Raw genomic sequence first — 242,101 nt, forward strand, 5'->3', positions numbered from 1 at the left:
GAGGTTCATGGAAGAGCCTACACAATCTCTTACCCTTATACACATCAGACATAGAAATTACCTTAATTGTCCTAATCAGAATCGAAATTATTGATGCAAGCTATTACTTTATTGTAGTTTTAACATGTGGAGGCATTATATTCACTATCGCTCTGGCAAAAATAATCATAAATATAATGCCTACCCATGTTAAAACTACAATAAAGTATAGCTTGCATCTATTATTTCTTAATTTCGTCCCCATTTTTCATCAAAACAATTAGTTTTACAATGGCTAAAGGCTTGTAAAGGTATGACGAAGCCAAAAAACAACATTAAAATATATTTGAAGGCCCCCTTTCAGGTTTTGTGGGACTATGGGAGTCATTTTGCATGTAAAACCCCCATGGGCATTTTGAAAAGTTGGCAGGTATGATATTTAAGGGTTACCATGTATTAAAACAAATCTAGAGCTCAATTGCCCTGACGTGTTAATTTTGATTTTTTTTTTCGTGTGATGTAGACTTAAAATTGAGACATCATAATTATGTGCCAATCCTAAGTTGCAATGAGATTAATGCCATAATCAGCTGAACTATTTTGAGTACATCAGCCAATGTTGCAACAAATTTTGGTATTCCCTTTTACATATATTTCCCAAATTAATTTTCATACTCAAAAGCAGTCTATTTATAATGAGATTGAATAACTGTGCACAGTATGTCACACAGATGCATTACCATGAGAGTATAATTGATATCAGATTTAGTTACCAGTCAATCTCCTGCTTTATGGATACACCTATTTAATTCCAGTTATTTGTATTATTAATGAACAGTTACCTGTAGTATCAACTTCACTTGCCAGTCGTATAAACACTGGTCTAGCATAGGGAGGCAGAGATTTCTGTAATGCTTTGGTCAAGGACAAAAGGTCAAGGTTTTTATGCTCATCAACAATGGTTGCCATACCAGCTTTTCCTTCTAAACCTAAAATTATAAATGAATTAGGATGATATAAAGATATAGTCACTAACTGTTTGTTTGAATATTCCAAATCATGGATACATGATGTAAATGTAACCACCACTGTCACCACCACTGTTCTTCATCCCTCATTTCAAGTATTTTCTTCTTTTTTTTTTTTTTAATCACAGTACCTTTATATAAAGATCTCAAAGTATAAAATTGATGTGTGTGGAGTATTTTTATCCCGTTTTAATTAAGCTGAGTACAAATAAGAAATATATATTTTTGAGACAACATTCTTTTTGTACTGCAACTCATTAAAATGACTTATTGTGGGCAAAAACTATCAATTCAAAATTTGAAGCAGAGACATAAAAACTCTGCTAACCAGCTTGAAGTCATAAATAAAACTCTGAATGTACATTGCACAAAACATCTAATGATAATCAAACATGACTGATGTTTCATGTCAAATAACTCCCTTCAAAATGAGTCATGTGATTACTAATATAACTGCATGCTAAATACAATTGATTTATGATTAGTGGTTCCCTATGAAGCGACCTAAACACAAGCTTTAACATGTAAACCTATGCAAAATTTCAAAGTCAATGAATCAAGTCTGAGATGGCAGGGTTAAAAGAATCTCCATTTAAATGAGATGTGCAAATTCTTATACAACCTCTTACCAAACATCATTGACTTACTATTAGGTGTTAATTTTAAATTGCTCTAATCACAGACTAATAAATTGTTTTCTGCAACACAGAATCTTTTTGAATTCATTGAGGTGAGACAAAACTAAATGCTCAGTAATGGATATTATTCTAAGTTTTGACAAGTTGAAATAGATCAAGTATATACATATTTTTCAAATGTATATTATACCTTTCACTTCTACTCCATAAACGACTGAGTCTTTTAGCTGTATATGATGACTTATTATAGATTCTACTTCATACGTTGATACATTCTCTCCTCTCCACCGGAATGTATCACCTGTTCTGTCCTGGAAATAGAAGTATCCAAACTTGTCCATGATTAATACATCACCTGTAAAAACAATATTAACAAATTACATGAAAATAAATAATAATAGCAATAATACGAACTTAATATCAATAGCTACTGAAAATTCAGAAATTAATGTCAGAATGTTATTAATGCAAATAATACACCTGGTTGATTATCACAATAAAAACTTTTGTATTCTGATATTATATTCAATAAATCTGAAATGTGTATGGTTTCATATTTTTACAGTTCTTGAGATAATTTCTCTGCAATTCATGGTAACATTTGTTCGACTTTTTAGCCAGATATAATTTTCAAATTTGTTTATATTTCCCTGCAGTCATGTTCGTCCATTTTGAGTTAGCATGATCACCATCGAGGAAAGATTTCAACACAAACTGAGGTTAGCGGCCAATTTATACACATTCAAGGAGGTGAGAGAGTTTTTGCTTAGTGTAGAAGGTTTTGTTGTGACTATAACATTGAAAAAAGCATTGTAAATGCTATTTCTTTCGTTTAGTTTTTTAATGTTTGTGAAATGAATTAGAACTTATACACCATATCCTGTCTTATCAAACATTGTTTACACAATAATGTCTACATACCTTTTTTAAAAGAAGGCTAAGTCTTATCCAATATGATATACACAATACATACCTGTTAAGAAGACTAAGTTTCATCCAATATGATATACACAATACATACCTGTTAAGAAGACTAAGTTTCATTCAATATGATATACACAATATATACCTCTTAAGAAAGCTAAGTCTTATCCAATATGATATACACAATACATACCTGTTAAGAAGGCTAAGTCTCCCTTTTTAAAAACATCTGGACACACTTTTTTATCTGTTGCTTGTCTGTTAACATATCCATCAAATTCTCTTAATGCATCACCTTTAACTATTTTCCCTACCAATTCACCAGGTTCTCCTATAAATTACAAAATGATATTTGTGAAGTGAGTCTAAAATTCATTTCAAATTAATTATTCCTTACATTTTGAATTCCAAGAACAAAATATTCAAATTTTCAATAAAAACATTGTTAGGATCATTAAGTATCTTGAACATTTCAAAAATAAACTTGAATGACAAAAGATAAAAAAAACAACAACAAAAACTATCTGGCTTCAACAAATCTACTCAGTACATGACATAATGTTAAACGACTTGACTCACTGTGAGTTATGGTTGTGAAAACACATCACACAGTTAAGCTTACTATAGTTAAGCTTGATATTAAATTTTTAAAAGAAGCTGTGATTTGTAGGTCTTGAGAAAAATGAAATTCATACATGACCATTATGTGTGAGAATATATAAGTAGTTGGTAAACATGAAGTTATTTAGAAATTGATGCCAAGACACATCACAGAGCAACGCATACTCACATGGAGCATGATACTAAATTTCTGTTCTGATGTCATTTAAAAAAAAATGTGGATTGTCCTTGACCTTTTAAGATTTTAACTAAAGAGAAAAATGACTATTCTCCTTTACACTGATTGTCAATGACCCAAATTATTTCTTTAACCCTTTCGTCGATGAGTCCGGTTTACCGGGATTAACTCTTCAGACAGCTGACAATGAGTCCCGTTTTACCGGGATCGGAATACCTCTTTTATATTTCCCACTCAAAACAGTGCCAACATGAGTTATCTTTCTTTGATGAATACCCGGATGAAAGTGTAAACATGGCACTTCCGTTTGTTGGAAACCGTGTCAAAATCAGAGGAAATTTACGGAATTTACGAGAATTTGAAATGAGGGAACATTTTTTTTGAAAGAATATGGAAGAATTGAAGCCAAACTAGTATATTTTTTTACATAAAATGTCGTTTTATGTACAAAACACTTGGAATGGACATCGTTCAGTGTGAGGAATTTGTACAGCCTCGTAAAATTTTTCAAAATTTTGCCGTTTTGGGTTAAAAAATTACGATTTTGGGTCAAAGAGCAGAATTTTGAGAATTTCACCTCAATAATGCCAAAAATTTGAATATTTTATGAAGAAAAAATTATCAAAACATGAACAAAACTGTGAACATAGTGTTAGTGAAAGAAATAAATACATAAATAACTACAAACAAGTTTTTATTGACATTTATTATGAAGATCTCTCACTTAAGTTATAGTAGCCAGGGAAGCCATCGTCTCAGAGTAGCTTCAGTCTGGGCAGCAATCGGTGAAAGGGTTAAGGTGGAAAATTTCATAATGGTAATTACTCATGACCATGTAAACCTGTCAATTTGAATCATTGTTCTTTAAACTTAAAATTGATATTGCCTATTTGTTTAACGTACAACAAGAAGAAGATTTAAGTGCTAACATCTAGAATGTTGAATCAGTCTTATTAAAAAGATTTATATAAATCATTAGAATGTCACAATTTTGTTACTACTGAATGAAACTATTTCTGGGCATTTTTTTTGTGTCAAGATAAAAGCACTAGAGCGGTCCAATAATTCTTAAAAATTTGCTGTTTAAATTATTCCAAGTGTTATACACATAAATTACCCTGTTGTTAATAAGCACAAATGTTTTAATGGGAAAAAATTAGAAAGATTAACTTTAAGCGCATTCATTTTTATATGATTTTAGATGACATATTTAACCACACTTGAAAATAATAAAATCATTCCTAAATAATTTTTACCTGATATCTTTTACATTTGTTCTAGGAAGAAAATATATTTAGTCTTTAATTTTAAAATAGTTGATGTCAATGATTTTGGAATTTTATTATCATGATTAAATTGTTGAAAATGAAGACCAAAAAAAATAGTTCTTAACCTTAGCTAGAAAGACCCTTGAAAACCTAGTGATCATGTATTAAACTTTCATGTTTAGCTTGAAGGTAGAGAATCACATAAATATCAAGTCTTGGCCTCTCTTACATCTGTAGGTTAATGTCCATGATGATTATGTTTATCATGTTTTGGTCATATACATACCTGGCTTTGATTTTATACAGATACCATTTTTGTCTCTCAGGTACTCTCCGGTATCTTTGTTAAATCTAATCAGAGTGATAGGATAAAGGAAGGGAGCAATCATTGTAGTAAATCCTACTGCTCCTATTGTGTTATCTGGATTCACTGAAATATAATATACACCATGATTTTCTTACAAAAGTTTCAGTTATCTCCCTTTTTTGTATACAGATAAACAGCATTGAATGAATCTTTTGCATTAAACCATAGTTCAAAATGTTCAGATACATGTGTGTAATCTAAAAAAACACATATTCAAAAATCTTTTGTGAGTACACCTTTACTTCAGAAATTCAATTGCATTGTCTGAAAAAAAAAGTTTAGATACTTCATCTTATTTCTTTCATATCAGTTCTGAATTAAATTACTTAACATCAGAATGTCTAACATAAAGTTTGAATTGTGAAACAGACAGTCCAAGTAATTTTAGTATATTTTTTCACCACAAATTAATCTTTGACTTCAATTTAAAGCCTTCAAAATCTTACTTGTATTACAATTTCCTTCTGTTGCTCCATAGAATTCACCCATTTGTTTAACACCAAATCTATCTTGGAACATTTTCCAGATTTCTGGCTTCAAACCGTTTCCAAACATAACTTTGACTTTATGCTGATTGTCTGTAGGTTTTGCTGGAGTAGCTAACAAGTATCTACATATTTCTCCAATATACTGTGCAGCCTGGTTAAAAAGAAGTTTCTTAATTAATTTTCATTACATAAACTTCTGTTGAAGTCTAGTCATTGCTTTAACAGGAGAGGTGTGGATTAAAAATGCAACAAATATAACTATAACATATTCCATCAATATACAATTCCCTCTCCTGAAAATAATAAATCATTTTCTTACAAGAGGTTAAATTTCATTCCAATGTTGTTTTTAACGAGGCTCTAGCAAATTCCACTTCAGAAAGAATAAATCAACGATACTTGTTTGAGGTGTAAATATAAACAATATGCAACAATATACCAGACCAAGTAATGAAACAAATATAAATTTGAATACAGTTTTCAGCTTTTCAGTACAACTATTATATTTCAAAATTTGTTCTGTATTATAGTCCATCTGTCCCAGCGGTCACTTTGCTAAAACAATGAAATAGAACTGACAAATCACAACTTTTGAATAATATGATGCATTATATTATAATAAAAACAAGAATGTGCCCATAGTACACGGATGCCCCACTTGCAATACCATTTTCTGTGTTTTGTGGACTGTGAAATTGGGGTAAAAACTCTAATTTGGCATTTAAATTAGAAAGACCATATCACAAGGAACATGTGTACTGAGTTTCAAGCTGATCTGTTGATTGGACTTCAACTTCATCAAAAACTACCTTGACCCAAAACTTTAACCTGAAGCGGGATGAACGGACAAAAGGACGAACGAATGGACGCACAGACCAAAAAACATAATGCCCCTCTACTTAACATACCTGTCAACCTGTGACGATGAAAATGCAGGTTATGACCTGCATTGAAGAATGAAATCTCAGGTCATAAGGCATACAAAGTTTTTCAAGCTGGATTTCATTATTATGGGGACATTTTTCTTATAACATAAAGCAAAAGTTTCTAAAACATGCTCACTTGGTTAAGTTACTTAAAAGAAAAATTTTAAATATTATTTCATTACTCTTTTAGAAGCTATTTTGACACTTTTGTCTGACACTATCTAGCATCTACTATAATGAAGAATGACTGAATGAGTACTAAGGAAAGATATGTGAACCATATACATGTACCAGGCATCCATTTAAAAGTATTGCTTTCATATCTAACCAGATGCTTCGCAGGGCGCAGCTTTCTAAGAAAGCAGAGGTCGAAACCCTGAACAGTTGGGGCAAGTATGGACACAACATTTAAGCTTGATACAGCTCTGAATTTGGATTGTGATTAAATAGTTGACACAACATAGGTTTCTGACACAGAATGAATGTGGTCTAAGAACTTAAAATTAAAATCTTAAAAAATTTGAATTGGACATTTACCTATTATGATCCAATAGCCAAAATCTAAATGCATGGTTAGATTCAGCATATATATATCATAGAACGCCAAGAATTCAATTTTTGATGAAATCAAATAATGTTCAATTTTAGACCCTTTAGACCTCAATGTGGACCAATTTGATAATCGAGCCCAAATATTAAAAATTTAAATACATGGTTAAATTCAGCATATTGAAGAACCCCATATATTCAATTTTTGTTGAAGTCAAACAAAGTTTAATTTTAGACCCCGATTTGGACCAACTTGAAAACTGGACCCATAATCAAAAATCTAAGTACATGTTTAGTTTCAGCATATCAAAGAACCCCAAGAATTCAATTTTTTTGTTAAAATCAAACCGAGTTTAATTTTGGACCCTTTGGACCTTAATGTAGACCAATTTGAAAACAGGACCAAAAATTAAGAATCTAAATACATGGTAAGATTTGGCATATCAAAGAACCCCAATAATTCATGTTTTGATGAAATCAAACAAAGTTTAATTTTGGACCCTTTTGGCCTCTAATTCCAAAACTCCCAAAATCAATCCCAACCTTCCTTTAGATGGTCATAAACCTTGTGTTAAAATTTCATAGATTTCTATTTACTTATACTAAAGTTATTGTGTAAAAACCAAGAAAAATGCTTATTTGGGACTTTTTTTACCCTTAATTCCTAAACTGTTAGGACCAAAATCCCAAAAATCAATCCCAACCTACCATCCCAACCTACCCATTCATGTAAATCAACAAATATCTTGAAGCTATCATGGAAAATGGTGCAAACCGGTTTCTGTAGAAACTATGATCCTGTGAACTAAGTTGGTGTCAAATACTATCTTATGTACACCTCTTCTTTTTTCTATAACACATATATATGTGACATGATTCAAGCGTAGAAATAACAGACATTTAAAGAGGTTGATTACAAAAGTAATCATGTACTTACAGTACAATTGTATTGAATACAGTCCTCCCAAAATCGGCTGGCAGAAAATTTCTTCCGAACGACTAGTGTACACCCTAAGACTATCATACTACCAACTCCTACCACGCCCCCTGCTGTATGGTACAATGGTAATGTATCATAGACAACATCCTTCTCTGTCATATTAGCTAAGGAAGTAGCACCAACGGTCATATAGTAAAATCTGGAAAGATCAAAACAATAAAAATAGTCTCAGATAAAAGTAGCACCAACTGTCATATAGTAAAATCTGGAAGGATTAAACAATTAGAAAGAAAACAAATCTATTGAAAGACAAATAAATGTATATAATTTTACAAAATAAAAATTCCAATATGAGACAGAAAAATTGTCTTGAAATTCTTGTATTTCTCATATAACCAGGGGTTGAAAATTTTTGCACTGACACTTACTCAGGAATTTTATTTAACCTTTTATGAAGAAAAACAAAGTAAAGTTTATTTCATACGAAAAATTGTATGATGAGCTAAATCAATCTGGCAGTGTGGATTACATGAAGGCCAGTCCTATTGGCCTTCTAGGAGAGTCCATGATCAGTGCCTTCTTCTTTCTGCATCTTAAATTCCTAGGGAAATTTAAACACAGGACTATCTAATAAATAATAAGACTAGGGTAATTTGATAATATATTAGACATTTGAGGTGGTACCTAACACTACAGGGAGCTAACTCTGTAAAGTCAGCACAACGTTTTAATTACGTTGTGTTGTAAAGGAATATAAAGCTTCTCAATGATCAAATTGCTATATAACCAGTGTAATTTTTCTGACAAAACGGTTGGTTCAAAAAAATTTTAATTTTTATATTTTTGTTTAAGTGTCAAAGTTAATAGTGTTGGGTACCACCTTAATAAGGCTATAAAAGTAAATACCTAGAATGACTAATTATAGCTGCCTTTGGTAACCCTGTGGTTCCTGATGTAAATACATAAAATAATTTCTCTGTAAAAAGAAGAAAAGAAATTATTCTATATATATTTTAGACAATATACATGATATATAAAAGTTTTAAATTAGGCACATAATTTAAAAAGAGTGCAGGAATTCAATGCTTTATTGGAATTCAATATTGAGGCTCTGAAACTTACATGAAACCAATATTTCATTTTATGGACATTAATTGGTCTCCTGGGAGTCCAAAACTAGATTAGGTGCTTAATCATCTTTTACTGTGACAAGTTTCTAGCTAGATGCATCTCCATGAGAATTTCTGTCATAGGATATGTGCGTTATTATTTTTAAAAGCTTATAATTGCATATGCAAGTAGTTTTCATTGACAAATGACTGACAAATTATAAAATTACCTATATGTCCAAAGATATAATACTGACTTTGGTTACCTGTTGACATTATTACCTGTGTAACCTACTTTGACATTACATATTGACTGTACAGTATTACCTGTTGAACCTACTTTGACAGCAGGTGGAGGGTATGTAGGACTGCGAGACAGTTCTGACTGTAACATTACTAGAGACAAGACTTGATTTGGTGACATATTACCAGTACAGTATTACCTGTGTAACCTACTTTGACAGCAGGTGGAGGGTATGTAGGACTGCGAGCCAGTTCTGACTGTAACATTACTGGAGACAAGACTTGATTTGGTGACATATTACCAGTACAGTAAAACACTACTTTGTTTTGTATCTGTGAAGCAACATCAGCCAATGCTGAAATAAAAAAATAATCACCGATTTATCTTTTAATAATTAAATGACTTGTGTGAAGTATTCACACTAATCTTTTATGATTTCCTTAACTTCAGTACTAGAAAAATTGAAAATGTTTTAGAATGTTTTACATACATTGTAATCTTAAAAATAGATCATTTGTATCTCAAAATTCAACAAGCATTCAGTTAATATGAGTACTCTTATTTCGTTGCTTTGTGTCTATTATCTAAATGTTAGTTGTTTCTGTGTCTGGTACCGATCTAATGAGTTAAGCTTATTATTGTTAATGAATTTTACAGATGGTTCTTATGTTGTGCTGTTATAACACTGTGCAAGATCAGGGGAGGGTCAACAAGCTAGACGATAAAGACGTTTTCACTCTTTGTAGATTTAGAACCGTAAATCACAAGCTCCCAATAGAATCTGGTAGATGGAAAAACATACCCAGAGAAAATCGAACTTGTAACTTATGTAATAGTAATGAAATTGGAGATGAATTTCACTATATTTTAGAATGTACATATTTTTCCGAAGAAAGGAAAGAATGTATAGATGAAAAATTCTGTACCAACATTAATACTCTCAAGTTTAAAGCAGTTATGAATTTTTCAAAACAATCAAAACTTAAAAAGCTGTGTAAGCTCATTAGAATCATTAATACAAAAATGGATTCTCTCTGATAAAATGGAATCCTCCAAACCTATGCATTCTTTTCTTCTCTATTTGCTGTAACCTCACCATGTTTTATAGTATTATTATGTATGTCTATGTATTTCTGTATACCATTGTATCAACATAGGTTCTTCAGAATAAAATATATATTTATAGTACTCACAAAACTTTCTTTATGTGTCTGTCCCAAGTCAGGAGCCTGTAGTTCAGTGGTTGTTGTTGGTTCATGTCTGTCATGTTATTTTTAGAAAATTGTTTTGTTTTGTCCTTGTTGAACATTGTATGGTGGCTATTAATTGCTTACATTCACTTCATTGGAACTCTGTTTGATAGTTGTGTCATTGGCAATCTTACTAGATCTCCTTCTTTTTTTTTATATTAGTTCCATTTTTAGTTGTACAGCTGCCCTTACAATAATGTATGTTCAAAGGATATTTATTTAACATAAATGTGTTACTCAATTAATATAACTTTTTTTATTACATACCATCTGATAAATCAGGAGTAAATATAATAGCTTTTGAGTCTGCTGCATTTATGGAATGTGAAAGTGCTACATCTCTTTGGTTGTAATTAATTAATGCCGCTACAACACCAATCTTGGCCAAGCCCAACCAATAACAGACATATTGTATTCTGTTCTCTGTGAAGCATAGTGCTACAACATCTCCCTTACGATACCCTGCCTGATAAAAGTAATTAGCGATTTGATTGGACAGATTCTCCACCTCTTCAAATGTAAGTGTTCCTTCTTCTGACACAAGACAAGGCTTTGATGGATGTTTCTTAGCTGTTTTTGTAAATATCATAGGTACTGTAATATTATTTTGGATATGGTTCTTTGTGGCCAACTTTAACTTGATTAATACTTTCAATGCCCTGTAAAAAATGCACATGTATTAAGTAAACATAATAAATAAAAGGTTTTGAGAAAACCTTAATTAGGTCTAAAAAAATTACTTTACAGTATCTAAAACATCCTCATCCATATGACATTGATCAGTCCAGAGAAGTAATCTATTTATAAAAAAAAATACATGAAAATTCAGGCAAAAACCAAAAAAGTACATAAGGAATAGAAAATCACATACAGCATCTACATGTACATGATGTATGCTGTTTGAAAGAAAAATAACTTTAAAGGATCTCATGCAGCAAATATCCTGCAATCTGATTGGTTAACTACACTGGTGTAAATAACACCCCACCCTTGTTCATGATGTTCACCATAGGTTAAATAAATTTTGCCAAAAATTCCCAAAAAATAAAATTTTGCCAAACTATAGAATAAAACAACATTAGCCAAAGAAATAAATTTGTTATCTTGGTGTTATCAAAGGTGTAGAGAATTTTACACAAGTGTAAAATTCTGTACACCCTTGATTACACTAAGATTACTAATAATATCCACCTCCCAAGACCTAAAATATAAGCATGACTTATAAGATTATGAAGTAACAAAAGATTAATATTAGTATTTAAATAATGCACACAATAGTGAAAGCTAATTTATTATGGCAAAAGAAATAAATTTTAAGTAATATTATGTAAAATTAATGGTAAACAGAAAAATAAAATAATACAGGGATTACTATTTGTTTGTGGTTTGTAATCCTTGTATATTTCTTAGTTAAACTATCTAAATGAACATGTTAAGCAGTTTTTCAATACATGTATAGAAATCAGTTTTTTTACCTTATTGGCTAAAAATGAGCTGCATCATACATGTCATATAGAAATCAACCTTGTGAAATGAGCTGCATCATACATGTCATATAGAAATCAACCTTGTGCAACTTCATCAAAACATGTACTTGATCAAGACTGTGATTGATTTTAGAATTTTTTCAAATACAAAATTAAAGATACAGTATTTTAAATGTTAATCTGTTTTGATGGTTCTTATATTTTAAACTCAATTTTCAGTAAGTTCAGAATTTGAACAAATGTTTTTTTAACACAAAATAAGATAACAGATGTATTCACTTTTGATATTAATTTACATAAATTTGATTTCTATCAGACAGAGCTGCTGTTGTTGGTAGCAGATTCCATTGTTCTATATTGTGTAGATAAAATGAAAATTTTATTGGTTTGAAGATGTTTATAATGGTTAGTATGTGTAGGTCCTATTCTGCTGTCTAATGTAATGAAAGATTATTAGGGTAGATTGTTAAATGAAGTTGTTTAACTTACAAAATGATTTACAGAATACATGGACAACTGTCAACATATATTTGTTCCGCCTAACAGAAGTTAAAATGGAAACTTTGTTATAAACATTGTCATAATATCTATTCCTGTTGGAACAAATATTTTATACCATTTATTCCGTTAGGAACATACACTGTAATATTTATTCCTGTGGAAATTATATTCCAGAATACATTTTCCTTTTGGAACTTATATTATGAAGGAACTAGCTTCTATTTCCGTGACACGACTAGTCTACACTTGTAGTTTGAAGCATCTTTTTTAAAGTGTTGGCCACAGTTCATGTAGGTAATGAGCATATTTGTGACAGTATTGTTGTATCTACAACAAGTATTTAGGTGAGCAGCTCTTTGTTGGACCATCTGAATTTGATTGATTTCTTGTTGTGAACTAGAGGATCCCAGACACAAGAGCACAAGAGCACAACTCCAGCTCAGCTGTATTACTTCAGTTCCAGAAATTGTCTGTTTCTTCTGTATCCAACTTCATTTTATACACTTTATAACATCATAAAACTATGCATGGATGGGATTAATTAACATCCTGGTCTATATGAAAAGATCAATATAGGGGTGAAGTATTCAACAGGTGAAGCCAGGGGTCAAACTAGAAAAGTATGGTTGAATTTTAGATGTGGAATAGAACTCAGAATGGAAATGAGGAATCTGTGAAAGCATGACATAGAGACAACAACCCTACCAAAGTGCTAAAAAAAAACATTAAGGCATGAACCCATGGGTCTTTCACACAGCGAAAAAATTCTGCAACCTAAAACATGTCATACAACATGTACAATACAACTTTTTATAACCCAATATTGAAACAACAACTATCTGAGTACTCCTATTTCCAAATATCAAGGTTCATCTTTGAAAATCATTTATTCCAGGATATTCCATACATTTGTACTTCGGCTCCAGGGTCTTTCCTGTACCAGGAAGAAAAAGAAGATGAGGGGTGGTAGGAGTGGTCCTGATCCCGATATCTTGGGCTTTAAAACATGAAATCCTGAGGTCCTGATTTTAGGTGCCAGGTCCGTTCGCGCCCAATACACTTTCGCACCCTACACGTTCGCACCTCGCACATTCACACCCAAGGTCCGTTCCCACCCTACACGTTCCCACCCAATTTTAAATCAAATTCCAGATGAATAATTAGAAAATCATGATTGTTGTTTTATAATTTGCTTTGATGGAAATACTGCATGTATTTAGCTTGGTATGAGTAAAACACTGAAGATTTTAAATGAAACAATTGAAAAAATTATGGCAATACACTGACCAAAACATATTATTAAAATTTATTCAACACAAAAAAAAAAAAGTCATCAGAATGTCTGAATCTCACTTTTTTTTTTAAACAATCATGAAATAAAGTTATACAATGTAGCAATACACTAACCACAACATGATTAAGATATATTTATCACAAAAAAAAAACGTTAACAGAATCTCTCTTTGTCACGTTTATTTAGAAACAATGATTATTTTTTTCAACAATAGTATATGCACTATCCAAAACATAATTGATATTTATTTAACACAAAAAAAAACAACATTGTCTCACTTTATTTTGAGACAATGCATATATGACAACAAATATACTTAGAGGAAAACACTTGCCAAAACTTGATTACAAAGTTAATAAACAAAAAACTAATAAAAATTGGGTGTGAACGTGTAGGGTGCGAATGGTCTTTCCGTGCGAAGGTGTAGGGTGTGAATGGTCTTTCCGTGCGAAGGTGTAGGGTGCAAAAGTGAAAGGGGGGCAAATGCAATTGGGCGCGAACGTGAATGGTGGAGAACGGACCCGGATTCCCGTTTTAAAGAAATTGAAATCCCGCTATCCTGTAGTTCGAAAAAAAGAATTCCCAGATCCCGCAAGAACCAATCCTGAAATCTCAAGCTAAAAAGAAAACCAGATCCTGGAGTCCTGATAAAGGTCCTTCTTAATTCCTTCATTTATATATATCTGTTAAACTGTATGGCTTTACAAATAAATGCATTGCGCTATCAGTTTTGTTATTTTGATGTTATTGGTAACTCACTGTTTGGACTTTGAAGTTCTTTTGATTTTATACTTACTTGGCATCTCTAGGAAGTGTATTTATCACTACCCATATGAATTTCCAGCCTCCAGTAGCTAAATATGTAGCTATAATTAAAAGAGTTGTTATTTGGCAAGAAAACCCGAATCCGTAGGACAAAATTGCACCAAGTCCAAAAAACACTCCACACTTTACGAGAGACATGTTGTCAATGACGGAGTACAGAGTCCGGCTCAAAGACTGTGCAATCCTAAAAATATAGTTGGAGTTTGACCCCGGCATAATAATGACCAAACAACACCTAATTTGTATCACTACACATTCAAAAGAAATACTAGATAAAATATCAAACACATCTATTTTAAGAGATCAAACTATTATTTTAATATCTATTTATCTACCAAAAATGTTAGAAACTTCTGCAAGCGGTATATGGTTCATCTGTAAATTTGTGTTTGCTTGTAAAACTACCGGAAGTGTTTTAGCGCATGAATACAAGCACCTGCTAAGGGAGCCTATCAAATGTTTATACCGTAACTAAGTCGGGAGCGTTAATTTCAAGAATCATAAATAGTACATCGTACTACACATGCTACACACAGGCACTCGTCTCAGAATATTTATATATATATATATATATACCTTCATATAACACAATGTACTTTTTCTGGGACGAGTGCCTGTGATCGTACATTTAGGACTCTCTCAGTCTGCCAGTATATCTTTGTATTGAAGTCACTAATCTAATAAATTAAAAAAAGAATGAATAAGCATGTTTTATGGACCTAATGAAGACTTTTGGCATAATTGGAGAAAATTCCTCCAATAACATAACTATACAGAAGTTCAAATTCAGATTATCATTTATATTACATTCAGATTCTTTATATTTATTATAATTAATTTACATTAAGTGCATTATATGATTTATATAGTGTTCTCCATTCACAAATCACTGATAATATAATACAAAACGTACAACATTTCAAAGTTTCAAATGTCAGTATATATAATATATATATAATAATACAATTGAACACGTATTTCAAGTTAAGACTATTTTTTTTCAGTCTTATTTGAATTTCTAATAAATTTGTATAATACAAGCCAGCTAGGAGTTGTTAAAAAAAGTATTTCTAAGTGATCGAGCTACCATTTGATCTTTATGGGGGAGGGGGCTAGGAAATTTCGTCCCGCTTAGTCGTAATCTCTGTCTTGCCTTTCTATTTTTCATTCTTTACCTTCCTGCCTTTTTTATTATAGTTTATCCTGATTTTTTTCTGGGACTATTATTAATATACTATATTTAGTCCCAGCTTTTTATACGACCGCAAAATTTGAAAAATTTTTCGTCGTATATTGCTATCACGTTGGCGTCTGCGTCGTCGTCGTCGTCCGGCGTCCGAATACTTTTAGTTTTCGCACTCTAACTTTAGTAAAAGTGAATGGAAATCTATGAAATTTTAACACAAGGTTTATGACCACAAAAGGAAGGTTGGTATTGATTTTGGGAGTTTTGGTCCCAACATTTTAGGAATTAGGGGCCAAAAAGGGCCCAAATAAGCATTTTCTTGGTTTTCGCACTATAACTTTAGTTTAAGTTAATAGAAATCTATGAAATTTTGACACAAGGTTTATGACCACAAAAGAACGGTTGGGATTGATTTTGGGAGTTTAGGTTTCAACAGTTTAGGAATTAGGGGCCAAAAAAGGGCCCAAATAAGCATTATTCTTGGTTTTCGCACAATAACTTTAGTTTAAGTAAATAGAAATCAATGAAATTTAAACACAATGTTAATGACTACAAAAGGAAGGTTGGTATTGATTTTGGGAGTTTAGGTCCCAACAGTTTAGGAATTAGGGGCCAAAAAGGGACCCAAATAAGCATTTTTCTTGGTTTTCGCACCATAACGTTAGTATAAGTAAATAGAAATCTATGAAATTTAAACACAAGGTTTATGACCATAAAAGGAAGGTTGGTATTGATTTTGGGAGTTTTGGTCCCAACAGAATAAGGGGCCCAAAGGGTCCAAAATTAAACTTTGTTTGATTTCATCAAAATTGAATAATTGGGGTGTTTTGATATGTCGAATCTAACTGTCATGACTGTGTATGTAGATTCTTAACTTTTGGTCCCGTTTTCAAATTGGTCTACATTAAGGTCCAAAGGGTCCAAAATTAAACTTAGTTTGATTTTGACAAAAAATGAATCAGTTAGGTTCTTTGATATGCTGAATCTAAAAATGTACTTAGATTCTTGATTATTGGCCCAGTTTTCAAGTTGGTCCAAATCGGGGTCCAAAATTAAACTTTGTTTGATTTCATCAAAAATTGAATAAATGGGGTTCTTTGATATACCAAATCTAACTGTGTATGTAGATTCTTCATTTTTGGTCCTGTTTTCAAATTGGTCTACACTAAAGTCCAAAGGGTCCAAAATTAAACTTAGTCTGATTTCAACAAAAATTGAAATCTTGGGGTTCTTTGATATGCTGAATCCAAAAATGTACTTAGATTTTTTATTATGGGCCCAGTTTTCAAGTTGGTCCAAATCAGGATCTAAAATTATTATATTAAGTGTTGTGCAATAGCAAGTCTTTTCAATTGCACAGTATTGCGCAATGGCAAGAAATATCTAATTGCACAATATTGTGAAATAGCAAATTTTTTTTTAATTAGAGTTATCTTTCTTTGTCCAGAATAGTAAGCAAGAAATATCTAATTGCAAAATATTGTGCAATAGCAAGATTTTTTTTTATTGGAGTTATCTTTCTTTGTCCAGAATCAACTTAAATCTTTGTTATATACAATATACAATGTATATTCACTTTTTACTACCAACTGATAAATTATAATAAATAACATTCAGTGATAACAAGCAGTTTTTTTTACATCTTAATATTTTATGATGTATTTAAATGAGTAGTTATTGTTGCAAACTCCATTAGAAATTTTAATTGAGATTAGTTTTGGAATAAGGGAAAGGGGGATGTGATTAAAAAAATTGGGTTCAATTTTTCTCATTTGAAATTTCATAAATAAAAAAGAAAATTTCTTCAAACATTTTTATGCCCCACCTACGATAGTAGAGGGGCATTATGTTTTCTGGTCTGTGCGTCCGTCCGTCCGTCCGTCTGTCCGTTCGTTCGTCCGTCCGTTCGTCCGTCCGTCTGTCCCGCTTCAGGTTAAAGTTTTAGGTCAAGGTAGTTTTTGATGAAGTTTAAGTCCAATCGACTTCAAACTTAGTACACATGTCCCCTATGATATGATCTTTCTAATTTTAATGCCAAATTAGAGTTTTTACCCCAATTTTACGGTCCACTGAACATGGAAAATGATAGTGCGAGTGGGGCATTCGTGTACTGAGGACACATTCTTGTTTTGAGAGGATTAATATTCAACAGCATAGTGAATTGCTCTAAGAGAAAACAAAAATTTTAAGTTCATTAGAACACATTCATTCTGTGTCAGAAACCTATGCTGTGTCAACTATTTAATCACAATCCAAATTTAGAGCTGAATCCAGCTTGAATGTTGTGTCCATACTTGCCCCAACCGTTCAGGGTTCAACCTCTGCGGTCGTATAAAGCTACGCCCTGCGGAGCATCTGGTTTTATATTCATTGGCGCAAATTGTCATCCTGCCTTTTTTACACAAACTCCTGTCCAGCTTTTTTTTTATGATAAAAAGTACCCCCCCCCCCCCTAAAAATCAAATGGTAGCTACCTAATCAAATCGCAAAATATTGATACTCAACCCGCCAGAAAAATGAAACAACTTGAGTGCACACGCTGTAAAATGTCTCGATCGCCTGCCTTTGTTACCATTTATTTTTTGTTGATATTTTTAAAGATACATGTTTTCACTAACTCAATACAGCAACTTATTCCATTCACTAAGTATAGCTGACCTATTGCTATAAGTACTTAAAAAACAGACCGAAACATAAAAACTCAACATTGCCCATATTGAACCATAAAAATGAGGACAATGTCAGATGATAACCTGTCCGAGCCAGACAAGTGCCACCTTACAACATATATAATTTCATACACTATATATATATATGACATATTGCTTGTACAGCGGAGTACTTAAAAAAACGTGAGACCAAAACATAAATGAAAATTAGGTCAAGGTCAGATGAAACCTGCCAGACTGACATGTATACCCACAACAATTCAATTATTGTAATGGGTGCATGTCAGTCTGGCAGGTTTCATCTTACCTTGATTATTCCATACACAACATTTGTAAGTTCTATAGCTAGTACTGCTTATAGTATTTGAGAAACGGACCTAATCAGTCAACCTTGATCAGTGATCCATGAATCAAATCAAATGAGGTCAAATGAACCGGCCTGTCTGACGGCAATGTACACGTTGCAAGAAATCCCTAAAACCAAGCAGCTGACAGCTGATCAAATGAAATATGAGAAATGTGAAATTCGCTTGATAAAAAACCTCATTTGAATTTCAGTTATCAAAGCAGTCGCTGAACCATGAAAATGTTAGCGGCTAAGGACAATCACGGGATATATGCCAGAGGGAAACTTCGTAACCAATGGTACCTGCCGACCATGCAAGAACCTCTATGTTAGTTAAAGTCATTTAAAAAAAAATCTTGTCGTCGCATACAAGATATGAAGCATCCATGTCTTCCACCTCTGTTTTTAAATATAAATCTATATACAAACAATCATGGTAGTGCACACGCTGAAATGTCTCACCTGCTTAACTACCATTAATTATATTGTGATAGCCCTTCACTGAGACTCGCTATCGCTCGGGCAAAAATAATCACGAATATAATGCCTACCCATGTTAAAACTACAATAAAGTATAGCTTGAATCAATTATTTCTTAATTATGAACCATTCTGAATATGGGGTCAAAGTGAAATGGACTCTGCCCAGACAGACGTGTACACTTTTCATTCATTCCATGGATCAAATATAATATTAAAGAAACAAACTTTACCAGGAAACTCAACATTGACCAATGACCGTGACCAGATGATACCTGCCAGACAGACAAGTAAGCCCTACAATCATTGCATAAACCAAATATTATTGACGTATTGGTGATAGTTTAACTTGAAAAACGAACCAGACTGACATTTACATCGTTAAATATTTCCATACACCAAATGTAGCTGATCTATTGCATACGATTTTGGAAAAACAGACCCGAAAACGCATACACTGAATTGTAACCTCTACTGAACAGGAAATGAGGTCAAGGTGAGATGACACCTGACAGTTGGCCATTTGCACCTTACAATCATTTCATAAACCCAAGATGGAAGACATATTGCTTATAGTATTTGAGATATATAGAATTGACCACGAAAACTTAACTTGTTTATTGATCCATTAAATGAGGTCAAGGTCAAGTGAAAACTGTCTGACAGGCACGACATGTATGCACGTACTACGTGAAGATAACCTATTACTCACAATAAGAGATAGGACGATGTTAAATAAGTTTGCGGCGGTCTTTTCCCCGGCCAAACCTGATAGTGGTGTAACAGCAAAACAGCAATAAAAACATTTAAAAATCAGCTGGAAAAAGCTTGACTCAATAGATAAACACAAAACACACAAAAACATTTACCAAAAAGAATTAAGACACAAAGTGCCGACCTAGAAATACTCACAGTTACTTAAGCTAGTCCAAAGTCAATAATGACCAATAAAAAAAAGTATTCGACTAAAATGAAGATGACTAAAATATTGATCTGTACATACCCAATCACCAATGGGTGTTTGTTTAAATCTATGTTATGTTTATTTTGTCAAAAAATATATATTGTATTTTTATTTGGATTTATCAGATGTGTCTTTTTGTGTCGGAATGTGTTAGTACCGGGCCACGTCCACTTGTATTTTTGTCCATCTGATGAGTTAAGCCTTTTTCAACTGATTTTTATAGTTCGTTCTTATGTTGTACTGTTATACCACTGTCCCAGGTTAGGGGAGGGTTGGGATCCCGCTAACATGTTTTACCCCGCCACATTATTTATGTATGTGTCTGTCCCAAGTCAGAAGCCTGTAATTCAGTGGTTGTAGTTTGTTTATGTGTTACATATTTGTTTTTCGTTCATTTTTTTTTTGGTCATTGTTGAAGGCCGTATGGTGACCTATAGTTAATGTCTGTGTCATTTTGGTATTTTGTGGATAGTTGTCTCATTAGCAATCATACCACATTTTCTTTTTTATATTATAAGCTTTTTTCAACTGGTTTGTGTAGTTCGTTCTTATGTTGTACTGTTACACCAATGTCCCAGGTTAGGGGAGGATTGAAACCCCGGTAACATGTTTAAACCCGCCACATTCTGCATGTGTGTGTCTGTCCCAAGTCACGGGAGCCTGTACTTCAGTGGTTGTTTGTTTGTTTATATGTTACATATTCGTTTTTCGTTAATTTTTTGTATATAAATCAGGCTGTAGGTTTTCTCGTTTGAATTGTTTTGCATTGTCATTTCGGAGCCTTTTATAACTGACTATATGCGGTATGGGATTTATTTATTGTTGTCATCCGTACGCTGACCTAAAGTTGTTAATGTCTGTGTCATTTGGTCTCTTGTGGAGAGTTGTCTCATTGGCAATCATACCACATCTTCTTTTTTATAGACCTTATGACAAAGTGCCATCCTAATATTTGTCAAAAATTATATATGTACTGTCTAGGTGATCGAGTGGTCTTGAGCGCTGGACACAGTGCAGGTGGTGTCGATTCTATATCGCAATAACATGAGTTCGAGTCCCCCTTTTGTCCAGGTCGATATACCTTTTGTTTGTAATATGTTAAGTTCTTATCATCGTCCTGGTTGGATTTTTTGGAAAAAAAAGTTTGTTTCCTTTATTTTGAGAAAAAGATAATTTGTTTTTGACCCTGAGAAAAAAAATTGTCTGTTTCACCCTCAGCTGCCACTATATGTAATGTTGTAATGTTAAAATTGAAAGAAAAATATTGTTTTCGACTTGTCGCCAAAAAAAAAGAAGTTTCATCGAGTACATATAGTCCGGTATACTAGCGGTCATTGTGTATTGTGTATATATAGTAGATATAGACAGAAAGCGAAGACAGTAACAATGACCATCAATACAAGGTCAACACAAAGAGATCTTATTCATGAATAATATTCTAGAGTAAAAATTTTGGAAAGTAGCATTTGTTGAAAATTCACATAGATCCTGTTGAGCAAAACAGGCTTTGAAAGCTTCTAGTTTTATTTCCTGTAGTCGTTTATTAATGTGCATTATATATCAAGAATTTATATAACTAACATAACAATATAAATTCTTTAGTATAATAGACACTTAAAAAAAGAACCATAAATTGCAATGATTTGATTATGGAGTCAGAACGTTGACAAACTTCGGACCTAAAATGACAAGCAATATACGTTGCCTGAATTGGTAAGAAAAAAAGAAGTACGTGAAGATAATTATATCGACAGTCAATCAATGATATATCAAAAACTTATGAATGCCAGAGTTTACTCCAAGTCTGGTACGTTGGCAGGTAGATTGACATATCACAGCTGTATAAAAACACTGCTTCAGACAATGGTTCTCAAAAATTGAAATGTTGTTAACCTTTTTCAATAGACAATCGGCATTCCCATGGATACTCAACTGTGGTCCTTTTTTGTCGACTTACTTTGTCATCGTCATTTAAGGCCAATAATCTCCATAAGTATTAATTCAACGATTTCCGTAATTATTTACATTTTTGTAGATGTTATATTGCTGATCACTTTTGTTGTTCATGCATTTTTTTTTATGTTGTATAGTCCTAGAAATAACATGCAAAAGGGCATTTTAAATCATATAAGGGGTCAATTGACAATTTCAGCCATGATGGATTTTTAATTTAATTATATATAATGCCCAACATTTATGCCATTTGAAATTTCTCTCTATTGATTAAATATAACATATAAAGTTTCTGTATAAAAGGAACATAACAATCGTCTTTCACGGACAATAACTCTTATAAAGGGTAAATTGACAATTTCTCAATGTTGCCCTGAAAAACATTCATAACTTTCATAATTTATCTTTAAAGTATCACAAAAAAAAGTATATACTTAATACCAATTGTCATTCAGGGGCATTCATTCTACAATAAATTCGGGTAGTTCGTATTTCAAGGACAATCAGATGCTCTGCAGGGCGCAGATTTATACGACCGCAGAGGTTGAACCCTGAACAGTTTGGGCAAGTATGGACACAACATTCAAGCTTGATTCAGCTCTGAATTTGGATTGTGATTAAATAGTTGACACAGCATAGGTTTCTGACACAGAATGAATGTGGTCTAATGAACCTAAAAAACTTTGGCTTTTGAGCAATACACTATGCTGTAGAATATTAATCCCCTCAAAAAGATTTTCAACAATAACTACTCATTTTAATACATCATACAATATTAAAATATAAAATGATATAGAGTCATGGTTAAAACTAATATCAATTGATAGTAAATTTTAACATGCATATATACAAATTTACAGCTAATCATCTCAAGACAATCATCATTTCTTAATACATAATTTTCAAGCAGTGTAAAGGAGATAGTCAAACATATAAATAACAGTATTCTTTAAATGGAATTGGCTTACCTCCTCCCTTACACTGCTTTAAATTGTCTAAATTGTCCTTTAACCAGAAAAACCCTTGTTTCCCCCTTTTTTGCCCCTAATTATACATGGTTTGAGCCATAACCCCCCACAACCATCCCTTTGTAGTATGGAAATTTGTATAAATTCCTAAACCTTTGGGACCATAACCCCCAAAATCAATCCAAACCTTCTACCTGTGGTATGAAACATTGTGGTACAATTTCAGAGCAAGTGAAATACACAAGTTGATATCCTGAAAGAAGAAAAATGCTTGTTTTAGGTCCCTTTTTGGCCCCTAATTCCAAAACGGTTGGGACCATCCTCCCCAAAATCAATCCCAACCTTCCTTTTGAGGTATTGAACCTTTTTATTAAATTTCATAGAGATCCATTCACTTAAACTAAAGTTATTGTCCGGACACCAAATGTGTCTTCGGACGACGCAGACGAAGACGACGTCATACCATTATATAAACGCAATCTTTTTTGCGGTCATATGAAAACTCCTAAAAGATTCAGACAATATTTGACCCATTTTCTAATCTTATTTTGCTGAACAATTATGCACTTTACAATTTCTCACTTTCTAATATAGTTTCTGCCAAAAAAAAAAAAAAACTTCTATCAAGGGCTGTTACTCCTATTATGGGTCAATTGATTATTTTGGCAATTCTTGACTTATTTGTAGGTCATAATTAGATGGTATTTTTCTAAACATTTTTATGTTTTGAAAAGTAACCAATATAAAAAGAAAATGATTCCTTTTGCCACAATATATATATTCCTGTTGATACCATTTCCAAGAAATATTGCATTCCTAATTATGAATCTTTATTAAAATCTGCTCCTAAGGAAGCCTTTTAAGGTGGTACCTAACACTACAGGGAGATAACTCTGTAAAATCAGCTAAACGTTTTAATTACGTTGTGTTGTAAAGAGCTTCTCAATGATCAAAATTGGTGTTTGTCAAACTGCTATATAACCAGTGTAATTTTCTGATAAAATGATTGGTTCAAAATTTTTGAAATTTATATATTTTGGTTAAAGGGTCAAAGTAAATACTTTGTCAAAATTTTATGAAAATTAAACGAGCCAAATTAATTTTAGTGAAAGTGTTGGGTACCACCTTAAACTTATTTAGACTCCAAATGTGTAATTAATCCAAAATGATAAAACACAATCACCTGTGTATGTAGATGTATGTGTCAATGCGACCTTAAAAGATTTTGCTTTGATTTGTATCAAATACTTGTATGGTAACATTATATATATTGTTCCATGTATATTCATTAAGCTTGAATGAAGATTTCTAATCATAGTGCTGATTATCATTTAATCATGAGTATCAACTGACATTTTTATTTTGGTTTATAATCTGTATCCATACAGATTCTATGTGTTGTGTACCAGTAATATTGGTCCAAGGAGGTGCTTAATTGGCTGTTTGGGATTTTGTAGGAAAAACCTTTTTTAGAGAGGAAATCTTTTAAATTGACAGAAACTATACGTGCTACAGTTGCCAATTGTTTTGTTTTAAGTTATTTATGTTATTTCAGGGCTCTGTATTTAATTTTTGTTTAAGGGTCAGCTAAAGCTCATCCCCAGTGGCAGGTGTTTCTCACTGTGTTGAACACCCATTTGTGGCCTTGGGCTGTTTCTGCTCTTTGGTTGGATGGTTGTCTTTTTGACCCTTTCCCTATTTTTATTCTAAATTTTAGTAATATTAATGAGCAATTAATGTTGCTTTAATTCATTACTGTTTTAAAAAAATAATTTTAATGCAATTGATGTTGTTTACATAATAAATTTGATGACATCTGATGACCCTTCTCAACTTTATTACAGGTGACATTGTTACATGAATAAAACATATCTATGCAAAGGAGGCATATGATAAATTATTTGACCACCGAAATAGCTGCCACTGTTTAAGGATGTACACCTCTGAGGAGCCAAAAATTTCTGATTTGGAATTTAACTTTTTTTCTTAATCTGATTTTTGGGTTCATAAGACTGTAACAAAATATTTGGTGAAGAAAAAATCATATGGTGGTGCACTTCTTTTTTTGCTACGGTCCTTTAAAAATGGCCAATTTTGATGATTTTCCCATTTTTCATTGATTTTTATCTATTTTTGGGCTATTATCGTGAAAAAAATCACAGTTCCACAATTAAACTTTTGTTCATACTTTCTATAAAGATGAAGTGGACCAATCTAAATAAATTTTACTTAAAAAAGTTATAGGTAGGTGTTAATATAAGAAAGTTTTATCATATTTGACGCTTTTTTGTGTAAAATTTACCATGCTGTCAATTTTCTTTTTTTTGTGATTTTTCTCAGTTTTAAGAACAAAGTGCATATTATTTCAACTTTTTTGTTATAAATGATTGAAAAAATACATATCTAAGAAATTTGAAAAGACCAAAATGATATGGGATGTACATGATTCTTGTAAAATCTTTTTTTGTATCCCTCACCCATTTTCCTAAAATTTTGGCTAAAACTACTGACTTGATTGGTTGTAAAATTTGAAAACTAGATTTCTCTAAAACCGTTCATTGTAAATACACAATTTTTTCACAGAGTTATGTTTAATTATAATATTTTTAAAATTCTTTGATATTTTCCACTCGTATCACAAGTTTTGGAAATAATTCAAGAACGAGATTTAAACGAGACTGAACAAGACTGAAAAGTCAGAGGAGTACATCCTTAATAGAAAAATTGCATGAAAAATCATAAAAAACTTTAATTATTGACAAAGGAAGATAACCCCAATACTGAATACATCATCAATATATTTAGAACTTATGTATGAACCCTGCATAATTTGACCTTCTGAATTAGACTATTTACCGGATTTGTAATCACGTAAGCAAAACAACGGATGCCACATGTGGAGAAGGATCTGCTTACCCTTCCGGAGCACCTGAGATCACCCCTAGGTTTTTGTGGGATTCGTGTTGCTTATTCTTTAGTTTTCTATGTTGTGTCATGTGTACTATTGTTTGTCTTTTTCATTTTTAGCCATGGCGTTGTCAGTTTATTTTCGATTTTTGAGTTTGACTGTCCCTTTGGTATCTTTCGTCCCTCTTTTAATGACAAGTATAGTTATATACATCATTATTAACTTGAATACTTGAGTAAATTTTTCTTGAAATACTCATGGATAGGATGAATAGAATGTTTACTCTCAAAAGTGATGATAATGTTTGAAAAATTGATAAACTATCAAGTCAGCCACATAAGCGTTTTGATTGCATGAATGTTTTTTTACCCTAAAAACTACAAATATATACCTAGGCTAGAGGTCAGCATACTGTCTTCACAGACAGATAAGATATAATTTGTCAGGCTTTAAATCTTAGTCATGAATTGTGAATAAATTTTGTAAAGGCTTCTAACAATTTTAATAGCATTTCTTTGTGTAAAGAAAACTTTGATATAATAGAACAGAGTTCCAATGTCCCCTGCATTGTACATATTTAAAAATCAAAGTGCAATAACTAAACAAACACCTTTTTTTTGTTCTTTAAAACAATTTATAAATATCTTAGAGAAATGAAGGCGTCAGACCAAATGCAATGCGATTTCTGTTATGATTAATTTTTCCAAGGGGCATAACCATGATAACTAGCTAAAAATATTTAATCAGCACTTATTTTCAAAATTGTCAAAGACAATGCTGATATAGACCTATGATATAGGATTCATAATAATCTGGCAAAAACTGTGTACATAAGAGCTCTAACAATGCAATTTTCCATACAATCAATATTTCCAAGGAACATACTACCGGTAAGTCTTTTAAAAATAATTGATCTGCATCAATTTTCAAATTTGTCTGAGACAAGTGATTATATAAATCTATAATAAAAATTTCATAAAAATCAAGCAAAAATTGTACACATGACAGTGCTAACAACACAATTTTTCATGTAATAAATATTTCCAAGGGGCAAACATTTAAAAATTAATGGATCTGTTTTTGGACCTTGTAAAAGATATTGCTGGTATAAACCTATGATATAAGTTTCATAAAATTCTTACATGACTGAGCTAATAAAGCAATTTTCTATATAATGAATATTTCCAAAGGGGTGACTCAAATAATGGACAACTAATCTTTGAACTTATCCAAGACAATGGTGATATAAACCTATAATAATAGTTTTTAAAAAAATTGGCAAGACTTGTATACATGAGCGTGCTAACAAGACCAGACTGATGTACAGACCCCCAGTATTTAAATGTCCCCCACAAGGCTTTCACATGAGACAATCATATAAAAAATTAAGAAGAGGTGGGATGATTGCCAATAACACAATTCTCCACAAGAGACCAAAGGACACAAAAAATTACAATTATGCTTATAGACCATTGTACAACTGCAACAATGTCATGAGCAAAACCTATACAATAAGTAGTGGTCAACTATAACTGTAATTATTGTGAAAAAAATTATTGTGTCTAAACACGGACAACAACCTTTGCAGCTATTGCACATATACAAGGTATCCTTATGAATTTGTGGTATAATAAAAACAACAATCTGTTTCCCACACATTACAATATTAATTTTATTTCTTGTTTTTCTCTCTATCTGTGTCTGCTCTCAAGGTTCTTCCTTTATATAATCCGTGTATTTTATTATACATATATGAAAAGAAAAACATCAAATTGTCATAATCCCCATCATAATTGACTGACATAAACATTTCATGATAGTCACACACTAAATAATAAATGGATTCTATTGTGGATAAGTATGATGGAGGATTTTCTTTTTGATGCCTCCAAAACTTTGATTCTTTGTCTTTAAGCATTATATATGGTAGTCCTGCAAAACAAATTGTAAAATAGATTTATTCTACATTTTAAAAATGACTTCACAGTGATCATATAATCAACCTGTAACACAATCAGTGGTTTGCCTTTGATAACCATGTCTATATTGGATGGTCTCCTATGTCATTAAAAACATACATGTACTTGTTTGTTGCATAAAATAAACATATTTCTTTGTACTTCCAGAGCATACTGTGAACCTTAAATTATTAATACTTAACAATCAAATCATGATAATTGATAATATTCAATAGAGCATGAGACGAAAAATTACAGGAGCCCTGTACTATATCCTACAATTCATATGAGATCACATTTAAAAGAATGTCTGTTTCCCCTCCTCCGGTCTAACCTTTGCAAACAGACCAGGAAGACAGGTTATAATTTTATTTTAACTAGATGTCATAGCATGGTAGCATGAATGATTTGGGTTGTCCAGTCAAGGCCAGTTATCATTTGTTTGTGTTCAATTTGAGTGTATTTATTTATATTTACAATCGTTTTTGCTTTCAAGCACTTTTTAAAAAGGGGAAACAAACATATTTTTTTTTATTTTGGCCTGATATATCTTAAAAATGCCCAAATGAACATTTTGTTAGGTAAATTCTCTTAGTCAAACAGATAATTTTGTAAAAAATAAAACATTTCAAACAGTAGGATTTCTTAAAGAGAGGGGAAAGATACTAAACGGAAGAAAATAAACTGACAACACCATGGCTTAAAGACAACATAGAAAACTTAAAACTGAGCCACAGGAACCCCACCAAAAGCTGGTGGTAATTTCAGGTGCCCAAAAAGGTAAATCAGATCCTGCTCCACATGTGGCACCTGTCATGTTACTCAGGTAATTAAAAACCTGGTTATAAGTACTAGTACAATTCAATAGGTATTATACCATTGTTATGTCTGTATAAGCAGCACCGTCAAGCTCAATTCTATTATATTTATTTTATTTGTTCATTTAAAGAATTCAAAAAGGTAAACCCACTAACATGACATTTGTGTTAGTTGTGTTATTGTAAGTAAACAGGAAACAATAAAGAAAGGTTTTATATAAATATTACGTCAGAATTAGGAATAACATCTAATATGTGATTGTAGCTTTTTACCCTTCAGTCTTTCATCAGTGGATATTCTATTGGTCTGATTCCATGTACTATCTATAAACACAGCTCTCTTAAACACTCCTTTATCAGTTGATGTAACAGCTTCACCATCATTCTCAAATTTCCTTTTCACAATACAGCTTCCAGATTTTAATAATTCTCCAGACTGTGTTTCTGTCGAAATGACTGGAGTTACTTCCCCTGAAATATTGTCAGATATTTGCCTTGGGTTATCAGAACTATGGTTTCCCTCCTCAGCAGTATAAGACACAGGTTTAGATTCATCACAGTTTTGATCCTGAGATTCCATGTAAGATTCTTTGCATAATACACTGCCCTTGTCTTCATTTTGTTTCACATCCTTCTGATTGGCTAACTCCTCTAATGTTAGTGAGTTATCACCAGGAAATACCAAAACAACCTACAAAAGAAATAAATATTTCATCACAGGAACTTATATTAACATCATCAAAACTAGGATAACATTAATCTATTCAACAAAAAAAAAATGTAGCATAAAATGTTTCAAGAATTAAATACCCCAAAACGGCAAAAGAGATTGTCAAAGTACTGTATGTCCATCATAAAATGAAATAAAAAAAACATCAAAAGAAAAGAACCAGCTGTCAAGTGATGCCACCCATATTTGAACTTGATCTGTGTTTTATGGTTATATGCATTGGGTATAACATACAGCAGGCTGGCCAAACTTACAGACCAACAAGTGATGCCCTTAATGCTCAATTTGCCTTGAGGCATGATTATGCAATAGCTGTATATCTAAATTGCTGATAGATTCATCAAGAATTTCAGTTAAAAACTATAATGAGTTGACAACAGATATTTGATGACTATTGCAAGACTATGGGAGGACCAGTACATTATTAAAATTTGAACTGGAAAGAAAATTTTTATCTAAAAATTAAACTCTGAGGCTCTAAAGAGCCTGTGTCGCTCACCTTGGTTTATGTGCATATTAAACCAAGGACACAAATTGATTCATGACAAAATTGTGTTTTGTGTTTTGGTGATGTTAATGTGTTTGTAGATCTTACTTTACTAAAAATTCTTGCTGCTTACAATTATCTTTATCTATAATGAACTTGGCCAAGTAGTGTAAAAATTTACAAAATTTGTGAAAAAGGACAATAACTCCTTAAGGGGTCAATTAACCATTTTGGTCATGATGACTTACTATTTGGTCTTACTGTGCTGTACATTATTGCTGGTTACAGTCTATCTATGATATTATTGAAGATAATAAACAAAAATGGACAAAATTTCTGTAAATTGCCAATTCAGAGGTAGCAACCCAACAACCGGTTGCCTGATTGGTCTAAAATTTCAGGGCAGATAGATCTTGACCTGATGAAAAATTTAATCCTTGTCAGATCTGCTCTAAATACTTTTGTTTCAGAGATATGAGCCAGAAACTGCATTTTACTCTATGTACTATTTTTAGCCATGTCAGCCATCTTGGTTTCGCGGCAGGGTCATCGACACAATTTTAATACTAGATACCCTAATTATGATTGTGTACAAGTTTGGTTAAATATGTCTTAGTAGTTTCAGAGGAGAAGATTTTTGTAAAAGATTACAAAATATTTACGAAAAAATTGCTAAAAATTGACTATAAAGGGCAACAACTCCTTAAGGGGTCAACTGCCATTTTGGTCATGTTGACTTATTTGTAGATCTTACTTTGCTAAACATTGTTGCTGTTTACAGTTTATCTCTATCTATAATAATATTCAAGATAATAACCAAAAGCGGGGAAATTTCCTTAAAATTATCAATTCAGAGGCAGCAACCTTACAACAGGTTGTCAGATTCATCTGAAAATTTCAGGGCAGATATATCTGATAAACAAGTTGACCCCCATGTCAGATTTGCTTTAAATGCTTTGGTTTTAGAGATATAAGCCAAAATCTACATTTTACCCCCATGTTCTATTTTTAGCCATGGCAGCCATCTTGGTTGGTTGGCCGGGTCATCAGACATATTTTTTTAAACCAGATACCCCAATGATGATTGTAGTCAAGTTTGATTAAATTTGGCCCATTAGTTGAAGAGAATTTTTTTGTAAAAGTTAACGACAAGGGACGAAAGACGCCAAGCGATGAGAAAAGCTAACTTGGCCCTTCGGGCCCAGTGAGCTAAAAAGGTTATTTATGTGTGAATTTGAAATAGCTAAAACTTACTGATCCATCTCTAGGGTAATCTGGTATACAAGGATAGGTATACACAGTCACATCATCTGGTGCCAATAATTTAGCATGGGCAGCTGTACTTTTACCATCTACTTCACTTGGATGTTTAATTATGTCAACTTTAATTGGTAACTAAAATAAAAAAAAAAAAAACATCATGTAAAACTGTCAATTGGTTTGAAAAAAGATTTTATCAAGTCAAATTTCCTATAGAGATAAATAATATGAAATGTCAAGTAATTTCATACCTGTAAAATTTTAGACTGCACTTCTGAGTATACCATGAAAGATGACAAAGGGAGATAATTTGTTATATATAGCTCAATTTAGCTTATGTAGCCCAATCTAGCTGTTTAAAAAAGCTTAAATTGTACAGAAACTGAACCTGATAATAGAAGACAGCCATCAAAAGACATTCATGAAAGGGCACTTGAAGGAGAGTTCATTCGGTCTTCACTGATGAAACTTAAATAAGTCTAGATCAGTTGTGATTATAATTTATGAAATCCTTCTTCTTCAACAAGTTCTAGGTAAGCATAAAAAATCATTTCAAATTAGGAATACCAGAATATGCACAGACTCATTCTAACTTGTTTTAAAACAGTGAATTGTGATATGGGTATTGTCAATGCAATGGTAATCTTAATTGGCTGACTGATATAATTGATTGAAATACAACTATGTACAGTAAATTCAAAAATAATCTATTGCATGCATTTATTATTGCAATTTATTTCGTTTTAGACTTATGCGATTTGAACTTTTGCAATATTGAGAAAATTTTGTTTATTTCATTTAAAAAAAAATTCAAAATGCAAGTTTAAATTATTGTGATTATACATTTGTTATAACCTTGTCCCATTTTTCACAATAATAAAAACATCGCAATTATTTCTGAATTTACAGTCTTTGGTCCTATCTGTATTCATGTGTATTAATGTAATTGATGATTTGTCAGAATTGTTTTATAAAAAATATTGAGATCAGGACATAAATACCTGTACATAAGGAAGTTTCCCTTGCAGTTGGTCAACAGGTACATAGCATGTGTAACAATAGTATTTCCGTGATTTATTGCATTTTGGACACTCACTGCGACCCTGCAGAGTATCCAGAAAGTCAGAGGACGATATCTTTAAATTTGAGAATGGTTGCTCTTCCATTTTCTGAAGAAAAAAAGTACTGTTAATGCTCAGTAGTTCAGATATATTTGGTTCTGATCTACTACGGATTTATTTGGTTCTGATCTACTACGGATTTATTTGGTTCTGATCTACTACGGGTTTATTTGGTTCTGATCTACTATGGGTTTATTTGGTTCTGATCTTCTATGGGTTTATTTGGTTCTGATCTACTATGGGTTTATTTGGTTCTGATCTACTATGGGTTTATTTGGTTCTGATCTACTATGGGTTTATTTGGTTCTGATCTTCTATGGGTTTATTTGGTTCTGATCTACTATGGGTTTATTTGGTTCTGATCTACTATGGGTTTATTTGGTTCTGATCTACTATGGATTTATTTGGTTCTGATCTACTATGGATTTATTTGGTTCTGATCTACTATGGATTTATTTGATTCTGATCTACTATGGGTTTATTTGGTTCTGATCTACTACGGATTTATTTGGTTCTGATCTACTACGGATTTATTTGGTTCTGATCTACTACGGGTTTATTTGGTTCTGATTTACTATGGGTTTATTTGGTTCTGATCTACGATGGGTTTATTTGGTTCTGATCTACTATGGGTTTATTTGGTTCTGATCTACTATGGGTTTATTTGGTTCTGATCTACTATGGATTTATTTGGTTCTGATCTACTATGGGTTTATTTGGTTCTGATCTACTATGGATTTATTTGGTTCTGATCTACTATGGGTTTATTTGGTTCTGATTTACTATGGGTTTATTTGGTTCTGATCTACTATGGGTTTATTTGGTTCTGATCTACTATGGATTTATTTGGTTCTGATCTACTATGGATTTATTCATTTTAATATCAATGAACAGTAAGTTGGCCATGATTTTGGTAAAATTTAGAAAACAACTTTGGGTCGTTGATTTAACTGAAAGTAAAAATAACAATGCATTTATCTCTTTTAATGGCTGAATTTTTATTTAAAATTCTTTAAAACAGTTGAATATTTGTGTGGAAGGGACTCATTGGTAATCATACCACATCTCTGTATTCTTATTTGTAGACCAAATTTTGAGCTATACATTGTACAATCAAATGAAATACAAAATAAAGCACAGTAAAAGATTAGAATGATTTAAAGTACATTTAAAAAAAAACACAGGTACAATGCATACACATAGAAACAAAGTAACATAATTATAAACAATGTCATTGACAAAACATTCTAGTCATTATGGAAACCACTGTGACCTGGAGAAATTACATGTTAAAGATTATGCTTTCTATACCAACATTTCTGTTTTTGTCGAGCCTGCAACTTTTGTTGCAGAAAGCTCGACATAGGGATAGTGATCCGGCGGCGGCGGTGTTAGCTCACTTCTTAAAAGCTTTATATTTTAGAAGGTGGAAGACCTGGATGCTTCATACTTTGTATATAGATGCTTCATGTTACGAAGTTTCCGTCAGTCACATGTCCAATGTCCTTGACCTCATTTTCATGGTTCAGTGACCACTTGGAAAAAAAGTTCAAATTTTTTGTAATGTTGAATTCTCTCTTATTATAAGTAATAGGATAACTATATTTGATATGTGCGTACCTTACAAGGTCCTTATGTCTATCGGACAGTTTTCCCTTGACCTCGACCTCATTTCATGGATCAGTGAACAAGGTTAAGTTTTGGTGGTCAAGTCCATATCTCAGATACTATAAGCAATAGGGCTAGTATATTCGGTGTATGGAAGGACTGTAAGGTGTACATGTCCAACTGGCAGGTGTCATCTGACCTTGACCTCATTTTCATGGTTCAGTGGTTATAGTTAAATTTTTGTGTTTTGGTCTGTTTTTCTCATACTATATGCAATAGGTCTACTATATTTGTTGTATGGAATGATTGTAAGGTGTACATGTCTAGCGGGCAGATGTCATGTGACCTTGACCTCATTTTCATGGTTCAGTGGTCAAAGTTAAGTTTTTGAGTTTTGGTCTTTTTATCTAATACTATATGCCATAGGTCAACTATATTTGGTGTATGGAAATATTTTATGATCTTTATGTCAGTCGCCCAGGTTTTATTTGACCTTGACCTCATTTTCACGGTTCATTGCACAGTGTTAAGTTTTTGTGTTTTGAGCTATTTTTCTTAAACTATAAGTAATGGGTCAACTATATATATTGTATAGAAGCATTGTTAGCTGTACATGTCTGCCTGGCATGGTTCATCTGACCTTGACCTCATTTTCAAGGTTCATTGGTCTTTGTTTAGTTATCTTGGTTAATGTTAAGTTTATGTGACAGTTGTAATAAAGCTTCAGTGGCGGATGCAGGAATTTTCGAAAGGGGGGGTGCTAGCCCAGGGCAAAGGGGGGGTGCAGGGGGGGTGCAAACATATGTCCCGATTCAAATGCATTGATCGGCCAAAATAAAGGGGGGGTGCGGACCCCCGGAACCCCCCCTCTGGATCCGCCACTGAGCTTAGCTTTATACTTAGGACTATCAACATAATATCAATGATTAGTATAGAAGGCGAGACATTTCAGCGTGTGCACTCTTGTTTTTATATTAAACAATCACATGGTCACTAACTTTATTTTTGGTGTAATTAACCAATCTTTTACCTACTTGGTGGTAAAAAAATGACATATCAACTTTTAAACAGCCTACAACAAAACATGGCGTTCTGCTTATTTTGAAATAAAACATGTAAAAAAGATGTGGTATGATTGCCAATGAGACGACTCTCGTGAGTCTCCACAAGAGACCGAAATGACACAGAAATTTACAACTATAGGTCACCGTATGGTGTTCAACAATTAGTAAAGCCCATACCGCATAGTCAGCTATAAAAGGCCATGAAATGACAATGTAAAACAATTCAAACGAGAAAACTAATGGCCTTATTTATTTTAAAAAAATTGTAAGGGGTTCTGTGGAACCCAGTGTCTCGCCTACTTATGTTGTTAATCTTGAGCAGACTCAACAAAAATGAGGAAAAAAATCAATAAAAATATTCCTCTAGATAGTATCTTATTATAGAGGTCGGTCATTTAAACACGTATCAACAATATAGTATACATTGACGTATCCACATCTGCAGATTTATCAAAAAATATTATGTGATCCCGAGCTTAAGAACACTTTACGTTCAAAACATTCACTTTCAAAATTTGCAATAGTAGTGTTTTGTAAAAATAATAATAAGGGCGTCTATCAACTACTTTTTCATGCCCTTAAAAAGCAGCCAATGTAGGGCAGGTACAAGAATATCGTACACAATCCTTTAATAATCTAGTTAAGAAATATTTCAAGATCTTACATGAATAAACACACACAAAAAAATCAAATGTACTACTTATACATGTATATACATGTAACGAACTTTGAATATTGTTCATTTGCGATGTTATCATAAGAGGTAATAGAAACACAAGTTGTCTTCAGATGTCATATAAATACATGTACGTTTAATAAAACAGTACTGAGTACCACTCTATTTGTCAAATAACAATTTGGTTCTACGTGAGCACAAGTTAGCACACAAATAAACGATTTTACTGTATTCACTCCTATCATGCCTGTAAGCTGTTCCAACTATCCGGAATATCTTTAAAAGTCGGATTACATGTTCCACAAAAACTCGATGTTTCCCATTTGTTTTGTTAATTTTTGCATTAGAATTTAATCAGTTGCTCATTTGCATTATTGAAAGTACATACAATTAAAGCTCGAGATCACATACTGTTTTTTGATAAATCTGTAGATGCGGATACATCAACGTAAACGATACGGTCGATACGTCTTTAAATGACCTACCTCTAATTGTAAGAAGCTTCTGCCCAAGTTTGATACAAATCCAGGATAGTTTATGAATCTTATAAATGTTTCAAAAACTTTAACCACAGAGTGAATGTAATGTTTTCTGTCCATTTATAAGTAAAATACGGAAAAAATGGAATTTCATTTTTACAAAATTTACTTGTGCATACTATCTTACATGTCTTATTAACATAAACCAGCTTCTGTCCAAGTTTGGTAGAAATCCAGGATAGTTTAAGAAAGTTATTAAAATTTCAAAAACTTTAACCACAGAGTGAATATTTGTGGACGCCACTGTCGACGACAACGACACCGACAGAATGTAGCATCAATCGCTATGTCTCGCTTTTTAGACTAAAGTCGAAGGCTTGACAAAAATGAATGTTTTGTGGTATTTTTTTTTTAATAGACCACTACTTATGATTTATATTGTTAAAATAAAGTCATTGACTCTATCATTAATCTACGTCTGTCATTTAAACAGAAATGTATGTACATGTACCAACAATATCATAGCCAAAAAGTAGTAAAAATCTCATAGCAGTAATTAGTTGTTGGTACTGTATACATGGTATTATATTAAATAAAAAGGATAATTTATTTTTAAATATATTATGATTCATTAGATTAGAAATAGTTAAATATACCAAAAGGTGCTAAAACAAACTGAAAGTTGAAAGTGAAAGTAGAAAATCAAATGGTCTAAATCTTGAACTTTTAACACTTTCTTGAATAAGAACGATGAGTCATTGACTATCTTTCAAAATTGGAAAACACTTGAATAAAATTAGCTCACTACACGAATGTGCTACACTACACGAATGTGCTACCTACCAGTAAGTCAATAGTTAGGATTCGCACGTTTTTTCAATAGCCTGGGGTCCTGGCTAATCTTGTCAGTATAGCCAGGCGTGTATCAATGTACTGCCTGTCAATGATTGGTTAATACTAATGTTGTCCTCAATGTTTGTTTTACATCTGTATCCAATCAATTCTTGTTTAACATCAATTAGTAAAAATTAGACTGTAATTATTTTTCTTTATGAATTGATGTATAGTGTTATCATATCTAATTAGTAGTATGATGATAATTAGTAAGCAGTCTCCTGGCAGAAAAGGGTTAATTCTTATCAGCAATCGCCTGGTGAGAAAGTTAAAAGTTTAAGATTTCACATGTCCAAGGTGTCAATTGGATTCCAATTGTGCTGGTTTACATCAAACATCAAAATTTATGCAAATATTTATTCAGCCTCACTTTAGATTCAGAGTCAACTGGCACTGAATCGATCACATGGTATTTGTTCCCCACCTGGCCCTTACGACGCGCAGCTAGATTGGGCCGGATCCCAGGCTAGTTTTTTCAACAACTTGGGCTAAATTTCTAATATTCTTTTTGTTCCTCATTGCCAGGAGATCTGTGAAAAGGGCCATAATTTTTATTTTGTTAGAAAATGGCGCCAAATCAAAATTGCAGAAATATAACATTTGGAGATTCATGAAGGATAGAGGGAACATGGCATTGACATCTATGGTACACTTAATACACATTTAACAAAAACACACATTTTTACGAGTGATGCTTTATGAACGTGCTTAGGGAGCTACCATTTGATTTTTATGGGGGGTTAGGATGAAAAATTTTGTCCTGCATTTTTTTTTTTAGCTGTAATCTCTGTCCTGCCTTTTTATTTTTCACTCTGTTCGGTCCTGCCTTTTTTTTTTTTTAGTTTATCCTGACTTTTTTTTACCCAAATTGTCGTCCTGACTTTTTTTTTTGCAAGTGTCTCATCCTGCCTTTTTTTTTACTCAAAACTCCTGTCCTGCCTATTTTTTTCAAATTACATCCTAGCCCCCCCCCCCCATAAAAATCAAATGGTAGCTCCCTTAGATATAGGATGATGTGGTGTGACAGTGAGTGCAATGAGACAACTCTCCATCCAAATAATCTGCAATGCTTAGAATATTTATTTAACTGCTTGACCACAATCTTTTTTTTTTTATCAAATTAATGATCAGATTATTTTTGGGGAATAAAATCATACCCCCTCCTTAGAATTAAGTGGTTGTTCCCTAAATAATGAATAATAATGATGAGTAGATACTGATAGTAAAAACAGAAAAGGCAGAAGAGGAAAGATGAGGAACATGAAAAAAAAGGAAATAAGAATGTATTTTGTGATTTCCAAAAATCTAGAAATTGACAATGAGGGTCATTTAAACCTCTTAAAAAATGCATATTTTATGAATGATACATGTATTTAAATTGTTTTGTGCTATTGTAGGAACCAAGATCATTTATGTTCACACCCCATCTACCGTAGGAGGTTGACAATTTGTTCACCATTTGATTATCCTTGGTATTAATTGAATTCATGTGTCTTAAAACTCTTTTTATCAACTCAGTGTTGTTGGTTGTCTGTCTCATTTAAGTTTACTGTAAATCTTCTTTTCATGTTTCTGTCTAAATAGTAAAGTTTATATACATGTAGTTTATATTTTTCAGCAGGTTTAAGACGACACTTTCCTCATTACACAATACTGTAACAGTATGATGTTTGATCAGGTAAATATTTATACCTGAGGCCAAACATGATGTCTGACCCATCAGAAAGGTCATCTAATGTTACATTTATACCTGGACTTTGGCAATATCTACAGCTTTTTTTACAAAGGTAGATTATAGTTTTAGGTAGACTATTTTTTTCAAATTTTATTAATTTTAATGAAAAAGGAAATTTGAAACCTTTTAATAAATAGTTGGTTTTTTTAAATAAATTGTGAAATTTTTGATATACATATATTATAATTATATTGGATAACCTATAAAAGAGTAGATATGTATAAAAAAAAAATGAGAAAATTAAGACAACATATACTATTTACTGTTAGGTTATAAACTACTTGTAATAAAAAAAAGAATAGATTTTAATGTGGTAATTAGAAGCATGTAAATAAAAAAAAACTGAAACCCTTGTAACTATATTTTACAAGAATTTGATGAGTTAAGGGGTATACAATCCTATTTATTACATTCCAACCAACTGCCCCAATGGCTGTTTTACTAGCTCCTATTGTGCATTTATAATTATTTCAAATGGTTCAACTCATGTTTACCCCTTTAATTTCTGTCTAGGTACCATCTTATTATCAAATCCCACATGGTTAAGTTTCTAATTATAAGTTCTTTATTTATTTTCCATTCTTGTTTACAGTCCACCTAGTATAGTGACCATTGATAATTTACTGATAATCTACCCTGATAACATGTTTACATTGTTAATTATTTTCTACAGTAAACAAAGTGGCAGATCTCCAGAACGAATTCTTGCTACTATTATTCATCAATTCTTGTACTATTTCCAGGAATATTTTGCCATATCTCAGTACAATCAATCCATATTTCCGTTACTTAATTTTTAAAATCTTTATATTTTGTAAATTAAGATATTAAATGGTTGAGTGATGTGAAGGTTTCATTCCATTCATAAAAAAACAGGTGTCTGTTTCAACAAGGTAGTCAATAGATATATGGGTCATTTACTACCACTGGGAAGATGATAGCTACTATTTACATAGGGACATCTCAGGACATAAAAACATGCTGGGGTTTTGAAATTATTATTATCTAAAAAAAAGTAAAATGGAACAGCAGTTTTCAAAAATATGACTTCATAATTTTGTTATTCCTGTAATAAAAAGCTATCATAAAAGTTTGGAATTTCAGTACAAGAAGTTGACCATGGTTTTATAAATTTTCAGGTAGGAATAAGTGTGATGAAAATTATTGACATAGATAAAGATAAGAAAATATGAATTATATTTATGTATCATTTTACTATCAGCACCATTATATTAAGTAAGAGCCAAACATATGATAAAAATAGAAAGAAAAAAAAAACCCACATCTTAAAAGGTTGTAATCAGTGCTTGCATAATAATTAGTATTGTCAATGGTTAACCGTTCGAACCACTGAATACCCAATACCCAAAACGCTAATCAGTTACATGTAACTGCATGGACTTTTTTTCAAATTTAATATTTTTGATTAAAAATTTGTATTGAAATCATTAAATAGTTGTGTTATCTTTAAAAATTGTGTCATGGTGATTAATTTTACGGATCAATTGTCCAGTATATTGATTGGTATTGTTAATTCAAAAATATAAAATTAATTAGAACTTGTTTCTCACCTCCAGGCAAGATCTTAAGGAAACATAATTAGTTTCATGTTTTTTAACAGTAATTTTTAATCAGTAATATCATTAAATTTTACGATTTACTTCTTATTTTGTTTTTAATCTGATATTGTGTAGACCTACATCTGAATGTGCAATCTCCGTCATGCAAGTCTTTGTCTAAACTAGATTCTAACACAAAAAATGTTTAAAGCAAACCAACGTGAATGTAATCAATGTATACTGTATGGTACGAATATCAGGATTAATCAGTTTTAAGTGAACCACCTCACATTATTTTCGGAGACAACAAGACAAATGAAAGAATTATTGGTTTCAGACATATTCAATTCTACAAGATCATGACCTTTTTTATTTATTTTTCAATTTGAAGGTAGTAGAAACGCCATAGTTGATACCATGTATTTGCTTATTAAAAGTCAAAAACTTCAACAGGAATCTTCACAGACAAGCCGTATAAAACCAAAGGCCAAACTTCAATTCATCATATTATAAAAACATAAATGTATGACTTGGATGGAATGAAGTCACATTGACACTCATACCACATCTTCTTATATCGATGTGTAGGGTACTATTGATAAGGCCTTCAAACATTAACTTAAACTACCTGTTAACCGTTTAATCGGTCAAACGATCATACGAGTAACAGGTTAGGCAAAAATGTACGATTTGACAACACTAATAATAATGTATGTGATTCCTCACTCTTAGAATTCTAGAAGGTTTATTTCTTTTTGGCAACTATCATCTACATTATATTTTGATTTTTTTGAAAATGGAATGACATGTCAAAAATTAAAGTGCATAAAAAGTTCCTGTCAATATGAGAAATAACTAAAGGTATTACTGATGAAGAAGTTGTTATGGAAGGAAGAAATAATAAAGTTTTAGTTTTACCAAACAGACACAAAATGAAAACAATTTGGAAAAATATATCACAGATGTTGGCATCTGAGCTTATGTAACAGATGTACAAATGTACTCAAATCTAAAGATTTAGAAAAATGGGAACCATATATTCCTCTCATTTTATTCCTCTCAAGTTACAGCAAATATTGTTTTTGCGAACTGTATCAAACTTCCTACTAAATATTATATACATGTACTGCAAATTAAATCATCCTAACATAAATATATCTATCAAAAGTTCCTCAATATTTTCATTAAATAGAAGTATCATCATGATCATGAAAGCCATGATTAAAGGTAAACTTATTTATTCATAAAAAGTCTGAAAATTTGCTGAAAAGGTTAAGGATTTCATACAAAATCTAGAAGAATCCTTTGAATCTACTATGTTTTGGTTCCAAATATCTTGGGTTTTTCCAAATGACTAAACAACAAGTAACTGAAACATGGACATCAATCTATAAGGTAGCACATATAAACTTCTGAATATATTCCATAAAATTTCTGAACATAAGTTATAATCAACACTGGTTAAGCCTTATATTAGGCAATGATCCAAAAATGTTTTAAAAAATGAAGAATCTTGTATTCATTTAAGTAAACTTTTTATGAGATTTTTTTTTTTTAATTATTACAAATCATAAGTTTTTAATGTGGAAATAGTAATTGTAAATGCATATTTATTGAAGCAAATAGCTAAATATATATTATTTTGGCAGTATTAAGAGAATTCTCAGCCTAAAATAATATCAAAATACTGAAGATAATAGATTTCCATCTCATCAAGTACTACTTAGCTCATAAGCCTTGAGCTGGTGCAGTAATACTGGCAATAGCTATAACCACTTGTTACATAACAGCATCTGAACTATCTTTTATGTTTTGTTAAGCTTTATACATTTTGAGATGGTCCTTTCTGTAAACATTAGTAGCATCACTAAATTATTACACCTGATAAAAAAGCAGATAATCACTGAAAATCTACATAATATTTGTTATCATTGTTTTTATTTGATTTCAGTTAAATATAGTGCTGCACTTGATTGGATGGTTTATCGAGATAGTTTTGGTGGATTTTTGTATCATTCCCTCCAAATTTCACAGGTAAGGTAACTTTAACTAGCAGGTGAAAATGTTATGTATGATTGCCATAACAATGAACTTTATCGTTATTTTGACACACTTTCAAATTTTTACTGTTAGTTTGAATATTTTGAATGACATTATTTAAAGTGAAAATTATGTATTGGTGAAATATAGCATGTGCAACTCCACAGTGGTGTAAAAATTACTACCCTTCCTGATGATACTTTTTGAATATTTTACTAAATGTAAGTTGATATTTCTGTTCAGTACATGAAATAGCATATAATGTTTCTTTGAACAATAATGAAAGCCATATATATGTTTGCAGTTTTAATGGAATGTCCTTCTTGTAAACTTGCACACTTTTGAGCAGCATACTATGATGATTTTACAATAAGAGACTTAAACTTCGATGATGAAATACATACCAGAAGCTGTGTTTCAAAGGTTTTGAATAGAAGCTTAAGGCTTTAACTGAGAAATCAGTTTGAAAATTGAGGTTTTAATTATTGAAAAGTGTGAAAAAATAGCTAGTCCTGCAAGAATAGAGAATAAAAAATGTACTTGGCTCCAAATTCTATGAAAATGAATCAGCATTCTTGTTTGTATTTGATTTTGATTTTCCAGTTTGGCTGATAGATATAGGAAGATGTGGTGTGAGTGCAAATGAGACAACTCTCCATCCAAATAACAATTTAAAAAAAGTAAACCATTATAGGTCAATGTACAGTCTTCAACATGGAGCCTTGGTTCACACTGAACAATAAGCTATAAAGGGCACAAAAATTACTAGTGTAAAATCATTCAAACGGGAAAACCAACGGTCTAATCTATATAAAATAAAAAAACGAGAAACGAGAGTCCATCTCAGGTTTGAAAATCTTTTGTATGAAGTTTAATGATGATAATTTTTATTTTTAGTTTTAAGTAAAGATAGGACTTTAAGAAAAAAACAAATGTGAAATATGACATTTCTTTCCCAAAAATAAATTTTTGGTCTACAGTTAAAATTATATGAAGATTTAATTTTCTGCAGTTTAGAATTGTTATAACAAGTTGAAATATATACTTGCCCATTCTTCATTATTTTTGTTATTCATTATGATGACTTTGTTTTTAATGACTGTGACATCTAGTTTCATTTTAAAATAGAAGAAAACACCAAGAAAGTAACGTTGAGATTTAAAAGTGAACCATCGGCCATTAATTTCTTTTGTATTAAATCACTAAAACAATGCATTGTTTTCCCATTCTTTTGTTAACTGTTTTACACTCTTTTAAGTACGGTAGTTTGATAAGTAAGGACAAGTCTTCAAAGTTTTAAAAATTAAGGTATGGTTTTGATACATAATGTTCAAATTTTTATTAAGTTAATATGTTTAAGCATTTCAAAATTAATATCATATGAAAATTTATTCTGTTTTATGCTTAAAAAGAATTAAATAACTTTCATACAATAAACACTTTTAACTTTTAGGCATAATATATATGTGCACAATATAAAGGATATAGTTCCATGTTTCATTCTTGACTTTTGATTCCAATCTATTAAATTGTTTTCTCATTTAATTTTGATAGGAAACACATACACTTTTAGTAATTTCTGAGCAAATAAACTATGTCATTTTATATAAAACCATTGTTTGAAATATAATACCATAGTTACAGCTAGGTTTAACACACAGGTAACACATAATAGACCAGCCATAGAAGTGCTTCACAGAGTCGCACCTGTATGGTAAACAGTTCTTTTGTATCTTAATCATAATTCAGATACTTGAATGACAAACAGTCCATACTTTTGATACAATTGTTGCCCTTGTACTAAGTGTATGTCCTGTCAGAGTCATCACTATATAAAAATAGTAGAATGTGGTATGATTGCCAATGAAGCAACTCTCCACAAGAGACCAAATTACACAGAAATACACAATGGGTATAGGTCACCATATGGCCTTCAACAAAGAGTAAAACCCAAATTGCCCCAAAAGGATCAATGGAAAACAATTGGAACAAGAAACCATTAGCCTGATTTATGTACAAAATAATGAACATGAAGATAAATATGATACACAACAATATTAAGGACAAACAACTGCGGTCATTGTAAAAGGTTAGGAAAAGCTGTTTAATATGTTGAACTTAGTGTACAAACAATTGTTTAGGATTGAGTTTATAATAATATCCCTTATAGGCCACAGTAATATGTATAGTAAATAATAATCATTTAGGTGTGTTACAGGTTAAAATAAGCTTGGAATCATTTTATAAAAATATCTGCCAATTGTAAGACATATGTATCTGTAGATTTGTTATAAATCCAACAGAACATTACAAGCTTCTGAGTCTACCTAGATTCTTGGCATCTGTTCACAGAATTATGAATTAAAAAAAAAAGATTAAAAATACCTGCATTGCTCAAGATGCATAATGTAGATTGTATGTGGTGTCTTTAAATATGTACACGCAATGTTCATTAGTTTTTTAAAGGCTGTTTGATTTTAAGTACCATATGGTTTTCCTCTTAATAATTAAAATAAACAGTTCACTATCAATCTTGTATTTATTATTTTTTCATAATGATGATACATAATTACTCCAGACATTTTCAATCAATAATGATAACACTTATAACAAGATTGCAGAAGAAAAAATGCATAAAACTATTTAACATGTGATCTTTAGACACAGATTTTTTTTTCATGACTGAACTGTTCATGTTATTTTGCAAATATTATAAAAATCCACAATGTCTTCAAAATAAATTCCAGAGTTATTTCCCTTTGTATGATTGTTTTGATGCAGTTCTCAGAGATATGTTAAGATTGTAATAAACTATTAGTTTCCCCATAGGTGACACTGATAGCCTTTTTCGAGATACAGACTTTAATAGAAAGTTGATTTTTTTTAACAAAACCTTGCTAGGGTTAAAGAAAAATTATTCAGACAGTATTTTTTGGTTACACAAGGTCATGTTTTTCTCTGACTGTTTATGATGTCTTAACACTAAATCCATTGGATGTTGATTGTGTACGGATTGATAATTTAGTCTTAGATGCACGATTTTTTTGGGATACGATTGCTTTCAAGCAATCTGTAGACTTATACCGGTGGCTCAGAGCAATTTCCCTCACGTCAATCGTTTTATTCTAAACATTAAGCAACATCTCAGATTCTTATGATTGTCTTGCTTTAAAAGGTAAAAACAAACAAAGGGATTGAACTTAATCAACTTTCCTATAATGTTCTTTTCATAATCTTCATGTTTGATAATTCCCTTGACTTCCATGCGTGTTTTTAACAACACAGAAAATCAGAATTAAGCAGTATTTATATTTAGTGTAGTTATAAATTTAGAAACACGTCAGAGGGAATTCCCAGTTTTGATAAAATGCGAGAGTTCTCTGAATACCGATAAATCTATTTCTGTCATATAAGAACTGAAGTGGAGTTTTTCTTATATGTTACCGTTATGAAACTGATATTTGAGATTGTACTTCCATAAAGAAATTGAGAACCATCTAGGTCGTTTAATAAGCATTTAATATATCTTGCCCCAGGGTTTGATTTGGAAATTATGCGCATGCGTATAGTTTTCTTGACTTTAAGGGGTTTTTAGATTGAATGGTTGCTCTGGATTCCCCACTCAATTAATTAATTTATAACTCATGGGATCTTTTCTATGTATGTCTGCTATTGAGGGTTATTGTTGTTGCATAATTTTAAATCATATGCATCATTTAGATTAAAATAAATATATTCCACATCGCAGAACACCCCTTCAGGCGAAATGGAGTCTTCCATATTATCGTTTCGAGTTGTCTCCCTTCCGGCAGTAACTTCCGTGAATTCTGAATATAAACAAGACGTCGAGTATTAGCTGGTTCTGTCAATAAACGTCGTATTATATTAAAAACGAATGCAATTTAAACCGATAAATGTGTACGGAAAGGAGCCATGATGACTGACCCAAAGGAAATTAAATATTTAAAGAGTTAGGAATGGGGTTCCTCCTAGAATTAACGTAGGAAAAAGGTGATAAGATACGAATTGAAATCTACATCTACATCATACGACGATCGATCAGCACATTGATGACTATACGTCGGCGCATCGCTTACAGACACTTAATAAAATATAATGTAACCAATGAGTGAAATAAAATACCTTCTCTGACATCTCTCACTCTGAGTCAGTCAGTGACTGCTGTGGAAAGTAAACTTGGTATTGATAGTACAAAAATAAAACACAGTAGACCTAATTACATTGTTCATACACTTTTATCCGGGTTTGGCTATTTTGTAACTATTTTACATGTCTGTTTGTCATTTGAATTTGTTTTGAAAATAATATTATCCAGCTACATGCATACATGTGTCAATGAAACAATGGCAATCGTATCCCTCAGAGCAATCTGCTCTTTGATTATTAGTTGTTAGTGGCTTTGAACTAGCTGTACTGTTATACCACTGTTCCAGGTAAGGGGAGGGTTTGGATAAGGCTAACAAGTTTAACCCAGCCACATTATGTATGTATGTGCCTGTCCCAAGTTTAAGGAGCCTGTAATTCAGTGGTTGTCGTTTGTTTATGTGTTACATATTTGTTTTTTGTTTAATTTTTTTTATATATATAAATAAAGCCTTTAGTTTTCTCGTTTGAATTGTTTTACATTGTCATTTTGGAACCTTTTATAGCTGACTATGCTGACTATGCGGTATGGGCGTTGCTCATGGTTGAAGGCTGTAAGGTGACCTAGAGTTGTTAATTTTGTTCTCATTTTGGTCTTTTGTGGAGAGTTGTCTCATTGGCAATCATACCACATCTTCTTTCTTATATTGTGTTGCTTTCTTAGAGGCATTATGTTTTTCAGTCTGTGTGTTCGTTTGTCTGGTTTTTATGCAGTTAAGCTGCATTATGTGAGCACCCTAGATTTGTGTTCTACCCAATAAATCCTGAAATACTTGCCATTGTTATTATCTAGCTTGCTACTATGTTATATATAACTAATTGAACACTTTTTTAATACTTTTTATTCTGGATTACAAAAAATATGACCAGAAAATCCTTAAATGATCGTCGATTTATCCAAAAGTTTTAAAGATACACATAGGAAGTAGTGCTTATTAAGAATCCTTGTGTAGTTCATTATGACTTGTGCTTTTAGCTAAGATGTCAAAGAACAATTGTATGAAATATTTAATCGCCGAAAATCTCTCAAGACAAGTAGTTTAGATTTCCCAAATGACAAAAGTCGTAGGAATATTGTTTGTCATCAATACGTAGTACAACTACGTCAGTAGTCTATTATATAATAAGTTCAACTGTTCATGCTGTTGGCGGCAATTTCAAATTAGAAAAAGAAATTTTCGTAGCTTTTCAATTTGGAGGCAGGTGTGCAAATTAGCGGTGGTCCGAGGTCCGCGACCTTCCACTTTTGAAAGCGGAATTTCGACTAGGATAATTGGTTTCTAGCTACGTCCGACGTAGTCACCTTCCACTTGAAAGAAATAAGAAATTACTTTGCAAACCTTTTCACCATGTTCACGAAAGTCTCCAATTAAACAGCTAAAAACTTATTTTTATCATTATTATTCATGACGGCGATGTTCATTTTGTTCAACCGCTAGCTTTATACAGAAAATCACCGACAAATATTGTATAAATTCGAGTAAAATCGTATCTGATTGACAAAAACAACATTGTAAACACATAACAATGGCGGCCGTGAAAACAAAATTTTACAAAATCGGATCCGATTCCGGAAGCGGATAAGGGTAATTCCGGGTTTGGCGATCATTTACAAAATAAATCCAAGCAGGTGAAAAAATACATCTATGCATGATAAATGAATATAAACACTAGTATTGTAAACCAAAAGATATATTATGTAAAAGAAAGAAAAAGCAGAAAAATATTTTATTCAGAAACTCAAAATTACTTTTTGACAAATTTTAATTTAAAAATCCAATACAACGGCTGGGAACAGTATATCTAACAATATACATGTTCATGGTCACAGTCTAAATTTTCTTTATAAATGATAAATGATGATAATGCATGTGAGATGCTTTTAAAGTGTAAACATATTACTGCAATTTCGAGGAGTTATTTGTTTTTCTCAATTTTGAAGCTTCAAGGGTCAATTAAAGTAGCTGAAAGTTTCTTTCTTTATTTTCACAAATAATGCAACTATATTATATATACCTTAATGTAAGTAAATCATATGATATATAGGTGGCATTCTTTGGGCCACTCTACCCCCTCCTGTTTGATAACTTGGAAACGGTCGAGCTCCCCACCCCTAAACCATATGAGGGGCAGATCCAGGATTTTAGGTTAGGAGGGGCGCAAACTTAAATTTTCGCCGAGCAGAGCGAGGCTAAAAAAAATTGAGGTAAAATTATCGGAATATTCTTTATTAAGCTGAGAACAGCCGATGCTTTGCAAATTTAAGGGGGGTGCAAGCCCGCAACCCTCCCCCGTCTGAATCCGCCCCTGCATATATTCATGCATGTATAGGACAATATAATAAATAAAAAATGTAATATAGGGGGAGTCCCTTGGGTCACCCCACCCCCTCCTGTTTGAGAATTTGAAACCCATTGAGATCGCCACCCCTTAACCATATATATTCATGTACGGGACAATATAACAATTCAAATGAAAGATAGGGGAGTCCCTGAGGTCACTGTTCACCCTCCTGTTTGAGAACTTGGAAATGGTCAAGATCCTTACCCCTAAACCCCTTACCCCTAAACCATATATACTCATGTATGGGACAATATAACAAATCAAATGAAATATAGGGGAAGTCCCTGTGGTCATCCCAACCCTCCTGTTTGAGAACTTGGAAACGGTCGAGATTCCCACACCAAAACAATACATATTCATGTATGGGTCAATATAACTAATTAAATGAAATATATGGGGAGTCCCTGGGGACACCCGACCCCTCCTGTTTGAGAACTTGGATCCCCACTCCTAAACCATATATATTCATGTATGGGACAATATAACAAATAAAATGAAATGTAGGGGAAGTCCAGAAATTTTCATAAGTGGGGCCCACTGACTGACCTAAGAGAGGCCCGCTCCAGTCACGCTTCAGTGATTCCCTATATAAGCAACCAATTTTTTTTCCCCTGCCCCCCCCTAAATCCTCTGCTTACCCCTACCTGTTTGAGAACTTGAAAACCGTTGAGATCCCCACCCCTAAATTATATATATTCATATGTATGGGACAAAATAACAAATCATTTACATTTACTATGGGCAGGTCAGTCAGACCTCACCTTTGATCCCTGTTGTAGTGAACATTTGTCTGATTCGTGTCACATAACTTTTGTACTATAGAACACAAACTCAGTTTTCTTTCCAGGGAAACCAGTCCATTCATACTATTACATGTTCATACTAAGTCAAATTGAACTTCTAGCAGTCAAATAAAACCAATGTTAACTACCAAGTAGAACAACTGCAATCATTGGGAACTTGTACCACTGCAGACTCACCATAAAAAAATATACATTGATATATACATTGCTTTTGAAACCTTGATAACATATAAATTATTTGCCTTAATAAATAAATCATTAGATAAACATGAATGTACTATACATGAATGTTTATTGTTGAGGCAACATTGCCACAGTTTTCATAATTACGGTTGCCTTGGTTTTTGGTTAACTGCCTTCAGCGCTTACAGCGCTTTGATTTTTTTGTTTGTCCCCCCATTAGTTCGTCTGTCTGTCCCACTTTAGGTTAAAGTTTTTGGTTAAAAAAAAATTTCAAGGAAGTTTTTGATGAAGTTTAAGTCAAATCAACTTGAAACTTAATACATATGTTACCTATAATATTATCTTTCTAGGTCTATGCCAAAGTAGAATGTTGGTGGCGACAAATTTACTGTTCTAGATTTTTGCACCTTTACAATAGAAATTTAAAAAAATGCTGATTTTTTTGGTTCCATTTTCTTACTTTAGTTTCCTCAAAAAATATTATGAAGCTTATACACAATGCTTATTACCAAAAAACTCAAATCTAGTTTAAATTTGGGTTAAATTTCAATTTTACTGTTCTTGAGTTATGTCCCTTTATAAAACGGGGGCATTGTCTGTATTCCATACATTCCTCATTTATTTAATAAAGCAGTTGATCATTTTTTTATTGGAATAAATAATTAATGAATTGTAAATGTAGATACATTTTTAAGGAAATTCTTGTTTGGAGCAATTTTGAAATTTATAAAAAAAAATATATAACTCACGCCTGGTTTTCATCACAATTTATATGTAAAAACAGTAATGAAATAAAAATTACCTCTAAGAGCTCCAATTTTATTTTTATGATTGTTTTTAGACATCATTTCCCTTTGAGAGCCCCAAGTTGATAATTATGTTATATTCCCTAAAGGATAATTATATCTGATGAGGATGGTGCATAATTTGTTATTTTGAAAGCATATCACAAAGTTATGCCAAAAATGATTGCTGCATGAAATGGTGTTCAATATTGTATGTCCAGATATTTATGTCAACTTTTGTGTGATCAATGTGACATAATATATAGGTAAGAAATTATTTTATCAATTAGAGAACAAAATGAGGAGTTTAACTGTGAAATCATTTAATTTGTTGTTGGTATCCGAGTGTTTCTAGGTACAAAAGTGTTTGAACTATTTTAGGAAGCTGATTTCAATAGAAACTTTTGGATTATATTTTGCTGTATGCAGAGGTTTTTTGGTATTTAATTATTTATATCAAAGATTAATTAGGAAAAAAAAACAAGTTGCATAACAGCATTACTCATGTGTGTTTTGACTAATTATCCCCTGAAAAAGTAAATTTTTGACTGATTTCTCATATCTATTTCTTGAACTCATGGAACTAGGAATGCTGATAGATATATATTGCTAAGCTTTGAAAAAATCAGCCATATTTAAATAGGCAACAATGTGTAATATAAAACCAACAATTCATTCTAAAATTTAGAAAGTACTATTAGTAACAGGACAGTGATCTGGAAAACTGGTGTTTAAGTACTGTCCTTCTAATGATATATAACAATGTATGAAATGGAACCATATAGGTAATATGTAAATTGACCGTATCTTATTTATAAATATATGTATGGAAATGATTAATTGCAAAATAATTTCCGCAGATACAGGACTAGCACTTTTTACAGGAAGCACCAGAGTTGTAGTCTTGGTGGTCCCAGTGAAATCACATTTTGTTATGTCTGGGCCTCTTAAAGCTTGCTATGTGGTATGGGTTTTGCTCTTGGTTGAAGGCCATACAATTACCTTTAGTTGCTTATATGTATGTGATGTTGTCTCTAGTTGAGAATGATTGTCATTGGCAATCATATTACATCTCCTTATGTAATACAAATGACCAACAGGATAAACAAGCTGATTGATTCCTTAAGTAAACAAGATTTTAAAATAAATGACATCAGAAGCCCAGGGTATTTGATATATAATTTTATACCCCAAAAAATGTATAAACATAACACCTTTTTATTCTCAAATCATAATTCAGTTCTAAGTAATCTCACTATTGTCAAACACCAAAAATGTTACATTGTTAGCTTTTCTCATTATGTGCTTGTTATATGATTTTTGTTGAGCTTGCAACTTTGTCACAGAAATGCTCGACATAGGGATAGAGATCCAGCGGCTAGTCGGTGCATGCGGTGGCAGCAGCGTTAGCTTACTTCTTAAAATCTTCATACTTTACTAGGTAAAAGACCTGGATGCTTCATATTTGGTATATAGATGCCTTATGTTAGGAATTTCGGTCTGTCATATGTCCATTGTCCTTGACCTCATTTTCATGGTTCAGTGACTACATAAAAAAAAAGATTTTTTGTAATGTTAATTTCTCTCTTATTATGAATTATAGGATAACTACAGTTGGTATGTACATACCTTGCAAGGTCCTCATGCCCGGTTTCACTTGAGCTTTTCATATCACTTGTCATGGTCGTTGGCATCAACTTTTTACATTTTAAACTTCTTCTAGAGAACCACTGAATGGAATGAAACCAAACATGGCATGAATGTTCCTTATGAGGTGCTGACCAAGTGTTGTTACTTTGTAGCCAATTCATCATCCAAGATGGCTGCCAGCAGGGGACTTAGTTTAACATAGTACCCAAAGGGAAATACATACAAATGTCTTCTTTTAGAGAACCACTGAATGGAATGAAATAAAACATAGCATGAATGTTCCTTATGAGATGCTGGCCAAGTGTTATTACTTTGTAGCCGATCCATCATCCAAGATGGCTGCCAGTGGGGTGACTTGGTTTAACATAGGACCATTCATCTTCTAGAATTGAATGAAAACAAACATATCCTAATCAGGTGCTGGGCAAGTGTTGTTAAATTGTAGCCAAATTTTATCTTTTTTTTTTACATGATTTCAAAAACCTAAGTAGAATCAGGTGAGTTTTACAGGCTCTTGAGAGCCTCTAGTTTGGATCAGTGAAAAGGTAAAGTTTTTGGGAATAAGTCCATATCTCAGATACTATAAACAATAAGTCAAGTATGTTTGGTGTATGGAAGGACTGTAAGGTGTACATGCCCAAATGGCAGTTTCATCTCACCTTGACCTCGTTTTCATGGTTCAGTGGTTATAGTTCAGTTTGTTTTTTTTTTGTCTGTTTTTCTTATACTATATGCAATAGGTCATCTATATTTGGTATATGGAATGATTGTAAGGTGTACATGTCTAACTGGCAGGTGTCATCAGACCTTTGCCTCATTTTCAATATTCAGTGGTCAAAGTAATTTTTTCAGTTTTGGTTTTTCTAATACTATATGCATTAGGTCAACTATATTTGGTGAATGGAAATATTTTATGATGTACATTTCAGTCTCACAGGTTTTATTTCACCTTGACCTCTTTTTCAGGGTTCATTGCTCTGTATTAAGTGTTTGTGTTTTGGTCACGTTTTTTTTAAACTACAAGTAATTATGAGGTCATTTATATTTGTTTTATGGAAGGATTGTAAGCTCTACATGTCTGCCTGACATGGTTCATCTGACCTTGACCTCATTTTCCTGGTTGATTGGACAATGTTTAGTTTTCTAGGTTAAGATTTACTTAAAACTATAAGCAATAGGTCAACTATATCGAGTGAACTGAATGATTGTAAGGTGTACATGTTTTTCGTGTTTGGTTTATATGACCTTGACCTCATTATCCTGGATTATGTTAAGTTTATGTGATAGTTGTAGTAAAGCTTTATATTTAGAACTATCAACATTATGTTACATAATACCAATGATAAGTAAAGAAGGTGAGATATTCCCGTGTGTGCACTCTTGTTTGTTGTTGGGTTTATGTTTTATTAAAATTAACCAATTATATTCTGTAATGTCTTGATACCATTAAAAGGAGATTTGTGTTCACCAATGAGACAGCAAACCAAAAACATAACATAACCAAAATGAAATTAGAAAAAACTCACAGTCTTCAGTGATCGACAGTGATGTTGAAAGCTTCAGTTCACTCAAATTTAAGCAGGTTGTAAAAGAAATATGTCTGCAGAAAAAACGAACGACCTAAAACAAGTTCCTCAATTGACAAAAAATAGTAGGATTCCATAAAACCACAGAATAAACACTTGTAGTGTACACAAACATGTGGCAGGGTTAAAGACATGTTAATTCTTCTTTTAGATTACTCAGTAATATTTAACAAATTAAATATCTACTGTACAAAGTGATCAAAGCAGAAAACAAAATAAACTTATCTGTTTGTATTAACCTAAGACACTAATTTTGTCTCTTGCTGAGCCATGTTATTTTTAAAATTTGGCAAATATCATTGGATTTTTATGAAGCTCTTATGTTTTTTTTATAAGATAAAAGATTTATATCTATTCTGCTTAGTTATTTATCAATTTATTAAAGAATTCAGCCAAGAATCTGGGTGTAGAAGATTATGTACAGCTTCATAGTTAGTATTGTAACTTACAAAAGTTGAAAAGTACATTCCATGATTTGCTACTAATTCCAGTGTGCCAAACAAATTGAAAATTTGAAAGTTTCCAATACTTAACCATGTATTACATTGGAAAATTTGATTCTAACGTCCTTCCAACAAGCATATCTTTGTTCTTTTACTTTGGATACTTTCCTGGTGTGTTGTTTTTCCTCTTGCAAACAACTTTTTTTATATATAATAAACAGATTATTGTCAAGGCCAGTAGGATATCATTATGATTTACCGGTACTCAAATAAATTCTAACACTATGTATGAGATTTCAGCAGCATGTCTAAACTGTGTTTCAAATTAATTGGACTCCATTTGATGAGACTCATTTTGTGAAACCTTATTTTTGTCAAACCTGCATCACTTTGTCTTGGAAGCTAGACATAGTAATCCTGGATATCAAAAATACACTTTTACACTAGCAACAGCATTGCAGTAGAGACACAGGGTTCCTCAGAACCATTTCCAATATTTGTGAATATTGATACACTCAAAATTTATTTTTATGCCCCACCTACGATAGTAGAGGGGCATTATGTTTTCTGGTCTGTGCCTCCGTTCGTCCGTCCGTCTGTCCGTCCGTCCGTCCGTCCGTCTGTGCCTCCGTTCGTCCGTCCTGTTAAAGTTTTTGGTCGAGGTAGTTTTTGATGAAGCTGAAGTCCAATCAACTTGAAACTTAATACACATGTTCCCCATGATATGATCTTTCTAATTTTAATGCCAAATTATAGTTTTGACCCCAATTTCATGGTCCACTGAACATAGAAAATGATAAAGCAAAGTTCAGGTTAAAGTTTTTGGTCAAGGTAGTTTTTGATGAAGTTAAAGTTACATCAACTTGAAACTTAGTACACATGTTCCCTATGATATGATCTTTCTAATTTTAATTCCAAATTAAAGTTTTGACCCCAATTTCATGGTCCACTGAACATAGAAAATGATAGTGGGAGTGGGGCATCCGTGTACTATGGACACATTCTTGTTTTTCACTTAATTTCATGAATTTTATTTTATTTTTATTCCTGAATTATTTTACTTTCATTTATATTTCTTTTGCTAAATCCCTGGAAGAAAATATTAAAAGTTCCTCTGCATATTTAATTTTAAATGTTTACATCTAGTTGCATGCAAAATTACAACGAAATCCAAGATATATCAACTTAGGTTTTTAAAAAAGTATTGCCTGAAATATCTTGATGATCCTAACCAATTATGGAAATATAGATTCCACAACTCCAACAAGTGTATTACGATATTTCTCCACTTGAGACAGTTAAATTTTAATATTTAAAGCGTGAGGCTTGCCGAGCTTTTTAAATAATTAAAATTTAACTGTTGAGAGTGGAGAAATGTCACGAGTTACAGTGGTGGAATCTGTTTCTCTAATGATTTTTATCCTTCCTTTTCAAAGATTTGAGTAAAGTTGTGTACTTTTGATGTGATGTAATCAGGCATTGTTGCCTTTTTTATGACGTCACAATAAGAAAATTCAGAAGAAAACAAGAAAATTTAACGTCACAATTAAATTTCAACAAAACATTTGCAGAGAACAGATTTTTCACTTGTGAGAAGAAATATTTTTCTCACACTGGTCAGGAAATGTGAAAATAGCACAGAAATGAGAGAAAAGTGCTTCCAAGCGAATACTACATAATATTATGGTACTATGGAGTTGTTTTTGTACATTGCATGGTACATGTTTTATAATAGTCTTGTCTTATTAATATATATTGTTTTTGTATTATAGGCTAAAAAGTTGGAATTATAAGCGAAGGTAACAGTAAGTAAAAGTTAATCATCAATAAACATTTAACATTTCTATATAAATTCAACAGTTTCATTTCAGTTAGATCATTTAGCAACACTTAAGCAGGAATAGATTTAATATGTAAGAGTGTAAAAACATCCACAACCAATATTTTGTATCAACTTAAAGTGAAATACAACCACAAACAATATTACGTGTATCAACTTAAAGTGAAATACATTTACCAACAATATTATGTTGTATCAACTTATATAATTATAGTTAAAAACATCGCAAACAATGATCCCCAAATAATATAATTTGTTTTCCAAGTGATTCCTGAGATATTTATTTGGTGTACATCCATCACATGTCCTGCTTCATCCTATATTATCTGATGAACATCTATATCTATCTATTCTTATGTAGACTTTAAAATATTCTGCAGCATAATATTTCATTATTTTTAAACCTAGCAGAAATTATACAAATCACTGATTTAAGCAGCCACCATAAAGCAACAACTATTAGTAACTTCAGCATGAAACAAACCTAAAAACATCATTAAAATGATGTGAAATTTTAGTTTTGATTACTCCAAAGGGAAAATTAAACTTAGACTTTTGAGCTTAGATTTGTGTTATCTCGTATAGATATTTTTGACTATGCCTAAACAAATTCTTGTATGGCTTTTGAGCAAATATTGAATTAAATTTTTAGACATAAACTTTGAATATAATCATCCTTTTAATGGATGAAATTGATAACTTATTTGACTGGTGAAAATGCAACTGCCAACAAAAATTGTAAATCTACCTGTAAATTTAATTTCGAGTTGTCTCCCTTGAGGCCTGTAACAATATGCATAACTTTTAGGTATGCAGTTTAAAAGATGAAGTCAGTAATTATATTGTCAATTTTGAATAAGTAAGGTACTTTAAAAAAAAATGAAAAGCATTTATATTAATGTTAGGAAATAAAGTTTAAAATTTGATTTTATGCATAACTTATCACTAAGTGAAAAAAAAAGATTTTCTTAGACATAGTTTAAAAAATTAAATAATGGTACTTTTCCATTTGTCACCAAGCTGTCATCAGTGGCATCTCTTCATTTAAATCTATATTTTGTGACCTTGACACACATTATTATGAGTCATCTCACTGCTTATTTACATTCTGTGGAATTGGTGCTCCAGTTATTTTTTATGTCAGTTTGTGTGTTTTTGCTTTTTCATCACAGTATTACTGAAGTTAGTGACCATATATGTTCAGATGCATTATAATTCCAGCATTGTTCTATATATTTCTAGATAGTGATTATTTGACTTCCAGATTATTGTAGCCATACAATTGAGCTGTTGATTATTTTGGAAATATTTCTGGAACCATAGCATGGCAGAAGCTATTGTTGGGCCAGTCCAGAACCTACAAGTACAAGGTAATTAACAAACCAAGGTTTAAAAACTTGCATTGTAATTAACATGTTTTCCATGTAATTTTGTTTTGCATTTTCATAGATTAATTTTCAAGATAAAGCATCAACATTGATTCCTTGGAGAATCACAGTTGAATGGAAGATCCGGAAAAAATCAATAGCACATCAGCTACATATAAGTTGACTAACAGGAATTATCTTGATCAGTTTGTCATCTGACGTCTGCTTGAGTCTTGTGACCGTCTGCAAAAGGTAAGAATGTTAAACCTTATGTAGTCAAAATTTACAGGTGTAAAAAAAAACTATAATTGGTATACATTCAATAGAAGAATTAAGTGAACAAAATTGCCAAAGAATTAATTCTGTTGAACGAGTGAGATTGGGGTGTAACAAATGACTTAAAAAAGGGCCGGTATAATGTAGAAGGAAATTTGAAAGTTTGATTCAGTTCTTAAAAATTTCTTGTAGATGGCTTATTTTTGTCCTGAAGGATTTTGTATAGTAAATTATAATGAATGTGTCATATTTTTTAAAAGTTTTTTCTTAAGTCTGATTTTGTATATATATGGTGTTTTTTTTTCAAGTTTGACAGAACACTATTCCTACACAACATTTAATATATAAATGAAGATGTTTAATAGATATTCACTAAGGACTTAGAGAGGAGTAAGCAAGGAATATTCAAATAATATATGTCTGCATAAATATTGGAAATCCCAACTTGATGATTCCATTTTTACGATGTTTTTGTCAGATGAGATAATTACGTCAAATAGTTTCTTTATAGCTTGTTGGCTTGTAATATTCTCGTTTTTGTCCATATGAGAAGAAACGTTTTTCTATGTTAAACAAGTCAATTTGTTTGCATTTGAGAAGGTACATGTTTATTTTAAGTGATATGATCACTTAAGTGCTAAACAAAACTTGAAATATGTTTTTTGGTCTGTGGTACCATTTGTTAGGTTGTTCTTTCATTGGTTTGTCCCTCTGTCTGTCCCTCTTCAGGTTAGAATTTTTAATAAAGGTAATTTATGATGAAGTAAAATCCAATCAATTTGAAACTTAGTACACATGTTCCTTGTCAGTGGCAGATCCAGAAATTTTCATAAAAGGGGTGTGTGTGTTCTGACAGCCCAAATAGGGGGCCTGCTCCAGTCATGCTACAGTGATTCCTATGTAATCACACAAAAGGGTGTTCTTTTTTATTCTACTCTAATATTTTAAAGAATGTTATTGCTTGGTTTTTTGTTCTGGCTTTCTATCTAGAAAATTTGTTTACTGTTTGAAAGTATTTGGAAGTATACTTAATTATCTATATACAACCAAAATATAGAGAATGTTCAAGGATTACAGGTTTTGTTTTGGTTTTCCTTTTCATATGTTGTTCTCGGACCAATGTAAATTCTGTCAGATGTCCTGTAAGGCCTGTTTTCTTTGAAGTCAAGATCTCCAGTTTTTGTGACTGATGTTTAGACTTGAGAAAGATGCTCATGACTTTAGCATCAATATAAATCTTTCTTATCAGTTAATCAGCTCCTCAAGGATGAAGCTGTATTGAAAGATATTAATTCAAGAAAAGATTTCCTGAAATTACAAAAAAGAATCAATGAAAAATAAGGTGTGGAATTTGTTTCAAGAAATAAAATATTAATTCAAGTAAAACAGAATGTTGTGGTTATTGGATATTGAAAGTAACAATTGTTAAATTGAACTGCAACGCAAGAAAAACTAATCATCAATTAAAGGTTTGTCAATACACACAAACAAAATACATCATTGGATTGGAATGTAAAGGGTGGGATACCTTTCAGTTAGTGCAAGGATGACAATCTTAGTTAATAATTAAAATTCAAATTCAATAATCAATAATATTGTTTGCATACAGATCATTGCTGACAAATATGGCATGATGATTTAATCAGAGAATACAAAACCTCATGTTATTTGTCTGGAACATGAACATTAAAGTTTAAACATGGATTTAATGTATTAGTGTGTGCAAGACAAATGCTGTTTCAGACAAACACTTGCACTAAATTGGTTTGATTAATTAATTTTGACAAAATTGAAGACTCCCTATTTGGAAATCTGCATTGATTGACCTTAGAATCTACGCCTTTTGAACTATTGATGTCATACAACAATCACTTTTCCATTGTGGCGTTTGATATTCTCTATTGGGACATCAAAAATTTACTAGAACCTTTGTGATGTCCAGTAAAGAGGGATAAATAGTAATAAGGACTATACCTTTACCTGCATGCCTTCCTTTACAAATTGAAGTCACAATTCTCATTCCCATTCTCTTAATTCACCTCTACAGCATGACCATTTTGGTGTAGCTTTAATTTGGAACTTCCATTCATTATTATCTACTAAAAAGTTAATTTGTGCCATATAATTTTTTTGTAATTATTATTATCCTTTCAAGTATTATTTTTCTGTTATTATTTTAGGCAATGCTGTTTGAAATTCCACCTAAAATTATTCGATATCTGTTCTATACAAAAGTAAGAATTAAGTACCCTAGATAATTAGATAGACAGAAAACAAACCATACAAAAATTAACAACCTTATTTATGCAAAATAACTTGGACATTTGCAATCTGTATTTTTTTTAGATGGATTGTTTTAGATTTTATTATGAAAGGATAAAGTTGAAAGATTTACTGTAATCACTTAATACTTTGGGTTCCTAATATGTTATATGATCAATTTTTCCTGTAAAAAGTCCATAAAAAGATAATAGTCTGCAAGAAATATGAATTATCGATGAATAAAGCATTTTATTGTTATTCAATAAATTCTTCATATGATAAATTGAACTTTTTCTTCTTTATATCACAGAGATATCATCTTATTATGATTTTACATTGTTCCCTAGTACAGAAATAAATTTTTATGGTTACAACGTTGGTCTTGAGATTAGTGATAAGTAAGAAATAACACAAATATATATTATATGGTATAAGGTTGTAGTTTTTCTTTTTATTGTGCAATATAAAAGATTTTTCATGAAAAAACTCTTCATGATCATGCCTCATTTAAATTTATGTTTTGGGAGGGGAATCAATAGACTTTTTCAGCCTTCACAATAAACTTTTGAGTCTACTACAAGTCTGAAGCTCAATTTTTTGAAAATTTTAGTTGGTTTCTGTGGCTTGTTTTTCATTGGAACCAATGTTGTGGATTGAGGAGAACCTTTATATTTGTTTGTTGATATTATATTCCGTGGTTTTACCATAGTCTGCTCTGCATACATTCCTTTACATAATTTGTAATTTGTTGAACATTTAAATTTGTAATTTCCCTGTATCCACGAAATCCACGAAAATTGGTATCCAACAAATATTAATGAATCCACAGTATACAGATTTAAAGAGATGTTGGTTTGACAACTTGTCAGCTGATAGAAAATTGACAGTAACACTAAACAGTCTAACTTTTCCTTTTTGATGAATTCCTGTAACACTAAAAAGGATAGGGGAAAACACAAAAGGCCATTTTACAGGGAGGCTGCATCAAAATACTTACAGATTTTGACATCACTGTTTTGACTTGAGTTTTTTTTTTAGAAAACAAAGCAAAAGTATTAACATTCAAATATATGGTGCAAAATTGTATCCCAATCTTTATACATATAATAATTATTCTTTTTATCCTTGGAAGAAATCTTTTTCATGTCATAGCTGCTCTGTTCAAAAGCATGTCAGAAACTACTAAGTGAAACCCCTCATCAAGTTTATCAAAAAGAACTACATGTCTAATGTCTGAGCAGCCATTCCCCCTGTCTTAAAAGTGAATTTACCCTTAGTTTTTCAGTTCAGGTAAAACTTTTGTAAAAAGTAAAGTCACTTCTCCCTATAATTCTGAAGTAGTGTGAGCCCTGACTACATGTCTAATGTCTGAGCAGCCATTCCCCCTGTCTTAAAAGTGAATTTACCCGTAGTTTTTCAGTTCAGGTAAAACTTTTGTAAAAGGCAAAAGGAGATGGGAAGAGGTTTTCTAAAAGATGAAGTCCTGTCTTTAAGAATTTATTTTGTTTACCGGTATGCAGCCTACCTGTAAAATTTGTGTGACTTTGTTTTAATATTGACAGTATTGTTGAAAAGAGAATCCTTTTATGTATGCTCATGACAGCAATGACTGAAGCGAAAGAAAGCAACTATTGCTTGGCATAAAACAATGCTACTTCAAGAGAATGTATGATAGGTTTACAAGTTCAAGGCTTTTACTTCACTTTGTAAAAATAAATTGTCTATTTGTAAATTTTCTTTAATATTTTAACTGAAATTTTTGTTGACAAATTTAGATTATATGAAAAAAAATTCATAACTGGCAATTGGGATCATCAACTCTTGTTTATTTTTCAAATGAGCTGGAAGTGGAAACAGATAGAAAAAGAAAAAAAAAACCAACAACAACCAAACAACAAAACAAGTCAGCATTAAAATTTCTGAGTATGCTGGGTTTTCTGTTGGTCTGTTTGTTTTAAGGGAAAATATTTTGTTTTTGTTTTATCTTCATGGTCACATGATTTTATGTAACGAGAAAAATGTCAAAAACTATAGGATCAAGATCACCAAACTGGACATAACCATTCCAGAGACATGTATGATCCCATAACATGGACATTGATAAACAATGGAGATAAGAGATCAGTTGCTCATCAGTCTTTTTCTATGCTCTGTAATGAACATGATGATGAAGATCCATTTCTGTAATGTAGTCCAGTTTATACACATTGAGAACATCCAAGATTTCTAACATTACAAGAAATCGTTTATTCAGATTTCAAGGCTAAATTACTTATTTATTTGCAGTTGTGGTTGATTTAGGATTGATGTTCCTTTGATATCCACCCCATACCATCTCAGTATTCATGTACTATCATTGTAATTGTGTCTCATTTCAAGTCTCTTTTCTCAAAGATTTATTGAAAACCAGTTGTCAAAGAGGGTGGTCTGTTGTAGATTTAGAAATAAAATAATGTTTACTTTTCTTTTTAATTGATGCCAACAACACATTCAGTAGAAAAATGCCTGAAGAATATAATCAATATTAATATTGATACTGAATTGTGTAGGAATTTAATTGCAGACAGAGCCAGAAACAATTACAATGAATTAAGTATATAAAAATCAATAGCGACATTGGATACTTTTCAAGGAATTTTAAGAGTATTACAATCAAGTCTTGGAAAGAATTAAGTATATTATTTTTAATTAGTTTTTGATATCTTTTTTTTTTTTTTTTTATCTCAACCATCAAATCTTGAGGGGGGGGGGGCTGTTTTTTAAAGGGATATTGTTCTTCTTGTTTGCATGCTTTCCCTTTCTGTAAACAGGATACATGGTTTCAAGCGTTTATATATATCTTCTATGCTATATTTTTGATTCTAAAGTTTTGACTAAAGTGTCCAACATTATTAACATTTGTTGACACCCTTTTAGATAACACATATGTAGTTGGTGTAATGTATAACACTATTTGACCATGGGTTGTGTTCTTTTAGGTATTTATAATTAATTGATGACTTGAAAGATGTACTTTGTTGTGTTCTTGGATGTACTTTGCAGTAATTTGGTGACTTAGGAGTTGTTCATTGTATGCCTGGGTGTACTTAATTGTGTTCCTGGATGTACTTTGAAGTAGTTTGATGACTTGAGAGTTGTTCACTGAGTTCCTGAATGTACCTTTTAGGAGTTTGGTGACTTGAGGTTGTTCATTGTGTTCCTTGATGTCCTTAGTAGTAATTTGGTTGTTCATTGTATTCCTAGGTGTAATTTATTGCGTTCTTGGATGTACTATGCAGTAGCTATGAGACTTAAGAGTTGTTCATTGTGTTCCTTGGTGTATTTTGCAGTAATTTGGTGACTTGAGATTGTTCATTGTGTTGCTTGTTGTAATTTGTAGTAACTTGGTGAATTGAGGTTTTTCATTGTGTTCTTGAAAGTACTTTGCTGTAAATTGGTGACTTGAGATTGTTCACTGTGTTCCTGGAAGTACTTTGTATTAACTTGGTGACTTGAGGTTGTTCATTGTGTCTCAATGTACTTTGCAATAATTTTGGTGAGTTGTGGGTCATGCATTGTATTTCTAGATGTAATTTTAGTGAATAAGAGTTGTGGATGAACATTGCAGTAGTTTAGTGACATGAGGTTGTTCATTGTGTTCCTGGATGTACTTTATTGCATTCTTAGATGTACTTTGCAGTAATTTGGTGACTTGATGTTGTTCATTGTGTTCCTGGATGAACTTTGCAGTAATTTGGTGACTTGATGTTTTTCATTGTGTTCCTAGATGTTCTTTGTAGTAACTAGGTGACTTGAGGTTTTTCATGGTGTTCCTGGATGTACTTTGCAGTAATTTGGTAACTTCAGAGTTGTTTATTGTATTCCTTGGTGTACTTGAGTAATTTTGTGACCTAATAATGGAGTAATTTGGTGATGAGTGAGTTTGACCTTGTGTTTCGAGATGTACACTGAGCAATTTACTGACTAGTTGTTCATTGTATTCCATGATGTACTTGAGTAATTTAATTACTTTATACATTACATCTATTGATGTTCTTTGCAGTTAGTTTAAGACATGAAACTTTGGCATAATATTTCTGGATGCACTTTGAAGTGATATGGTTCAGTCTTGTATGCTTTGATTAAACTGTACATATTAATACCATTGAAGTATGATTGTGTTTAGGATTCAGTGGAAGAACTTCCCTTGAAGGAATAATTAGACAATCTGCTGAATATAACGTTGAACTGGTTGCTTGGTTTTACAATTATAAAAATATTGATCTCAGATTGGAGGGAGTGAATTATGATTTTTATCAGTAATGTCTTTATTTAATGAATCATTATTCAAAGGTGTAAGAAGACAGGTGTTCAAATAATGAACATGCATAGTCTCTGTAATACAGTTGTCTAATTCTTTGGGTAACCAATGTTTTTATATATGTAATTGTCTGACTTTTTGGAAACTACTACATGTAGAATGATAAAAATAGATTAAACCTAGGTTGTAAGTTTCTATGCAAATAAATGTAAATCTGATGCAAGTTTTTATGAATTATTTACCAGTAAGGTAATTTTCTCTCTCCCTGTTGATCGTGTCTAGCACCTATTGTATGCTTTTGGTAAATGGAGTTGCTATCATGCAATTATCATCTATAATAGAAATAAAGTTATCACGACAGATGAACATTACTGAATACCTAAAATTGTAAATTCTATAATTCAGCTTTTTTACATGGTATATTTTGTTGAGTAAAACCTATACTTTATTTAATATTTTACTGTATTTGTTCTTTTGATTTCAACATTTTCTAAAAGTTAGTAAAAGTAGCATTGATGATTTGACTGGAAGCAAAGGACCACAAGGGATATGGCAAATATAACATGAAGTTAATAGGTTCTTCATTTCATGAAAAGAGTCATATTTCTCTATTCATTGTTTTATTTTATATTATTTTGTGCAGATATTTGTTCTCCTGTTCTTTTTGGAGTTAAATAGCATATAGTTGTGTCATTTTCAATCATGCTTTAAATTAAAACTAATGATCTATGGGTTGGTGTTAATCTATCTTCAGTTTTCAATGTTTTGATATTGTTTTTTATTTTATGGTTTTTCTAAAAGATGAAGCAGAAAACTAGATAAAAATATACAGATTTTCTTTAAGAATAGACAGAGTTAATGAAAACTATTATTTTTTGTAATCTGTTTATGTTTGACAAAAAGACAGATTCAGACATCAAGTTTAAAGACTATATTTATACAGTTCCAAATACTGTTTTACTCTTTGATATTTATTCCATTACATCTCCTTTATGAAGTCTGATTGACTTCTGATTTTAAACCCCAATTTCTGATACATTTAACACCATCCATTAACTAATGTTGTTCTATTGACTGACAGAAAATGTTGGTAAAATGGAATAGACCGGATGTTTTCTTTTGATAGAATTACACCTGATTATCTGTCTGATGACCAGTAACAAGGAGATAATTGTTGCTGTCGCCCTAAGATCAATATATTTAATTATTACCTGGGTCATATCAGTTCATGTTATCAGAGATTATGGATTTAAAAATTACATTTAACTTAGAATAGAGATAAAAGCAGAACAATTTGTCCATGTTTTATTGATTATGTTATTTTACATGGATTTTTCCATGGGATACTTTTGATATCATGCATGTTATGTAACTTTATTGCCTCACCTGTAGCTAAAGCAATTAAAAGAAACATGTATTTTCTGGAAGTGAAGTCAGTTTTAATAATTGGAATATCTTGATATATTATTTATACCTGCCAAGTGGATTTTTTGTAAACAGTAAATGTCTGTCTAAGTCCTCTTGTACTTGTTCTGAACTTGCTTGAAATATCTGCCACTGGATATAACAGTAATCAATCAACCTTGTTAGTTACTTTGATATGAAGAGAACATAAAGACATGTTATTTGTTAAGAAAAAACTTTTATACAGAATACAGTTTGTCTGATAACTGTACAGTTATGTGATATGTACCTTGGTTTTATAAAATGTATGTGTTATACTGGTATCTACTATCTAGATAAATGCTGTATGAGCTGCGTCAGATAGAAAACAACCTTATGCAAGTGAACATATATATATATATATATACATGTATAAGACTAAGATTGGTTTTGGAACATTAAAATACGATATAACAGATGAATTTTGGTCTGCTTAATAAGTTTTTTTTTATCAACTCAATTTGGAAACAGTTACAGAATTTGCATACAGACTTTTTTCAACGCAAAATAAGTTAACAAATTCATTAATAATGGCAAATATTCATTTGCATAAGGTTGATGTCTGTCCTAGTCAGCTCATATGTTACTTTTAGGCTAAGTGTTAGTTGACTTAATTCTCAGTTTTTTTCCTAGTATAGAACTAAAGAAATACTGAAAATAGTTCAGAATATCAGGTAATAACTTGTATGAAGAAATGATTATATATAATGTAAGTGTGACAGTACAGATTGAATCAGAATAAGTTACGTAATCATTATATTCGTTAGTATGACTATAGTGTATTTCCCTCGGTGGTTTGCTCTATCGGAAGTAATCAATATAAGGTTGGCCGTGATATGCAGCTGAGTATGGTGCTGTTTTCTAATTAGCTATATTGAAAATTTTCAGCTTTATGTTTGGGACTATGTTACATAAATAAGATATAAAGCCTTTTATGACCCCTCCCATAAGTTAATCAAGTAGGAATTAGGTTGATTTGAATGCATATATATATTACTTTCTTTTGGCGCTGACAAAAAAAGGTAGCTCTTCAATTAAACAAAAAAAAACATTCATTAGGAAGAGAAGTCTGAAAAATACATTCATTAGGAAGACGGGACTGAGAGATATGTTTCCTGTTTGAATGTAAGAATACACATCATTTACATCTGCTTTTTAGAAACAAATTGACCTACATTCATGAGTACATAATACAACAAGGGGACTTGCCTAGAAAATAGTATTAAGAGTTGTTGGTTTTTACAATCTGTTTGATAAGGCTGATAATCTTATGTTTCTGGATGCACATTTGATTCAAAACAACATACTTTTAGATGATATATCATAATTCCATACTTTAAAGAGCAAGGATTGTTCTAATTAAAGATGAGAAGCCTTGAAATAATAAATATAGCTTAAGTCATATCATCTGGCAAATTATTTCCCTCAAAGAATAAAAAGAATAGAATTTTTAATATTAATAATTTTCATTGTTTGAAACTAAAACCACTTCATGTTTGGATTGACATTTGCTGCAGGAAAAGTCAGAGCATTAATCATTAGATTGCATAAATCTGTCTATAGACAGCCCACATGATATGTATAGCTAAAGAGATGAAAGAAATGTATCAGCATGTCCCTCTTACATCAGCTTAATAATCTGTAATTATACATGCAGTTTGTATTATATGCAATTCAATCAGTATATGGAATAACTTTGTGAAATCAGTAGTGAACACGGTATGGTTTGTATTTTCATGGCAATAGAGTGCTATTTTTCAACTTCAAAATTGTTCAAATTTGATGGTTATTTATCGTTAGCTTATTCATTAAAGAATTAAACTTTCAAATAAACAGACTGTCGTTTAATGCTTGGTGAGTACTTCTTTGGCAATTATACCACATCTTCTTATTTTTAGATGTACACAACATCGGTTAACACAATCTAAGTAAAAAACCAATGTTCCAACATTTATGAGCCAAAATGATCCACCATACAAGAAACGAATAAGTTATATTGTTGAAATCCTTGGACAACTCTGTACAGAACTTATGCAGCAGGCATAAACTAACATATTAAAAAAAAAAACTTCTCTTAACAGTAAAAGTAATAAGCAACACATAATAGACAGAATATAGATTTTATTCTTGAACAATATTCTAGTCTACAATGTTGAAGAGTGGCCATAGTTAAAAATGCACATTTATCAAGGTCTAGCTCTTAACAAACAATTTAGAGTCTTGTTATCCTTTTTATATTATTTTTTGCGGCCTAAGAAATTTGTAAAAAAAGAGCTTTGCCAGAATTTTTCATTATATTTAGTCACAAAACAAACAAAATTAAGTTTACAAATAAAAATGTATCTAGTGCTGAGAAAAACACTTAATTTATTCAAACATTTGACATAGGATCTGAAATATTCCTGTAAATGAACTTTTTAATGCTATAGATATTTTTTTTTACATATTTTCTGTTTCTTTCCCTTTAATGGAAGGATCAATACTATGATGTAATTTTGTACATTTACTGCTTCATTTACTTTGCAATCTTGATGCAGTCTTCACAATGGAGAGATACTCAAATTGTATTCACGACTAAATTAGAATAATGTTTTATAAAATTTCAAGCTTGCAGCTATCGATTTGTCATGTGTCCAGGGGATTGACATTTCTCAACAGTAATGATTTGTTGCCAGCAATCTACTTTTGTTTTGTCGGAGGATTTTAGATATTTCAAGTCATTTACAGTTGTTGGTGTCAAATACAATTCCAATTTCTTTTCACTTGACAAACAGTATAGGTTCTCTTTCCTTATTGTCAGTTTTCTTTTTATTGATGGTGATGATCCTATTTTCTAATAAAATTGGCAGTGGCAGCCATTTTAGATATCTCAGTGGCTTTTAAATAACAAATTTTGCTATAAATCTAGGGTTATACCAGCAATCTGGTAAAAATTTGGATGAATTCAGCAAAGACTTAAGAGGTCTGCCTCTTTGTTTTTGGGATACGATTGCTTTCAAGCAATCTGTAGACTTTTACCGTTGACTCAGGGCTCATTCCCTCACGTCAGCCGTTTTATTCTAAACATTTAGCAACATCTCAGATTCTTATGATTGTATTGCTTTAAAAGGTAAAAACAAGCAAAAGGATTGAACATAAACAACTTTCCTGTAATGTTCTTCTCATAACCTTCATGTTTGATATTTCCCTTGACTTATATGCGTGTTTTAAACAACACGGAAAATCAGAATTAAGCAGTATTTATATTTAGTGTTTTTATAAATTTAGAAACACGTCAGAGGGAATTCCCCAGTTTTGATAAATGCGAGCTGAATTCCGATAATTCTATTTCTGTCATATAAGAACTGAATTGGAGTTTTTCTATATTTTACCGTTATGAAACTGATACTGTACTCTCATAAAGAAATGGAGACCCATTCATCATATCATTTAATAAACGTTCTTGTTCCAAATCGCAAGTCTTATCGAGGGTTTGTTTATGTATTAATGCGCATGCGTATAGTTTTCTTGATTTCAAGGGGTATCAGATTGAGTGGTTGCTCTGGATTCCCCGCTTATTAATTAATTTGAAACTCATGGAATTCTTTCTATGTCTGTCTGCTATTGAGGATTTAATATTGTTGTTGCATAATTTAAAAATCATATGCATCAGTTAAATTAAAATCAATGTAGTTTTACCTATAACACCCCTTCAGCCGAAATGGAGTCTTCCATATTATCGTTTCGAGTTGTCTCCCTTCCGAAAGTATTTCCCGTCAAAATCAAAATACAACACGACTCGTCAAGAAAAATTATCTCGTTGGATGTCGATAAATGTCGTATTATATTAAGAACGATCTCAATTTTAACAGAGGATTGTGTACGGAAAGGAGTCATGCCCACTGACCCAAAGGAAATTAATATCTAAAGAGTTAGAAATGGGGTTCCTCCTAGAATTAACGGTGATAAGATACTGACCATAAGATACGAAGTGAAATACCTTCTCTCACTTTCAGTTAGTCCGAGATTACTCTGACGTCCAACGGCTGTTTTGCCAGACAAGCTGTGGCCGCGGGACGGGGGACGACCCCAGCTTGTCTGGCAAAACAGCCGTTGGACGTCAGCACGGGGGACGTCAGAGTAATCTCGGACTATTTATTCTATATAATACTACTAAAAATATTTTATTTCCCACATTTTTTCGGTATAATTATGAAATCTTCAGGCGACTGTGCTCTCAGTGACTGCTGTGGAAAGTAAACTTGGAATTGATAGTACACAAATAAAACACAATAAGGGAGCTACCATATTTGATTTTTATGGGGGGCTAGGATGAAAAATTTTGTCCTGCATTTTTTTTTAGCTGTAATCTCTGTCCTGCCTTTTTATTTTTCACTCTGTTCGGTCCTGCTTTTTTTTTTTAGTTTATCCTGACTTTTTATTACCTAAATTGTAGTCCTGACTTTTTTTTTTGCAAGTGTCTCATCCTGCCTTTTTTTTTTTTACTCAAAACTCCTGTCCTGCCTATTTTTTTCAAATTTCATCCTAGCCCCCCCATAAAAATCAAATGGTAGCTCCCTTTAGTACAAAATGTACATTGCTCATACACTTGAATACGGGATTGGCTATTTTTAAAGTTGAGTGACTATTCAGATTATTACATTTGCATATGCAGTTGAATTAGTTTTGACTGAAATAATACTATCCAGCTGTACCAGGACTTGCGGTCATAAAACTTTCGAGTCAGTTTTTTGTACTCATACTCGAAATCAACCAATGAAAGCTTTATTGTTTTCGAGCATGATTTTTGTTCTTTTCAATTTTGGCCAAATCTCACGAATTTGCTTAATGAAAAGTTGGCAGAACTGCTATACATGTGTCAATGAAAACTATATGGCAATCGTATCCCTCAGAGCATTCTGCTCTTTGATTATGCCAGATAGAGTAGGCAGACAATCCCTATAAAGTTGCCATTTTTCACTGATTACAAATTTCTAATTCTGAACTTAAATCTGCAGAACAAAAAGAAATTGTTTTTAGATGATTTGACATGCTGAAATTATGAAATTACAGTCCACCAACTTACCTCTGAACTTATGAAAGATCAATGGAGCAAAATAATATTTCATATACTAGCTACCCTCCAAACCATTTATTTCACACTGAAAGTACATAATTATAATAAACATTTATTTCAAATGTTAACTTGAAGTTTCCTTATAAATTGAACTATGAATTGGATATAAGTACATGCATGATAAGGCCTAAAAGAAAATGTGCTTACCTGAAAGTAGGGAAAAAGTTAGGTCTCCCTTATGTAGCGTGCGTGCTAAAGTGTGTGAAACTCGCATTAGTACGAGTTCACCGTATATATAGTGCTAGAAAAAGTGGCGGGGTTGCATGCATAATAACTTCGTGCAGAGTAGTATATAGAATAAAGTCTTTTTCTAACTCTCCGTCAATGAATGAATGAATGAATTAATGAATGAATGCATGAATGAACGTAGTAAATATATAGTACACACAACATATAGTGTAGTACTAGTATATAACTGTACTCTAATAAATAGCTACGGTGACATGTATAATAGTTCAAAGATTATTATACCCCACGCAACGGGTTGCGCAGGGTATAATGTTTTTGACCCGTCCGTCCGTCCGTCCGTCCGTCAGTCCGTCCGTCCGTCCGTCAGTCCTGTTTCTTGTCATCGCAACTCCTTTCAAACCACACAACAGAATTTCACGAAACCTTTTTAGATAATAAGGACATACTATGTAGTTGTGCATATCGACGGGAAATTGCGATTCAATTTTTTTTCTAGGAGTTACGCCCTTTGAACTTATTTACTTTAATGTACTACTGCAACAGTTTGTCATCGCAACTCCTCTCAAACCACACAACAGAATTTCACGAAACCTTTTCAGATAATAAGGACATACTATGTAGTTGTGCATATCGACGGGAAATTGCGATTCAATTTTTTTTCTAGGAGTTACGCCCCTTTGAACTTATTTACTTTAATGTACTACTGCAACAGTTTGTCATCGCAACTCCTCTCAAACCACACAACAGAATTTCACGAAACCTTTTCAGATAATAAGGACATACTATGTAGTTGTGCATATCGACGGGAAATTGCGATTCAATTTTTTTCTAGGAGTTACGCCCCTTTGAACTTATTTACTTTAATGTACTACTGCAACAGTTTGTCATCGCAACTCCTCTCAAACCACACAACAGAATTTCACGAAACCTTTTCAGATAATAAGGACATACTATGTAGTTGTGCATATCGACGGGAAATTGCGATTCATTTTTTTTCCAGGAGTTACGCCCCTTTGAACTTATTTACTTTTATGTACTACTGCAACAGTTTGTCATCGCAACTCCTTTGAAACCACACAACAGAATTTCATGAAACTTTGTAGATAATAAGGACATACTACGTAGATGTGCATATCGACAGGATATTATGATTCAATTTTTTTTCCAGGAGTTACACCCCTTTGAACTTATTTGCTTTAATGTACTACTGCAACAGTTGGTCATTGCAATTTCTCTGAAACCATACAATAGAATTTCATGAAACTTTGTAGATAATAAGGACATGCTATGTAGATGTGCATATTGATAGGAAATTACGATTTTTTTTTTTCTTTCTAGGAGTTATGCTCCTTTGAACTTATTTGCTTCAATGTACTTCTGCAACAGTTTGTCATCGCAACTCCTCTGAAACCACACTACAGAATTTCATGAAAATTTGTAGATAATAAGGACATACTATGTAGATGTGCATATTGACAGAAAATTATGATTCAATTTTTTTTTTCTTATACAATTTTCTTTTCTTACACTTATTTCATTCCTCCAATGACAATGTGGGGACGGTGGGGTATGTGAGCGCGCTCACTAAGGTTCTTTAATTTACTGTTGTTTTGGATTCCTAAGAATACTTATAGTCTTCATATTTAAAACAAGAAGTTATATATTGATAATTGTGAAAGACTTTAAATATTGATCTGGTCTTGATAAGAAATGTCTTCCTTTAAATATGAGCTGGTACTTTAGTTCTCAGCTTTCTGAAGCTTAATCAAAAATATCCCCAATAACAATTGAAGCTAGAGGTAATTATTGAAACCATAATTTTACATCTGCCAAGAGTTGATATTTGACATCTGCTAACAGAATGTGCGTAACTTGTGTCCACTATTGTTTGTATGGCATTACATTATGCTGAACTTCCTGTTTTAGTCTATAAGTGGCTTTGATTTAAAAGAAAAAAAAAAGACATTATTTTTAGTCGTTGCATGTCAATATATTTCTAGCTCATTTGATCCTGCTGTGTCAAACTTAAATCGTTGAAAATGATTAGAATGGATTACATTTAATACTTTGTAATCATTATTTTTTTAAAATAATCATATTTGACTACATCTGATTCTTTGTAGTCAGTACTAAAATGATTATAATATATTAATCCTAAATGTAATAATCAGTTTGTAAGTAAGAAGACTACTATGAATTCATTTATTTTCGTGGATTGCTGAAACCTTGCATATTTGTGGATATTTGATTTTATGGTTTTGCCAATCTCTGTATACAAAGCCTATTGAAAATATGTTATTTGTTGAACATTTGAATTTGAATTTGTGGTTCCCTTGTACCCATGAAACCCATGAAAACTGATATTCAACGAATAATAATGAATCCACAGTATATGATTTATTTGTAATCAGAAGATAAGAAGATAATGGCTAAATGAAGATATTATGATTAGTGATTTGACTTCAAATGTTAATAGGGGAATATGTTTAGAGATATACCTGGAAAGGTCCTCACTTTACATTATTGTCATTTTACCTTCTTTAGCTATTCATGTACTAGTTTAAGTAAATTATTTTGCAATCTTCTTAGATGAATGATGATTAAGATAATTCATAAGTGTCTAAAGTGATAATAAGCTTGACTTTCCAGAAAAGAATATGTGTCTGATTTCCATGGAAACAAATTAAGTCATTTTGTGTTATTTTGTTGATAATTCAAGCATCAAATGACAGGATGGTAAATTGTCTGGGAGCTTTGGAAATCAATTTTTGCTTGTCTAATATGTCACTGCAGTTTGCATAGTATTTATTAAACGTACTTGGAGATTTCTATATCTTCAAAATGTTTTCCATCTTATATACAGGAGAATCACAGAGATCAAAGTATTTCAGAATAATAATTTTCAAAGTTTTAGGAAACATTTGGTTAAATATAATAGTAAGAGAATGTTTCTAACCAGTCTTTAAGAAAACCTGCTTTTTAAAATTAAGATATATCTTCACAAAAACACCCCAGCCTGCTTTGTGAATTTCAGCTGTATCAACCAAGAACACTTTGCTTTGTGACTTTCTGTTGTATCATAACCTTAAAATACCCTGCTTTGTGACTGTCATTTGTATCATCACCTTAAAACACCTTGATTTGTGACTTTTCAGCTGTATCCTAATCTAAGAAAACCCTGCTATGTGACTTTCATGTATGCTTAAACCTTACAACATTTTACTTCGTTACTTCCAGTCGTATCCTCACATTAAGAATCCTGCATTGTGACTGTCAGCTGTTATCCTCACTTAAGAATACCCTGCTTTGTGACTTTTAGATGTTCCTTAACCTTGTGACACCCTTTGTTTATGATTTCAGCAAAACCATTCCAAAAGACATCTTTCGATCTTCTAATGTTCCTCAACCTTAAGACACCCTGTTCTATTATCTTAAGATGTTCTTCAACATAAAGACATTCTTTGCTATGATCTTCAGCTGTTCCTCAACCTTAAGGAAGTTGGCTTGTCATATTTTGGAATTTTTGTCAGATTTTCAGAATCCTTTGGTGTTATCCATGTGAATGCCTTAAAAAAATTGGCTCATTGACCCCCTTTTTTCTTTTTATGCCCCACCTACGATAGTAGAGGGCATCATGTTTTCTGGTCTGTGGCTCCGTTCGTCCATCCGTCTGTTCGTCCATCCAGGTTAAAGTTTTTGGTAAAGGTAGTTTTGATGAAGCTGAAGTCCAATCAACTTGAAACTTAGTACACTTGTTGCTTATGAGATGATCTTTCTAATTTTTAAGCCAAATTAGACTTTTGACCCCAATTTCACGGTCCACTGAACATAGAAAATGAAAGTGGGAGTTTCAGGTTAAAGTTTTTGGTCAAGGTAGTTTTTGATAAAGCTGAAGTCCAATCAACTTGAAACTTAGTACACTTGTTGCTTATGATATGATCTTTCTAATTTTAATGCCAAATTAGATAATTACCCAATTTCACGGTCCATGGAACATGGAAAAGGATAGTGCGAGTGGGGCATCCGTGTACTTTGGACACATTCTTGTTATAAATCTTTTACATGTTTCATATATAAGCCATATATATATATGTAAAAGTGTTATAAAAACGTTGTTATTTTTTAATAGTTTTTGAGAACTTTAAATGATAAAGCTATGAAAAATCAAGAGAGAACACATTTCCGCCAAAAATTCAATGGCTTATATCTCAAAAACAATCACATTGACACATTATTTTTGCTCTTTTGATTCCTTTATTAATCCCCTATCAATATACATTAGTGTTATGAAAAGCTTGTTATTTTGAAACTGAGAAGCGAGTTTCCTCAGTTTATTCAACTTTAATACTAACTGTAGTATGATCTTCCACTGTTTCTTAACATGAAGAAATATGTGTATATGATCCTGAGCTGTTCTTTACTGCCTCTGTGTTCTTGTGGAAGTGTGCTCCCATTGAGAATAGGATGTAGTGAATTGTTACTGGTAGGCTTAGACTTTAAAAGAATATTTGGTGCTTCTCAACTAAGCCTGTAACACTATGGAGTAAGACCAAAGAAAGTTCAGGGCTAAGTTATGATAAGTATGTGTTCAGTTAGGGTACCCTCAATGCAGACTGTTACATTGTTTGTGAACTAGTACGTTAAAAAATCTGACTCATAGCATTGGTTTAGTTAAAAGAAGGGTTCATATTATTACTGCATTAACATGTTCTCTTCTTGAATGTGCATTTAATTTGCTGGACATTAAATAGCCATTCATCATGATCATCATCAGCTGTTCATTGACTACAGATACCCTGCTGTATGATCCTATGCTTTCATTGATTACAGACACCCTGCTGTATGATCCTATGCTGTTCCTAAAAACAGCATTTCCTGAATTTTAAAATACCAATTGATATGACCTTCTGCTGTTTGATAACTGAAAGGCACCCTGCTTTATGATTTCCAACTGATATTTAGCCTAAAAATACCCATTATGTATGGTATTCTGATGTTTCTTAACCTTAGGACACCTTGGTCTATGATTCTCAACTGTTTTTAAGAAAAAGATATTTGGCTCTATGATCCAGCTGTTCTTTAACCTAAAGACACTCTGATCTATCGTCTTCAGCTTTAACCTTAAAACACCCTGCTCTATGATCTCCTGCTGTTCCTTTGCTTAAAAACTTCCTGCTCTATGATGTCTAGTTGTGCCTTCTCCTTTAGACAATGTATATGACCAACAGTGATGTTTCTAAACCTTAAGACACCAAATGAAATGATCTTCACCTGTTCCGTAATCGTAAAACACCCAGCTATTTAAGAATATTTCCAATGCACATTGTTTCCTTTTACAGTATGATTCAGTGACTTGAAATTTGCCAATAAATATTTCAAGAGTAAATTAGATCCTTTCTGTTATGTAAAACTACCAAAAATTTGTGGAAATAAAACGTTATTAATGGAGGAATTAAAGGTTTGGCATATAGAGATTTTATTGTCATCCGTTGAAATAACTTGGAACAGTAATAATTAATATTGATTAGAAATCTAATCCTACAGGTAAATATAGAACATTATCAGACAGCATAACTGAAAGGAGTTTTATTATACAAGGGGAGTAATTAGGATTTCTGAAACAAGATTCTTTGATGTTATCTCTTGTATGTACATTTTTACAACTATTTTCTGCTGTTTGTTTTCACAGATATTTATTGTTTGTAAAATGATTTCTTATTGGTCTATAAATTTATGGATTTAATTGTATCTTATGGTGGCGAAAGTATGTCATAAAATCATCTGAATTTTGAAGACGAAAAACATTGCTCATTGAATATCACTTATGAAAAAGCATACATCTGTATATCTATTTATATGTGGTAAATAACATTGATAGCAATATAAAGCATGCATTTCCTATGAAAATTTTAAAACATTAATTTTTTTAAAATTTATTATTGCTGATGGAATAAATATAATGTGCATATTTAGTGGATATTGGAATGCTTTTCTTGTATTTTACAGTATTTGGATTACATAACCGTAACATGAATAAACAAAAGATGGGTAAACATCAAAGAGAAACTAGACCTGCAACAAAAACTATAGAGACATATCAAATGAAATCTGTTACACTAGTTTATACTCCATATCAATTAGGTTTCCAATCACTCTCAATCTATATAAAGTTGTGAATACATTTACATGTATCACTTGTTGTTTGTGAGATAAAGTTCAGGTGCAGTGCCGTTTAAGTCCTATATCAGATTCAACAGCTGAATTGCTTTTTCAGACTACTTGTAATCCCATAGATTTTGAATGCATGTCAGATCCAAATTGTTATCAGAACTATTAGCTGGACTTTGGTTTACCATCATTAATCATGATGTCACTTTAACTCTGTTCAGATCCATAGTTAATCTATACAAAGGCTGATTCTTAGCTGATGCACTGTGTTAGACAGTTAACATTGATTTTATTGGGTAAGGGAATCATTTATTCTATGCACATTTTGCACATTGCATATAGTTTGACAACTAAAGATCAAAAGATAAGTAAAATTCATATCCAGTGTCATTAAATTAGCTGATGATTATAGGCTCTGAATGTACATGTATCTGCTATTTTCATAATAGACTAGAACACACCCGCGAAATCGCGGGCATATACAGCTTGTGAACTGTTGTAGGATGATTTTTTGTAAAAGATATTATGTATGGAGAATTTCATAAAAGGTATCAAAAGCCCTCTCCCTTTTTCCAAAGTCCGATATTGATTTCCTTTCTGTTAAATTCAATTATTTTCATGTTTCTGGCCTCAGACCACCACTATTATTCTTCTCCTTTGCTACAATGCATCTTTCAGTAAAAGTAAAATTAGATTAAAAAAAATTGCACCGCTTCAAACGTCAAATAAATGTAACTGCTTATATATTGACCATTATTAGTCTAATAAAATATGTTTCTAGGACAATCCATCAGTGCTTTTTCTATTGAGAGCCTTATTAACATGCCAATGGTAGGATATGAATCTTGTATAAATGAGTAAGACCGACTAATGCTTATTTGAGGGGTGGTCGGAGGGGTCCTGATCCCAAAATCCCGGGCTTAAAAACATGAAATCCTGAGATGCAGAATTTAAAGAAAATCATGCATGTATCCCGAAATCCCAAAATCGAAAAATATATTCCCGGATCCCGTTAGGATCAATCCCCTAATCTCGAGCTTAAAAACACCCGATCCCGACGTTCCGAAAAAGGTCCCGCCTCCCTCTAATCTCTAACCTACTTTCATTTTTGCCAAATCACTTTTTTCACTTTCAACAATAAAATTCTAGGCCCCATTTATGGGCATTATGTTTTCTAGTCTTTGTATCCGTGCATTCTTTCGTTCGATCGTCCGTCCGTCTGTCCCGCTTCAGGTTAAGGTTTTTGGTCGAGGTAGTGTTTGATGAAGTTGAAGTCCAATCAACTCGAAATTTAGTAAATATAGTGCCGATGTGGCATCCGTGTACTATACCAGGACACATTCTTGTTTCCACATGTTTTACTTATTCTAATATATATGCAACTGGTATGACCTCTTAAATAGTAAACATTTCAAAGAAAACAGTAGACAGAATATAGAGAGTCTCTATGTATTAAAGTAGTATAATCTTAGTTTACATGTAGATAAACTCGAAAAATAATTGTCCTCTATAAGGAGGTATAATAGTTGTGGTTCTTGCGATCTAAACACCATGATATGGAGAACGCTCTGATTTGCTTATTTATTTTTCATTTTTGTTATCTATCATACGATTGGTTGTACTTGTGCATGTTTCAAACCGGAAGTCTTATCTATAACTAAAAGTCAGTCTGGTGACGGAATCAATATCCGGACTCCATTTTTGTCGTTTTTCTCCAAAAATCACTCAATATGAATAGTCATAAGAATGGATGACACATGCGACTATGCATGTTACCTATAGAACACAGAGGCATGATGATTAATTTATCGTGGAAGGAAGAGAAGCGACACACAAAATGAGGTCTTCTCGTTTAATAGTATAGAAGCCAGGTTCATAACTAAATTGAGGCAAACGAGGCAAATGCCAAAAAAAAAATGAAACAAAAGATTGCCTTCATATCAAATTGTTTTCACTGAAAGTGTCATGCAAGAAGCATGTTCTCTTCACTCTCTGTTGTAGCCCCTGTATGTTTGTAATGATCCATGTTTCTATTTTACTTTTGGTTTTCAGAGTTGATAGTCTATTGTTTGTACCTCTGTGTCCCGGGTTTGTCTTTTGTTCATTTATTGTCCTACTTAATGACTATAGTCTTAGTGATGATTTTCATTTGTAAACGTGTAGTTTTGCAATTGTTGCATGTCCACCAATGTCCAGACATTGTGCTAGAAAATATTTTAAGAATATATGATGCTACTGGACATAGTAAAAAATGGTCATACTGTATGGAGATTTGAACTTGATATCAAAGAAAAGCTCTTTTTTGTAGATAAAACTGACATGGTTTAGATTAAAGTAAGACCACCAATTTCCCGGTGTCAAGTCATCTATAAAAAAATGTATTGCAATATGACCTTTTACATTGAAGGGTTAAAATTGAATTAAGTCGTGTTCAGACCTTTTGACAAAAATAAAGGAATATTGAGTAAACGTGCACAGGACCTTATCTCACACAATGTCAATGCGTAAAAAAAAATACAAATGATCAATGGTCAAAGTTTTTATTCCTGTTCTTCATCTTGATAGTTACTGAAGGGTCTTTAATACTGTAAAACAAGGTCAAGATTGTCCTTAGTGTCGACTGAGGCAGTACTAGTACTTAAAGTATAATACTGCACTGTCACTATATTTAATCTAGTCATAACAAAAATCACAAAAGTCTAAGCACAATACAAGACAAGAACAGACAGACAGATCCGGTTTGAATGATTATGAGAATTACGATTTTTGCTTTATCCTACATATCAGTTTATTTCTAATGTTGTCCCTGAAAAACCTAAAAGTCTTAATTACAATGATTTTTTTTTTGCTTAGACATTGCAAGACAATTTTTACATTTTACAAATTTTGAGAGAGAACTGCAAATAGCAAATAATGTTCAGTACAAACAGATGTCTGTGAACATGAAAAAAATTGTAAATTGATTCCTTATAGAAGTTATTGCCCTTGAACTAGGATTTTTCACCATTTTTTTTTTACCTATATTTCACAGATCAATAAAAATTGAAATTGACAGTGAGAACAATACCCAGAATAGAACAAAAGATTTGTCCCAGTTGCACATATAATTCAGTTTCTGGGACAGGAGGAAAGTTCAAAAGTTCAAATTTCCTACTGAAATAAATTGATTGTTTAAAGGGAGTAACATCCATAGACTGCTAATTGACAGTTTTACTGATTACTAATCAATTCTAGAGATTCAAGTGTCCTATGTAATTATTTATTGAATATATATTTACATAAGTGATTTTGATACATTGACAAGTTACGTCAGGGTCACTTAAGCACATGAACAAGTGATATCATATATGAAATGACAAGTAGGAAAATTCAGTAATTGAAATTTACATGTTTAAGCCCCATATGATAGTTTTGTCAAATATGAAATATATACAATGTATTTGTGTATCTGTTTTTATATAGCAGTCCCTCTATGGACAGTAAACATGATATTGATTTCATAAACTGCTGACTTCATTGGAGAATTGTCAGTTCCAATATTCTTGTTCCAATAGGGAACAATAGTGATATTTCTGACCCGGTTATGGTCTGATGTTTTAGCTTTGTGAAGTTTTGACTTAAAATGATTGTCATTTTAGCCTTAATCAGTAAATTGGTTTCATGTTTTACTAACATTTCTTCAGTCAATTATGGTTTTCAGATGATAACCCATGGAACTTTTTTTAATTTGGAATCCAGCTTGGATATATTGTCAGATAAAATGAGACTAAGATCCCTAACAATATTGTAAATGAATAGTGATACTTACTTGAAATTGAAGGCAAACATATTTGTTTTTCGTTCATTTTTTTACATAAATAAGGCCGTTAGTTTTCTCATTTGAATTGTTTTACATTGTCTTATCGGGGCCTATTATAGCTGACTATGCGGTATGGGCTTTGCTCATTGTTGAAGGCTGTACGATGACCTATAGTTGTTAATATCTGTGTCATTTTGGTCTTTTGTGGATAGTTGTCTCATTGGCAATCATACCACATTTTCTTTTTTATATTAAATATATGGTAACATATATAAAATGGGAAGTTTTATTTATGGGATCAACACATCCAAAGACAGGAACACAGATACTTTATCAGACTCAAACTATTGCACAGAAGGAGTTTTTGAATGAGTTCTTGAAAACCTTATATTGTTGGTTCCTTTCAAATATGGATATTTGTAACATACAAGGAATACTCTTATTGATTTTGATGTCAAAAGGTTATAGAACATATCACATGGAGCAAAGGGGTTCCTGGCTTATATCTGAAGAATCTTACTGTCAATTGTAATCAAAACTGATATATGTAATGAAAGAATGCTCCATATTTAGTTTCTGATAAACACTTTCAATGTCGAGGTCAAAGATACTTTGTTTAGACTAATATAAGTGCAGAAAAGGGGGTTTCTGGATAACAACGCAAGAAATTTATTTGCACTTCAATAATCCTATTTTATTTTGGCGGAAAAAAAAGCATTTTAGGGATTTTGAATTAAAACTCAGCTTTGCATAATAACATTTAGTGTATTAAGTTTATAGTCCAACAGTACACAATTTTATGTAGGTTTTACCATCAGAATACAATTAAGCTTATTATGAACTAAATAGTCTATAATCAGAACCAGGAAACAATTCCCTTTTTAGATATATAACAAAAATAGTTTTGTTCTTTGCATTTATAAGGTTTAAAAAAAGGAAATGGACATTTATAAAGTAAAAGGCACTTCTTTAATGATACATAATATAATTTTCCTAATTTATATAAGTATCCATATTTACTGTAGCTATAAATAGGGAACTCTTGATGCAATAAGGAAGTTATTGAATTAACTAACTTAATTATAATTACTCATCTTACTTTTTGTAATGTTTTTTTGTGGAAGTAAATTATTTAGCTTATTACCATTTGAATTAGTATCTGGATTTACAGATAAGTTTGTATATTGAACAGTAAGTAATTTTACCTTTCATGGTTTGCATTTGGTTCAGAGAGTATTGTGAATTAAATGAGTCTATCAGGACTGCTGTTGATTACATACAATTCAAATGACCTAGATATTTTGTTGAAGGGAAACATGCAATGTATGTTTTTAAGATGGATAAATTTTTCTAGTAAAAAAATTGATTTGCCTCCACTGAAATCTTTTAAGAGGGTAATGTACTAGCTATACATGATAGGTCCAACATGTAAGCATGCAATTCAATGGATTGCTATGGTCTGGAACAAGTACCTGGGGGGAAAATGTATGTATATTCAAAATGTAAATGTTATGCTGTATTTCTTAGAAAGAGAATACTTTCTTTCTAGAAACATAATGATTTTTGAATGGCAATATCAATATTAAAAAGACAAAAAATATAGAATAAACACATGACAAGAGTTTTATTTAAATCATGATGTAATTTTGTACTTTTACTCTAAAATGTCTTGTAGCAAACTATAAATGGAAAATCCATGAAAGACAATTGACAATGAATACCCAGACAAATTTATTGATTCAGAAATCTATTTCTCTCTTGAGGACAGTTGACCAGAATATTGATAACAATGTAAATCCTTAAAGGAGTCTGGGGAATTTCTTGAATTGGTATTTAAGGACAAATAGATGTGAAGATCAACAAGAATTACAAAGGTTTTCAGTCCTGTTTGCTGTAAAGATTGACCTGTAGTTGTCTAAATTATTATTTTTCAAGGATTTATACTACATTTCTATTGTTTTTGTTTATTTGATTAAATCCTGTGAATTTTTTTACATAACCATAGATAAAATTTGCATTGTGGTGAACAAAAAATATTAGATATTTTCTGTTATCTTTACAAATTGTGATGAAAAATAATTTGCTTTTGTTTTTGGAATGCTGTCTCATTGGCATATTGTGCCTCATACCTCCCTTTTTCAAAAAAAAAAAACAAAAATCAGCATAATCAAGGAATGTTTGTTTGTTACCCTTGAGTGTTATAGAAGATATATGAGCTTGTTTGTCTTATCTTATGTAACATTGATTTTTTAACTTCTTCACACAAGATATAGTTTAAAATTAATCTATAAATATTTTCCACAGAAATTAATCCATAAAACTTTTTCCACACTGAAGCTTGGGTTTGTCTATCTAACAGATCTGCTGGTATATGATACTTCATAAAATAAATAAGGAGATGTCGTATGATTGCTAAACTAAATAAACCAGTAACCAATTGTTGTTAGATGCTAGCAACTATAGGTCACTGTACGGCTTTCAACAATGAGCAAAATAAACCATATTTCAATTGCCTCAACATTGAGTAAAACTTATATCCCATTTTAGTATGAATTCTTGACAAAGTTCAAATGTTATGTTTTCAAATTTTTTTGGTTTTAAGAGAGTCAGTTAATATACTGTTATATGATCATCTAAATATGTTGATGCTTTAAACTAAAGCTTTTTTCTTCAAAGGAAGGTCTTCATAGTATTTCATAAATTATATCCTTTCCCATGCATTGTACAATTAGCCTCTAAATGTCTTTTAGGGATGTGTATTGTTAGGTTGCTGTCTAATTGATGTATACCTCACATCTCCTGTTATTTTCATTGGAACAAGGTTATTGACTTTGTAGCAAATACAGCAGACCAAACATTCCACTGTTACATTTAAGATTGGTTCAAAATAAATGTTCTATGTCTATAAATAGTCTGTGTTGTAACACGTTATTGATTTGTTCCAGTCGTGATTACATCAGCAATTCTTGCATTATTCCAGATAAAATCAAATCACAGTTGTGATAATTCATCATAAAACCTGTCTATAAACTTCTAGCCATTAATTGTATAAGTATGATTTAAGGCAATTTCTTTGATTAATAATTTATTTATTAAGGAGATACGAAACTTAGTTATAGTAGGGTATTTCAAATTCAGACATTTTTATTACCATTATTTTTGTTCATGGTATAGGATATGAATGTTTTATAATGGAGATTATCATTACTTGACAGTACGTACATAAAAAAATAAACGGAAAAGCTTAACAAGAAAAAAAAGTTACTTGCAACTGAAAATACTTGCTTTCTGCAGATATATGCATTGCTAGATAATTGTGGTATTATTTTCTATCATCACTAATGTCTTTTTCATCTATTTTTCATTTAAAAACTGGATTGATCCATTTTCTAAATTGATTTGATGGAATAGGGAATATCTTATACACTGGAAATTAGAAATATATATTTTTTTAGACCAGCTTTCCATGAGACCCCTTAAGACTGATAGCATGTCGCTGTAAAACATACCTTCACAAACATTTCTGTTTGTAATGTAAAGTGTTTGCTGGGAACATTATTTTTCATCTTCTTCTTATTGGTCCCCTTTACACTTGAATACCAGTCTCCTCAACAAATCTGGTGGTCTTCTCAGTGGTGCATCCATAAATTTTCGTAAGTGGAGATCCACTGACTGGCTAAGAGGGGGCACACTCCTGTCATGCTGCAGTGATTCCCTATATAGTCAACCAAATTTTTCCAGAAAAGGGGGGTCCCCCCTCTAAATCCGCTTCTGCTTCTGTAGGGAATCCACTGGCCCATATAGCTTCTCTTTAAGTGGTGTTTCAGAGTGCCATATCTTGTCTATCAATGCCTGATACATCTTGCATGACTGTAAGAGGTGTGCCATATCCTGCTCTGCTTCTCCACAAGAACACATTGGATATTGAACAACTTTCATGACTTTGTGTAAATGTTGGTTGAGTCTGTTGTATCTTGTCCTCAGTCTAAAGATGGTGGTTTGCTCAGATCTTGTTAGCTGATGGTAACTGTCTTGTTGATGAGGAGTGTTGAAAAGAGATTTGATGATAGTCTTCATCTCTGTGTAACAGACTGGATTTTCATCCTGTAGTTGTTCAGCACCATACTTTACTAATTTATCGGCTTGTTCATTACCCAAACTCCACAGTGTGAAGGGATCTACTATAGTACTGGTTTCATGAGAAAGAAGCATCATATTAGATTAGAATTCTTATGGCACTTCAGAGGGAGCAATAGATAAAGACCAATATAAAAGCAAGTCAGTAGCCTAAGGTGTTTGTAAGTCTTGTATGTTTTTTTTTTTGTAAATATTAATTCATTTATAAGTTTTAGAGTTTAGTGTGAAGTCAATTTTCACTGAACTAGTACTCATTTTAATTTAGGGGCCAGCTGTTGCTTGCCTATAGGAGCGAAATTTTATACTTTTTGTTTATTACCCTTTTGTGTCCTTTGGCTGTTTTCTGCCCTTTGGTTTTTTGTTGTCTCTTTTACACATGTTTTATTGAAAAATAACAATTAATTTACAAGGTACAGACACTTTTAAGAATAATGGATTGAATTATTAAAAACTGTACTACTGTGAATTCATTAATATTCATGGGATACCAATTTTTGTGGATTTTGTGGTTACATGTGAGCCACCAATTTAAAGGATCAACGAGGTACAACATTTTTATTGTCGAGCCTGCAACTTTTGTTGCAGAAAGCTCGACATAGGGATAGTGATCCGGCGGCGGCGGCGTTAGCTCACTTCTTAAAAGCTTTATATTTTAGAAGGTGGAAGACCTGGATGCTTCATACTTTGTATATAGATGCTTCATGTTACGAAGTTTCCGTCAGTCACATGTCCAATGTCCTTGACCTCATTTTCATGGTTCAGTGACCACTTGAAAAAAAAGTTCTAATTTTTTGTAATGTTGAATTCTCTCTTATTATAAGTAATAGGATAACTATATTTGATATGTGCGTACCTTGCAAGGTCCTCATGTCTGTCAGACAGTTTTCACTTGACCTCGACCTCATTTCATGGATCAGTGAACAAAGTTAAGTTTTGGTGGTCAAGTCCATATCTCAGATACTATAAGCAATAGGGCTAGTATATTCGGTGTATGGAAGGACTGTAAGGTGTACATGTCCAACTGGCAGGTGTCATCTGACCTTGACCTCATTTTCATAGTTCAGTGGTTATAGTTAAATTTTTGTGTTTTGGTCTGTTTTTCTCATTCTATATGCAATAGGTCTACTATATTTGTTTTATGGAATGATTGTAAGGTGTACATGTCTAGCCGGCAGATGTCATGTGACTTTGACCTCATTTTCATGGTTCAGTGGTTATAGTTACATTTTTGTGTTTTGGTCTGTTTTTCTCATACTATATGCAATAGGTCTACTATATTTGTTGTATGGAATGATTGTAAGGTGTACATGTCTAGCGGGCAGATGTCATGTGACTTTGACCTCATTTTCATGGTTCAGTGGTAAAAAAAAAGTTAAGTTTTTGAGATTTGGTCTTTTCATCTAATACTATATTCCATAGGTCAACTATATTTGGTGTATGGAAATATTTTATGATCTTCATGTCAGTCGCGCAGGTTTTATTTGACCATGACCTCATTTCCACGGTTCATTGCACAGTGTTAAGTTTTTGCATTTTGGTCTATTTTTCTTAAACTATAAGTAATGGGTCAACTATATAATATGTTGTATAGAAGCATTGTTAGCTGTACATGTCTGCCTGGCTTGGTTCATCTGACCTTGACCTCATTTTCAAGGTTCATTGGTCTTTGTTTAGTTATCTTGGTTAATGTTAAGTTTATGTGACAGTTGTAATAAAGCTTAGCTTTATACTTAGGACTATCAACATAATATCAATGATTAGTTTAGAAGGCGAGACATTTCAGCGTGTGAACTCTTGTTGCCTTGTATGCAGAGTTTTGAAAATTACGAAATCAAATATCCACGAAAATACAGTTTTTTCCTGAAACCATGAAAATTGGTACCCAAGAAAATAAATTATTCCACACCATGATGTAACTGATAAGAAAGCAATGTATGGTCAACTATAGCAAATGCTAATTTTTAAAAGCAGACATCTTGTTTTCAAAATACCGTAACTTAATGACAAAAGTATTTTCTTCAGAATTAAAATTTTGAAAAGTCATTCAACTGTAATTTGTTTTAAATGAAGAAATCAATGGTATTGCTCATGCAGTCGCTGATATAAATTGCCTATTACGTCACTTAATGTGAAATGCAAGTCAGGAAAGTTTCTGTCCATTAAGTTACACGCAACATATACTGCCATTATTCTACAAATTGTGGCAAATCCTTGTTTAAAACAAAAATTTAAGGTTACGATGAAATTAAATGTTTTCCACTTGACTAGATTAAGTAGGAAACATTTTGTCAGTTTGGTCTTGTATGAGCCATAGGTTTATAGAGATCTGTTGATGTCTAGTTATTATCTGCTGATAACAAATATATTTGTCATATTTCACTGCATAATCAATAAAAAGATATGCTGATGACAATTTTTCTAAATAATGTAGTTTCCTAATGTTTCTATGGTTATTTTATATAGTTAATAAAGTTTAACATTATTTCTTTTAGAAATTTAAATTTAGGATGAAAAAAAAAGATCTTATTTAACAAATTATTATACAGAAAAAAAATATGGAATCAAAATTGCTTTAAGGCTAGCAGTTTTTCTTAATCTGAATGCATGTAATATATTTCTCCTGAACATGTACATTTTGTTAAAATTTATCAAGAACCTCATCATTTTTCGATATTTCTTTCTTTAGCTAAATGTCAAACTGTACATTGTGGGTTAAATTTGCAGAAAGTCAAAGCTTATTTTTAGCATTTGATGATTTTTCATTTGCTGCAACATTTGTAGAAATATTTGGTGGCTTTAAGTATTGACAACTTTCTTTTGCTGATATACATTTGCTTAAAATAATATGATGATTTTAATCATGGAGAAGATTTCTTATGCCTTTGTCCTAATTTACCTTATTTGAACCATGTAACAATAAATATAGTCAGAATTGGTATTGGTGGATATAACTAAGACTATTATATGTCCCTCGGGATAACATTATAGTATATCAAATAACAATAATCTATAGTAAGTAGCTCATCATTGCTACATAATGAAGCGAAGTCACTCTGGAATCTGTCAAAATTGGGACTGTTTCTGTGATCAGAATGGTTTTATTCTATAAAAGGCAAAATAAGTTGAGCAACCTTAATAGACATAACATGTTTATGTGATAAAATTGGGATTCAGCAGCCAAAACTGTGTAAACATACATCACAGACATACAAGTGACCAAAAAAGATACCAGCTGAGCTGAAGCATGCCTCAAGGTGTGGGATTTCTCGCTTTGTTGAACATCCATCGGTGGCCTTTGTTTTCCGGCTTTTGGTCGGTTTGTCTCTTTGACACATTTCCCGTCTCTATTCTCTATTTTATTTAGATGAAAAATATCCTGATCTCCAAACAAAATTTGATTAAGAAATTAAACCCAAAAAGAAAAGTGTGACAAAAAATTGTTGTGATTCTCACTTGTCCATTCTTCAACATGAAACTCTTGACACAATAAAAAATCAAGGTCCATAATTAAGGGCTTCAACCTTGCATAAAATGTATGTCAAAATAAGCACCTGAATGATTAGAATGCAGCTAGAGTCTGTCTGAATTAATGACTTACAAGTTATCCCTCACTGTATTCCAGAGGGAAACTTTGTAGAAATATTCATTTCATTTGCCAATTAGTATTAGTTTAATGATTGTTTTAGAGTAATGAATGTCACCAATGGGAAAAGAGAACATAAAAAATGAATGTTATTTTCATTTTATTTTTACTTTTAACATTGAAGACCATTTGTCATGAAATTGTATTGATTTTATTTTTTATTCATATATACCTAATAACCTACTGGTTAACTGTTGTTGTTTTTTGTTTTGTATATACAACAGAGTTTCCTTTTGATTATGACTGCTAGCTACAAAATCATGAAGTTTTAGCAGGAATTCAGCTTCCTAGCAAACATAAGACAATATTTATTTTTATTTTTGGCATAAGGTCATGGCTTTCTCAAACTGTTGATAACATCTTTACACTAAATCCATTTGATGTGTACTGATTGATATTTTACTTATAAATGACATGAAATAGGTGTTTTATTACACTGGATTAGTGATGGCATGAAAGACTTGTCACCCCCAGTGATGGTATTCCACAATAAGTATTTGACATTATTTCTTTCTTGCGGTAATCCGTATAGACTATAGTACTGGATAAAATTCTTGACAAAATTTGCTTTCTTCAATCAAATGTATCCTCAAAAACTTGGCTGAAAAGAGGTGATGACTCTGTTGTTAGAAATCTCATTAAATTGCCAGTATATAAGTTATAAACTATGTCCAATACAACTTTAAGAGAGGTGCTGTCATTGGAATTTCGTTTCTCTCTTTAATTCTATGCCATAGATTAGTATTCACTTGAAAGTGATAGTCTGAAACAAAGTATTCACTTGAAAGTGATAGTCTGAAACAAAGTATTCACTTGAAAGTGATAGTCTGAAACAAGACAGAACTACACACAACATAGAATTTTAACTCATAACACAGTGAAGAGAACAATATATAAGACTATTATTATGAAGAGTCTATTTGAAAACATTGACTGAATTTGAATTTTTGGGACAAAAAATAAGATAACAACTGATTATAACTCAACTGTTTTGTCTTTATCTGTGTATAAGATGTTATATTGTTAGTGGAAGGAAAATATTGTTATTTTTAGACATTGCAAGATAAAGAAAACAATTAAATAATTAAATTAAGTTCTTTATTCATTTATTTTTATGCATGAAAAATTAAAATCAGAATCATTGCTTTCAAGCATTATGTTAATTAATCAAACCAATGTTTTTTTTTAATGTAATGTTATTCATGTCAATACAATACAAAAGGACATTGCCAATTAACTTGGGAAAGAAATCTGCACCGGAAGATGCTGCTTAATTTAAAATTTAAAAAAATACTTTGAAATATCGTTATTGTTTTTAAATCATTGACTTTGAAATAATTTTATCATTTCAGGGTTTAGTTGATCCTACAAGATAGCATTAGAAACCACAATGGATGACAACCTTGACCTTGATTCTAGTGACCCTTTTATTTCAAAAGGACAAAGTGACAATGGAGAAATAAATCAAAGTGACCTTTTAAATTACCAGATGGCAAATCAGCAAGTGCCTGGTTACTCGGATGATTACCATGGTGATGAGACAGACGATAGCCTTTTACATGGTCAAAACCAAAGTTCTTTCATTCCTCCTTTTACAGGGAAGGAATTAGTTGATTCTAGTCTTTCAGATTCAAACAGGGATTGGGAACGAGAGGATGACATGATGCTTAACCAAGGAAGTCATGATCCTCTTGTCAAGGGTTCAATGAACCAATTTCAACCTGATCTACTTAATATGAATCCAGTTTCGTTAGAATCAAAAAGTAGTCATGAAGAAACTAGTTTCAGAGATGATTTTTTTACACCCAATAATCTTTCAGAAAAACCAATAGCTCAAACTGGCTATGAAGAACATGTTCCTGCTTCACAACCTCCTGATCTTTTAATGATGGAGTCCTCACCTTCACATACTGAGGTCATGGAAGGTCATGAACAAACAGTTAGTACTTGTGATACAGATTTAAAGAGTTGTGATGATCAGGATTTGCACAGTCAAAGTATTCCTCATGATAGACATGAAGCAATTGAGAATGACTTTTATAATGAGGATGAAAATGCGGATCATTATGACGATGAATATGTGGATTCAGAGGAAAGTGATTATACAGATGAATCCATGGATAAAATGGAAGGTGAAACTGGTCTAGAACATATTGTTCCAGACATATGTGATACAGAAGAAAAACAACAGCCTGTTCAAATTGAAGACACTAAAAATGCTTTGAACAATAGTGTTGATCCAAATATAGGTGCATCTGGTATTACACAGAAAGATTCTGATTATTTAAGGAATGTTCAGTTTGAAGATAACGTAGTACATGGTCAATTATCTGACGAAGAAAATGGAAATATGGCTGATCAAGCCAGCCAACCAGCTGCTACTAATTCAGAACATTTAGACCGTTTAAAACAAGATGAAAAGGAATCTTTGCATAGTGATTCTGAAAATGAATTTGAGTCAGGAACTCCCCAACAAATTTCTTCCAAAGAATCAAATGAGGACAAAATTGATTTGATTTCAGATCAACAAGTACTAGAAGGAACTATAGAAATGGCAAAAGATAACAAAGACATTCCCATAGAAAGTGATGATTCAGACATGGAAGAAAGGTCATTAACTCCTGATCCTAATCAATCTTCAAGTATGGAGACAGGACCTCCTTTTCAAGATTTCGTAGGAGGTCAATCGACTGATCAGGTTCAGATAAGTGGATTAGAAGAAGGTACACTAAAGGAAGAATCAGAGAGCACAGATGATGAAGAGCTAGAACAACATGGTCTAGTTCCATTGGAACAGTGTCCTGATTCTGTTGCTATGACAATGGAACACACTCAACAGATTGATAACAATGTAGATCAGTTTGACCTTCAAAAAGGTAACATATTAGAAGGACTTTCAGATAACGAAGAAAAACATTTAGAAGAAAGTTTTGAACAAAGTCATTGTTTGCACGAACAGCAGGAAATTGAAAAACAAAATTCATTTGATAATGAGGACATTGAAATGGAAAGTAAAATGCACCATGAACAACTTAATGAAACTAAAAAGATTGATGACTTAGTTTCTGATGAACTTGAAATAAGTCATCATCAAAAAGAAGATTTGTTAACAAAATCAACTCTTTCGGAAAGCAATGTTGGCTTAGAAATGGCCAACAATCCTTCTGTGGAACCGACATTATCAGATATCCCACCTTCAGAGGAAGTTCAACCACAAACTTTGTTATCAGCTGAAACATTTGAAAGTGAAAATCAAAATATAGGAGAAGATTTAGAAAACAATGAAGTACAAGAAACATTGGATAAGGATTTGGAACAAGTGGACAATAAACCAGATATAGAATATTCTGATGAATCAGAAGATGAAAAAGATGATAAATTACAAAATGAACAATCTGGAATGGATGACTCAACTGTGATGGAGGAAGGGGTAACTTTGAATGATAAGAAAATGGAGGAATCTATTTCATCAGAAGGGGAGCAAGAATCAATAGATAATGGTTCTATGACAACCTATATGATGGAAAATAGTAAAGGTCTGCAATCAGAACAAGAAATTTCCTCATTTGAGCCTGCTAATTATTCAACAGACTCGCAGATGCCAGCTTCACAATTACCAGATGCAGGTGAAGAAGTTTCCATTATATCAGATGAAGCAAACAAAGTTCAAATTTCAGATAAAAATGAACCTGCACAGCTTTCACCTGATAGCTCATCAGATGAGGAGGAGATTCCAGCCAATCAGATGCGAGAAACAGGTATGGAAGGATCATTTGTACTGGATGAAGATGAAACTTTCGAAGATAAAAATTTTGATGTAGATAATGCAGAATTTGTACAGTCAACTCCTGAAACTTCTCCTGAAGATGAGATTCCAGCCAATCAAATGAGGGAGCCACTAATACTTGATGATAAAACATTTGGTGACGAAAAAAATGAAAATGAACAGCCTATTTCTGATGATTCCCAAAATAATGATATTCAAGCCAATCAAATGAGAGAATCTGGAATGGAAGGATCATTTGTTCTGGAGGATGGAGAAACTTTTGAAGATAACAAGTATGCAGGTGATGTAGATGAATTTGAACAGTCGACACCTGAAATTTCACCAGAACAAGAGCAGACTCCTCAAAGTCAGATGAGGGAAACAGGAATGGAAGGTTCTTTAGTACTCGACAAAGGAGAAACATTTGATGATAAAAATTATGATGGTGATGAGGGTGAATTTGAACAGTCAACTCCTGAAGTTTCACCAGAAGATGAGGTTCCAGTGCATCAAATGAGAGAATCGGGAATGGAAGGATCATTAGTATTAGATGAAGGAGAAACATTTGATGATAAAACATATGAAGGTGATCAAGCTGAATATGAACATAATGTAGATGACTTTGAACGGACATCTCCTGAAATTTCACCTGAATCAGAACAGATTCTACAAAGTCAGATGAGAGAAACAGGAATGGAAGGTTCTTTAGTACTAGACGAAGGAGAAACATTTGATGATAAAAATTATGATGGTGATGAGGGGGAATTTGAACAGTCAACTCCTGAAGTTTCACCAGAAAATGAGGTTCCAGTGCATCAAATGAGAGAAACAGGAATGGAAGGATCTTTAGTACTAGATGAAGGAGAAACATTTGATGATAAAAATTACGATGGTGATGAGGGTGAATTTGAACAGTCAACTCCTGAAGTTTCACCAGAAGATGAGGTTCCAGTGCATCAAATGAGAGAATCAGGAATGGAAGGGTCATTTGTTCTTGAAGAAGGAGAAACTTTTGATGATAAACAGTTTGAGAGTGATATGCCTGAATTTGAACAGTCAACCCCTGAAGTTTCACCTGAAGAAGAAATTCCAGTAAATCTAAAGAGAGAGACTGGAATGAAAGGATCAGATGATGAGGGAGAAACATTTGAGGATAACAAAGCTGCAAATGATGAGGCAGAATTTGAACAGTCAACCCCAGAAGATGAAATTCAAACCAGTCATTTAAAAACTACTGGAATGGATGATTCTGCTCTTCTGGATGAAAATGAACAATTTAATGATATAACAGATGAGCCCCCAATGCAAGGCCATGATTTGTCCTTTAATCAGAGGGATGACCTTGAAAGTTTTGTTGGAGGTCATACAATAGATGATGGTTCAGAAGCAGTAAATTATTCTGAGGAGTCTCTACAGGCTAAAGAAACTGTCCAAGAAGAAATGAAACCTGTAGTTTCTATAGAAAGAGAGGAACCTGAAACAGATTTGCACATGGAGAATCATGACGAAAATGAGGAAACAACAGAATCTTTAGAACCTGCTGATAGAAAAACAGATGAAGGTCATTTGGCTCAAGACAGTTTAGGTCAACAGATAGAGGAGATGACAAGTCCAGAAACACAAACTGACAGTTATGGCGAGGAAGGTGAAGTTGAAGGTCATCTTGCTCGAGATAGTTTAGGTAAACATATAGAGGAGATGACAAGTCCAGAAACACAAACTGACAGTTATGGCGAGGAAGGTGAAGTTGAAGGTCATCTTGCTCAGGATAGTTTAGGTCAACAGATAGAGGAGATGACAAGTCCAGAAACACAAACTGACAGTTATGGCGAGGAAGGTGAAGTTGAAGGTCATCTTGCTCGAGATAGTTTAGGTCAACATATAGAGGAGATGACAAGTCCAGAAACACAAACTGACAGTTATGGCGAGGAAGGTGATGTTGAAGGTCATCTTGCTCAGGATAGTTTAGGTCAACAGATAGAGGAGACGACAAGTCCAGAAACACAAACTGACAGTTATGGCAAGGAAGGTGATGTTGAAGGTCATCTTGCTCAGGATAGTTTAGGTCAACAGATAGAGGAGATGACAAGTCCAGAAACACAAACTGACAGTTATGGCGAGGAAGGTGAAGTTGAAGGTCATCTTGCTCAAGATAGTTTGGGTAAAGAGATAGAGGAGATGACAAGTCCAGAAACACAAACTGACAGTTATGGGGAGGAAGGTGATGTTGAAGGTCATCTTGCTCAAGATAGTTTAGGTCAACATAAAGAGGATGTGACAAGTCCAGAAACACAAACTGACAGTTATGGCGAAGAAGGTGATGTGGAGTCTGCCATACAATCACCCCTATCTCAAAATGGTATGATCAGGTCTCCATCTAGTGATGAAAATGCACAATTGTATGTAGAACATGAAAATGAGAAAAATCTGATGTCATCTTCTCTAACTGGAGGATTTGTTGATCAAGATGAAGCTATTCAAACATATCAGCCATGTATGCAAAATGGGATATCCCAAAATGGGGTATCCCATTCAGCTTCTGAGGAAGTCACTCCTGAAAAAGAAGAAAATGAACATCCCTGCTTTCAAAATGGCATATCTCAGTCAACATCAGATGAGTTCACTCCAGAAAGGGAAGAAAAAACTGACTTTAATTTAACTAAAAAAGAAGGAAAGCCAGAAATAGTTACAAAAGTTGAAACAAAATCTGAGGTGAAGGACAGTATTGCAAAATCAGAAGTAAAGAAGAAAACTGGAATTATGAAAAGTGAAGTTAAAAAATTAGAGCAGAGTTCTCCGAAAAAAACTTTAAAATTAGCAAAACCAGAAAGTCAGAAGAAAGACTTTACCAAGGAAAACATGAAGATAATAAAAGATACTACTAGGAAGAAAGATCCATTAAGTAAACTTCCATCACCTACAAAAACTGATAAACGTAGCATGTCAGCCTGTAGATTGACAAACCCACCTACCAGAGCAGATAAATCTACAACAAGAATGCCAAGGGACACAACTCGTAAACCCAGACCTACTACAACTGATCCTGTACAGCAGACTAAACAAAGACCCAAATCTATTGACATATCAAGGACTAGTTCTCTGACTAGACCTACTAAGAGTAGTCTTTGTAAATCCCGCACTTTCGAGAAGTCTGCATTGGAAGGTGCAACCAGTCCAACCAAACCGCTTAGAAGTGTTCCAAAGACAGCACCATCTAGATACAGAATAACAAGATCAAAAAAAGGTTTATTGACACTCTATAGCTTATGTTTATTTTTCCTAAATGAGATCAGTGTAAATTCCAAGAGACCCACTGTTAATCAACAATAATGGCAGATAACTAGATTAGAGTCCCCATATTTTAAGGTTATTAGATCATTGATGTGTTTAATGCTACTTTTTATTCGTTAAAAATACAATATGCCAATGAATTCATGCTCATTTGGAAGCAAATAATACCTGCAGTAAATGAAATATTGTAAAATCTATTTATAATATAGCCCTGTGTATAGCACTTATCTACACACAGTTATGCTATTTGGTATTTAACAAGACTTAGTATTATTTGCATCAGAATGGTCATATAAGCAGTAGCTTGAACTAACTAATGCCCTAACTAACCATGAATAAAATAACCTTTATATGGTCAATTTAGTCATCTGCCATTACATTTGATAGATACCAGGGTCTGAATCTACACTGATCTGGTTCTGGACGGTGATTATATATGTTTGGCAGGCCTTGTTTTTAAGATCACTAACACCCAGCTTAGCAAATACACCCAAAGCTTTGCTTTATACCAAGTGAATGATAATAATATGATCTTTTGATGACTTTTATTAATTGTACATTTGAAGATCAAAACTCGTATATATATTTATTTACTTTTAGTCTTATTAAATCTCATTTAACGTGAATTAATCTATATTTTTCCTTTGGTGCTGTTGCTAATTTGTGAACCTGATGTGGTTGCATGAACATGCAGATTCTAACACTTTTTATGTGAGATTATAACATTGGAAATTAAAAAAGGGAAGATAATTTACAGTAGACTTTTTTAAACATATTGAGTTTTGATGTCATTTTTCATGTACATATATGGTATTTATAGATTCTTTTGCATATTTTACTTTTGAATAAATTTGATTTCGTACAGTTTTGCATGATTTTGTTGTTGAATGTATTGAGTTTACATGTTGCATGTCTGTTTCTTTTTGTTTCTTCTAATTTCTTTATTTGCATGTGCCTTGCATTATTTCAATCGACAGTCTTTTTACGACATAATAATTCATTTATTGATCATTAAATTAACTGTTTTTAAAATGTCAGTTTCTCAAAATTAAATTATTTGATAAACATTGGTTGCCTAAACTATTTATAAAAATAGTATTCGACAGAGAGAAAAAAAAATGACTGATTTTGTAATTGTAACATATTTATATGGTGTTAATACTGACGATGAAGGCAGTTACATCCTGTTTATACTAGAACTAATTAAAACCAATAAGTTCAGCAAAACGACCTACCACACAAACCAACTGAATCCTTGGAGAAAAAGGATAATAACCAGCACATGGTCCAAGTAGCCAGACTTGTTATAGACACTTCAAAATGTTCTGTGAAATAAAAAAATCTCTTATTAAAGTTAAATTAAATCAATTGAGTAGCAGAAAATATAAAAATTTTATATTCTGTTTAAGGAATTGAAAATATCATTATTGATTTGGTGCATGGGTTTATCTACACCAGGAATGCTCAAATGACAGACAAAGATGTATAAATACTTGAAAACTATAGAGTAGCACTATGACCAAGAGAACCTTTATATGAGTAGTCAAATCCACCTTCTTCAATATTGTCGGAGGGAGTTGGAACCTTAGTTTTTAAATAATTTATGAATTAATTAACAGGAAACTTATGAAAGATCTGCCACTGAGAAAAATAAATCTACTTGTTTTTTAAAATATTTGAAATGACGTTTCAAAAACGTAAAAAGGGAAGTAACTCTAAACAGGTTGTTTTTCTAGGATATACGATTGGTAAAAAGTTTGAAAAACATGGAAACATTCATAACTTGTTCAGATTTTTTAATTACATGTTTAAAATTAAAGCAAGAAGTTTTGAAAACACATGTACAAGGAAGTAAATCGTGCTTAAAATTAAAGTAGACTTTCCATTTACAAGAAATAGTGTAACTATTGAAATATCTATGACATTATGTGATTTTTTTGGTTCTTTTCAGTTTAATTTTTTTAACCTGCATCAGCTAAATAATAGGTATTATTTGATTGAACTTATGCAGTGTGAAAAGAATTCTTAATTATGGGTGTATTGTGAATTAATGGTTTGTCTTTGCACCGCAGATATTTGATAGAAGTTTAATGAAGTTGAAACTGTCCAAATGCAAGGAACGTAGAAAAGGAACATTGTTTCTCATGAACTACTTTTCATTCCAGTATTTCTGCTTTTAGTAAATTAAATAATGATAATAAATTCTGATTAAAAACTACAACATTAAGTGTAACTTTAAGTTTAAATGTTATTTTTACGAGGAGAAAAAAATTATAAAGTAACAGGACTGATTTTGAATATATACACCTATGAATAATTTTTTCTTACAAGTGGTCAAAAATTATATTTCAATTTGTACAGAACTGAATAATGATACAAACTGTCAGTTAAAACTTAAGAAAACAAACCTTTCAATTCTTTATTCTATAAGCAGAAAATACAAACATTTACAGCACTGCATGTATTGTGTGTTTTATTTTATTTTGTTTTAATTTTTGCACGTTTTATGTATTTTTTCTTTGAATGTCTATGTGATGAGTAATCTTTGATTTAAAAGACAGCTTCCGAAGAAAGGGAAAGGGGAGATAATCATCAAAAATGCACTTCATTTTATCATCATTGCAATATATGTTATGTACAACAGTATGCTATTCTGGTTGCTAAACATTGTATTTCTGGAGTAGTTGAGTTAGATCAAATGAACATGTGTAATTAATTCATTATTTTATATATGTATAAAGTTAGTTAGCAGAATGTTAATCAATTAGAAAACATTTTGAAATGTGTAGTGACAAATATTTCATGCACATTAAAGATAAATTTATATTTGAATGATGAAACTTGTGTACAGGTTATATATAATCTGTATTCCTTGATTATCTTTTAAATTTCAAGTTTTTCTATTGAGTAATATTAAAAGTTACTTAAATTTCATATTTCTCTATCCGATGAATACTGTAATGACAATATTTTATACAATATTGTGAAAGTCGATGTCCAGAATATATCAATGACAAATCCTTTGATCACTGTTATTAAAGATGTTTGGTTGTAATGATTTTTACAGATGCTTCATCAGACAGTGGTGTAGAAGAGGACAAATCACCCAGAAAGACAGAAACCCAGAACAAGTCACAAGATGACAAAATGACCAGATCTGTATGTGTATACTTTACTCGTTCATCTGTAGGAACATTTTACAAGGATTAAACACGGGAAATTTTAGATAATAAACTATTGCAATGAAAATAAGAATTGAAAATTAAACCATAAAAATATTTTAGAAGAAGAAAAGTAATTTAAAAAGCATATGATCCATAGGTATGGGAATTACCATAAATAATATAAGATGATTCAAGCAAAGCATTTATTTCATATAGATTAAGTACAAAGAGATACATATATCTTTTTAATGTTGAAAGATGGAAATGTACCAATGACTGTCCCATTTACACCAAAAAATGAATTTCATTTAAAGGGGCACTAGCTGTCAAATTCATGGTCACCGATTTGACTCAAATTCTCATATTTGATTTATAACAATGTAAAACATTTATCCAAACTATCAAAAGTCTAAAATAAACAGTTTACAGAGCATGGGGTAGATAATATAAAAATTCGTTTCGTGTGTATTTTAGTCCAGACGCCATCTAATTACCTATCGATTTGACCTTAGATGACCATATAAGCGATGTAAACATAAATAAAGATATGAATAGATTAAACCAACACGTGCAATTGGATTTTTATAGGTCTGTTTGTTTTTATTTTATAGATTAAAAATAGATGTTTCTCATTGTTTTTAACCGTATAAGAATAATTTTATGTGCATCGAATTAGTAATCAAATGATTTACCGTATTTTCATTTTCATTGTTGACATTCTTTTTCTTTAAATAACCAGTGCACATACAATGCATGCGTTGTCAATCTCTAGCTAGGGGTTAAATTGAAGTTCACATGAATACGGATTTAAAGAGGTCGACTCATTCACTTGCAAGTGAATTAGTAATTATCAATGTTTCTTAGCGTAATTTGACAAAATTGAACCTTTTTGGCTGCAAAAAGCGAATTGTTATTTCACTATTTCACTTTCATTATTGATTGAACAGAAAAAAATCAAACTTTAGATTTTTTATATATCTCGTAGCTAGTGCCCCTTTAAAGGCTGACATATTTTTTTTATTACAGTAAGTCATAATCAGTACTCACTTAAAATCACTTCAAAAACAGAACTCTGAACAAATCTTTCAGTTTTACTATCAAGAAAGGGAAATTTTGCCCCAATTTTAATATTAAAAATTTATTGACGTAAATATTTATTCTTAACCCTCCACACCACTGATAATATCTCCATCCCTTAGGTAATTGGTTAATAATGATTTTATACCTACCTGTTCAGGTGAGAAAATGTAAATATAAACATGGCAACTTATTGGATATTTAATAACAGTACAAAGAATCTTCAAATATAGAAATTTGGACATTTAATAGGTTATTCAACCCTGAGCCTGTTGACACAATTTCAATGACCAAAATTTTGGAAATTTTTATCTCCAGCAATATTTTGTTTTTCAAGGTGAGAAATTCTTAAAGTAACATTTTTTTACTTTTCATGAAGAAAAAAGATTACATTTGTAGTTCAAAAGTTAAATTGTATTGCATTTTTGCTATAGATTGATTGTTGAGAGACATGCATTTTTTTATATATATATTATTCGGGTAAAACTTACTTTAAAAAAATACAGTTATTTTTTTAATTAATTAGATATCCACCATTGAAGTCTAACATACCATATATAATTTTTTTTAAACCGGGAAATAGCAATCGGAGAAGTATTTTCACATTGAAAAAGGTTCATTCTTGATGCATTTTCAAATTGAACTTCTATCCTTATATCTAATGTGATACACAGTTATTGTGTCAAGGTATTTAAAGACTAAGTTTAACCTATAATTTTTATTAATTTCCAATTTTTAGTCATTCGAGAAAACTCTGCTAGAGATGCTAGTTATCTGTCTTAAATTAAGGGAAACCATCATATGGACAAGAAGTATACTGTCTTAACTATAATATTATTGCTGCATTGTCTTTTTACACAAAAACAACACCAGTAATTTGCATACAATACATGTATATTTACAAACTGAAGTAATATTTGATCTGAATTTGTGCTTTGTTTGGACACTTTTTGAATAATTAGTTTAAATTTTTTTGCTATTAAAAGTTATAGTATAAACAGTAAAAGTCATGATAAAACTGGAATAAAACTTATCCCACTGAGTTTAGTTAACATATTCTTAAACTTAAATGTTCCGTTTAAAATGTCAAAAAAAAATTGTATAAAAAAAACGATAGAATCATTTAAAGCTTTTAAAAACTCAATACAGATAAAAGTCACCACTGATACTTATTAAAAAGAAAATAGGAAATATAAAGAAAACATCCTGAAATATTTTTATTTTCTAATTTAGATTGACAACATTTATGTAAATGTATATCAGTTTCCATGTTACAGAATATAACATTGAATTGTCACCTTTGATTTAAATATTTATTACAGATGTTTATATGTTCTTTGGTCACTTAAGGCTTCTGATAAAGTGTAGTATAAGTAAAATGGGGGAAATTAAATATTCTATTTCAATATAAAATTTACATGATTTGGTTCATAGTAATTTGCTAGGATGTTGACAAAAAAATCAAATTAAGATTTTTTTCTTAAACAGTTATAAAACCGTTTATATTTTGCTATTAGAACTCATTTTTTGTTCAATCTGTAAAAATAAGCTCAATTTATCTAGGATGTATAATTATCTTGCAAGCTTGCTAACTTCAAATGACTGACATGGACTACACATGGGCTAAGCCAGTTTAGCTATAATAAAAAAAAAAGAAAGACAGCATTGAAAAGGCAGCCACTGGGAAGATTTCTTTTGTTAAGCAATCATAACTCATAAAATATAGTGGTTTTTATGAAAAAAAAATCAATTTAAACACTTAATGCATGTAACTTTTATCAGGCGACTATAAGCCACAACTTGGTAAACAGTTCATAGAGAAATTTTATTTTTTTTTGAAAGAAAATTGTAAATTGTCAAGTATGTTTTACTTGTTAGGTAATGGTATACTTGTAATAGAGTAAATATACTTGTCAACACCTCTACCCTTTTAGGATGTACTTGATATAAATCCAATACACATCACTCAAGTCAAGGAGGATGTTAAGACTTACTTATATAATTTCTATTTGATTAAATTCTAATATTTCCATACATGAATAATTTAAAGGTATCATGATTAGACTTGATTATTACTTTCTGTAATGATTTACATGTACAATAGATTCATTGAACATTTGCCTACTTTTATTCCCGGGGAAATATTTGATGTGGATTCATTTATTTTTGTGTATACCAATTTTTGTGGATTGAGGAAGACTTGCATCCTCGTTGATATTTGATTTAAGGTTTTTGCCATAGTCTGCATACAAGTTTTTAAAAAACGCTTGCAATTTGTTGAACATTTAAATTCTTGGTTCACCTGTACCAAACCTTTCCCCAGCAAATCCTCAAATAACAATGAATCCCCTTGGAAATATTCAATTTATAGACAATTTCCTCATTAGCGCTCTCACAGGTACAATTATTAACAGATTTTTATAAAACTTATACTATAGGTTAATATGAGCAAAATTAATGACAATATCCATAATGGTCATTGATCGACTTTTTATAAAAGAGTTATGCCCTTGGATTTACAAAATATAAAATATGTCAAACGTGGGGGACGTTGGAAAACAAGCTTGCAAGGGCTGTATAGCCAGTCAAGGTCGTTAAAAACTTCCATTTGTTTGACATTTGAACTCTGTTCTTTTGTTTTGCTGAAAATACTTGCTTGTGAAGGCTTACAACAATCATGCTTATATTTTTTTGATATTGCAGACTAGTGCTAAAAGGTCAACAATACCAACGATGAATAGAAGTCTACCTACAAAATCTGAAGGAAGTCCCAGAAAAACAGCAGGTAATATTTATATAGAATAGAAATAGATTTGGAATATATGTCAATGAGACAACAATTCAATGACAAAAATAATTAAAAGAAGAGTATAGACTATAGAGGTAAGCAAAAAATCCTCAACAATAGACAGAAATATATACAATAGACCTTATTACTATTTGGAAATCTGCACCTCTTGAACTATTGAGGTTATACAACAATCACTTTTTTGTTATGGTATAAAATATTTTCTTTATTACATTGGTTGCAATAAATTACATTGATTTCCCAGTTAAATAAAAACCGATAATTTCACATGTGAAATAAACGTGGTTATTTCACTCTCTGATGTCATACAACAATAGGCGTTGTCAAGACGTCGATAACGTCGGATCAAAACAAATTGTAAATGCGTAGGAAAAACATATAGTCCCTTACATTTTCTACATTAATTTCATAAAAAAAGCCATTTGACAATGTAATAAAAAGTATAACTAATCGCCGTATTTGAATATCAAAAATAAGACAACGTGTGACCGAACGCCGCTATGGATTAAACTCATGCTGCGCACTCGTTTAATCCATGCGTCGTTCGCTCACACGTTGTCTTATTTTTTTATATTCAAATACGGCGATTAGTTATACTATAATTAATACATCTAAATTTTACAGCAACCTTTAAATAAGATGTCCAGAAATGGCAGATGAATAGTATTAGGGTGTATATAGCAACAAGCACATCAGTTGAAACATTTAAGATATCAATAATTCCTTATTTTATTGTTACCTATTTTTGCAAGATAGATAGATGATCAGATGTTTGATATTTTAAACACCTTTTATTCATTGTCATGCCTCAATTTTTATTAATTGTTTAACTTTTGTTTAAATTGAAATATACATGAATATAAAGAATACTTGACAAAAATAATAGTACTAAATTATTATTTACAGGAAAACCAACACCGACAAAAACAACTCAGTCAAAGATTGGTTCCCTTGACAACACCAAGTATTCACCTGGTGGAGGACAGGTAACACTTACAGTTCTAATGTGTAAACAGAACCGTTATTAATTAGTTATTTCTCTAAAGCCTAATGTTCAGTTTAAATAATTACGATGTCACAGGGAATTTAGGGGTTCTAGTTTTTATAATGGGAAAATAAATTGGTAATAATACTTGTATGATAGATTATGAGTTATTTCTACCTCTCTTGCATAAACATCCTTTCTTTATTTGTTCCATTTTTTCAATTTAGGTTAAAATACAAAGTCACAAGCAAGATTTCTCCAAAGTAAGCAGTAAGATAGGATCAAAGGATCATCTTACTCATAAACCTGCAGGGGGAGATAAAAAGGTAAGACACATTGCGTTACTTTTGTCTACCATTCTGTTGGTACACATGGTTTAGTAGGTTTGGACTAGTAGGACCAGATTGAAATTAGTGTTGAATTATTAGACAATAATGATAAGTTGAGGTATTCTGTTTTATATTTGAATTATCTGACCATTACATTACTATACACATTCAGTTATGATATTTTATTAAAATGAGAATAAAGAGATGTGGTGTGATTTTGAATGCGACAACTATCCGCTAGAGACCAAATGACTTGGATGTAAGCAATTATAAGTGATCCTGCAGTCTTCAACACTGAGCAACAATCATGCAGTATGGTCAGTAATAAAAGACCTTGACATTATAAAACAATAAACAATTCAAATTAATAAAAATGAGTCCATTTCTCATATACTGAAAGTGATATGTCAACTATATTTGATGTATGGGAAGGTCTTATTATGTAGGGAAGATTTGATCTCAACACAAAGATTTGGTTAGAAAAATTGGCTGTATCGGTAGAATTATTATTTAAAACAGGATTTCACATCCATATCTTTACAGTGATGTTGTTTAGAGAGCCTTTAATTTTAGATATGATCCATTCAAACTCATTGATCTTTTGAATAGTCTTCTACTTTATGGTTGTCAATGTATCATTAAAGGAAAATATTTCAATATTGTTTAATCGATACTAACATTGATTAAGTTTTGGAAAATAAAAACATTATTAAATAAATGTTGCTGTATATGTCATGTTGTGAGTAATCATGATCCCATATCTTGCCAATACTGATTTCTTATAGTATTACATTGCTCAAGGTCATGCCATTCTCAGATTGTTAATTACTTCTTTACATTAAATCTGTTGGATGTGTACTATTCAATACTTTAGTTAGAAAGAACATGATTTATTTATGTGTTACAATTGGCTTTGAATTAGCTTCCAAAAACTGTGAGTACTCTTATATTGGTGCTTTGTGTCTATTGTTTTTATGTTTATGTTTTTTTGTGCTTGGTTAAGATCTATTGATTTCAGCCATTTGCAGCTGTTTTTGACAGTTTGTTCTTATGTTGTTTTTTTACGCCACTGCCCCAGTTTAGGGAAGGATTGAGCACTCGCAGTCATGTTTTACCTATCCACACTATGTGCAAGTTCCAAGTCCGCAGCATGTAATTCAGAGTTTTTAGTGGGTCCATGTCTATCAAATATGGTTCTTGCTTATAGTGTTATAAATTAGGCCATAAGTTATCTTGTATGAATTTTTTATGGATCATGAATACTGGTAAGTTTATATGGTATCATATGAAACTTTGATCTTTAAAACTTTTCACATAAAATTCTGTCATAAGTAAGGCTTTATACAAACAAATTACATCATCGTCACAGCCATAGCATGATAGATAATATTATGTCTCATATACTGTGCCATTCTTTGCTGAAGAGAAACAAAAAACCTACAACAAATAAAAACGTGTCAAGAACAAGCATGACATATAGTATAGATAGATAAGCATGGTTTTGCTACTTTACATGGTAGAGCTTTAATAAAACATTGCACATTTTGAGGATATCCCTTTCAGGAGACCCTATAGCTATATCAAGGATGCAAAATACCTATAATTTTCCTTCAGGTGCCTACTTCTCAACATTATGTGATTGTCTTCAATTTAAAATCATCATATAAATATTTGCATATTGCATTTTTTTAAAAACTATTTGAAGTAAAAAATTTAAAAATTAATGTTTGTGTTTAGGTTTGTTTAAAGGGAACACCTTATGATAAAATAATGGTATTTGGTATGCAGTTGTATTAGCATTGGCACATCTCATTTCCATGGAGATTGTTTCTCCATGTAACTTCAGTCATTGTTCATTGGCTTTGAATATTTGCTAAACTTACATGTAAAAGTATTGCTATTTTAATTTCAACATTTGCATTATCAAAATTACAACAAGGCGAGACATATATCTGTGTTAACAGTTTTAAAATCATTTTAAGAAAAAAGGAGTATTAGTGCCTTAATTTTGTCTTTCATTCTTTCCTTAAATTCAAATCAGGAAGCTTGTTGATCTTGCAATTTTCTGGATTCCCTATAGATAAGATATATCCATGGTAACATATTCATGGACACATTTGATATACTCTTTGATTTTAATGTAAAATGTTAATGACTATACTAATTAAATAGCCATGTTCAATCAGTAATCCAAACATGAATAAATTGATGTAACTTTTTACATACATAAAGAGGATTCAAGTCTTCTTCTCAAACATAGAACTTTCCAATTGCTTTGTAAAAAAATTGACAGTTTTTATTCACCAAAAAACTTTCGACTAGGTTTGTGCAGCTTATTTATTTACATTTATTTAGTGCTGCTTGATTTTAAAATCCTGTTTTTCTTGTGCATGTTTATTTTGACATTTCAGATTGTTTCCCAGAAGTTAGAATGGAAAGCAGAATCAAAAGTTGGTTCACTAAAAAATGCCACTTACTCACCACGTGGCGGTAACGTCAAAGTAAGTCTAAATGTACAGAAATGTGTAAGTTTTTGTCATATTATTCTTTGTTCATAAATGTCTGACAAGTTCCAATTTGTCCAAAAACCCAGTTTAATGCCGCCTGAGTAGTCCTGTCTGTGATATGTATTCCATTGTGTACCGGGTTGGATGTTGTATATTTCTTGTAAACTATCAAGGGGAGTTAATTATAAAATAATAAGGAGTGAAAATAAATGCATGCATGGCTTCAGTTGCTGGAAACTAAACAACTTTGCATGAAAAGTAGGCAAGGATTTTATTTGATAAAGGAAGACTTTCTATTAATTTGAACTATTTGGCTTATGACATTTGGCAGTTTTTATTGGTTTTAAAAGTGCTATTCAAGATTTAAAGAAAAGTTTTAGTTATTTGCTGATATTTGTACCTAGTCTTTAAAAACTTTGTACAAAAATTAGCTTATCTGCCTATTAATTATGTTACAAAGACTTGAAATTTAAGACAAAAAACGTAATATTTTGTGCTTAATGCCTTCAAAATGTTGAGAAATATATATATACAATACTAGCTGCTTATTTGTTGCTGAATATTTTGTTTATTAATGTAGTTGTTGTTTGTTTTTGCTTCATTTTAGATTCAGACTGAGAAATTAGCGTGGAATGGCCAGTCCAAAGTGGGATCACTTGATAATGCATCTCATTCACCTGGAGGCGGTCATGTTAAAGTATGACTTCATGTTTCACATGCCGTTGTGCTTCATTAATGTTTCAAAAGTTTTACTTGTTGAATTTATTCAAATTTAACAACAAAAAAAGGAATATTTGCCAAGTAAATGTAAAGTAAGATGTTATTGCAATGTTTAGAAAATGGACAAAAAGGCTAGATAACTTATTATGATTTAATGAAATATATGCAAACAGATATATACATTAGATATCAGAATGCAAATTCATATTCAATATTGCCCCACTCTCCCATTTACATAATAATTTATTTGAATGAAAGAAAAACACCTTGCAATAATATCTAAATTTACAGTATTCAATTAATACACTTTAAAAAAGAAAAAAACATCTAAAGCAAAATAGATGATATTGCTAAAAAACATTTGATATTAGCTCAAATAATTTCATTTTCAAGATATCTAGCAGTAAGCAAACTTGCTGAATGTAAGGAAGATGCTTAAATAACAACTCATTCAACAAGTTAAACTGATGTTTATGTATTGATTTGTGTAGGTGTTTATTAACTTTATTTTGCATGATATTTATAATCAAGGTGAGGAGAATTACATGTTAGAGATTATAACTGCTTGCTGGAAAACTACCGATTATTTTCTTATTCTTAGTTATATATTAAGGTATTTAATTTGAGATTGTACGCCTTGCTTTATTATTGAAGATTGGTCTTTGATTTTTATGCCCCACCTACGATAGTAGAGGGGCATTATGTTTTCTGGTCTGTGCGTCCGTTCGTCCGTTCGTTCGTCCGTTCGTTCGTCCGTTCGTTCGTCCGTCTGTCCCGCTTCAGGTTAAAGTTTTTGGTCGAGGTAGTTTTTGATGAAGTTGAAGTCCAATCGACTTCAAACTTGGTACACATGTTCCCTATGATATGATCTTTCTAATTTTAATGCCAAATTAGAGATTTCACCCCAATTTTACGGTTCACTGATAGAAAATGATAGTGCAAATTTCAGGTTAAAGTTTTTGGCTTCAGGTTAAAGTTTTTGGTCAAGGTAGTTTTTGATGAAGTTGAAGTCCAATCAACTTGAAACTTAGTATACATGTGCCCTATGATATGATCTTTCTAATTTAAATGCCAAATTAGAGTTTTGACCCCAATTTTACGGTTCACTGAACATAGAAAATGATAGTGCAAATTTCAGGTTAAAGTTTTTGGCTTCAGGTTAAAGTTTTTGGTCAAGGTAGTTTTTGATGAAGTTGAAGTCCAATCAACTTGAAACTTAGTATACATGTGCCCTATGATATGATCTTTCTAATTTAAATGCCAAATTAGAGTTTTGACCCCAATTTTACGGTTCACTGAACATAGAAAATGATAGTGCAAATTTCAGGTTAAAGTTTTTGGTCAAGGTAGTTTTTGATGAAGTTGAAGTCCAATCAACTTGAAACTTAGTATACATGTGCCCTATGATATGATCTTTCTAATTTAAATGCCAAATTAGAGTTTTGACCCCAATTTTACGATTCACTGAACATAGAAAATGATAGTGCAAATTTCAGGTTAAAGTTTTTGGTCAAGGTAGTTTTTGATAAAGTAGAAGTCCAATCAACTTGAAACTTAGTATACATGTTCCCTTTGATAAGATCATTCTAATTTTAATGCCAAATTAGAGAATTTATTCCAATTTCACAGTCCTTTAAACATAGAAAATGATAGTGTGAGTGGGGCATCCGTGTACTGTGGACACATTCTTGTTTTGTTATCAGATAATTTTGACTTTATTTGAGATTTTTTTAGTTCCCAGTTCACATAACCTGAACAAGCTGTACACAATAAAGTATAAGCTTTAGAGGCAAATTTTTGAATGTCATACTCATTGTTTTGGATAGACAAAGTGATTTTTATGCCCCTCCTACGATAGTAGAGGGGCATTATGTTTTCTTTTCTGTGCCTCCTTTTGTTCGTCCGTCTGTTTGTCTGTCCCGCTTCAGGTTAAAGTTTTTGGTCAAGGTAGTTTTTAATGAAGTTGAAGTCAAATCAACTTGAAACTTGGTACACATGTTCCCTATGATATGATCTTTCTAACTATAATTTTAATGCCAAATTAGAGTTTTTATCTCAATTTTATGGTCCAATGAACATAGAAAAGGATAGTGCAAGTGGGGCATCCATGTACTATGGACACATTCTTGTTTTTGTCAGATATTATACCTGCTTGATATATTTTAACAAGAACTGATTTATTGGACACTACTGGCTATGAAGCAGAGTACTGTGAAATAGACATTTCTTTTTTTTAAGCCTTATCAATAATGCTATTTTGCTAAAGCACAAATGTGATTTTTTATGCCCCACCTACGATAGTAGAGGGGCATTATGTTTTCTGGTCTGTGCGTCCGTTCGTCCGTTCGTTCGTCCGTTCGTTCGTCCGTTCGTTCGTCCGTCTGTCCCGCTTCAGGTTAAAGTTTTTGGTCGAGGTAGTTTTTGATGAAGTTGAAGTCCAATCGACTTCAAACTTGGTACACATGTTCCCTATGATATGATCTTTCTAATTTTAATGCCAAATTAGAGATTTCACCCCAATTTCACGGTCCACTGAACATAGAAAATGATAGTGCAAATTTCAGGTTAAAGTTTTTGGCTTCAGGTTAAAGTTTTTGGTCAAGGTAGTTTTTGATGAAGTTGAAGTCCAATCAACTTGAAACTTAGTATACATGTGCCCTATGATATGATCTTTCTAATTTAAATGCCAAATTAGAGTTTTGACCCCAATTTTACGGTTCACTGAACATAGAAAATGATAGTGCAAATTTCAGGTTAAAGTTTTTGGCTTCAGGTTAAAGTTTTTGGTCAAGGTAGTTTTTGATGAAGTTGAAGTCCAATCAACTTGAAACTTAGTATACATGTGCCCTATGATATGATCTTTCTAATTTAAATGCCAAATTAGAGTTTTGACCCCAATTTTACGGTTCACTGAACATAGAAAATGATAGTGCAAATTTCAGGTTAAAGTTTTTGGTCAAGGTAGTTTTTGATGAAGTTGAGGTCCAATCAACTTGAAACTTAGTATACATGTGCCCTATGATATGATCTTTCTAATTTAAATGCCAAATTAGAGTTTTGACCCCAATTTTACGGTTCACTGAACATAGAAAATGATAGTGCAAATTTCAGGTTAAAGTTTTTGGCTTCAGGTTAAAGTTTTTGGTCAAGGTAGTTTTTGATGAAGTTGAAGTCCAATCAACTTGAAACTTAGTATACATGTGCCCTATGATATGATCTTTCTAATTTAAATGCCAAATTAGAGTTTTGACCCCAATTTTACGGTTCACTGAACATAGAAAATGATAGTGCAAATTTCAGGTTAAAGTTTTTGGTCAAGGTAGTTTTTGATAAAGTAGAAGTCCAATCAACTTGAAACTTAGTATACATGTTCCCTTTGATAAGATCATTCTAATTTTAATGCCAAATTAGAGAATTTATTCCAATTTCACAGTCCTTTAAACATAGAAAATGATAGTGTGAGTGGGGCATCCGTGTACTGTGGACACATTCTTGTTTTTTTACTCCTTTAAATCTACATTCCATGTAACAAAAGACAATAAAATATAAATATTAAAAGAATATTTCCAATAACAACTCTTTTGATTTATAGATTTTATAGTTAAATATTAATTTGTTTCAAGTACCATGTATTGACTATTATTTGTAAGATGTAATATTAGGTGTGAGACAGTCAAGAAAGGAAAATATACTATGCATAATTAGAATGCATGCCTTTTATGGGAAGAATGAAGATTTGTTGAAAAATACAGAAGAGTTTTAAACAACAATTGTGATTTTTCATCAGCTTAAAAGATGGTTAGAAATGAACTTGGATAAACATGGATTTAAAATGCCCATGGGCATTTTTGGTGGTTTTTTTTACAGAATAACAAATGCTACATATTTTTCTATACTTTCATTTATTGATATTTTAGAAAATGCATGGTTCAATTCATTATGCATTTTACTATAAGCAATTTTGTTTTTAAGTTTATAATATTTTTATTCATATTCACTATTATTTAGTTATGATTTTCTTTCAACAGATCACAAATGATCCAATAAATTGGAAGGCTGAACCTAGAATTGGTTCTATGGACAATACTGGTTATGTACCAGGTGGCGGTAATGTTCATGTATGATCATTATCACTCGAGTGTTTTCATTCATCACAATCTAGTGTGCATTTAGAGTGTCAGTAGAAAGATCAAGATTCTTGCACTTTAATTACATTTTCTTTAACATGTAAACTATGTTTTAAATTATTATTTGGTTTTACAAAGCAAGAGCATTTATATTTGGTATATATGATTTCATAGTTTAACTATTATTTCAGATTTTGATATTTATGAAACACATTTTATTTAGCATATTTTTTTTCTAAAACTGAATATTAAGTATTGTTGAAAATCTTTATTGACATTATGATTAGTTGTACCAATTTATTTAGTTTTTAGCTCACCTGGCCCGAAGGGCCAAGTGAGCTTTTCCCATCACTTTGCGTCCGTCGTCCGTCGTCCATCGTCGTTGTTAACTTTTACAAAAATCTTCTCTGAAACTACTGGGCAAATTTAACCAAACTTGGCCACAATCATCATTGGGGTATCTAGTTTAAAAAATGTGTGGCATGACCCCGCCAACCAACCAAGATGGCTGCCATGGCTAAAAATAGAACATAGGGGTAAAATGCAGTTTTTGGCTTATAACTCAAAAACCAAAGCATTTAGAGCAAATCTGATTGGGGTAAAATTGTTTATCAGGTCAAGATCTCTCTGCCCTGAAATTTTCAGATGAATCGGACAACCGGTTGTTGGGTTGCTGCCCCTGAATTGGTAATTTTAAGGAAATTTTGCTGTTTTTATGCCCCACCTACAATAGTAGAGGGGCATTATGTTTTCTGGTCTGTGGCTCCGTTCGTCCGTCCGTCCGTCCGTCTGTGGTTCCGTTTGTCCGTCCAGGTTAAAGTTTTTGGTCAAGGTAGTTTTTGATGAAGCTGAAGTCCAATCAACTTGAAACTTAGTACACTTGTTGCTTATGATATGATCTTTCTAATTTTAATGCCAAATTAGATAATTACCCAATTTCACGGTCCATGGAACATGGAAAAGGATAGTGCGAGTGGGGCATCCGTGTACTTTGGACACATTCTTGTTGGTTATTATCTTGAATATTATTACAGATAGAGATTAACTGTAAACAGCAATAATGTTCAAGAAAGTAAGATTTACAATTATGGTCAGTTGACCCCTTTAGGAGTTATTGCCCTTTATAGTCAATTTTTAACCATTTTTCGTAAATCTTCTCCTCTGAAACTACTGGGCCAAATTAATCCAAACTTGGCCGCAATCATCTTTGGGGTATTTAGTTTAAAAAATGTGTGGCGTGACCCGGCCAACCTACCAACCAAGATGGCTGCCATGGCTAAAAATAGAACATAGGGGTGAAATGTAGATTTTGACTTATATCTCTGAAACCAAAGCATTTAGAGCAAATCTGACATGGAGTAAAATTGTTCATCAAGTGAAAATCTATCTGCCCTGAAACTTTCAAATGAATCGGACAACGGGTTGTTGGGTTGCTGACCCCTTAAGGAGTTATTGCCCTTTATAGTCAATTTTGACCAATTTTTCGTAAATTTTTGTAATCTTTTACAAAAATCTTCTCCTCTGAAACTACTGGGCCAAATTAAACTAAACTTGGCCACAATCATCATTGGGGTATATTGTTAAAAAAATGTGTGGCGTGACCCCGCCAACCAACCAAGATGGCTGCCATGGCTAAAAATAGAACACAGGGGTAAAATGCAGTTTTTGGCTTATAACTCAAAAACCAAAGCATTTAGAGCAATCTGACATGGGATAAATAGAGAATATCATATGGCTTTTTCAATATCGCATCCGTATCAACCCGAGACACCAGTTGAGGGTTGATATGGTGTGTGATATTGAAAAAGCCATATCATATACACTTTATTATATACATATACCTCAAGTATATGTTTTTTATGTAACATGACGTCATACAGATTATAGCTTTGACATGACGTCATACAGGTTAGGGATTTGAAAGCCTTTGCAATAGTGACTGCAATCGATGACGTGACGTCATACAGATTAAAGGTGTGATAAAGCTTTTGCAACCGTGCTGATATCGATATCATCACGGGTGGCTGATACAGCACGCTTGCCAATGATTGTATTACACATACAATTTATCTGTATTTACTACTAAGTATATAATAAAATTAATTATCAGGTCAAGATCTATCTGCCCTGAAATTTTCAGACAAATTGGACAACCTGTTGTTGGGTTGCTGCCCCCGGATTAGTAATTTTAAGGAAATTTTGCAGATTTTGGTTATTATCTTGAATATTATTATAGATAGAGATAAACTGTAAACAGCAATAATGTTCAGCAAAATAAGATCTACAAATAAATCAACAAGACCAAAATTGTCAATTGACCCCTTAAGGAGTTATTGCTCTTTATAGTCAATTGTTAACAATTTTCATAAATTTTTGTTAATTTTTGTAAGTTTTTAGGAAATATTTTCCACTGTAATTACTGGGCCAAGTTCATTATAGATAGAGATAATTGTAGCAACAAGAATATTCAGTAAAGAAAGATCTACAAACACATCACCATCACCAAAACTCAATTTTGTCATGAATTTATCTGTGTTTATTGTTAATATGCACATAGACCAAGGTGAGCGACACAGGCTCTTGAGAGCCTCTATTTATAGAAAAAACAACATAAGTTCATTAGATTTTTTTTAGATATACTTTGAAACTTTAAATTATCTTTGAAATTATAGTAAAAGCAAAATAAAATAAATAGAAAAATTACATGGTTGAAAAAAAGAATCAAATGGTTGTTGGGATTTAGTAAATACATTGTATATGCATATGATAAAATCAGTTTTAAAATTTATTTAATGAGGGCCAGCAATTATTTGCCTCACTATATATTTTTTGTTTAATTTTATGCAGTTCTTTTTTTAAGTTTTTTTGTAAAGACATTGAAAAGCTTTGAGCTAAAGTATTGCTGTGAGCCCAAAATTTTCACATCTTAATCAAATATATTTAGAATATTATTAAAAACAGGGATTTGAATGCCATAAGTATATTATTTTCAACAAAATGTCTGTTTTGTTTTGAAATAGATTAAAACACAGAAATTAAAATGGAAAGCAGAACCTCAAGTTAATTCCTTGGAAAACACTGGTTATGTACCAGGGGGCGGTCATTTTCAAGTAAGGTCATGATCACCTTGGTGTTTTATGTAACAAAAAACCCGCACATATAAAAGACAGATAAAACACAGATTTTTAGAGATAGACAATAGTAATTTGGTTGAGTTTTGACTGTTGTATTATATTATACATATTCATGCCTTTCACAATGCATCTTCAATTTGTTTTACTGTCAAATTATTTGCTGACTTTACACAATGTTGGATTTTTTAACTACTAAGTAATACAACTTGATTGGCTTGCCATAGTTATTGCATTTAATTAAATGATATCTAAAATGTATTAAGTTAAGATTTTTAGATTTATAAATTTTTGTTAAATGTATTAAACTTATCAATGTTACTATTTTCAAAATGATATAATTATTCATTTTCTTTCAATAAGGAGTTTAAATTAATTGCGACTCGACCTAAGTGATAATTCAGTATAAAGAATGAATATATTTTTTGATTTTATATATATTTTATTTTAACAGATAGAACATCATCCTATAAATTGGAATACCCATTCTAAAGTAGACTCATTAGAAAATGCACATTATTCCCCAGGAGGCGGGAATGTTAAAGTAGGAGGTTTATTTTACAGTAATCATATAAAAAATAGTTCATTTCCAGTTTAAGTTTTCAGTAACATCTTTATTTGTTTTAAACTTGTACACTCTAACTGTCTCTGATAATTTTGTGATATTTAGGATAAAATGACTGCAAGTACTTTGTGTTGCAATAGAGAAATGATTAACTCAGAATACCCAGACAATTACACATACACAAAAAGATTATAAGATATCAAATTAAATATTAATTTTTGAAGAAAAACACGTCAAATCTTCTTTTTTTATAACTTTGAAAGTTGTATTGTTTTTTAATCTTCACAAACAAGTTTTCTATTTATACTTCATATATACAAAAATCTGGCTGAAATTTCTAAAAAAATGTGTCTGAATTAATATATTTTGTAATTATCTCCCTTGAAATTATAAATGTTCTACATAACTGAAATTGTATTTGAATAGATTCATGAAGAGAAATTATCATGGAATGTACATTCTAAAGTGAACTCATTAGAAAATGCTCAATATACTGCTAGGGGAGGCACACACAGATTTCCATTTCCGGTATTTATTGTTTGAAGGTTGAGGAACAGTTAATGTTTCAACACATATACCAGTACATGATGGGAACACGCCTTGTTTAATTTGATGGAAATAGGTTTTGGAATAATATATAATCAGTTTAATATAATAAAATTAATATTAAGATTTTGGAAAAAATTAATTCACCTCATTTTAATGAATGGTTTTAAAAGAGTTCAATCAGTTATGGTAGTAATACTCTAAAATTGATAAGGGTCCTCAGTGACTGAGTGGCCTAAGTAGTTTTGACTGTTTCACTAGCCAGTCAACACTGAGGTTGTGAGTTTGAACCCCACTTGTGCAGGTGCACTCTAATCCAATCTTAATTGACCTAAGGATTGTCAGTTTTCCTATTGAAGGTCAGTGGTTTTCACCAGCACTCCGGCTTCCTCCACCAATAAAAACTGACCCCGATGAAATAGCTCAAAGCGGTGCTTTAAAGTGGAGTTAAAAGACCAAAAATCAAACCCAATCGATCTAAAATTGATAAAAAAGAATAAAGATTTTTCTTCAATTTTCCTGAATGAGAATTATAAAAATGTATCTAAACATAAAATCAAAAATTGAAATTGCAATTATATGGACTCCACTTTGGCATAAATTATAGATTCTTTGGTTCATGAATAAATCTCATGGTTTTTTATGTCCTTCAGAAAAAATAAATATATCTTAGATGATACTAATTTACAAGAAATAAGAAATTTTAGAAATTTTAATATTTTTGGTAATATTGAATAAACCATTTTGTGTGTGAATTCTTCAAAACATATGATACAAATGAATAAACTACATAAAATAATAACACAATGAAAGCTTAGCTGGTTGCGTGGTTTAATAATGTCTATATTTGATGACTCAAATTATTTTTTAAAATGGATATGAAGTATTTTGATTTCCCATAATTACAACATGATTTGATGGGAAAGAAGACACAAATACCTATATTGGATTTTTTGTTTTTGTTTGTTTGTTTTATTTGAATTTGTGTTTTCTTTTTTTTTTAACACAAAATATAGTTTTTGGTGAACTTCCATACCTCACGTATTGTTTAAACCTGGCTTAATTTTTTGTTTACAAAAAGAAGCTTTGAATGTTGTTTGTCTAATGTATACTTACACACAACTAATTGATATTGTTATGAGCATCAGTTTACTTTAACAAGGAAGATACATAATTTAACTCCTGGGTCTCATCTACATTTTCTATAAACATACAATTTTCAAACAGACATCAAAGTTTTGTAATTTATTATTTATAAATATATTGGGTATTTTTATACCCCACCTACGATAGTTGAAGTCCAATCAACTTGAAACTTAGTACACATGTTCCCTATGATATTATCTTTCTAATTTTAATGCCTTATTATATTTTTTATCCAATTTCATGGTCCATTGAACATGGAAAATGATAGTGCGAGTGGGGCATCCATGTACTTTGGACACATTCTTGTTTTATTTTTTATTTTTTTTGGGGGGGGGGGAGGGGGGGGGGGGGAGTTTAAGGAGTTTTTATGCCCCATTTATTATGCCCAATTAGTAGTTTTTGATGAAGTTGAAGTCCAATCACATTGAAAAATAGAAAATGATAGTGCAGATGTGTACTTTGGACAACTTCTTGTTTATGTCTTGCAGTTGTTTAAATGCTTCCCAACACTCTCTATAATGATTGCTTGAAACAGACATTTAATGGTCACATGACACAGTAATTAATTTTTTCTTTATTGTGTTGAAAAGGGGTGAATACTCCGTTTTTAACACTCTTTCAGGTGATATAGCCCCTCTATGTGACTTGTTTATTACATACTTTAAGTGACATTCACTCTGCTCAAGTACTATGACTTTTTTGGAACTTAAAAGAAGCACTAGTTAATGCTTAGATGGTAGATAAGAGTTATCCTTGTTTTCAAAATTCCAATAGGGAACATACTTTATATATTCTTTTATCAATAAACCAGTTTTTGAGACATTTCCGCCATTGGCCTTCTTCAGTTCTTTATTTTTCCTCACAACTTCATGGCTGACATAACATTTGTATTTTCTTTTTCTTTTTTATTTTGTACTGATTAAAAATAAAATACAAATGTAATGTCAGCCATGTAGTTGTGAGGAAAAATAAAGAACTAAAGAAGGCCAATGGCCGAAACATCTCAAAAACTGTTTTTTTTTATACAAGAAGATAACTTATAAGAGTTAGGTATATAAAAAAAATATAGTTTTGTTAAGTTTGTCTTTACTTGATGGCTATATTTTATGGTTTTAACTTGGACTTTCATATACATTGTACCAGAAAAAGTTTGCCTAATATGTATGTTTTTTTTATGCTGTTGTTTTTAATTTGAATTATCTCCCTTTAACTACCTTAGCTAATTTAGGTAATAAAAATATATATTCTGCTAACTATAAATTATCCATGCAGGTGATGGGTGTGCTACTGCTAAGTTTGTGTGTGTGAGAGTGTTTGTGTATTTAGAATTCTATTCTTTAAGATATAAGTTAATTGAATAACTATTTCATAGCTATTTTTAACAAATGAATTGATTAAACATTATATAAGGAATTATATTTGTGCGAAAAAGACTTACGTTCTTCTTTGGTGACAGTTTATAAATGATTTTCCTCGTTTGTACCATTGATTTTCAACTGCAACTGATTTATTAACTGTTTAAAAAGCCTTTGTTTTATAGCTGTAATTTTTTTCTTGTCAGTTGCATGTTATGGAGTTTCATTTTGAAATCACTTTTATTCATTTTATCAAGCATGTGATCATCTTCTCATCAGATTTCACAATTTGTTTCCATTGATTTCAGATAAAAGACAAACAAGATTCAGGGGTAGCCAGTCCTATTTTATAGAATTCTCCTACATAAATATATTTATCTTATTTTAGATTGAAAATAAGAAGTTAGACTTTAAAGATAAGGCACAGTCCAAAGTTGGTTCTAAAGATCACATGAACCACAAAGCTGGTGGCGGAGATAAGAAGGTACACAGATATTAGGTGCTAAATTTCCAAAAAATTGTGCAGCAGTGAAAACAGGACAAACAGAAACCTGCTCAAGTTTACATTAATTCAAAAATGTATAATGGTGCATGAGTATAACATTCATTTTCCTGTTCTGATAAATAGATGATTTAGAGCTTGTAATATTGTATAGACACTTATGTATAGTTATAGACCATTTGTTGACCTTCAGTTGCCTTTTATGGGGCCTCCATGGCAGAGTGGTCTGAGTAGTTACTACTGTAATCACTAGCCAGTCAACACTGCGGTTTTGAGTTCAGACCCCACTTGTGTGGGTGCACTTGACTCCAATCTTAATTCACTAGGATTGTCAGTTTTCCTATCTAAGGTCTGTTGTTTTCTCTGGGCACTCTGGCTTCCTCCACCAATAATAACTGGCCACCACAAATAGCCTAAATGCGGTTCTTAAAAGTGGCATTAAAACACCAAATATCAATCAATCAATCAATCAGTTGTCTTTTGGTTTGTGTGTGTCATTCAGCATGTTCAGTTGTAGTTTCTCTAAATGGATAGCCCTCTTCACTTATATTCAAATGTTTGCTTACAGATAGAATCACAGAAATTGAGTTTTAAAGAGAAAGCACAGTCTAAAGTTGGTTCTAAAGACAATATGGACCATAAACCATTAGGAGGTGATAAAAAGGTAAGGGAGGTAACTAAGACATGTGATGATAGTTTATAGATTATGGCTTGTGGAAGTAGGTAAGTAGTACAGAATACCGTTGCACAGGAAGTCTGGTAAGACAGGAAACCATAGTGTCTAGAAATAGGAAGGACCAACCAATTTACCTTATCGGACCACAGATGAATTATCACGTTGTGATTGGTTAAATGCCGTCACGTGGTGACCCCCTATGAGACCGTATGGGGTTAGTAAGTTTCATATGGGGTTCATGACGCGTTAATGGCGAAGTCATCTATTAATGTTGTTGTGTTTCATTGTTTAGTTTTCAACAAAACGCCGCAGAAAAAGACCAACATCCGATAAATTCGTTATACGGTTAACTACTGACCCCCTACGGATCCATAGAGGGTGAATAAAATTCATAGGGACTCGGCCTCCGGCCTCACCCCCTATGGATTTTACTAACCCTCTATAGATCCGTATGGGGTCAGTAGTGAACCATATAACTTATAATATTGTTGAGGGAGACAAAGAAAAAGAGCCTGGTGTGTGAAGGTAAATAAGACAGAAGACCATGGTGGTGAAGTTAGGAATGTAGGTACAACAAAGTTAGAATACACTCTCAAGGAAACTGACTGTATGAACAATAAAATATACAATGGGCAAGACATTAGATCACATATACTTTTAGCATCAAAATGCATAGGTTTTCTTGGGTTCAATTGAGGTATCGGGTCAAGTAGGATTAACGGTACTGTAGTTCCATCGGAAGAACAGAGTAATAAATGAGTTAAATTTTCGAAGTAAATCGGTTTATATATACATAAGTTGACAGGTCGACAGGTTGACACTTTCAAGGTTGACAAGTGAAAAAGTCGACAGTTTGACAAGTGTTATAGTCGACAGGTTGACAGGTTGACAAGAATTAAGGTCGATAGGTTGACAAGTGATAAGGTTGACAGGTTTAATTTCACAATTAAGGAAATATTATTTGAATTCAAAACTTTTCTTTTACAGTCTCCATTTCACACAGTGAAATTGTCAACTTGTCGACTTGTCGACCTGTCTACGAGTAACTAATAATACTATTTTACACTTTATAAATGCTTTCAAGTTGTCAACCTGTCAACTTGTCAACCATAACTTACTTTTTATGCCCCACCTACGATAGTAGAGGGGCATTATGTTTTCTGGTCTGTGCCTCCGTTCGTTCGTTCGTTTGTCCGTCCGTCTGTGCGTCCGTTCGCTTCAGGTTAAAGGTAGTTTTTGAAGAAGTTGAAGTCCAATCAACTTGAAACTTAGTACACATGTTCCCCATGATATGAACTTTCTAATTTTAATGCCAAATTATAGTTTTGACCCCAATTTCATGGTTCACTGAACATAGAAAATGATAGTGCAAAGTTCAGGTTAAAGTTTTTGGTCAAGGTAGTTTTTGATAAAGTTAAAGTTACATCAACTTGAACCTTAGTACACATGTTCCCTATGATATGATCTTTGTAATTAAAATTCCAAATTATAAGTTTGACCCCAATTTCACGGTCCACTGAACATAGAAAATGATAGTGCGAGTGGGGCATCCGTGTACTATGGACACATTCTTGTTATTATATTAAATTGTCAACTTGTCAACCTGTCAACCATTAAAATATTTACATTTTTAAGATTGTCAACCTGTCGACTTGTCAACCTGTCTACCAGTCAACCATAAAAGTATTTACATTATTAACATTGTCAACCTGACGACATGTCAATCTGTCTACTAGTAATTTAATTTTTATCGTTGTATAATTCAAATACCTTTATTGCCCATGAATACACACGCGTATAAATTTATTATGAAAGCCGGAACTTTAGTACCGTATATCCTACTTGAGCTGTATCTGTATCACAAAATTAGCATATCATTAGTTGTCATAGTTGGTGTAGTATTGGTATTGGTCTACATATTTGTAAAATTTACAATCCTATAATACCTTCTCAGCTGACATTGCAAAAAAGCTATAGCTATCATTTGACTTTTGTCATTGTTATATACTCTTTGAAAAAAAAATCTGGAAAAAACTAGACCAAATTTTACTAGAATGTTGGCTAGGGTATCTAGTATAAAGTATGTGGCTTCCTCCACCAATAAAAACTGACTGCCACGAAATAGCACAATAGTGTTGAAAGTGGCTTGTAAAACAAATCACTCAATCAATAAGTATGTCGGTTTTTGTTCTTGTCCCTGAACATGCATACATTTCAGTTACTTGACAATCTCGGAGAATATTGTGTAAAATTAGATCATTAAAAAGAGATAAATTTATTATTATTTTTATACACTTAAACATTAAATCTCCCTTGTATTTTATTCTACAATGAAAAGTTAACAGCAAAATTGATCATCAATACAAAATATATTTTAATAGGTGAGCGATTCAGGCTCAAAGAGGCCTCTTGTTTTATAAAAATTAAGCTTCAAATTTGTTTTCAAGTGTGTTAAAGAAAGGGCCTACATATTTATTTGTTCATCTGTAGTGTGTTTCATGAGTAATTGAATTGTCGTCATATTTTGTTGAACTTATATCATTTGAGAATGTGTGTTGATGATTTTGCTTATTGGTTGCTATATACATTATGAAGTTTTACAGTCTGAATGACTAGGCAAAATAATGAATTCAATATCTGAGTTGATACTGCACTTGAATATTCAATAAAATTCAAATTGACTATACACAGAAGTTTAAAAGCATTTAATTTCAGCCTTGACAACTATATCAGTATTTAAAACTATAAGTAAAAATTTATGGAGTATGTTTAACCCTGCGGGTCACAGTGCTTAGATCTCCTTGTATGATTCCTTTCATACATGCTTATTCTATTAAATAAACCTGTGAAAATTGATCTGTTATTTTATGTATTCAGAATTTATTGTGCAGTAAAAAGAATTTATTTTTACAATGCTTTCACAAAAATGGTTAAACTTAATTGTAGTTAAATGTAAATTAATACTATTCAAAGAACCAAGATATGTCACGAAGACCTATGGTGTTATATGTGATCATTCTAATCCTGTGAACTGTGGCAGAGAATTATTTCACTTAAATTAAAAAAAGGAAAAAAAAATTGAAAGGGAAAGTGACACAAATTCCTTTTTAAGGCTATTTCAGTTTATTTACAGATGTTTATCAGATAATTATCTCTCTTTGGAATTGAGAATTTTGGATGGAGCCATGATTAATTTCATCTGATGAAAACCTTATTTTTCCCCAATTCTACAAACAAATAAAAATCAAAAGTAAAATGTATATTCTAAGCTTGCATCCTGAATACTAATGTTTAAATTTCGTATATGACTTTAATAGCTAATTATATATAATTGTCAGGGGCGTAGCTGAGTTGAAATAAAGTGCAAGCATATATCGCCGAGCGGAGCGAGGCGAAAATTTTTTTGGACCATTTTATGATGAAAATGATAAATACCCTATCTGTTTCTTACTATACCATATTTCAAGAAACGATAGTAACATCCTAGTGGGTTTCGTAATTTGGAAACCCGGGAACAGATAAGACACAAAATGACAAGCAAAAACTTTCAACATTGAAAACTAACTACAGATGAAAAACACGGACCCCGAAAAAATGTGGCGACCTCCGGTGCTCCGAAGGTAAGCAGGTCCTGCTTCTTGCAAGACACCCGTGGTGTTTCTCACGAGGGTCATTTTAAAATCAAATGAGAGGTTTCAACGACAACGGTAGAAGGTCATTTGTAACACAGATACCCTAGGTGAATCAATAGTCTTTTGGACGAAATGACAATGGGAATACGAAATCGAACGGCTACTTTTAAGTCTTGACTTATAAGTAAGGGAAATAAATCTAAGATGTTTTCAAGGTGATTTTATTGAGCCTGTATAATTAAATGTTAATACTGCATGTAAGACTTAAACTAAAGTATAGACTAGTTAATATCCAAAGTCCATATATCTATTTTTTGCCAAGGCAAATGATCTCAGAACTCTCTCGGTGTCAATTATATATGATTATTCTGCACGGGTGCATCATATTTTCTTTTTCAAATCGTCCTGTGAAAATGAAGACCCTCGTGTTCATGTGCAAAATGTAAATTCTTTGTATATACATGTATATCCGAAGCCTACTAAGTTACTACAGAAAGCCAGGAAGGGGTGGGGTATTTATATCATAACATATAAAAGTAATATTGTTTTTTTCATATTCTAATTACCTAGATGTGAAAGAGTAGTTTCCATACGAGTTTGGCTCCCATTTTTGCTGCAGTAGGTTGACTTTTGTTTCATGTTTTGACAACTCATCATTTGTTAGGCTAGACATATATCAGGATAAGGGGGGTCAAACAATGTTATTTTCTTTGCAGTAACGTCTTGTGAAAACGATGTACATGGCTCATTTACATCTTTGCTGGGCGAATTAGATAAAACGTTTTGGCTTTCGTTATCCGCTGCCTTCTTGCTAAAATAAAAATCTAGCTTCTTCATTTTTATTTTTATTTCTACCGGGGTTAAACTTTGTGTCGTGATTGTAGTTGCAAGTACAGACACCGCCAGACACGATAATCCGGAAAGACTAAAGACTATCCGAAATTCAATTTCAGGATTTTTTTTTGATTTTTTTTTTTGTGAAAAACATGTGCAAGCAAATGATTTTTTGCGTAAAGGCAGCTACGCGCCTGATTGTTAGTTGTAGTAAAGAAATAAACTGGGTATCTAAGTGGAGTCAATAGTTCTACAACGTCAATGAAAAGTATGACATCATTCTAGTAAAATAAATTAGAATATTGTCAAAGTAAAGCAAAAAAACTGAGTTAACATATATTGGAACTGATTTGATTATTTATACTTTGATAACATTATTGACAGATTCTTTTCCTCTGTGATATAGCATAACAAACAATGATCAATGGTGTATATGTTGTTAGAGATCAGGTCCTGGCTGGTGTTTGTTGACATAGATCTGTTGTTAGGATTTCTATCAAACTTGGCAGGAGAAAGCTGTCATTAAATAGAAAATAATTACTTTTACTGTTAATAGACATATTATTAATATATATTGAACTGAAAGAAATTGAGGATGATATGGTGTTTTATGTTCTTGTCATATGTCAGTATTTGGTTCTTGTGTAATATATTTTAATTTGGAGGAGGGGTGGGAAAGCCTGCACATACACCTTTTGTCTGCAATGCATTGACAAGTAAGGAACTAAAGGACCGTTAGTTCTATCCCTTGAAGTAAAAAAGTAATTATCAATTTGTAGAATATACAATTTATCTAGAATTGTCCTGAATATGCATGAAGTATTGGCCACTGGACATTAAGCAAACATTTATTGACCAATTTAGAATCTCAAACACAATTTTCCTTTCATAATCTTGCTTTTATCAAAACTCCTCCTTGGAAGTCTATTTAAAGATCATTGTTGGAAATGGAGGGCTTAATGATTAATGTAAATATTACAATTTAAAAAATAAAATCATGCTCTATATAAACTTTATTCTTCATTTTTATGCCCCACCTACGATAGTAGAGGGGCATTATGTTTTCTGGTCTGTGCGTCCGTTCGTTAGTTCGTCCGTTCGTTCGTTCGTTCGTCCGTCTGTCCCGCTTCAGGTTAAAGTTTTTGGTCAAGGTAGTTTTTGATGAAGTTGAAGTCCAATCGACTTCAAACTTAGTATACATGTTCCCTATGATATGATCTTTTTAATTTTAATGCCGAATTAGAGGGTTTACCCCAATTTCACGGTCCACTGAACATAGAAAATGATAGTGCGAGTGGGGCATTCGTGTACTGGGGACACATTCTTGTTTAGTTTTGAATATGGATATGAATAATATTTTTCACATACTTATAATTTATGTTGCTGAAAAATGAATAGTTTTGAGTATTTAACAGCATGAAATATCTGCATGAAAACAACTTGATATTAAAATAGTCCTGTTAGGCTGTGTACTGTATTACTTAGCTTCATGCTAAACAATTTCCATAAATTTGAAAATCTTATCAAAATTTAATTTATCTGTCAAAATTAAGTTGTTGGTTCAAACACGTTTAGCTTAATTTGAATATTTCTCATGGTCAGGGCTTTGTAGTAAATAAGCAATAGGTTTGTAATTATTCAGACAATTATAGTTTTGAAGAAAATCACATTAATTGCAAAATATTTAAAATTTCTGAAATCCAAATGTTTATCCCAAAATGTCAGCATGGTGTTTTAGAAATACCTATAGCAGCTTCTCAATTCAACAAAAAATATTAGATATGTATTGACGCTGTTTATTTTTATAAGGATAAAATATTATATGGTAATTTGAAAAAAATGTATTATAAAAATCTGCTTGTTAGATAACATATGGTTTCCATGCAGGTTGGAGGGTTTCAATTTGAATGACCATTATCTTGAATGTTTTACTTCACCTTAATGATATACAAACGTTTTAAGTACTTGTATAAGAAGTCATTGATTTGGAATAAAGTGACAATTTTGTGTTTTGAAGAGTGCTATACATGTATAATAAGTTTGTATTGACTTGATGTGAATGATCCAGGGTGATGAATGGGTATGAAGGAGATTTATAATCTATTGAAATAAATAAAATAGAACTACAGGATGTGTGGTTAAAGCATAAATTAAATACATAATTACTTATATTATACATATACATCAGTAAATCTTGTACAGCAGAAGTCATTCATGTGTTAACCAATTTTCCTGTTAGTGAACCATTCAATAAGTTTGTTAGGGATTGAAATCATATAACTAGCCTGAACAGGTGATTGCTACTTAAAGTTTTACATGAGCTTTAAAGGACCAATTTCATTTTTACGTCAATTTTTTTTAAAATTTTTATTAAAGCCAGATATAATATAGATGTTTTAATCTCTTAAGCAATTTTGTTAAATTCTGTTTTTTATAGATTCATAATTTTTGTAATGAATTTCCAAACTCAAAAGCAAGTTTTGACAATGATTATGATGATGTTGTGCCAACCCTATTATGTTATTGTATAATTATGATTATCCGTATGTATGCCTGCCCTACTATGCCATTGTACAATTGTGCTAATCCTGATGTCATTGCCTATATACAACTCTACCAACATAGTTACATTTTGCAAACTCTTATGCCAACCCTCATGTAATCATACAATTTTGAAAACTTTAATATAATTGTTAATTTGTGACAACAATAGTGGCATTATAAAATTGTGCCAACCCTAATAAAATTGTACTATTGTGCCAACCATAAAGGATTTGGACTAATATGCCAACCATGGTGGCTATTTAAAATTGTGCCACTGGAATATCATTCTACAATGTTGCCAACCCTTATGCAATGGTACTATTGTTCCAACCCTAATGTTATTGTATCAAACAACCTTTATTGAAGTTTGATCAAATTATTCCTATTTTTGTATTGATTTTATATACATATTGTAAATAAAACTGACATTTCTCAACAGATCAACAGGCATCTGATATTTTCAATCTTATGTTAGGGTCTAGCTTATTTCTTATACTCCATGATGAATGTAACATGCAAAAATATAATATATAACATTATTTGTGGTCTGAAGAGCTGCTTATTGATTTTGAATTATGAAAATAACTTTTCACATATGGTAAATTTAATAAATATAATAATTTGAATATAGTAAAAAGAGAATTAATCAATAGAACTTTATTTGATTCACTTTGTAGAGTTTTTAACTGTCAATTTGAGAGTGGGGGTCAGTTTGGGAATATGCTGCCAAAATGTATTTCTTGAAGGATTTTCATATTAATTGAGTATTTTAGTTAAATTCAGTTGTATTTTTTTTACGATTTAAGTATTATTTTTAACAAAAGTCTATATTCCTTCAAATATATTGGGCCAAAACAAACTGTTAGGGAAACAAATCTATGAACAAAGATTTTCTGTCAGAATCAAGTTGGTCTTACATTCCATAGTAAACACTTAATATATCACAATCATAGAAAGGACCAAAGTTCTGTGTTAATTCCTTAAATAAAGACTGTCAATTTGTCTTCTATGTCTTGATGACCCCCCTAAACAATTCATCATTAACATATTTATTGAAAATTGGTTCGCCTTACTTTCATACAGTACATTACTAAACTGGTGTGTGTGTGTGTAAACAGATATTGTCAATTGTTCAGCAATAAGAGTTTGCAGTCTTGTAAAACAGGTGTCAAAGTTTGTAGGTAAAATTGATCCCTGGTTTATGACCTTTGTTTAGATATAATCTTTGTTACTTTCATGTCCACAGTCTGGAACCTGATGTTCAGTGGTTGTCGTATGTTGATGTGGTCCATAAATGTTTCTTGTTTCTCATTTTTTTGTATGGATTAAACTGTTATTGTTCCCGTTTATATGGTTTTACACGAGAATTTTTTTTAACCCTTTATAGCTTGCTGTTCGGTGTGAGCCAAGGCTCTGTGTTGAAGATCTGTAATGGTTTACATTTATAAATTATGACTTGGCTCATCACCCAGGAGAGTTGTCTCATTGGAGCTCATACCACATCTTTTTGTCGAGCCTGCAACTTTTGTTGCAGAAAGCTCGACATAGGGATAGTGATCCGGCGGCGGCGGCGGTGTTAGCTAACTTCTTAAAAGCTTTATATTTTAGAAGGTGGAAGACCTGGATGCTTCATACTTTGTATATAGATGCCTCATGTTACAAAGTTTCCGTCGGTCACATGTCCAATGTCCTTGACCTCATTTTCATGGTTCAGTGACCACTTGAAAAAAAAGTTCAAATTTTTTGTAATGTTGAATTCTCTCTTATTATAAGTAATAGGATAACTATATTTGATATGTGCGTACCTTGCAAGGTCCTCATGTCTGTCAGACAGTTTTCACTTGACTTGACCTCATTTCATGGATCAGTGAACAAGGTTAAGTTTTGGTGGTCAAGTCCATATCTCAGATACTATAAGCAATAGGGCTAGTATATTCAGTGTATGGAAGGACTGTAAGGTGTACATCTCCAACTGGCAGGTGTCATCTGACCTTGACCTCATTTTCATGGTTCAGTGGTTATAGTTAAATTTTTGCGTTTTGGTCTGTTTTTCTCATACTATATGCAGTAGGTCTACTATATTTGTTGTATGGAACGATTGTAAGGTGTACATGTCTATCGGGCAGATGTCATGTGACCTTGACCTCATTTTCATGGTTCAGTGGTCAAAGTTAAATTTTTGTGTTTTGGTCTGTTTTTCTCATACTATATGCAATAGGTCTACTATATTTGTTGTATTGAACGATTGTAAGGTGTACATGTCTAACGGGCAGATGTCATGTGACCTTGACCTCATTTTCATGGTTCAGTGGTCAAAGTTAAGTTTTTGAGTTTTGGTCTTTTTATCTAATACTATATGCCATAGGTCAACTGTATTTGGTGTATGGAAATATTTTATGATCTTTATGTTAGTCGCACAGGTTTTATTTGACCGTGACCTCATTTTCATGGTTCATTGCACAGTGTTAAGGTTTTGTGTTTTGGTCTATTTTTCTTAAACTGTAAGTAATCGGTCAACTATATATGTTGTATAGAAGCATTGTTAGCTGTACATGTCTGTCTGGCATGGTTCATCTGACCTTGACCTCATTTTCAAGGTTCATTGGTCTATGTTTAGTTATCTTGGTTAATGTTAAGTTTATGTGACAATTGTTATAAAGCTAAGCTTTATACTTAGGACTATCAACATAATATCAATGATTAGTATAGAAGGCGAGACATTTCAGCGTGTGCACTCTTGTTTCTTATATCTATGAATATAGTTATATAAAATGTTAGTTTTAACATGAAAGAGTTGAGATACATGAAGATTATGCTGAGGACTCATTTATTTTCATCAGAACTCATTTTGTGGATAGAGGACTGTCTTGGTTTTTGTCGAGCCTGCAACTTTTGTTGCAGAAAGCTCGACATAGGGATAGTGATCCGGCGGCGGCGGCCGTGTTAGCTCACTTCTTAAAAGCTTTATATTTCAGAAGGTGGAAGACCTGGATGCTTCATACTTTGTATATAGATGCTTCATGTTATGAAGTTTCCGTCAGTCACATGTCCAATGTCCTTGACCTCATTTTCATGGTTCAGTGACCACTTGAAAAAAAAGTTCAAATTTTTTGTAATGTTGAATTCTCTCTTATTTTAAGTAATAGGATAACTATATTTGGTATGTGCAACCTTGCAAGGTCCTCCTGTCTGTCAGACAGTTTTCACTTGACCTCTACCTCATTTCATGGATCAGTGATCAAGGTTAAGTTTTGGTGGTCAAGTCCATATCTCAGATACTATAAGCAATAGGGCTAGTATATTCGGTGTATGGAAGGACTGTAAGGTGTACATCTCCAACTGGCAGGTGTCATCTGACCTTGACCTCATTTTCATGGTTCAGTGGTTATAGTTAAATTTTTGTGTTTTGGTCTGTTTTTCTCATACTATATGCAATAGGTCTACTATATTTGTTGTATGGAATGATGGTAAGGTGTTCATGTCTAGCGGGCAGATGTCATCTGACCTTGACCTCATTTTCATGGTTCAGTGGTCAAAGTTAAGTTTTTGAGTTTTGGTCTTTTTATCTAATACTGTATGCCATAGGTCAACTATATTTGGTGTATGGAAATATTTTATGATGTTTATGTCAGTCGCGCAGGTTTTATTTGACGGTGACCTCATTTTCACGGTTCATTGCACAGTGTTAAGTTTTTGTGTTTTGGTCTATTTTTCTTAAACTATAAGTAATGGGTCAACTATATATGTTGTATAGAAGCATTGTTAGCTGTACATGTCTGCCTGGCATGGTTCATCTGACCTTGACCTCATTTTCATGGTTCATTGGTCTTTGTTTAGTTATCTTGGTTAATGTTAAGTTTATGAGACAGTTGTAATAAAACTAAGCTTTATACTTAGGACTATCAACATAATATCAATGATTAGTATAGAAGGCGAGACATTTCAGCGTGTGCACTCTTGTTTAAAAATGATATGTAATAGTCTGTAGAAGAATGTACAATTCCTATATTGAGTATTCTTACCCTAGGCCACCCATGAAATCTAGGAAAATAAGCACTTAACAAATTATAAGGAATCTGTTTTAGCTTAGAAAAGGCTATAAAGGTGGAAACCATATACTGCCCACACTCTTGGCTAATGTCCTTTTGGGAAAATATGTCTAAAAACAAGTATCTTAAGATGAGATGAGGATGTCTGATATATAAGTGTTGTTAGATATAGGATCTGGAATGAGTAAAATGGAATTCATTTCTTGTATATCTTAGTCTTGTAGGTAATCAACTTATTCAAACAAGATTTGATGAATATTTAATGTGTACAGCAACTTAACAACACAAACAGTGATAAATAGACACTTATACCATATATTCTTCAGCAGTGGAACAATGATAAATAGACACTTATACCATATATTCTTCAGCAGTGGAACAATGATAAATAGACACTTATACCATATATTCTTCAGCAGTGGAACAATGATAAATAGACACTTATACCATATATTCTTCAGCAGTGGAACAGTGATAAATAGACACTTATACCATATATTCTTCAGCAGTGGAACAATGATAAATAGACACTTATACCATATATTCTTCAGCAGTGGACAGTTAAGTTTCCAACTCCCATGGGAATCAGTTATGAAAGGGTTATCAATAACCAAGCAATAAATCACCATGTTAAGAGTATGCATCTTAGTTTTTAGAGGCACAGACAGATCAGACAAGTACAAAACTATAATTAGACTAAGCACATATTACTTCAACTTTATTTTTAAAATCGGCTTTCTATAACCAATTAACCAACATTATATGTGTGATGGAATTAAATTTTTGAGATTACATGCAATAGGATTAAAATTAACCTGAATAAAATACATGAAAGATATAGGTTAAAATACAAATATAGTTTTGTGGGGCTTATTAATAGATCATATGATTGAGCAGTGGTTTTTTGTTCCAATGATGCATATGTTAGTAGGGAAAGACTTGGTTTTGATATTAATTTTGTGTTTAAAATATCAAGGATGTTTGCTTTTATTCTGAATATATTAGATCTCAATCACCTGTTCTTGATTAACATAATTTGCTTTTCCTAACAAGTTCCCATGAGAAGTATGACAATAACTTTAAGCTTAAATTTGATGTAAGATATATTTCTATTTGTATATTGCAAAATTTCAGATGAAAAATGAAATGAGTTGTAAAGATTTTGCAACAAAATATGTCATTGAATCATATGATATCCTGTGGTTAATAGCTTAGTATGTATAGGCTACTTCAAAGGTGTGAAGTAATTTAAGAAAAAAACAGTAAAAATAAATTACTTGGAGACTATTGACTACACAAGATTCTTAATTCACTGGATAGTTAGTATTGAACATTCATCTATCAATTCATTCATGCTTTTGAATCATAAAAAAAAAAAAATTGACAATTTTAAAATTGTAATTGGTCAATTTTAACTATTTAAGTACCAGTAGAATTGTTGATTCACAATTTACTTCAATCAATAAATACAGCAATTTAGAATTTTAATGCTAATTAAATTGGATTTTTAATTTTGACAATTATTTGATAATGTGGGGAAAACATTAACAACTTTGATTAGTGAATAACTCTGATTCAAATTGACATTATAATATAAACAGTATCTTGTTAACGAATAAAGGAAAATCGAATAAAGGAAAATCGGTAGGTATTGAAAGGTATTTATCCAATGGATTGTTACAAACAATAAGTGTCCAAAGTGAAAGTCTGATTAAATTACATGGAAGTGTGTTGGTATCTACCTGGACTAATATATTCGGTTCACCTGTAGTATTGCCTTTTGACACGTGGGATAAATCAATCAGTTTCAGCTACTTTATAAAGAGTATTAACTTTTATCTTATAAGCATGAACTTGATTTACTGCATTAAAACAGATCAAATGATTTAAATTTAACAAGTGACTGTGTGGAAAATTTAAATTTTAACATGCTATATTGAAACGTTTAATTACATAATTTGAGCTGTTAGTGAAAAACTGGGAAGTTTTGAATATCAAGGATTTAAAAGAAATATGGAGTATTCTTAGTTAATACAAGACTTGTCTTGATTTTGATGATAGACTATTGAGTTATAATTCTCCGACTTTTCACCATGACTGAACATTATGAGGATTCACCAAGATATGATACACTTTCTCCCGTTGCAGAAGCAAAGAACAAATATTTTTCAAATCTTACTTCAAACAAGGATGAAGGGATGTACAAACCAACAGTACTATATGTCCCAAATCGTACAGCTTTCCGTGGAAAATATCCAGTTATGTCTGTTCAGCAGAAGAAAAATGGACGATATGTTGTAGTGGAGCAAAAACCAATTCATACAGTGTGTGCTCCTGAAAACCCAGAACTTCAAAGGATCAGAGAGAAAGAGTTACAATACATTGGTCCTGACGGGGAAATCAAATATAAATACTTAAAACCTGCATGGAAATTCTCTAAGAAGGGGAGTTACATCGAGAGGTCATTTAACCGTGAATTCCATGAGCCATATTTACCTCCCCTTAGTGATAAGAGAGGATATGGAGAGGTCAAGTCCAAAGTAGGAACTTTTGCAAACTTTGATCATGCTCCAGCTGGAGGAAATAGGAAAATTCCTACATTTAAGGTGAAATGGCATGCAGAGCCAAAAATTGATTCATTTGACAGGAAAAGCAAGAGCTATCCAAATTCTGATATAGGGAGTGCAAGGACCTCTCACTCCGACCCTTACAGTTTGCAACTAAGTTCAAAGCCTCATTATGGTGCCAAAGGTGACAGTGTTTCATTCGGAAGTTATCATTATAACACCCCTTCAGTAGTGCATGAGATTCCATCAGCTCGTACTTTGGAGGCAGAAGCAATGGTTGGTTCCCTAGACAATATAAACTATAAGCCACGAGGCGGAAAAACTCATATTAAAATGCAGTTCCCAACAAACTGGAAAGCAGAAGCAAAGGTAGACTCCTTGGAAAAAATCTTCCATAATCCTGCTGGTGGGGAGGTTACCATTATAGATATGAAACCAAAATGGAAAGCTCTACCAAAAATACAGTCACATAATTACCATTACAAGCAGCATAAAGGAGAATTCCAAGTTCCACATTTTGAAACTGACTGGAAAAATAGTACTGGACCCAAGGTGCACACTTTGGAAAACATAGACTATACTCCTAGAACAAATAACAATAAAATCTATCAACAGAAACTTAAATGGAAGAGGGAATCAAAAATCAAACAAATCTGGAAAACAAAGTATCCCTATGATGACCCGTATGACCCAACATACGATGAGGATAAGGTCATAGAGGAAAGAATAAGGCAAATGTTAGAAACCGATTCACGACAAACATCAAGATTTTCAGAATATTAGATTGTTTGTTTTGAAACATTTCTTCAAAGTTTGATCTCATTTTGTATGTTGTGGACTAAGATTACCATAAGGTATTGCCATTATATGGTGTATGTCTTACAGAAAGTAAGCCACTGTCGTTATCATTTTATATTAAAGTTTATTTACTTAATTGACTTTATTAAGTTTCATTTTAAAGTTCAGTTCTCAAATGGTAAATTGCCTACTAGAAAAATCCTGGTTAAACAATTTATGTAGGATGGTATATTGACTTTTAAACAAATAGGTCACTGTGATCCTACAGTTCACACTTCATTGACCTGTAGGCTGTACTTGTTTTTTAAATACAAAAGATGAATTTGGTTACAGTCATGTTACTTACTGAGTATGGGGGTTTCCCAAACCTACATTAGGATTCACTTTTAATTTTATAACTATGTATTTAATGCAATTATTGGTAAATGTCAATATAAATCCCCAAAATATTATTATTATGACTAATTGTTCAATTCTATTTTATTGTCAAATTAAGTGTTGGGTCTGTAACAATTTTGGTATGAGTATAAGAAGATTTGGGGTATGACTACATATTGGTTTATTGATAACACCAAAATTGACTTGGTGATTTTCTGCAGACAGATGAGACATATCTCTGTGTCAACAGTTTATTTATTTGTACTATTTTGATACCATTATTCTTGTCAGATTATGAATAAAATATTTATGTTTATAATTTGTTTGCTAGGCTTATATATTTGTGCAGTGTTATTTATGGATTATTGTCATCTTTGGAAACTATAATCTTGTTTGGCAAGGTCTTTAAAAATGTCAACTCTGCATTTGAATTAAAACAAGGATTTGATCTCACTTGATTCCTGTTACCAAAATTGCCTAATACTCTATAAAGTCAGGGGCGTTGCTAGACTAAAATGATGTGCAAGCTCATTTACTGCGAAAAAATTTGGACCATTTTATGCGGAAAAACATTTTATGTTTTCAGCAATAGGAGGGTTAATAACATGCAGTACCAATTTTTCTGCCTCAGATGTGCATTTTGACAATCAATGTGTCTTTACCCCCGCCTCCTCAGTCAAGGTCTAATGCTTGTGATTGGTTGTGATTAGATCAGTTTACGGAGAACCATTCATGTTGATTAAGTCAATGATATTTGGTATGCAAATGTATTGGCATTTGCAAGTCTCATTTCCATGGGGATTATATAACTCCATCCCCTCATCATGTTTCATTGACTTTGAAACTTTTTCATAGTTTACAAGGGGAACAACTTATATGTGTTAAGGTTTGTTTAAATGGGGAAGAACTTATGATACCTCAATGGTATTTGGTAGGCTGTTGTATAAGCAATGGCATATCTTGTTTCCATGGAGATAGTTTAGCCATGTACCTTCAGTTATGGTTCATTGACTGAATAATTGCATAAGTTACATATGAAAGTATTGCTATTTTAATTTCAACATTTGCATTACCAACAGTTTTTAAATCAACAACTGCTATCTATTTTAATGGGAGTTATGTCCCTTTGAAATTGAATCCATGTAAGATATTTATGAAAATGTTAATATAATAGATCCACGCATCTCAAGTTGTTGCTTGTAAAAACAGTTAAAATTATGGCCTTGGTAGGTGGATGATTAGAACAATATTGTTCATCTCCTTTTTAGCTCACCTGGCCCAAAAGGGTTTTTCTCTAGTTTTCCTAATTTGAAATATTTAGTTTTCTAGTAAAATTGATCTAATAATGAATATCCAAGAATGTGTATAGAATATACAAATCCTTGATTTATCCAAAGCATATTATTTTAGTGTTACACTCTGTGCTTAGGACCTGTTTATAAATACACATTGATATTGTGGAATAAATTCATCTTTTTTAAAAACAGTTGGCCAAGAATTATCAAGCACTATGATAGATTACAAAATCAATTCATAATATAGGGTAAGAAACTCCTAATTCCACAGTAGTTTAATCATGTTTATTTAAATTATTAAATTAGCACACTCAAAAACCAGATTAATCCTGATTTTAAAGCTGTAAAAACTCCAAACTTGGCCTGAAACCAAAAAATATCAAAAGAGATTTGATACCAGGTCTTTTATTCTAATGTTTAATACTACAAAAGAATATAAGAAAGTGGAATTTTATCTCCTAGGTCAACATTGTTTTACTTTTACCAAATTTTAAAAGTAGTTTTCATGCAAATTAATCTATATTTATCTTTTTATTGTGTAACAAAAGAACATTCAGAGCTGCCAATTTTTTTTATTTTCCACACATGAACTCTGCTTTTGTTCTTTCGGAGTTTAAGAATTCAAAGATAGAAAGTACAACAGTTCCATTGAATAGAAAAGCATGATATGTGAAAGCAGTCAAACGGTCTTTCATGGGTCATGACTTTAGGCCATTTATAGTTTAATATATGGTACTGGTTTTTACTCGTTGAATGTTGTACGATGTCTTGTGATTGTTTACATCTATATCAGTTGGTCTTTGGGTTATAGTAATCTCAATTTTTCGCATTCATACCCCAAAGTCCAAATTATATATTATCATGGCAGCTCAAGACACATCAGATAATGAAAAAGAGGAAAGCCTGAAAATTAATTAGTTTTTTTTATTTTGCCTCATTTATGACTATCTTTGGTTGTTTTCCTTAGTACATTTTCTTTACAAATTGAATGGCAAAATTCTGTCTGATAACTGCTTTTGTATGAAAATGTTCAGGATAACACTTAAACCTAAGAACTTAAGCTCATTTTCAATAGATAAAATATGGATTACACCGTTGGATTTGTTACACAATATTGCTCACATTCTGAAAATCAACTCAATATGTGAAGGCATTTAGAAAAAAAGTCTATAAGGCCTAAAATAAAATAAAGTTTGTTTCCCCAATCCTGACCGACCCTGCAAAAAGGGTCGGACTCACAAAATTTTATTGTCAAAACTAAGCCAAATATTATTTTATTCATTTCTGAATTTCAGGCTTGCTGGAACGACCAATATTGTTCCAACTTTTTGGAAAAAATAAAATTATTTCCCTACCTACCTACCAACACCTGGTTTGGCAGGGTTGGGAATGGGGAAACAAACAATATATTAATTTAGGCCTAACTGTTATATTATTTTCACTAAATTTTCAAAGTCCAAAGTATGTAATATTACCACAAATCAGCAGAGCTTGAAGTTGAACTGTAACTCATCATAGTGGACTCAAATACACAAATATCAACTCAATATAAAAGTTGTTTGGTAAAAAGTCTGTATAACAGGTTGTTGCTGATTGACAGAATGACAGAGTGATGGATAAGGGTAAACTATATGGCGTCAACCACCTTGTGGCTGGGCCATACAATTGAAGTACAGAAAACAAACTAAAAAAACTATTTATTTGCCAAAAGTCAGATAGAAAAATAAACAATATACTTGTATATTTTTTGTAAAATGAATATTGAATAGGAATTGATTTCAGCAGTTTCAATTTTTAAACTTTAAGGAGTTTTCTATTAGTACTGTTTCAAAATATTGAAAGTACCAAAGTTTTATTGATATTTTTAGAAAATTGATCTTGGTCTACCTTTTATTATTTTTTTAAGATATGAATTAAAATAAGAATTATATTTAACATGAAAAGTAAACAAATATTTGCTAGTTAAATTAACATAGAGAGAAGTTAAATGTTGTTAAGGATTTATTGGAATTTTAATTTACTGGATGTGGGCCATTGTTTTTAAAGTTGTTTTTATTTGATATGGAACTCAGGTCATTTAATCAATATACCCAACAAAAGGGAGTCAAAAAGTCAACTAAGATGCAAAACATTCAATGTAAAAATACCAAATGTTTTGATGTAGATAGAATGGTTATTTTCAAAAGTACTTTGATGGATTTCGTGTTGCACAATCTTTAGCTTTATATAAATGTTGTGTTTTGTATACTGCTGTTTGTCTTTTCGGTTGTTTTTCGTTTTTTGCTGTGACGTCAGTTTGTTTTTGACTCATTAGTTTGAACACCCCTTTGGTATCTTTCGGGTCTTTTTTCCTCTCGAAGAGAGTTCACTGATTATGATAAAGCGTTTCATACAGTTGATTAATTTATTCTGGATCTGCCACTGAAACAGGATTTTATTTTGGTAAGGGGATACAATATGATGGGAACTTTTAAAAAAAATATGTTGCCTACACCCCCCCCCCCCCAAAATGTGTTCAGTTTAATAATTTGTTGCCTACCCCCACCCCCCAAATGTGTTCAGTTTAATAATTTGTTGCCTACCCCCACCCCCCAAATGTGTTCAGTTTAATAATTTGTTGCCTACCCCCACCCCCCAAATGTGTTCAGTTTAATACTTTGATTAATGGTGTTTATAAGTCAGTAAATAATTCAATTCCCAATGTCTCCTTAAGTAATGTTCTTCACATTTAACAGTCAATAAGTGATGACATTTTATACAATATAGACTTCTAGATTAATATGGAGATGTGTCTAGTTCAGTAGCTGTGTATATATTCTTTATACTGGATTAAATGTAAAAAGATATCAATACACAATCTTTACATACTTGTATGGTTTGTACTTGTTCAAGGAGAAGTTTTAGAGGATTCTTAAGATGAGTATATCATTGGTAGAGCCAGAGGTTCCAAGGAATATTATAATCATAATCACTGATTATTCCCCTTGATAGGAGAAAATATAACATAACATGCCTCATTTCACCTATTTTGTACTGAAGATGTTCAATAGACTTTAAATATAAGCAGTTGTACAGCTCGGCCTTTTTGTTGAAAAATAAATATTTGAATTAAACTTTTTGCACTTCTGTTACCTACCTAAAAGGTTTTAAAATATGAAATTAAAATATTTACTTAAGAGTAGTCATCTTTGAAGCTAGGCTGTGATTCAGTATTAAATATTGCATACAAACAACACTTGTGAAACTTTTTCATATTACATCATAAGTTTAACTATTGATTATGAGCCACTAATTGGTTTAATTGGCCAATAAAAAGTTTGTACTAATATTTAAATGAAGTATTATGACATTCTCCAATATGAGTAGAACTTTATAAAATGGTTTTACAAGGCCATATTTAAGTTCTCAAAGCCCTGTAACTCCCTTCCTTAAAAAATATTTAATTATAAGTTAAGTTATCATTTTTTGTTAGTTCTGCTATTCCCTCCTTCCCCTCTTGAAAAATTAAAAAACACATTGAGACTATTGAATCGATTAGACTTGATAAACACCTGGAATAAGGTCAATGATTATATTTTAGTCTCCCTACTGTTATCACATGCATATGTAATGATCTGACTATATCACATTATAAATGTAAAATATATTAATTTTAATATTTTACTTAACTTGCAAATTATGTTTATTCTAGACCCTGTGAAAAAAGCTATCTACCTTGCTGAAAGGAAATTAATATTTGATTTGGATGTTGATCACTTTTGCATATGTTGTATTCTATATAAATTGTATTTTAAATATGTAATTAAAGAATTTTAAAAATTTTCATATATTTGAAATGAAAGTAGTGAACAAAATATCCATTTAAAAAGTGAGCACATTGATCCTTTTTAAAGTATGAATTCTGATTTCTGTTACTTATTTTAGATTGGAAAATATTTCTGTTCCTAATACAGGGATATTTAATTTTGTCATATGTATTGCTTCAGGAAAGATTTAAACAAATTTGAACAAATAGATTAAGGTTTCATGAAAAAGGATCTTTAAATCATCAGTTGAAATAGACCTCCATTTTTTATCTACTTATATTATTAGCTTGTATCGGTAGCTATTGTAGAGCATATAAATGAAATAGAAAATGTATAATTGTTTAATGTGTTGATTAGCATTTAACTGGATTACCTGTACGTCACAGTTTAAATTGGCACCCAAGGAAGCATTTGATCATTGACGATATTCTTAACAACCACAAATTGAAAGGAAATTCAAATTCAATAGTACATATTTTGTGTTAAAGGAATTTAAATTTAAACCAGTGACTCGGAAGAATTATCAATTGTTTAAATGTTTCTGGTCATTAATCAACTTGATACAAAAAGATAGAAATTGAAAGAAAACTTGTCATTATTCTAACGATAGTGTTATATTGTGTGATACCATTTTTCTCTTTGGGATTGGATTTCTTCGTCATTTTGGCCCTGACAACAGAAAAACAGAACTTGAATTTTTTGTGAGATTGTCTCCTATTTTGACATTGTCCTTTGGATTTTTTGTTAAACAGATTGATGCAAATTTAAAGCTTTATTGTGTTGAAGTATTTAGACACATTTCTGTGGAACTGGTGACTGTGGATATTGACCAGTGATTGGATATTGACGGGTAAATTCTTGAACTAAGGTGAAGGTAGGAAGGTGAGAGATTGAACTGAACGTTTTTCTTTTTGAATAAAAAAGAGTAAATGAATTAGAAAATATATAGGCCTTTTAGAAATATGGCCATGAAAGTTGACAACAGCCCATATTACCAAAAACTGCCATCCATTGACCTTGGTTTTGAAGGTCGATCAAAGGTCAATTCTTTGGATAATGTGCAGTACCGACCAGGCGGAGGGAATAAGCAAATTATTAACCAGAAACTAAAATGGAATTCACAGGCCAAAGTAGGTTCCTTGGATGACCGTCATCTACAATTAAAACGACCTCAGAGTTACCATAGTGATGGAACAAAAGACATTAGTGCAATTAAATTTCCCAAAATATATCAAGATAGATTAAATTTTACAAATGCAAGAAATGGATGGGAACACTTACAACATAATGAAGAGGGAACATATGCCATGGTCAAAAATAAAAAGTATTATGCCAAACCAAAGGTTGGATCTTTTGACAATGTTCATCATAGTCCTGGTGGAGGAGACGTAAAAATTCTCAGTGATCGCCTAGAATGGCAAGCTGGTGCAAAAGTAGGTTCGTTAAATAATGTCACTCATGAACCTGGTGGGGGACAAGTTATTATTCCAACAGAGAGAATTCAGTGGAATGCACAATCAAAAGTTGGATCTTTGGATAATCGGCATTTTCAGCCTCCTGGTGGAAATGTTCAAATACACAACGAAAAACTTAAATGGAAACCAAATTCTAAAGTAGATGCTAAAAATGCAAGTTATAGTCCTAAAGGTGGTGATGTCAAAATTGTCAGCGAAAAGTTGAAGTGGGAAACACATGCAAAAGTTGGATCCTTAGAAAATGCTGGCTATAAACCCAAAACTAATGATATAAATATAGTAAATGAGCGATTAAACTGGGAGGTCTCACCACGCATAGGATCATTAGACAATGTTTACCATACGCCCGGAGGAGGTAATGTGACAGTAAGAGGTGAACGCCTTCAGTGGCAGGGAAATCCAAAAGTCGGCTCTATGGACAATGTCCATCATGTCCCTGGTGGTGGTGATAAACATATCATTAGTGAGACACCGCATTGGGATGCCAGACCAAAGATTGGATCATTGGAGATCGCAAAAACATACAAACCAGGTGGAGGAAATATTCAGATTGTTAACGAAACTCCCAGATGGCAAGCACATCCAAAAATAGATTCTCTAGGCAATGTAACACATCGTGCAGGAGGAGGAAACGTACAAATTGTGGACAATTCTCTAGAATGGAATACATCAGCAAAAGTGGGATCACTAGATAATGTGGCTCATCATGCAGGCGGAGGATCCTTAAAAATTCCAATGAAAATTTGGCCCTATCCCAAAGGCAGTATGGATGAACTTCCCTCGCCAGTAACAGGTGAACGTCATAGTTTAAACTGTAGACATTGTCGATCAAGACAACAAACACAATGGTCTAGGTGGTCAATGAAATCATTGGGTAGTGGTCAAACTTTAGGGAAGTCTCAAAGTTCAATACGACCAACCTCTATTCCATAAGATCGTAAGTCAGAGCTTGCGAATTATGACTAACAGGCATGGTTGTTATATTTTGGCTTTCTAAGGTTGAGGCTAACTTCTGAGAGGGAGAAAGATAAGGTGTTAATTTACATAGTTTCCTTTCCGGTTAATGGCATTAACACTTTCATTTAAAGCAACCAAACTAGAGAGGTGATGAAAGATAAATTTTGTATATATAACTAAGATGATAAGAAATTTTGAAAATACGACTAAGATTAGAAATTTTGTAAATACGTCTAAGATTAGAAATTTTGTAAATACGACTAAGATTGGAAATTTTGTAAATACCATTAAGATTAGAAATTTTATAAATACAACTAAGGTTAGAAATTTGGTAAATAGGACTTCAGATTCGATTAGTTTGTGAATATGACACAGATTTAATACCACCAAGATTCTTATTTTTTGTAAATTTGATTTAAGATACTAATTGTGTTAATACAACTGAAATTCTTCTTCCAACCTAAGCCAAAGCTCATCACGTTTAATAAGTCTTTTATGACCCCATTTGTATGAACATTGCTCTAACTAGTTATACATCCACAACAATTGAAAGTTCTACCAATTTGGTTCCTTGACGATTCTGTTCAGAATTACTGTGCTTATCCAGTGACCTTTGGGGTATCACAATAGCAATGGCTCAAACAGTTTACCAAATTGCAGTTAGATTTCTTCTCCAACTAACTGATCAACTGGTAAAATATTTTAGTAGATTGCTCAAGTGAAATGTTGTTAGTATGAAGTGAGTGCTGTAAAATCAAAAGTAATACTTACCATCCAGATCCAGTTAGTTGATATCTTTGTCATATGTTTCAAACACAAAAATGACTTACTATAATATGAGTCACTGAATAAGAAGGTCTAATTTTGACATGGAAACTTCTATCATAAATAGATTTTATAAATAAATAGTTGAAAACATTGTTTTGTAAGTCTATAATTAATAGCTCCGTTTTCCAACAACAAGTAAGTGCATAATTGTAATTTGGATTTTTTTTTCTAAAGCAATTACTTATCTGCTACCATTAAAGGGAAATAATTTACATTACTGAAAATCAGCAAAATGTTGTCACAATTTTTGTCTGACAAATATCAACTTTCCTCATTTAATTTGTTTGTAACATTACTTTTATGATTATTAAACTTTTATCCTCTGTTTTGAAAAGAAACAATGAAATTTATTTTTAAGATGATTAAAATTTTGAAAAAAATTGTAGGCAAAATCAGAAGCCAGGTATCATTGATTAATTTTTTAGTGTACAATAACTCAATAAAAATTATTTCCCTTTAATGCCAGCAGATCAGTAATTTGTATAGAAAATATTATACGAATCATAATTACACAATAACTTTGTCTTAGAAGACAAAGCTATAAAATATACATCTACAAAACAATGGTTTGAACTATTTATTTATAAAATCTATTTATGATAGAAGTTTCCATGTCAAAATTAGACCTTCTTTTTCATTGACTCATACTATAGTAAGTCATTTTTGTGTTTGAAACAAATGACAAAGATATCAACTAACTGGATCTGGATGGTAAGTATTACTTTTGATTTCACAGCACTCACTTCATACTAACAACATTTCACTTGAGCAATCTGCTAAAACATTTTACCAGTTGATCAGTTAGTTGGAGAAGAAATCTAACTGCAATTTGGTAAACTGTTTTGGCCATTGCTATTGTGATACCCCAAAGGTCACTGGATAAGCACTGTAAGAGTTCCTTTTAAAATGGAACCAAATAAGTATTGTTCAATCTATAGGACCACAAATAGAATTAATTGATCTGGTTTTTTTCTCCCTCTCATTAGCAGTTAATGAAATTTAAGTTATATTCATTATATTAATATATTTGAGTGATACTGGAATTTTGTTAACACTGATAATCTTATTAATTTTTAAAAGGACCTAGACATCTGTTGGTTAAGTATCATTGCCATCATACCATATCTCAGTATTTTATATATTTAGTTCAAGTTTATAAGTATATGTCAAACAATTCATGGATTTAAAAGATTTTGTTAAAGATTTTGTAAGTATTATGATATCTATCAGAGCTCAGGATAGTACTGACTGAACTTATTACCCCTCTAACAAAACTAGCATTTCATTATATAGCTTGCATTATAATTTGGCATAATTTGACATAAAGGTATATAAACAAAAAAATCACTGAAATCAGATTATAAGATGATGATTTGTTTGTTGCTCAATTTATCACATACCTGAGGTTCAAATCATTAGTATTTTCTATTTTTTTCCTTTAAAAGCCAGGTCAAAGAACTCACCAAGAGGCATGTATTTCAATTTTTTATAAAAACTTTTTGATAGCTCAGAGTCACTGCCAGACAATTATATTAGAGAGAAATCACCAAAAGAACAATTTGTTTTAGTCCTTTGGTCACAAATGGATATTTAGTCTCATTTCAAATCATACCATAACTTGTATTACTCCTTATAATTTTATCGTGTCTTGAGGATTTATCATTGCTAACCAAACTAGAATGAGTTGACTAAACAAACCATTTTCTTTTGTCTATCTTGGTTTTTTATGCCCCACCTAGGGGCATTATGTCCCGCTTAAGGCTAAAGTTTTTGGTCAGATGGTTTTTGATGAAGTTGAAACTTAGTACACATGTTCCCTATGATATGATCATTCTTTTTTTAATGCCAAATTAGAGTTCTTACCTCAATATCACAGTCCACTGAGCATAGAAAATGATCGTGCAAGTGGGGCATCCTTTACTTTGGACAAATTCTTGATTATGCATAATTTCCTAATATATAATTATAAAGAACACAAAACAATTTAACCTCAAAGGTTGGCAAGGGTCTAATACAGATTAAAAACAACTTGGCCTTATAGAAAATAAATGAAAATTGTCATAATTAAGTGTAATTAACTTCTAATGCCTTAACATCACATGGTGTTAGTTATGAAGCAATAATAGAACTTCATCTTGATTTTCCACATACATTTTTTCTCATGGTGTTTCAGTAAATAAAACAACAGTAATGTCAATAACAAGATACCCACAAAGAAGGTGACATTTGCTTCTATTTATTCCTAGCAAGTATTTATCCACTTGTACAATTTTGCTATTTTTAAAGGTTTTATCAATAAATTACACTTGTTTTTATCCCTGTCGTTTGGTCATTTGTGGATAAGTTGTCTTGTTGACAATAATACCTTTTCTTATGGTATTTTTGTAATATTTAAGAGTCAATTATATGGCTAAACTTTAGAGTCATTCTTTTTTTTTTTTATCTCTGTGAAATATATTATTATATTTAAGTAAATTGATGACTGACACTACTCTACAAGTTTATAATCTGTATGAGTTGTTCTTTTGGTGTGATGTTTTCTCTGAAAATTTAATTTTCACCATTTTACAACTTTTTAATTCTTTTTTTTTTGTCACTTATAATTTAATACCACATTTTAAATTCACATGCTCAATAGGGTAAAACTACATTTTGTTAATTCCTTTAATCCTATATTTATCTAAAGACAAACTACTAAATTTTATTTTAAGCCATCTTTGTGGCTTACAATTATTACTAATTGCACTATAGAAAGTTGCCTATCATGCTAGCTTTTCTTGGTGTTTGTCATATTTTTACCATCTCAAGATAATATTACTTTCTTTAACCTTTCTTAAACATTAATAATAAGAAGGTATAGATGAAAAAAGTGTAAAAAGGCTCAAATACTCAAGTAGTCAACTTTGAATGTTTCCTAAAAAGGCAATTTTAATGCTAGATAGAATATATATGGTCATATAAATCTGTCTATCTGAAATATAGTTCACAATAACTTTACATTCACATATGAGTTTGGCAATCATATTATTTTAGCACTTACAAACATTAAGAGTGAAACATTTAAAATGTCCAAGCTTTTTACATAGATTTATGTAGCTCCTTATTGAGGGGGGGTCCAAACTAGGGAATGTTAGCTATAGGAGCGGGACGTTTAACCTTCTTTGGATTCACCATATGTTTAGCTCCTTAAGGGGGATAGGGGGTCTGAGACTTCTCCATAACTCCAAGTCTAGATCTCTCTGTAGTTGTGAATAAAAAAATAATGATAATAATTTCCTAATACGTATGTACAGCTTTTATAAATAGCGTAAAAGTATGTTAAGGATCTTTTAAACTTAAATTGGAGATGTATAACTCTTTAGTATATATATACACCACTGATTATGACATTTGGTTGTTCATTGTTAACATTTTGTTATTTGGTGAGTTTTAGGAGATCTTATAAATGGAAAGTCACTCCTAATATTCATGCAGGAACATTCATTTCAATGTTTTATTGGTGCAAAGTAGGTGAGACATATCTCATATCTCTTATGTTGACAGATTACAGTTAAAGAGAGCATTTAAATTCATTCAAATGTGTGTATTGCATGCTTTTAGCCAAAATAAATTCTATAATGTAATCCTCAAAGTATACAAACACCATTCTGGTAATAAGTTTTATATCAATGCATAGTTACCTTATTTATTTATACTAATAATATTTATATTACTTTAAAAAGATATAAATTCTTTAAATTATTTGGGTGTAAATAATATATATAGGCACTTCAAGGGAAAGATAATCTTTAGACACAACATCTTAAATAAAATCCAGTAGTTTGGAAATAATTTTAGTAACTACAAACATGTATAAGAAATTTAAAATAATTTTTATTAAAACATAATAAGGTTTAAATTATTATTTTTGAAGTTTGACTCCTCATATTTGACATGTGCTTTACATGATCCATGACAAGGATATTCAGTTCAATGTAATTTATAGATCATGTGCTTTTATTGTAATTGGTCCCTTTAAACATTTTAAAAGGATATTACAAATACAATAAAGAAATCTATTTTTTCTGATCGATTTAATCATTATATTTAACAGCCATGTCATTCAAATCAGCATAATAACCTTCAAGAATTTAAATAAGAAAATCATTTTCTTGTCTATATACAAGTATTTTCTTCCAAAAGGTTTCTATATTACTATGTTATCAGCTACATAAGAATATGCATTTTAATGCATTATGACAAATAAAAGCCTAATAGTTTCTTTGTACCTGGAGCTTTGATTGGCATAATGTTGTAAACGACATAACCCAAATAACAGTTTTCGTCTGACAATAAATTGTTTAAAAATATTAATGAAGGTTCTCTTTAAATCACAAGTTCTCTTTAGATAAAACCTCAATCACACTGTAGGATGTATAATGTTTTGACTGATGAAATAAAATATCTGTTTTGAAGAAGAAAATAAACAATAAACATCATATTAACCAATTGAAACAAATAATTTGAAAGCCTGTTAAGGGTAGATAATTGCAAAACTTCCCTGGGAAAATCACAAATGCATGGTCCTTTTAAAATCATGATTGCAAGCATTACATAATCAGGGCTGATAAACCTTCTCCACTGCCTAAACCATAAAATATTATACATAATGCAATTGACATACAGAAAACTTCTCAAAGAACTTGTTAGAAAATCCTCAAAAGGTGACAACTGCTACCAAACTTTTGGGGAAAATCATTTGTGATCCATTTAAACAATTTTGGTTTGTTTAATAAGTGTCACCATCATTATGGAAAGCATGGAACTTGATCAAAAACAGCTATTTGGGGAAAAGTTCCCATATTAATTCCCTTTGATTATTACCTTTGCTAACCAAGACTGAATATACTTGGTCACATTTTTTTCTTTTAAAGAAATCAGAAAAAAAAAGAAAAAAATCTGACAATTCTATAGGTACCAAACTTTTGAAAAAAATAGTGAGTTGACATTTTGTCTTTGTGTTGTCAGGAGAACATAATATCTGTTTAAAATATTTAAACTTTGAACACTGCTTGACTTTTTCCAATGACATTTTGGATGGTCGACTGATAATATATACTGGTAACTAATCTTTGTACTAATTATAATTTGACTTTTACTAACAGGAAGGAGTCGGAACCCGAGCAGGTCGTCCGGGGTAGTTAGAAGTAAGTTTCTTTGTTTGTTGCTATGGAAACATAGATTGATAAGAATTTCACAGATTTATGCCTAATGCACATGTAGATATTGTATCCCCTGTTTTAATACACATGGAATGGAATATATCCTTTCACATTGGTTATTTTGGGTGAAGTTTTTCTTATTTTCCTTCATCTTTCATTCTTTTGGTTGACGCATATTATCACATTGTTTTTCTCCGCCTCCTTTCACACAGGGTAAACACTTGTCTGAATGACAAATGAAAATGGTGAGAAAAAGAAATCATCTGATGATATGGACAATGATACTTTTTCTTGGTTACTAGTTTCTATTTACATATGAATGCAAAACAGAACTGCTTTATCATAGAATTAAGCAATTTCCAACAATTCTTGCTTGTTTAATCTATTTCATCATATTTCATATACAGTACTTTAGTATTAATTTGGATAAAAAGTACATGTTGGATTGATTATTTCATTTACAACATTTTTTTTTTTAACTCTATTGAATTTGAAATAGAAGATATTATTCCAATATTTTCAGGACAGAATAGGCGTGTAATAGATTTTTCTGCCAATGTACTTAAAGTTCACTGAAAGATAAAATAAGGTTTGAAATACAAAAAAAAACTTAATGGTAAATGTAGACATTTTAGCACTATTAATTTCAATTGTTGTAAAGCTAGATTCTTCAAAGTATATATTGAACATAGATAGAATTTTTATCAATTTGATAGTTCATTATAGACCAATAGATCATTATAAACCAAATATTGGCTAGTCAAGTTTTTAGAGCCATTATTTAACCATGTATAGATTGTTCTGAAAGTGAATAAAATTAAGAAATGATAATTGATTATATGAAACATCAAGCTATTTTTGATATAGCTAGATTAAAGTCAACCAGCATAAAAAAGTTAGTGTACTGAGTGAAAATAACCCCAGAAGTTTAAAGTTCTAAAGCATCACATTCGTCTGGATTGTTTATACTGCCTAGATGTACATGGCTTATTATTTAACTCATTACAGGAATCTATACAACCAGTTTGTCAAACAAATACATTAATCAACATTTATATATGATTGCTTGGGGGTTTATATATATATTTGATTGGGATAAACATTCATCCACATATTTATGTAAGAATAGAGTAAAACCTTGTAATACTGATTTCTGGGCACTGCAAACTAGTGTCTTGTAGTTGTTTTTATGCAAGTACAAGTGTAAGCATCACATACTTCTTTAAACTCGTGTACACATTATTTTCGTTGTTCGTTGTAAGAAAAAAGGGGAAGATTCTTGTCCCAGTGTCATTGAGTGTTATATGTAATTATTGGATCATGATAACCAATGAAATAAATCATAAAGTAAGTTCTGTAAATAGGTTTGAAAAGCTTCTTTTGAATTCCCCTTCTGTCGATGGAACAAGCATAGACTGATTTGAAGTGGTAAAATAGAAAATCTAGCCAATTGGCTTAGACAGAACGTAAGTTTTGATTGTTGCTATGGGAATATGTATAAACTTATAAAATTGAGAATGGAAATGGGGAATGTGCCAAAGAGACAACAACCCGACCATAGAAAAAACAACAGCAGAAGGTCACCAACAGGTCTTCAATGTAGCGAGAAATTCCCGCACCCGGAGGCGTCCTTCAACTGGCCCCTAAATATATATAATTGATTGCCAGTTCAATCCCAGTAGCTTGTGCAGGTGCAATCGACTCCCAATCTTAATTAACTATGATTGTCAGTTTTCCTATCAAAGGTCATGGTTCTTTCTAGGCACTCTGGCTTCCTCCACCAATAAAAACTGGCTGCAACGAAATTATTCAAATGGCCCAAAAGGTGGCTCGAGTGTCTTCCTCCATCTTGGATTTTGAAGAAGCAGGCAACTTTGGTCTAGATATTTGATGAAGTGTGCAAATTTTGAGAGTTGTATGCAATTTATCTAAAAGACTTTTGATATAAATATAGAAAATTTTGGGTTTTATCATTACAGCTGTAATTTCTCAAAAACACCTTTTTTTCAACACTGCCAAATAAGGGGAGATAACTCAGATAAAGTAATTTTTATAATAGAAAGTGTTATGAATTTACCTATTTTGATATCTAGCAAGAAAACAAGTTCAGTGACCTATTTTTTCTTTTTCTTATCTGAAAGCATGTTATAAGAGCAATCTTCTCACATTCTATCTTAAAGTTCTGATAGTACGTTTTCTTTTTATCACACAAATTTGATTTTCCATGCATAATCTATACAAAATCTGACAATTTTGCACAACCTGTAGTGTGAAAAAAAGTCCTGTGACCCATACTTTTTGATATATTTTTATTTATGATAAAAACTTCATTTTGACAAGTTTTTAATTTTAATTAAGACTCCCTAGCCACCTTAAAAGTGATGTTAAAACACAAAAAATCGAACTCAAATGTATAATTGATGTAAAAAGCTGGGTAATTGACTTAACCAAAAGAAAGTAGTTTTGATAGCCACAGGAAAACATGGATAAGGTAAGCAGTTTCTCCACAGTTGTTTTAGCATGTAGGTTGTATAGGGGTTGCTTGAAATAATCTTCACTGTCAATGAAGATTAAGGGAAATATTTAACATTCAGAGAAATTCATTTCTTGTTTTCATATTGACATTGTAAAAACTGCCATCACAAAAGAACAGAAATATAAGGAGTAAAATAAACTTATAATTTGTAAGTTGGGGTATTAAAACATTCTATATTTAAGTTCACAGTAAAACTTAAACTGCATAAGCTGAGGTATTAAAACATGTTATATATACAAATTCACAGTATTGATTCAGTGGTGATCCAGGTTTTATTTTGAACTTCTGTTACTCAAAAGTACCTGCTACAAATGTATTATAATTATATACCATAATTGTATATAATAATTGACATTGTATATTTCCATGTTTACCATCTTGATAACATACTAGATGTCATTGTCAATTCTCTTCTGTTACCTATCATTTTACTTATGTTTGGAATTTAAGTTAAAACAAAGTATATTAATTGAAACAAAATATTTCATTTGCTATTGAAGTGCAGGCAGTGGAAACAATCTTTTGTTTTAGGATATGTTGGATTACACTGATTAAAAATGTACTAATGTAATTGGTCCTAATTTCAGATAGATTTATTGTTTACGTGTATCAATTTGCATTTTGGCAAAAAATATCAATATAGATAATAAATTAAAATAAATATTTGGTAAAATTTATGGATTCTGATTAACTGAGACCAAAGTCAAAAGGACACACTATTATTAGCTCTTAATTATTGGAAAATATAATAAAGGATAAAGATCATAGAGTAAATTGATTTTAATCTAATTTTAGTTGGTAATTAAATGATAAAACACAGGAAATTGTGCTTCATATAAAAAAAAATAATATCAAACCTTTTTTGTAGATACATGTACTATTGATTTTTGTTTCAGATTGATACTCAGAAATTGACATTTAAAGAAACAGCAAAACCTCGAACAGATACTGGAGTTGCTTCTGGGAAATCAAGACCAGACAGTGGAATAGAATGTGAGAAAACAGAAGCCTCTGTTTGAAAACAAACTGTTCTGTTTTTAATTTCATTCTTTTATTTCAATTAATACATGAGTTATTCCCCTTCTATTACAAATAGGAGAGAAATATATCTGTGTGCTATTGTTTCGAGAGGAAATTTAAAACTGAGTTTGAGTGAGCATCTGGGTAATTTAAGAACAAAAGAATTTTAAATGAAAAAAAAATAGTCTAGTTATTAAATTTCCTTTTCATACATAATCAAAATAAGGGGGGCTAGAGGATTTAAACCCTTTTAAATCAATTTGTAGTGATTGAATTTTTCGAATTTCTGATCATGAATATTTCATATGGAGTAATTGAATTTTCTTTCATATGAAGTACTAATTAAGTACATTAATCCTCTAGCCACCTCTTGAATCATAACTTTGTTTCAATGATGTTATTTTTTTGTAATTTCCAAAAGCTGCCATATTGATACTTGACACAAAGCTAGTTATCACCAGTAAATATATGTAGCACAGTATACTCATAGAAAATTATGTAGCCTAAATAAGTAGGGAAAAAGTTATATTTTGCAGCACCATACAAAAAAGAAAAAATCAGACTGAAAATGAAATTTCATAAATTTGCACATTATACAATATTTTAAGTCACACAGAAATGATCTAAACCTGATAATGAAACTAAATCAACGTAATCATCACTACATAGCCTTCAACTAGAACCACTGACTTAATAAGTAAATCTTGAACAACAGATACAGTTATCTCCCTTGCACAATTTGTATTGTATAATTCCTTGCCAGGTTTTAATATCTATAATACTATCTGTTCTGAAATTGTAAAATATTTATCTTTGTACTAGGTGATGTTGCCCTTTCATGAAAGCCTCATTAAATTCTAATTTTGGATGAAAATTTACAGCTTAAATATTAAAGAGTGTGTAATGCATAAGATTAACTTCATTTGTCTGTTAGGTGAAACACCTATTAAAGGCTGTTACACAGTTACAAGTATGGAAATGTCAAAAAGGATTTTCAGCCATCCTTTTCATGCTTGTCCCATCATTTGCAGTGGCAGATCCAGGGTGGGGGGGATTGGTTCTGAATGTTGGAACCCCCCATTTCTTATATGATCTATTTATTTGAATGGGATCATATGGCTGGAACCCCTCCCTGTTTGAAAATAACCCTGGTTTGATTGGCTAATGTTAGACTTTAAATGGTTGTTTATGAAGGCAATTCCACTTTTAGTAAAATTAAGTTTGTTATTGTTTGTTAACACACTATTATAAACTGTAAAGATTTTAAGTTAAATATCAGTGTTAGAATGAGATTCTTATAAATGGTATCTTGAGAGAAGATGAAAATTTTTGCACTGGATAAATCAAAAGTATATTATAAGTTTTGGAATGGCATTAATATATATCAGCACTATCATTTTTTTCTGTGCACAACTTTTTAGTATTCTAGACCTGACAATGCATATTATTGGTCTCAATCTTGATGTGATTAGGGTTCACTATTTTATTTATTATGACAAGGGAGACAACTCATTTTAATTGCAGTTTTCCTATCATATCATTTTTAAGATGTATCATAATCATAAAATTACTGCATAATGTGTATTATGTCGATATTGTTAAAAAAACCATAATTTAAGCATATATTTGCAAACGATGAACCACCAAAAAAATTTATAATACAAATACTACAAAAATAGTGCTTTCTTGATTATTGTATGATATTATGTAGTCAATGTAAATTTCATGTTTTCATTGAATTATTGAAATATATATGTAAAGTGCTTTAGGTGAAATAAAACCCCTTAAATCTGATTAAAACACAAGTTTTGAGAAAATTTGAATTGAAAAGCCCTATCCAGTAAAGTTATAATTTTTTATTTTGATGTGAATTTTTAATACAGTTTTCGAGCCAAAATATTTGTTTACCTGTATAGAGAATTTCAACTATTCAATTCTGTTGCATTGTTGCTTGTTTAGGTGATGTTTTTTATGATTGCTTCCATTACTGTATAACCATGTTAGAAGTGGAGTTATTATTATGTTATAATGTATGTGTCAAATATGGACTATAAAATACTTTTAATTAATACACAAGAAATGGAATGTCATTTAAGTTCATATCAAAATGTATATTTAATTAAATAGAAAAGGATAACAGTTCTATGTAAAATTGTACTGTTTTATACTAATTTACAGTCAATTTTTATTACAGAGTAAATTTCTTCATTAAAGATATCCTCAAGACACAATAAGCAGACTGAACATGTCATGATTTTTATATTTAAAAAAAGTTATTTCATGCAACTATTAACAATTAAACATTTATTCTAGAAAATGAATGATTATAAGCCAATCTGTTTCTGTTATTTTGAATTTAATATTGTAAATAAAAAATTATCAATTTGATTATAATTATTCTACTGTCACCAATTTTGGTGTGAAATGGCTAATTTAATTTTGAAAGAAGTTTTTATTTTTATTCAGATTAGGACCCCACATATGACAAATTCTATATTCTATCAAGTATTGAACTATTGAAATATTTATAAACCAGTCCTTAATTATGAACAAATTCAGTCTGCTTATAGCCAAAGATTTATATTTGTTGTCTACAATGCTTTTTATGGTTAATCTTTCTGCAATAAAGTCATCTGTCATTCTATATCTTTGTATTTTATCAGCTTTGTGAAAAGGCATGTATATTTGAGGGTTTTATTTGAATTAGAAGTTTTATTAGTGCAGGTTTTATAGGTTGGAAATGTAAAAAGGCATGTATATTTGAGGGATTTATTTAAATAAGAAGTTTTGTTAGTGCAGGTTATAGTGGTTGGAAATTAAAATTTTACTGATGTTTATTAATGACCTCTGTGGTTGAACTTAATTATTCAGTTCAAGCACAATTTCATTAAAGAAAGGCAAAATGGCATATGGGTTTTTACTATAAATGGAACAAATTGGTAAAAACGTCTCAAAGATATCCGGCATACAATTTCTGAAGAACAAGTGGTCTATAAAACTGTTCAACGAGACTGCATAGCAAATAAATATTCATTTAATTGTACTTATAGATAAGTAAACATACAAGTAGTAAGTGAAAAGATAAATCACAAAAATACAAAACTTAAAGTCTCTAAATGAAATAGCAAAATCAAAACTTAAACGCATCAAACAAATGGACAACAACAGCTGTCATATTCCTGACTTGGTAAAGGCATTTTCGTATGTTCTTAATTGTGGATTAAACTTTGTTTTATAGCCTGCAAAACATCTCACTTGAATGACAGTCATAAAATTCCATTATATTGACAACGATGTGTAAGCAAAACAAACAGACACAATAGGTGAAAATGTAAAATGTAGGGGTAACTGTCAACATTCTGTTATTATCTTAATAACTATAAAACGATCGAATATGTATATAAACATTTACCATGGCACAATAACACAATTGCGGGAAGTATAAGTACAGAGCCACGTCATATGTAACAAAGATATACAAAAAGTCATATAGACAAAGCATATTAACAAAAATAAAAGACAAGAATGCAAAATTTATCATATAACAATAACACAATGACACGATTTTAGTACAGAGCCACGTCAAATGGATTCCAACAAAAACAGACTAAACAGTAAAAGTAGTATCCATAAAGACAAATAAAAAAACTAATATAACATTTTATCAAGATGATAAATAACGTTAATATCCAGTCTATACTGCAAGACCATCGTGTATTATTTGTGAAGTTGATTTATTTCCTGATAATCTGAACAGCTTGGTATGTTTACTTCAACCATTGCTGCTTAGGTTAGACAAAATTTGTTCTGCTCGATTAAAATAATCTAGGAAACCTGTTTTGCTAGCATGAACATCGTGGAGTGATTGAATACTGCTTATCAGTAACCTCCAGAAGTATTCGTACACCCTACCTGCAGCAAAATAATTAAACAGTAAACGTTCTGATCTGTCATAAATGATAATCTTGCCGGGAAAGTCCTTCATTCTATTTGAAACATTTGAGGTAGTTCATTGGTAAAAATTATATTCAAGATTCGTATCTGCAGCTGTCGGATCTTATCCGGTGTACATATAATGAGGTATACTTCTGATGATGTTCATCGACATGTTTTGCTCTGTCTAAAACCCAGTTTTATAGTCCTCTAAATTGATGTTTCTCCGATTGTTTTATCCTTTTGCTGATTTGTGTTTGTCGTTCTCAAGTTTGTTACTAACTTCCTGGCACGCAATCCGACGAACTGTGTTATGTTCTTTCTATGAATTCACAAGTAAAACAACCCTTTTATGTTTTTGTTCCAACCGAAACTCTTGTGGGGTTCGTGTTGTTTATTCTCTAGTTTTCTATGTTGTGTCGTGTGTGCTGTTGTTTGTTTGTCTTTTTCATTTTTAGCCATGGCGTTGTCAGTTTGTTTTAGATTTATGAGTTTGACTGTCCCTTTGGTATCTTTCGTCCCTCTTTGTCAGACGGTGATAAATTGGACATAATAAGTTTTCTTTTGGCATAGCAAATAATTTCCATTAAAAGTCATATGTCCCGAGTTTGTCAGCAAGTCCCTTTGTTTCAGTTAACAATAGGCTTTCTTCCTTACAAAGGTCGACTTTTGTTTCTACGACTAGTGTAGAATCGAAATCCTTGGTAACTCGAATTGTTCAACAGTAGTTTCGTTCTCCTCATTTAGACAGCACCAGGTTATTGTTATAACTGTTTTTTGTCGATCTCTGGCTTTGCCACCAACTTAAGTGTTTTTGTCGAGCCTGCAACTTTTGTTGCAGAAAGCTCGACATAGGGATAGTGACCCGACGGCGGCGGCGGCGTTAGCTCACTTCTTAAAAGCTTTATATTTTAGAAGGTTGAAGACCTGGATGCTTCATACTTTGTATACAGATGCTTCATGTTACGAAGTTTCCGTCAGTCACATGTCCAATGTCCTTGACCTCATTTTCATGGTTCAGTGACCACTTGAAAAAAAAGTTCAATTTTTTTGTAATGTTGAATTCTCTCTTATTATAAGTCATAGGATAACTATATTTGTTATGTGTGTACCTTGCAAGGTCCTCATGTCCGTCAGACAGTTTTCACTTGACCTCGACCTTATTTCATGGATCAGTGAACAAGGTTAAGTTTTGGTGGTCAAGTCCATATCTCAGATTCTATAAGCAATAGGGCTAGTATATTCGGTGTATGGAAGGACTGTAAGGTGTACATGTCCAACTGGCAGGTGTCATCTGACCTTGACCTTATTTTCATGGTTCAGTGGTTATAGTTAAATTTTTGTGTTTTGGTCTGTTTTTCTCATACTGTATGCAATAGGTCTACTATATTTGTTGTATGGAATGATTGTAAGGTGTACATGTCTAGCGGGCAGATGTCATGTGACCTTGACATCATTTTCACGGTTCAGTGGTCATAGTTAAGTTTTTAAGTTTTGATCTTTTTATCTAATACTATATGCCATAGGTCAACTATATTTGGTGTATGGAAATATTTTATGATGTTTATGTCAGTCGCGCAGGTTTTATTTGACCGTCACCTCATTTTCATGGTTCATTGCACAGTGTTAAGTTTTTGTGTTTTGGTCTATTTTTCTTAAACTATAAGTAATGGGTCAACTATATATGTTGTATAGAAGCATTGTTAGCTGTACATGTCTGCCTGGCATGGTTCATCTGACCTTGACCTCATTTTCAAGGTTCATTGGTCTTTGTTTAGTTATCTTGGTAAATGTTAAGTTTATGTGACAGTTGTAATAAAGCTTAGCTTTATACTTAGGACTATCAACATAATATCAATGATTAGTATAGAAGGCGAGACATTTCAGCGTGTGCACTCTTGTTTCACAATGTTTACCAACTTGACATCGACTCGATTACTGATGTTCTACAAATAAAATCAACACTACTTAAACTTAGGTTCACCAATACGAATTCGTGGACTGAAACGATGTGACAGTATCTCAACTAACTAGTCATAGTCACGGTCTAAGATCTTTAGATGGCAGTGTTTTAGTCTGATCTGTAATTTTACATTCAATTCATAATTATGACCATATCGGTATTGTTTCATCCGTTTAAACTAATAAAAAAACTTACGACATGGCACAACCTTACTGATCATTTGCATCAAAGTAAGTAAAGTAGTTTGTCGTAATCTTTTTTCGGCGATGACCATTTTCTACGTATTCAAATTGTTTCAACACGTCCTATCTTCACCATATCGTTCTGTTAGTCTTTTGAACTGGACTGCTTTCTGATATTTAATCAACAATTGTACTGAAAATCTATACGATACGAGCAGATAAAAGCTCTGTTCAATATCGTAATTTCTTTTCCGAGAAGCTTATGTACTCCCTACCATGTTAAGCATGCAGCCTACTCTACATTCGCTTTCTTCCTCACAATAATAAGCCAAATAACCAGAAAAGGTGTCAGAGACAATGGGAAGACCGATCAATTTGCGTTTCCAATTGTGCAACATGCTGTAAGAAGGTTTAATAAGAATAAATCCAATGTGTATGTGAATACCGAGATGCAGCCGCTGACACTGTGTATGTAACCTCAATTTTCAAATGCCTTAATGCCTTTTCTGGATACTGTTATTGACCTAACATCGGTAAGTCAATTTACCTTTTGTATTGCCTTACTCGGTTGATAGAGTTTTGGACTATCTCAAGATAGCGTAATGCTGATCAAACTGCCCACTGAAAGTTTTCAGATACATAATCGCTTTCTTGAAAGTTCATTCAGACGAGAAATACATGATGACCACTTCAGATGTATTGAAGTCTATAGACAAGGAAATTGTTTGAATACAAAATAAAATTTGCTTCTCCTTGTTGTGAAGTTATCCATGCTTTTGCTTAATCCTTTAAATCATTATAATGAGCCTGACCTTAATGTCACGATTCAGTCATGGTGAATATTGAAGAATGAAAGCAAGATTCATAACCATCTTCTCCAGTTGCACGATAAATTGTGTTTACAACACATTGTAGTTGATTTTAACGCAATTATGTTATTTGAATAGACTCTGATCTCCCCTAAATGATATAAAGGCTTGCTTTTATCCATAAACTTCTGAACGTCAAATTTTTCTAATCCTAAAGGTCGACCCTCCTTAAGGTGGTATGGGTGTCTTTCGCCATCTTGGATTGTAAAAAACAGAGAATCTAAGGTCCAGATTTTCAATCAAGTTAGCAAAATTTCGTGCAGGAATATTATGCAGATAACTAATGTGAATTTGTATTTGAAAGAACAAATTTATAAGATTATAACTTATAAATATTAATAATGTTACAAGTATAGATTATTTTTGCTTGATTTTTAATGTTTTTGAATAGGCATTTTCAGGAAAGATCACTCTGAAATAGTGCATTTCTGAAGGAATATACATAGAATTTTGCTATTTTTTTCTTGTGATATTATTTAAGCATTTTCTAAAAGTAATCTTGTCATATTTTATTATACAATTCTATTATTTAGTTTAGCCTCTAATCACATAATGATGTTTTTTTCCTGTATAATCCATACAAAATGTGTCATTTTGTCACCACCTGTAGCTTAAAATGCATGGTGACCTATCATTTTTATCATATTTTTGAACATGTACCAATATATACTAAGTTTTGGCAAAGTATGAACTAATTCTTTCATTTTTAATTTAGACTCCCATACCACCTTAATACTCCATTCGCAGTTATCCTGTTGTCAACGATCTTTAAAATGTGTAAGATTTAATTGATGTTTCAAGCGATGTCGTGCTGTAAATCCATGTTGTGCACATATTTTCTCCGGATTCTTAGTATTTTGATCTTTCCGAGTTAATCGGACGTTGATGTTGACATTGATTAAAATAACCACATTTGCTTTTTTCAAATGCAAATATCTTCGGAGATTATGGTATTTATCAAATCCTTGAAATAAGCTGTAAATTTAATTTCACTAAACTAGAAGTTTCAGATATATAGTAATTTTTACTAGTCAATTAAATATAAAAAAAAAAATATGATGTAAGCTGAAATTTCAAGTTTATTCTGAGTCCCTATCATGAAACCATACAACTGTCGCATTTTCGATATTAGTAAACACCCTGACACACACCGCTTTGTGTATTTTATCCTCCACCATGTTTTAGATTTATTGATTGATTTATTGTTGTTGGTTATTTTCACCAATTTTAGCACACTTGAATATATTGTGGTGGCCATTTTTCATTACAGGAGTCTCAGGGGGAGAACCCTTTGTTTTGGAAGCGCTCTCATCTCATTTACATTTGTCACCAGTATAGAAAATTAGAGGTTGCAAACTATTTTTTAAAAAAATAAAAAAACGGAAAATCACTTATCAAATGGTAAAAATCATCAAACGCATCAAACAAATGGAAAACAACTGTCAAAGATGCCATGCATTTAATTTAGTTCTCCCGACGTGCGTGAGTTCTACATACAACTTATTAGTGGGGTTCTAATTAAAACAATTTGAAAAACTTAAAGTTCCAGGACAGTTTTCATTATTACTGAAAATAATAGCCACATCTACATTAATAAGTCCTTATGGGTTTCTTTCAAATCGTAAGGGCCATAGTAGAAAGGTAAAAGCAAAAAAGAAAATGGATTGTGAATTTTTGGCGGTCTCACATCTTATTTTATTTTTGAATAACTGTAATTGAAACTGTATAGATAATTGCATTATAAACAAATTAATGTAATAATTGATTGAAACAATTTCCAAATTTTGCAAAGTTGAAATAGACAATTCTGTACAAACTACTGTTAATAAGTAATGTTGTCAGGTCATTAAAGATTGCATATTTGGGCGTTAATATTGATTCACTTATAGGGTCTTTGCATCGGAACTAAACACATTTATTCAAAAACCAGTTGTTGGCATGACACGGGTTATGTTCTTCTCATATATGTTATGGTGGTATGATACTAAACCCCTAACGGGAAGGATTGTGCCTGATGTTCATATGATGAAATCATAATCTTTCAGTCAGTTTAATTGAAGTCTGGAGCTGGCATGTCAGTTAACTGCTAGTAGTCTGTTGTTATTTATGTATTATTGTCATTTTGTTTATTTTCTTTGGTTACATCTTCTGACATCAGACTCGGACTTCTCTTGCACTGAATTTTAATGTACGTATTGTTATACGTTTACTTTTCTACATTGACTAGAGGTATAGGGGAAGGGTTGAGATCTTACAAACATGTTTAACCCCGCCGCATTTTTGCGTCTGTCCCAAGTCAGGAGCCTCTTGCCTTTGGTAGTCTTGTATTATTTTAATTTTAGTTTCTTGTGTACAATTTGGAAATTAGTATGGCGTTCATTATCACTGAACTAGTATATATTTGTTTAGGGGCCAGCTGAAGGACGCCTCCGGGTGCGGGAATTTCTCGCTACATTGAAGACCTGTTGGTGACCTTCTGCTGTTGTTTTTTTTTCTATGGTCGGGTTGTTGTCTCTTTGGCACATTCCCCATTTCCATTCTCAATTTTATTAATATTTAAATATGAAAGTTTCACTGAAAAAACGAAAGTATAACTTGTACAAGTTGCATACAAAAGTTATCTAAAAACAATCTTCTTCTAAGGGAAACTCTTTACTATATTAATACAATATGATCTTATGAATAGTTCTTTCCTATATTATGATATATGGAAGAATTAATTGAATTTTCGGTAAGTTATTTAAACTTCGATTATAAAACTGTTTATTACTTATTTCTATACTGTACATTCATAGAGGATTCTCTATTCAATAATGATAACATTGATTCTTTTCACTAACTTCCTTTTACAGTAAATGCATTCAAAGATTTCATCAAACCTTTGAAAGTATGTACACATAACCATAAGCTAATATTGTATGTCTAATGTTCAAATTCATAAAATATCGATATTTGTTATATAAACTGCAAAATCAAAATGGCGAATGAAAGGGGTTCGTATTTTTTAATTCATTTTCTTTGCGTTTTATTATAATTTAGCAATTCTGAAATATATTATTTGTTTAATAATTAAACAATCCGTTATAATAAAGGCAACGACATCGCTTTTTACCTACCATACATTGATACCATAGTAAATCATTCTGAGAAAAAAATCCAGATTAACAGATGGTTTAAAGTTTATGAAACTGTTGACAATTTTCTATAGGCACATTTATCCAGTATGAAGTACATATCTGGACCTCCGACATCCATGGAGCGGGAACCGACTCTGACGTATTCATACAGTTAATTGGTACTGACTCAGAAACAGAAAAGATTGAACTACGTGACAGCAGTAACAATTTTGAACAAGCAAGGGAAGATGAGTTTCTGGTAAAACAACAGTAATTCTTAAGGTTGTGCGCTCCTTTGTTTCGAAAACTAAATTTTTAAAAGACTAATACATTGATAGTATTTAGATAAAGGAAAAAGCAGAAAATATGAAGGGTGTGTGTCATTGGTTTTGAGAAATAGTCAAATGAAAATTTACTAAATATTTCAATTTGTTTAAGTAATTATTGTATATGATATATGTTCTTGCTCCTATTCATACTATCTTACATAGACAATATTTTGTATGAGAAGAGCAAGACCATATTAATAAAATTCAAATAAGTGGAAATCAGAAGAAAATTGTTTTAAAGAGTTAATTTAAATACGGGGGAAAAAAAGAGAGAAACATTCCTTGCTTCAAACGATCGTGGTTTCAGTTATAGACGAAACAGTCGACAAGAAAAGTCCTATTAAGGAAGTTCGCTGCTCAGTTTCAAAATAAATAGCTTTCGACAACCATAGTATAAATTGATAGGGGATTAATTGAGGAATCAAAAAAGCCAAAAAAATATAGGGGTCAATGTGCTTGTTTTTTGAGATATTAGCCATTGGAATTTTGACCGGAAAATGTTCTCTCTCTTTTTATAGCTTTAACATTGACCAGTTAAAGTCTCAAAAACTATTAAAAAATAAATTGGATTTGATGAGACTTTTACAAATGGCTAATAATTATACATGTTAACGATTTATAAAAAGAAAAATGGGGGTCCATGGGCAATTTTTTTAAGGCATTCTTATTGATTAAACCAGAGGATTTCGTAAATCTGACAAAAATTCCAAAACTTGACAAGCAAACATCCTTAAAATTGACTCCAGCGAAGGGAAAATACAGATACACCAGATTTAGACAATGTGTCCACGAAAAAGGAATTCAGTTAGTAAATTGTGTTGATTCGGGTCGGAGATGAATTGTGCGTTACAGCGAAGAATATTAGAACGATACCTTTATGGTCAAAATAGTATTACTAATACTCATATGAATCGGCCCGTTAATAAACAAACGAGTATGGTCGGTCCATATGAGTATATTTATGCATATGTTCATGAAAATACGCGAGTGGCCAAAATACGCATTACGTTCCAATTAATATATGCATATATATATATATCGGTTTAGCAGAAAGTAAAAAAATCCAAGAAGGGAAGTCCGAGCTTGACAAAAAATAATTTTGCTCCTACCAGTGTTCATTGTTTCATCATTTAATTTTATTCTAACTTACCGTTATGGCACTGTTCCCTGTCACAGTTGTTTTCAAGTATAATAGACAACGTCAGCTTTTATTTGAACCTTGAGCATATTGTCGATTGTTCTTTTTTTTTTTTCATTTAACGCATGACTTAATATTTTATGTACATCTAACATTATCTGTAGCTAGAAGCCGCTGACATTGGTGACATAAGGAAAATAAAAATTGGACATGATGGATCTAGTTTCATGTCTGGATGGCATCTTCATAAGGTATGGAACTGTTTAGAATAAAGTCACAACAAAGCATGAACATGGAAAAGTACAAGAGCACAGCAACCCAGAATTCGAAGAAACACAAACAACAAATAGGCCAACTGAAACAATACGAACAAACAACAGACCCCCCAAATAATACGTAAAAAAGAATCGACAACACGTAACACTCCAAATACCGGTATTGAAAGGTAAACCCAGGTGTTTCAGAATTGTATATGCAGTTCCTGACATAACATATCAGTTAGATGATATCTGAATAATAGTTTTAGCGACTTACTGTGTTTCTAATTGGTGTCATGTAGACTGTCCTTTGATAGTCTCCAAAACAAATCTTCACAAACCTAACATAATTAATTTTGTCCTGATGATTTTATCCCCTGTTAAATGCATTATAAACAAGTGAACAATTGCGTACCCATAATTGTGCACTTGCCGAAATGTATCATAATCAAATTTATAGACTGGTAAACCAAAATACTCTTATTAGTTTGACAATCAACAGCTTTTGAAAACGAAAGATTCAATAGTCTCTTAAGCCAAGTTTGGTAAAACTTAATCACTGAAAACGACATTACCGAGATCGAGTCTCATTGCTATGAAGAAGGTTTGGTAAATATCACCTGTTGACTGAGATCGGGAATCTAATGTCTCAGAATAGATAAACATATTGATGAATTAAGGTCGATACTCTAAAAGCATGGTTTTGTTAAACATCACATATTAGAAAAGAAAGAATCGAGATGCTAATCATCCAGGTTTGGCAAACAACTGATTTTTAAACTCAGTTTGGTAAATATATATATATGTTGTTAAAGAAAGGATCTATAATTAAAGGCAACAGTAGTATACCGCTGTTCGAAATTCATAAGTCGATTGAGAAAAAAAACAAATTCGGGTTACAAACTAAAACTGAGGGAAACACATCAAATATAAGAGGAGAACTACGACACAACAGAAACACAACACTAAAATGTAACACACACAGAAACGAACTATAATATAACAATGGCCATTTTTCTGACTTGGTACAGGACATTTTAAGAAAAAAACAGTGCTTTCATGGCAATTTTAAATATAACATTACAATGACAACAATACATGACATGACTACAGTACTAATAAATGCAAGAACATTCAGGACTGTCACAAAGAAATACACAAATAGATATTACAATAGGACATTTCGACATACTAATAGTTATCAAAGGTACCAGGCTTATAATTTAATACACCATAAGTGCGTTTCGTCTACATAAGACTCACCATAATCTAAAAGAAAAAGAAGTTTGATAAAATTAGTTGTTGAAAAAAAGACCGAAAGTCTAATAGGCCAGATTTGATAAAAATCGGAATCTTAAAAGCTTGGTTTGGTAAAAGCATACATTGTTGGTAAAATTATCGAGTCTAATGAGTCATATTTTGTTCTCAGCGATGAATCGATATTGAAATGAATAAGTTTTTCTTGATTAAACGGTGATCATATAATGGTATTGAATTGTAAACAGTCAAACGGATTTACTGAAAGTTTTAGTATCCACATCTGATTCACATCACCCATAGAGTATGTGTTTACACAGTAAATCTTAATCCCGTTTAGTATAGAACCAATGCTTACAATTTTCTTGAAATCTTCTATTTAAACTGTTAAATTGGCAGGAGCTGACCTTCGTAGTCATAAGTCCTTTTCTAGTCAACACTGTACACACAATCCATTTGTTTAATCCCCCCATGGTAGACACATTGATATCATGGCGCTTCATATGGACTTTGTTTTGTGAACATGAAATCGACGAAGACTAATATTATACTTGATGTGTTTCCCTAGATTTAAGTGTGTAGATTGGATTCGTTTTCTTTTAATCGATTCATGACTTTTGAACACCGGTATAATACTGTTTCCTTTCTTTTTTTCTTTACATAGAAATACATCGGCTCTGAACACGAGTTGAGATGGGTTTTTTAAAAGATAAATTGAAGAATATTTTATGTTGCTACTGATATATAATACAGGTATTCATTAAGAAGCGACCAAAAGCTGGAACAACCAAGTCACAGCACCAGACAACACCAAACTACGACACTAAGGAATACGATGGAATCGAAACAGACGATTATTGGTTTATCGTCAATCGTTGGTTTGATACATCTGAAGACGATAATAAAATAGAAAGAGAATTGTTTCCAACGGACAAGAAAGGCAATCCGCTTTTTGTAACGGAAGGTAATTATACATTAAGTTATTGTATTTTTTGTATTATATATTCATAAGAATTGGCATCGTGATTTGCACAACGGAAACATGATCATTCAATTATCTAAGCATCCATGATGTATAGAGAAATTCATAACATTATTTTAGTATTATTTTTTTTTACTTTATTTGAATTTTTATAGAAAAGACGATGAATATACCAACGCCTGCAACGAAAGACGAAGCTACAACTGTCCAATACAGTCCAAATATTGAACGCCAAGAGAGTCCTCATTATGAATCTACAGAACGAACAAATAATCGAGATGACCCGTTTTATGTGCCATCAGCCTATGACAAGGACCCCAAAGCTGAACTGGAAACTATTAAGCAGCACAGGAGTATACAAAGAAATACAAGAAGTACAAGTAAAACACCGAGTAGAAAGGGAGTTACAGAATCCTCATTGACCAATACAGTTTATTCACCAATTCAAGAGGAGAATACACAAGCAATTTTAGATATCCACTCCGAAGATAATCAGTACTATACAAATGATTTTCAACATAACCCTAGTCCAGAAGTAAGTTTTAAGTTGCAAAATATAAGATTTACAGTCTACATGACCCTGAAAAAGCTTCGTAATTTGTTTGATGGTTCATATCATGTCATATTTTTTGAATAAATCACACCTTCATATTTTTCTCAGCATATATACCAAGTTAATTAAAACAGTTGCCTTTTAGCAGTTACAAGTTGCATACGCAATGATAAATTAAAACATGTTATAACTAAAAGAAAAATTGTGCTGTGAACACATGCACTGTAAATAAAAAAAAGAAGATGGGGTATGATTGCCAATGAGACAACTCTCCACAACAGGCCAAAATGACACAGAAGTTAACAACTATAGGTCACTGTACGGCCTCCAACAATGATCAAAGCCAATACCGCATAGTCAGATATAAAAGGCCCCGAAATGACAATGTAAAACAATTCAAATGAGAAAAGTAACGGCCTTACTAATATATAAAAAATGAACGAAAAACAAATATGTAACACATAAACAAACGACAACAACTGAATTACAATAAAACAGCTTTGTCATAAACTTTGGCAAATATGGTCTTTTTACTGATGCCCAATACCAAACTATTTGCAAATCCAAAACCTTGCACAAACGTTGAAGAGTTGATTTAATCAAAAAAGGACTGAGAACTATGGATTAAAGAGATACATTTCATAATTCAGTATGAATTCGAAATATAATCACATTTTATCTAATATCCTAAATTGAGTTAAAAAATTTATTTAAGTGTTTTAATGAGAAGATGTTAGTCGTTTTTGTTTCTGGTAGGGCAACTGTATATTTCAATAACTACAGTATAATCACTTATATGAATATGATTTGTTGTCAACTTGGTTTTATGTAGCTTAAGGGTGAACATGATTACTATCGGTGCATTTGATTTTGTTCAGTATGTGTATAGAGTATAGACATTATTATCGCTAATGGACATTTGCGGAAACTGTCATACACCTACGATTAGGATTACACTTACACTTACAGGTAACATTTAAATTTTGGGGTGTCTCAAAGTGTAAAAATAAACCGTCAATCCAAAACAATGTAACGATACTGATGATTTTCTGTAGTTGAACAATGATTTTTTTTCTAATATATTTGCAGCAATGTGTAAACATAATTATTGTATACGGTGTTATCCAGGTTGAAAATGCTGTAATTGTACGAAGTATGACAGAATGAACTAACATTATTTTAAAAATAAATTTAACAGGAGACGTACAAAATATCGCAATTGTCGTTGCAGTAGCTAGATTGGGACAATTGCTGAAAAAAGGCAGCAATACTTTGTGTTAGGAAAGATCTCGAGGGAAAGATGGTGGAGCATGTTTATGTTAAGACATACTTTCTCTCTTTTATGTTTTTTAAAGAGAAAATACAGCGGACGGGTGTTTTTGAGTTACTTATTCTTCATGAAATTTCACTTGCCGTTCGGTATAACTTTGAAATCTTTTATTTTCCTGAATAGGACAAACCCTTTCTTGTACGATTTGGTTTAAATAGAAAAACAATCACAACTATTCCGGAAAAAACCCAAAAAACAGTAATCAACGAACTTCACCATGTCGGAAATATATTTTAGATTGTTCGCCAGACTCTGTTGAAATGGAAGAATAGGTGTACTCAAATAATTAAAACTTTGCTATCTATGTTTTCAACAGCAACAAACAAAAAATGACAAACGAGTTCCAAGTTGTTTTTCTTTTATGCAATTGTTATAATATAAATTTTGGGAATCATTAAGTATGGACGAGTTTTTTTTCGCAGTGTCGATAATTATCCCCCTTGAACATGGGTGGCACTGGTTTGCTCGAAACATGAGCTTTTATCCCTGTTCCGAGACTGGTACTATTTTCATTGAATTTTAATATAGAGTGCACTGACGAAGCAGGGGTTTATGCAGTCATTTTCAAAAGGGGATTTAAATAAAGGCAACAGTAGTATACCGCTGTTCAAAACTCGTAAATCTATGGACAAAAAAAAAATCGAGGTAACAAACTAAAACTGAGGGAAACGCATTAAATATAAGAGGAGAGCAACGACACAGCATTAAAATGTAACACACACAGAAACGGACTAAGGATTAGACAAAATCCGATGAGAATAACAAATATAACATCAAAACCAAATACATGAATTTGGGATAGAAAAGTACTTTTTATAGTAATGTGAATTCACACTCAAATATAAGAGAAAACAAACGACACAACGGAAACACAACGTAAAAATGTTACACACACAGAAACGAACTATGATATAACGATGGTCATTTTTAAAACCCAAGATAAGGGGGGGGGGGGGGTCCGACAATATGTCCCTATTCAAAAGATGTCGAGGTTTCATTTGCTTATTTATTTATTTTTAACTCACATTCACATTTTGTCTTAGTTCAATTCCCATATCACCTTAGTATTTTGTTTACCCTTTTTACCTGAAATTTACAGCTAAGGCAAAATGGGAATACATCGTTCCAACCACCGCAACAGCGCGTGATCTCTCACTGCGACCGCAGTTCTATATGTTATTGATTGTTAAGGATACAAATGCAAAGTGTAGCAGGCGAGAAGAAATTGATAAAAAATCACAATCTAGTTAAGTCGGCAAGGCAACAGTTTCGGATACAAAGTTGTAATAGAGCATAACAAAAACGACACCAACATAACTATTTCAAATGAAACAGTGTGTAGAGTATCCTCTGAGCAATATTTTTGCTGGTTTTCGTATACTAACCATGAACACATTTATTTTCCACTCATTGTTGATTGTATATCTGCATGATAATATTTATTTTTTATGTTTTATTTCGATCTAGATAGCTTCTCCCTCTGAATTATCTTTGTATCTAAGTGAAGAGACTGACGGAGCTGTCGGATCCATACGACGGACATTACAGTTATTCCAATGATTCAACGTGTTCCTCATAAACAAATATCAAAAGACGACAAAGAGTGAAATCTCGGTTGTAGATAATATACTTCCGGGAAATTGACAAGGATGTTAGCTGCTTTTTCTCAGCCTTCCTTGTTTGCGTAAGAGCGTGATGAATAAAATGGATTAACGTAAGATCAAATGTAAGAAGGATAAGTGACGGCCATTTCATTGTTTAAGTAAAGTAAGAAGGACAACAATGAACAAAATGAACACAAGACATATTGTATTACTGCTTGCCATTGTAACATTCTTTGAGTTTTCGTTTTGTCTTCAAATTTTTATACTCTGAAATTGGTGTCAAAGCGACTTTTGAGAGTAGTTTATTTTTCATATATCAGTTATATGTGTATTCTGGAGAGTAACTTACCTATGATTTATGAAAGATTTCTACAAAAGGCCAAACAAAGCAACAGTAGTATACCGCTGTTCGAGAGTCATACATCGATTGAGAGAAAAAAAATCCGGTTTACAAATAAAACGAGGAAATCAACGAAACAACAAAAACACTTAAGTCCAACAAAAAACCAAATGACAATGTAATACACACAGAAACGAACTATAATATAACAACTGCCATTTTCCTGACTTGATACAGAACATTTCAAGAAAAATGATGGGTGGAACTTGGTTTTGTGGCTAGCCAAACCTCGCGCATTTATGCAAATGTTAATATAACACAAAAATGAAAACATTACTCGCGGGACTACAGTACAAAAAAATACAAGAACATTCAGGACAGAGAACTAAACATTTCGACATGCTAATAGTTATCAAATGTACCAGGCTTATAATTCAATACGCCAGACGCGCGTTTCGTCTACATCAGACTCATCAGTGACGCTCAGATCAGGTTAGTCAGAAAACCAAACAAATATAAAGTTAAAGAGCATTGATGTCTCAAAATTCCAAAAAGTTGTGCCAATTCCGGCTAAGGTTATCTCTGCCTGGAATAAGGAAATCCTTAGTATTTAGAGCAATTCGTACTTTTGCAAACAGTAAATTTATAAAAAAAGAAATGACTAACTGGTTTGTACTTTTGAAAGCCAACGTATCGGCATAAATAAAATAAAATGTACTTCAGGGTAGTTACAACTATATTAACATTGAGTACTAAGAAGCAAATACCGGGTTATTTTAATAAAGTGCAGTTGCTTTATATCTTATACTAATACGTTAAAACTGACAAGTTGAAAATCTGCCCTTTTGAAAAAAAAGATAAATTAACATGTTTGCATTTGTTATTAGAAAAAAAAAGTTTTATTTTTATCACAACTATTTCTAAATGTCTTCTTTTTTCTGAATATGTAGTTCTCTTTATCGTACAGCCGATAACATTTGGCAACAAATATATATGATCTTTTCACCTACTAAAAAAAGTAAAACACTTAAGAAATTTATCAAATCTTTTTATTTTTCAATGGAATATGTAGAAAAACGTATACCTACTAAATGCTTCCATTAAGAAGATGAGGTATGAATGACTATCAGACAACTTCTGACGATATTTTACGAGGAGGGTTGCTCTCAGGTCACTATGCATACGGAAAATATGTCGGCGAATTGCTTCCTGGAAGCAAACAATTAAAACAAAAATAAACTTCTTCTAAATGTGGACAAATTAAAGAATTTTCCTCAGAAAAAAGTATATGTACATGAGTTATATAATGAAAACTATCCATTTAATTATTAAAAACATATGCATGATTTTTTTTTAATTTGAGGTTTCTTATGACTTTAATTAATTGATAACAGTTATTAGTATTGTAACTTTATGCCTTCTGACTAAATCTGTTCAAAGGTTTGATTAGCATTTGATGTGAATGATGATTGTTTGTGCTTTGTTTAAAATATTACCATGCTAAATGTCTGGACGTATGAGATGTCTTCACGTTGTTTTATATTTACGAATAATAAATGTTTGGTAGGGTTGTTATATCGAGGACCGCAGTATAATATTTTTATTCAGTAAAACAGAGATTACTTTCGTTAAAAGCAAATACGTTGTCTACACGAGCGAATATAATTTTTACACGTCCGACTCTCAACGTTGACTAGTTTGACCTACCCTTTTTTCATAAGATTATTTGCATCTGTCTTCTACACTGAAAGTAATCTATCAAAATCAGTATCTGGATGTTACTACCAATTTCTGCTGCCCTTGATTTTTTTTATTATGAAATCACTTTCATATTGATCCCTACCCCAACAGCAATTGTTATAGAATTGTTTAGATTATTCACTACGATTTTGAAATGTGGGGTCGAGTTTTCTTACTTGTAAAATCAGCGAGTTTCTGGTTGATTTTTGAGAAGGATGGAAATCAGGCCAGGGCGACGTCTTCTCTATTTAAAAGGACTGTAAATGCTTCTTTGACTAATCAATCTCATAAACAATTGTCAAACTGGTTATTAATAGGTAGCATGTACCTGCACTTTCTCTAATCAAGTGCAAAGTCGTAATCCGAAATAGGAAGATTGCCACAAAATATATAGCGACTTGAAACTAATTTAAATTTAACCCAATCAGTTTTCATCACTTTATTTCCCTCAACTTTTAAGATTACACACTTTTTTAAGGTTAAGATAATAATAATTTGTAATATTTTCTGCCTACTTTTAGGCAAAATATTCTTAAAAGAGCCATCTTCAAAGAAAAATAAAACAATATTTTTATTATATCAATCATTATGTATCATGTTTATTGAACTTTTTAACTTAGGAAGTGTTGTATAACACATTTCTCAAAATAGAAGTTTCCTGATTTGCTACGTATCAGGTACGGTTGGTACGTAACACAACCGTTGGTGCTGTTTTGGAGATATCATTTAATGCATGAGATTATTGTATTCATGCTGATGAAATTAAAGAAATCAAATTGCATATCAGCGATAAAAATCTTTTATTTTTTATTTATTTACGATTACACAGCTTCCAGAACACTTCGTTCGTGATTTTAAACGAGAATATTTATTTTTGTGCACAAGAGAATGAATCAAACAGTCCTTACTAGAAATGAGTTGCCTCGACCTTTAGATTCTAAATATAGATTTGAGTTTCTGTTTTTTGGCTTTGATTTTGTTTTGTATATATTTAGCAAATAAATTAGACTAAAGAATGTTTTCTAAAACTATAATAGAATAAATAATATCTTACTGGTGTCGTTATAACAATTTTACGTTTAAATGGTGTTAATTGTGTTGACTTAAAATCAATTGTTATTCATTTAGTTATCATTTCGATCATTGCAGCAACATTTTTTTTTAAACGCAACACACATTATAAAAATACGGATCTATCTTTTCCTTATAGTTTGTCACTGAACTTTTCGGGGTGGATGTAATCGTTCCCTTGATACCATCTTACGGTGTTTATATATATAAAAAAAGAAAATAAACAAAATGACAATAATACATAAATAACATCAGACTACTAGCAGTTAACTGACATGCCAGCTCCAGACTTCAATTAAACTGATTGAAAAATTATGTCTTCATCATATGAATATCAGGCACAATCCTCCCCGTGAGGGGTTTAGTATCATACCATCATAACATATATGAGAAGAACATAACCCGTGTCATGCCAACAACTGGTTAATTAATAATAAATGTGTTTAGTTCCGATGCAAGGACCCTATAAGTGAATCAATACTAACGCCAAAATATGCAATCTTTAATGACCTGACAACAGTATCGTAACTATATCCCTTCTTAATAAGTCTATTTAAAGGTTTTGTTAGCTTCTGAGGTGAATACTGACATTTTTGTGCTTTATAAAGAATATTTCCATAAAATATTGGATGTGAAATACCTGAAGGTATAAGAAGTCTGTATGTAGAGCTATATTTCCGAATGATGTCCTTATATCGATGATAAAATTTAGTAAATGTTTTGACTAGTTTGTGATATCGAAAACCCTGGTGTAATAATTTTTCAGTAATACATAAATTTCTCTCGTTAAAATCTAAAGCATTGTTACATACACGAGCGAATCGTACAAGTTGAGATATATAAACATCGTAAGATGGTGACAAGGGAACGTCACCATCTAATATGGATAATTAACGATAGGAAATGAGAAATCATCTCTTTTATCATAAATTTTAGTATTAAGCTTTCCGTTAATGATATATATATCAAGATCGAGGAAAGGGCAGTGGTCATTGTTAGTATGAGCTTTATTTAAAGTAAGTTCAACAGGATAATTTTTTAAGTATACATACTGAATTCGTCATTATTGAGAGCCAAAATATCATCCAAATATCTAAAAGTATTATTTAATTTGTGTATCAGATGTTGTTTCGATGGGTCTTTGCTGATTTTTGTCATAAATTGTAACTCATAGCAATACAAAAACAGGTCCGCTATAAGTGGTGCACAGTTAGTCCCGATGGGAATTCCGATAACCTGACGATATACGGAATCTTCAAAGCGAACAAAAATGTATCTAGTAAAATTTCAAGGGCAGATATAGTATCAAAGCATGTCCAATTGACATAGTTTTTTTGTTTATTGCTACTAAAAAATGACCTTAAAAAACATGTTTAACCCCGCCGCATTTTCGCGCCTGTCCCAAGTCAGGAGCCTCTTGTCTTTGTTAGTCTTGTATTATTTTTTATTTTAGTTTCTTGTGTAGAATTTGGAGTTTAGTATGGCGTTTATTATCAATGAACTAGTATATATTTGTTTAGGGGCCGGCTTTAGGACGCCTCCGGGTTCGGGAATTTCTCGCTACATTGAAGACCTGTTGGTGACCTTCTGTTGTTGTCTCTTTGACACGTTCCCCATTTCCGTTCTCAATTTTATTAGAAAAAAATTGTTGTTTAAATTACTTAAAGAATGAATATAAATTTTATGACACTAACGAAAACCATTTCTTGAGTCGAAATATTTATCATTACGATATAATTTCATCTTGTTCGTTTATTATTACATCATTAAATATTGTTATACCATCAGGTTGGTAAATTTTATCGCGAGTAAATTTGTTTCGAGTAGTATATAATGATCTACGAGGGATAATGTTAACCAATATCCATCCATTAATGAGGGGGGGGGGCAAGGGGGTTCCAATAACAGCAAAACAGTAAACTGATTTGGCTTAAAACAGATTACAAGGAATTGAAAAGGGACACTAACAGATAACAGTAAATGAAATCTTAAATCAGTCCGGTCCAGGACCAATACAGTACTGTCAGTAGATCTTATTATATAACTGGTTGTCTGGATCTGGCTAGGCCTTAACAGAGACATATAAATATTCACTTATTTAAAGGATATTTTATCGAGAAATTGATTATTTGAAGCTGTTAAAGACACATCTTTATGATTTGCAGCAACAGAGTCTGAGCTTCACTTTTCACTATGTGAACCAGTTAAAAAGCTTTTGAAAAAAATGATTGTTAGGGTTCTCTTTCATGTAAATACAAAGAGGAGGAGTAGCACTTCTAAATGTGAATACTAAAAGCAAAAGATGTTGTGTACTTCCCAAAGGCAATATTCCACTCACATGCTCAAACCAATGATACATATATACTATTTTTGTATTTTGTAAATAAGTATAAAAGGAGATGTGGTATGATTGCTAATGGGACAACTCTTCAAAAGTGACCAAAAAGACACAGAAATTAGCAACTATAGCTCATCATACCACCTTCGACTATGAGCAAATCAATACTGCATAGTCAAATATTAAAGGCCTTGAAATGACAAATGAAAAACAATCTAAATGAGAAATTTAACAGCCTGATTTATCTACAAGACAATAACAATCAAAACCAAGGAGTAAACAAAGACTCATAAAATCAAAAGACATTTACATCTACGTTATAAATAATAAATAAGAAACAACACGAACTCCACTAAAAACCGGGAGTGAAATCAGGTGCTCCGGAAGTGTAAGAATTTCCTGCACCGTATACGGCACCCGTCGTGTTATTTCTTTGTTCAGGTCAGTAATGATGGAAGGTTATTATGACTGAGGAAGATTATCAGATATGATTTCAGACACACTTTTGTCATAATGGCCAATAAGCTCATGATAGCGACCGTAACATTTCTTAAGTGATGACCTTAATTTGATTGATTCATAGCCCTGTCTTAGCAACTTTTGAGAGAGCAGTATTCCTCGTTCAACAAAATCAACGTACTTTGAGCTAGATCTAGAGTTACATATCAATTGAGACACATATACTCCATATGCTGGTGCCGCTGGGAAAATAATAAACGAAAACAACAACTGACACTGAATTACAGGCTCCTGACTTGGGACAGGCACATACAGAATGTGGCGGGGTTAAACATGTGAGTTGGTGCCTAGCCTTGGACAGTGGTGTAACAGTACAACATAACGTATAGTATATACGGTGTATCAATTCTTTTTTTGTATAAAAAAAAATCCATATGATAAGTTATTGTAAAAGTTAAAAGTGAATTTTAGTCAAATTTTATACAAATTGTTATTTTTATCAATTACAATTTGTACCAAAAATGTGTACATAGTCAAAATTATAATTTGTAATAAAATGTCGCACATAGTAGAAAAGGCTTCATTGTTTGTATGTAATTGCGAGGTTTGAACAAGAATTGCGTTTCATGTTTTATCATATTGAAAATCTTCGATTTACCTATCTCCTTCTTTTGATATTTTGTGATGTTTCTTGTTTTCCATATTACCCATTCGGTGAACGTCTTCCACCAGTTTACAGTAAATAAAAAGATGAAACAGTGGTTCTCTTTCATCACAAAAGTGACACTTTCCGTTTGACCGATTCATTTTTTACAACTGTTCTTCTGTGTAAATTATATTAAGGAGTAACTTCCATTGATGTTGTTTAGTTTTCCTATTTGATAAATTCGTATTCAAAGAATACTAAATATCTCCCCATCGTAATTCTTTCCCAAAAATAATGTTAAATCCACTGACTATTTGGGGTTATATTATTTTCATAAAAGTATCTAATATCTTTAAGGCACATTTTTTTTTTTTTTTTTTTTGGTATCAACGACAACTCCATCTCTTGAAAATTGACAAGAATTTATTATTTTCATAGGTCTATCAGAATAAATTTGCATAACGGGTTTTTTTTTCAAAAGGTCAATTTGTTTAGGTGTTGGCGAAGCTTTAATGCGGCTTTATTGTGCTATCCAGTTCCTTTTATCTTTTAGGTTGTTAAGATTTTTTTTATTCCACTGGAGAAAATTTGCATAAAATAACCCTTGAACTTGAGGTTATAATTGCCGAATATATTTTCTTCTTAAAAGTTTATGATGCATTTGAAATGTTGTCATGGATAAACCTTGTATTTGAGTAGAATATAATATCCCTTTGGTATCGTCGCAGCTCTTTTCCAATCCTCCATCAGTTGAATTTTGGATTATACATCCAAAATAGCAGTCTATCTAAAACAAAACCTATAAATCTTAGCTTATATCTTAAAGGGGCACTAGCTGTCAAATTCATGGTCACCGATTTGACTCAAATTCTCATAGTTGATTGATAACAATGTAAAATATTTATCCAGACTATCAAAAGTCTAAAATAAACAGTTTACAGAGCATGGGGTAGATAATATATAGGTTCGTTTCATGTGTATTTTAGTCCAGACGCCATCTAATTAACTATCGATTTGACCTCAGATAACCATATAAGCGATGTAAACATAAATAAAGATATGAATAGATTAAACCAACACGTGCAATTGGATTTTTATAGGTCTGTTTAATTTTATTTTATAGATTAAAAATAGATGTTTCTCATTGTTTTTAACCGTATAAGAATGATTTTATGTGCATCGAATTAGTAATCAAATGATTTACCGTAATTTCACTTTCATTGTTGACATTCTTTTTCGTTAAATAACCAGTACACGTACAATGCATGCGTTGTCAATTTCTAGCTAGGGGTTAAATTGAAGTTCACATGAATACGGATTTTAAATGGAATGTTTATACATCATGATCTTGTCTTTGATTAGTAAAGGCAACAGTAGTATACCGCTGTTCATAAGCCATTAGAATATGTAATGTATGGAGGCTAGAAAATAATCATGGAATAACATACGTTTTGTTACATGCTTGGACTCTACTACTAGTCAGTGAGTATGAAGTTATTCTTGCAAATGCTATTACTTCGTCAAGATTAATTTTTTTTAATCGGAAGTTGTTCTCATGAGTTCAAGGTGTGTAGTCTCACCTATGATTTCTATATAAATATCACTTAATTAAAGACATTCTTTTTCAATCGTGATGATCTCTTATTTTTGTTTGAATATTGGTTGACTTTTCATAATTAACAGTGTTTAAAATCTGTGATCTCGTTAAAGTAGGATTGTTGGATGCCATTATCTTTGTTTTTAGTCTTCATTTGAGCTATGATCTTAAATGGGAAACAAATGTCATTGCATTATTACAGATATAATGATTAAAAACAAAATTATCTTTTTATCAGTGCACTCCGATTGTGTATATTATACGCTTGTCACGGTAAACTGTGCCCATATCATTACTTGATTTCTTTATGATGACTTTACCTCGCGGGTTTTGTGATTATGTTATTACTTGGCCGTTTTTACAACGATTGTATAAATCAGACCAAATATTTCATGATAATTTGATAATCTAGGACTGTATTTTATTATTTTGTTTAAAAAATAAGTTTAAAAAATAATAATACAGTATAAAGTAAAATAACGAAAAAACTGAACTCCTGAGTAAAATTAAAAACGGAAAGTCCCAAATCAAATAGCAAAACCACAGGCGCTTGGGTCTAGGATACAGATTTTTTTTTTTTTTTTTTTTTTTTTTTTTTTATTTTTTTTTTATTAAAATATTCAATTTTCTATATTTATAATACATATCTATCACTTCTGTGCATGTCTCACCTAGTTTCGAGTGATTTAAACGACCCAGAGAAAATACCCAATTTTACTATCCATACTAAGTTTCTTAGTATGGATAGTAAAATTGGGTATTTTCTCTGGGTCGGTTAAATCACTCGAAACTAGGTGAGACATGCACAGAAGTGATAGATATGTATTATAAATATAGAAAATTGAATATTTTAATAAAGAAAAAAAAAATCTGTATCCTAGGCCCAAGCGCCTGTGAGCAAAACCAAAAGCCCAAACACATCAAATGAATTGACAACAACTGTCTTACTCCTGACTTGTTTTTACAGATGAATTGTCTTACGCCTTGATCAATTCTAAAGCTGAAGCTGCAATCTTGCTGTCATTTGACTCTATACGATATATCATAATACATATTTTGCTATGTCCCAGAATTTAATACCCAGCTCAATAATTTGGTGGGTTTTTTTCCAGCCTAAATCATAGTAAAAGTGACTATCCCTTCAGTATACTGCATATGTTATCTATTCATTTCAAGTATTTTAATCTTTTCTATAAGTATATGATTAGTTACATTGTGTGTTAGAGTCACTGTTAGTGACCTGATACGATATATATGGAATTTACTGACCCCATATATATCGTATTAGTCACTAGCATTCGTAAAACGAATTTATCTTACCGACTGTCTTCACATGTGGTATTTGGACTATCGACCTATCAAAGTGATTAAGTTTTTAATACTTAGTTTTAACATGTTTAAGAATCTACTTCCATTTGTCTATACAAAAAAAAAAAACAAATGCCAACAATAACAACGTGTAAGCTTTAGATTTGTTTTATGAATGTATTTTAATCGGGATACAGGGGGAATTAAATTACTGGATACAAAATTTTCTTAGCAATCGCAAACAGGCAGTAGTTCTAGAGGGGGAAAAATCTGAGTATGTTGCAGTTGAGTCAGGGGTTCCACAGGGGTCAGTTCTTGGACCAAGTCTCTTCTTGTACTATATTAATGACATTCCAACTGGTCTAACATCTACAGTACGTTTATTTGCAGACGACACAATAGTTTATTTGGCAATAAAATCAAACTCCGATGCATTAACACTACAAAAAGATCTCGACAAACTGGCATCATGGGAAACTACCTGGAAAATGGCATTCCACCCAGATAAGTGTAATGTAATTTCAGTCACCAGAAATAAAAAAACCAATCACATTTAACTACACATTACACAATCATTCTTTAGAACATGTAACAACAGCAAAATATCTGGGGGTCACCATCAGTTCCAACTTTAAATGGGATGTGCATATTAACAACATATGCAAGAAATCTAATAGCACACTAGGCTTTCTAAGGAGGAACCTGAACATAAGTTCAACATCCATTAAAGAGCAAGCATATAAGTCCCTAGTAAGACCATCACTAGAGTATGCTTGCTCTGTTTGGGATCCATACTTACAACAAGACATAGATAGCATTGAAAAAGTTCAAAGGAGGGCTACGCGTTTTGTTACCAACAAATACAGAAACACCTCAAGCGTTGGTAACATGTTACAACATCTTGAATGGCGCAGTCTCTCTGACAGAAGAAAAGACTCCAGATTGGTAATGCTTTACAAAATTGAACACGAAAAGGTTGCAATTCCTAAAAATAACAAATTAATTCCACAAAAAAGACAAACAAGACATTCTAATTCGAACAGTTTCCAAATTCCATCCTGCAAAACACAGTACAGAAAAGAATCATATTTTCCAAGAACTATTACCGACTGGAACAAACCACCGGATAACATTGTAAATTGCACTTCAGTAGACTCTTTCAAATCTTCAATTTCAAAGCATCAATATTAACTCAATTACAACATCTTACTTTATTATACAAAACAATTTATATTTTTTAATTTTTTCGTATTTTTAAAAAATTGTACATTTTTTCAATCTATGTCTTGTTGTAAGTTTCCTCCTGTGACATAATCTTCAATTTGTTGAAGGCGGTCACTATATGGTAGAATAGAATAGAATGTATTTCAATCTTTCATTCTCAGTTTTTTCATCTGTTTAAACCTTTCAGATTTCTTTTCTGTTTTGAAAGGGAATTTGGTTGCTAATCCTATATGGTCACTAACCATGTATTTTTAGGGCACCCTTTACCATATATATATATATATATAGTCACCACTTGTTGTCCGTTAATCAATGGGAGGTAAGATAACAGAGTGCCATAAACATGTGATATATTATGGTTTTCATTTTTTTTCTATAAATGGCTTTGTAGAAGCAATAATGGAATACTGCTCATAAAATAAATTGGAGTAGGGAAATATGAGTGGTTGCCATGGTAACGGACACTCTATTTTTTGGTATTAAAGTGTGGTTTCATATTTTAGAAATCAGCTAAATCACTAAAATTCAGAGCCTGGTTATGATAAGATAGTTATCAAAAGTACCAGGATTATAATTTTATACGCCAGACTCGCGTTTCGTCTACATAAGACTCATCAGTGACGCTCAGATCAAAATAGTTAAAAAGCCAAATCAATACAAAGTTGAAGAGCATTGAGGATCCCAAATTCCAAAAAGTTGTGCCAAATACGGCTAAGGTAATCTACTCCTGGGGTAAGAATATCCTTAGTTTTTCGAAAAATTCAAAGTTTTGTAAACAGAAAATTTATAAAAATGACCATATAATTGATATTCATGTCAACACCGAAGTGCTGACTACTGGGCTGGTGATACCCTCGGGGACGAAACGTCCACCAGCAGTGACATCGACCCAGTGGTGTAAATAGTTATCAAAAGTACCAGGATTATAATTTTATACGCCAGACGCGCGTTTCGTCTACATAAGACTCATCAGTGACGCTCAGATCAAAATAGTTGAAAAGCCAAATCAATACAAAGTTGAAAAGCATTGAGGATCCCAAATTCCAAAAAGTTGTGCCAAATACGGCTAAGGTAATCTACTCCTGGGGTAAGAAAATCCTTAGTTTTTCGAAAAATTCAAAGTTTTGTAAACAGAAAATTTATAAAAATGACCATATAATTGATATTCATGTCAACACCGAAGTGCTGACTACTGGGCTGGTGATACCCTCGGGGACGAAACGTCCACCAGCAGTGGCATCGACCCAGTGGTGTAAATAGTTATCAAAAGTACCAGGATTATAATTTTATACGCCAGACGCGCGTTTCGTCTACATAAGACTCATCAGTGACGCTCAGATCAAAATAGTTAAAAAGCCAAATCAATACAAAGTTGAAGAGCATTGAGGATCCCGAATTCCAAAAAGTTGTGCCAAATACGGCTAAGGTAATCTACTCCTGGGGTAAGAAAATCCTTAGTTTTTCGAAAAATTCAAAGTTTTGTAAACAGAAAATTTATAAAAATGACCATATAATTGATATTCATGTCAACACCGAAGTGCTGACTACTGGGCTGGTGATACCCTCGGGGACGAAACGTCCACCAGCAGTGGCATCGACCCAGTGGTGTAAATAGTTATCAAAAGTACCAGGATTATAATTTTATACGCCAGACGCGCGTTTCGTCTACATAAGACTCATCAGTGACGCTCAGATCAAAATAGTTAAAAAGCCAAATCAATACAAAGTTGAAGAGCATTGAGGATCCCAAATTCCAAAAAGTTGTGCCAAATACGGCTAAGGTAATCTACTCCTGGAGTAAGAAAATCCTTAGTTTTTCGAAAAATTCAAAGTTTTGTAAACAGAAAATTTATAAAAATGACCATATAATTGATATTCATGTCAACACCGAAGTGCTGACTACTGGGCTGGTAATACCCTCGGGGACGAAACGTCCACCAGCAGTGGCATCGACCCAGTGGTGTAAATAGTTATCAAAAGTACCAGGATTATAATTTTATACGCCAGACGCGCGTTTCGTCTACATAAGACTCATCAGTGACGCTCAGATCAAAATAGTTAAAAAGCCAAATCAATACAAAGTTGAAGAGCATTGAGGATCCCAAATTCCAAAAAGTTGTGCCAAATACGCCTAAGGTAATCTACTCCTGGGGTAAGAAAATCCTTAGTTTTTCGAAAAATTCAAAGTTTTGTAAACAGAAAATTTATAAAAATGACCATATAATTGATATTCATGTCAACACCGAAGTGCTGACTACTGGGCTGGTGATACCCTCGGGGACGAAACGTCCACCAGCAGTGGCATCGACCCAGTGGTGTAAATAGTTATCAAAAGTACCAGGATTATAATTTTATATATAACCTTGATATAACTTAGTTCAACCTTACTTTTAGTTCAGAGCGCATGTCAACCAAATTTTTAATTTTTTAAAACAAATTACCAAAAAAATGTGGTATGGACTTTGTTCATTGTTGAAGGCCATACGCTGACCTTTAGTTTTTAATTTCTGTGTAATTTTTAGTCTTTTGTGGAGAGTTGTCTGATTTGCAATCATACCACATCTTCTTTGTTTTCAACTTTTCTGAATTTTGGATTTTTTGCGAAATTATCAAATTTTCTCATGCGTTTTTCATAGAAGTGCATATGTGTACAGCATCGTTAGCATTATAGTTATTAAGTTTGAATACTACTTTACCAAATAAAATAGAAAAATGCGTGGGAATCTCTTTGATCTTATCACCATAGCAACACATTTTTCCATGGAAACGGATTTATAAATTGCAGAATATTGCAGTGTAAGAACTTACATGTCCTTAGTCGTTTCATAACCGATAATAAAATACATAGCAGCATACGCTAACTCTACTTACCATTGTTAAGTGTTGCTGACTTCAATAGTTACCATGGAAGCGAATATAATCCGTAGCAACATTCATTCAAAAAATGTAAAAATTGAAATTTATGTTAACAAATACATATAAAGAAGGCGTTTACTTTCGAATTAGAATATGACTGCATGCTTTGCTTACCTCACAGTTTTGTTTTTTTTTCTTTTTCAGAAGGTTCAACACATGTGATATATAATGTAACATTGGGTTTGAAGGGTGGGAAAAAAGGGGTTTTTATTTTAAACAAAATCATACATGCAGATCCTTGAAAGGATGATTGCTGCAACGTTTGTTCGGATTTTTTTCAATGCTCTTCATGTGATTATCAATTTATGAGTGGTTGCCATGGTAACAGACACTCTATTGTTTGGTAGTTAACCATGTTAACTATCATGGATTTTTGTGAAGTTATCAAATTGTTTTATGTGTAATTCTGAAAAGTGCAAATATGTAAAGCATAGCTAGCATTGTAGTAACTTAGTTTGAAAAAATACTTTACCAAAATATATAGAATATAGCGTGGGACTCTCTTTAATCTTATCACCATATCAACGTAAATTGCCCTTGTCTTATTTGTAAAATTCTGCAGTACAGGGACTTAAATGTTCTCAATTGTTTCCAAACCTTTAAGAAAATACTTAGAACCTACAATATACTCTAACTCTAAAACTACCATTGTTAAATATTGTTAACAACAGTTGCCATGGTAACACATATTACCCGTAACAACATCCAATCAAAATATCATATTATTTTGTGTAGAAAAACCACATATTATTATGTAAATGATGTTTTATTTTCTATAAGGAATATAACTGCATGCTTTGTTTCACTCAAAGTCCTGTCTTTGCTCCTTGAGAAGATTCAACAAACTTGAATATATACAATGCGGCATTTTGGGGGAAGGAATGGAGGTAGTTTTTGTTTATATTTTTCATAGATCAGTATAAGGTAAATTGAGAGGTTTAGCTAGCTATTAAACCAGGTTTTATCTACCATTTTCAAGAAAATGCCTGAACCAAGTCAGGAATATATATAATTATGACAGTTGTTATCATTACGTATTATGTGTTTGAGCTTTTGATTTTGCTAATTGCTTAGGGACTTTCCGTTTAGAATTTTCCTCCGTGTTCGGTTTATTTGTTACTTGACTTTTCGCTTCAACATTTGATCATGTTTAAAAAAAATGCCTTATATTGAAGTAACAATGATACCTCTTTAAATTTCTGTATGCATAGAATCTTTTCTGTTATTCGAAACAGATGTAATTACTCCAGTTTTAAATGATTCTGCCACTCTACATTCCTTGTACTTTAGTATATTTAATTAATTGTTTATTTACAGTAATCAATCGTGAATTGAAGAAAAGAGGTTTGTGATTGAACCACAGGCACTTGTCTCAGAAAATTTGTTTCCTATATACCATTATGTAGTGTTATATTAAGGTATATCAACAAAAAAATCTGAGACAAGTTAATGTGGATTGAACAGGTAAATGTATGCGAGTTAAATTCAACTGACTATTCAATTAGAGAAGTTATGACAGCCTTTGGATGTTGAAATAATGTAATTGAAGTAGCTTTAAAACACATTCAATTCGTTAACAGCAACACACAGTAATGAATCAACGAAAAATTAAAAACTAGCAGGAATAGAAATTTCTTTCTCAGTAATTAAGCATTCTTATTAAAATAAACATTTCTACAAAGATGGAGTTTGTTCATTTTATTTGTATATAAGTGTTTCATGCAGAGGATCAGTGGTTCTTTCCAGTCACTCCGGCTTCCACCACAAATAAAAAGTGACCACTGTAAATAAACTCATCATAGATACCAGGACTAAATTAAGATAGCGAAAAGTGGCGTTAAACATTATCAATCAATAAATAAATCAATGAATAAAAATAATGTTATAGGCGATAGGTCGAGTTTAGGCCGTGTTTGTTATGAATAATTTTGATTATCTATCACTTGAGATCTATCATCGAAAGTTCCGGCCGCGGCCCCATCTGTTAAGAATAAGAAATGACCATACTACAAAATGTATCATTAAATTAAGCATATGAAATTTTGTTGTTTTCGTGACTTTTGTATATGTGTATATATTTCGTTATAAGCGCCAAGCCCTGTTTGCAAATTAAGAATTTCTATTTCTGCATGTATTGCAAAGTTGGAAGTACGACACTTTTGGTTTTTCATAGAAAATAACATTAAACTAGTCGATTATTACTGACATATCAGACTCATTGCCTTCAAATCCACACAAATCTGCTACAACTGTATATGTGTTCTGAAGCCAACGTCTGGTCATGTGTAGGATAGATTAGAAAATCTCCCTATATCTTACAAGTTGGAAATAATCAAGGGTTAAAAATAGATAGCATAGGTAGGCGTCGATTTATATAAATATACACATGGGATTTTTATGTTATATATATAGATTGTGGATTTTTACATTCATAGTAATATAAAACATGAAATTTGATAGGGTTTCTAGTTTTAATTTAATAGAAATTTCAGACAAAAACAAGGTAAGCAAATCTTAATTTGATGTTTATAAATATATATATATTTTAACAACCACATGCTTTCACAATATATTAAATATAATATCATAGAAATAATAGGAACAAATTACTAAATTAGAACTGAAAACATGGCTAGCACATGAATATGTAGTTGAAATTTTGCCTTGTTCATTTTTCAATACCTATTTTTCTCGTTTAAGAACAAATATATGCTATGTTTTTGTATTTATCACAAAGTAGTTATTTTAGGGGGTAGAGGTGCATGTTGACGTCGACGTCATGATGCTATCCCTGCTATATACATACTATATATGGTCTCACTAATATTTACCTATCATGACCTTCATTCAAATTGAATTGTTTAATACATGTGTGTTCTTTTGTCCTTTCTTCTATTTAAGTGAATAGGAAGTTTACTTCTGATCAAAATTCATATCAAAAGTTAGGAATTGAGATAAGTTAAAATGTGATCTCAACTGTTGTAGACATATTTTAGAGAGGGTTGTTGAGTGTGCCCCTCCCTGAATTCATCTTTATAGGTCATACAAAGGAATTATACACATAAAGGATGATGATAAGAATGACACTTAAAAAATCGAGATCATTGGTACTAATGTAACATTTCTTAAAAAGGAAAAGAAAAGTAAAATCCCCAATATAGATAAGGAAGGGTGAAAAGTTTTCTTACATTCCGGATGACAGACAGCTGTCTCTGTCGACCACCGATACTTCATTTCCCTCTAACTGACACTTTGTTTGGAAATTAGGTCTCACGAATGGTAAAAATAAATAATGTCTAATGTCTATATAAATTATAACGACTGCATGTGCATATCAAAATATTTAACAATTTTCTTAAAGTGAACTCTCAACCCTCCTGTCCCTGGATCCGCCACTGCTGACTATTCGGTGTTTGAACATTCAAAAGAAGATATATATATATATTTCACATATCAGTTTCTAATTCAAATTATACCTTTTAATGTGTACCGTTATAACAAAACATGTACACATAAACAAATAAAATATTTACGATTTGAAAAAAACGTATGCAATTGATCAATACCATTTAACCGTTACAGTAAATACTTGGTCATCATAAGAATGACACTTAGTTATTTCGATAAAAAGTTAGACAGTAAACAGTTATAAGTATTATCAGTTTTTATATGGAAAGGGATACACTCAAAAAAAATATCCGAAAAATGCTGCATGTCAAATACTAATGCATCAAACCAGATTTTACTGATATCGTACTTGTTATCAGGAATAAACAAACTGAAACGGAACAGTTAAACAAGCATTGAAATGATGTTAGAAGACATCAGTGATAATGGAATAATCATATATGGCATATGAATCAATTGATACAGACGATACTGCAGAATAATCAGATGAGTATTAGTGTATGCATCAAATTGATTATCATTTTGCATGTTTGAAATACAAAATTGCTCGAATTATTTCTATAATGATTACGCTATTTCATTGAGAAGTAAATCCATTTGACAAATATCTGATGCATTTTCGACAGTGGTTTTAACAGCATATTGGAAAAAATCGTCATCTGATCTCAGCCTTGACATATTTATTTAAACATAATTTTTCGATCTTACCATCTATCAGGAACCTGAAAATAGTGACATATAGTCTGGTTGCTCATCTCTACCATACATTACATGCATATAGTAAGTGACCCCCCACCAAAAAAAAAAATTATAGCAGCAAAAGTTTTGAAACCCCTTAAGATTCCCACAATTTTGAAGTCCCCTTTATATTACTCCCCATCTTCCCGCATTTTTGAGTCACAGACCGACCCCTAAATGATTACAATCGAATTTTCTTCTTTAAAATTGATATCTTTAACAAAAGGAATAAAATACCAACTATTAATTCTAATGTAAAAAATTGTAAATGAACGAACACCTAATTAGTTGCAATGCTAAATATTTAAGATGTTTAACAGTACAGCTAACGATCTGTCTCTAATAATGTTCCAAGACCAACTACAAATTTTTCTAAAAAAATCTTTTCATTATTCTGAAACCAAGGTGTGGAATAATTTACCACTCACAATAAGAAAAAAAATTGTAATGTGGAATTATTCCGAAAAGATTGTTATAAATTTTTATTTGAAAATTCTATGCAAGTCCAATATGTGTTCTTACTTTTATGGTCTTCATCAAATATTTGCCATTTGTATGTTTGAATAATTGAATTGTGTATATCATGACTAGTAATACTAATATAGTATTTTAACATGTTAATGTATGAAAATTAACTGTAAACATGTATTTTATTTAAGGGCCTCAATAAAAATTACACTAGTTCTAATTGAGTTACCCTCTTATGTTCCATCCTCTAGTCTCGTTGCATCAGAGTTGTCCTTCTTACTGCGTGACGTATTTAAATATTAGTAAAATCCATTATCTATATTTAGATCATAATTCGTCTAATTGAAATAGGAACGTGGTTGTTGGAAAATAGAAATTCAAAAACGTGATATTCTTCAAACAATAGGGTAAAACTTCACTGCATTTTGTTAAATTAATTTGTTCACACCGTGGGGAAAGGGGGTAAGGCAATTATATAGACACATTAATTTGATAAAAAAAACTTTACTTTCGATTTCCATGAATTTATCAAAATAATACCTAAACAGGTAAGAGGTAATTCTCGTCAGCATATTCAATATTTGTAAAAACCTCGAGGTAAAAACGTGTTGAAAAACTATTATTCCTTTTGCTTTGACGCCTTACATCGTCGCTGTTAGGCGTCAAAGCAACAAAAAGTATAATAGCCTTTCAACAAGTCATAATTATTTTGGCAAATATTGAATAATATGCAGACGAGAATTACCTCTTACCTCAATAATTAACCTGTATTGGATCAAAAGCTGCTTATTCTGAGATTCATACAGACATCTCGTCACTTACACACACACATACATTGATGTTTTAGTTTACTATATACAAAGATAATTTCAATTCTTATTTATTTTATGAGCATACAGTCAATACATGTTTACATAATGCTTAAAAATTGTGACAACCTTAATAATTTAATTTGCTTATGTATCACAATTTGAAAGTAATATTTTAAAGCTGAAAATTGCCCCAAAATTGATAGCTATATTATCTGTATATTTAACCTGTTAAAGAGTTGTAAGCCCCCAAACTGCTCTAGGAAGGCTTGATTATCATTAAGAGTATGCTGTTATTGTTGTTATTGGTTTTGATAGGCGATTTACTTATATAGGAATTGTGCCTTAAATACATACAACATAATTATTGTGTATAATATATATAAACTCATTACTTACTTTTTTTTACAAACAATAAGGAATGAGTGTATTTACAATACATAATAATTATGCTCGCGAGTAATTATATGAAACTGTGACGAACATTGTTGATTGTGTAACAATGAAGTACCAAAACAATATATTACTAATACGAATTAAAAAATAATCAATGGTATGCAGATATGGTCTCCTTACTGGCAACTGTAAAATGCAGCATATTATTTTCGTAAAGTATATTGCATATCATATATGTTAACAAGTACATATTTATATCCAAAAAGTAGGTATTTCCGTAATATATTACAATAACCAAACAACACAAAAAAGATCAATTTTAAAGGTATGTTAAAATTTCAGATATTCCATGATGTCAGAAGGGTGTTATATCGAAGTAGAAACAAATGATAGACCTAGTTCTTGTAGTAAGAATTCAAAGGTAAGTACATAAAAACTGATAGTCAAACATTTACAAATATAGGAATTAATAAATATATAGAAACGTTACAATGTTAATTACCAAAACAAACTTTGTTTTTGGAAGAATTTGCATTGTCGGTCAATATTTTGCCTATGTTGTTGAAAGCTTTACTAAAAAATGAATTTTCTGTGATACTTAAAAATGTTTATCCATTTAACGTAAGAAGAAAAAGTATGGTTGATGCAGGTTATGTCCGCTTGAATGATTGTTTTCATTAAGTCGATTGCCATATACACTAAATTTGCGGTCGTATATCGGTATCACGTCGTCATCGTAACTTGTGGAAGGGTGTATGTATTTCTCTGAAATAATACCACAAATTTACATACTTCAAACGGATGGTAACAATTAGCTTTGGGAGATTATGGCTTAAACAATTTAGGACTTAGGAAAAAAAAGGGGGGAACACTAGGGTGTCCTGGTTAATGGACAATTATTTAAGAACAAATCTAATTTAAAAGCAGTTTAATGGAGGTAATTCAAACACAACATTGTGAATTACCTCCCTTACACTGCTTTTGAATTATGTTTACAGAAATGTGGTATTGTCTTGAGGTGATTAGCTGTCAATTTATTTTTAGAAGTGACTATTTTAAAAATGCTGATGAAGGTTATTAAATTTAAGCCATGATTATGTATGTCATTTCCTCCTTGAGACTTTTATGATGTATTTAAATGGGTTATTATTGTTGCAAACTCCATTGGAAATTTGAATTGAGATTTTGACCATATCTTGAGGGAAAGTTTTTTTTGGGGGGAAAAGGGGGAGAGGTTAAAAAATGGTGGGGGGACAATTTGTTCTCAAGATCTCAGAAAGTAAAAAGAAAATTTCTTCAAATTGTTTTTTTTTTTTTTTTTTTTTTATGGGTTGGGGTTCAATTGCCAACAGCATAGTGTATTGAACAAAAGCAAATACATGAATATAGTCATTAAATTAAAAAGTAAAATCACAAAAATACTGAACTTAGAGGAAGATCAATTGGGAAAGTCCATAATCACATGGCAAAATCAAATAACAAAACGCATCAAAAACGAATGGACAAGAACTGTCATATTCCTGACTTGGTACAGGCATTTTCAAATGTAGAAAATGGTGGATTAAACCTGGTTCTATAGCGCTAACCCTCTCACTTTAATGACAGTCTCATCAATTTCCGATATTTTTACATTGATGCGTTAAATAAACAGACACAATAAATAAAATAGTCAAAATATGGGTACATCAGTCATCATCGTTTAACAATTTTAAAAGGAGCAATCCAACAGAACACAAAAACATCTACTATCTACGAACACATTTATTGATTTGAGTGTCTGACGTCAGAAAACTCCATACGTCACATAAATTTGTCGTTCAATGTGCGTACAAACAATTTTAAAATTTTCATGGGAATGTTAGCATACAGGGTTAAAAAATCAAAAGTATGTAAGAATAAATTTAAGAAATAGACCGAGATTTAAACTAGTCCAAAAGTTATATATAGAATTTATAAGAATCCGAAAATAGTTAATTCCACTACGCGATTGGATGATTTTGACGTTTGTGGTTCAACGTATATTGTAATTCATAATAGAAATATATCATAATGACATATAATAGAACAATATCATATTGACGGGATCTTTTAAAGTACAGAGTCACGTTATAAGAACAAAAGAAATACAAAAAGTCGCAAATACAAAACAAACCACAAAAAAATGAAAGCCAATACAAACACATTGACGAGATGTATAAGTACCGAGCCACGTGAAACGGATATCACATGAAACCATTCAACAGTAAAAGTAATAATAATAATAGAACAAAGACAAATGAAAGAACTATAAAACACGTTGTTAAGATGATAAACAACATCAGTACGCAGAATCTATACATCAAGACCATCGTGTATTATTTGAGAAGTTGATACGGAATATATTAACATAACCAATTCAAGTTCTTAAAATACAGCTATTCTGTGTCAGAAACCTTTTATGTGTCAAATATTTAATATCCCGGTACTTTTGATAACTATTAATAACAATCCAAATTCAGACCTGTATCAAGTGCGAATATTGTGTCCTTTTTTGCCCAAACTGTTCAGGGTTGGACCTTTGCAGTCGTATCCACCTGCGCTCAGCGAATCAATTTTCAATACGTTTGGAAAAAGGGCAATATGTTCAAATACGAATCTAGTCCTCCGTTATATGTTTTTATGCCCCACCTATTATGTTTTCTGGTCTGTGCCGCCGTTCGTCCGTCCGTTCGTCCATCTGTGCGTCCGTTCGCTTCAGGTTAAAGTTTTTGGTCGAGGTAGTTTTTGATGAAGCTGAAGTCCAATCAACTTGAAACTTAATACACATGTTCCCCATTATATAATCTTTCTAATTTTTATGCCAAATTATAGTTTTGACCCCAATTTCATGGTCCACTGAACATAGAAAATGATAGTGCAAAGTTCAGGTTAAAGTTTTTGATGAAGTTAAAGTTACATCAACTTGAAACTTAGTACACATGTTCCCTATGATATGATCTTTCTAATTTTAATTCCAAATTAAAGTTTGACCCCAATTTCACGGTCCACTGAACATAGAAAATGATAGTGGGAGTGGGGAATCCGTGTACTATGGACACATTCTTGTTTTTTATGCAACCATTTATTACTGCCAAATAATTTACGAATAGATACTGGCAACATTATTTGTTTATGAATTTTTTGCTATTTTAGGCCATGATATTATTCATAGCAGTGCCTTTATTTATACTGGTTGTGGTTGTGGTAGTGACAGTGGTAGTAACACAAACAACCAATAATTCAACACCACCAACAACACTTTCTAAATTAACTGGAGAAAACGGTAGGTTATATTATAATTATTTTCCAAAATGATCCCAGTGTTTTGCGACTGTCATACAAGTTGGAGGTTTAGGTAGCTACAATTCAGGTATAATCACCTACTTCTATATCAGGAAACGCCTGTGCCAACTCAGGAATCAGACAATTATTTTCCGTTTGTTTGAGCATTTGATTTTGACATTTGATAAGGGACTTTCCGTTCTGATTTTTTGTGAAGTTCGGTATTTTTGTTATTTAACTTTTACTGTAATTGAGAATGTTTTCTTGTGTAAACATATCAGAACGGAGTGGTTTCTGTGTAAAGTAATGACAAACTGGACCTTAAATATACAGTGGCATCTGCAACAAAAATAGCATGATAAGTTGCAGTCTGATTTACCATAGAATAAATAAATGATGATGCACTGTTAACTTTCATATAACTAATGGATTATCACATTTAATTGTTATGTTTCGTATACTATTAAACAAAATATGATGAATTTATGACTTGGGAGTTGACATGAATATCAATAATATGGTAATTTTTATAAATTTCGCGTTTACAAAACTTTGAATTTTTCGAAAAAATCTAAGGATTTTCTTATTCCAAGATGATATATTACCTTAGCCGTATTTGGCCTAACTTTTTGGCACTTTGGGTCCTCAATGCTCTTCAACTTTTTATTTGTTTGGCTTTATAATTATGTTGTCCTGAGGGTCACTGATGAGTCTTATGTAGACGAAACGCGCGTATTCAATTATAATTCTGGTACCTTTGATAACTATCTTTTTACTATTTTCCTATGTGAACTTATCTGTTCCAATAATTTCTAATATAAATGGCATAAAATTGTGTAAAATAAGCGAAAATAACAAGATCAGTTGCACGGAAATATTTCAATTTCGCATTTTTTTTTTAATTTATAGCTGCAAATAAGTGCCTCTACTATACACCGGAAGGTGAGTATTTTTTAAAGTATATTATTGAAAGATAAGCGATACAACATCATTCTTAAGATAAACATTTTCATTATTTTATTTCTTTTTAAAAAAATTGTTTAAGGGAAAAAATAATATTTGACGATCGAAGATTATATTGAGCAGATCAACATTACCAAGGAGGATCTATTTTCCTAATCTGGAGTTATAAATAAAACGAATAATATACAATTGGAACAATCAAAACAACGAGTTGAAGAAACAACGGACAATATTAAGACCAAAAGGCACCCAAACTATATTTTGGACTTTTTTTTCTTTTTAAATCGTACAAACCTATGTTGTGTATAAAATATAACCAGATTAAACAGGAAACAGATAATATATCAAATATGACACTGAAACAACTTGACGGGTAAACACAGAAGCAATCAAAAAAGTAAACGCTAAAACAACGGACACACACAGAAACTAAAAGCAGTCACCAAACATCTGCCAGTTGAATGTAGAAACATTTGACAAACGCTTAAAGAAATTGACAGGTAAACATCATATCAAAAGGCAATACTGGACAGCTGATTACAGAAACAAATTGCATACTCCGAAACAACTGGACAGTCAAACAACTGATTAATTTAAACAAAGAACAATTGGGAATCACTGAAAAATTGTCAAACACTCACATAACTGAACAGTAAAACAAGAAATTAAATAACAAACACGGAAAAAACTTTTCTGTTAAACACAGAAACAAATGGGAAACACAAAAAAAATTGTCAAAAACTGACAAAACTTGACAATTATCATACAATGATACAACCGGTCAGTTAATTACAAAAACAAATGGGAAACATACAAACAGAAAAGTATCACTTAGCTTATGATGACTAAATGCAGGCTATTTTAAGATATTTGTCAAAATTGTTTAAATTTTCAGATGTTGTGACAGAAATGAAAGTTGATCCATTTGCGGGATTATGCGATATAGGCAAGTATCTTAATATAGATTGATTTTATACCATAAAATACAATAAATGATGGTGCATTGATAATAAGTTTAATGTAACTAGTATATTATCATATTTTATGGTACTATTTTATATACTGCTAAATAAAATATGATTTTGAAAAAAACATTTGGTTTATGATTTTGTTCATTAGATAGTTATCTTACTTTGTGAACTATTTTTTTGGTTCTAAAATCCATTTGTGAACAACTAAAATAGTTATGAGGTCTCCACTTTCAGACTTAAAGATTAATTTCAAACTTTTACTCGATATTTTTTAGGATCAGATTCTGTTAACCATCACTGTAACATTGATAAAGATGAATCAAGTAAGTATTTTTATCAAACTATATATACGTTTCAGTAGTATACCAAAGGCATATCGTTTAAGTTAAGGTAGTGTCCAGCATAAGAGCTACAATTCTGTGGTAGGAATCTTAAAAAACAAAGATTGAGTGAGATTAGATACGTCATCATTTGTAATAGCAATCATAAATATATAAGACGTGTTTTGTTGCCTATCCTCTTCTCTCCTGATGAAGGTAAATCCAGAAAAGTGCTTCGGACGCAATAAATTATAAAACGTGTTGTTTTCCATTTTTTACATCACTGGGACGATACCTCTGCTGGTGGACTATCAGTCCCCGAGGGTATCATCAGCTCAGTAGTCAGTGCTTCGGTACTGACATGATTTAACAAACTTTACTAAAATTGTCTGTTTATAAATTTTGAAATTATTATGAAAATTAGGCTTCAACTTCCTCAGGCAAAGTTGGCTTTAGATGAATTTGGCTATTTATTTTAGGTATTTTTGACATAAAGCTCTTCTACGATTTTCGGTACTTATACATCTTCGGATTTCAAAAGTTTGGCTTTGGGCGTTCCTGATGAAGGTAAATCCAGAAAAGCGCTTCGGACGCAATAAATTATAAAACGTGTTGTTTTCCATTTTTTACATCACTGGGTCGATACCTCTGCTGGTGGACTATCAGTCCCCGAGGGTATCATCAGCTCAGTAGTCAGTGCTTCGGTATTGACATGATTTAACAAACTTTACTAAAATTGTCTGTTTATAAATTTTGAAATTATTATGAAACTTAGGCTTCAACTCCCTCAGGAAAAGTTGGCTTTAGATGAATTTGGCTATTTATTTTAGGTATTTTTGACATAAAGCTCTTCTACGATTTTCGGTACTTATACATCTTTGGATTTCAAATGTTTGGCTTTGAGCGTTCCTGATGAAGATAAATCCAGAAAAGCGCTTCGGATGCAATAAATTATAAAACGTGTTGTTTTCCATTTTTTCAATGTTGTTGGACTTGTTTCCAGGGAGATTATTGAGTTCTTCCCCTTAATTCATTGTCCCTTAACTTTTGTTGTATAAAAAAGAAGTATGATTGTCAATGAGACAACTCTCCACAAGCGACCAATTGACACAAAAATAAACAACTACGGTCTTCAACAATGAGTAGAACGCCCATACCGCAAAGTCAGCTGAATAACAGGCTCCTGACTTTGGACATGTGCATACATAATGTGACGAGGTTAAATTAGTTTGAAGGCGCAAACATCTGCTCCTAACCTAGGACAGTGGTTTAGAAGTGTATCACCGTTTTAATTTCTAAATTTGCATTATACTTTAATAATAACAAAAAGGCGAGACATATCTTTGTCTCGATCGTTTATTATCTTAGATCCGTATATTGACCTTGTAAAATCATGTACATAATTAACTATTATAGAGCCATCTTATACAGTCTGCGGGAAAATGGAGGTAGATGCGCTTAAACCCTTCATTTTCAAATAAAACATTGATATATCTCATGCCATAAAATGATATTTTAACAAAATTTATTTTTTGTTATCATTTATGCAAGTGTAAAAGTTTGATAAGAACACTATATCTACCTCTATGTCTATTGTGCTTGTTTACCCATATAATATACTAACAAATATAATTAGCAATGTAAACTACTTTTGAATTAAGTCTAAATAATTGTTTCGTTTAGGCAGCCATTTGTGCGAGAAGTGTACAGACGGAAGCAAACTTCCCTCGTTTTGCTTCTGTGACGAAAAAGTTCACTGTGTCAACGATAAAAAATACGGAGGTAGAGCAGCCGATGACTATAAAAAGACTTGTAAGTAGTTATACTATTGTATTATTTTTGAGTAACAACACATCAAGACATAGTAATTTTTTCAGTCATTTATACACAAAATACCATTACATGTCTCATCAATACTATCTTATATTTAAACAAATATGTGTTAAAAGACAGCCATTGTTGTGAACATATTTTTGGTGGGTTCAGCGCTCATAAATATGTTTAACCCAGCCACATTCTTTATGTGCCTGTCCCATGAGCCTGTCTATCAGTTTTTGAAGTTGGATCATGTCTATCCTATTTGGTTTTTGTAAACTGTTTAGTTATAAGTTAGGCTGTTAGTTTTCTAAATTTAATTGGTATATATTTTCCATGTCAGGGCCTTTTATAGCTGACTATACGTTTTTGGGTTTTCTCAGTAATGTTTGTTGTACGGTTGCCTATAATTGTTTACAACCGCTTCATATGAACTTTGGTGAAAAGTTGTCATTGCCAATCATACTTCATCTCCTTATTTTATCTACCACATTCTGCGACAAAATTACAATTAAACTGTTATCATAGAATCAAATATATACTAAACAATAAGACAATAGTTATTGTATATATTTTCATACTAAACAATTTTATTTTTACGTTTTTTTCTTATGTTGCACTGTTACGCCATTATACAGTTTTCTTTGTAAACAAATTATATGTATTAAATTTATATTCAATGCAACAACAAGTTTTAGCTTTCTTAAAAGCTGTGGACTGCTTCGATCTATCCTAATTTAATGTAATATGTGTATATGTGTGCATGTGGTATTTTTTAGATAGTTGATTGATATAAAATGGATTTACTTTAAGAGTGTGTGTTATGAGTGTGCCTCTCTGGAGGTGTGCCTAGATTAGGAGAAGTTATCAAATACAGATAATGCTTTTTTAAAAACGTTGTAGAGGAACATTGTTCAGCAAACCAAATCGTGCATATTGCAGATTGACAAAGCAAATAGACGTGTATTGATATTTTAATATTGAATTTCAGTGTGCAATATACGCATAAAACGAACATGAATTAATGACAGTTGAGTGGAACTGATATACACATAGTTAATTTTCCGGCTTTTAATGACTTATACTGAACGAGAAAAGTCTGTAATTCTTTGTCTCATTTAAACCATTAGCTGTTGCTGATTCTCAGCCGCATCATAAAGTAACCAATCAGAGATCAGTAATTATTTCAAGATGGCGTGTATGTCTACTGAAACTAATAGCTCCGCACCGTGATGCGAAGCAATTATGAAACAGAAATCAGACTTGGATTATATAAAAACAAAAAAAAAGCTTCTAGTTCATAAGTAGAAATAAACTTAAAATACACCAGCGAATTTGCATACCCTTTGTAGGTAATAAAAGCAATAAATAAACGTTTTAAATACTATGGCTATGCAAGTTGATTTTTGTTCAAAATCAAACTCTAATGAAAAGAACCAGTAAGGATATCTTTTATCAATCGATAAATAACTCATCAAATGTTCATTTGCATTTATTTACTATTTTTTTCAGGTAATTGGTGTGCAGATGTTTTCAACAATCAATTTAAACACCGAGGCAATGCGAGTTGCTCTAGACGCTCCCAAGTTGTGGTGAACACAGCCTGTGAAGGTTATGATGGGTTCATGTGCAGTGTCATAAAAACACGTGTATGCACTTTAACAGATAAACGGCAAAATCTAAAACCATGCAGCAGGTCAAATTTAATGGAATGTTTCATGAAATCGAAACAATCCGGAAAATATTACCATTGCCAACATTTCAAGGGTAAGACAATTTTTAAAGGCGCATTTCGTTTTAGATTTAAAGTTTATTATAGACAAGAACATTACATTGCCTTAACTAATCATTATTACAATCAACAGAAAACTTTCAAGCTTTTTAAAATTACTAGTATGTTATTTTAATAAACAATTATAAATGATGAAGTGATGTTGAGATAAAGTAAAATACGTTAAATATAAATATTTAATTAATATGTTGATAAGTGTCACAAGGGATACATAACTTAATATTTTCATTTTATTTTTATTTCCAAATGACAGATTCCAATGTCGAAGAAAGAAAAGACCTTAAAACGTGTAACCTGGATGCTACCCCTTGATAGAACCCCTTGATAGAAGAAAGGTAAACACATGACCAATTATTCAAAACAGATTTATATTTCTGTGGTCCATTGGTCACACCATTAATCTCTTTATATAATACAGACATCTATTCCCTTTAAATTTTCTGATGAAGATCAAAGACATTGATATTTCAAATAATTAACCAGGTCTAGATCAATAAATGTCTTTGGAGTTTTGTACCTTTCAAAATTCCTGAAGACTGACATACACCACCAGTAGGGTGGAGAAATGGACATCTTTTATTTGAGTATTAAGGTATCTACGTTGAGAAAAAAACAATGCTTTGCCTTTTCAGGAAAATGTTTTATAGCTCTCTTTCGTATTTATTTTTGCAGGTAGAACATTAAACTAAGTTAGGCTTCATCCAAGAAGTTAAATTGATCAGTTGCAAGGAAAAACAACTTTGTGCTCTTGATTGACCATCGTATAGTTGATGGATGACATCGTCCCTGAATGTGTATACCAAAGACAGACAGAGATACAATGAGTGAGAACCAGAAGAATAGCCAGTCACCTGTAGTAGTGCATTAATCTCTTTAATGTGTGGCATCTTTATTCAACTTATACAATTTGCTTACTTGAGTTTAAAAGTATAATACGTAATGATATACATTCCATCTAGGTCTGTGTGATACGTTTGTGTTTGATATCAAGAGAGTGTATACTTATCATTGATCGACAGCTTCAGATTATCTAAACCAATCATACTAATGTATCTGTACAGTTCCGAAATGACACGTGTTACACATATGTGCCTTTAAAATCAGTATGTCCTCATTAAATCTATGCATTTATCATAACGTTGTGATATAAAGTCTGAGACTGTCAACAGAAATATTAGTTATTAATTTTTTGTTTGACAATAGATTTGAAGATACCATTTTTTAGAACTCCTCCATTAAATATAATTGCTTAATAGAATAATGCTAAGACATAGATGTGGTATGATTTCCAAATACCAAATGGCGTAGAAAGTATCAGCCACATGTCACTCTACGACATTCATCAATGAGCAAATCCCTTACCACAAAGCAAGAAATAAAATACCCCAACATGAACGTAAAAGTATTCAAATGAGAAAATAAAATAAACGGCCTTCTTTATTCATAAATCATTTATCGAATAAATGAATAACAAATATGATTTTCTGCAACAAACGCCCTATAATTTACTATATATTGACCTCGGACAGAGACACACACGAAATGTGGCGGAGTTAAACATGTTTGCAGTAGTTCATCCCTCCCCCACCCGGAATTATGGTGTAACAGCACAATATAAGAACAAACCATGCAAATGAGTTGAAAAGGGCGTCCATGACTTACACAACTATTTTTTGGTATCTATGAAATAATTCAGTAAAGGTTGATAGTAACTTGTGCTGACGAAATCATTGACTTCACAATTTACTAGTATTACATTGATTACGTTTTTTGAAATACAAACCGCCACTACATACACTGCCTTATGTTTGTAAAATAATTTATTGAATTCTTTGTTGCATTGACAGGTAAATTCTTATTGAAATTTTTTGTTATATTTCCTCTGTGCTATCATTAGTTATCAGTTACAAACTGATAAAGATGAGATCTTAACCATGACAATCAATTTATGTTTCCGTCCATAATAATTAAACTTTTTAATTTCATCTCAGGGAACTAGAATAATTAATTTGTAGTTCCCTTTTAAACAAATGTACTGTTGTTATTTATGCAATCTTTGTTCTCTATTGCCATTGTTTTATATATCTGTTATTTGTTTGAAGTAATGTTGGTCTCTATGTATAACGTGATAAATCTATATCTATTTTATCTAATATTATGCAATGGCATTTGAGTGTGTATATTAAAATTTAGAATGGAAATGTGGAATGTTAATTTTTATATATTTTTAATATAAAACTGTCGTCAGGCACCAAAATAAATATTGAGAATAATATGATGACGTGTTTGGTTTATATGACATGATATGGTTATGATCACTCCAAAAGTTAGTTTCAGTCTTATGGTAAGGATCATATTAAAGCTACGATTTAGACAAAAGTTACATTACGATTATTTTTGTTTCAAGTATTGATAAAAGCGGTCTTTTGCAATAAGGTTGTATAAGACAAATTACCATTACAACATTAAAAACACACTATAAAAGGTAATGTTTGATTAATGACATAATATGAATACAACTTTAATTACAAAGAGGGATATAAAACAATGTCAACAAGATAACTAAAGTTCGGAAAACTTGTTTTACTAAATAAATTAGTTTGTTGTTCATAGTACAAGAACAAAAGGGAAAATATATCGTTATACTAAATAATTATTAATGGTGGTTTACAAAAGAAACAGTGAGACGAGACAAAAATCTATTACAAATTGTAATAGGTCAAATTTACATGAAAGTACGATTTGAGATGAAAGTAAGATTTGAGATGACAGTACGATTTGAGAGTGTTTTCGCGAGTACTGAAAGCTAGTTAAAGGCCAACATTTGATAATGTTTTTTTTTTTACCATCATAAATTGGTTCAACATGGCCATAACAGTTAAAATCAGCAATTGATTATCATGTGTTTAGTCATTTTATCATAATAAAGGCACAGTCAACAGAATTGACGTATTTTAATTTTAACATAAGGTTAATGACCACAAAAGGAAGGTTGGGATTGATTTTGGGAGTTTTGGTCCCAACAGTTTAGGAATTAGGTGCCAAAAGGATCCAAAATTAAACTTTGTTTGATTACATCAAAAAAATAATTATTGGGGTTCTTTGATATGCCAAATCTAACTGTGTATTTAGATTCTTAATTTTTGGTCCTGTTTTCAAATTGGTCTACATTAAGGTTCAAAGGGTCCAAAATTAAACTTAGTTTGATTTTAACAAAAATTGAATTCTTGGGGTTCTTTGATATGCTTAATCTAAACGTCTTATCGGGGCCTTTTATCGCTGACTATGCGGTATGGGCTTTGCTCATTGTTGAAGGCCGTACGGTGACCTATAGTTGTTAATGTTTGTGTCATGTTGGTCTCTTGTGGACAGTTGTCTCATTGGCAATCATACCACATCTTCTTTTTTATATGTACTTAGATTTTTGATTATGGGCCCAGTTTACAAGTTGGTCCGAATCGGGGTCCAAAATTTAACTTTGTTTGATTTCAACAAAAATGTAATATATGGGTTCTTCAATTTGCTGAATCTAACCATGTATTTAGATTTTTAATATTTGGCCCCGGTTATCAAATTGGTCCACATTGAGATCTAAAGGGTCTAAAATTGAACATTATTTGATTTCATCAAAAATTGAATTCTTGGGGTTCTATGATATGCTGAATCTAACCATGTATTTAGATTTTAGATATTGGACCATAATAGGTAAATGTCCAATTTAAAATTTTTAAGTTTTTAAGTTTAAATTCTTAGACCACATTCATTCTGTGTCAGAAACCTATGTTGTGTCAACTATTTAATCACAATCCAAATTCAGAGCTGTATCAAGCCTAAATGTTGTGTCCATACTTGTCCCAACTGTTCAGGGTTCGACCTCTGTGGTCGTATAAAGGTGCGCCCTGAGGAGCATTTGGTTATAAACTGTGAATAGACATTCTTTTAAGACTCGTCGATATAAAAGCTGACGGACAATAGTCTTGGTTTTTTTTGACTGACAAGTATTTGTCAAATACTAGTTGCTGCTATTTTTATGAGTTTATATCTCAAAAGGGCTACTATTGGCGAAATTACCAAGCACAAAGCTTTGTTTGATTTTATTGATGTTCTAATTTTCTGATTTTCTGTTTGTTTGCTGTTTACTTTGTGGTGGAGGGATGGGATTATGTTTTTGTTTTATTCACAACCTCAGTGTTGACATTGTTACGCCCAGAATTCACCTTTTGATTGTAGCCAACAAAAGACACAAATCAATAATAAAATTTATCATAAGCACGTTTTTAAAAAATATTTTACGAATTAAATTGCCAACTCAATTCATAACATATATGTCCGATCCTTTGTCTTTATCTATCCGCAATGGTATTCTATAGTTAACGTTACTCAAATTGTCAATCCAACAACTCCAGCGAAACTTCTTGAAAGCTGCACAACTTTAAATCACGCATTGTTTATTATGATAATTCTGGAATTATTATGTTAGTCAAACAGAACGTTCAGATCAATTCATAAGAGCATATTGTACATATCTTCACAGAAAACATAGATTCCCTATACCAAAATACTGCATCATTCTTCCGTCTTATAACCAATAACTGTCACACCAATACTATATTTACTTCATTATATATCACATTGTAATACACCGTATATAGAAACTGAGTATTCACCAATGATTATATTTGTCTATTTAAGAACATAACAATGTTCATTTGGAGCGTTTGATAATTGATTCCATTCCCAAAAATGCTTACAACGAAATCAAAGATTTTTTTCTTAAAAACAAATAACAAATATTCTTCATTTAAATATATACCGCAAATCAATTTTAGCGAGTTAAATCCCTTACAGAGTTATATACAGACTCCACGCAAACCTATCACACAAAAGACATTGTTTATAACACTGAAATTTTATATCATCTCACATAGTTCATCAATTGAAATCTGTTTCTGTTATATCAACATGGTTTTGTATTCAATTTTATTATTTGTATTCAATTTTAGCCACATATTGCGGAGGTTTATCACAATGTTTACTGCTGTACCCCTAATTTTGACATTTTTACCTATTATGTTTGTTTGTCTTGTTCACGCATCGCTGTCAATATATTGGAATTTTATGCAACCGTCATACAAGTGAGAGGTTTAGCTAGCTATTAAACCAGGTTCAATCCACCATTTTTTCTACATAAGAAAATGCATGTACCAAGTAAGAAATATGACAGTTGTTAACCATTCGTTTGATGTGTTTGTGCTTCTGACTTTGTTATTTTATTATGGAATTTCCGTATTGAATTTGTTTCGGAGTTCAGTATTTTTGTGATTTTACCTTTTAGCAAGCAACATAACAAGGTTCAATCCACCATTTTTCTTAAAATGTCCTGTACTAAGTAAGAAATATGGAAGTTGTTGTCTATCTTCCTTTGGTATCTTTCGTCCCTCTTTTATAGTTACATTTTCCCCCCAATAGTGACTGAAGAAACGAAATATGGTCACTTAGTCTTCTCCAGACCGTCAAAGTGGGGCGTCCGTTTAGCTGTACGGGATGTATCAAGATTGCAGCCACGTTATTTTCAGAATTGGGACGTTAAATCCGATGCTCTTCGCTCGCAGACTATACCCGCTAGTGCTTTGATAATAGTTCTTGTAAATTTGTATGTCTTTTATAAGCTATAATAGGCTGATGATTAAATATGTTCACACTTTCAGGGTTTAATGAAATAAGGTTCCAGTGTTTTGTAATTATATTTTTTAGTTTCTGTATAGATGGATTGAATTTTGTTAACATAATTAGTGGTTGTTCCCGTTTCGTCGGGCGTTGTATAAGCAGGTTTTCCCTTTCTATATTTTGTGTTTGATAAAAAAAATTCGTTGATTAAGAAATAATTCATGGGGGCTTGAATATATCGTTATTTTACCACGGGTTGGCCCTTTATGACAAATATTTTACCCTGAGCGATAGCGAGGGGTAAAATATCGGCATAAAGGGACAACCCGTGGTAAAATTTAGATATATTCAAGCCCCCATGAATTATTTCGATTCTGATAAGACAAATATAGCAATTGTTTTGGTTCAAAGCGCACTAGATGGAGGCAAATATTTGCCGTTCCCATAAATTAACCCACTTTAAGATTGGCGGTAAAGAACGGAGCAAACAGATTTAGTGACATGCTCAAACTATTTACAATAATATATTTAGATAGATTTGGATGAATTTTAATGATAATTTACTTATATATCTTCTATGTATATAAAAAAGGGCTTATACCACATTTTAGTATTGTTTGTTTACGTTTCATTCTGGTGATGATTTTCGGTATCAGAAGCGTGTATTTTCCCGAAAAATGTTTTTAACGTAAACTATTACGTTATCATTCTATGACGTCGTGTACTCCATCCATAAACAATCATATGACGTGGGAGTACAATCAAAACAGCCCAACCAATATATTCATATTTTACCACGGGTGTGTACTCAAAGCGTTTGAAGGACGTCATGTTAGAATTTCAGATATTTTATATCCTCGTTTGAGGAGACGTGTTTTAAAAGCTTCCAACAGTTTTTTAAGTTCAGTTCTGCTACTGGTGTTTCTTATGTATCTCAATACTTCACCCTTGATAAATCCTTTGAAAACACTTTTCGGGTGTGAGCTGTTATTATTTTTTTTTTCTGTAATCGCAGTTCATTATAATTTATTTGAATACAACTATAATAATTTTTTGATTGGTTAAATGACGTAACAAATGATTAAGAAACACATATAGCAGTAGATTTAAAACTTTTCGAATTGATTGACCGATACGATATGCCTTTATATCAACCCACTTGCGACATGTTTTTTGGTCTTATATATTTGGATACCAGATTAGCCGTTTAATCTGTAATTTAACCCTATTTGTACCACTTTGACTGAATTTTGATTTTCAGGGTGGAAGATGAATGCAAAGGGTTATACTGCCGACGTATCCAGTATCGCCTTATTTTGAGGTCATGCGATTACCACAGCTTTTGTTAGTGTCATTGAATTGCCATCTTGATTAATCTTTGAAAAAATCGCCTATATTTATCTCAGTCAACTTTGACTGATTCAGAAGTGGTTTGAAACCATAGCTTTTAAAATTTCAAATTTTATAAACGGACAATTGTTTATATTTTGTTATAAGACATTTCATTACCGGAGTACTGATTACTGAGCTGGTGATACACTCGGGTACATGTAGTTCACCAGCAGAGGTATCGACTATGTGATTTAAAAGATTAAGGCAACACGTTATAAATTGGATGTATCCGAAAATTTTGAGGATGAACATGTAATGTAAGACAGACATCCTTATCCGTATTTATCAAACTTATAAGTTTTATTCAGTGAAAAACATCAAAAAGGAAATATTTTCATTTATTTAAAATAATGTCTACCATCGATCACCATTACTGTACTGCAATAGATATTCATAATACTATTTTGAAAATCCTTAGACTGGTAAATCTGTATAAATATGGCTTAGTATCCCCTTTTTGTGTGGTAATTTAGATGCATCTGTGTGGATTCTGTGATAAGCGAAAACGACATGAATAAAATAAGTCAACAAATAGCAATAGATACAAATATGTACTAATAGCACGTGTTTCCAAGATGAAAATACGAGGGTCAATTAATTTAAAGATTGTAACAGTGGGACAATAAACCGGGATCGAATTTCCACAAACTATAACCTTTCCCGTGAGAATCGTATCCATATTTTGCTTATACCAGTAGTTACTCTTTTGACATTTAGACTTTGCAGATTTTTATATTTTGTGTTTCATTTTAGCGAGATCAAGTGATTGGGCTGGCTAGGTTATTGCTGTTCGTCATTTTTTACACGTCTTCTGGTTTTTTTTATAAGAAGTCGGTGGTTTTAGGTGGCTATTTTCCAATTTTTCGATGATTCCTGTTCTTTATATATTCTGGAGCATGATTGACTGCAGACTTTAGAGTATACATAAAGTAGCTTGTTTGACAAGAGACATCTACAAAATATTTTCCCCTTGCTTTAACACTTGTCGCAATTGTAAATAAAGTTAGAACTTTGACAGAGGAAATACGATTGATGTCAATTATAAATGAATCAGTTCTTGATCACATTAATAGTAATTAAGATTTCAATGCAATATTCAGTTTTTTTATGTCTATTGTCTATTGTATTTTTTCCTTTCGTTTGCAGTCTTCCGTCGACAACATCTCTTTTGTGCACAATTTTTAGAAGTTTAAATTCTTTAACGTTTTGAATTAATTTCACCTTTTAAACGTATTCTTGCCTGCATCCATAATATATATTAAAATAATAGCAGTTTAAATATGCCCCAAAAAAGGAAAAGGTAAAATGGAGGTCCATGCCCAAATCGACTTTGCTTTCCACTAAAATTCATCATTCGTCATTCCTCCCGTTAGAATCAATGTTTAAATCGAAATACCATAAAGTTAGATAAATAAATGATTGTCTTTGAAGTCTTTAAAATAAGGAACTTTGAAGGAAATTCTTTTCCCTTTTATCTCTTCTTCTTAGGAAACCCGTAAACATGGACATTATTTTTGTCTGCTCGTTAAACAACTTACAGGTCCATTAACTTTTTAACATTATTTTTAGATATTGAAGATTCCGAAGTATTTCTGAAAAATACTATGTTGCATAACAGTTTAAATTAGCCAATGATTAGCATGTGCTTAGTCATTTTACGATGATAAAAATACAGTCAGAGAAATTTATTGATATAGCAGAAACGTATTTCAAGTGGTGATAAACGATTTAAGATGTAATAAAATGATAAAAGTTCAAGTTAGACACAGATATTCTCGCAGATATTACATCAAAGAATTCAAGGGGTACAATCAAAATCACGTGATGGATATACACACACAGGAAGTTACAGTCGAACTCGCCGCTTGAAATTAAGGTTAGTAGTTGCATTTTCTTGTTTATATCAATTAAATTTTGATTAATAAGTTGGCACATCGAATGTCGGATAGTATGTAGTTTTAAAATACACAATTGTTTTTGCTAGAAAGCGTGCAGTTATTGCAAACACTTCGACACAGTTCCAAATTTTCGACGGATAACACACACACTCAATTTTTTTTCAACAGATAACCACACACTTTGAATATTTTTAATCAAAATTTCATAAATTTGTTTTATTTATGATTTGTTTGGCAAAATAAATGCATGTCTCAATTCAACACCGCTACTATTGATTTAGGCAGCAACCATTTGATTTTTGTGGGGGGGGGGGGGGGGGGGGGGGCTATGGTTATTTTTGGAAAAAAAAAGTTTGTTTCCAGTTTTTGGAGAAAAAAAAATAATTTGTTTTTGATTCTGAGAAAAAAAATTGTTTGTTTCACCCTCAGCTGCCACTATATGTAATGCTAAAATTGAAAGAAAAAAATTGTTTTCGACTTGTCGTGAAAAAAATAGATTGTTTTTGGCCGCAGGCGAAAAAAAAAGTTTGTACAGAAAAAAAAAAAAAAAAACATAGCCCCCCCCCCCTCTAGAAAATCAAATGGTTGCTGCCTTATACAATAAATTTTTTTACGATAAACGCTTGGTTTATTGTCGGAAATCCAATTTTCAAAAATGATACCACACACACCGAAAAAAACAACGGATAACACACACACATTATTTGAGCTAATCGCAAAGAACGTAAAAACAATTAATCATCATGACATGCAGTGGTTGTGTTCGTGAGTTTATAGTCTAAACCATTCATTATTTAAGTTTATCTCGTATAAATAATGAAATTCTGCCGTCAAAGAAAATAAGTATTCCTGATTTGGACTGATAATATTTCAAAATTGAGTCCTATACATTGTGGTAAATCACAGAGGTTGACATTTGTATTTCTATAATATTTTGAAAATAAAACCTCTTTTTTCATGTGGTATAATTTCTCTAATTCTTCGGCTTATCCCTTATTTATCCCTTTCCCAACCCATTGATTATCAAAATTTAATTAACGTGTGGTTCATTTCATCTCAGTACTTCATTGGTCGAAATTTAATTATGACGTCACATTTTCTTGCTTTCCATAGAATTTTCTATTGTGACGTCATGAAAAAAGGCGACCATGCCTGATGACGTCACATATAAAGAACACAACTTTTTGCGGAACATTGTAAAGAAAGTATCAATTTTGACTAAATGTTGTCAAAAATTATAAGAGAAACAGATTCCACCACTATATCTCGTGTAATACGATATTTATCCACTCTTGGCAAGCCTCGTGTTTTAAATTTGAAAATTTAACTGTCTCGAGTGGATAAATACCGTATCACACTTGATGCAGTGGTAGAAGCTATATATTAATTATTCCGTTGTTTAAACATGTGGCAACCGTATAAACAAACTTCAGCACACTTTACCAAAGTCCAAGACCAGACAATAAGGGAGCTATGATAGGTATACAGTTAAAGGATTATTCACATGAAGGTTAAGTATCCTTAAAAACGTTATGTCTTTATTTCAATTTTATTTATTTTCATAACAAATTTACAACCATTGGTGTTCATTTTATAAACAAAATTGCAGATAATTGTACAAATAAATAGAAAAAAAAGTGATAACAATAAAAGTTCATCATTTCTCTAGTTATTTCAATTAACATGTGTATAAAATTCAACAAATTTAATAACATACAATTAACAATAAAATAAAATATTGTGAACATGTATAACAAGTAATAACAATATAAAACAATTTTGATGTATAAAGTATTTATGAACTTTTGGTCTTTTCATGCTGTCTTTCTACATGTCCTTGAAGATATCTTTTTGATTTGAAAACTTTACTGCAAAAAGTGCATTTTGCTGATTCTGTGTTGTGTGCCTTCTTATGCTCCTGGAGATACCGTTTTTGTGTGAAGGTCTTGTTACAAATATCACATTCGTAACTAAGACCTTCAGCAACTTTGTGGGTTTTGCTTTGCCTCGAAACACTGCTTCTGAAGTGGTATACTTTGCCGCATATCTTGCAAATGTTGGATTTTATCCCTGTGTGCATATCCATGTGGTCTTTCAGATAGGATGCACGACTAAATGTAGCTTCACATTGGGTACATTTGTGATCGTCTCCCTTGTCCTCATACAGTGAGTCAGTGGTTCTTCAGATAGGCATCTGTTGCAAATGACTTGCCACACGTTTTACATATGAATGGCTTATGGTTTTGGTGTTTTTCACTTGCCAAATGGGAAGTAAAGTTTGACTTGCTGAAAAAACCAAGCTTGCATTCATTACATGAATATGGCCCCTGTCCATCATGCCTCATCTCATGTTGTCGTAAACCACTTCGACCTTTAAATTTCTTTCCACAGTGCTTGCACAAATGTGACATATTCTATAAATAAATAGAAAGAAAATTGATGTTTTTAAAATGAATATAAGAAAAATATAAATAATCTAACAATAGATATAATCTATCTCTCATCGCTTCTGTTTTAAGATATGTTGGTGTCATGCGTGAGTTACTACTATGGGAGAGGTTATACAACTATGACTGGTTATAAAGCCCTTTTACGGTAGGAAAACTGAAATTTATGTATTTATATTGATATTCAAATGAGATGATTTCGGTTCTGTATGTTAATCAAACCTGTTTGCCCTTCGTTATACAAATGCGTTAAGTCCCTTCGATTAACATTCGATAAACAATCAAGGTCGTGAAAGCTGCAAAATGATTTGTTGAACAGAACACCATTCCGAGTTCACTTATATAAATTTTTAAGACCTCTAACCAGGTTTTGTAAGATACACCACGCGACATATAAGAAAATTAAAGCGATGAGAGATTGCTTTTCAATTAAAATGTTATATAGGTTAAGGCTTATATTAAGGTTCATCATAACAAATGGACAAATATGGCCGTATTTTCACCTTAAAAACTACTCTGTGTACAGACTTACTTGTGCTGTTTGGAAAGTTTTAATGCCTAGCATCCACTAGATATATAAAAGTTAAATTCATTTTGTGTTAAAGAAAGATAAAATCTTTTTTGGTTTTTGCTGGGCATTTTTTTTTTCCTTTCTGCAGAAGGTGTAAAAATAAACAAACACCTGAATTACTTTGATACTGTCCACTCACTGATTCAGATGAACTCTTTAACTCACCGGTAGTTGTGAAGATACCTCTTGTCCATGTCAATTAAGGACAAACAAAACAATACAAACCGGTTTTTTACCTGAGGGAGCATCTCATAGTTGTTCCATAACTTAGTTAATTTTCAGACCTTTTGCATGAAGGAAAAAAAATGCCCAGCAAAATCCAAAAGAGATTTTATCTTTCTAAAACACAAAATGCATCTAACTTTATTATATCTAGTGGATGCATGCCAGGCATTAAAAGTTTTCCAACTTCACAGGTAAGTCTGTACTCAGAGTAATTTTTGGCATGTAAATACAGCCATATTTGTCCGTTTGTTATGATGAACCTTAAATTGTTCTTATGTTTTTAGTATAATGTAGTAAAATACATCATTTGACTTTGCTTGAAACTTTGTACATACCTTCAGTTTCGGTTTGTGTGTGTGTGTGTGTGTGTGTGTTATCCGCTAAATTAATGGGGTGTGTGTTAGTCCATCAGCTGGTAAGGCAAAATTTCAGTTCTGTGTTACACCCCAGGGTACCGCAATTTTTTGGTATAAGTCTAAAGAGTAATGTCTGAAGAATATTTTAAGAGGTGTTAGACTTTTGAAAAAGTGTCCAAAAGGGGTTAAAAGGGGTCTTATTTAAGAGTATATCAAAAATTTTGTTTCACACATATATACAGAAAAAAGAAAAAATAACCAAGTATTCGGTACAATTACCCTTATTAAATTGAACAAATCATATCTTATTAATACGGAGGCTAATTTTTATTTAATTTTTAAATCGTATAGGACCAAGAAAAAAAGGGGGAGGGTAATATCCAAAATTCATGATGTTGAATGAACAAAAGCATACATACTAGTTTTCTTGATAAAAAAGGTACATTTTTTACATTGAAACATAGAACATCAAGTAACTAAAGACAGTTGAACAAAATTCAAAGGTAAGAAAGGGAAAAGCATGGAATCATGGCGGTTGGTCTAGCCAATTGATGCTGATCAAATCGTTCTTAACAATCCAATCATGATTGTTTGGCGATGGAACAGTGTTGTGTTATAGAGCAGATTTCCAAATCTTTGCCTGAAAGTTGAATCGTTTGATGTGCTTTAACATTGCATCTTTTGTTGGGGCAGTAGATGACAATGAATGTTTTTTGCATTGCAAAAAAAAAAAAATCTGAATTTCATTGATGTTATTATAATCGTATCCATATATAGCACACAAAAACCTCTTGAGTGTTTTTGACAGTTCTTCGCCTACCTCTTTTAAAACTTTCACCAAGACGGGATAGACCTTCTGAAAACTCCACAGAACTATTCAAAACGCCAAATGCTTTGCTTTTTCCCTTACCAAACAAAGCACTAACTGAATCACAACAACTAAAGGCGTGAAATCCTGTCAGTGCTCTACAAACATTCTCCCCAAATTTTGCGCACATTGATTGCACATTTAATAATCTGCATTTGGAAGACGTACCTATCAGAAGATTAATATTTGAACTGATGCGATTCTGAAAATAGCAGGCCAATACTTCCACATCAGATTGATTTTATTATAATGGAATCGTAACCTTTGTCAGCTGCGTGTTTTGCATGAAGAAACATTTTTTTGTCGGCTTCTTCCTGTTTGCTTAGAAGCTCAGTGCATTTTACACTTGACACTATTTCATTTTCAACAGTGATACAAATAAATCAATTCCTTCAAGTGTAAATCTATAGGATTGTTTAATCCATTCCGACACAAAGAATTTAACAAGAGCAACTTTGTTTCTACCAACTGACAACAATTTCCTCCATTGCCGAGGACACGATTGTGATGGTCTCGAAATTATTGTTATGATTTGCCCTCTCAAGGACCTGCGATCCCGTTCTATTTTTTTTTATGGATATTGTGGGATACTGATCAGTGACAAAATCAATGCGGGGAGCTCTTTTTGAAACTGAAAGAATGGTTTTAAAAACAATCAGAAAAAGCACTTGGTATCCTTGTGATGGATTGAATGACTGCCATGCAATTAAATATCCACATGCTTTCCTCAGGAATATTTTGCATTTGCCGATTGACTTTTGAACAAGCCGTTCACTGATAAATTGTCTGATGCCAACATTCCCTTTTTATAGGCGTCGCACATTAATTCAGAGGAAGAAACAGTGCCCGAGGACAAGCCTGATAGCTGCTCAGATGTCTCAAATGGGCTTGTCCACCATTGCAGTGTTTGAACCAATTTCAAAACGTCACTTTCATCTCATTTCATTAGAGTTTTGTCAAGATCTGTTTGTGTGGATGTTTCAGGATTAACTATTCATGCCAAATCTCGACATTTTGATGATATTGAAGCTCTGTCATGTGCATTTAGCAACCAACGTTTAACAGAACCTTTATTCAAACTGAAACCAACAATGCCATCTCTTATTTTGGTATCTCTGTTCAACGTTTGCTCGATTGTTTGGTCAACTGGAGATCTAGAAAATCCATGAGAGCTTCTCTGAACACAAAAACCACCAGATGTTATAGATATATTTTGAAATTCCGAATTTGCAAAATAAGAAATATAACATATACACTAAATGCCTCAAATACTTTACCAACAGAAGGTGAAATTAGCAAGGTTTTTAAGTTGTTTTCTGTTAAATTTTGTCTGATTTGAACTAAGATTGACAAAGCAGATGCTGAAAATTAGGATCGAGAAATTCATTCTCATCATTTGAATTAAGCCAAGAACCAAATGCTTCCCAACGTAATCGTTCAAAAGCTTCAGATACAATTTTGAGTAATCGCAGCGCTCGATTATAATGTTTACCTTCAAATACACCAGTCAAAGAACCTGACCCAATAATTCCAGACTCCAACAGGAGATCGCCCAGCCCTGCATCGCCAAACCGTTTCCCAATGACTGCTATAAAAGCACATGTAGTGTGACAATATGTACAAAATTTATAAAACAATAGTGAAGCAATATATCCAATTAAAAAGGAAAGAAAAATGATAAAAAGCACTATCAAATGGGGAACAATGTAAATATTACGAAAAGCAAATAAATAGTAACCAGATGGTATGTCAAATCGACATAATTGTGTGCCAAAGAAAGTAAAAAGTCTAAACAAATTCCCCAGCTGACTATTTGACCTACGTTCAAAGCAATGTTTGTCGATTGAAAGACTGAACAATCTTAACTCAATCACCACATAGCTAAAACACAAAATGTAAACAAGCACACCTTTATTGAGTTCGATAGAGTGCACCTTTTCAAAACGCAAAAAATTAACAATAATTTGTATTTTTTTCATAAATATTTTGTTACACATTTACTTTATAAAATAATTTGTCTCAAAAAAAACAACATAATCGACAACTAAATGTTTGATTTCAGCTGCAAATTGATAAGCTTAAAGAGCGTTTGTGTGAATATATTGTCAACTGAATCGAAGACGGTAATTTGATGATTTCCGGTATTTCACGAGTATTTGCACGTACATATGTTTTATTGAATAATTCATATTTTAGACGATATATACATACTGCAAATAGTTTAAACATTGCATACTGGTCAATTTTAAAGTTTAATTCACAAAAACGGATAATTGTATTACGAATTTCTTTATGAAATGAGAAAATATGCCTTAATTTTAATCCCAAAAAATTGGATTGTTTGTAATGTAAATACACACTTTTTTTAAACAAAAAATCTTTAGTTTTACATTAAATATGATAGTTTTATATCTGTTTTAGTTGTTTTAACCTATACTTTATTTTTTTTAAATCGCTTTATATTAAAAAATTTAATTAAAAATTACTTAGTCGTGATAACTAAATAAGGGGACCATTGTAAGGGACGTTTTTGAACCTCTTTTGGACACTTTTTTTTTGGTCTAACACCTTGTATTTTATCAATAAGATACTGAAGTTGAATTCTATAAAAAAAAAATTGCGGTACCCTGGGGTGTAACACAAACTCCTTAACTAGAGCGCTTTTGAAAACTAGCTGATGGACTATGTGGTATCATTTGTGAAAATCGGCTATTCTCCTGCCAAACGACCATTTATCGTAATTATTTGATTGATTAAATCAAAATTAAAGATGATGAATTAAAAAATGCATTCTTTTTCCACTAAAAACTCCCATAACATTGACTTTTCAGAAATGTTGTTATAAAAGCATATGAGGTGTGTGTGTTATCTGGTGAAATTTTGGATCTGTGTCGAAGTGTTAGCATTAACTGCACGCTTTCCAGCAAGGATAATTGTGTATTTCAAAACTAGATAGTATCCGACATTCGGTGCACTACCTTATTTATTAAATTGTATTGATATAAACAAGTAAATACGACTACTTACCTTTCAAGCGGTCTGCTCGACTGTTACTTCCGGTGTGTGTATATCCATCACGTGATTTTGATTGTACCCCTTGGAATTTCATGCACAAAGTAAAAAAATACAGAAGTTTGCTACTAAACGTAAATAAAACAACAAAAATCTTTAAAAAAAAACCCAGTATGTTTAAAAATTGAAACTTATGGCCTATTTAGGAAGCAAAACCTCATTTGTACTCAACTAGGAAATTACAAACAATAAAGTACCCGGCATGTTTGTTATTTCATATTTTTTCATTAAGATCAATTATTAACGGATAATTGTCATTCGTAAAAACTAGTAGGATTTTGCTGAGTATGAAATATTAGTTGCTGAACTAAATTACCATTAGATTAATTATCGATAATTCAGAGACGACTAAAAAGGTAAAACATTTTTTTAATGCATATAAATATATATGCTCATCAAAAAAATTTTGTAAATTTTCTAACAGGGTTAACACAATTCATTCATGTAAAATATGCACATTCGCTACATTCTTCATGACAAGTCCTCAGTTAAGAAAACAAAAGAATAGTTCAAAACATAGAAACTGTAAAACAAAATAATGTTGAAATCGGCTTATGTAAACTATTGACATGCCTATTATAAGATAAAAAATAATTTATTTGATCACATATTAACTTGAACTCAACTTGTATAAGATACACTCAGATTGAAATAAGATGTCTACTTAACGTATTGTCAGAGTGGATTTAATCAAACAATGTTAGGAAAATCTGTTGAGTTCCATGTTTAAAATGAGTTCGTATTTTATACATTATTTTGATAATTACCAGTTCTTCTTAATTTAGTTGATAACTTTGTTTTTTAATGATATTTTTGTTCTCCTATAAGCTACGAGATATAAAGAAAATAAAAATTTCATTTTTTTTTAATTAATACTGAAAGTAAAAAAGTGATATAATTATTCGCATGCAGTTTAGTTAAATTTTGTCAAAATAAGGTAAGAAACATCGTTGATGAATATTTCCTTTGCAAGTGAATAATTCGACATTCAATTTAACTCATAGCTGGAGATGGATTCAAATGAATTACGACTGTTATATTATTAAAGGGAAAGAACGTTAACATTGAAAGTGAAACAAGGGTAAACCATTTGTTTGACTAATTCGATCCGTAAAAGCCCATTTTTAACCTTTATTACAAAATCAAACAGACCTAGAAAAATTCTTATTGCACGAGTTCGATATATTTTTTATACATATGTTTATGTTAATATCGGGTTATTTCACCGTAAACAGTCTTTGGAGGTCACCTCGATTATATTGTTTTTATTGTTTGTTTTTTGTGTTTTTTCTGTGTTTATTGCCAAAATCTACACATTCAAATAATCATAGTATATGATACAATAATAAAATATTATATTCTTAATACACAAATTTTCTTTTAAAGTTACAAGATTGATTTGCATTTTTGTTCTGTATATCAAATATTTTGTTCATGAGGTTTCTTATGTTTTCCCCTCGTTTGTTCTAATAACCCAAAATAGATTAAAGATTCAAATTTCTTAATTTAATCAAACACCATAGTGTTACAATGATACAAAGAAGTTCATCAAAAGTTATAACATAACATAAACACACATGACAAGATGAGATGATAAAAAAAATTATTAAGTAAACAGTAGTGGCGAAGAATGGTAATTAACCAGGAAGACTTTCTCGAAACATTACAAACCTGGCGAAACTGGCACAGCTTTTTTTAACTTATTTTTTTGTATTTTAACTGAAATAGGTTTTTAAACTGCAATGTATTTTTTTGTACAAGAACAAGTTATCTGAATTTTGTGCTCGAAAATTTGTCAAAGAAGTACATTGCAACCATATAACAATTTCAAGTTTATTTACAATTTACACAGTGTGTATATGTTAATAAAATTGAGAATGGAAATGGGGAATGTGTCAAAGAGACAACAACCCGACCAAATTAAAAACAACAGCAGAGGGTCACCAACAGGTCTTCAATGTAGCGAGAAATTCTCGCACCCGGAGGCGTCCTTCAGCTGGCCCCTAAACAAATATATACTAGTCCAGTGATAATGAACGCCATACTAATTTCCAAATTGTACACAAGAAACTAAAATTAAAATAATACAAGACTAACAAAGGCCAGAGGCTCCTGACTTGGGACAGGCGCAAAAATGCGGCGGGGTTTAACATGTTTGTGAGATCTCAACCCTCCCCCTATACCTCTAACCAATGTAGAAAAGTAAACGCATAACAATACGCACATTAAAATTCAGTTCAAGAGAAGTCCGAGTCCGATGTCAGAAGATGAAACAAAAGAAAATGAATAAAATGACAAAAAAAACATAAATAACAAGACTACTAGCAGTTAACTGACATGCCAGCTCCAGACCTCAATTAAACTGATTGAAAGATTATGTCTTCATCATATGAATATCAGGAACAATCCTTCCCGTTAGGGGTTTAGTATCATACCATCATAACATATATGAGAAGAACAAAACCCGTGGCATGCCAACAACTGTTTTTTTTTTAAATAAATGTGTTGTGTTCCAGTGACTTTTTTGGTCGAATCAAAGTGATAAGGAGTTTAGTATCATACTATCATAAAATGTATGAGAAAAACATAACCCGTGTCATGCCAACAACTGTTTTTTAAATAAATGTGTTTAGTTCCAGGGAATTTTTTGATCGAATCAAAGTGATGCAATGACCCTATAAATGAATCAATATTAAAGCCAAAATATGCAATTTTTAATGACCTGGCAACAGTATCGTAACTATATACATTCTAAGACTCTTTCATCTTGTAATAGTATTAAAACATTTGACTTTTCTACACTCTACGCAAATATTCCTCAAACTAAAAGAAAAACTGAAAGAGTTGTTATTGGTATTGATTTGCTTAATAAAAATGAATGTCCAACGTAGATACACCTATCTTGTATCTTGTCTTTGTGAGGAATAAATCACTTTGATTCGACCAAAAAATTCACCGAAACTGACATTATCAAAATATTTGATTCCTTGATTGACAACATAATTGTTACGGTTGGCGGACATGCTTTTCAACATTCCCATAAGAACCAACTGTGCCACTATTCCTTCTGACTTGTTCCTTTATTCTTATGCGGCTGACTTCATACGTCTTAGTAGAGGTTTCTCGATTTGCTACGTATCTGGTACGGTTGGTACGTAAAGCAACCGTTAGTGCTGTTTTGGAGGTATCATTTTAAGCATGAAATAATTTTATTCATCATGATAAAATCAAAAGAATTGAAATGCGTATCACCAAAAAACTAGCTTAACGATTTATTTGATAACGATTTCAGCGTTTCAAGAACTCTTTGTTTATGATTATTTATGGGATGACTTAGCTATACACCAGTGCATGAATCAAACAGACCTTTTAACGAACTGGGTTAACACGGCCTTTACAGATTCTAAATATAGATTTGCGTTTCTGTTTGTTAGTGGTAATGTCAGAAAAGTAAAGATTATTTTCTTACAGTGAGACTTTGGAATCACTAAAATAATAACTATAGACTTCTAAAACACATGATACTGGTGATGGTTATATTTGTTAACGTGTAAAATTTGCGTAGTTTTCGTATTATAATTAGTTCTTGCATGATTTTGAAATTAGTTTTTATTATTCAAGTAATCTATTTCGATCAATGCAGCAGAATTTTTTTTTGATAGAATATTGGAGCTGAGATTTCATATTAAGTGATAAAATGAAATTCTCCGATATATGCTTTTCTAGAAATACATTTTAGAAAGTAAAATTGAAAAAAAATATTGATCAATCAGTATTCACTATACGGTTGCTAAAGATAAACAATCATTGAATGTAATTTACTAGAACAATTTTCATATGATTATACTAAAATATAATTGTACTGACACTTGTGTCCAATGAATATTTTATTAGAACCATAGAAAATGGAAATTAGGAATATGTCAAACAGACAACAACTCGACCAAAGAGCAGATAGCAGCCGAAGCTCACCAATGGGTCGTCAATGCAATGAGAAAATCCCGCACCCGGGGTGGACCTCAGCTGGCTCCCCGAACAAAAATATGTACTAGTTCAGTGAAAATGGATGTCATACTTTATATACTCCAAAACATATAAATGAACTAAAATTTAAAAAAAACATACAAGACTAAAAAAGGCTTCTGTCTTGGGACTGATCACTATATCTATTATTTGATCCTTTATTCGTACTTTTAACGGTAGTAAAATTTCGTGAAACGTGTGATTGACGATGTTTGCCAAATTTCAGAAAAATATAAGAATTGTATTATAGATAATGAATTTGAACAACTAAAATAAACCTACAATACTAAATTTTATCATAGAATGTAAAGAATTCCTCCTGGTTATTTATTACGAACAAGTAAGTTGATCTCCGATTTTATATACTATCATGATTATCACATAGATTAAAATCTATTGAAGATGAGAACCATTTTACAATAAGTTGTCCTTTATATAGCGAACAGAGAACATCATTATTGGATATAGAAAACAGTTTGTGTACTAATTTTAAAGAATTACCCAATGAAAAAAACATAATATATGTCTGGCTGTTCACAAATGAGCATTTACCAACTTTGTAAGTGCCTAGGAAATGATAATATTCAGTCTGTTGATACGAGATCCAGGTGGAAACAAAATATATAAAGGATATTTCATTATTATGGAATATTTTGTAATAGTTAAATGAAACACGGCATGTGTGAGACACTGATCCTGTCCATAACATAATAGGAATATGTTAAGTTCTTGTTTTTATTTTTTGCCAATCATATTGTGCATATAGTTGGTGTGGAATAATGCACATCATAGGTTCTAGATTTCATTCTAGCATTTCTCATCTATTTATCTCATAACTTTATTATTATCTTTATTCATATGTCCATGAACTTTTTTATATTTTTATTCTTAACATTTGAATATGCTTCGTGATGTAGGAGATTTTTTGCATTTACCTTTAATATTATATATTTTCAAGGAGGTCAATTTTGTATTTCAAAATAGCGCTTTTTTGTTATCTTTTCTAAAAGCCTACCCCAAAAAATGCTTACTTTTTAAATTTTAAACTATTATATATCAGTTTAACAGGCAAACATAAGATACAGTATGAATGCACTTTTTGTTAAGCTTCTTTTTGCCGATGCAATTTCAGGGGAAATAAATCTTTATTTACAACCTCTCGTTGCAACGGTTACTTGCAACGGTTTGTTGAAAGTATAATCGAGAACACGCAATATTGTTTGATATGAATAGGTAACATATCTACATGAAAGTTATACCAAGTTGTAGCTAAAAATCATCTAAATACGTTTACTAATGATTCATGAAACATACATTGACATTAAGGGCATATATGAATTAATTTCAAAAGTTCAATGACGGCTCCCAGTTCGTACTACGATCTACTACGGTTGGTACCGTAGCAAATCGGGAAACCTCTAGTAGGAACAAAAAGAAGTTAGCAATATCATTTTAATTTTAACTTACCTTTCCGCTATACAGATGATTTTCTCTAACTAAATATTTCTAAAATTTGGTGACTATGTTGAACTCATCTATCTTATCAAACTAGAGATAAAGGATACAACAGATACAGTAAAGTTTGCTTCATATCTTGACTAACATAGACAATGACAATGAGGGTCGGTTGAAAACAAAGCTTTCAGACAAAAGAGATGATTTCAGCTTCACAACTGTTAACTTTCCATTTGTATGTAGTAACATTCTAGTAGCACCTGCATACAGAGTATGTATCTCCTAATTGATGCGATATTCCCGGACTTGTATTTTCCATCAAGATTTCCTTGGTAGAGGATTGCTGCTCACAAGGAAGCTAGAAACCCAAGAGTTCAAAATGGTGAAGTTGAAATCAACCCTTCGTAAATTTTACGGACGCCATCACGAGTATGTTGACTGTTACGGAATATCCGTTTCACAGTTGATATCGGATATGTCTCTAATGTCGTAACTACAATCCCGTTCACTTTCCAAGGATTTGACTTTCCGAATTGTACTATTTGACGGGTTTATAATTACTTTTTTTTACCATGGCGTTGTCACTTTTTATTTTTGATCTATGAGTTTGAATTTCCCTCTGGTATTTTCGCCCCTCTTTTACACAAATAAACTTTTTCCATATATAGTAAGATTGTTTACTTTTTTACATTTTTCTAAATATTTATGAACACATACATCAACTTTAGACAAACACTGTTGAATTTCTAGGAGTTTGAAATTTCCTTAATGGTTCGATTTTCCATAGCATTGTTTTAGCTGTGTGTAGCTCCTCACCACAGCCCATTTTTCCCAATCCATACAAGGATCAACTGGAGTATACGGAACAAATAGTTCCCAGTTGAGCATTATCAATGAGTAAATCGGGCATTATTAGATTAAGAAATAATTCATGGAAGCCATAGATTTGTTGGAAATTTACACATGGCCTGGGCCGTGATATTCGAATTTTATAAAATTAACGAATATCACGGCCCAGGCCATGTGTAAATTTACAACAAATCTATGGCTTCCATGAATTATTTTGATTCTAATAGGACAAATACGATCATTAAAAAACTGAAGCGATGATGGGTATACACCGTGTGTGTGGCTGTTCTATTTTACCCACTGTTCGATAAATGTAAAACAAATTTAATAAACCTGCACGAATGATTTCTTAACTAACCGCTAGAAAAAAAATGTGATTCCTTTTGTTACTTCTCAGTAAACCCAACATTTGCAATTTTAAATTTACATTTTTTATCGTAAGCTACCGTCAAATTCACTGTTGACATGTTGTAACCAAGGAGCCGCCATGTTGACTTGCTGAAATCAGTAAATGTGCGAATAATGCAATAGAACAGAAAACAAGCAACACCTACCTCAATAATTTATTTTAATGCAATTGTATCCGAGTTTAGAAGGTAAACGCAATAGAAAAACCTACAGCTTTGACGTTTTCATACGTATGACGTCATGTTTTGAAATGACGTTAATGCGCCAAAATCATTACTGGAATTTCGCGGAATTTTAATTTATTTTGTTTTTGTCCATTTTTCCGTTCTCTAATGTGTAAATTCTTTTTGTTATGCGTCAGAATCAGAATAAATGTTCTGTAGGGTTTTATTCAATTGTAATTGTTAATACAACGAAATCCACAACCGTTTACACATAGGTAACGATACATGTGGATTTACGTGGGAGGCATATTTAAACAGCCATTTGTGTACATCTTGGAGTCTGCGCTAAGTATAGATATATCGAGAATTTTATCACGGTGTTGTTTACAAAGCGAAAGAAGCACGTCATATTCACTGGGGTAAAGCTGATGACCGTAACTGCATTCACGGTCATCCCAAGATGTCGGATGAAAAATTAGGTCAGTTTCTGTATTGTCCGTTTAAGTGTTTCTAAATCATTTTCTTTACAAATCATACATTGAAACGATGTAAATTTATAAAAGAATCACTCGAAAAGCACTAATTTCTTCCGAGAAATGTTCATGAAACGGGAAATTCGATTTGAAAAAATCGTTAAGATGACCGTAAATCATAATCAAAATATTTTCAAGATGACCGTAACATAAAACAAGGATGACCGTGATTGGTAAAAAGATGACCGTAACTTGTAAAGGATGACCGTAATTTGTAAAGACTGACTGTAATTTATATAGGACAACCGTAACTTTTATAGGATGGCCATCAATTCTAAGAAATATCCGTATTGTATTCAAAGCTTTTTTGTTGAGTTTGTCGATCTCAATAAGGGCTCGGTTAGCGGATATAAATATGTTTCATAAATTTCTTTTTTTAAACTATAATATAATTGGCCATATTTAGGATTTATAACAATGATAGTAAATTGCATATTTCTCGTAAACAATGAAATATTTATTGATATCGACGTTAAAATTTTAACACAAATTGACAGCGATACGACGAAAATTTGAAGAAACATGAATGTGTCCCTAGTACACGTATGCCTCATCTACACTATCATTTTCTATGTTTAGTGGACTATGAAAATGGGATAAAACTGTAATTTGGCATTAGAATTAAAAAGATCATACTATAGGGAAAATGTGTTTATTTAACTTGAAGCTGGACAAACAAACAGACGAACGGACGAACGTACGCACAGACCAGAAAAACATAATGCCAATAAATGGAGCATTAAAAACATTAATAATACATACGAATATTTGGTAATCGAGCCCATGTGTATGGTTCCAGAGGAAGCAGATTAAAATCTTAATTTGTCTTGATATATGCAGGCAGAAACACTTTTGAAATCGAAGCTCTGTGTGTATCGAGAAAGCGATAAATGTTAACTGTAATGTTTGATATAGTAACAAAATTTTAAAAAGTTAATAGAAACAAATAAAACGACAATTTTCTTATTTTAAAAACACCATTTGCATAAGTTTTCAATGTATCTATTACATAGTAATGCAAAACAATAAGATATCAAGTCGACGACATAGTTCTTATCGGGGCCTTTTATAGCTGACTATGCGGTATGGGCTTTGTTCATTGTTGAAGGCCTTACGGTTACCTATAATTGTTAATGTTTATGTCATTTTGGTCTTTTCTGGATAGTTGTCTCATTGGCAATAATACCACATCTTCATTTATATATATAGTATCTATAAGTTGGATGTAGAAAATGCATAACCTCCGATTTTTTTTTATCACGGACGGAGAACATATCAATCTTTTAGTTCAGAAATTTTCGTGTCTGCCCTTCCATTATGTGAATTAAGAAAAAATTCCCCAAAACAGGTAACGATTGTATCGAAAAGAGAAAAATCGAGTGCACCTTTTTATGTTAGGGCATGTTTGGGTGTATATTTTGTCTTTAAAACGTACAAAGCAAGAGTATTTTATATAGCATCTCGCTTCAGATTCTATCATTATTATATATCAAAGCTACAGGTTGCCTTTATAACGTAAACAAATGACAGTACGAAAAGATGAAATATATGGGTCAAGTGAGATACCTATCTAATGAATCACAAAAACAGAGTAGGTGTTCGAATAGCTATTTTTTCTAAAAGTACTTGACGACAGTCTTTTAATTTGGATGATGAAAATGGATATCTTCGAAAAAATATGATTTTCTTGTGTGTGATAACTAGGGTTTATAATCTTCAACCACTAAAATTGTTTAGTCTGCCCTTCCACGAAATATTTAATTAGAATTTTTTTAAATGCTTAAGAATTTTCAAAAATTCCATCTGACATCCGAACAGACAATATTTTTAAGTTGAACCAATGCAGACAAGATCATTAACTAATGCTCATTAGCTAGTAGATACATTTGTCTTTTAAAATATAACTGACACATAACGATCGATCGTAATGGTGCTATGTGGATAAATTTATCAGTTTTCAAGAGCAAAATTGGCAGAGTGTCATCCCTACAATGGCTTCCATTTCTACGATTGTGAGCATGAACTGGCGTAATGGGGAGATAATTTTGAAGAAGTAGAATCATGACTGTATGAATAACATTTCTGTATACATTGTATATACAAATTGACAACGTTCCGCCTTGTGATACGCTTTTCGTACAATACTATATTTTAAGGATCTACTTTGCTGGAGCTCACCTTCACTAGTTTATTCGAATGATATTTTCAAAATATTTCTGTTATTTTATTTGCACGACAAAATGAAAGACGATATAATATCAATGGGTGTACGTGCAATTTTTTGGCATTTTTAAAAATGTGTATTTATTATGTCATTAAAAGGAATCCCAGAAACAAACAAAAAATCTTTTGTCGAGCAGTTGAACTGTGCACAGCATTTTTTTCATTATGCTTGTAAGGTGTCATTTTATCGCGCTTTTGTAGCATGTTTTCCCTTCCTGTTCATTTGCATGTCTTTTGGCAAATTCATTTTAAAATTTAAACCCTCTACTGTAAAAAAAAGATACACTTATGGTAATCTTTGCATTTGAAGCACGTCTTATTTTCTTCTACCTATAGAATAAAACTCTCATATTAATATGTGTATACCAACACGATTAATCATTTGATACAAAAAGATGGTTATATAAATACGGATATTTCTTAGAATTGAGGGTCATCCTTTAAAAGTTACGATCATCATTTACAAATTACGGTCATCTTAAAAGCAGTTACGGTCAGCCTTGTTATGAATCGCTGATTCTGTTACGGTCATCTCGATTGTGATTTACGGTCATCTTGGTGATTTTTTCAAATCGAATTTCCCGTTTCATGCACATTTCTCAGAAGTAATTAGTGATTTCCAAGTGATTCTTTTATAAATTTACATCGTTTCAATGTATGATTTGTAAAGAAAATGATAAAGAAACACTTTAACAGACAATACAGAAACTGACCTAATTTTTCATCCGACATCTTGGGATGACCGTGAATGCAGTTACGGTCATCAGCTTTACCCCAGTGATATTAGAATTATAAATAAAAACACTTACACATCTACATATCTCAACATCGACGCATTGACACATCGACACATTGACATATGGACACATCTTTTTTTAACAAATTTAGCCGTCAAACCAGAGCATGAATAAAACGAGCATTTCTTAGACAGTGAACTGTTCAGAGATTCTTCACTATCCTGCAGGATCAAAGTCGAATAATCAGCAAACTGGCTGAGTAAAAATTCAAAGATTTTAATCTTCATTCCATTAAATTGTGCTTTCATATTTTATTGATGAACTAAGCAATTCAAAACATAAAATAAAAAAGGTTAGGTGATAACGTATCCTCTTGTAGTACCCCCACCATCTAGAACAAATCAGATAGATCGCCATTATTTTGAATACAACCATTTTGAATTATAGTGGTGTGAACGACTTTTATGTCACAAAAACCTAGAAATATCAAAGCTTCGGATATAAAGTTTCGATCCAGAGAATCGAAAGCTTTTCAAAAATGTAACAAGACAAGCAAGCCAGGAATATCTTCCTCGTCTTCTTTTTGTAAAAGGTCACATATAAGTCGTGTACACTTACCAATATATAAGCCTTTTATAATTATTCTTTTACAAAAAAAACTTTGTGGTCAAACCATCCAAACCAGGAGATTTTCCTTTCTTTTATTTTTTAAATACATGATATCTGAGCTTTTTAGTATCCCCTCTAAATCAATGTTTTGTCTATCAGAAAGAAAAAAGTTAGTCCTGTGAATATCATTTATAAACGTTTTCTTTGATGTATAGAGATTCTTATTAAAAAGTCTCTTTTTTTGCTGGATAAGCTATAGTTTCCCCACTATCTAAAAATAAATTTTTGTATTACGGTACATTTATAGTAGCTCCGGGCTCATTGTTTCTTTTTCAAGAATCAACACTTATCCATTGTATATCTATACACTGAATACATATATGTATCAATAGAAAAAAGGTCTTCCATTTATTGGAAAACACCGTTTGAAACTTACATGTAGATATACGAGGTCACAAAGATCACATCTGACACGTGTACAAAATAATAGGCTCTCTTGACACTGTATCAATTAAAAATTGACGTAAAACAATCATACAATGTGTATAAATATTCAAAAATATGGATATAGGTTTTCAAAGTATGGCCACGGAGAACAAAGTTGTTATCGAACTACAAGGGTCTCTGCCTGACACATCTGATGATACAAGTCCAAGCGAGTTGAGTAAGAGAAAGAAAGTGGTAGATTTATTTTGCAGACACAAATTAGTGGTAAGTATGCTATTAGATACAAATGTCGTTGTTCAATTAAGAGCAAGTTCCAGGTCTTCATTTCCAATGGAGTTAAATTGTATTGTTCACGCTCAAAAAAATATTCTGTATGTTACAGATCAATCAAAGTGATGTAAGATAAGAATGAAACACTATGATTGATAATGTTTTATTCCGCTTGAACGATTAATTAATTGTTACTTGCTTAAAGTTTACCAGAATAATTGGAGTACCTACGAAATAGACAAAAAACTATATATTTTACACTTCTATTTGACTCTAGTGTAAGTGCATGAACAAATAGACCACCAGAAATATTTACATTAAAAAGTGTACGGAAAAATCTGACGTAGTACTATCGCATGAAGAAAAATGAAACAAAACCGTAGCTTTTATGATAATTTAAGTATTTCTAACAATTTCAATTCTTTATTAACCAACCCATTAAAATGTAGGTAGGGCAATCTGACCTATGCTGTACGCTTCATTGGACTATTTTCTTTTATATCATCATGTTCTCAATACATTACGGTAATCATTACGATTTCTTTATTCAATTATGCAAATTTTAACCAAAAATAATTAATACTCTGTTAAAACATGAGGAATTGTATCAAACTAAAAAGAAAACCATAAAGTATTTTTTTTTTTAACTGGATTTTTAAAGGATAATTCGGTTGAAGATGTGGAGATTTAAGGCGGCCTGTTATGAAAATAAACACGTATTATTACAGCCTTTTTGTCATCACAGACTGTTTCCTTCTATCGAAAAACCTGAAAATCATAAACAGGCTTTTCTTGGATTAGAATATATAAATAGAGGTATTTGTTTTATTAACTTATCTAGTATGATCAACAAATCTACCACCTATAGACAAATATCTCCATACTTTGATAATACAGAACCATATTTTTTTGAATGAAGCATCTAGTTTTAGATAAGTTCTTTATGGCTGTTTCATTATATCGTTGAAGACATATCTAAAGAAAGGACATACTTATTTTCCTCCATCTATAATAGACTGAAAACAGTGTCATCATGTCATTAAATACGATTTGTCTGTCTGCTGTTAAAATTGGTGTAACTGTAAAAAAATTGATTTAGAATCTCTAGACAGTTATTTGAATAACATAATGAATACTGTATATATTCATAAAGTTGAGAATGGTAATTGTGAATATTTCAAGGAAACAACAACCCGACCAAAGAGCAGACAACAGCCGAAGTCTACCAATGGGTCTTTAAAGCAGCAAGAAAATGCTGCATCCGGAGGTGTTCTTCAGCTGGTCACTAAATAATATTGTGTACTAGTTCAGTGAAAATAGACGTCACACTATACTCCAGGACATATAAATACACTATAATATATAAATAGACTAACAAAGTCCAGAGTCTCCTGACTTTTGACAGGCGCAACAATGCGACGGGTTTAACATGTTTTGTGAGATATCACTCCTCCCCATATACCTCTATTCAATGTAGAATAAAGAAATACATAACAATATGCACAGTTAAACTCAGTTAAAACGTCCGATTTCAGAATAGGCAACAAAAGAAACTGTTTAGTACGATTTCAGATATGGTAACAAAAGAAACTAAGCAAAATGACAGTGATAAATACATGAACAAAGGACTACAAGCAGTTACTGACACACCGTCTCCAGACCTCAATTAAACTGATTGAAAGATAATGTAGTCATCATATGAAGATCAAGTACAATCCCTCCCGTTAAGTGTTTAGTATCATACCGTCATAAAATATATGTGAAGAACATAACCAGTATCATGCCAACAACTTGTTTTGAATATATGTGTGTATTTCCGATGTAAAGACCCTATTGAGTGAATCAATATCAAAATATGATAACTTGACAACAGTATCGTAACTAAATAATTTCCGAATAAGTCTGTTCAAAGGTTTCGTTATCTTTTTGTTATGTGAATGCCGACAATTTTTTGCTTTGGAAAGAATATCACCATAAAACATTGGACGTGAAATACCTGAAAGTATATGATGTCTGCATGATGAATTAATTGCAATACTCATAGAAGAAGCCCCTTTATCAATACTGAACGAATAACAATGAGACAAAGAACAACGATCAAGAGTTGTTCACGTATTTTCTTAACTATGTTGAAGTTCTTCCTTTAATCACAAAGTGATTAAAAATTAATCTAGTGTTGTTTTACTTTGTCTGTTGTTAATTGTTATTCACAAATACCAAAATTAAAATACAACAGACTTTCTGTATATTATACTCATTTGTGTCGAGGTTCCATCCTCTGTTTTTCATTTTACAACTTATACAAAAACAATCCTTTGAATTAAACATACATTTTATTACACCAACTTTACATTTTCATGACTAGAATATACATTTTTACTTTGTGGCATTACTTTGGTTACAGATTATTCTATAATATTTTTTTGAGGCGCCAGGGTGACTACCGATTACTTCTACACAATGGCTATCAGCTGACCTATGTTGCCATAGTGTCATAAAACCCCTGATAGCTAAACACGGTTACACCACCACCTACCATGGGGAGGGACCGGGGAAAACACTCGTATTACCAATGATCCAGTTATTAGTGCCCACCTTTTGGCAGGTGTAGGCCTCCCCTCTATATGTTGAGGTGGAGGAGATCCCAGAAGTATCCATCTATAGACCCCACCGTTACCACTAACCACATTTTCAGTACCTGCAAATTGTAGAACTTGTCAGGTCCAGAGCAAGGGCCGAGTGAAATATTCCCCGAATCATTACCAGTCTCCCTTAACTACCACATGAGAGCCCAAGTCAGCTACCAAATCTGACTTGGGTTCTCACCTCCACAGAATTTTCATTATTGAATCATTGGAAAAGTTGTTTTTGTTGTGCGTTGGAAAGACTAAACCCCCTTTTATATTATTTAAGAAAACCTGATTTCCAGTTTGTGACAAATGAGTTCCATCTGTTCTGTATAAAGACAGTTCACTTGCCCTAATGTTCTCTTGATATATAACTTTCTCCCATTTTCTATTACAAAGTTGTTGACCACTGAATTCACTCTTTTTGTCTTCTGTTCGATTATTGTACCCGCATTCAAGGGTGCAAAATGCCAGTCCCAGGTTGTTCCTACCATATTTCTTCGCCTCCACGTTGGCACAATGAACAAGGGAACTTCCAACAATTCATAAAATCTTGGGACCTGTGAAAACCTGTAGCTTGTTAGCCTCCTAAAACTAGATAAATTGCAACATAATATAACGAGAATAAGCATGCGATTTCTATCTGCCTTTTTTCATAATTACCTCCTCTGAGACCCCTGTCTGGCTAGTTCCATGGCTCCCCCAATTCTAAAACTATGTGACCTAAAATGAACTTTACTAATATGAAGAAAATGTAAAGCTTTGATTGAATTAAACCAGATTATTGAAATATAAAATTTTTATAATCTCTATTATATTCATGAACGATGTCCTCGAATATCTCATTTTGAAAACAAATATAAAATTGATAATAGGGTCCATGATATACCCATTTCTAAAATAAAAAACATGAACTCCACAATTACTCGCATAGCGGTTTGTGTTCTTTCCGGCAGAAAAGGCATCCAATAAGGAAGTGATGGTGTGACGCTTACACAACACAGAAGTTCTTCATAACGAAGTTATCATATCGTCTCCATTCAGGTCGTATACTCCACATATAGTCAAATTGTAACCAATCATATTCCTGCCACTTAAAAGCTTAAGGCCTCTTCCGAACATTTGCAAGTCCAGACTATGTTACGTAAATTAAACAAACAAACATATAAATTCCGTATCTAGTAAGAGTTCTACTAATATGTCAGTGCTTCTAACTACCTCCCTAAATACTATCAAAGAACTTGTTATTAACTTTTGTAATAAAGAATATCCAAATCATGGTATTAATTATTTTTGGAGTGTTGAAAATTCCTTAGAGGTTTTAGATTAAGTAAGTGCTTTTGGTGGTCCTTTTAATTTTGTTTATAGTTATCATTTTCTACTCTCTACACTTCACTTCAACACAAACCTATCAAGAAAAAGTGTTCATATTTATTTTTATTATTCATAATTTCTTTTGAAAAATCCCTTTTCAAATTTATTTGCTGTTACTCGTTTGTAGCCTTTTTCTGTAACGTAAAAAGGAAAGTATGCTAGATAAACTTACTGTAAATGTGAAGATATGATTGAAGCTTTAAATTTTCTCCTGGACAATATATATGTATGTTTCGGCGATAAAGTGTATCGACAGGTAGTAGGTACTCCTTTGGGCACTAACTGCGCCCCTTTAATAACAGATGTATTCCTGCATTGCGATGAATCTCAGTTTATGGCCAAACTCAATAAAGACACGTCATTATTACATTTGGTTGATACATTCAACAATACCGACCATTATCTTGATGATATTATTTCGTTAAACAATCCAGAGGTCTCTAAATATACTGCCAATAAATAAACTCATCATAGAAACCAGAATCTCGTCTCACTATTTAGTATATTCCTTGATTAGTGTTTTGTATGACGATACATTTTCACTTCTGTTCTCGTTCTATGAACAACAAAATTATTACTATACTATATATAAAAATATTAATTTTCGCGAACCATTTAGGTCACGGAAATTCCAAAATATGGCATCAGTAAGGAGAGTTGTACAAACAATGTAAATACACAGAACCCCATCTAAACTTGCTTTAGCTAATAGTATTCATCTTTTTCTATTTTATATGTACAAACAACATTCCATTTTTCTATAATTTCGATTAAAAAATTCCAAAATCTGAGTTAAAATAGGTCGAATGCCCCAAATAAACGTTGTCTGATTGGTTGAAGTACTGTGGCGTCGATGATAAGCATAGAAAGCCTCGATGTAAAGCACACGCTTCACAGGAATAAGGAGAGTTTTACAAATAATGTGAATACACAGATCCTCCATCCTATTTATGTTTTCCTGAAAATGTTGCAGTGTTCATCATTTCTGTTTTGATTCTGCTAACAACATTCCATTTTTTCTATAATTCCGATTTAAAGATGTGGAAACCCGTAATAAATATAGATGGCCTCAATGATTTAAAAGCTACGCTAAAAATTCCGTTAATACGACCAACAAATGGAAGTTTTTAACGACCTTGACTGGCAATACAGTTAATACGACCCTGAGTTCAACCGGGGTTATATAAACCGATTCACAAATAGTTCTCCTTGCGCTCAAATGTAATTCTTAGTGAAGTATACGGGTAAATTCGTTTACGGAAATTATACACACTTTATCATTAATATATTACCAGGCTTTGCATATTCACGTTTTTTTTTATGCTCAACTTTAGTCAAATTCAATTCTATACATTTTTTTTACGTAAAGCAATAGGAGTAAGAATATTATTTCGCGCCAATTTAACCAGCATCACCACCACCATCAAAATTATTTACCGTTGTCTTTGTGAAATTTCTGTTATATAGTTTATTAATTAGAGAAATTTTGGTAAGTATTACTTATTAATGTTAAGGTTCTACTGATGTGCTTCTCTAGACCTTTTTGACGGTCAGTTTTATCCCATTTATCTCAATATTATCCCCGATGACAAAAATGTCAACCCGACCTATTCGTGTCAAAAGTGAAAATCGATCTATTTGATGAACTAATTTCTTCATAAACTGTACATGCATTATTTCTGTATTATTTGATAACCAATCACATTCACGTTGCATGTTTGCATACTAATGGGTTATGTATTAGTGGATTGTAAGGGCGATGCAACATGTGAGGTCTGCGCGATCACGTGACATTATTATTTGTAAACAAACATGCTCCCCGTGTAACACGTGTCTGAATTATCCTTTCAAAGTGTTATGAATCTTTCAATCACTATTTTATGGTATATTTTTCTGTTTGTAGGTTTGCATATCAGTAGTCAAAGTGAATTAGACATAGTTCTGAGTATTGTGGGTTTTGTTTTTGTTTTAATTAAAAGGTAAGTCTACATAACTTCATAAGTCATTATTTAACTCTGAGACTACTATAACACATTATAGTAGTCTCAGTTTAATTGAAGTCTAAAAAGATGACTCAACTTTCCCTCTTATTCTCCCTCTATTTTTGAAACCTGCATACCAAATGAAAGGGCATTTGCTCCCCTTCCCTGTCATTTCCCTTTAAATTTGCTCAAAAGTCATAGTCCATTTACAGTAATGGCTGATTTGTGATTTTACCATCTTAACTGCAATTTTCATATTGAACATATTTGACCATTCAGTATGAGTTCCAATGTATTTTTTGTCTTATATGAAGGAGGTTTTAGGTCATGTTTTCCTAAACACCTTATTGCTATTTGTCTGTCTGGATTGTTAAAACCACAAATTCAAATATCGATGAATATGCAAGTTTTCAACAATCCAGGAGAATTGACATCCACGAAAAATATAGGAATCCACAGTAAGATTTAGGTTTTGATAAATTTTGGAAATGACATTAGGAAGTTATAAAACTTTATTCTTTGAATATGTTTCAAGCATATTACATGCATGCTCGGCACCGCTTTTTATCAGGAATTTTATAATTTATGTCTTAAAATTCGGGTTTTTTCCATTATAATAGGTGGATTTTTAAGTTAATGAGAAAAATGCTTTGTTCACTAATTCAGCAATGCTTTAACTGTTGTGAATGTGAGCTCCCTTCGGCTATTATTAGAATCTAGATTTACATCATTCATTTTCAATGTAAGAGTTCTCCTTTCATTCAAAAGGTAGATTTCCATGTTGGTTGGTCACTTGACTAGAAACTGCATTCAGTGATATTGTTTGTCTCAATTTAGCCTGAATTTCAGATTTTTCCTAATTACCAATCACTAAAATAAATGTCATTTAATACGTACATGTATTAAATACATGTAGCATTGTATGTAACTATCATATTCATATTTGTATTTGACATTATGAAAGTACTATTGAGATCCAGGAATCTGACTTGAATAAACAGTGTTTGTAACACACATGGTTTTATCCGTTTCTTTCCCTTCCCTTAAAAGTATCTTTCAGTTTGAAACTACCTGACAATCATACTGAGTTCACACTCAATTTGAATTGGATTGCATTGACATAAACTAATTTGAATTAGTTTAATTCACATTTGAAACGGTTTACATTAACAAACACATAGTTCAAATGCGAATCGAATGCAAGTGAATTGTTTGTTTATCTATGGTCAACATGTTGGTGTATGACTATACCACTTTTAACAATTTTAAGAAACATTGTTGAATTTTATTTATGGAAGCTTACTTTTCATTTATATAAATTTAAGATTAATATTTCTGAGGTTATGTATTGTCTCTACTTATAAAGGGGGAGGATTCCCAGTTATTTAATATATTAAATTGTATTCAGGCACGTAGCTCCCTATATGCCAACACGCAACTGCGTGCATATCAATTCAGCATGCAAAAAAATATCAAAATAAAAATTTATAGCATTCGGCATGCAAAAAAAAAGTCAAAATAAAAATTTATAGCAGTCGGTACGCAAAAAAAAAGAATGTCAAAATAAAAATTTAAAGGAAACACAAATATGTTGTTTATAATAAACAAATCATTTAAAAATTGTATGTTTTTCGAATATCATAAATACAGTTGTGAAAATGAATAATCAGTCCCTTGCTTTAATGAAAATGAAAAATCTTGCTTCACTACTGCAGAAAATGAATAATTTGTCCTCTTAGATTACAAAAATAAAAAACCGATCTAAAACAAATCCGCCTGCCCCCTCCCCCAGAATATCAAATGGTCGACCCCTAAGTCTATATATAGGATTTTTTTCTGCGACAAGTGCCTCAAACCATGTATTAAGATTTTTGGATAAAGGACCACAATAGGTAAAAGTCCAATTTAATATTAAATGTTTTAAGTTCTTAGACTACATTCATTCTGTGTCAGAAACCTATTCTGTTTTGACTATTTGATCACAACCCAAAATCAGAGCTGTATCAGGCTTTAATGTTGTGTCCATACTTGCCCCAAGTGTTCAGGGTTCGGCCTCTGCTGTAGTATCAAGCTGCGCCCTGTGGAGCATCTGGTTTATTTGAAGGGTAGATGTTCCCGACCTGTTAATTAGTGGAATTGTGAATCAGGCCATTACTCTTCTCAATTGTATTAATGCATACTTTTCATGTTCAGACAGTTTCCCTCATTTTTGAAGGCTGTTTGGTTGCCTATAATTGCTTTGTCATTTGAACATTTGTGGGTAGTTGTCTTATTGGCAATCTTATTAAACATATTTTAATTTTATACGTATCCATCCTTCAGAAAAGTTGTTCCAAATGTAATGAATCCCCTCCAGGCTTGCCTTTATCTTCATTGGAACAATTTTTGGGATACGATTGCTTTCAAACAATCTGTAGACTTATACTGGTGGCTCAGAGCATTGCCCTCACGTCAATCGTTTTATTCTAAACATTAAGGAACATCTCAGATTCTTATGATTGTCTTGCTTTAAAAGGTAAAAACAAACAAAGGGATTGAACTTTAACAACTTTCCTATAATGTTCTTTTCATAATCTTCATGTTTGATAATTCCCTTGACTTATATGCGTGTTTTTAACAACACGGAAAATCAGAATTAAGCAGTATTTATATTTAGTGTTTTTATAAATTTAGAAACACGTTAGAGGGAACTCCCAGTTTTGATAAAATGCGAGAGTTCTCTGAATTCTGATAAATCTATTTCTGTCATATAAGAACTGAAGTGGAGTTTTTCTAAGAGCAATCTGCTCTTTGATTTTTTTGGGGGGAGGGTTCCAAACCAGTTGTTTATAAGTTGCAAATCAGGCCATTACTTTTCTTAATTTAATTGTTGCTTACTTAACATGTCTAGACTGTTTCTTTCTCACTTTTTAAGGCTGTATGGTTGCCTATAATTACTTTGTTATTTTAACCTCTGGAAAGCTGTCTCATTGGAAATTATACCACATATATACAGATTTTTATATGGATTGTAGACCTGAAAAAGATTTTCAAAGTTGAATATGCTGCAAACTTCAAACAACCTACTACTTATTTACCATGCATTTCTATCATGAAACTTTGGATCAGAACTATATATAAGTGATTTCACCATTTCTTAATATGTGTACTACTATCAATCAACAGAGCAAATGCAAATTATTTTTTTAATATTTGCATATGGTTTCCTTTAATTTCTCAAATCTATTTTATTTGAATTTAGGGAAATAAGTATTATGTATATAAACAAATCTCATGTAGATATATAACATGTACAACAATCAAACATCAACCCACACCAAACTGGCTGTAGTTGAAAAACATCAAAAGGGAAAATACAGTGAAATTTGGAGAATTTATATTATCACATGTACATGCATTTGAAATATATTTAAAATATTTTTTTCAAATTTTTTAGTTTTAGGTTCCACCTAGCTACCATATTAGAAAACTGGGATTTAAACGCTAGTCTATTAGAGGAATATTTCCAGTGGCGAATCCAGAAATTTTCATAAGTGGGGGCCCACTGACTGCCTAAGAGAGGGCCCACTCTGATCATGCTCCAGTGGTTCTCTAAATAATCAACCATTTTTTTCCAGACAAGGGGGAGGGGGGGGCCTCTTAATTCACCTTTGATTTCATTGGTTGTAATTTTTATTTTATCATGAATCAGATTTGAACAGGACTTGGGGAATGAAGATAAATACCGAATGTCAGTTTTAGTCTTATATATGTACTTTAATTTTAGTCTTACATGTATTTATGTGTACATATATCACTGATTCAGTGGCGATGGTGAATAGCTATATATAGACACTGACAAGTCTTAAATAACATTTTATAGTTTTGAATGTTTCTTCATCAGACTAAAATTAGGTCGAGGTATGTTTTTATTTCCAACAGAGGGGCACTCATGCTCAACCTATATCAGTTTGTGCATGAAGCGATTGATAGTTGCCAGACACTGAATGATTATACCACAAATTTGTGAAAGTTTTAATATATATACTTTAAATACGATAAAAAAAAAATCATGTCTTTTTCAGGACTTCTGATCCAACCATGTAGAATGGCATGTTATTGAGATATAGTTCTGGTTGATGGATGTTCATGAAGGACCTGTAGTACAAAGTATATCACTGGATTGAGCTCTCTGTCAAAGTGTATTATTAAAGTGCTTTGCTTTGAGCTCGGTTCATTGTTATGCAATTCATTCTTTGTGAAATAAAGATTTTACAGACACCTCTTATGTACAAGGATGTCTCCAAGTATTATCATTTCTATGTACAATGTAAGTAACAGGGAGATAAAAGCATTTTTGTTTTGTTTGAACCAAACATTATTTGTCCATTGACCAAATTTGTTTTGCTTTCACCAGCTTTGAAGGAGATATTATCAAAGAATTGATAGAAAACAGCACAGAAGCTTACTTTCTAGCTCATCAGGCCCAAGCATCATGTTAGGCATTGTCATTACTAAAAACCAATAAATGTCTTCTAATCTGAGGATCAATTCAACATTTTAAAGTCTTTTACTAATGATACTGACAAGCCACCACAAAGATATACTGAGTGCCAATGAAAACGCCTGATAATTTTTATTTATTTTATATTAGAACTTTGTAAAGTTGGTTGAAAATGACTTTAAAGACAATTGTCGACAACTTTACGGTTGGGTGATTTTTGGAACAAATGCGAAGTAAGGGTTATTTTGAACGGACATAAACCGAGTTCACCGCTTTTCAACATACGCACCATTTTCACGATTTTGTCATTTAAAGCTTGGCTAATGTCATGAATTTTCCCGCCCTTATTGTAAGGAAACTGCAATAAACATCCGAGTAAATGCCAGGACTTTCTGACAACCAGCGACATGCAGTTTCGGGCATGATCCAATGAAGCCTTTCACAGCATACAATAACCCAAATCATCCACAAATTCAACAAAAATGGATCAGTTAATGATAAGCCACATCCCAGGGTTCAAAAAGCAAGAAACGCTCAGCAAAACCGATACATTTGGTCTTTAACATATCCGATATCGACTCTGATGGATGTCCAAAGGTCACGTGAGTTCAATGGTGGTCATGGTAGATCCTATGGAGCAATTTCAGTAAAGCACCATTTGCGCAGAAATTCAACGGTTAAAGAGGACCACAGCCGACATCTAAACGGCCGTCTGGTGTAAATATCGAATTCTGTAGACCAAAAATCATTCATTATGTACCAAAAATCGTCAGTGGTGGTTACATAGACGTTTGGCACCCGCCTTGGCCAAAAGTCGTGCGTTTCCCCAGATTTAGGTCCGATAGAGCAAATTTTGCATCAGATTTGACATGGTTTAGACGATGAAAACCACCACCAATATCATAAAGTCAGCTTGAGTTTGCTTTACAGGACAAGTGGAATAACATTCCTCGAGATCACATTAAACGTCCGGGATGATCAATTCCACGGCGCTGTCGAGATTGCGCTGCACAACGGGGTTGTAACATTTTTAGTTAGGACTGTGATTTGATGATTCAACATTGGATGTTTCGTTTATCTATTTCGCCCGAAAGATGACAATGAAACATTTTTGTTTGATATCGATCTATTGTTAGAATTGTTAATTTTCAAGAACAATTCATTTTGAAAGATTATGATTTCTAATATAAATTTTATTTTTGAAAAAACAAGTGTTGCGTTTTCATTGGCACTCAGTATATATAAATAGAACCATACAAATAGTTAGCAAATACATATAAAAAAAGATGTGATATGATTGCCAATGAGACAATTCTCCACAACAGACCAAAATGACATAGAAATTAACAATTACAGGTCGCCGCACAACCTTCAACAATGAGCAAAGCTAATGCAGCATAGTCAGCTATAAAAGGTCTCGAAATGACAATGTGAAACAATTCAAAGGAGAAAAATAACAGGCTTATTTATGTACAAAAAATAAAGAAAAAACGAATATGTAACACATAAACAAACGACAACCACTGAATTACAGGCTCCTTATATCATGTTCTCAGATATCTCCCAATTAAAAAAAATCACGAAAAATTGAACCTATTATGTGTTGCTCTCCTACCTATAAAATGTATCCAAAATCAAAGATGTGGAACATATTTTATCATAATCATTTGGTAACTAATGCAATTAGTGTCTCTTCCATGCCTGTCTTGAACATAAAAACTAAACTAAATATAAAATAAACAATACTCCTAATGCTCCGGTTGGTTGTCATCGTGCAACACAGTTAATAACACATATAGGAAAATCATAGAACTACATTTATCATAAAACACTGTCAAACATCCAAACATACTATCCACACTCATCTGTGTCCACACTTGTTTATTTTGTAATAAATATTTCCGTACTCCATTGTACACCTTATTACTTTTGTATGTACATTGTGTCATAGATCAAATCGTTTCGTTAATATATCTTGGTTTAGGTAAGCCATTTCAATTGATATTTTATAGGTGTCTTTCTATGTTGTCATGTCATACTATTGTTTAAGGTTGGGTGAAGGTCGGTGCTTATAAAAACTTTTAAACCCGATGAATTTGTTAGCACCTGTCTTAAGTGAGAAACCTGATGTTCAATTGTTGTTGTTTTTTTTAATGTATTGCATAAGTGTTTCTCGTTTCTCGCTTTTTTTTATATAAACATTAGACCGTTTGTTTTTCCTATTTGGGTTGGTTAACACTAGTAATGTTTGGAGCCCTTTATAGCTTGCTGTATGGTGTGAGCCAAGGTTCCGTTTTGAAGGCCGTATTTTGGCCTATAATGTTTTACTTTAAATTCATAAATTGTGACTTGGGTGGAGAGTTGTCTCATTGGCTATCATACCATATCTATATACTGTGGAGAAATGAACATCTATTATTTGAAATTTAAGGTATTTATATTCAGAAACATCAACTATTTGCCTTTTCAGGTATTTTATCTTATTTTAACAGGTACAAAATTAAGTTGAGAAATGCTTCATCCTAGAATTTCAAATGAACAACTGCAAGAATAAACAACTTCCTCTTCTTGTTTGAACTACGTGTAGTTGGTGGATGGTATCGTCCCTGAATGTGTTTACTGCAGACGAGATACAAAGAATGTTCCTCGAGTGAGAACAACACAAACAGCTAAACACATATAATGGTACATGACTTTGTTTGATACTTGGCATCTTTTTTCAATTCATATAGCATTATGCAGATTGAGTTGGAAATTAAAGGTAATATTTGATAAATCGTCTTGGTCTTTTTTTGTTGTTCTTTTATGTTATATATCAAGCAATTGTATCCTTTATAAATATACAATGCTCTGGAAAGAGAACATTCCCATTTCGAATAGATTTCACGCAATTTATACAGCAAATGACTTAGAGGGCATTCCGATGTGTTGTTGCCACAGACATTTCTCCTTACATGACATGTTTTTTTTGGCTAAAAATCGGACGTATTTCGTATAATTACGCGGATATTATAAAATCTAAACTAACATTCCTTATCGCTTATTACATATCAATTTCCTAAATAAATTTGCATGAAAACAATATTTAAGAACATAAATACATGATATTAAAAACAATTGTCGTGAGAAATATATATATTAATACTGTATCGAAAATTTGTGTTTTGGTCCTCAATGCTCTTCAACTTTGTACTTGTTTGGCTTTATTACTATTTTGAGCTGATCGTCACCGATGAGTCTTCTGTAGACGAAACGCGCGTCTGGCGTATTAAACTATAATCCTGGTACCTTTGAAAACTATATACGCATGCGGAAAACATGTTAAGAATTTTTTGCAACAAACACGGGAAAATATAAATGCCTACTTAAATCCAATCTATTAGAAACACGAATTATTACAGATGAGTGTACGATCATAAGAATAGTAGAATAGAATGATATACAAATGGATGAAATTATATACAACTGTTATACAAATATTATTATTATTGACAGTGGCGTAGCTAGGTCATATTCAAGTGTACGCCCGAACCTCGGTCAGGGCTTAAAGGCCCTATTGGATCCAGGCCAATGTAGATGAGCGGGTGCTAAGCCTCCGGAAGTTTTAAAATGGTCGAGAATGACATACCATTCCTGTCGTTGAAAACTCATATCAATAACAAAATTCTTTAGATTCAAAATGGTTTCTTTTTTATGTTTAATCTATTCATTGTTTATTTAGAATCGTAAATGAACATGAAATGATTAATTTTCTGAGTTGTTCAGGTGCAATATTAAAGTGTGTAAATAGAACCCTGGTTCTCGCCTGAAATTTCTCCCCGCGAAAAGTTTATTCATTTGTCAGTCCATTACAGGATTTAAACATTTTTGCCCAAGTTTCATGACAAACTTGGGCAAAAATGTTTAAATCCTGTAATGGACTGACATCTGAACCTACATCTACACAGTTATAATTAAAAAAAATGCAAACCACATTTCGAATCTAAGTACATAAGGAATTGCTTTAAAAAAGGAAAGCGAGTATAGAAATCACGGTAGATTTAGACAAATATATAAATATGGCACCAATTTTGTCATTTTTATTCAAAATTACAAGCAATTGAAGAAAGACTTAGAAGGTTGATGTACTGTTAACCAATTTTTTTAATAATATCTAGATGAAAATATTTTGTTTTACCAAATTCAAGTGTACGCCCGTGCGTTTTGACGTAAACGTAGCTACGCGCATGATTGATAACAACAAACAAGAGTATACTGATAACGAATCATTATATCACTTCAATATAATAGTTATTGCGGTGAGGTTGAATTCCCTGACATTTATTCATCATCCACGAAAATGTATACATTTAGGCATTTTGGTTCTCAATGCTCTTCAACTTCGTAATTTATTTGGCCTGTTTTACTTTTTTGGATTCGAGAGTCACTGATGAGTCTTCTGAGACGAAACGTGCGTCGGCGTAATTCAAAATTTAATTAACCTGGTATCTGAGATGTGTTTATTTACCTAAATTTCAGGTATAGAGATGGTATTTTGTTCTGTGCTAACTGCTTGTACCCTCAATAAGAACTTGCGGTCATTCGATTTTCAGCACTTCAGTACTTTGATTTTCAGTGGACGGTACTTTGAATTTAGAAATGATTTGGTTCATTTGTTATTGAGATTTTTTAAGATGAGACAAAACTGCTAGATTCATTACTGGGATTTCAGGAAAATCTGATAGATGTATATCTTCTTCCAATGTTTTGACAGTCTAATTTAAAAATATATAATAAAGTTGTTTAAGTTTGTCCGTTATTTAATATATTTAATTAGTTGATATGTTACTCAAAGCCTATATGCTGTCTATTTATTGTTATAACAGAAGTACATAACAAGGCTAGATTTTCTCTATCATATACTTTTAATTTCATCTCAGAAAGCTTTTTATGAAAGGTCCCGAAATGACAAATGTGCAAGAATTCAAACGAAAAGTAACTGTCTGATGAATGTAAAAAACTATAAACGTAAACCGGCATGACACACATCCAAAAATAACAGTCACTGTGCCACAGTCCCCCCTTATCCAGGAAGTGTCAATAAGGACTTAGCCGGACAAATCATGCATTCGCAAAACAATTGCTATTACAGATAATTTTGAAAAACACGGACTGCAGGTAAAACGTCATGAAAATGAATATCTCACAAAAAGTTTACAGTACTGTTTATAAGCTGTATGTGATTAACGACAACATTCCCACGCCCCTGCATTGTAAATCGTTTACAACTCATAAATTGTAGTGTAAATATACCTATATCAATAAGTAACCAATAGGCACTAATCATTATTTTCAATTTCAGACATGTTTTATGTTCAATATTGGCGATTTCAAGTCTTAACTTTCGTTCTTAGTGTGTTAATTAACGTTTTTTGATTGAGTTAAGCCTTCCAATTGATATTGCATCGTCTGTTTTTCTATGTTGTGATGTTATACTATTGTTTCAGTAAAAAGGGAGAAGGTTTGGTACCATTAAAACGTTTGATCACGCTGCAAATGTTTGCACCTGTCCTAAGTCAGGAATCTGATGTACAGTAGTTGTCATTTGTTTATGTAATTGATACGTGTTTCTCGTTTCTCGTTTTTTTTTTAATATAAATTAGACTGTTTGTTTTCCCG

At 31.9% G+C, this 242,101-nt stretch overlaps 6 protein-coding genes and 1 long non-coding RNA gene across 18 annotated transcripts in view; 5 read left to right on the top strand and 2 right to left on the bottom strand.

Annotated features, from left to right (window-relative positions):
* Window positions 1-14,848, bottom strand: part of LOC143064598 (long-chain fatty acid transport protein 4-like) — an 18,797-nt gene extending 3,949 nt beyond the window's left edge. The window contains exons 1-10 of the mRNA XM_076237519.1: window positions 14,588-14,848; window positions 10,777-11,168; window positions 9,459-9,614; window positions 8,813-8,882; window positions 7,904-8,105; window positions 5,450-5,642; window positions 4,923-5,066; window positions 2,763-2,900; window positions 1,836-2,000; window positions 822-968 (exon numbers count right to left, since the gene is read on the bottom strand). Of these exons, the coding sequence (XP_076093634.1) occupies window positions 822-968; window positions 1,836-2,000; window positions 2,763-2,900; window positions 4,923-5,066; window positions 5,450-5,642; window positions 7,904-8,105; window positions 8,813-8,882; window positions 9,459-9,614; window positions 10,777-11,168; window positions 14,588-14,832 (1,852 nt within the window). The 5' untranslated portion in view covers window positions 14,833-14,848. The remainder of the gene's footprint in view (window positions 1-821; window positions 969-1,835; window positions 2,001-2,762; window positions 2,901-4,922; window positions 5,067-5,449; window positions 5,643-7,903; window positions 8,106-8,812; window positions 8,883-9,458; window positions 9,615-10,776; window positions 11,169-14,587) is intronic.
* Window positions 14,849-27,736: 12,888 nt separating this feature from the next.
* Window positions 27,737-43,676, bottom strand: LOC143064601 (tRNA-uridine aminocarboxypropyltransferase 1-like). 3 transcript variants are annotated; one of them, XM_076237531.1, is made up of 5 exons: window positions 43,568-43,676; window positions 32,344-32,511; window positions 31,337-31,477; window positions 29,139-29,556; window positions 27,737-28,021 (listed from the first exon to the last, which is right to left on the bottom strand). In XM_076237531.1, exons 1-5 carry the CDS (start codon window positions 43,634-43,636, stop codon window positions 27,762-27,764), a joined length of 1,056 nt encoding a protein of 351 aa, XP_076093646.1. In that variant the 5' UTR covers window positions 43,637-43,676; the 3' UTR covers window positions 27,737-27,761. The 3 variants fall into 3 exon arrangements, with proteins under 3 accessions (XP_076093646.1, XP_076093645.1, XP_076093647.1); XM_076237530.1 differs by lacking the exon at window positions 43,568-43,676 and adding an exon at window positions 38,641-38,688; XM_076237532.1 differs by lacking the exon at window positions 43,568-43,676 and adding an exon at window positions 37,134-37,672.
* A 13,881-nt stretch (window positions 43,677-57,557) lies between these two features.
* LOC143064600 (uncharacterized) lies at window positions 57,558-154,275 on the top strand. Of its 8 annotated transcripts, XM_076237525.1 has the most exons (16): window positions 57,558-57,685; window positions 90,368-96,025; window positions 99,140-99,231; window positions 103,017-103,098; window positions 104,029-104,108; window positions 104,335-104,433; window positions 106,848-106,937; window positions 107,551-107,640; window positions 111,692-111,781; window positions 114,811-114,900; window positions 115,376-115,465; window positions 115,913-116,014; window positions 118,922-119,017; window positions 119,604-119,699; window positions 148,019-148,060; window positions 151,508-154,275. In XM_076237525.1, the coding sequence occupies exons 2-15, from the start codon at window positions 90,406-90,408 to the stop codon at window positions 148,052-148,054; spliced, it is 6,753 nt and encodes a 2,250-aa protein (XP_076093640.1). In that variant the 5' UTR covers window positions 57,558-57,685; window positions 90,368-90,405; the 3' UTR covers window positions 148,055-148,060; window positions 151,508-154,275. The 8 variants fall into 8 exon arrangements, with proteins under 8 accessions (XP_076093640.1, XP_076093637.1, XP_076093641.1 ...); XM_076237522.1 differs by lacking the exon at window positions 148,019-148,060; XM_076237523.1 differs by lacking the exons at window positions 57,558-57,685; window positions 148,019-148,060 and adding an exon at window positions 57,712-57,934.
* LOC143064599 (uncharacterized) lies at window positions 132,385-134,832 on the top strand. Its single transcript, XM_076237520.1, has one exon. It carries the CDS (start codon window positions 132,864-132,866, stop codon window positions 134,118-134,120), a length of 1,257 nt encoding a protein of 418 aa, XP_076093635.1. The 5' UTR covers window positions 132,385-132,863; the 3' UTR covers window positions 134,121-134,832.
* Window positions 154,276-161,683: 7,408 nt separating the features above from the next.
* On the top strand, window positions 161,684-170,822 carry LOC143062430 (uncharacterized). The gene is made up of 5 exons (XM_076234127.1): window positions 161,684-161,953; window positions 163,326-163,412; window positions 165,429-165,639; window positions 165,813-166,192; window positions 169,008-170,822. The coding sequence occupies exons 2-5, from the start codon at window positions 163,389-163,391 to the stop codon at window positions 169,098-169,100; spliced, it is 708 nt and encodes a 235-aa protein (XP_076090242.1). The 5' UTR covers window positions 161,684-161,953; window positions 163,326-163,388; the 3' UTR covers window positions 169,101-170,822.
* Window positions 170,823-186,534: 15,712 nt separating this feature from the next.
* On the top strand, window positions 186,535-200,041 carry LOC143064603 (uncharacterized). Of its 3 annotated transcripts, none has more exons than XM_076237534.1 (10): window positions 186,535-186,689; window positions 188,945-189,023; window positions 191,774-191,903; window positions 192,812-192,844; window positions 193,761-193,811; window positions 194,112-194,159; window positions 195,840-195,968; window positions 197,484-197,738; window positions 198,017-198,098; window positions 198,436-200,041. In XM_076237534.1, exons 2-9 carry the CDS (start codon window positions 188,952-188,954, stop codon window positions 198,073-198,075), a joined length of 777 nt encoding a protein of 258 aa, XP_076093649.1. In that variant the 5' UTR covers window positions 186,535-186,689; window positions 188,945-188,951; the 3' UTR covers window positions 198,076-198,098; window positions 198,436-200,041. The 3 variants fall into 3 exon arrangements, with proteins under 3 accessions (XP_076093649.1, XP_076093650.1, XP_076093648.1); XM_076237535.1 differs by lacking the exon at window positions 186,535-186,689 and adding an exon at window positions 186,708-187,859; XM_076237533.1 differs by lacking the exon at window positions 186,535-186,689 and adding an exon at window positions 186,708-187,804.
* A 26,583-nt stretch (window positions 200,042-226,624) lies between these two features.
* On the top strand, window positions 226,625-239,219 carry LOC143062431 (uncharacterized). The gene is made up of 2 exons (XR_012974745.1): window positions 226,625-226,793; window positions 238,936-239,219. It is a non-coding gene; the product is annotated as an uncharacterized LOC143062431 (long non-coding RNA).
* Window positions 239,220-242,101: the final 2,882 nt, after the last annotated feature.

Source organism: Mytilus galloprovincialis, chromosome 2 (genome assembly GCF_965363235.1).
Source record: "Mytilus galloprovincialis chromosome 2, xbMytGall1.hap1.1, whole genome shotgun sequence".
In the NCBI taxonomy this organism is placed as follows: domain Eukaryota; kingdom Metazoa; phylum Mollusca; class Bivalvia; order Mytilida; family Mytilidae; genus Mytilus; species Mytilus galloprovincialis.

Excerpts from the sequence above, each read along its gene's own strand:
- LOC143064603 (XM_076237534.1), top strand. The coding sequence starts at position 188,952 with ATGATGTCAGAAGGGTGTTATATCGAAGTAGAAACAAATGATAGACCT. Across the intron at positions 194,160-195,839 it reads CATTGATAAAGATGAATCAA|GCAGCCATTTGTGCGAGAAG; the intron begins GTAAGTATTTTT and ends TGTTTCGTTTAG. Across the intron at positions 195,969-197,483 it reads CGATGACTATAAAAAGACTT|GTAATTGGTGTGCAGATGTT; the intron begins GTAAGTAGTTAT and ends TATTTTTTTCAG.
- LOC143062430 (XM_076234127.1), top strand. The coding sequence starts at position 163,389 with ATGTCTGGATGGCATCTTCATAAG. Across the intron at positions 165,640-165,812 it reads TCCGCTTTTTGTAACGGAAG|AAAAGACGATGAATATACCA; the intron begins GTAATTATACAT and ends GAATTTTTATAG. Across the intron at positions 166,193-169,007 it reads AACATAACCCTAGTCCAGAA|ATAGCTTCTCCCTCTGAATT; the intron begins GTAAGTTTTAAG and ends ATTTCGATCTAG.
- LOC143064599 (XM_076237520.1), top strand. The coding sequence starts at position 132,864 with ATGACTGAACATTATGAGGATTCACCAAGATATGATACACTTTCTCCC.
- LOC143064600 (XM_076237522.1), top strand. The coding sequence starts at position 90,406 with ATGGATGACAACCTTGACCTTGATTCTAGTGACCCTTTTATTTCAAAA. Across the intron at positions 96,026-99,139 it reads AATAACAAGATCAAAAAAAG|ATGCTTCATCAGACAGTGGT; the intron begins GTTTATTGACAC and ends TGATTTTTACAG. Across the intron at positions 119,018-119,603 it reads CTGGTGGCGGAGATAAGAAG|ATAGAATCACAGAAATTGAG; the intron begins GTACACAGATAT and ends GTTTGCTTACAG.
- LOC143064601 (XM_076237531.1), bottom strand. The coding sequence starts at position 43,636 with ATGAAACTAGATGTCACAGTCATTAAAAACAAAGTCATCATAATGAAT. Across the intron at positions 32,512-43,567 it reads ACAAAAATAATGAAGAATGG|AAAATGGAAGAGCAACCATT; the intron begins GCAAGTATATAT and ends TTTTTTCTTCAG. Across the intron at positions 29,557-31,336 it reads ATTACCCTAGAGATGGATCA|GTTGTTTTGGTATTTCCTGG; the intron begins GTAAGTTTTAGC and ends TTTCTTTTGTAG.